General features: G+C 38.7%; 2 protein-coding genes and 1 pseudogene across 3 annotated transcripts; 1 reads left to right on the top strand and 2 right to left on the bottom strand.

Annotated features, from left to right (window-relative positions):
- Window positions 1-2,217: 2,217 nt before the first annotated feature.
- On the bottom strand, window positions 2,218-90,118 carry LOC113890481 (calcium-binding mitochondrial carrier protein SCaMC-1-like). Of its 2 annotated transcripts, XM_027538352.1 has the most exons (11): window positions 89,939-90,118; window positions 82,822-82,837; window positions 73,607-73,714; window positions 63,651-63,738; window positions 53,569-53,680; window positions 42,072-42,230; window positions 27,135-27,287; window positions 15,377-15,484; window positions 12,433-12,600; window positions 3,561-3,711; window positions 2,218-2,417 (listed from the first exon to the last, which is right to left on the bottom strand). In XM_027538352.1, the coding sequence occupies exons 1-11, from the start codon at window positions 90,116-90,118 to the stop codon at window positions 2,236-2,238; spliced, it is 1,425 nt and encodes a 474-aa protein (XP_027394153.1). In that variant the 3' UTR covers window positions 2,218-2,235. The 2 variants fall into 2 exon arrangements, with proteins under 2 accessions (XP_027394153.1, XP_027394152.1); XM_027538351.1 differs by lacking the exon at window positions 82,822-82,837 and having other exon boundaries at window positions 73,607-73,733.
- LOC113882354 lies at window positions 40,120-40,930 on the top strand (annotated as a pseudogene).
- A 3,689-nt stretch (window positions 90,119-93,807) lies between the features above and the next one.
- Window positions 93,808-156,799, bottom strand: LOC113890308 (calcium-binding mitochondrial carrier protein SCaMC-1-like). Its single transcript, XM_027538241.1, has 9 exons — window positions 156,791-156,799; window positions 150,185-150,342; window positions 141,668-141,812; window positions 140,739-140,846; window positions 134,560-134,727; window positions 123,303-123,444; window positions 119,282-119,293; window positions 105,460-105,622; window positions 93,808-93,877 (listed from the first exon to the last, which is right to left on the bottom strand). Exons 1-9 carry the CDS (start codon window positions 156,797-156,799, stop codon window positions 93,808-93,810), a joined length of 975 nt encoding a protein of 324 aa, XP_027394042.1.
- Between the last annotated feature and the right edge of the window lie 47,586 nt (window positions 156,800-204,385).

Raw genomic sequence — 204,385 nt, 5'->3', positions numbered from 1 at the left:
ATGTGAAGTTCTTTTTGCCTTTAGTCTTAACAAACTTGTGGAAGCACTTTTTGATGGTCATAATGTTTGTAGGGGTGGCTCTGACATTTATGAGGGAGGACTCAGGAATGCTAAATGTCCTGGAATGTGATACACAGTTCTGCACAAAATATTGCATACATGACTTAAACATCCCACTGGCCATTTGTGCAAATAAAACCTGTTTATTATCTATTTTTACACTGTTTTAATTTTCATTAAACATTTCAAGAAAGTAAGTATCATGTAAAGCAAGGGCAAATCACATTTCTTTTGTTCAGAATGTTACCAAGTAAACATTTATCATTTGGGAAAATGTCACTGATGGTAACACTGCATGTGGTGCCAAAGCTGCCAAAGCAATTTCTCAGCACCTGTTGTTGTCACATTTGTGTAATTCTATGTGTGTATGCAAACATGCTTATTTATCCTTTATTTTAAATGTCAAATACAAGGAAAAACTGTCTAAAGATTCAACTGAATATATTTTGTCTCACTTGGAGTTCCTGGTTCCACTGAAATGAGGTAGATGCTAATTTTTAATTGTTGTACTTCTCCTAGAAACTGGAGGAAAAGTAAAAGGAAATAAAATCCCTTAAATACATTTCAGTGAAAATAGGAGAGAGCAAAAATCTGAAAATTTCAAAATTGGGCATGAGTGCTGCCCTAAGGCTCCTAAGAAGTTGGCATAGGAGTTTGTAACACATGTCCTAGGGAGGAACAGAGGACTCAGCAGTAGGAGATCTCGGAAATCTCCACAAAATGTTGTACTCCAAGAGAAGGCCCTATGTGTAGGGGAAACTATGTTGAGCAAGACTGAAACTGGATACAACACACGAAGGGGAGAGGCAAAAAGAGAATGCTCAGAAAGTGCTGGTGGACTGAGGCTCTGAAGGTGCAGATTTCACGAAGTTCGCACACACTAATCCTTCTAAGATTGCAGCATCTTGGAAGGTGATTACTTTGTTTCCTGGAGATGGAATCTTTTAAAGAATGTGTGCAAGCCCAGGGGTCCTTAACAAGACTGGGTTTAAGAACCCAGCAAGAGGAGATATGACTACACAAAGGCAGTGATTTTAAGTTGTGCCCCTGAGCAATGAAGCTTAGAAAGCTACCTTGGCCTCCTCTACCAGAAAAAGATGTGCCCTGGAGAAGGGATGAAAGTATTCTGGTTAATGGAGAGTATTAAGTGCCACTATAGATTAATAACTTTGCATTATGGTATAAACCTTAGACTGTGAGTAATTTTGGTTAATTTATCACCAAGAAACTGATCACCTTGAGGAAATGAATAAAGTCAAATTTTCTTATCAGCAAGACTAAGTCTCCCGGCCTGGACTGTAGTCTGTTTAGCCTGGCAGTTCTTCAGCTGAGTTCGTTGTGGCCAACCAGCCCATTACCACTGTCTCATCGCACTTTCATTTAATTCCAGCATAGAATATGATTCTTTTTTTCATAAAACCAAGGACAGAAATTTGGAATTTCTACTGACTCAAGTTGAAATAAGTTGAAATAAGAATTGCTTTCAGAAATAATGGATTTAATTTTTAAAACTCAAATGTTTTTCAAGCAGAAGATAAAAGAAAATTCCTCCAATGTTAATTTGTTTTCAGTGCTGACAAACAGCTGAAAGTGTCAAGAATAAAAATGAGCCAACAATGTTTACATTTGCAAATGAAAGTACCCAGAGAAATAAGCAATGTGTTATCATGTCATCAGTATTCCATCTATAATCTGATAGAAGGAATTATGAAACTCACATTTTATTTTGCTTAAAAGAAGGGAACTAGACTGATCTTCCATACAACATCAATTTTAAATGCACTGATTTTTCTTCTAGTGTATAAAATATTTTCAAGCTCTGCTTTTTAAAAAATTGCTTAAATACAAAAGAGCTAACACAAACTGCTACAACTGACCAAATGTTTTCTACAGTGTTACTATGGTATCTTCCAACCCAATAAAAACAAGTTTCAAGTTAGGATTCTGAGAGTAGTGGGAAGTGTAAATTGAATCTGTGGATGTGAAGGATTTTAAATTAAAGAACTTTAACAGAATAATTATTTAATATATAGATTTTGTAACAGATAAAGAGAAAATATTTTAACAATTACTTGATATCTCTTTCCTTTGGGGGGGGGGGGAGTCAATTTCTCCTTACAAACGAAGTATTACCTTACAATTAGGTAATTATAGCAAAGGAAACAATTTGATATTCTACTTCTCAGTGAATCCCACATGTCCTTTCACTTTTTCAAAAGTCACACAGCTAATGCATACTGAAGGAAGCACCTTTATGATGTTTGGCGTGACACCCCTGAAAAATCCCCTCCTTCCTTCTTTGTTATATATATCTTGAATGAGCTGAATCATAGAGGTTGTTCCTTTTTCTTCCAGTGCTATAAAGGAAAAAATCAATGTAATACAATACTTAATCTAAAGATAGTTCAGTGGTTAAAATGAGAATTTATAGAGGTTGAAATTACTTCAGAGTATGCCTCTCTCCCTACCTGTAGAATTGTCCTGTGCAGTCCAAACTGTAGTCTCTAGACACATGAAGCTACACATTTTAATTAATTAAAATTAGGCAAAACCAGAAAATCAGTTTGTCAGTTGCACTAACAACATTTCAAGTGCTTGATAACCCTGTGTCATTAATGGCTACCATACTGGATAGCACAAATAAAAAACAATTCCATCACTGCAGAAAGCCCTCTTGGACAGCACTTGAAATTCTTTCACAAAGGACCTCAAAGGAGCATCTGTAATTGTGTATGACATACATAGTTTGATAGAGGGATACACAGATCTTCACCTGAACTGCAATATAAATTAAAAAAAAAAAAGTCTCACTAAAAAGAGGAGAAAAAGCATTTAAAAGAAGGTAACTTACCACATGACCCCTCGAATAGTTAACTCGGGATGACAATCAGATTATGTGGGGTTTCTTTTTCTTATCAAAAAGTGACACGTGTGTGTTTTCTTATAGTCTAAATTCCTAATATTTCACTTGAGAGAAACAAAAGCGATACCCTCTACCTAATATCTCTTGCTAAACGTACTAGAACACAGAATAACTGCATTCAGTTCCACAAGTGCATTAAGTTCCTGATGCAGACTATGATAAGAGCAGAACTAGGGGGAAATACGTGCATACTGAGCAAACGCTGACTCAATTTGAAGAAAGAAAAATCTTTTCTACTGTTCTGCATGGAACTGCCTAATTTGAAACTCCGTGGAAATCATCAATAATTGAAGGAAATGTGAAGAGTTCCAAATAGAACTTTGGAGAAGAAATAAAATCTAAAATTCACAAGACTCTGCAATAAAACAACAAATCCAAGATTCATGCTTTAAATTTCAGAGAATTAGCTTTTGATTTATGTATTAATTTTACCATTTTTGTTTTTGAAATCATTAATTTCTACTCATTTAAAACAATTTATTTTAACAGTCTTAAGTTAGTTCTTACTACTGTTTTCATTAAAATTATTTTAAATAACTTTTAAAACTTATGATTATTTGACTTATATAAAACTCACCTTGAGCCTGCATACGAGTTCTAATAAGGTTCAGAGGGAAGCTGGCCATCTGACCACAAGCATTAGACAGTGTACTACATCCCAGCAAAATCGCTATTCCAGGGTCTAGAGAGCCTCTTGCATGGTGTTCTAGCCAATGATTCTTCAAATGCTAGCAGAAAAAAGAGTAGTAAATACCCTATAACTACTATGCAAGTCTAAGCACAGCACAGCAAGTCTAAGTAGAACAAAGTTCATTGCTCACTCAGTTTCGATAAACATTTTTGAGTTAGCTTCTTGATTCAAGAATTATAAAGAGCATTTTCATCGATGTCATCTCATTTAATCCCTACAGAAATTTGTTAATATTGTCACCTCATTTTATAAATTTTATAAATGAAGAAAGTAATTCAGAGACTAATGAATTATCAGGTCAGAAAGGTGAAAAATGATAAGTCAAGCTTGGTCACTTGATTTTGGAACTGTTCTTTCCAAAATCTTCACAAGAGATTGTTCCTACTCTTCCTTGTACAGAGGAGGCACCTCTGGTGTCCTATTGGGCATCGAGTGCACAGATGTTTTCCAATAATGATTCATACACTCTCAGTGTGAGTTCTCTGTTTGCTCTCTGTTCATGCTTTATTTTGTTTTGCTTGATTGTTTTGGTCTGTGAGGATATTCAAAGACCCAGGCAAAATCTAGAGATTCTCAGAGGGATTAACAGGACACTGCAGAGAAGACTGAATAATGCACTCTAAATTAACAAACCCATATTTTCTCAAATTTTAAGACTGATTCATCTTTCTAGATTTGCTTTTCTGTGAGTAAAAATGGCCAGAAAAATTATATACAAATAACTGGTTGAAAATATCACTAGGTGCTTTTAGAACTACTCATTAATTAAAGGATACAACTCCACCATTATATACTGGGACAATTATTATCAAATATATAATTTGACACTTTTGAAAAAATAAGTTTCAAAATGTCCTTACTCAGTGTGCATTTATTAGAGTTATGCAATAATAAAGAGAGAAATGTGTAATGGCACTCTGTTACAACAACAAAAAATATTTAACTATAAAAATAAAAGAATGGAGGGAGCCCAATATAAACAGGGGCAAACAATTTATTTTAATACGATCATAGAAAAGAAAATAAATGTATGGTATAATATTGAATAAATTCTATGAAAATGTAATTTTCAGTGCTAAATGAAATTGGCTATCTTTCACATAATGGTGGTACCACTTACCAGAAATACCACTAGGCTTGTACCTAGAGAGATATTTTTCTTGTACTGAGAAAGAATTTTAAGTTAATCTAGTCACATACTCTCAATGTCCCTATAACCAAGGACATTGTTGGTTGGTATATATTGTTAAATATATGGTATATATTGTTATTTGCTGCTGCTGCTGCTAAGTCGCTTCAGTCGTATCCGACTCTGTGCAACCCCAGAGACGGAAGCCCACCAGGCTCCCCCGTCCTTGGGATTCTCCAGGCAAGAACACTGGAGTGGGTTGCTATTTCCTTCTCCAATGCATGAAAGTGAAAAGTGAAAGGGAAGTCACTCAGTCGTGTCCAATTCTTAGCGACCCCATGGACTACAGCCTACCAGGCTCCTCCATCCACGGGATTTTCCAGGCAAGAGTGCTGGAGTGGGGTGCCATTGCCTTCTCCATACATGGTATATATTGTTAAAGTGATCTACCTGAAGCAGATGAATAGCCATAAAGTGAAATGACTGGCTGAAGTAAGGGGAGCAAGCTACACTTCACTGGAAGGCTATTTACACTAGAGCTCTTGCCTCTCCCCCTACACCCCCCAATTACTACTCTACTCAATTCTCATTTTCACAACTGTATAATAGTATTTCAATTTTCTTAGTTTTAACTGATATTACATCAGATGTTTCTAGGGAGCTAAAAAACCTGAATTCCAGGCCTCTTCCAAGAACAATGATATCAGAATATCCTAGGATATAGCCCAAGAATCTTATTTTTTAAATAACCACAAGCAGATGATTCTGATATGCATATAGAGTTGAAAACAACTATTTTATCAGCTCTGAGGTCCTTAATTATTTTTTCAGACCCACCCCTCTTAACTATGACCTCATAACTATTCTGTAGCTTTTATGTTACTTATCAGTTCAGTTTAGTTCAGTAGCTCAGTCGTGTCCGACTCTTTGCCACCTCATGAATTGCAGCATGCCAGGCCTCCCTGTCCATCACCAACTCCCGGAGTTCACTCAAACTCATGTCCATCGAGTCAGTGATGCCATCCTGTCGTCCCCTTCTCCTCCTGCCCCCAATCCCTCCCAGCATCAGGGTCTTTTCCACTGAGTCAACTCTTCGCATGAGGTGCCAAAGTATTGGAGTTTCAGCTTCAGCATCAGTCCTTCCAAAGAACACCCAGGACTGACCTCCTTCAGGATGGACTGGTTGGATCTCCTTGCAGTCCAAGGGACTCTCAAGAGTCTTCTCCAACACCACAGTTCAAAAGCATAATTTCTTCGGTGCTCAGTTTTCTTCACAGTCCAACTTTCACATCCATACATGACCGCTGGAAAAACCATAGCCTTGACTAGACGGACCTTTGTTGGCAAGGTAATATCTCTGCTTATCAATATGCTATCTAGGTTGTTCATAACTTTCCTTCCAAGGAGTAAGCGTCTTTTAATTTCATGGCTACAATCACCATCTGCAGTGATTTTGGAGCCCAGAAAAATAAAGTCTGACACTGTTTCCACTGTTTCCCCATCTATTTGCCATGAAGTGATGGGACCAGATGCCATGATCTTAGTTTTCTGAATGTTGAGCTTTAAGCCAACTTTTTCACTCTCCTCTTTCACTCTCATCAAGAGGCTTTTTAGTTCCTCTTCACTTTCTGCCATAAGGGTGGTGTCATCTGCATATCTGAGGTTATCGATATTTCTTCCGGCAATCTTGATTTCAGTTTGTGCTTCTTCCAGCCCAGCGTTTCTCATGATATGCTCTGCATGTAAGTTAAATAAGCAGGGTGACAATATACAGCCTTGACGTACTCCTTTTCCTATTTGGAACCAGTCTGTTGTTCCATGTCCAGTTCTAACTGTTGCTTCCTGACCTGCATATAGGTTTCTCAAGAGGCAGGTCTGGTGGTCTGGTATTCCCATCTCTTTCAGAGTTTTCCACAGTTTATTGTGATCCACACAGTCAAAGGCTTTGGCATAGTCAATAAAGCAGAAATAGATGTTTTTTTGGAACTCTCTTGCTTTTTCAGTGATCTAGCAGATGTTGGCAATTTGATCTCTGGTTCCTCTACCTTTTCTAAAACCAGCTTGAACATCTGGAAGTTCACGGTTCACGTACTGCTGAAGCCTGGCTTGGAGAATTTTGAGCATTACTTTACTAGCATGTGATATGAGTGCAAATGTGTGGTAGTTTGAGCATTCTTTGGCATTGCCTTTCTTTGGCATTGGAATGAAAACTGACCTTTTCCTCCTGTGGCCACTGCTGAGTTTTCCAAATTTGCTGGCATATTCAGTGCAGCACTTTCACAGCATCATCTTTCAGGATTTGAAAGAGCTCAACTGGAATTCCATCACCTCCACTAGCTTTGTTCGTAGTGATGCTTTCACTTGACTTCACATTCCAGGATGTCTGGCTCTAGATGAGTGATCACACCATCGTGATTATCTGGGTCGTGAAGCTCTTTTTTGTATAGTTCTGTATATTCTTGCCACTTTTTGTTAATATCTTCTGCTTCTGTTAGGTCCATACCATTTCTGTCCTTTATCGAGCCCATCTTTGCATCAAATGTTCCCTTGGTATCTCTAATTTTCTTGAAGAGATCTCTAGTTTTTCCCATTCTGTTGTTCCCATGCTGCTGTGTGGACGCAGGAGGGCCAAGAGGAGCTACTCCACGTTCAAGGTCAAGAGGGGCGGCCATGAGGAGATACCCCACGTCCAAGGTAAGGAGCAGCGGCTGCGCTTTGCTGGAGCAGCCGTTAAGAGATACTCCACGTCCAAGGTAGGAGAAACCCAAGTAAGACAATAGGTGTTGCGAGAGGGCATCAGAGAGCAGACACACTGAAACCATAATCACAGAAAACTAGCCAATCTGATCACACGGACCACAGCCTTGTCTAACTCAATGAAACTAAGCCATGTTGTGTGGGGGCCACCCAAGACGGGAGGGTCATGGTGGAGAGGTCTGACAGAATGTCGTCCACTGGAGAAGGGAATGGCAAACCACTTCAGTATTCTTGCCTTGAGAACCCCATGAATAGTATGAAAAGGCAAAAAGGTAGGACACTGAAAGAGAAACTCCCCAGGTCGGTAGGTGCCCAATACGCTACTGGAGATCAGTAGAGAAATAACTCCAGAAAGAATGAAGGGATGGAATCAAAGCGAAAACAACACCCATTTATGGATGGGACTGGTGATAGAAGCAAGGTCCGATGCTGTAAAGAGCAATATTGCATAGGAACCTGGAATGTTAGGTCCATGAATCAAGGCAAATTGGAAGTGGTCAAACAGGAGATGGCAAGAATGAATGTTGACATTCTAGGAATCAGAGAATTAAAATGGACTGGAATGGGTGAATTTAACTCAGATGACCATTATATCTACTACTGTGGGAAGGAATCCCTTAGAAGAAATGGAGTAGCCATCACAGTCAACAAAAGAGTCTGAAATGCAGTACTTGGATACAATCTCAAAAACGACAGAATGATCTCTGTTAGTTTCCAAGGCAAACCATTCAATATTGTGGTAATCCAAGTCTATGCCCCAACCAGCAATGGTGAAGAAGCTGAAGTTGAACAGTTCTATGAAGACCTACAAGACCTTTTAGAACTAACACCCAAAAAAGATGTCCTTTTCATTATAGGGGCCTGGAATGCAAAAGTAGGAAGTCAAGAAACACCTGGAGTAACAGGCAAATTTGGCCTTGGAGTACAGAATGAAGCAGGGCAAAGGCTAATAGAGTTTTGCCAAGAGAACGCACTGGTCATAGCAAACACCCTCTTCCAGCAACACAAGAGAAGACTCTACACATGGACATCACCAGATGGTCAACACCGAAATCAGATTGATTATATTCTTTGCAGCCAAAGATGGAGAAGCTCTATACAGTCAGCAAAAGCAAGACCGGGAGCTGACTGTGGCTCAGATCATGAACTCCTTATTGCCAAATTCAGACTTAAATTGAAGAAAGTAGGGAAAACCACTAGACCATTCAGGTATGACCTAAATCAAATCCCTTATGATTATACAGTGGAAGTGAGAAATAGATTTAAGGGACTAGATCTGATAGACAAAGTGCCTGATGAACTATGGACAGAGGTTCGTGACATTGTACAGGAGACAGGGATCAAGACCATCCCCATGGAAAAGAAATTCAAAAGAGTAAAATGGCTGTCTGAGGAGGCCTTACAAATAGCTGTGAAAAGAAGATAAGTGAAAAGCAAAGGAGAAAAGGAAAGATATAAGCATCTGAATGCAGAGTTCTAAGGAGAGATAAGAAAGCCTTCCTCAGTGATCAGTGTTACTTATAATTCACAGTAAACGTCAGATGTCAACTTAATTCTTCTTCATAGGAGTGTTTCAAGTTTAAAGTAACTGGTTCAATAGAAAACTGTGAGACAATCATAAAGAGTAAATTCCTAGGTTAAAAATTGAAGTGATAAGTTTAGAGTAGAATATTTAGAATTTGAGTAATCGTCACAAATAGCTCTGGAGTATATTCAGCTCAGTTTGGGGGTTTTATTGCTCTTTCTTTTTTTAATTATACTATAGTTGAGTTATAATATTGTGTTAGTTTCAGGTGTACATCAGAGTTTTGTATATATATAAAATTTCAGATTCTTTTCCATTAGATAAGATATACTGAATATAGTTCCCTGTGCCATACAGTAAATTCTTATTTATCTATTATATATACATGACTGAGTGACTGAACTGAAATGAACTGAACTGAATGTGTATTTGCCAATTCTATGCTCTTAATTTGCAGCCACTTCCCCTTTGGTAATCAAATAAACCATATGTTTATTTTATGTGTCTCTGAGTCTGTTTCTGTTTTATAAATTAAATCATTTATACTATTTTTTAGATTCCACATATAAGTGATCAAATTGCCAACATAAGTTGACAGAAAAAGCAAGAGAACTCCAGAAAAACATCTACTTCAGCTTCATTGACTACACTAAAGCCTTTGACTGTGTGGAACACAACAAACTGTGGAAAATTCTTAAAGAGATGGAAATACCAGACCAACTTACCTGCCTCCTGAGAAATCTATATGCAGGTCAAGAAGCAACAGTGAGAACTGAACATGGAACAAAGGACTGGTTCCAAACTGAGAAAGGAGTATGTCAAGGCTGTATATTGTCACCCTGCTTATTTAACTTTTATGCAGAGTACTCATGTGAAATTCTGGGCTGAATGAAGCACAAGCTGGATCAAGACTGCCAGGAGAAATATCAATAACCTCAGATATGCAGATAACACCACCCTAATGGTAGAAAGAAAATAAAGTTTTTCACTGTTTCCAATGTCTCCCCATCTATTTGGCATGAAGTGATGGGACCAGATGCCATGATCTTCGTTTTTTGATTGTTGAATTTTAAGCCAGCTTTTTCACTCTCCCTTTCACTTTCATCAAGAAGCTCTTTAGTTCCTCTTCTTTGGAAAAATGTCTGTTTAGGACTTCTGTCCATTTTTTGGTTGAGTTGTTTGTTGTTGTTTTTCTTTTCTTTTTTTGATACTGAGGTATTTTTACATTTTAGAAATTATGCCTTTGTCAGTTGCATTGTTTGCAAATATTTTCTCATTCTGTAGGATGTACTTTCATTTTGTTTACAGTTTCCTTTTCTGTGCAAAAGTATTTCCCATTTGCTTATTTTTGCTTTAATTTCTTCTGTCTTAGGAGACTCATTTAAGAAAACATTGGTACAGGAAGGTAAATAAGATGGTGGAATAGAAGGACTTGGGCTCACCTTCTCTCAGGAAAACATCAAAATCACAACTAACTGCTAAAGAACCATAGATAAAATATGCACACTACTAGATAAAAGATCAAAAGGACCTAATGTATAGCACAGGGAATTCTGCTGGGAAAAGAATTGAAAAAGAAGGATATATGTATATATATAACTGAATCACTTTGATGTACACCAGAAACCAATACATTATAAATCAACTATCCTACAATATAAAATAAAAAAAATTTTTAAGCAAAATATTGGTATGATTTATCTCCAAGAATGTTTTGCTATGTCCTCTTCTATGAGTTTTATGGGTTCATGTATTATATCTAACTGTTTAGGCCACTTTGATTTATTTTTGTGTATGCTGTGAGGAAGTGTCCTAATTTCATTGATTTACATGAGGCTGTCTAGCTTTGCCAACACCACTTGCTGAAGAGGCTGTCTTTTCTCCATTGTATATTCCTTTCTCCTTTGTCAAAGATTAATTGATCACAGGTATGTGTGTTTATTTCTGGGCTCTCTACTGTTCAACTGATCTAGATATATATGTTTTTGTGCCAATGACATGCTTTTTGGTTACTGTAAATTTTGTAGTATTGTCTGAAGTCTAGGAGGGTTATGCCTCCACTTTATTCTTTTTCTTCAGTATTACTTATGCAATTCTGAGCCTTTTCTGTTCCATATAAGTTTTAGTATTATTTGTCCTAGTTCTATGAAAAATGTCATGTGTAATTTGATAGGGATTGCATTACATCTGTACATAGCATTGTGTAGTATGACCAATTTAACAATATTGATTTTTCCAATCCAAGATATCTTTCCAGTTTTTAAATCATCTTCAGTTTACTTTATCAATAATTTTTATTTCTCAGTGTACAGGTCTTTCACCTCCTTGGTTAGGTTTATTTCTAGGGTTTTTAAGCCCCAATTTTAGACAGGAATTTTTTTAACTTTCTTTTTTAATATTTCATTGTTAGTGTAAAGAAATTCAACAATTTCTGAGTGTTAATCTTGTACCTGCTACCTTGCAGAATTAATCATTTCTAGTAGTTTTTGTGTGGAGTCTTTAGGGTTTTCTATTAGAGTATCCTGTTATTTGCATATAATGACAATTTTACCTTTTCCCTTCCAATTTCCATATCTTTTAGGTTTTTTTGTTGTTTGATTGCTGTGACTAGGACTTCGAATACTATGTTGAATAGAAATGGGGAGAGTGGGCAATCCTTGTTTTGTTTCAGAATTTAGAAAGAAGGCTTTTATAATAGCTTTCACTGTTGAGTATTATATTGCTGTGGGTTTGTCATAAATATTCCCTCTATATCCTTTTGGTGAGAGATGCTCTCATGAATGGATGTTGAATTTTATCAAATGTTTTTTCTGCATTTATTGAGATGATCATGTGGTTTTCATCTTTTCTTTTGTTGATGTGCTGTATCACACTGATTGATTTGTGTATGCTGAACCATCTGTCTGATCCAGGGGTGGATCCAACTTGGTTGTGGTGTGTGATCTTTTTTTTGTGTTGCTGGGTTTGCAACAAAATCTGTTTGGATTTGTAACAAAAATGTGTTGAGCATTTTTGTATCTATATTCATCAAAGACACTGGCTTGCAATTTTCTTTTTTTGTAGTATGTTTGATTTTGCTATCAAGGTGATGGTGGCTTAGCAGAAAGGTCTTTCTTTATTATTACCAAAAACTAATTCAAACAAAAAAGAAAAAAACAAAAATTATTACTAGACTAGCAAACAACTAATATATAAAAAGAAAAACAAAATAAAACAATTCAGTTCACTTCTTGGTTGGAAGCTATTTCATAAAAAATCATTTATAGCCAGATTTTTAGAATAAAAACTAGTATTGAATCAAATTTTCAAATCTAACACAAAACATCATGTTATAAGAATAAGCTTACCTCATAAACACAAAGATCTATCCCTGCATAAGGTATAATTCCTAGCAAGTTAGGAATATAACCTTTGAAAAAGGCTCTAGCACCTTCTTGCTTCAGAAGCTGCTTGCCACAATCAATAATCCCTGAGTACTGTCCAGTTTTACCTACAGCCAGTCTGGTCTTTATAACCTAAATGTGAAATAATACAATAAAAATATATTGATCAGATTCACTCAACTTACCTAGCAATCAATTAAACTGTATTAGGTCATGATGTTTGCTAATTATCATAGAAATAAAAAAAGAAAGCAATCTCAAATATAATTTTAACTTTCTGCTAACTCTTAATTATAAACAACTGATACAGTACAGAGGTTTTTTTTTTTAATTATTTAAACAGGAAAATATAATTAAGCATTGTGGCTTTAATTGATATACCCACTCAAACACCTTTCATGTACTATAAGGAAACATATTCTAAATCAAACCAGCTGAGATAACCTTATTGATTTAAGATAAAGCAATAACATTCTTTAGGCAAGGATACTGAAGGTGGTAGCCATTCCCTTCTCCAGGGGATCTTCCCGACCCAGGGATCGAACCTGGTCTCCGGCATTGCATGCAGATTCTTTACTGTCTGAGCTACCAGGGAAGCCCAAAATAAAGCAGCTATAGTCAAAATTCAAATTTTCCAAAAGTGTATAGTCATGGTAAAGTGAACAACAAGTATGGAAAAAACATTCTATAATATGCTAAAAATACATACTCTGGGAACTATCATTAACAACAGGGTCTACAAACTAACTTAATATAACTTGGGTTCATTTTGTGCTCATAAAGTAGTAACATAACATGGGTTATGAAGACAATATAGCTTCTTGTAGGCTGTCTGTGATCCATCTTCCTATGTTTAGTGTAATTCTTCTGATAGAACTTCACTTATTGTCCTTTTAATTTCTATTAATCTAATTTAAGGGAGTTCCAGATACACTTCTTGAAGGAGGAAATGGCAACCCACTCCAGTACTCTTGCTTGGAGAATCCCATGGACAGAGGAGCCTGGCCAGCTCTGGCCCATAGGGTTGCAAAGAGTCAGACACAACTGAAGTGACTTAACATGCACACACACAGATATACTTGGAGAAAAGGCTCTCTAAAATATCCAAGACAAGAAAAACACAAACTTTGTCTTAATTGGGCAACTGTATATCTTGATGGAGCTTCCTCTGAGTAGTCAGTTGGAAGCCCTCTGTACGAACTTCTCTGTAGGACCCAACACTTTGGATAATCTCATTCTTAAAACTCTTTGCCTTCTCCAGGGCCGTGCACTCTCTTCTTACCCAAGTAAATTTTTTCTGCCTGCTTCCCTGGCATGTTTTTTGCTCCTTTCATTCTCTAAACTAAGATTTTCTCAAAAGTTAAAAATAAAATTATGACTTATTTCCAACCAATTTCAAGGCTTTAACTAACACTTCTTCACAGATGACATGTCAAGACTTGAAATCTCTCAAGTCTTAGTATTACATTTGCAACTGCCTGTAGAAAATCATAACTCAGTTGCCCACCAATAACTCAAATTAAATACAGGCAAACCTGAACTCATCATCTTTCAGAGTCTGGCTCACTTCCTCCGTTCTGTACCTCTGTTAGAGACCTAACTCAGACATAACTCTGCTAGACATTTGGGCACAGAACCCAGACAGAACTTTGCCATCTTCCTTTCCCTTTCTTCTGTTTTCCATTTCTCAAGTGGTCAGTTCTTATGACTGTTCTAATGTGAGTCAATTTCTCCTAGTCAATATCATATGTCAAGTCCTTATTATCACTTCTCTGAATGATAGCAATATCTTGTATCTAGTTATCTCATTTCTCTAGTCTCTGCTCCTCTAAAAAACTTTACCGGGATTACACTTCAAGCTCAAAAGTCTTCAATGGATCTTATTTTTTTAAGAAATTAAAGCTAAATTTCTTAAGTTGCATTGATAAGCTATTCTGATCTGGTCCCAGACCATTATTTATAGTATTATCCTATCTCCACCTGAATATCTGCTCTTATATCCCCATTCCTTTGCTCAAGTTGTTATTTACACTTAAAATCCACTTCCTTATCATCTCCAAACATCCAAATTCTAAGTCAAACTCACACATTCAACTCATGTCCTTCATGAAATCCATTAACTAGAATAATATCTCCCTTCTGAATTTCCGTAATACTTGGTACTGATCTCCCTTCTAGAATTTATATTTATATTTTGACCCACTCCAGTATTCTGGCCTGGAGAATTCCATGGACTGTATAGTTCTTGGGGTTGCAAAGAGTTGGACACAACTAAGCAACTTCCACTTTCACTTTTCATCATTACTGATGTACATATTCTATCTCCCCTTCTGGACTATAATAAGCTCCATGACCAAAATGCCTGTCTGATTCAACTCTGGATCCAGATAAATACTTTAAAGTATGTGGGTGTTCAATACAAATTTGATTTTATTAATGAATAAGTGATTCTATCAATTAATTGGAGAAATGAAATTATTTGTCTTCTTAGTTCCCTGGTGGTTCAGAGGGTAAAGCGTCTGCCTGCAATGCAGAAGACCTGGGTTCAATCCCTGGGTCAGGAAGATCCCCTGGAGAAGGAAATGGCAACCCACTCCAGTACTCTTGCCTGGAAAATCCCATGGACAGAGAAGCCTAGTAGACTACAGTCCATGGGGTCAACAAAGAGTCGGACACAACTGAGCAACCACACTTTCACTTTCACAGTACAATACTAATTTTATCCTAAACCAAAAAAGACTGGGCAACTGACAGTTACTAAGGGCAACTGACACTTCACGTGAGACACATCTTATAGCTATAATGCTTTTTATTGTATAAAATACTGATCTGTGATTCACTTGTTTTTTTTAAATTAAAATTTGCATTAAAAACATTTCTTTAGTTAAAATTTTATCATAGTACATACCTCCATAGGGTAAATACAGGTCTGTGCAGTTGCACCAGCCAATGAACCAGATATAAATCTTTCAATAATTCCTATTTTAGCACCATCAGAACTAAGCCATTTCTTATACTGTATAAATAAAAATATTAAAATGTATAAAATTACTGAAATGGAATATACATTGTTTCTTTGTTTATAACATTAACATTAGTAACAATTATTTGAAAAAGTATTTCAGACACCCAACATTAGAATATCTAGTGGAATATCTAGTACAATATCTGATTTTAACTTTATGTAATTAATTGTCTAAGATAATAAGTAAGACCCCTCTATTTTGGCCTCCTTTTCCTCTTTTCTTCTGCAGAATAAGGTAGATATTCATGAATTCAGTATTTCATAAAAGGCATGCAAATGACACAAAGGAACTGTATTCTCTTATCTCTTTTTGGCCCCACCCCTTACACATGGAACATACTTCATATTTTTGGATAGTAGATAATCAGAAATAGTAACTTTATGTGAGAGGTTTTTTGTTACAAAGAACAACAGTTTCCTGTTGTTAGCTTAATAACAGATTATTGAATTACATGTGGAAATAAGGAAAACAGAAATATCAGTGTAAAGGTCAGGCTTCACGGGGACTAAACTAAGTTTCATGAAAATTGAAACTGGAAACTCATTTAGGATCCAAGATAACCTCAGCAAGCAGATTATCCTGTTACTTCCTAGGCAAAATGTTTTTTCCATTTGCCTCTTCTGATGGTCTTTCATCAACATGATTCAGCCACTCTCTATGAACTAACTCTCTGGTCCTCAAATCAGTAACTCCCCATCAGAAAGTGTGATGGTTCACTTAACATGTCAGAGACTGCTATCTGTTCCCATGCGTGTGTGCTAAGTCACTTCAGTCGTGTCTGACTCTGTGACCCTATGGACTGTAGCCTGCCAGGATTCTCTGTCTATGGGATTCTCCAGGCAAGAATACTGGAATGGGTTGCCATTTCCTCCTAGAGGGGATCTTCCTGACCCAGGGATTGAACGTGCATCTTTTACGTCTCCTTCATTGGCAGGTGGGTTCTTTACCACTAGCACCACCTGGGAAGCCTAGTACTATCTATTCCTAGTCTTATTTGTTCCCAATACCCTTTATCTTTTTCTTCCATTTAGTGTAACACAGCTGACTCAGCTACAAACTACATTTTCCTCTTCTTCCTTGCAATAGACTGCAAGTTTAAATGATTAATTTTGGCTAATGAGATGTGAGGGGAAGTTAAATATGGAAATTCTGAGACATCTTCTTAAACTAAACTATCCTAAACTCCTTTTTCCTTCACCTGGGAAATGGCAAAGGCGGGTGCAGCCTTGGAACACATATATTGAAGATGGCAGAGTTGTACAGCTAGCCCCAGACCACTTGCTTCTATCTTACTTAAGCTACTGTATTTTGAACTCCCTTTGTTAAAACATCTTAGAAAGAACCCTAAAGAGTACAAAAATTGGTTACTAGATGAATGGTGATGCCATAACTAAAACCTAAAATATGTGGCAATGGCTTTATTATTGAGATACAGATATTACACTCTAAGAAGGTGATGATCTTCCTAATGCTCTGTGGAAATGCTTGATAAATTACCTCCTGTGATAACTTAGAAGGAAGACCATGTGCTTTCTGAGCCTGAAGTTACAGGAAAACTAACTGTAAAACCTCAGAATGCTGGACAGTGTTGCCTGTTCCTTGATGCTTTTAGCAAGATCTGGGAGACAGGAGTTCTCTCTGCCTGTCTGCCTTAAGGTCTTCTCAAAAGCTAGTTTGTAAGCACAGTTGGAAGGAAATAGAGCTCTGCAAAGGGAGTTGTCACTGCCTGACTCAACAGTCAAGAAATGTGGAGTTTCCAAGTAGGGAAAGTTACCAGCACAGAAGCTGGTAATGACATTGTCCTAAAGAACTTATCTACAAAAATCACATCGAGGGTGCTGTCATCTGTCAGGCTATTATTTCAGTTAATATCAACATAGCATACTATAAAAAAATGACAAAGAGAAGGAATAACTGAGCATAGGAACTGGAAAATAAAATATCAGGAAAAATATTTTTGGGTGTGGTTACTTTGCATGGTACTGACCAGAAACAAACAGACAAGAAGTATAAGAAATTTTGAAAGAATGATATTGCTAGAAAGCCCATGATCATAGCCTATAAAATCCTGTATTTTTATTGATCTCTAACGCAACTCTGAGGCCCTCAAACAGCAGGCAGATAGCTGGCCATGGCAGACATTTCCAGAAGCCTCCATCATATCTGGACAGTTTTGTGTAGACTCACAGGCAAAATGATTATCTGAGGAGGATTTACAAATAGCTGAGAAAAGAAGAGAAGACAAGGGCAAAGGAGAAAAGGAAAAATATACCCATTTGAATGAAGAGTTCCAAAGAATAGCAAGGAAAAATAAGAAAGCCTTCTTAAGTGAACAGTGCAAAGAAATAGAGGAAAACAACAGAATGGTAAAGACTAGCGACCTCTTCAAGAAAATTAGAGATATAAAGGAAACATTTTATGCAAAGATGGGTGCAATAAAGGACAGGAATAGTATGGATCTAACAGAAGCAGAAGATACTAAGAAGAGGTGTCAAGAATACACAGAAGAACTATACAAAAAATATCTTAATGACCCAGATAACCACGATGGTGTGATCACTCACCTGGAGCCAGACATCCTGGAATGGGAAGTCAAGTGGGCCTTAGGAAGCATCTCTACAAACAAAGCTAGTGGAGGTGATGGAATTCCATGTGAGCTATTTCAAATCCTAAAAGATGATTCTGTGAAAGTGCTACATTTGGAAAACTCAGCGATGGCCACAGAACTGGAAAAGGACAGTTTTCATTCCAATCCCAAAGAAGGGCAATGCCAAACAATGTTCAAACTACTGCACAATTGCATTCATTTCACATACTAGCAAGGTAATGCTCAAAATCTTTCAAGCTAGGCTTCAACAGTACGTGAACCAAGAACTTCTAGGTGTATGAGCTGGATTTAGAAAAGGCAGAGGAGCCAGAGATCAAATTGCCAACATCTGTTGGATCACAGAAAAAGCTAGAGAATTCAAAAAAAAAATCTATTTCTGCTTCACTGACTATGCTAAAGCCTCTGTGTAGTTCACAACAAGTTATGGAAAATTATTAAAGAGATGGGAATAGCAGACCACCTTACTGTTTCCTGAGAAATCTGTATACAGGTCAAGAAGCAACAGAATAAAACATGTAGCAACAGACTGGTTCAAAATTGGGAAAGGAATATGTCAAGGCTGTATATTGTCATCCAGCTTATTTAACTTCTATTCAGAATACACCATGCAGAATGCTGGGCTGGATGAAGCATGATCTGAAATCAAGATTGCTGGGAGAAATATCAATAACCTCAGATATGCAGATGACACCACCCTAATGGCAGAACGTGAAGTTGAACTAAAGAGCTTCTTGTTGAAGGTAAAAGAGGAGAGTGAAAAAGCTGGCTTAAAACTCAACATTCAAAAAACTAAGATCATGGCATCCAGTCCCATCAGTTCAGTTCAGTTCAGTTCAGTTCAGTCGCTCAGTCATGTCCGACTCTTTGCGACCCCATGAATCGCAGCACACCAGGCCTCCCTGTCCATCACCAACTCCCGGAGTTCACTCAGACTTACATCCATTGAGTCAGTGATGCCATCCAGCCATCTCATCCTCTGTCGTCCCCTTCTCCTCCTGCCCCCAATCCCTCCCAGCATCAGAGTCTTTTCCAATGAGTCAACTCTTCGCATGAGGTGACCAAAGTTCTGGAGTTTCAGCTGCAGCATCACTTCATGGCAAATAGATGGGCAAACAATGGAAACTTATTTTGGGGGGTTCCAAAATCATGTGGATGGCGACTGCAGCCATGAAATTAAAAGATGCTTGCTCCTTGGAAGAAAAGCTATGACAACGTATTAAAAAGCAGAGACGTTACTTTGCAACAAAGGTCCATCTAGTCAAAGCTATGGTTTTTCCAGGAGTCATGTATGGATGTGAGAGTTGGACCATAAAGAAGGCTGAGCATTGAAGAATTGGTGCTTTAGAACTGTGGTGTTGAAGAAGACTCTTGAGAGTCCCTTGGACTGCAAGGAGATCAAACCCGTCAATCCTAAAGGAAATCAGTCCTGAATATTCATTGGAAGGACTGATGCTAAAGCTGAAGCTCCTAACATTGGCTACCTGAGGCGAAGAGCTGACCATTAGAAAAGACCCTGATGCTGGGAAAGAGGAGAAGGAGACAACAGAGGACAAACTGGTTGGATGGCATCACCAACTCAATGGACATGAGTTTGAACAAACTCAGTGAGATGGTGAAGAACGAGGAAGCCTGGCATGCTGCAGTCCATGAGGTTGCAAAGAGTTGGACATGACTGAATAACTGAACAACAACAACAGTGGCAGAATCCCATCTAAAGAAAAAGCCTCTCATCTCTCTGTTTTTCTGCCTTAGGGTCTTCTGAAAATCTATGGGAGCCTGTTGAACCTAGAAGTCTGGAAAGTTAAAGTCCTAAGATCATTCTTCAAATAACTGGGGATAGGAAATGGTAAGGGCTTCCCTTTGTGGCTCAGCAGTAAAGAACTCACATGCCAATGAAGGAGATATAGCTTCCATCCTTCGGGTCTGGAACAGCCTCTGGAGAAGGAAAAGGCAACCCACTCTAGTATTCTTGCCTGGGAAATCCCATGGACAGAGGGGTCTGGCAGGCATCATGTAGTTCATGGGGTTGCAAAGAGTTGGTCATGACTTAGCAATTGAACAATAAGAAATTGGTAAATAAATGCCTTATCTCCTTTCCTCAGATGGATAATCCTGGGGACTATTCTGTCCACTTCTTACAAGTTCTGGCAGAATCAAGCCCCTACCACCTATAGCTGAACCCTCATTTATGTACACTTATATTGGCTTTTCTTCCTTCTGTGTCTTACTGCATCAGTCCATCCAATGAATTCCAATTCACCTCTGGGTGAATCCAAACCTAAACATTTGGTACCACTTCCAAAGTGGTCCTATCTGCCAGTTAAAGACTGTCAGAGTGGATCAAAAACCAAAATCCAAATGTATGTTGGCTACAAGAAATCAACTTTAAATTTAAAGACACATATGTTAAATGCAAATGAGTGGAGAAAAATATACCATGCTAACAGTAATCAAAACAAAGTGGGAGTAGTGATATTAATTTCAGATAGAGCTGACTTCAGAGCAAGGAAAGTTATCAGGGATAAAGATAAAGGGGTCAGTTCTACAAAATGACATATTAATCATTAAATAATAGTCCTGATAGAACTGCAAAGAGAAACAGATGAATGTATTATAATAGTTGGAGATTTCAACATCTTCTATCAGAAATGGATATTTCCGCTGGGCAGAATATCAGTAATAACATAGCTGAACTAAATAACACCATTATTCAACTGGAAATAACTGACATCCATAGACTACTTCATCCAACAACAGCAGACTGCACATTTTTCTTAAGAACACATGGAACACTCACCAAGACAGACCATATTTTGGACCATAAAACACACCTTAACAAATTTAAAAGAACAGAAATAAAACAATATCTGCTTCTCAGACCACAAAGGAATTAAACTAGAAATTAATGATAGATAATTGGAAAATACCAAAATATGTGGAGATTAAACAAAACACTTCTTTTAAGTAACACACTGGTCAAAGAAGAAATCTCAAGAGAAATTTTAAAATATTTTAACTAAATGAAAATAAAAACACTATCAAAATTAGTGGGAAGCTGTACTTAAAGGAAAGTTTATAGTTTTGAATGTACACACTAGAAGAAAGATAAAAATGAATGTTTCCACCTTAGGAAAATAGAAAAAGAAGAGCAAATCAAGCCAAGGGTAAGCAGAAGAAAAGTAATAATAATTAGAATAGAAATCAATGAAATTGAAAATAGGAAATCAATAGCTAAAATCAACAAAAATCAAATGCTGGTTTTTTGAAATGTGGTGCTAGAAGGTAAGCCTGCTCATATTATTAGAACTGAATCACTCACCGGTCACAGGCAACAAACACATGATTCAGTTCAGTTCACTTCAGTTCAGTCGCTCAGTCGTGTCCGACTCTTTGCAACCCCATGAAGCACAGCACACCAGGCCTCCCTGTCCATCACCTTCTCCCGGAGTTCACTCGAACTCACATCCATCGAGTCGGTGATGCCATCCAGCCATCTCATCCTCTGTCGTCCCCTCTTCTTCCTGCCCCCAATCCCTCCCAGCATAGTAGTAGTCAATGGGATGATGGTAACTTATGGTATGCTGTGGCGTTACCATTACTAAGATTTTTAGTCATAGTGGCTTGGGATGAGGTACTGGTAGAAAGAAAAGCATCAAATCAACAAGTATCATAATACTTGAACAATGTGACGTAAAGACTGTGGACCTGACTGGCTATGATTCACTGCTTTAGAAACTTTGAAGAAAGAGAATGTCAAGTTTAGGTCAGTCAACTATCATTTTAAAAAATATGAACACTAAAATGCCTTCCTGGCAGCAATTTAAAGAGACCCTAATCTCCTGCCCCTGGCCTCAGCGATAGGGTAGCTCGTCTCAGCCACCTCCCCTGACCTCAGCTGTGGGGTAGCTCATCTCGGGCGCACCCCTGACCTCGGACGTGGGGTAGCTCCTCTAGGTTGCAAATTTGGAAAACTCAGCAGTGGCCACAGGACTGGAAAAGGTCAGTTTTCATTCCAATCCCAAAGAAAGGCAATGCCAAAGAATGCTCAAACTACCAAACAACTGCACTCATCTCACACGCTAGTAAAGTAATGCTCAAAATTCTCCAAGCCAGGCTTCACCAATATGTGAACCGTGAACTTCCTGATGTTCAAGCTGGTTTTAGAAAAGGCAGAGGAACCAGATATCAAATTGCCAACATCTGCTGGATCATCGAAAAAGCTAGAGAGTTCCAGAAAAACATCTATTTCTGCTTTATTGACAATGGCAAAGACTTTGACTGTGTGGATCACAATACACTGTGGAAAATTCTGAAAGAGATGGGAATACCAGACCACTTGACCTGCCTCTTGAGAAACTTGTATGCAAGTCAGGAAGCAATAGTTAGAACTGGACATGGAACAACAGACTGGTTTCAAATGGGAAAAGGAGTACGTCAAGGCTGTATATTGTCACCCTGCTTACTTAACTTATATGCAGAGTACATCATGAGAAACGCTGGGCTGGATGAAGCACAAGCTGGAATCAAGATTCCCTGGAGAAATATCAATAACCTCAGATATGCAGATGACACCACCCTTATGGCAGAAAGTGAAGAGGAACTAACAAGCCTCTTGATGAAAGTGAAATAGAAGAGTGAGAAATGTTGGGCTTAAAGCTCAACATTCAGAAAACTAAGACCATGGCATCTGGTCCCATCATTTCATGGGAAATAGATGGGGAAACAGTGGAAACAGTGGCTGACTTTATTTTGGGGGGCTCCAAAATCACTGCAGATGGTGACTGCAGCCATGAAATTTAAAGACGCTTACTCCTTGGAAGGAAAGTTATGACCAACCTAGCTGCTACTGCTGCTAAGTCGCTTCAGTCGTGTCCGACTCTGTGCAACCCCATAGATGGCAGCCCACCAGGCTCCCCCGTCCCTGGGATTCTCCAGGCAAGAACAGTGGGGTGGGTTGCCATTTCCTTCTCCAATGCATGAAAGGGAAAAGTGAAAGGGAAGTCGCTCAGTCGTGTCCGACTCTTTGCAACCCCACGGTCTGCAGCCTACCAGGCTCCTCTGTCCATGGGATTTTCCAGGCAAGAGTACTGGAGTAGGGTGCCATTGCCTTCTCCATGACCAACCTAGACAGCATATTAAAAAGCAGAGATATTACTTTGCCAACAAAGGTCCGTCTAGTCAAGGCTATGGTTTTTCCAGTGGTCATATATGGATGTGAGAGTTGGACTGTGAAGAAAGCTGAGTGCTGAATAATTGATGCTTTTGAACTGTGTTGTTGAAGAAGACTCTTGAGAGTCCCTTGGACTGCAAGGAAATCCAACCATTCCATTCTAAAGGAGATCACTCCTGGGTGTTCATTGGAAGGACTGATGCTAAAGCTGAAACTCCAATACTTTGGCCACCTCATGCGAGGAGTTGACTCATTGGAAAAGACCCTGATGCTGGGAGGGATTAGGGGCAGGAGGAGAAGGGGATGACAGAGGATGAGATGGCTGGATGGCATCACCAACTCAACGGACATGAGTTTAAGTAAGCTCCAGGAGTTGGTGATGGACAGGGAGGCCTGGTGTACTGGGATTCATGAGGTCGCAAAGAGTCGGACATGACTGAGGGACTGAACTGTACTGAACTGAATCTCCTGCAGGTGGAGAATAAATTACTGAAAATCAGACCCAGCATATAAATGTAAAGGTACCAGAGTTGCAAAGGAAACTGAAGGCACAGCTTCAAAAGATCTCCTATGCTAAAATGAGGATGTTCACTGGGAGGGAGTAGGACCCTAATACATGAGATGGAGACATCTGGAGTATGTGCCTGAGAACCCTGAACTCCAGGATTCTCCAAAACCTTTCAATTCAGCAAAAAGTTATCCTCTTCCCACTGCTCTAGCAGAGCAGCCTCTCCTTGTCCAGAGGCCATGCAAAGGCCTCAAAAAGGCAGATGTACAAGATGATGCCTGTCTCTCTCCCACCTCCTCTTATTGCCTCCTAACCAATAATTTTTATAAGGTTAGGTCTCAGATAGCCTGGCGAGGAAATAAAGCCCGTGTCCTAGGAATAAATATCATTCTGATCAAATTGTTGCAGGACCTGGAAAATATAGACTAGAAGGGACCAGTTGAACATGTATAGGAGTGGATCATAAGTCTTGAATAGTGGGCTTATCAGGAGTGGAGAAGGCAATGGCACCCCACTCCAGTACTGTTGCCTGGAAAATCCCATGGATGGAGGAGCCTGGCAGGCTGCAGTCCATGGGGTCACTAAGAGTCAGACACGACTGAGTGACTTCACTTTCACTTTTCACTTTCATGCATTGGAGAAGGAAATGGCAACCCACTCCAGTGTTCTTGCCTGGAGAATCCCAGGGACGGGGGAGCCTGGTGGGCTGTCATCTATGGGGTCGCACAGAGTCGGACACAACTGAAGCGACTTAGAGGTGGCAGCAGCAGGAGTGGAATATAATGCTGGACAAAGGAGACTTTATTCATGTTGAACACTCTCCCATGACATAGGACATCTGAAACCTGTCCTAATATGCTGATGGGATGGACCTTTAAAGCTTGGACACAATTATGACTGACAGTAAATGAGGTAGAGATGCCAAAGCTTTGGTAGAGTGTGGAGGAAGGAATCAGTAGACTCAGGAAGGTGGAAATATCAGAATGAATTTTATCTTGAGATTGACAAACCTTCTAGTCGAGCATGTTTCTAGGATGAGACGGAGCCCTTGTTGAGAAGTCCAGTGATAGCTGTTATGAGGGTTGACAGCAGAGGATGCTGCCATGGAACTAGATTCAGTGGTATAAAAGGAAATGGAAAATTCCAGAATAGCAGAGTCAAAATGATGGCACTTCCTCATCAGATGCAAGATGAATATAATTATCTTAAAAGACAACAAGACTGGAGTTGCAACTAGGATACCCTAACCCACAGGGATAATTTGATGGCTAATTACCCATGGACTTCCTAGGGGCCAGATAATGAGCTATACTCAAGCAGTAATAAGTACATACTTGAGAACCATTTGATTTGCATAATCAGACAAAAGAATTTCACCTGGACCATCTGCCTCCAGCAATCTTATTTAATTTCCTCTATCCATTAGCTTTTCCACTTTCCTGGAATACCAACTCATGTCTTCTCCTCCTTCCTCATACCTCCACATGTCCTTGCTTCCCATTTCATTGAAGAAGCTGAAGCACTAGAAAGAAATCTTCCACAAACCCACCTGCATCTGTGCCCACATAGTAGAGCTTCATCTCGAACTATGGATGAAGTGCCTACCCAAAGCCAAACCCTTCCATGAGCACTAGTTCCCATCTTCTTTCACCCTCTCAGAGACTCAAGGATAATAATAATTTATATTACTTGCACTACCCTCTCTTCTATCCTGTCATTAATGGTCCCCTCTTTACTGGATCTTTCTCCTAAGTATACAAACACGCTATTGCTTCTTCCATTTTTAGAAAATTCTCTATCCCACATCTTCCTATAGTTACCACTCAATTGCTCTCATTTCTTCATAGAAAAACTCCTTGAAAGAGTTGTCAGTTCTTACTGTCTCCAATTTCTATCATGTTTTCTCCATAGCATTTATCAACATCTGATTTGTTTGCCGCTGTATCCCCAGAACCTCAAATAAGGTCTAGAACACATTAAGTGCTCAAGAAAAGTCTGTTGCTGAAAGAAACATTTCTTGAATGAGTAAGCAAATCCCAATTTAAATAAGTGATGTATGTTTTTAAGATGTGCATTACAAGTAAGTCTAGTATCCTATACAACCATCCATTTGCTTTTAAACAATTTGGGTTGAGAAAGGATAGTATTTATTTTTTATCCTTTCTTAAAATTTTGAGGTCATCTGACTTTGTAAACCAAGGTTCTACCAAAGAAGCAAATTAATGCTGCTGCTGCTGCTGCTGCTAAGTCGCTTCAGTCGTGTCCGACCCTGTGCAACCCCATAGACGGCAGCCCACCAGGCTCCCCTGTCACTGGGATTCTCCAGGCAAGAATACTGGAGTGGGTTGCCATTTCCTCCTCCAGTGCATGAAAGTGAAAAGTGAAAGTGAAGTCGCTCAGTCGTGTCCGACTCTAGCAACCCCATGGACTGTAGCCTACCAGGCTCCTCCATCCATGGGATTTTCCAGGCAAAAGTACTGGAGTGGGGTGCCATTGCCTTCTCCAAAATTAATGCTGTGTATTATTAAATGTTTAAAGAAAAAAGTTACTATAAGATTTACATTGAAAATGTAAAACTGGAGATGCACAGTGTACTAAGACTCTAATGTGATGCTAATAATTTATATTACTTGAAAATAAATATAGCTCATCTCAAAGTGAATTATTTGAGCAAAAGTAAGATCCTAAATCAGATGAACAATTTTTTTGTTTGTTTTATTTTTTGTTTTTTTTTTTCAGATTAACAAATTTTAAAACAAATATTCACATTATTAAAAGTAAAAACAATACTGAAACATTTTTTGAGGGTCTCTCAGAGAAGGCAATGGCATCCCACTCCAGTACTTTTGCCTAGAAAATCCCATGGATGGAGTAGCCTGGTAGGCTGCAGTCCATGGGGTCGCAAAGAGTCGGACACGACTGAGCGACTTCCCTTTCACTTTTCCCTTTCATGCATTGGAGAAGGAAATGGCAACCCACTCCAGTGTTCTTGCCTGGAGAATCCCAGGGACGGGGAAGCCTGGTGAGCTGCCGTCTATGGGGTCGCACAGAGTTGGACACGACTGAAGCGACTTAGCAGCAGCAGCACATGGGAAAACTGAAATCAAAGAACTACTAATAGACAATAGAATAGATTATATTACAGTTATAATATGGTCCATGGACTACCTCTTCAAACAAAAGCAATATGAAAATATCAAAAATAAATAAGAATAAATAAAATCACTTATATTTAAATTCATATCTATTGCTTGAGCACACTCCACCAATGTTTTATGTTTTCTCTCATAAAAGTCTAAAATTTTTAAAATTTAAAATATGTCTTCTAAAATTCCACAGACAGTAATATTTTACCTGTTCATAGGTCCCAACCTTGAGCGCTGTCTCAGGTGCAATTTTTAAAACATTTACACCATTTCCTCGCCAAAGAGAAAGAATTCCTCCTTCTTTTACCATCTGCTTAAACCCATCCAGCAATCTCATTTTCCCTGACGGTAAACTATGAATCTAGAAATAAACAGCAAATTTATCTATTTTAAAATTTATTTTGCTGGTAATATAGCATTGATATTATGACGAATAAAATAATGATACATATATGTATAAATTTATGATCTTCAAAATAATTTTCATTGTCCTTTAGAGACATATAAAGTTGATAACATTAATTGGCTGTTGTCCCCAAATACATATTTTAATTTCACACATGAAAATGAATTAAACAAACAGGTATAACTTGGTTTTCAGAGAATTTTTTCATACACAAGATGTATTGTTGCTGCTAAAATATTACAGGTTCATTAAAGAGTGGATTGAAATGTATGAAAAACACATCAAACTTTCAATACTCCTGGGTAGAGAGGTGTTATTGGTTGAATTGCGTGTCCCCTGAAATCATATGCTTGTCAAGTCACTTCAGTTGTATCTAACTGTTTGTGACCCTAAGGACTGTAGCCCATCAGGCTCCTCTGTCCATGGGATTCTCCAGGCAAGAATACTAGAGTAGGCTGCCAAGCCCTCCTCCAGGGCATCTTCCTGACCCAGAGATCAAACCTGCATTTCTTATGTCTCCTGAATTGGTGGGCAGGTTTGTTACCACTAGTGCCACCTGGGAAGCCTGAAACTTATATCTTTAAGTCCTAATCCTTAATGTCTCTGAAAGTGACCTTGTTTAGAGACATGGTCTTTACTAGGATAATTAAGTTAATGTAAGGTCATTAAGTGGGCCCTAAGTATCTAAATGAAGAGTTCCAAAGAATAGCAAGGAGAGATAAGAAAGCCTTACTCAGCAATCAATGCAAAGAAATAGAGGAAAACAACAGAATGGAAAATACCAGAGATCTCTTCAAGAAAATTAGAGATACCAAGGGAACATTTCATGCAAAGATGGGCTCGATAAAGGACAGAAATGGTATGGACCTAACAGAAGCAGAAGATATTAAGAAGAGGTGGCAAGAATACACAGAAAATACACAAAAAAGAGCTTCACGACCCAGATAATCACGATGGTGTGATCACTCATCTAGAGCCAGACATCCTGGAATGTGAAGTCAAGTGGGCCTTACAAAGCATCACTACGAACAAACTAGTGGAGGTGATGGAATTCCAGTGGAACTATTTCAAATCCTGAAAGATGATGCTGTGAGAGTGCTGCACTCAATATGCCAGCAAATTTGAAAACTCAGCAGTGGCCACAGGACTGGAAAAGGTTGATTTTCATTCCAATCCCAAAGAAAGGCAATGCCAAAGAATGCTCAAACTACTGCACAATTGCATTCATCTCACATGCTAGTAAAGTAATGCTCAAAATTCTCCAAGCCAGGCTTCAGCAGTACGTGAACCGTGAACTTCCTGATGTTCAAGCTGGTTTTAGAAAAGGCAGAGGAACCAGAGATCAAATTGCCAACATCTGCTGGATCATCAAAAAAGCAAGAGAGTTCCAGAAAAATATCTATTTCTGCTTTATTAACTATGCCAAAGCCTTTGACTGTGTGGATCCCAATCAACTGTGGAAAATTCTGAAAGAGATGGGAATACCAGACCATCTGACCTGCCTCTGGAGAAACCTGTATGCAGGTTAGGAAGCAACAGTTAGAACTGGACATGGAACAACAGACTGGTTTCAAATAGGAAAAGGAGTTCGTCAAGGCTGTATACTGTCACCGTGCTTATTTAACTTATATGCAGAGTACATCATGAGAAACGCTGGGCGGGAAGAAGCACAAGCCGGAATCAAGATTGCCGGGAGAAATATCAATAACCTCAGATATGCAGATGACACCACCCTTATGGCAGAAAGTAAAGAGGAACTCAAAGCCTCTTGATGAAAGTGAAAGTGGAGAGTGAAAAAGTTGGCTTAAAGCTCAACATTCAGAAAATGAAGATCATGGCATCTGGTCCCATCACTTCATGGGAAATAGATGGGGAAACAGTGGAAACGATGTCTGACTTTATTTTGGGGGGCTCCAAAATCACTGCAGATGGTGATTGTAGCCATGAAATTAAAAGACACTTACTCCTTGGAAGGAAAGTTATGACCAACCTAGATAGTATATTAAAAAGCAGAGATATTACTTTGCCAACAAAGGTCTGTCTAGTCAAGGCTATGGTTTTTCCAGTGGTTATGTATGGATGCAAGAGTTGGATTGTGAAGAAAGCTGAGTGCCAAAGAATTGATACTTTTGAACTGTGGTGTTGGAGAAGACTCTTGAGAGTCACTTGGATGGCAAGGAGATCCAACCAGTCCATTCTAAAGGAGATCAGTCCTGGGAGTTCTTTGGAAGGACTGATGTTGAAGCTGAAACTCCAATACTGTGGCCATCTCATGTGAAGAGTTGACTCATTGGAAAAGACTCTGATGCTGTGAGGGATTGGGGGCAGGAGGAGAAGGGGATGACAGAGGATGAGATGGCTGGATGGCATGACTGACTCGATGGACATGAGTTTGGGTAAACTCAGGGAGTTGGTGATGGACAGGGAGGTCTGGTGTGCTGCAATTCATGGGGTCACAAAAAGCCAGACACGACTGAGTGACTGAACTGAACTGAAAAGCTAATATGACTGGTATCCTTACAAAAAGGGGAAATTTGGACACAAGTATGTATCTGTTAGTCACTCAGTCATGTCCAGCTCTTTGGGACCCCATGGACTGTAGCCCACCAGGCTTCTCTGTCCATGGGATTTACCAAGCAAGAATACTGGAATGGGTTGCCATTTCCTTCTCCAGGGGATCTTCCCAACCCAGGGATCAAACCCGGGTCTCCTGCATTGCTAGCCGATTCTTTACCATCTGAGCCACCAGTGAAGTTATCTACAAGCCAACAGGAGAGTCCTGGAACAGATCCCTCCCTCTCAGCCCTCAGAATGCACCAACCCTTCCACCACTTTGATCTCAGACTTCTAGCCTTCAGAACTGTGAGGCAAATCTCTGTTGTTTGAACCAGTCAGGGGGATTCCTGGGTGGTTCAGTGGTGATGACTCTGCTGGGGGCCCAGGTTTGACTCCTGGTGGGAGAACTAAGATTCAACAAGCCATAAGGTGCGCCAAAGGATCACAGGTCATTTTAATGTCTTCCTTTATATTTTCCCATTTTTCTATGTATTATTTTATAATAAGAAAAATGTTTTTAACAAAGTGAAAATTAAAACATTAATACCCTCCTGTCTATAAGAGAATAATAATGAGAGAGCAAAGTGAAATGGGTTTTCTCATTTCCTATGAACAGAAAAAGTCTAAAAAACCATTTAACTATATACACACACACACACACACAGACACACACACACACACAGCCTTTAAGATATTCACATCAGTACTTAAACTTTTCAGAATTCATTCTAAGTAGGCAACTCTAAATATGAAAAAACTCATAAACTATTATGAATAATAGTTTTAAAATAGCTTTAAAGGAGTTTTAAAAATCCCTACATGTCCAAGAATAGAAAAAAATGGTAAGTAAGTTATGACATCCATGAGAATACTACATAGTCATTAAAAACTGTATTTAAAGAAGATACAGGGGGGTGGTCCTAAGATGGCAGAGGAATAGGAGGGGGAACTACTTTCTCCCCCACAAATTCATCAAAAGAACATTTGAACGCTGAGTAAACTCCACAAAACAACTTTTGAATGCTGGCAGAGGACATCAGGCACCCAGAAAAGCAGCCCATTGTCCTCAAAAAGAGGTAGGAAAAAATATAAAAAACAAAAAGAGAGACAAAAGAGGTAGGGATGGAGCTCCGTCCTGGGAAGGGAGTCTTAAAAGAGAGAGACATTTCCAAACACCAGGAAACACTCTCACTGCCGAGTCTGTGGTGAACCTTGGAACTACAGAGGTCAATATAATTGGGAGGAAAAATAAATAAATAATTAAAACCTACAGATTACGTGCCCAACAGTAACTCCCCCAGCAGAGAAGCAGCACAGATGCCTGCACCCGCCACTAGCAAGCGGGGGCTGGGCAGGGAAGCGTAGGCTGCATTGCTTAGAGGAAGGACTGGGCCTGAATGCCCCGAGGGCAATCTGAGGGAACTAACTTGGGCTAGCAAACCAGACTGTGGGATAGCTACCACGTGAAATGCCCTAACCTAAGATACAGCCAGGCCCTCTCACAAAACAAAGGACTGACTAGAGCTATGCAAAAAGCCCTAACCTAAGACACTGTCAGGCCCCCTCACAGAACAAAGGACTGAACAGAACTAGCCGGCTGCAGACCATCCCCCTCCAGTGACAGGCAGCCAGAGCCAGAAGGGGGCAATCACGGCCCCAGAGAGGCATTATCTACCAAACTGCAAGCAGGCTTCTTTGCTAACCAAGACTTCTTGGGATTCTGGACAGTCAACATCCGCCAGAAGGTGCTCCAGTTGTACACCCAGAAAACTGAGAGGCAGGGACAGGGGAGGCAATAAGTCGCAGTGACCGCGCTCGCCAAACACCTGGTCACCTGAGCTGCTTGGATCTGGGAAGGGCACAAAACGCAGGCCCAACTGAGTCTGCACCTCTGAGGACTACCCGAGTGCCTGAACCAGAGCGGCTTAGACCTGGGAAGTGCATACAACCCAGGGCCGACCTCGGACGGTTCCCGGCAGAGCAAACTAGAACCTAAGCAGTATAGACAGGGAAAGCACACACACCGTGAGTGGGGGCAAACCCAGTGTGGCGGAGACACTGCGAGCACACGCCAGTGTTATTTGTTTGCACCGTCCCTCCCTCCCCACAGCATGAACAAGTGAGCCTAAAAATGTATCCACAACCGCTCCATTGTGTCAGGGCAGAAATTAGACACTGAACATATCAGCAAACAGAAGAAGCTAAAACAGAGGGAACCTCCTTGGAAGTGACAGGTGCAATATATTAAAACCCTGTACTTAGTACCAACTACATAGGAAGGGGCCTATAGATCTTGAGAAATATAAGCCAGATCAAGGAACTATCTGAAAATGAACTGACCCCACACTGCCCACAACAACACCAGATAAAGTCCTAGATATATTTTTACTATCATTCTTTAATTAAAAAAATTTTTAAAGTCCTCTATTATTCCTTTAATTTTCATTTTTATAACCTACTATTACTTTGCAAAAAAAAAAAAGAGAGAGACCCTATTTTTAAAGCAAATTTCATATATATATATTTTATAATTTTTGTGACTTTGTTTCTTTTTTTCATTAATATTGTATTTTTGAAAATCTAACTTCTACTCTAGATTTTTAATCATTGCTTTTTGGTATTTGTTATCAATTTTATACCTTTAAGAACCCAATCTTCAGTACCCATTTTTACTTGGGAACGAGATTACTGGCTTGACTGCTCTCTCCCCCTTTGGACTCTCCTTCTTCTCCACCAGGTCGCCTCTATCTCCTCCCTCCTCCTTCTCTTCTATACCCAACTCTATGAATCTCTTCGTGTGTTCCGGACGGTGGAGGACACTTAGGGAACTGATTACTGGCTGGATCTGTCTCTCTCCTTTTGATTCCCCCCTTTATCCTCCTGGCCACCTCTGTCTCCTTCCTCCCTCTTTTTCTTCTCTGTGTAACTCCATGTACATCTCTGAGCAGTCCAGACTGTGGAGCACACATAAGGAAGTGATTACTGACTAGCTTTCTCTCTCCTCTTTTGATCCCACCTCATCTCATCCTGGTCACCTCTATCTCCCTCCTCCCTCTTCTTTTCTCCATGTAACTCTGTGAACCTCTCTGGGTGTCCCTCACTGTGGAGAAACTTTTCATCTTTAACCTAGATGTTTTATCAATGGTGCTGTATAGATGGAGAAGTCTTGAGGCTACTGTAAAAATAAGACTGAAAAGCAGGAGTCATGTCCAAATCCTGAGAACACCAGATAACTCCTGACTCTAGGGAACATTAATCAACAGCAGCTCATCAAACGCCTCCATACCTACAGTGAAACCAAGCACCACCCGAGGGCCAACAAGGTCCAGAGCAAGACATACCACGCAAATTCTCCAGCAACACAGGAACACAGCCCCGAGCTTCAATATACAGGCTGCCCAAAGTCACTCCAAACCCACTGACATCTCATAACTCATTACTGGACACTTCATTGCACTCCAGAAAGAAGAAATCCAGCTCCACCCACAAGAACACCAACGCAAGCTTCCCTAACCAGGAAACCTTGACAAGCCATCCATACAACCCCATCCACAGCAAGGGAACTCCACAATAAAGAGAAATCCACAAACTGCCAGAATACAGAAAGGTCACCCCAAACACAGCAATATAAACAAGATGAAGAGCAGAGGAATATCCAGCAGGTAAAGGAACAGGATAAATGCCCACAGAACCAAACAAAAGAGAAGAGAAGGGAATCTACCTGATAAAGAATTCCAAATAATGATTGTGAAAATGATCCAAAATCTTGAAATCAAAATGGAATCACAGATAAATAGCCTGAAGACAAGGATTGAGAAGATGCAAGAAAGGTTTAACAAGGACCTAGAAGAAATAAAAAAGAGTCAATATATAATGAATAATGCAATAAATGAGATCAAAAACACTCTGGAGGGAACAAATAGTAGAATAATAGAGGCAGAAGATAGGATTAGTGAGGTAGAAGATAGAATGGTAGAAATAAATGAATCAGAGAGGAAAAAAGAAAAATGAATTAAAAGAAATGAGGACAACCTCAGAGACCTCTGAGACAATGTTAATGACCCAACATTGGAATCATAGGAGTCCCAGAAGAAGAAGACAAAAAGAAAGACCATGAGAAAATACTTGAGGAGATAATAGTTGAAAACTTCCCTAAAATGGGGAAGGAAATAATGACCCGAGTCCAAGAAACCCAAAGAGTCCCAAATAAGATAAACCCAAGGCGAAACACCCCAAGATACATATTAATCAAATTAACAAAGATCAAACACAAATAACAAATATTAAAAGCAGCAAGGGAAAAACAACAAATAACACACAAGGGGATTTCCATGAGGATAACAGCTGATCTTTCAATACAAACCCTTCAGGCCAGGAGGGAATGGCAGGACATACTTAAAGTGATGAAAGAAAATAACCTGCAGCCCAAATTACTGTACCCAGCAAGGATCTCATTTAAATATGAAGGAGAAATCAAAAGCTTTACAGACAAGCAAAAGCTGAAAGAATTCAGCACCACCAAACCAGCTCTCCAACAAATGCTAAAGGATCTTCTCTAGACAGGAAACATGAAAAGGGTATATAAACTCGAACTCAAAACAATAAAGTAAATGGGAATGGGATCATACTCATCAATAATTACCTTAAACGTAAATGCGTTGAATGCCCCAACCAAAAGACGAAGACTGGCTGAATGGATACAAAAACAAGACCCCTATATATGTTGTCTACAAGAGACTCACCTCAAAACAAGGGACACATACAGACTGAAAGTGAAGGGCTGGAAAAACATATTTCATGAAAATGGAGACCAAAAGAAAGCAGGATTAGCAATACTCATATCAGATAAAATAGACCTTAAATAAAGGCTGTGAAAAGAGACACAGAAGGACACTATATAATGATCAAAGGATCAATCCAAGAAGAAGATATAACAATTATAAATATATATGCACCCAATATAGGAGCACCACAATATGTAAGGCAAATGCTAACAAGCATGAAAGGGGAAATTACAATAACACAATAATAGTGGGAGACTTTAATACCCCACTCACACCTATGGATAGAACAACTAAACAGAAAATTAACAAGGAAACATAAACTTTAAATGATAAAATAGACCAGTTAGACCTAATTGATATCTATAGGACATTTCACCCCAAAACAATGAATTTCACCTTTTGCTCAAGTGCACATGGAACCTTCTCCAGGATAGATCACATCCTGGGCCATAAATCTAGCCTTGGTAAATTCAAAAAAATTGAAATATTCCAATCATCTTTTCTGACCACAATGCAGTAAGATTAGATCTCAATTACAGGAAAAAAACTATTTAAAATTCCAACATATGGAGGCTGAACAATACACTGCTGAATAACCAACAAATGACAGAAAAAAATCAAAAAAGAAATCAAAATATGCATAGAAATGAATGAAAATGAAAACACAATAACCCAAAACCTGTGGGACACTATAAAAGCAGTGCTAAGGGGAAGGTTCATAGTAATACAGGCATACCTCAAGAAACAAGAAAAAAGTCAAATAAATAACCTAACTCTACACCTAAAGCAACTAGAAAAGGAAGAAATGAAGAACCCCAGGGTTAGTAGAAGGAAAGAAATCTTAAAAATTAGGGCAGAAATAAATGCAAAACAAACAAAAGAGACCATAGCAAAAACCAACAAAGCCAAAAGCTGGTTCTTTGAGAGGATAAATAAAATTGACAAACCATTAGCCAGACTCATCAGGAAACAAAGGGAGAAAATTAAATCAATAAAATTAGAAAAGAAAATGGAGAGATCACAACAGACAACACAGAAATACAAAGGATCATAAGAGACTACTATCAGCAATTATATGCCAATAAAATGGACAGCGTGGAATAAATGAACAAATTCTTAGAAAAGCAAAACTTTCCAAAACTGAACCACGAAGAAATAGAAAATCTTAACAGACCCATCACAAGCATGGAAATCGAAACTGTAATCAGAAATCTTCCAGCAAACAAAAGCCCAGGTCCAGACGGCTTCACAGCTGAATTCTACCAAAAATTTAGAGAAGAGCTAACACCTATCTTACTCAAACTCTTCCAGAAAATTGCAGAGGAAGGTAAACTTCCAAACTCATTCTATGAGGCCACCATCACCCTAATACCAAAACCTGACAAAGATGCCAGAAAAAAAGAAAATTACAGGCCAATATCACTGATGAACATAGATGCAAAAATCCTTAACAAAATTCTAGTAGTCAGAATCCAACGACACATTAAAAAGATCATACATCATGACTAAGTGGGCTTTATCCCAGGAATGCAAGGATTCTTCAATATCTGCAAATCAATCAATGTAATATACCATATTAACAAATTGAAAAATAAAAGCCATACAATTATCTCAATAGATGTAGAGAAAGCCTTTGACAAAATTCAACATTCATTTATGATTAAAAAAAATCTCCAGAAAGCAGGAATAGAAGGAACATACCTCAACATAATAAAAGCTATATATGACAAACCCACAGCAAACATTATCCTCAATGGTGAAAAATTGAAAGCATTTCCCCTAAAGTCAGGACAAGACAAGGGTTCCCACTCTCACCACTACTATTCAACATAGTTTTGGAAGTTTTGGCCACAGCAATCAGAGCAGAAAAAGAAATAAAAGGAATCCAAATTGGAAAAGAAGAAGTAAAACTCTCACTGTTTGCAGATGACATGATCCTCTACATGGAAAACCCTAAAGACTCCACCAGAAAATTACTAGAGCTAATCAATGAATATCGTAAAGTTGCAGGATATAAAATCAACACACAGAAATCCCTTGCATTCCTATACACTAATAATGAGAAAATAGAGAAATTAAGGAAACAATTCCATTCACCATTGCGATGAAAATAAAATACTTAGGAATATGTCTACCTAAAGAAACAAAAGACCTATATATAGAAAACTATAAAACACTGGTGAAAGAAATCAAAGAGGACAGTAATAGATGGAGAAATATACCATGTTCATGGATTGGAAGAATCAATATAGTGAAAATGAGTATACTACCCAAAGTAATCTATAGATTCAATGCAATCCCTATCAAGCTACCAAGGGTATTTTTCACAGAGCAAGAACAAATAATTTCACAATTTGCATGGAAATACAAAAAAACCTTGAATAGCCAAAGCAATCTTGAGAAAGAAGAATGGAACTGGAGGAATCAACCTGCCTGACTTCAGGCTCTACTACAAAGCCACAGTCATCAAGACAGTATGGTACTGGCACAAAGACAGAAATATAGATCAATGGAACAAAATAGAAAGCCCAGAGATAAATCCATGCACCTATGGACACCTTATTTTTGACAAAGGAGGCAAGAATATACAATGGAGAAAAGACAATCTCTTTCACACGTGGTGCTGGGAAAACTGGTCAACCACTTGCAAAAGAACACTAGAACACTTTCTAACACCATACACAAAAATAAACTCAAATGGATTAAAGATCTAAATGTAAGACCAGAAACTATAAAATTCCTAGAGGAAAACATAGGCAAAACACTTTCTGACATAAATCACAGCAGGATTCTCTATGACCCACCTCCCAGAATATTGGAAATAAAAGCAAAAATAAACAAATGGGACCTAATCAAAATTAAAAGCTTCTGCACAACAAAGGAAACTATAAGCAAGGTGAAAAGACAGCCTTCAGAATGGGAGAAAATAATAGCAAATGAAGCAACTGACAAAGAACTAATCTCAAAAATATACAAGCAACTCCTGCAGCTCAATTCCAGAAAAATAAATGACCCAATCAAAAAATGGGCCAAAGAACTAAACAGACATTTCTCCAAAGAAGACATACAGATGACTAACAAACACATGAAAAGATGCTCAACATCACTCATTATCAGAGAAATGCAAATCAAAACCACAATGAGGTACCATTTCATGTCAGTCAGAATGGCTCCTATCTAAAAGTCTACAAGCAATAAATCCTGGAGAGGGTGTAGAGAAAAGACAACCCTCTTGCACTGTTGGTGGGAATGCAAACTAATACAGCCACTATGGAGAACAGTGTGGAGATTCCTTAAAAAACTGGAAATAGAACTGCCATATGACCCAGCAATCCCACTGCTGGGCATACACACTGAGGAAACCAGAATTGAAAGAGACATGTGTACCCCAATGTTCATCGCAACACTGTTTATAATAGCCAGGACATGGAAGCAACCTAGATGTCCATCAGCAGATGAATGGATAAGAAAGCTGTGGTACATATACACAATGGAGTATTACTCAGCCGTTAAAAAGAACACATTTGAATCAGTTCTAATGAGGTGGATGAAACTGGAGCCTATTATACAGAGTGAAGCCAGAAAGAGAAACACCAATACAGTATACTAACGCATATATATGGAATTTAGAAAGATGGTAACAATAACCCTGTATGTGAGACAGCAAAAGAGACACAGATATATAGAACAGTCTTTTGGACTCTGTGGGAGAGGGAGAGGGTGAGGGTGGGATGATTTGGGAGAATGGCATTGAAACATGTATAATATCATATAAGAAACGAATCGCCAGTCCAGGTTCGATGCAGGATACAGGATGCTTGGGGCTGGTGCACTGGGATGACCCAGAGGGATGTTATAGGGAGGGAGGAGGGAGGGGGGTTCAGGATGGGGAACACATGTATACCTGTGGCGGATTCATGTTGATGTATGGCAAAACCAATACAATATTGTCAAGTAATTAACCTCCAATTAAAATAAATAAATTTATATTAAAAAAATTTTTTAAATGATCATTTTGGATGGTGAGAAAGATAATTTTTCTACTTTCTACTTTTTTACTTTCCAAATATCCCTTAGTAAGCATATACTCACTTTATTTTAAAAATATAATTTTTAAAAGACCAAACAAGTGACTATAGAAAGTTGAATGTGGTTTTGCTAAAATAGTAACAGTACTATTTCTTCATGTTATTTCTCCACAAAAATGATGGCTCTCATATTTTAAGCACTGACTACAATGACAGGTATAATGCAAAGCACTTTATAAAATTTTTTTTAATTCTTACAATAACCCTGGCATCATAATTCTCATTTTATAGACCCAATTAAAAGAGATCAAATGACTTTCCCAGCTGTAAAGTAAGTAGCAAAGCCAGAATTAAAACCTCGGGCTCTCTGACTCTACAAGAGACCTGCTTTTAAACTACAGTAAACTACTCACCATACAACACACGTCGTTCTTTTGTTCACAGTGTTCTTTTCCAGTTGTGTGAAGCTCACAGAGAAATACCTCTATCAATAAAGGAGACAAGTTCTAGTGAACCCATCTCCTTGTCAAATACATGTATGAATGAAAGCCATGAGACCCAAGCCAGAGTGGCACAAAAAGGGCAGCGTCTTGCCTCCTCTTGCCTCTCATTAGATTACTCTTCTCTTCCATTTCTAACCCATTTTCCATCTATCATAGCTTCTCTTTTTTCTCACTTATTTTCTTCTCTATTTTCCTTCTCTTTTGTTCAATCTCCCATCCTCTTCCCCCTCCTATCTATCCAGCCCCCTTAAATCTTTCTCTTTTTTCACTTTCTGGAAATACCTCTACTGTTTATACTTTTTCATTCTCCCTAATCCACTCACCTATTTTTATGCCCTAGGAGAAAATTCCTACTCTGTAGCTCCACAATACCCATATATCTGGACACATAGCAAGTACTCCTGTTATAATTATTATTTTTCAGCAGCACCATCAGCATATAGATTTGTTGTCTACATTTCTGTTAGGTTCTGAAGTATAAGAAAATATGCTTTTAATCCAGCACCAAGCATATTAACAATGGGCACTTAAAATACATATTTATTCTCTTTATTTTCCGAGTCCCTTTCCCATTTTTTCATCTCCTTATATGTCTCTGTTTCTATGTAGTTCTGTACGGTATCCACATATTTTTCCTTTCCACCTCATTTTTAAATTTTCTACCAGGCCTGGTCGCTGAGGAAGCCAGGTCTTCTATTTCTACCTGCAAAAGAGAACTTTTAATTTCTGCTCTTTTCTAAAAGCTAACTGAATTTAGTCACCTGACAGGATACAATATAGGTTACATATGGAATCAAACATACAGAAGAATGATAGGTTATTTGCCTTACTGTCTTATGCCAGTTAACTCACAGTGTACAATTATAACTATTCAGCTTATTTTCATAGTATCTTGGAAGTGATCAGCTGCCTCCAGATGAAGCTGAACATTTCCTTCCCAGCCACTTGTTGCACATCCACTGACGTGAATGATGAACACAAATGTCCTACCTTTTGAGGGAAGCATATAGACATAGAAGTTGCTGCCGATGCTCTGGGAGAATGGGAGGGTTATGTGGGCCAAATCAGTGGTGGGAATGACAAACAAGGTTTCTCCATTAAGCACGGTGGCTTGACCCACGGCCATGTCCACCACTACTGAGGAAGAAGCAATTCTGTTATAGACCAAAGAGAAATGGAGAAAGGAAATGAAATCTGTTCAGAGTTGCACTCTGAATGCCAATGTGAGTGTTCTCAACTTGGTTATTGCAAAAATGAGATATTCCTAATTCTACTGTGCCTCACTGCCTGGGACACATGCACCCCTCCCCACCCCCCGCAAAAAAAAAAAAAAACAGCCAAATCCGTAAACTTTTCAGTCACTAAAGAAGATGATGTTCACCAGTATGTTGTCAGAAATCCCCTGAACAAAGAAGGTTTGAAACCCAGGACCACAGTACACAAGATTCAGTATTTTGTTGCTCCATGTGCCCTGCAACACAGATACTGGCATAATACTCTGAAGAAATAGCATACTAAGGAAAATAAGGAAGAGGCAACAAGAATATTATGAACTTTTGACCAAGAGAATGAAGCAAGCCAAAGAAAAACAGGAACAGACTGCCCAGAGATGGAGGCTGTCCTCCCTGAGGGCCCCTATCTTTAATTCTGAGTTAGTCAAAAATTTTTTACTCTTTCTTTTTTTTTGGCCATGTGGCATGTGGGGTCCTACTCCAACCAAGAGTTAAACCCACACACCCCGCACTGGAAGTGCAGAGTCTTAATCACTGGGCCACCAAGAAAATCCCCCCAAATAAGATTTTCTGAGTCACAAACAAACAAAATCATATAGCACCAAAAAATACTATTCATAATCCATTATCAAATATCACCTATGTTACCAAAAAAAGACAATAAAATACCCAGGTATGTAAATTTAATTATAAATTTAAATTTACTAGATTGTGAATTGGGCTTCCCTAGTGGCTCAGACAGTAAAGAATCCACCAGCAATGCAGGAGATGCAGATTTGATCCCAGGGTCGGGAAGATCTCCTGGAGAAGGACATGTCAACCCACTCCAGTATTCTTGCCTGGAGAATTCCATGGACAGAGGAGCCTGGTGGGTATAATCCATGGGATTGCAAAGAGTTGGACACAACTGAGTGACTAACACTTACTTACTGAGATTGTGTATTATTAATTTTGTATCATTGTAAAGAAAGTATTCAGCAAATATTAAATTTAAAAATAATTTTTTTTGGCCACAGGGCATGTGGGATCCTAGTTCCCCAACCAGGGGTCAAACCCACACCCCCAAATTGGAAGTAGGGAATCTTAACCACTGGACTTTCAGGGAAGCTCAGCAAATATTAACTTTTAATTGATACTTAACAGATTAAAATTAAACATGCATTATTTTATAACTACTGTTGACAATCTATTAATCAGTAAAATAAAATTAAATATTATTACCTCTAAATAGATATTAGTCAGTAACACATTCCTAGTAACTTATTTTCAAATTCTTAGAAATATTATTAGTACTTAAGTAGATTAGAACCACGCTATTATGTTAGGTTTCAGGGACTCGAGACACCTAATAAGTTAGACTAATTGTATGTCTTAACACTTCATTCATAGATTCAGTTATAATCCTGAGAAAAAATTTCTAAGAGTGGTTCTATTATTATTTCAAATAAAAAATTAATTTTAAAAGCATCTGAAAGAAAATTAAGGCATCTTTTAATATTGAAAATAAGAAAATTTGTTTTCAGAAAAAATGTAAAACTTCAGGGAGTAGTATGAAATGTGCCAAAACATTTCTTTTGAAAATTATCAAGATTTTTTTCAAGTTACTTTAATGCTTAAGGGCTAAAGTGCAAACTACCTGCATCATGACCTTCAAGCGGTCAAAAGGTGCCGTGCACGTCCTTGCAACTCCACCGGCTATCCCTCCTGCCACCAAGCGCTTCCACCAATTTCCAGAACGTTTTTCCTGTTCAGTAATGTCATCTGGAATAGCTATGCTCTCCCCTATGTCAATCATCTGATAAAACACAAAACAGAATTAGACGGTCAAGTGAAAACACTTGATAAGTAAAAGGATAACTCTGTACAAAGACCAAAAACCCAAAGATTATTTTTCATATCTCACCTCCTATTAATGAAGATTGACAATATTCTTAGCACTTGTACTAGACCAAATAATTTCTAATAGCACGTTCATGTATTGATTTAATGTAATATCCCAACTGGAGGTTTTAGTTTTAAATTCTCAAGCTATTTAGAGAATTCTCAAATATTAGACTAATCTCTTCCATGAAAAACCTAAACACTCCATGCAGGGATCATGTCCTAGTTATGCAACATAGTGTCTACCACACAGTAAATAAGGAATAAATGCTTAAAATTTTTTTCTCTATTTTATTTCAAGTTCTCTCAGATTACAAAACTTAACCTGAGTCAAAATTCAAGAGTAGCATTTTATATGTTTTCATTTCTTTCTCTATTATTTACACTGACTTCAAATGTCAGTTTTCTTTTTAAAAATCTGAATTCTAACAAGGTTTGCATTTCACTTAATTTTCAGTTATTATACATGATTTTGCTAAGACTACACATTTTTGCTAAATGTTGGGCAGTGTGGTTCAGTAGGAAAAGGGCCAAATTGGAGCTAGGTTCCATTACTTGTCAATCATAGTGTGTGTGTGTTAGTCACTCAGTCGTGTCCTACTCTTTGCAATCCCATGGACTAAAGCCCGCCAGGCTCCTCTGTCCATGGGATTTTCCAGGCAATCATAGCGAACAAGTCTTTTCTCTGCTTCTTAGTTTTCCGATCTTCATTTATTCACTCATTGAGCACCCTCTTTCCAAGCACCATCTCACCTCAGTGCCTTTGTTATTTTCCCCCTGCCTAGAACATTTCTCCTTGGCTCTTTCCATGGCTTCCTCCCTAATATGTAGCACAATCTTAATTGGTTCATTTCTATTGAGTGCTTTTTCCTCTAGAAGGTAAGCCTAATAAAAGCATCAAACTGGTCTCTCTTGTGCATCGATAAACCTAGCACCTTGGTCAGGGGAGATAACAGTGTTCCCTAAGTGGTGGTTGAATTAGTGAATTAAACTCCACGGCCCTGGGCTACATATGAGAAATGTAATGGTGCATAAATCAGTTTCTGTGCTCTAGTCCTGAATATTCATCGAAAGAACTGATGCTTTTGAACTGTGGTGTTGGAGAAGACTCTTGAAAGTCCCTTGGACTACAAGGAGATCCAATCAGTCCATCCTAAAGGAGACCAGTCCTGGGTGTTCATTGGAAGGACTGATGTTGAAGCTGAAACTCCAATACTTTGGCCACCTGATGCGAAGAGCTGACTCATTTGAAAAGACAAGAAAGCTTATTGCATCATTATTTATAACGGAAAAAATCTAGAAATGACACAAATGTTCAACAATTGTGAAGCTGATAAATAAATATATATATATATATATATATGTATGTATGTGTTCATACACTGGTATACTATATGAGAGAAAAAGAATAGAATACAAACATCAACATAGTTTAATGTAAATAAGTAGAATGTTAAAATATCATATACAGTTCAAAAACAGGCAAAATCAAATAATACGTTGCTTATACATACATACTTGGTGCTAAAAGTATAAAGAAAAAGGAGAAAAATGGTTTACAGAAAATTCAGTATATTGGTTAACTCTTGGTGGAAGAAGAGGCATATGACTGGGGAGGACACAAGGGTTTTAAAGTAAGGAGAATGCCGATTTCTTAACTTGGTAGTGAGTACATTAGGGTTAATGATACAATTTCTAATTGTACTTATGTTATTTATACTTTTTTGTATTTGTGCTGTTTATGTCACAATAACAAAGAATTTTATAAAAACAAAAAGAACGTCTACACTGACTTCCGTACCATTTGGCATGTGTTACTGCCAGACCAACTCTTACTTTCAGACAAAGGCACTGAATTGTGACAGAAGGCTTGGTTTTCTGAAATAACAAAAAAGAAAAATAGAAATGGATGATGTGATGACAGTTTAAATAGACACTTTAGAAAACAGCTTCATTGAAAGAATGCAGTGATATGGGCAGTCACTAGAAGAGGGGGCATGGTCAAGGGTGTATTTTTAAATGGGAGAAATTGTAGTGTTTTTGTACGCTTATGGGAATGATACAACAGAGATGCAAAAATTGATTGTGACTGAGACTACTGCTCAACAGACTCTATCCTCTTTTTTTGTTTTGTGACAACCCAGTCACATCCACGTTCTGCATTTTGCCTGGGTAAATGGCCACTCAAATAGAAACCACATTTCCACACTTCCCTAGGAGCTTGTGTAGACACTAGTCTAGATTTTGGCCAGTTAGTTATGAACAGAGTAAATATGTACAACCTCCACTTCACATCCTTAAAAATGAAGCAATGACCCAGCTTCAACTATGCACATGAGGACAACATCTTGGAGAACAGAAAGAACCAGTGGATTTCTCAAGGCTTTCGTGAAACAGAGGTACCCTATCAGCTTAAGCAAGCCTTATTATTACATGAATAAGAAATAGATTTCTATCTTATTTAAGTCACTGTCTTTGGGATGTTGTTGCTATAGTTTCTTATCTCTCATACTGATGTTGCAAGAGAGAGGGAACAATAACAGGAGTAAAGTAAATGAGAGTAAATGAGAGGAATCCAATCCAATGCCCAGGTACAGCACTTGGCATGGGAAGTTTTCAAGTATATCACACCACAAAACTGACATCAATGAGGTAGGAAGATTTATGCTATAGAGAGGGGGCCAGGGAGAAATCCTTTGCAGATGGGTCCAAAGGAGAGAGGAGCAAAACATATTGATAACAAATAACACACTCTACTTCACTGGCTTATTCCAGTGCTATAACTCAGAATTTTGAGGCATCCAGGAAATTTCAGAAAGCATCTCTTTGCCCATGGTATTATAAAACAAATAGATACTATTAAGTAGTTAGGTGCGTGCTAAGTGGCTTCAGTCGTGTCTGACTCTTTGCAACCCTATGGACTGTAGCCCGCCAGGCTCCTCTGTCCATGGAATTCTCCAAGCAAGATACTGGAGTGGGTTACCATGCCCTCCTCCAAAGGATCTTCCCAACTACTTAACAAGGGCTTCCCAGGTGGCACTAGTGGTAAAGACCCAGGGTCTTTCTTTACCTTCCATCAAATTGTATAGTTTGTAATATATTAAGGTAATGGTATTATAGTGACAAATAATAACACATTCTGGTTGTCAAGTCCTTATTTTGTGTCAGAGGCTATTCTAAATTTGTGGTTTGTTAATTAACTTAATGTAATAACGAATGATAAACCTGGTAAATCATGTAATTTTGGAGAAGATGGAGAGGTGAGTGGGCCCTGAGACCAACACCTCTGCTGATAATCTGCTGAAGCATAAGTTTTGTAGAGGTGGCATTCTAAGCAAATGCACATTTGTTCATTATTGTAGTTCAAAAAGAATTCAACAGTATATTAAAAAGATCACATACTCCAATTGCTGCTGCTGTTAAGTCACTTCAGTCGTGTCTGACTCTGTGTGACGCCATAGATGGCAGCCCACCAGGCTCCACCGTCCCTGGGATTTTCCAGGCAAGAACATTGGAGTGGGTTGCCATTTCCTTCTCCCATACTCCCATTAAATGGGATTTATCTCTGGAATGCAAGGATGTTTAAGCATATACAAATCAATAAATATGACACATTATATTAACAGAACAAAGGATAACAATTAGATCGTCTTAATAGATGCACAAAAGCACTTGACAAAATTCAGTATCCTTTATGATTTGTTGTTGTTCAGTCGCTCAGTCATATCCAGCTCTTTGCAACCCCATGGACTGCAGCATGTTAGGCTTCCCTGTCCTTCACCATCTTCTGGGAGTTTACTCAAATTCATGTCCATTGAGTCAGTGATGCCATCCAACCACCTCATCCTCTGTCAACCCCTTCTTCTCCAGCTTTCAGTCCTTCCCAGCATCAGGGTCTTTTCCAATTAGTTGGCTCTTCACATCAGGTGCAAAGTATTACAGCTTCAGCTTCAGCATCAGTCATTCCAATGAATATTCAGGACTGATTTCCTTTAGGATTGACTGGTTTGATCTCCTTGCTGTTCAAGGGACTCTCAAGAGTCTTCTCCAACATCACAGTTCAAAAGCATTAATTCTTTGGTGCTCAGCTTTCTTTATGGTCCAGCTCTCACATTCATATATGACTATTGGAAAAACCATGGCTTTGACTAGATGGACTTTTATTGCAGTAATGTCTTTGCTTTTTAATATGCTGTCTAGGTTTACCATAGCTTTTCTTCCAAGGAGCAAGTGTTTTTTAATTTCATGGCTAAAGTCACTATCTGCAGTGATTTTGGAGCCCAAGGAAATAAAATCTGTCACTGTTTCCATTGTTTCCCCATCTATTTGTCATGCAGCGATGGGACTGGATGCCATGATCTTAGTTTTCTGAATGTTGAGTTTTAAGCCAGCTTTTTCACTCTCTTCTTTCACCTTCATCAAGAGGCTCTTTAGTTCCTCTTTGCTTTCTGCCATTAGGGTGGTGTCATCTGCATATCTGAGGTTATTGATATTTCTCCCAGCAATCTTGATTCCAGCTTGTGCTTCATCCATCCCGGCATTTTGCATGATGTACTCTGCATAAATAAGCAGGTTGATGATACACAGCCTTGACATACTCCTTTCCCAATTTGGAATCAGTTCGTTGTTCCACATCTGGTTCTAACTGTTGCTTCTTGACTTGCATACAGGTTTCTCAAGAGGCAGGTTAAGATGATCTGGTATTCCCATCTCTTTAAGAATTTTCCAGTTTGTTGTAATCCACACAGTCAAAGGCTTTAGCATAGTCAACAAAGCAGAAGTAGACATTTTTCTGGAATTCTCCAGCTTTTTCTATGATCCAGCAGATGTTGGGAATTTGACCTCTGGTTCCTCTGTCTTTTCTAAATCCAGCTTGTACATCTAGATGTTCTTGGCTCACCTACTATTGAAGCGTAGCTTGGAGGATTTTGAGCATTACCTTGGTAGCATGTGAAATGAGTGCAGTTGTGCGGTAGTTTGAATGTTCTTTGGCATTTCCCTTCTTTGGAATTGGAATGAAAACTGAACTTCTACAGGTCACTATGGTCACTGCTGAGTTTTCTCAATTTGCTGGCATATTGAATGTAGTGCTTTAAGAACATCATCTTTTAGGATTTGAAATAGCTCAGCTGGAATTCCATCACCTCCACTAGCTTTGTTTGTAGCTGATGCTTCACGATTAAAAAGTCCTTACAATTAAAAAAAAAACTCAAAAAAATTGGGTGTAGAATAAATGTACCTCAACATAAAAAAGTCATATATGACTATATATATATAGTCATATATAACATTAATCATACTCAGTGATGAAAAGTTTTAAGCTTTTCCTTAAAATCAGGAACAAGATGATGGTGACCACTCTCACCACTCCTGATCAACATAGTAGTGAAAGTTTTAGCCACAACAATTAAGCAAGTGAAAGAAACAAAAAGCTTACAAATTGGAAAGAAAGTAAAATTGTCCCTGTTTGGAATAACATGATTTTATATTATTTAAAAAAAAACAAACCCTAAAGACTCCACCAAAAAAACTGTTAGAACTAGTCAATGAAATAAGTAAAGTTGCAAGATATACAATCAGCATTCAAGAATCAGTTGAATTTCTATTTACTAACAATAAATATCTAAAATGGAAATTTAGAAAATTCCATTCATAATAGCATCAATAAAATACTTAAAAGTAAAGTTAACCAAAGAGGTAAAAGACAATCAAAAACTGTAAGACATTGATGTAAGAATTAAAGAATACATAAATAAATGAAAAGATATGACAAGCTCATGGATTGGAAGAATTAGTACTGTTAAAATACCCATATGACCCAAAGACATCTGTAGACTCAGTGCAATTCTTAGAAAAATTCCAATGGCATTTTTCAAAGAATCAGAAAAAATAAAGTCCTAAAACGTGTATATGTGTGATTAGGCCACCCAAGATGGCTTGATCTCCTGCTCTCTGTACACACCCTGCTTGACCAGTGCCTGCTTCATCTACACCCTATTCACATGACAGACTTTCTTATATACTTGCCCTCGCCCACTCAAAGATTGTTCTAATCTTTAGATCAGAATATCTCCACCCTAATAGACTATCAAAGGGGTGGTGAGGGTGTGTCCTTCTGCTAGTTTCCCTGGTAATCCATAACCCAACCTGATGTCAATTCCCACTGTAACTGATAACCCTCATCCCAGGAGCAAAGACTACCACCATCTTCTGCCTACCAAGTGCTGCACATAGTAGGATATTGCTCCAGGACCTTGCTTTAGCTGTGTAAATCCCTCTATCCATTAAACCATTGATGTCTCTGTTGCTGACCCCAGGCTCTTTCTCCTGTCTCAAGGCTAGACAAGTACAAGGCTTTCAGGTCTGTGAGGTGCAATCCAATAGTATGGACCCTCAAAAGACCTCAAATAGCCAAATAAATCTTGATACAAAAGAACAAAGCTGAAGGCATCACATTTATGGATTTCAAACTATACAACAAAACTATAGCAATCAAAACATACAGTATTAGCATAAATACAAATATATAAATCAATGGAACAGAGTCAAGAGCCCAGAAATTTATTTATTTATAAATAAATGATTTATAAATCATTTTTGTAAAGATTTACAATCCTTTCTTTTCAGCTAATATTTGACAAGAACACTCAATAAGGAAAGTATAGTCTCCTAACTGTGTCAGGAAAACTGGCTAACCACATGCAGCAGAATGAAATTGGACCACTATCTTACATTACTCACAAAAATTAATTCAAAATGGATTAAAGACTTAAAATATAAGATCTGAAACAGTAAAACTAACCAGAAGAAAACATAAGAGACCAATGGACAGATCATTCAGACAGAAAATCAGTAAGGACACACAAGCCTTAAATGATAGGTTAGACCAGATGAACTTAATTTATATTTATAGACCATCCCATCTAAAAGCAGCAGAATACACTTTCTTCTAATGTGCACATGGAACATTCTCCAGGTAGATCACATGTTGAGCCACAAATCAAGCCTTGGTAAATTTAAGAAAACTGAAATCATTTCAAGCCTTTTTTCTGACTGCAATGCTATGAGATTAGAAATTAATTACAAGAAAAAACTGTAAAAAACACAAACCACAAACACATGGAGGCTAAACAATATGTTACTAAACAATCAATAGATCACTGAAAAAATTGAAGAAGAAATTTAAAAAATACCTAGAGACAAATGACAATGAAACCCTCAGAACCCAAAATCCATGGGACACAGCAAAGGCAGTTCTAAGAAGGAAGTTTATAGCAGAACAATCTTACCTTGGGAAACAAGAAAACTCTCAAATGAACAACCTAACCTAAAACTAAAAGCTAGTTCTTTGAAAAGATAAACAACATTGATAAACCTTTAGCCAGATTCAGCAAGAAAAAAGGGGAAAGGGTTCGTTAATAAAATTAGAAATGAAAAAAGAGAAGTTTCAAATGACACCACAGAAATACAAAGGATTATAAGAGACTACTACAAGCAACTATATGCTAATAAAGTGGACAACCTAGAAAAAATGGACAAATTCTTAGACAAGTACAAACTGGCAAGACTGAATCAGGAAGAAACAGAAAATACAAATAGACCAATCACAAGTATTGAAATGGAAAATATGATTTAAAAACTTCCAACTAACAAAAGTTCAGAACTAAATGGCTTCACAGGTGAATTCCATCAAACATTTGGAGACGAGTTAACACCTATCCTTCTGAAACAATTTCCAAAAACTGCAGAGGAAGAAACACTCCCAAATTCATTCTATGAGGCCACCATCACCCTGATACTAAAACCAGATAAAGATACCACACACAAAAAAAGAAAATTAAAGGTCAATATCAGTGAAGAATATACTCACAAAAAATTCTTAAAAAGATATTAGAAAATTGAATTAAACACCACATTAAAAAAATTATATACCATGATCAAGTGGAATATACCCCAGGGGTGCAAGGATTCTTCCATATATACAAATCAATCAATGTGATACACTACATTAACAAATTGAAAATAAAAAATATATGATAATGTCATAGATGCAGAAAAAGCTCTTGACAAAACTCAACACCTATTTATGATAAAAACTCTCCAGAAAGTGGGAATAGAGAAAACAAACTTCAACATAATAAAGACCACAAACAACAAACCCACAGCTAACATCATTCTCAGCAGTGAAAAACTGAAAGCATTTCCTCTAAGATCAAGAGCAGGACAAGAATATCCATTCTCACCCACTTTTATTCAACAGAGTTTTGGATGTCCTATCCATGGCAATCAGAAAGGAAAATGAAATAAAAGGAATCCAAATTAGAAAATAAGAAGTTAAACTGACACTGTTCGCAAATGACATGATACTACATGTAGAAAATCCTAAAGACGCTGCCAGAAAATTACTAGAGCTCATCAATAAATTTGGTAAAGTTGCTGGATAAAAAAAGTTGAATTCCTATATACTAGCAACAAAAGATCAGAAAGAGAAATTAAGAGAACAATCCCATGTTACATCACATCAAAAAGAATAAAATATCTAGGAATACATCTACGTAAAGAGGCAAAAAAGACATGTAGTCTGAAAACTATAAGATGCTGATGAAATAAATCAAAGTTGACAAAAACAGAGAGAAAACCATGGTCTTGGGCTGGAAGAATAAATATTGTCAAAATGATTATACTACCCAAAGCAATCTACAGATTCAGTGCAATCTCTATCAAATCCCCAGAGGTATTTTTCACAGAATTGAACAAAAATCTTTTTAATTTGTATGGTAACACAAAAGACCCCAAATAGCCAAAGCACTCTAGAGAGAGTAAAACAGAGCTGGGGGAATCAGGCTCCTTGACTCAAACTATACTACAAGGCTATAGTCATCAAAACAGTATGGTGCTGGTACAAAAACAGAAATACAGATCAATGGAACAGGATGGAAAGTCCAGAGATAAAGCCATGCACCTCCGGTCAACCAATCTATGACAAATGAGGAAAGAATATAAAATGGAGAAAAGACAGTCTCTTCAACAAGGGGTGCTAGGAAAACTAGACAGATATATATAAAAGAATGAACTGAGAACAACATACACAAAAATAAACTCAAAATGGAAGCCTGGATACTATAAAATCTTAGAGAAAAACAGGCAGAACACTCTCTGATATAAATTGCAGCAATATCTCTCCTGATCCACCTCTTAGACTAATGAAAATAAGAACAAAAATAAAATGGGACCTAATTAAACTTAAAAACTTGCACAGCAAAATGAAAAGATAATCCACAGAATGGGAGAAAATATTTGCAAACGATGCAACTGATAAGGGATTAATCTCCAAAATATACGAACAGCTCATGCAGCTCTTGATGCAGCTCATGAGCTCATGCTCGTCCCCACCCCCCAAAAAAATGGACATAGATCTAAATAGACATTTCTCTAAAGAAGACACACAGATGGCCAAAAAGCACATGAAAAGATAATATCGCTAATTATTATAGAAATGCAAATCAAAACTACAATGAGGTAGTTTCACCTCACACTTGGTTAGAATGGTCATCATTAAAACATCTACAAACAATAAAAGGTGGAGAGGGTGTGGAGAAAAGGGAACTCTTCTATACTGTTGGCTGGAATGTAAATTGGTACAGCCACTAAGGAGGTTCCTTTAAAAACTAAAAATAGAGCTTATGTATGATCTGGCAACCCCACTCCTGGCCATATACCTGGACAAAAATCATACTTTGAAAAGATATTCACTATATCATTATTCACAACAGTCAAGACATGGAAGCAACTAAAATGTCTATTGACAGAGGAATGCATAAAGAAAATGTGGGAGATATATACATATATAAAATCATATATGTAATATATATTATTGTATTATATATATATAATACAATAAAATATTACTCAGCCATAAAAAAAGAAGGAAATAATGTCATTTGCAGCAACATGGATGAACCTTGAGGGCATTATGCTTTGTGAAATAAGTCAGAAAAAGAAAGGCAAATACTGTATGTTATCACTTATATGTGCAATCTCTTACTAGGGGAATGGATAAGGAAAATGTATTCAATGTGTACTATGTCATAGTTAGAAGTAATAAACTAGATGAACACATAACAATAATAATGTCTTAAAATCATAACAAGTAAATAAAACAAGAAATAAGATGTGAACTTTAGCACAATACTATCTATGTAAATTTAAAACATACATGAAACATTGTATAATTTTTAAGAATATAGATTCAAGAATACAAATGGAAAAATGCCTATCACAATAAATAACATTTTGAACACATATATTACCTGCTGAACTCTTTTCTAAATATACTAATGTACTAATTTAATTCTCAAAACTCTAACCATTATTATCCCCAATATATAAATAAGGAAATTGAGGCACAGAGGGATTATATAGCTAGTAGGTGGCAGATGTGGGGTTTAAACCTTGGCAATCTGACATCAAAGATTATGCTCTTAGTCTTCCCCAAAATGTACATGAAAAGGAGGCATAAAATTACAATGGTAGATGCAAATATTATGCCCTGAAAAATGACTGACTTAACTCCCTGTGGGCTTCCCAGGTGGCTCAGATGGTAAAGAATCCTCCTGCAATGCAGGAGACCTGGGTTTGATCCCTGGGTTGGGAAGATGCCCTGAAGGGGGAAAAGGCATCCCACTCCACTATTCTTGCCTGGAGAATCCCCTGGGTCAGAGGAGCCTGGCAGGCTACAGTCCATGGGGTTGCATAGAGTTGGACATGACTAAGCGACTAAGCACATAACTCCCTGTACCTGAGATCTAAAAAAGAAAAAAAGCTTATTACTAAATCTCATTTGTTCCTCACAACTCTTAATCAAGTACTTATATTAAAATGGCAGAAAGATTATGTAGCTGATTCTTTCTGATTCTAAAATTTTGAATCTTTACATTTTCTATGACAGAAGGCCTAATTGAGTACACTGTATCTGTGAAAAAAAGAAGGGTGTACTATTTTTCCACTTTTCTAGGACAATTAACTGTATAAGAGTCATTTATTCTCAACACAAAGTGGGCCTTTTCAGCAGATGGATATCTATATTAAGTTCTAGCTTTTAGCAAACAAAGTTATTGTGATAGCCATGTTTGCACACTTCTTGCTAAGAGTACTGTTACTTTAGACAGTGAGATCTAAAGAGATTATGTGATCATAAGAGATATGACATTTATGGCAAAATAAAAATAGAGCAAAATACAAAGTAATCTTACAGTAGAACGCTTCCAGAAATGAGCAATTTCATCGATATTTTTTGCAGGATGAAGCAAGAAGTAGTTCTTCCATTCATCCCAATCTACTGTCATTGTTCCATCTCTATCAATGCTGAAATTAAAAAAATATTTATAACAAAGTTAGCAACATTATAAAAATTAATTAAATACTTCCTACATATTTATTGTAGAAGCCACTTCTTTGGGCTTCATCAATTTTCCTATCTTTAATAAAAGTTTATTTTTTGGAATAGTTTAAGACTTTCAGAAAATCTTAGAGAGTATTTATCGAGATCCATTGTACAATTTATTAAGATAGGACTGAGAGTTCCCACATATCCCCGCATCCAGTTTCCCCTAATGGTAACATCTCATATTATTATGATCTATTTGTTACAATTAATAAACCAATATTGATATATTATTATTATTAACTAAAGTTCAGGCTTTAGTTCCTTTTTTTGTTTTAGGGTCCCACCTGAGATACCACAAGCCATTTGGTCATTACACCTCCTTAAGACTTTCTTGGCTATGAAAGTTTCTCAGATTTTCATTGTTTTTGATAACTTTAATAGTTTCAGTGTATGCTGATCCAGATATTTTGTAGAATATTCCTCTAATGGAATTTATTCTGTATTTCTTTTTAATTATTTACTTGTATGTGTTTCTCTCATACTTGCCTATGATCTTTCAAAAGGAAAGACAATTTCTAAGTCACTTCTACATCTTTTGGCACTAAGTACTCAATGTTGAATGAATAAATAAATGAATAAAATGGACTGAAGTTTAACCTTATACCTTTTGACTCTCTCTGGTAGTAGTTTTCCCCTGACCATCTCTTTTAACTCAATTCTAAAATAACCTACAATCAAGCTATCCTGTCAATCCTTTCAAAAATGTTTTATTGTAAATAACCTTACTTCTTGTTTAATTGTATGAAGGTTAGAGAACATATTCTACATGATTCAAATTCTATTTAGTTTTTCACATTTCCTTTATGACCCACCATATGGTCAATTCTTGTGAATTTTCTATGGGTCCTTAAAATAATGCATACCCTGCAGCTTTTGAATGCAATATTCTAGTTATACTTGTTAGGTAAAGATTGATGGTGTTGGTGGTGGTGGTTTAGTCACCAAGTCATGTCCAACTCTTGTGACCCCTAGACTGTAGCCCACCACGCTTCTCTATCCATGGGATTTCCCAGTGGTATTATTGAAATCTTCTATTTTTACTGATATTTTCCTGTGTGCTTGTACTATTACTGAGAAATGTGCAATAAACTTTCTTACTACAATCATTGTTTCATCTTGCTTCATAAATTTGAGGCTACGTTTTTAGATCCATACATATTTAGAATTGTTATATATTCCAAGTGAATTAAATCTCTAATAGTTATAAAATGCTTCTTTTAAGTTTTGTAATGAGTTTTGCCTTTGCCATTCTTTTTTCTTAAACAAAAGGAGATGTTAGCAACCTCAGTAAGATAGCAGAGCAGAAGGTACTATTCCTCCCCCAACAAGAAAACTATAGTTAGACAGCTACCCAGAAATGAGAAGATCCCTGAGAGGGTTCAAGAATCCAATTAAGAAACTATAACTACATGACGGAGTAAAAAAAAAAAAAAAGTGGAGAATGATCACACAGAAACAATCCCTGATGAGGCTCACTTAGCTGATATGTGTGGAGATGGCAAGAAACAAAGAAGGGTGAGGGTTGACATCCACCAAGTGGCAGGTGTCATCATGGTCTCCAGCGGCCTGCTCTATGGAGGGCCCCAGCAGCCTTTGCCACTGAGGACTTCAACAGGCCCCACAACAGCCATAGATTCCCCACAGCTTTCACAGTGAAGGAACCTGAAGTGGCATCAGTGCAGACTCCAGAGCCTGCTCCAGAGAGAACACTGGCAGCTTTTGCCGCCAAAGTAAACAACAGATGTTGCTGCCGTGGACGCAATGGAGATGAAGATGCTGTGCACCCTCACCAGAGGGAGCCTCTATTGCACCATCCTGGGACCAGGCCTGTGGCCGCCATAACCCCTGAGCCCTGGCTACTCCCCCCACGCACCCACATTTCAGGCCCCAGCAGCACGGCTGCTCTAGCACACATGTGTTCAAACCCCTGCTCTGTGGCTTCTTGGTTCACACCTACATCTCAAACACCAGAGCCACTGTGACTACAGGCTAGTTAGTGCCTTGGACCCCAGAGCCACAGTCACTGTACAAGAGCCTGCACTTCAATCCCCAGCTCTGTGGCTTCTCCATGCATGGTTGCACCACAGATATTGAAGGCACTGCCAGGGAGAACTAGCCAGCATGCTGAACCTTGGAACTACTGTCAATCCATGAGCATCTGTGCTCCAGACCCTGGCTCAAAGGCTGTTCCACAGGTACCCGCACATCAGTAGCTGTGCACTACCATCACAGGGGACCCTACAAGCTGGATCCAGCACCATGACTTATCCCCTTGGCTAGGACAGCTCCACTGGAGACAAGGAGATCAAGAGGTTTCCAGACGACTTGTGCATCAAAGACTCCAACAGTCCTCATCACTTTACAGACCTCTACAGCCTTGGCCATTGAGGATCCTGGTAATCTTCACTGATGCCAAAGTCAGCTGACAGAGTTGCACAGAAATTATGTCACTGGGCTTTTCACAGAATCAGAGCAGCCACATACCCCCCACTTGGCACCCTTGTACCTACCCACAAGTGAAGGTCTTTCCCCACCAAAACCACTCTGGAAAGTCTGAAAGACTTCAGACTTCATCAAATGTGTATATATCAATTCAAGGATACCAGAAACATGAAAAATCAATAAAACATGAGACTGATAAAAGAACACAATACTTTCCAGTTCAGTTCAGTTAAGTCACTCAGTTGTTTCTGACTCTTTGTGACCCCATGAATTGCAGAACGCCAGGCCTCCCTGTCCATCACCAACTCCCGGAGTTCACTCAAACTCATGTCCATCGAGTTGGTGATGCCATCCAGCCATCTCATCCTCTGTTGTCACCTTCTCCTCCTGCCCCCAATCCCTCCCAGCATCAGAGTCTTTTCCAATGAATCAACTCTTCGCATGAGGTGGCCAAAGTACTGGAGTTTCAGCTTTAGCATCATTCCTTCCAAAGAAATCCCAGGGCTGATCTCCTTCAGAATGGACTGGTTGGATCTCCTTGCAGTCCAAGGGACTCTCAAGAGTCTTCTCCAACACCACAGTTCAAAAGCATGAATTCTTCGGCGCTTAGCCTTCTTCACAGTCCAACCCTCACATCCATACATGACCACAGGAAAAACCATAGCCTTGACTAGATGAACCTTTGTTGGCAAAGCAATGTCTCTGCTTTTGAATATGCTATCTAGGTTGGTCATAACTTTCCTTCCAAGGAGTAAGCGTCTTTTACTTTCATGGCTGCAGTCACCATCTATAGTGATTTTGGAGCCCAGAAAAATAAAGTCTGACACTGTTTCCACTGTTTCCCCATCTATTTCCCATGAAGTGATGGGACCGGATGCCATGATCTTCGTTTTCTGAATGTTGAGCTTTAAGCCAACTTTTTCACTCTCCACTTTCACTTTCATCAAGAGGCTTTTGAGTTCCTCTTCACTGTCTGCCATAAGGGTGGTGTCATCTGCATATCCGAGGTTACTGATATTTCTCCAGGGAATCTTGATTCCAGCTTGTGTTTCTTCCAGTCCAGCGTTTCTCATGATGTACTCTGCATATAAGTTAAATAAACAGGGTGACAATATACAGCCTTGACGAACTCCTTTTCCTATTTGGAACCAGTCTGTTGTTCTATGTCCAGTTCTAACTGTTGCTTCCTGACCTGCATACAAATTTCTCAAGAGGCAGATCAGGTGGTCTGGTATTCCCATCTCTTTCAGAATTTTCCACAGTTTATTGTGATCCACACAGTCAAAGGCTTTGGCATAGTCAATAAAGCAGAAATAGATGTTTTTCTGGAACTCTCTTGCTTTTTCTATGATCCAGCGGATGTTGGCAATTTGATCTCTGGTTCCTCTGCCTTTTCTAAAACCAGCTTGAACATCAGGAAGTTCACGGTTCACATATTGGTGAAGCCTGGCTTGGAGAATTTTGAGCATTACTTTACTAGCGTGTGAGATGAGTGCAGTTGTTTGGTAGTTTGAGCATTCTTTGGCATTGCCTTTCTTTGGCATTGGAATGAAAACTGACCTTTTTCAGTCCTGTGGCCACTGCTGAGTTTTCCAAATTTGCTGGCATATTGAGTGCAGCACTTTCACAGCATCATCTTTCAGGATTTGAAATAGCTCCACTGGAATTCCATCACCTCTACTAGCTTTGTTTGTAGTGATGCTTTCTAAGGTTCACTTGACTTCACATTCCAGGATGTCTGACTCTAGGTCAGTGATCACACTATCGTGATTATCTTGGTCATGAAGGTCTTTTTTGTACAGTTCTTCTGTGTATTCTTGCCATCTCTTCTTAATATCTTCTGCTTCTGTTAGGTCCATACCATTTCTGTCCTTTATCGAGCCCATCTTTGCATGAAATGTTCCCATGGTATCTCTAATTTTCTTGAACATATCTCTGACTTTTCAGTAACTTATCTCAAAGAAATGGAGGTCTACAAATTGACAACAAATTCAAAATAATTGTTTTAAATAAGTTAAACAAGCTATAAGATAACACAGATAGACTACTCAATGAAATCAGGAAAAGAAACACATGGACAAGATTAGAGGTTCAACAGAGAGACAGAAATCATAAAAAAAGAATTAAAGAGAAGCTCTGGAGCTGAAGATACAATGAATGAAATGAAAAATGCAATACAGAATATCAACAACAGACTTAAGAAGGATAAAGAATCAGTGAACTCAAACACAGATCATTTGAAATTATCCTGTCAGAGAAGAATAAAAGAAAAAATGAGAAACATCTATATGAATTATGGACCCCATCAAGAAAAATATACACATTATGGGTGTCTGAGAAGGAAAGAGTGAGAAAAGGGGCTGCTGCTGCTGCTGCTAAGTCGCTTCAGTCATGTCCAACTCTGTGCGACCCCATAGACGGCAGCCCACTAGGCTCCACTGTCCCTGGGATTCTCCAGGCAAGAATACTGGAGTGGGTTGCCATTTCCTTTTCCAATGCATGAAAGTGAAAAGTGAAAGTGAAGTCGCTCAGTAGTGCCTGACTCTTAGTGACCCAATGGACTGCAGCCTACCAGGCTTCTCCATCCATGGGATTTTCCAGGCAAGAGTACTGGAGCGGGTGCCATTGCCTTCTCCAAAAAGGGCAGAAAGCGTCTTTAAAAAAAAATGGCTGAAAATTTCACCCAGATTTGAGGAGGCTTCCTTGATAGCTCAGTTGGTAAAGAATCTGTCTGCAATGGAAGAGACCCCGGTTCACTTCCTGGGTTGGGAAGATCTGCTGGAGAAGGGATAGGCTACCCACTCCAGTATTCTCAGGCTTCCCTTGTGGCTCAGCTGGTAAAGAATCCGCTTGCAATGCAGGAGACGTGGGTTAGAGATCCCCTGGAGAAAGAAAAGGCTACCCACTCCAGTATTCTGACCTGGAGAATTCCATGGACTGTATAGTCTGTGGGGTTGCAGTCAGACATAACTGAGTGACTTTCATTTTCACTTTTTCATGAACATCTAAGTACATGAAACTCAAAAGTCCCCATACCTAATGAGGACTTCTCCAAGACACATTATATCTGAATATCAAAAGTTAAAATTTTGGGGGCAGTAAAGGGGTTCAGTTCAGTCGCTCAGTTTTGTCTGACTCTTTGCAACCCCATGCCCTGCAGCATGCTAGGCCTCCCTGTCCATCACCAACTCCCAGGGCTTACTCAAACTCATGTCCATTGAGTTGGTGTTGCCATTCAATCATCTCATCCTCTGTTGTCCCCTTCTCCTCCTGCCTTCAGTCTTTCCCAGCATCAGGGTCTTTTCAAATGACTCAGTTCTTCAGATCAGGTGGCCAAAGTATTGGAGTTTCAGTTTCAGCATCAGTCCTTGCAATGAATATTCAGTACTGATTTCCTTTAGGATTGACTGCTTTGATCTTGCAGTCCAAGGGACTCTCGGGAGTCTTCTCCAACACCATAGTTTGAAAGCATCAATTCTTTGGGGCTCAGCTTTCTTTATGGTCCAACTCTCACATCTATACATGACTACTAGAAAAATCATAGCTCTGACTACACGGATGTTTGTTTGCAAAGTAATATTTCTGCTTTTTAATGCTGTCTAAGTTTGTCATAGCTTTTCTTCCAAGGAGCAAGCATCTTTTAATTTCATGGCTGCAGTCACCATCTACAGTGATTTTGGAGCCCACGAAAATAAGTAAAGGGGTAGAATTTTTGTATGCAAAGTTAACTTGTATTCAGCTTAAAATACTTTATAAGATGTTTTATGTAAGCTTCATGGTAATCACAAAGCAAAAAGCTATAACAGACAAGAGAAAGAGAAAGAGGTCAAAGCAATTACCACACAAAGTCACAAAATCAAAAAGGAAGATGGCTAGAGAAGAATAAAGGAACAAAGAAACTACAAGCCATTAAAAACCAATTAAGCAAATAATATGTAAGTCCTTTCTTATCAATGTGTGGGGAAGACAATGGCACCCCACTCCAGTACTCTTGCCTGGAAAATCCCATGGACAGAGGAGCCTGGCAGGCTGCAGTCCATGGGGTCACTAAGAGTCGGACTCGACTGAGCGACTTCACTTTCACTTTTCACTTTCATGCATTGTAGAAGGAAATGGCAACCCACTCCACTGTTCTTGCCTGGAAAATGCCAGGGATGGGGGAGCCTGGTGGGCTATAGTCCACGGGGTACAATGGCCAGAGAAGGCAATGGCAACCCACTCCAGTACTCTTGCCTAGAAAATCCCATGGATGGAGGATCCTGGTAGGCTATAGTCCATGGGGTCACTGAGGGTCGGACAAGACTGAGCGACTTCACTTTCGATTTTCACTTTCATGCATTGGAGAAGGAAATGGCAAACCACTCCAGTGTTCTTGCCTGGAGAATCCCAGGGACAGGTGAGCCTGGTGGGTTGCCGTCTATGGGGTCGCACAGAGTCGGACACGACTGAAATGACTTAGCGGCAACTTATCAATGATTAAATTCTCCAAACAAAAGTCATTGAGTGGCTGAATAAACTTTAAAAAACAACACTTAACTTCTTGCTGCCTAAAAGAGACTCATTTCAGCTTTAGGGATACACATAGTCTCAAGGAGAAGGGATGGGAAAAGATAATCCATGCAGATAGAAACCAAAATAGAGCAAAGTATGAATAACTTGAGTTTAATTCAAAAACTATAAAAAGAGACAAATAATGAGACTATATAATAATTAAGAGGTCACTTCATTAACAGACTATAATTATAATATTCATATATATTATATGAACCAAATATTGAACTAAATATATTAAGCAGATACTAACATATCTGAAGGTAGAAACAGCAATGAAAGAACAGTATAAGACTTCACTCTCCCACTTTCAACAACAGACAAACCATCCAGACAGAAAATCAGTGAAGAAATAATTAACGAACTACACATTGGACCAAATGAACCTAAAAAACAAATACAGCAGCAGAATACATAATCTTCTCCAGTGCACATGGAACATTCTCAAGGACCAATCATGTCTTAGGTCACAAAACAAGTCTCAACTTTAAGACTGAAATCATACCAAGTATCATTTCTGACAATAGTATGAAACTAGAAATCAATAACAAGAGGAAAACTGGAAAATTCACAAGTATGTAGATATTAAACAACACTCCTCTGAACAACCAGTGGGTGTAGGAAGGTATCAGAAGAGAAATAAAAAAGTCTTATGAGATGTGAAAATAGAAACACAACATAACAAGTCTTATGCTGCTAAGTCACTTCAGTCGTGTCTGACTCTGTGCGACCCCAGAGACGGCAGCCCACCAGGCTCTCCCATCCCTGGGATTCTCCAGGCAAGAACACTGGAGTGGGTTGCCATTTCCTTCTCCAATGCATGAAAGTGAAAAGTGAAAGTGAAGTTGCTCAGTCATGTCCAACCCTCAGTGACCCCATGGACTGCATCCAGGCAAGAGGACTGGAATGGGGTGCCATTGCCTTCTCCAACAAGTCTTAAAGCATGCGGCAAAAGCAGTTCTAAGAGGGAAGCGTATAGCAATAAATGTCAACATTTTTTTTTTAAAGAAAGATCTCAAATAAACAATCTAATTGATCCCTCAAGGAATTAGAATAGAAGAAAAAACTAAGCCCAAAGTTAGCAGAAGGGAAAAAAATAATAAAGATCAGAGCAGAAATAAATACCAAAATCCAAATCCACAGAACAAAAGATCACCAAAATTAAAAGCTTGTTTGTTTAAAAAGGTAAACCAAATTGGCAAACTTTTAGCTGGACTAACTAAAAACAGAGAGAAAAGACTCAAATAAATAAAACCAGAAAAGAACTAGGAGACATTAAGACTGATGCCACAGGAACACAATGGGTTATAACACACTACTATGAACAATCTACAGAGAAGGCAATGGCACCCCACTCCAGTACTTTGCCTGTAAAATCCCATGGATGGAGGAGCCTGGTGGGCTGCAGTCCATGGGGTCGCTAAGAGTCGGACACGACTGAGCGACTTCACTTTCACTTTTCACTTTCATGCATTGGAGAAGGAAATGGCAACCCACTCCAGTGTTCTTGCCTGGAGAATCCCAGGGACAGGGGAGCCTGGTGGGCTGCCGTCTATGGGGTCTCGCAGAGTCAGACACGACTGAAGCAACTTAGCAGTAGCAGCAGCATGAACAATCATATGCCAACTAATTGTAAAATCTAAAAGAACTGGATAAATTCCTAGAAATATACAACCTAGCAAGACTGAATCATGAAGAAACGGAAAATCTGAACAGAGGAATGACTGAATAGACTGAATCAGTAAACAAAAATGTACCAACAAAGAAAGTCCAGGACCAGATGGTATCCCTGGTAAATTCCTTCCATAAAGAAGGAAATCTCACCATTTGCAATAACACAGATGGACTTTAAGGGCATGATGCTAAGTAAAACAAGTCAGACAGACAAAGACAAATACTATATGATCTCACTTATACATGGAATCAAAAGAAAGAAAAAGAAAGGAAAGAAAAAGACCTTATAGATAGAGAAAACATATTGGTGGTTACCAGAGGTGGAGGGTAAATCTTAAAAGCTCTCATCATTAAAAAAAATCTATAACTATATATGGTGACTGATGTTAACTAGACCTATTGAGGTGATCATTTCACATTATATACATATATTGAATCATTATGTTATACACCTGAAATTAATATAATATTATGTATCAGTTATACCCAAATTTAAAAAACAAGTAAATTTAAGTTTTAACTATAAGAAAGTGTTCTTATCATAAAATTAATAACAGTAATAAGAGGGTGGGAAGAAACTTTAAGAAGTGATGCATATGTTTATGGCATAGATTATGGTTATGGTTTCCCGGGTGTATGTGTGTGTGCATGCTAAGTCACTTCAGTCAGGTCAGACTCTTTGCGACCCCATGGACTGTGCCTGCCAGGCTCCTCTGTCCATGGGATTCTCCAGGCAAGAATACTGGAGTGGGTTGCCATTTCTTCCTCCAGGGGATATTCCTGACCCAGAGATCAAAGCCATGTCTCCTGTATTCACAGGCAGATTCTTTACCACTGAGCCACCAGGGAAGCCCTCCTGGGTACACACTTACCAACAAATTCATCAAGTTGGATACATAAATTATATACTTCTTTGTACTTCAACAAAATTTTTTTAAAAATTTAATCAATTACTTAAGAGAATTAAAACCATTCTTTGAACCAGAAGCATGAAGAATCTTTTTCTGAGGACTTTAAAAAGAATACTTCCTGTTTTAGTCAATAGCATTTCAACAAATTTCTTAGGGATCTTTCTTAAAACATTGTCAATAAAAGGTGACATTATCAGAAATAAAAAGAAAGGAAAGAAATGAAGGAAGAGAAGAAAGAAGCTACACTTATAACCACCAGGTACATGTTAAACAAAAATTAAAACTATTAAAAATAAGGGTAAGGGCTGACCTTTGTATAATCTTTTTTGCTTGAGTTTCAGAAATATTTATACCCAGTGATTTCAAAACAGCAATTATTTCTGAAGTTTCTATTATTCCTTTAAAAAAGTGAAAATATGTCAAGTTAACGAATCTGAAACAATAACAAGGCAAAATACACTTATAAGGCAATAGCCTTTAAAAGTCCACATATTTTATAGGCCTATCATCCCACACTCAAAACCCAAAGCTTTAAAAGTTCTAAAAACTTAAAGACTTTTTGTATGGCACCAAAATTCACTATATGACAAAACCTGCCTTAAGCTGATGTGAGGCTAATCTTAGTCAATTATTTTTCTAATCCAATACGGTTATTCATTTGTTTCACTGAAGAAATATTCATGTATATAATTGCACAGTGGTGCTCCAGACCCCACCTGGAGTATTATATCAGTTCACTTCAGTTCAGTCGCTCAGTTGTGTCTGACTCTTTGTGACCCCAAGGTCTGCAGCATGCCAGGCCTCCCTGTCCATCACCAACTGCCGGAGTTTACCCAAACTCATGTCCATTGAGTCGGTAATGCCATCCAACCATCTCATCCTCTGTCATCCCCTTCTCCTCCTGCCATCAATCTTTCCCAGCATCAGGGTCTTTTCAAATGAGTCAGCTCTTCACAACAGGTGGCCAAAGTATTGGAATTTCAGCCTCAACATCAGTCCTTCCAATGAACATTCAGGACTGATTTCCTTTAGGATAGACTGGTTGGAACTCCTTGCAGTCGAAGGGACTCTCAAGAGTCTTCTCCAAAGAAGAGTATTATATAACATATCACATATGTGCTACATTTCTTTTCTAAAAATCCAAATTCTAAACTTCTAATCATATCTGGTCCCAAGGGTTTCTAATCAGAGATTACAGATCTATAACAGATATTGATTATTGTACTTACTTGGAAAGAAAAAGCTAATTCTGAAGATCTGATTCAGGGGCATGAAAATAAGGCTACTCAACATTTTATAAGATAAGTTTTAAAAGAAATAGCCTACTTAAAATAAGATGGAACACCAAACTCTTTTTAACACAAGCATATCCGATGTTAAATAACTCAAAACTACTAATATATTTAATACAAGCCTATCACGCATTTCAATCTCACACTGCTAGATGTTCTGAAAGAAAAATTAAGTAGTCCATACTGTCCTCAAGCCCTAAACCACATATATAATCATGTTACTCCTCAAATGAAAAAAAAAAATCTTTAATTCTTCCCATGGAAACAAATAGTTGAGGATACCAAATATGAAAAAAATTATTTAAAAAATCAACTTTAGTGTCATCTAGATGAAAACTATATAATGTCAAAAAACTAACATAAATTCAGTCATAACTTATATTATACTTTACTAACCATAGCTGCATATGCATGCATTTAAAATATGCATAAGTAAAAAGAGTATACATATATATGAGATATATTATTTATGTAGCCTATAAACAAAGCCCAAATATTCATACGTAGAAACTCTGATTCTTTACAATGACTCTGAGGCCCCTAGTGTGGAATTTACTGGTGGAATTTATACAGGGTGGAATTTACTGGCCTGCCTAGAAAGTTTTTTTCAAATGAGGAAGCTGAATCCTCTGTCTTATGCCATTATATCCCATTATAATTTTCAAACACTATACAATAATTTTTTTTAATTTTTTAAAGTTTACTATTCAAATCACTATGCTAAATGTGAAAGAAGTCAAAGATTAATGAACCAACCACCCCAAGGAGTTTACCAGTTTGTATGCATGCACTAATTACTATAAAAATATATCACTCTGTGTTATTGTATATCATAGAAGAGCTATGAATAATGTGCAGTGGAAAGACAAAGGAATGAAAAACAAGAGTCACAAATGAAGTACTATAAAAGGATAAGCAAGAGACCACCAAAGAAACAAAAGCATTTCAACAAAAGGTAAAGTATAAACATGGTAAACTTATTTGTTTAACAAAGATAGACTGGGAACTTACACATAGCAGTAGAAAGCAGGATAGCAGATACTTTGGAGGGTGGTGGTGATTTGGAGAGGATACAAAATGGATCTTTCTGAGATGCTACTAATATTCTGCTTCTTTATCTGTATGTTGTTTTCATGTTGTATGTTTGCCTTGGAAAAATTTGTGAAGCTTTTGAAAGGTTGTTGTTGAATCACACGAAGACATGGGATTCTTGGCCCCCGGAGGAGAAGAATTCAATCCGGGGCCAGAGACGAGGCTCGATCTCTCAGAGCTTTTGTGTAATAAAGTTTTATTAAAGTATAAAGGACATAGAGAAAGCTTCTGACATAGGCATCAGAAGGGGGCAGAAAGAGTACCCCCTTGCTAGTGTTAGCAATGAAGTTATATACTCTCCAATGAATCCAAAGAATGTCTGGAAGTTGTAAAGACCTCACCAGACCAACCCCCATAATTTACATTTTAAAATAACAGAATTAGCCAGAAGGCTTAATGCAGAGACTGTCCTCAGGCAGGATACATTATTGTTATATAATCCTAAGGAATGTAGAGAAGGAAAAGTTTGTCCTTTCTTCCTCCTTGAGAATTCCAGAGCCCTCTCTCCTTGGGGACCCCTAGACTCCTTATCAACCTACCTAGGAAATGACTCTCTCACTTTTACTTATAATGTATGCACTTGGCTATATATGTTATATATCAATGAAATTTCCCCCCAAAAATAGTAATTTAGGGCCAAATTTGAAATGGCATTTTAACAAGCTATGTCTGACAATTTCTGCCTTTGTTCTCTCTGCAAAAAAAAAAACAAACAAAAAAAAAACAAAACCTTTCTTCAGGATAGAAAGCCCAAGTATAGTCATGTACTTATGGTCAATTAATCTACAAAAAAGGAGGCAAGTATATACAGTGGAGAATTCAAGAATATACAATGGAGTCTCTTCAATAGTGGTACTGGGAAAACTGGATAGATACATTTAAAAGAATGAAATTAGAACATTTTTAATACCATACACAAAAACAAACTCAAAATAGATTAAACACCTAAATGTAAGGCTATAAAACTCCTAGAGGAAACAGTAAGCAGAATACTCTTTAACAAAAATCGCAGGAATAATGTTTTGGATCTGTCTCCTAGAGTAATGGAAGCAAAAGCAAAAATAAATAAATGAGACCTAATTAAACTTAAAAGTTTTGCACAGACAAAGAAATCACAAAACAAAATGAAAAGACCACCTATGGACTAGGAGGAAATATTTGCAAATGATGCAACCAACAAGGGATTAATACCTAAAAACTACAAACAGCTCATACATCTCAATATTTTTTAAAAATAATAAGCAGGAGACATAAACTGACACTTCTCCAAAGAAGACATACAGGTTGCCATCAAGTATATGAAAAGATGCTCAACAACAGTAATTATTAAAGAAAAGAAAAATTACAGAAAGGTATCACCTCACAGCAGTCAGAATGGCTATCATTAAAAATCCAGAATAAAAAATGCTGAAGAGGACGTGGAGAAAAGGGAACCCTCCTAAACTACTGATGGGAATGTAAATTTGTGCAACCACTATGGAGAACAGTATGGCTGTTCCTTAAAAAGCTAAAAATAGAGTTACCACATGATCCCTACCAATCCCACTCCTGGGCCTATATCCAGAAAAGATGAAAACTCTAATTCGAAAAGATATATGTACCCCAATGTTCACTCCAGCATTATTTACCACCATTACTTTACCAACAGCCAAGATATGGAAGCAACCTAAAAGTCCACTGATGGATAGATAAAGAATATTCCATATATACAATAGAATATTAGTCATAAGAAAACATGAAATATTGCCATTTGCAGCAACACAGATAGACCTAGAGATTATCATACTAAGTGAAGTAAGTCAGACAAAGACAAGTATCATATGATATCACTTATACGTGGAGGCTAAAAAAATGATTCAAATGAGCTTATTTACAAAACCGAAACAGACTCACAGATATAGAAAACAAATTTATGGTTATCCCAAAGGAAAAGGATGGGGTAGAAATAAATTAGAAGGCTGAGATTAACACATACACGCTAACTGTGTAGAGGACATAAACAACAAGGTCCTACATGTATAGAACTATATTCAATATCTTGTAATAACCTACAATGGAAAAGAATCTGAAAAAGAATAATATACAACTATATAAATATATAAAGAACATATATAAGTAAATCAATTTGTTGTATACTTGAAACGAATACAACACTGTAAATCAACTATACTTAAACAAACAAACAAAAAATGAAAACACAGTGGAAGAGCAGAGATGAGTGGTACCATGTATTGACCTTCACATTAGGGGTGGCAAACACTATGGTCTACGGGGAGCGGATATCTGTACAAATGGAGTAAATGCTACTAAACCCCACTGATTTTTACCATGTTGTAAAGTTATCATGGATGTGAGTCTGAGTGAACTCTGGGAGCTGGTGATGGACAGGGAGGCCTGGCGTGCTGCGATTCATGGGGTCAGAAAGAGTCGGACACGACTGAGCGACTGAACTGAACTGAAAGTGGGTCATATGTTTCATTTTAAAGAAAATTGAATTTTTATATAAAATCTTCCAATTTTTATATGTTAAATAAAAAATAATTTCTTAAAAAATCTTTCTTTCCAACTCTGTTTATATATTGACCCAGAAGAAAACTAAATTGTTCCTGAGCACAATTAAAGTCTCCCTCTATCACTTGTATAGCAATTATCATAGTCTAGCTTGTGTATGGCTATTCATTCTTTTTTTTTTACATTTAAATTTATTTATTTTAATTAGAGGCTAATTACTTTACAATATTGTATTGGTTTTGCCCCAAAACTGTCTGCTTCTGAAAATCCTTGTTAACACAGTTCCTAGTGCTCTAGCTCACATAACTGCTCAAAAATTCTCTGTTTCATTGACCTATAATTACATTAAGTAATTAATCCTTATGCAAAAGAAGTTAAAATTTCAAGCTATGATGTAGAGAAAAATTAGGTAATGTAATTCAGAATATAATCAATACCTATGGACTGAATGGGAGATTCAATGTTGTCTTTAATTATATAGAGCAAGTGTTCACTGAGAAAGATGGGCTTGAAATGGATTTGCTAGAGTAACAGTAGTTAGATGCATGGAGAGGAAGACTGTGACTATTCCAGTCCTGTAATTCCAGGGGGAAATGCAAACTATTCCACTTCTATACTACAGATTATTTTGCTAAGTTAACAAGCCATCTCAAATTTTACTGGTTTAATAAGAATGTATTTGATGATAGTATGCAATCAGAATTTGGTTCAACACATTGGTTCTTCTGCTGATTTTACCTGGGTCACTCATGTGAATTCAGTGATCTAGAGGTTTGACCATAGCTGAAAATCCAAGATGGCTTCACTCACATGTCTTTTACATCAGATGGAAATGTAGCACAGATGGAAATGAAATAGGCCACCCTAATGGCAGAAAGTGAATAGGAAGGTGAAGGTGAAAGAGGAAGGTGAAAGAGGAGAGTGAAAAAGCTGGCTTAAAACTCAACATTCAAAAAACTAAGATCATGGCATCCGGTCCCATAACTTCAAGACAAAAAGATGGGGAAAAATGGAAACTGGCAGACTTTATTTTCTTGGGCCTCAAAATCACTGCAAATGATAACTGCAGCCATGAAATTAAAAGACACTTGCTCCTTGGAAGAAAAGCTATGACAAACCTAGATAGTGTATTAAAAAACTGAGACAAAGGTCCATCTAGTCAAAGCTATGGTTTATCCAGTAGTCATGTATGGATGTGAGAGTTGGACCACTAAGAAAGCCAAGCACTGAAGAATTGATGCTTTTGAACTGTAGCATTGGAGAAGACTCTTGAGAGTCCCTAGGACAGCAAGGAGATCCAACCAGTCCATTCTAAAGGAAATTAGATATGGCCAGACAGTTTCATGGCAGTAAAGTTGACTTTATAGTACCAATAAAAGCACCTTGCAAAAAACAAAAAAATAAAATAAAATAAAGGAAATCAGTCCTGAATATTCCAAGGACTGATGTTGAAGCTGAAGCTCCAATACTTTGGCCACCTGATGCAAAAAGCCAACTCACTGGAAAAGATCCTGATGCTGGGAAAGATTGAGGGCAGGGGGAGAAGGAGATGACAGAGGACGGGATGGTTGAATGGCATTGCCCACTCAATAGACATGAATTTGAGCAAACTCCAGGAGATAGTGAAAGTGAAGGAAGCCTGTCATGCTGAAGTCCATGGGGTTGCAAAGAGTGGGACATGACTCAGGGACTAAACAACAATAATGGTCCTAATGGTTGAAGCAAGTCAAATGGCCAAGCCCAGGTCAATGTGGCTCAGGGTTACACAAAGGCATAAACCCTGTAGATGAGGTTCACTGAAATACCAAATGTATTACTTAGCATTACTGTTCTCATACGTAAAAGGTAGCTGCTATGAGGACTGCATGAGACAAAAATAAGATATAGAAGATAAAGCAGCTAAAACAGGCATGGCAGATGGTAAAGTACAAAAATTTCTAGTTTCTTTCCCACCATTTTCCCAATCTAAAAAAAAAAAAAAAAAAAAAAAACTCCTTCCAAAAAAGAACCTTAATGATGAAATTATGTCTAAGAATTACTTCATTTCACGTATTTATGACCACACTCCAAGGACATTCTGGCTCCGCAGAAGTAGGGACTCAGATACTTCTTGAGAGAAGTTAAGCAGATCAGTTCACATTGGGCCTTGAATGCTTCCAGCTAGTGAATTTGATAGTATAGTACACCAGCCCACAAGCATCCTCTTGCCTCCATTGATTGGCATAAGGCCTGGAAACCCTCCTGGGACACAGAAAATGCAGTGGTAAAAATTGAATCCTATTATTAGTGTTTTATACACATTAATATGTGATGAACTGGGAGAGTCTCAACAATGTTGTCAGGAAGGACAAGAAGGGAAAAGATATCATGTACAGAGCCAGATCCAATAATAGGATTTGGGGGGAAAGATTGGCTCCACAGTCAATGATGCACAACAGGTGTACACCCGTGGCGGATTCATGTGGATGTATGGCAAAACCAATACAATATTGTAAAGTAATTAGCCTCCAATTAAAATAAATAAATTTAAATTTTTTTTAAAAAGGAGAAAAAAAAAAAAAAGAAATTACCTTATCCCAGCCAATCTAGAAACACTCTGGGAGAAAGTAGCAGCATGTTCATATGAATTTAAAAAGCTGTACTTTGAGGCCCAAAATATGCTGCACTGGACAATTTCTGATTAAGCAAATAAGAGGGAGGACTGTATTTGTTTCCTTGGGCAGTTGTAATAAAGGACCACAATCTGGGTAGCTTAAATAGGAATTTAAGCCAAAAGTGATTATTGGCCAAAATATGGCCAAAAAATGATGAAGGCCAAAAGTCTGTAAAACCAAGGTGTTGGCAGGGCCATGCTCCTTTGGAAGATGCTACGGAAGGATCTGTTCTGTATTTCTCTCCTAGTGTCTGGTAGTCTCAGGTATTTCTTGGCTTACAGACACATCACTCCAAGCCTGACTCCATTATCAAATGGCTACTTCATATTATCTCCCTCTGTGCATGTCTGTCCCTGTATCCAAATTTCCCCTTTATGTGACACCTGTCCTATTGGGCTTCCCTGGTGGCTCAGACAGTAAATCTGCCTGTAATGCAGGAGACCTGGGTTTGATCCCTGGGTCAGGAAGATCCCCTGGAGAAGGGACAGGCTACCCACTCCAGTATTCTTGGGCTTCCCTGGTGGCTCAGACAGTAAAGAATCTGCCTGCAATGCAGGAGATCTGGGTTTGATCCCTGTGTTGGGAAGATCCTCTGGAGAAGCGCATGGCTACCCACTCCAGTATTCTTGCCTGGAGAATTCCATGGACAGAGGGTATTGGGCATACCCTAATGACCTCATTTTTCTTGGTTACTTCTATAAAGACCTATTTCCAAATAAGATCACAGTCTGAGATCTGGGGGGTTAGGACTTCAACTTATCTTTTAGGGTATACAATTCACTCCATTGGAGAAGGAAATGGCAACTTACTCCAGTATTCTTGCCTGGGAAAACCTATGGACAGAGGAACCTGAGGGGCTATAGTCCATGGAGTCACAAAAAGTCGAATACAAATTAGTAACTAAACAACAACAAATTCAATCTGTAATAGAGGAGGTATTCCCATTCATAACCACAAAAAGCATCATGGCCAAGGTAAATTGTCTGAGCTTTACAGAAGTGTGGTCACTGAGGAGGCAGCAATGATGACACAAAGCAGGCGCCTCAATCAGAACAGGGCCTCTGCAGGTCTGCTAGGGCCTGCACTCTGCAGTGCAGGTGGGCGGCAGCTCTGGTAGCCACAGTAGAGCTTCACACCTACTGTCACGGCTCAGATGCTAAAAACAAAAGAAGCCAGTAGGAATTCAGACAAGAGCTCTTCCAGAATGGTGCCACTTCAGGACTTGCCTGTGATGTTCCAGTTTGACCAGTCAAGGCAGAAATTAAAAGATCTATATTGCTATATCATTACATTACTTTGGATGGCCATCTAGCCTCAAAAAGAGTATTTTCTATTATTACCAAGAGCTGTAAGCTCTGATTTTCAGAGACAATAGTAATACATTTTTTACTAGGGGTTTCCTACTTTCACTGATTATGATACAGTGCATTTTCAGCTTACAAATGACGATCGTGGTGGTAATCATCAATAATGGAGTGAAATTCCAGAAGAGCACAAGAGTAGAACTATCAGTGTTAGATCAACAGCAAATGATGACCAGGTCTAATTCATAGATATGAATGAGTAGTACTTCTAAAGCTTCTGGATACTATTTAAGTAGGAGGGCCCACAAAGGCCTAAACTTTCTCCTGGAAGGTAAATGGAAGCTTGAAACCTATGGTTTGGATATTAAGGGAAATACAACCACTTCTGTGCTTATAGGTCACTAAAGCTTGTAACATTCAGGTTACACTTTGTCTTACAAAGAATTCATCAGTGAAATCCTTAAAACATCTTTTCTGGTATACTTAGGATTTTTCAATTAAAAAATTCGACTTCACAAAATTTTAAAATTAATATGTTTCATAAATAAAGTATACTTAATTTCTAATTACCCATGATGAATTAGCCATATGTGAATGCAGAAATGGTATTCTACTTTTACATTTATTCTCTTTGATTTAAGGATTTGTAACAAAATACGAGTATTCCTTTCCTCTGCAAATCAGCATGGATATTGATTGTATGTATAAAAGACTGGAAACATTCTAAATGTTTAAAAATATGGGATTGATTAGATACATCTACTCACCAACTGAATATTTCAAAGTCATTAAAAACTGTGCTTGCAAAGAACATTAAATGAAGTGAAATGCTTACACTGACATTAAACAAAAAAAGTAGGACATCAAACTATACATATAGTGTGGCCACAATTTCACTTAAAGAGAAAAAGACCAAGAAAGAGATAGAAACAAAAAGTCTAAAAGGAAATATAAAAATATATTAAAATGTTAAGCCTGATCTCTAGACAGCAAGGTCACAGGTAACTGTTTCTTTCTATCTGTTATCTCTCTGTGTTAACTAACTTTCCTACAACTGAAATATTTTCAAAGTCAGCTAGAAAACAACAAATGTTAATGATTTTAATCACCATGATACTTTTAGCTCATATATTCCAAAAAAGTGAAGAGGTCTACTTATTAAGCCAAGAAATTTTAAATTCAGAAGACAAAAAACAATTTTATTAAAGATATGACTAACCCCACAGAAATTTTAATACTAATAAATATCATTCACATATTACTCTTAGAAATTAAAAAATTACCACAAGACAAGTAATAGATATAACTGAGTATTTGATAGTGGGAGTAAGTTAAAAGCTAGTAAAAACATCCTTTAGTATTCACAGTTATTATTCATGTTAATCTAACTGTGGATAAAACACACACACACACCATCATTATTTTTGTCCAGACTATTAAATGCCAGAGTCATTTTTCTCTCGTGGTCTTTAACGTAGCGCATAAAATCTTCAAAGTTCAATCCAGAATCAGCATTGGTATCTACAGTTTTATAAATATCCTATAAGAAAGAAGAAACTCATTACAGAGATATATAGCAAGTAAAGCTACTATACCATGTTAACATTGGCACATTTCACTCATACTAATTACAATTTCTACCCACATTCATTGTCCTAGTTTTTCAGTCACAGCTACAAAGTTAAATACATTCGGTGATTTTTAATTTGTTCAATACTTAAGTCAAAACTCATTTCAAATAATTATGAGTCGTACATGTAAGTAAGTGTTTACTTAAGGTAAAAAAATGAATGCCATATACCTTGAGGGAATAAAGATAGTAAGTAAGGTATATAGTCTTTGCAATCAGAGACCTCATACTCCATTAAACTCAATGGGATAAAATATGTGAGATTCCAATATGACCCACAGATTATGATTTGAGATGTAGCTTTATGAAGAGTATATGTTCAAACCTCACTAAGGTGCTCTGCTTTTTTGAACAAAAAATGAATAATTTTAAAATGCATTATCATATATATTTCTAGGAGTTTCCTATCTCAAAGGCATAGATCATGTCTTATTCATCTTTGTACCATAAATGCCCAGCATAGAGTATGGCATACCAAGGTCCTTAATCTACATTTGTTGAATTAATACTGTGAACTGGGCAATGCACTATGCGGTAGGGATTAAAAGACAGGAAGATGCAATCTCTGCCCTGAAGGAAATTACAGACTAGTAGAGACCATTCACATAATAAAAGAGAATTTGTTAGGTGATGTGATGGGAATGTATTCAAGGTACAGTGGAGTGTGGGAGGATTCAGGAGAGTCTTCACAGAGGGAGAGGACTTGAACTGAGAACTACAAAGAATAATTGGCATTAGCTAGGCAGACCAATGGGACAGGGCATTCCAAGAATATGTGACAGTATTTGTAAGCAAGCAGAACATATATTAGTTAGAAAAAATACAGTAATGATGATAATGATAACAGCTAATATTTATTGAGCACTTCCTTTTAAGCACTTTATATATACAATCTCATTTAATCATTATAACAACCCTAAATATTTCTAATTTGCTAAGGACAAAATGCAAGGGAGAAAAGTAGGAGATAAGGTAGGCAGGGGAGAGATCATGAGAACTTACATGTCACAAAATGGATTCCAAATTAATTCTGTAGGTAGTATTTCCCAGTAAGTGGGATGATATATGGGGCTTACATGGAAACAATATTAACATTAAATCACAGTGAGAAAATTATTCATATTTAATTATCTTCCAACCCTCCTGATTACATCATTGAGAATATCTGTTTGGAGCCAATATGTCTCAGTACTTCCCAACTTTAAAAAAGTCCAAGAATAGTAGCAACCCCTTCCCCACCTTCTGCACTTTCAGTTGTTGTTCAGTCACTAAGTCATGTCCCATGCTCTGCAGTCCCATGGACTGCAGCACGCCAGGCTCCTCTGTCCTCCACTATCTCCTGGAGTTTGCTCAAATTCATGTCCATTGAGTCAGTGATGCTACTGAACCAGCTTATCTTCTGCTGCCGCTTTCTCCTTGTGCCTTCAATCTTCCCCGGCATCAAGGTCTTTTCCAATGAGTTGGCTCTTTGCATCAGGTGGCCGAAGTATTTGAGGCTTCAGCATCAGTCCTTCCAATGAATATTCAGGGTTGATTTCCCTTAGGATAGACTGGTTTAGTCTCCTTGCAGTCTAAGGGAATCTCAACAGTCTTGTCCAGCACCATAATTTGAAAGCATCAATCCTTCAGTGTTCAGTCTTCTTTGTGGTTCAACTGCCATATCTGTACATGACTACTGGAAAAACCATAGCTTTGACTATATGCACCTTTGTCAGCAAAGTGATTTCTCTGCTTATTAAAACATTGTCTAGGTTTGTCATAGCTTTCCTTCCAAGGAGCAAGTGTCTTAATTTCATGGCCGCAGTCACCATCCACAGGGATTTTGGAGCCCAAGAAAATAAAATCTGTCACTGTTTCTACTTTTTTCCCTTCTATTTGCCATGAAGTGATGACACGGGGTGCCATGAGCTTAGCTTTTTTAATGTTAAGTTTCAAGCCGGCTTTTTCACTCTCCTCTTTCACCCTCATCAAGAAGCTCTTTAGTTCCTCTTCACTTTCTGCCATTAGAGTGGCATCATCTGCATATCTGAGGTTATTGATATTTTTCAACTTTGTTACACATGGTCACCCATAGTCTGAAAATATTAAGTGAAAAATTCCAGAAATAATAAGGTTTAGATTAAGCACCGTTCTGAGTAGTGTGATGAAATCTCATTCCATCAGGTTCCATCCTGACCAGGATGTGAATTATCCCTTTGCCCAGATATCCCACTCCTTATTCACTTACTAGCCATCAATCTAGATTATCATGTTGCCTGTCATAGTATCACAGTTCTTGGGTTCGAATAACACTTACTTTACTTTTGGCCCCAAAACACAAGAGTGGTAATGCTGAAAATTTGGATATGTCCAAGAGAAGCCATAAAATTCTTCCTTTAAGTAAAAATGGGAAAGTTCTTGACTGGTAAGGAAGAAAAAAAACTGTATACTGAGGTTGCCAAGATCTACAGTATGAATGAATTTTCTATCAGTAAAATTGTGAAGAAGGAAAAAGAAATTCACGCCAGTTTTGCTGTCACACCTCAAACCACAAAAGTTATGGCCACAGAATGTGGTAAGTGCTTAGTTAAGACAGAAAAAGCATTAAATTGTACAGTACAATATTCTGAGAGAAAGACCATATTAATAACTTTATTTGACATTATTTAATTATACTCGATTTACAATATTGTGTTAGTTTCACGTATGTAGCTTTAGATACTTTTCCATTAGAGGTATTACAGGATATTAAATACAGATCCTGTGCTAAATAAATAAATCCTGTTTATCTGTTTTATATATAATGGTATGTAACTATTAATCCCATCAGTTCAGTTCAGTTCAGTTCAGTCGCTCAGTCATGTCCGACTCTTTGCGATCCCATGAATCGCAACATGCCAGGCCCCCCTGTCCATCACCATCTCCCGGAGTTCACTTAGACTCACGTCCATCGAGTCAGCGATGCCATCCAGCCATCTCATCCTCTGTCATCCCCTTCTCCTCCTGCCCCCAATCCCTCCAAGCATCAGAGTCTTTTCCAATGAGTCAACTCTTTGCATGAGGTGGCCAAAGTACTGGAGTTTCAGCTTTAGCATCATTCCTTCTGAAGAAATCCCAGGGCTGATCTCCTTCAGAATGGACTGGTTGGATCTCCTTGCAGTCCAAGGGACTCTCAAGAGTCTTCTCCAACACCACAGTTCAAAAGCATCAATTCTTCGTCACTCAGCTTTCTTCACAATTCAACTCTCACATCCATACATGACCACTGGAAAAACCATAGCCTTGACTAGACGGACCTTTGTTGGAAAAGTAATGTCTCTGCTTTTCAATATGCTGTCTAGGTTGGTCATAACTTTTCTTCCAAGGAGTAAGCATCTTTTACATGGCTGCAGTCACCATCTGCAGTGATTTTGGAGCCCAAAAAAATAAAGTCTGACACTGTTTCCACTGTTTCCCCATCTATTTCCCATCAAGTGATGGGACCAGATGCCATGATCTTCGTTTTCTGCATGTTGAGTTTTAAGCCAACTTTTTCACTCTCCTCTTTCACCTTCATCAAGAGGCTTTTTAGTTCCTCTTCACTTTCTGCCATAAGGGTGGTGTCATCTGCATATCTGAAGTTATTGATATTTCTCCCGGCAATCTTGATTCCAGCTTGTGCTTCTTCCAGCCCAGCATTTCTCATGATGTACTCTGCATATAAGTTAAATAAGCAGGGTGACAATATACAGCCTTGATGTACTCCTTTTCCTATTTGGAACCAGTCTGTTCCATGTCCAGTTCTAACTGTTGCTTCCTGACCTGCATACAAATTTCTCAAAAGGCAGGTCAGGTGGTCTGGTATTCCCATCTCTTTCAGAATTTTCCAGTTTATTGTGATCCACACAGTCAAAGGCTTTAATCCCATACTCCTAATCTATCCACCCCCGCCCCCGAATTTTCCCCTTTGGTAGCCATAAGTTTGTTTTCTGTCTGTGAGTCTGCTTCTGTTTTCCAAATAAGTTCACCTGTATTATTATTTTTAGATACCATATATAAGTGATACCACATAATATTTGTTTTTTCTCTGCTTAGTATGATAATAACTTACTTCACGTAGTATGATAATCTCTAGGTCCATCTGTGCTGTCCTCAGTTGCTCAGTTGTGTTCAACTCTTTAGTGACCTCATGGACGTAGCCTGCCAGGCTCCTCTGTCCATGGGATTTCCCAGGCAAGAATACTGGAGTGGGTTGCTATTTCCTCCTCCAGGGGATCTTTCCAACCCAGGGATCAAATCCGCATCTTCTGCTTTTCCTGCACTGCAGGCGGATTCTTTACCATTGAGACGTGGGGAAGCCCATGGTCCATCTATGTTGTTGCAAATGGCGTATTTCATTCATTTTGTGTTTGAGTAATATTCCATTATATATGTACCATATCCTCTTTATCCATTCATCTGTTGATTGACACTAAGGTTACTTCCATGTTCTAGCTTTTGTAAATAGTTCTTCCATGAACACTGAGGTGCATATGTCTTTTCAAATTAGAGTTTTTGTCTTTCCCAGATATATGCCCTGGAGTGGGGTTGCTGGATCATATCATAACACTATTTTTAGTTTTTTAAGGAAACGTTGTACTGTTTTATATAGTAGTCCACCAATTTAACAGTGTAGGATGGTTCCCTTTTCTCCACACTCTTTCCAGTATTTATTATTTATAGACTTTTTGATGATGGTCATTCTGACTGGTATGAGGTGATACCTTATTATAGCTTTGATTTGCATCTCTCTTAGCAGGGCTTCCCTGGTGGCTCAGGTGGTAAAGAATCCACCTGCAATGCAGGAGACCTGGTTCGATCCCTGGCTTGGGAAGATCCCCTGGAGGAGGGCATGGCAACCTACTCCAGTATTCTTGCCTGGAGAATCCTCATGGACAGAGGAACCCAGCAGGCTACAGTCTGTGGGGTCACAAAAAGTTGGACATGACTGAGCGACTAAGCACAATAATTAACAATCGCATTCTCATAACTTTTATTACAGTATATTGTTATAATTGTTCTATATTTTATTATTGAAAAAGTGGGCAAAAAAAGGAAAAAATGAAAGTGCTGGTCGCTCAGTTGTATGATTCTGGTGCATATTTTATGTTCATTTCAGACCAGGGAAATGATATTAGACAAAAAGCAAATTCAAACCATTTTCTTATTAAGAGTTCAAAATGAGTCATAAGGCAGCAGAAACAACTTGCAACATCAACAATGCATTTGGCCCAGGAATTGCTAATGAACATACAGCGCAGTGGTGGTTCAAGAAGTTTGCAAAGGAGATGAGAGCCTTAAAGATGAGGAACACAGTGGCTGGCCATTGGAAGTTGACAGTGACCAACTGAGAGGATCATTGAAGCTCATCTTCTTACAACTACATGAGAAGTTACCGAAGAACTCAATGTCGACTATTTGCTGGTCGTTCAGCATTTGAAGCAGAAAAAAAAAAAACCAAAACTGTATAATCCAGCACAGCTTTCCTCATCAGAGAAGGATATAATATAGGGACGAAAGCCCCAGCTTAGAGTGCTCTCTGTGTTGTACCCCGCTCCTGATGTCTAGCATGTCTATCATAGCATCCTGGTCCTCACACATTCCTCAGAGATACAACCAACAACAAGGTACACACCTACATGAAATTGCTCGAGGTTACAAACTTCCTCCATCTTGACAAATCCCTTAGTTAAAATCAATCTTCACCTTATAAGACCTCTTAGCAGACCTCTTGGTCCTATGTAATAACTCCCTCCTTGAGATATTTGACTCACATTGGCTCCCAAGAGCTCACACACTCCTGATTTCCTTTCACTTTATTAAGTGCTGCTTTTCAGAGTTGTACATTGGCTCTTCCTGATCTCAAAATGTTACAGTGATCCAGTGCTCAGTCCTCAGACCACTTCTCTATATACACCTTCTAGGGGATCTCATCCAATATTAAAGCTTTGCATATATAATGCTGATGATATACATCTCTAACCCTGACATCTCCTCAGAGATTCAGGCTCAAATACAAAACTACTATTAGATATATCCACTTGGATGTTTAAAAGAAACCTCCAACGTCCACACTAAGAACTCTTTATTAACCACTTATCCTACCTCACTACTCTCCAATTCTGCCTGATTTTAGCAAACAGCTAAAAATGGATAAAACCATTATCCATTCATTTTTTCAAATTGAAAATACTGGAGTCATTCTTGACTTCCTCTTATACCTCACAGTACAAATCCAATTAACCAATGAATCCTATCAGCATTACTTTCAAAATTTATCACTGTAGTATATTCTATAGTGCACTGCCCACCAATCCCCCTCAGGACTGACAGTAGCTGTCAGTATTAACAGACAGCTCTCAGTTGAGTCCCTCTCTTTATGTCACCCTGGGCTGAAAAGATTCACCTTGCCTAAAGTCATTCCCTAGGAGCAACCCACGTTCAAAAATGGGGAGGGAGTGAAGGAGGCAGGGGACAGGTAACAAAGGCCTGGTCTTCCTGCCTCAAGATGGGACAACTCTTTTTTTTTAATATTTATTTGTTTCTTTATTTGGCTGCGAGAGATCTTTGATCTTTTAGACTCTCTAGTTGCAGTGCACAGGCTTAGTTGCTCCACAGCATGTAGGATCTTAGTTCCCTGACCAGGGATCAAACCCACAGTCCCCATACTGCATGGTGGATTCATAACCACTGGGCAACCAGGAAAGCCCCAAGATACGACAATTCTTAAGGGCCTATGTAATAACTCCCTCCTTGAGATATTTGACTCACATTGGCTCCCAAGGAACTCTTAAGATTCAGAGTTCCTCTTGAATTGTCTGAAACCTCTGTTGTAATTCCATCACAGTTCAACTTCTCCTTCTGTCCAGTCCTGCTTCCACCAGCCCTCTCAGGTACTGTCCCTAGGAGCACTTCCCAATAAACTTCTCAAGAATGAATCTGAGTAGTAGAGGCAGTTCTCATGGAATACAACCTATGGCAGCTGGTACCACAAATGGTCTTAGGAAGCTGACTGCACATGAAACACCATCTCTGGTGGTAGATGATTAACTGGGATGGGAAGAGAATGCACTGGCTAATTATAAAAACTATATAATTGGATGGATGTTGATGGAAGCATCACTGCACTAGAGAAAAACAATGAAAGGCTGAGAATAACACAATGCCAAAAATGGGGTATATACATACCATGGAATATTAATCAGCCTTAAAAAGGAAAGATTCTAACATATGCTACAACATGGAGGGAAGTGAAGTGAAAGTCACTCAGTTGTGTCCGACTCTTTGCGACCCCACAGACTATACAGTCCATGGAATTCTGTAGGCCAGAATACTGGAGTGGGTAGCTGTTCCCTTTTCCAGAGGATCTTCCCAACCCAGGAATCAAATCCAGGTCTACCACTTTGCAGGCAGATTCTTTACCAGCTGAGCCACCAGGGAACATATGCGGATGGATGGTGAGGATATTATCCTAAGTGAAGTCAGTCAGTCACACAAAGACAAACATTGTATGATTCCACTTCCATGAGATACACAGAGTTGTCAGAATCATAGGGACAAAAAATAGAATGGTGACTTTCAAGGCCAGGAAGAAGGAGGGAATGAGGAGTTACTGTTTAATGGGTATAGAATTTCCATTTTAAAGGTGAAAGAGTTCCTGAGATGGATAGTGGTGATAACTGCATAAATGAATATTATTATTAAATGCATTTAATATAATTAAATATTAAATGTATTCAATATAAAAATTAAATACAAACACGGACAAAGCTAGTGGAAGTGATGGAATTCCAGTTGAACTATTTCAAATGCTAAAAGATGATGCTGTGAAAGTGTTGCACTCAATATGTCAGCAAAGTTGGAAAACTCAGCAGCGGCCACAGGGCTGGAAAAGGTCAGTTTTCATTCCAATCCCAAAGAAAGGCAATGACAAAGAATGCTCAAACTACCGCACAATTGCACTCATCTCACATGCTAGTAAAGTAATGCTCAAAATTCTCCAAGCCAGGCTTCAGCAATACATGAACCGTGGACTTCCAGATGTTCAGCTAGATTTAGAAAAGGCAGAGGAACCAGAGATCAAATTGCCAACATTTGCTGGATCATGGAAAAAGCAAGAGAGTTCCAGAAAAACATCTATTTCTGCTTTATTGACTATGCCAGAGCCTTTGACTGTGTGGATCACAATAAACTATGGAAAATTCTGAAAGAGATGAGAATACCAGACCACCTGACCTGCCTCTGTAGAAACCTGTATGCAGGTCAGGCAGCAACAGTTAGAACTGGACATGGAACAACAGACTGGTTCCACGGACTGGAAAAGGAGTACATCAAAGCTGTACATTGTCACCCTGCTTATTTAACTTATATGCAGAGTACATCATGAGAAACGCTGGGCTGGAGGAAGCATAGGCTGGAATCAAGATTGCCAGGAGAAATATCAATAACCTCAGATATGCAGATGACACCACCCTCATGGCAGAAAGCAAAGAACTAAAGAGCCTCTTGATGAAAGCAAAAGAGGAGAGTGAAAAAGTTGGCTTAAAGCTCAACATCAGAAAACTAAGATCATGGCATCTGGTCCCATCACTTCATGGCAAATAGATGGGGAAACAGTGAAACATTGAGTGACTTTATTTTGGGGGGCTCCAAAATCACTGCAGATGGTGACTGCAGCCATGAAATTAAAAGATGCTTACTCCTTGGAAGAAAAGTTATGGCCAACCTAGAGAGTATATAAAGAAGCAGAGACATTACTTTGTCAACAAAGGTCTGTCTAATCAAGGCTATGGTTTTTTCAGTAGTCATGTATGGATGTGAGAGTTGGACTAGAAAGAAAGCTGAGTGCCAAAGAATGGATGCTTTTGGACTGTGGTGTTGGAGAAGACTCTTGAGAGTCCCTTGGACTGCAAGGAGATCCAACCAGTCCATCCTAAAGGAGATCAGTCCTGGGTGTTCATTGGAAGGACTGATGTTGAAGCTGAAACTCCAATACTTTGACCACCTGATGTGAAGAGCTGACTCATTTGAAATAACCCTGATGCTGGGAAAGATTGAGGGCAGGAGGAAAAGGGGATGACAGAGGATGAGATGGTTAGATGGCATCACCGACTCAATGGACATGAGTTTGGGTGAACTCAGGCAGTTGGTGATGGACAGGGAGGCCTGGTGTGCACGGCTCATGGGGTCTCAAAGAGTCGGACACAACTGAGCGACTGAACTAAAAATATAAAAATATATTTTATACCCATTTGAATGCAGAGTTCCAAAGAACAGCAAAGACAGATAAGAAAGCTTTCCTCAGTGATCGATGCACAATGCAAAGTAACAGGAAAACAATGGAATGGGAAAGACTAGAGATCTCTTCAAGAAAATTATAGCTACCAAGGGAACATTTCATACAAAGATGGGCACAATAAAGGACAGAAATGGTATGGACCTAACAGAAGCAGAAGATATTAAGAAGAGGTGGCAAGAATACACAGAACTATACAAAAAAGATCTTCATGACCCAGATAACCACGATGGTATTGAAGAGGAAAAAAAAATTTACATAGCCTTCTGCTCATTCTGCCTCTGTAACTCAGCTTGCTCTTTACAAAGTCTGGATCACATAGGTCATGTAGTCTCAGAAAGTGGGGACTTACAATACTAGGAACTGGAGCTTATCTCACTCACCCTTGTCCTGCTCTTTGCAATTGCCCAGCCCCTGCAAACCTGCTTAAACATTTCCTGTCCCTGTAAAGGTCAGGCATCCCCTTCCTGTCTTGACTGCTGTTCCTGCGCTCATGAAATCCCTTAGTTTAAACCAGGCTATTAGCAGCTAACGTTGCCCACTATAGTCTGTCTATAGAAACTCTGTAACCCCTTCGTTCGGGGCTCAGAGCTCGGAGTGTTAACTCCCCTGGGCCTGCAGGCATAATAAACCTGAGTTCTCCAACTTTCTGAGTGTGCTGCTTGGTTTCTCAATTACTGGTTTCTGCAACAGTGTGATCACTCACCTACAGCCAGACATCCTGGAATGCAAAGTTAAGTGGGCCTTAGAAAGCATCACTACAAACAAAGTTAGTGGACGTGATGGAATTCCACTTGAGCTATTTCAAATCTAAAAGATGATGCTGTGAAAGTGCTGCACTCAATATGCCAGCAAATTTGGAAAACTCAGCAGTGGCCACAGGACTAGAAAAGGTAGATTTTCATTCCAATACCAAAGAAAGGAAATTGCACTCACCTCACGTGCTAGCAAAGTAATCCTCAAAATCCTCCAAATCAGACTTGAACAGTACGTGAATTGCGAACTTCCAGATGTTCAAGCTGGATTTAGTAAAGGCAGAGGAACCAGAGATCAAATTGCCAATATCAATTGGATCATAGAAAAAGCAAGAGAGCTCCAGAAAAATATCTACTTCTGCTTCACTGACTACGCCAAAGCCTTTGACTGTGTGGATCACAACAAAATGTGGAAAATTCTTAAAGAGATGGGAATATCAGACCACCTTACCTGCCTCCTGAGAAATCTGTATGCAGGTCAAGAAGCAACAGTTAGAACTCAACATAGAACAACAGACTGGTTCCAAATGGGGAAAGGAGTACATCAAGGCTGCATATTGTCACCCTGTTTATTTAACATATGCAAAGTACATCATATGAAATGCCAGGCTGGATGAAACACAAGCTAGAATCAAGACTGTCGGGAGAAATATCAATAACCTCAGTTATGCAGATGACATCACCCTATTGCAGAAAGTGAAGAAGAACTAAAAAGCCTCTTAATGAAAGTGAAAGATGAGAGTGAAAACGTTGGCTTAAAATTCAACATTCAGAAAACTGAGATCATGGCATCTGGTCCCATCACTTCATGGCAAATAGATGGGGAAACAATGGAAACAGTGAGAGACTTTATTTTTGGGGGGCTCCAAAATCACTGCAGATGGTGACTGCAGCCACGAAATTAAAAGACGCTTGTTCCTTGGAATAAAAGCTATGACCAACCTAGACAGCATATTTAAAAGCAGAGACATTACTTTGCCAACAAAGGTCTAGTCAAAGTTATAGTTTTTCCAGTAGTCATGTATGGATGTGAGAATTGGACTGTAAAGAAAGCTGAACACCAAAGAATTGATGCTTTGAATGGTAGTGTTGGAGAAGACGCTTGAAGAGTCCCTTAGACTGCAAGGAGATCCAACCAGTCCGACCTAAAGGAAATCAGTCCTGAATATTCATTGGAAGGACTGATGCTGAAGCAGAAACTCCAATACTTTGGCCACCTGATGCAAAGAACTGACTCATCAGAAAAGACCCTGATGTGGGGAAAGACTGAAGGCAGGAGGAGAAAGACTACAGAGGATGAGATGGTTGGATGGCATCACCAACTTGATTGGACATGAGTTTGAGTAAGCTCCAGGAGTTGGTGATGGACAGGGAAGCCTGGCACGCTGCAGTCTATGGGGTCACAGAGAGTCGGACACAACTGAGTGAACTGAACTGATTTAATACCACTGAACTGTACACTTAAAAGTGGTTTTAGATGCTAAATTTTATAATACATGAATTTTTATCACAATTTCAAAAATTGGAAAAAAAACAATATCACTTCCTAATAGAGATTAGTACTATCCCTAAAGACGTACTAAGAAATTCAGGGATGGTGGTCCCCACCACTTAATTCACTAGTATAAGTCCTACAAAAGCTAGGTAGGAGGAGGATGACAGTGGACGACTTCAAACTCAACCAAGTAGCAGACAAGTCAACTGCAGCTCTAGATCCAGATGTGGTATTTAGTAGAGGAGATGAACACAGCCTCAAGGACATAGCATACGGCCATTTATCTGACGAATGTACTGTTTTCCATTTACCAAGAAAGATAACCAGAGGCAGTTGACATTCACATCAGATGGGCAATAAATACATTTAAGTCTCCCACCTTCTGTCATAAAGGGATCTGGTCCAACTACACATTCATAGAACTTCATGCTGGTCCTCTATATTGATGAAAACATGTTAAATGGACTTGGTAAACAATAAGTAGCAATATGTTGGACGCCTTGGTAAGATATCAGAGAAGGCAACGGCAATCCACTCCAGTACTCTTGCCTGGAAAATCCCAGGGACAGCAGAGCCTGGTGGGCTGCCATCTACGGGGTCACACAGAATTGGACACGACTGAAGCGACTTAGCAGCAGCAGCAGTTGGTAAGAAATATGCCTCCAGAGAATGAGAAATAATAAAGTCAATAAAGATTCAGGGGTCTACCACACCAATTAAGTATTTCCAAAACCAGTGGTCTGGGGTATGTCAGGATATGTCCCACCACCACCACCAAAATAAAGGGGAAATGACTGAATCTCATACCTCCCTAAGAAGGAAACCAGCATCTGAGGCTTCTGAGTTCTGGAGGTAATGTATTTCAAAATTGAGAAAACTGCTCTGACTCACTTTTGAGAACTAGGAAAGGCTAACAGCATTCTATGGGGACCATGATGGGCAAGAGCTCTTCAACATGTCCTAGCTATAGAGTAAGTGGCCCTGCCTCTTGGGTCACCTGACCCAGCAGACTCTATGGTATTGAAAGTATCAGAAGTATGAAAAGATATTATGAGAAGTTTATAGTGTGCCCCCAAAGGAGAGTCTGCCGGAGAAAACTGCAACAGTTCCTGACATGCTACGGGACCCTGATAGAAACAGAGTCCTTAAATATGGGACTTTAAATGATTACCCAGGGCTTCCCTGGTGGCTCGGTGATGAAGAATTTGCCTGCCAATGCAGGAGACATGGGTTTGATCCCTGGACCAGGAAGGAGGAGCCCACATGCCACAGAGCAACTGAGTCCAGGCACCACAACTATTCAGCCTGTGCTCTAGAGCCCAGGAACTGCAACTACCAGAGCCCGGGGCCCTAGAGCCCGTGCTCTGCAACAAGAGAAGCCACTGCAACGAGAAGCCTGCACACCACAACTAGAGCATAGCCCCACTCGCTGCAACTAGAGAAAAGCCCACGCAGCAGTGAAAACCTAGCACAGCCAAAATAAACATAAACATAAAAAAAAGATGTTAAAAAATAATAACAAAATTAAATTAAAATGAACACACAGCCATGGTTGACTATCACGAGTTGGATTCTATCAGACTCACCAAGTCATAAGTTTTGGTGAGTCCAGGAGCAATCTCCATAATGGAAGAGAACATCTGAGATCAAGCACAAGCAGAACCAGAGTGCAAACAAAACAAAGAATGGTTCAGATCTCCAAGCTTCACCACTGTTATACCATCACCTCTCCTTAAACTCATTCCTATAAATACATGGAAGTTCATTACTACCAGCCAACAAAGGTGGAAAAAGGATGAGCTTGGTCCTTGGATGGGTTTCAGTGTATGCGAATGCAAATCGAAAATGGCTTGATGTGCATTATAATACCATTCAAGAACAGTCCAGAAAGACAGCAATAAGGGGAAAGAGAGAAGAATGTCAAGTTGTGTACCTGATCATTCACTTTATGTAGAAAGAGAAGTGGACAGAAATAACAATGTATAGAGGCTTGTGGACAGTGATGAGTAGCTTGTTTAGATGATCAGTAGCCTGGCAAGAAAAAGATTAAAAGATCAGAGACACAGAGGTCTGGGGAATATGCATGAGGATGGATCTATGGGAGTGAAAACAAAGTAAAAATATTTTCATTTTGTACAGTTGCTACTGTGGAAGAGGTATAAAATAACCAAGCAGATACAGTGACCCAGCCAGCTAAAGTCAGCCAGACTCTCATCAGCTGACATATGAACAGCAGTGCTGACACAGTAGACGCAGGGATGGAACAGCCATGGTGGTGGAGATAGACGCCATCCATAGAGGCACGGATGCATAGGACTTCCCTGGTGGCTCAGACGGTAAAACGTCTGCCTACAATGTGGGAGGCCTGCATTCGATCCCTGGGTTGGGAAGATCCTCTGGAGAAGGAAATGGCACCCCACTCCAGTACTCTTGCCTGGAAAATCCCATGGACAGAGGAGGTTGGTAGGCTACAGTCCATGGGGTCGCAAAGAGTCAGACACGACTGAGGGACTAAACTTTTTTCTTTCTTTTCTTTCATGGATGCATATCCATCAGTATGGGTTCCACTTTCCAAGCCTAGTATCGCTACTGATGCTTCCAAATGCTTAACCTACTGCCATCAGAGACCGAAGCACAGACATAACATCATCCTTTCAGGGAACCTACCAGCCACTGAGCAGCAAGTCCATTACCCTGAAGCTATTCTACCCTGAAAGGTACAGTGTTTCATCTTCACAGGAATTGACACACTCTAAGTATGCGTTTGCCTTACTTGCCTGCAGAGCCTCAGCTGGCAGGACAATCCAACAGTCAAGGGTGTTTGATTTCACAACATGTGTATATAGAGTATACTGCATTGGACCAAATGTCCTATTATACTCCAAAGGGGCCATATAATGATAACAGGACCCATCAGGCCTATCACATAAAGCACTAACCAGAAGCTGCTGGCCTGCTGTACAGACAGAACAAGTAAGTGGTGTTCTTCCAAGTGAGGGCTTAAAGGTAATACCTTTCATGAGTGGCATACCATTTTCAAAGACACAGGGTACATACCAAAGCAGTATTCATGTTAATGTTCCTATATTCCTACCACTCCTCTCTGATTCATACCTCTCTCTAAGGTTTATTCTCTGATATCCCTTCTCAGGTAAGCAGAAGCCTAACACAGTTGACAGACTGAGGTACAGGGTCCTAGAATTCTGGCTTACCGGAGACTGTCCTAAGAGACAGGATCCAGGGACAAAAGAAAAATAAAGTCAAGGAGATGGCTTCTTGGCATCAATCTGAAAAGACTAAGCAGAGTGGGAGGATATAGGATTCAGATGAGATAATCAAACCAGAGCAATACATTTTTGGAGTATAGAACTCAAGGAACTTCTGAGCCATGGGAACCATTTGGAACTCTAATACATACACACACACACACACACACACACACACACACACACACACACACATCTCACTGGTAGAGAGCTGAACAAATAGGTTAATATCAGAAGACTATTTTGCACTGGAAATAAAATGATTGTTTTCTCTTGGTATTCTGAAACTTCCACCTAAACAGTTTTTAAATAATCAAGTCAAGATTTATCTAGAGAAGAAAGGCATCCGTAATTTAGGCAAGGTACTAAAACAATCAGCTGAAGTATAATCCCATGGATCAAGGTCTGACTCCCCCTCGGTCTTTGGTATGGGATTGCAGCTCTGGGAACCCCAGTGTGCTTGTCATTAGAAGAAAACTCTGAAAGCATGAATCGTGGGCAGTAAATGACTACAGAAAAGATAATGTCTTTGACTCCTGCATTCGCAAAGGCTAATGAAGCCTGTGAAATTCTGTGCCAGTTCAGTAAATGGTGAATGAGTCACCAGAAACCCACTTAGCATCTTCCAAAAACCCCAAGAGAAGGCTCTGGTGTTTGTTCAAAGTGATCACTTTAAGAAGATGGAGAAGGTGTTTTTCTTGGGCTGCCTTCTCCCTCCTGAGAGGCTCAGGGAAATTATGCCCACCCAGGACCCTTGGGAGCGTCTCTGGAAAGGGCAAGTCTGGATTTGAGACAGGCTAGGGCCTGGGACCCTTTGCAGAAGTGCTTGCATTTTCCTGGACAAACATCTCCTGGAGCAACAAAATACAAAAAAAAAAAAAACTATAAGGGATTAAAAATAACTAAGTGGATGCACACTGGGACAAATTATGGACAAAGTACAAAAAGATGAAAAACCCAACCGCCACTTCTGAAGAGCCTAGAGCAAAACCAGAGATACTGCACAGGCCCCCCTGCCAATGGGGTGGGCAAACCACCTAAGCCACCCCTCCTGCCTGATGCCTGAACATATTCCTACCCTAACCCCATAGCAGGAATCAGCTTGCTCCCTTCTCTGGGAGCGAGTAAGGAAAACTGTTACTTGTTTTCACTATCCCCTGTTGCAGCAGTGGCCCCAATAAAGCCTTGCCTGAATTTCCTGACTGACCTCTTACTAATTTTTATTGATTAGGGAAACCCAAGAATCCTGGTCCAGTAACATCTTTACCTTCTGCCCAGCACCTCTCCGGACAGGCGGGGCCACTCACCTTCTCCCGGGCAAAAGAGGGGTTCCAGTTTTTCAGGCCCTCTTGGAGCTCCAAGATGTCCACCACCCCGTCCCCGTTGTGGTCCAGGTCTTGGAAAAGGTTCTTGTAGTGTAAGTAGTCTTCCTCGTCGGTGTGGCAGGTCGCCGCGGGCAGCACGAAGACCCGCAGCCAGCGCAGCATGGTCCGGCTGGCGCTGCCCCGCGACGGCGGGGACCGCAGGCCGCCTCTCCTCCTGGCCCCAGGGAGGGCGTCCCGCCGGCAGCCACGCCACCTGCCGCTTCCTAGACGCCGCAGCTGCTCAGGGTCCGCGCGGTCAGCCGGGCTGCCGCAACCGCCCGACTCAAGCCGCCACGGTTCTCAGCCGCCTGAGGCGAGAGGGTCCGCGCCAGTGGCTCTCGGGCGTCGCTTGAAGAGCCTCGTGCGGGAGGCCCTGGCCGGGACTCCGCGGGAGCGTCCGCCCTCAGAAGTTGGAAGCTGAGGCCCCAAACGCAGCGTCCGGGACCTTCCAAGCCTAAGTCGACCACGAGCTGAGGAGAGCTTGGGAGGGAGGAAGAACGCCTCCCTTTGGAGGGAGGAAGGCGTTGCTCCCCGGGGGCGGCATCTAAAGAGCGCTCCGGCGTCCAGGATCTTCCCGGCAAACTCAGTGCACCTGGGGCAGCGGGTCAGTGAGTTGCTCGACCTGCACCTCTGCTGAGAGCGCCCAGTGCCACCGCGTAGGTCATAGCTTTGCAGTCGGGACCCCGCTGACCCAGCGGAGGTAGAGCTAAAGAAGGTAGTCCTCCCCCTAGCAGCCTTCGTCTATGTCTCTCTCTTCCCCTCCCTGGGAACCTGCGGTTGTTTCCAAGAACCTGTCTCCTTTCACCTCCCACTTTTCTCCTGGATCCACTGCAGTCTCATCTCAGCTACCACCATCTACCTCACTGAACTTCCTCGTCACAGAATCCAGAGGACACGAAAATGCTTGCTTTACTTAATCCCAGTTCTGTTTAAGACACTGCTGACCACGCCCTCCATTCTGAAGTATTTAACTTTTTACTTTGTCTTCAGGAACATCGCATATTTCTGCCATTCCTTATACTCTCTTACAGCCTCCCACAAAAAGAGCCTGAAATCATCTACAGTTGAGGCTCTACAGAATTGCAGTAGATAGAGTTGAGGGAGTAGGTAAAAACCTAGTTCTGTAATTTGTTGCATTGAAGCTTTGCATCCTCAATCCCTATCCTTTGAAAGTCAATGGCATAATCTAATGACAAGCCCACCAGTGTTAAGTTTTCTTGTAAAATTCCACAGACCACAGAATAAAATTCACTTATTTTTCAAAATAACAGTTTGAGATGTTATTTATTCCATCAGTTTTTATACCATTTGTTATTAATAAGTGTTAAAGATATAAAAGTAAAGAACATTGAATCTGCTCTCATAGCAGCTCACCATCTAGTGTGCTCTAGGTGTGTAAAGAAATAAAATTCAACCTAATAAACATATGCTTTATATTAGATATAAAGCATATATAAATAAAGATAACTGAGATGTGACTACAAATGATAAAATACATGTTATTTAAATGAATGAGATTTAGGAATTAATAAACAGAAGGCTATTAATAAAGCTTTTAGAAAATATTATAAGTAATAGGCATATGTAAATATTAAGCACTTTTTCTTTAAGAGATAATTAACTGTCAAAAACAGAATATATTGTGGAACTTATGTAGAAGTAAAATACACGACAGCAATAGGAAAAAGGATGGGAGAGGGGTCATAGAAGTATACTACTAGAAGGTTCTCACATTATATGTGAGGTAGTATACATTTAAATGGAGGAGGACCTGGCAACCCACTCCAGTATTCTGCCTGGAGAATCCCCATTGACAGAGGAGCCTGGCAGGCTACAGTCCATAGGGTTGCAAACAGTCAGACATGACTGAAGTGACTTAGCATACATTTAAAAGTGCATCTAGAAACTCTAGAGCAACCGTTGAAAAAAAACATGGAAGTATAGCTAATAAACCAATAGAAGAGATAAAATAGAATACCAAAAAACACTGAATTAATACAAAAGAATGTAAGAGGGGGAAAAGAAAAAGAACAGTTGAGATAAGCAAAACAAGAAAGAAGTAGGACTTAAAACCATGTCAATAATTATTCTATATGCTTCAATAAAAAGGCACAGCAAACAAGACCCAACTATATACTTTCTAAAAAACTGAAATAGAAAGATACAAATAGGTTAAAAGTAAATGGATGGACAAGGAAATACTTGAAAACACTAATCTTGAGGAAGCTGGGGTAGCTATATTAATATTAACCAAAGAAGACTTCAAGACAACAAAGACATTTTATAATCTTAGGAGGGTTTATTCACCAAGATAGTATAACAATCATAAGGTATTTGTAGCTAATAACAAAGCTTGAAATTACATAAAGTAAAAATGGACAGACTGCAAAGTGAAAATGATACATCCACAATTAGAGCCAAATGATAGAATGAGGAAACTGTCAATAGGGTATAAAATACTTCAGTAATATGATCAACATTATTTTCAACTGCACATGTAAAGCTGAAAGACTAAGGAAGATCATATGCTGGGCCATAAAGCAAGTCAATAACTTAAATGACTGAAATCATACAGAGTATTTCTTTGATCACAATAAAATTAAATTAGGAATCAATCACAAAAAGATAGTGAAGACTACACAAACACTTGGCAATTAAATGATTTACTTCTAAATAACACATGGGTCAAAGAAGAAATCACAGGAAAAATCAGAATATATTTTGAACTGAATGATAATGAAAGCATATCAAAACATGTAGAATACAGCTAAACTAGTGTCTAGATTAACATTATATCTTTACATGTTTGTGTTAGAAAACAAGAAAAATTTAAATATGTGACTAAGGTTCTACTTCAAGAAATTATAAAAAGAAGAGCAAATTAATGCCAAATAAGTAGCAAGAAGGATTTTAAAAATTTGAAATCAATGAAATAAAAGACAATAAAGAAAATTGGTAAAATTAAAAACTATTTTCATGGAAAAAATTAATAAAATCGATAAACCTCAACTAGACCAATAAAGAAAAAATATTACCAATATCAAGAAAACATCAGCTTCTGGTTCAAGATGGCAGAATAAAAGGACATGCACTCATCTCCTCCTGCAAGAGCACCAAAATTGTAACTAGCTGTTGAACAACCATTGACAGGAGAATGCTGGAACCCACCAAAAAAGATACCCCATGTCCAAAAACAAAGAAGCCACAGCAAGATGGTAGTAGGGGTGCAAACACAATAAAATCAAATCCCATACCCGCCAGGTGGATGACCCACAGACTGAAGAACAATAATACCAAAGAAGTTCTCACACTATTGTGAAGTTTCTGAACCCCACATCAAGCTTCCCAGTCTGGAGATCTGACAAAGGGACTGGGAATCCCCAGGGAATCTATCCTTGAGCACCAGCAGAATTTGATTAAAGGACTTCCAGAGGATTAGGGGAAACAGAGACTCTGGTCTTAGGGGGCAAAAACAAAATTTTACACGCACCAAGACCCAGAGTAGAGGAGCAGTGATCCCACAGGAGACTGAACCAAAACTACCAGCTAGTGTTGCAGGGCTTCCTGTGGAGGCATGGGGATGGGGGTACTGGAAGGTCCCCCTTCGCATAAACCCTCTTGTAGTTCACCATTAACCCTACCACAGAGCCTGTAGACTCCAGGTCTGGGTTACCTCAGGCCAAACAACTACCAGGGAGAGAGTGCAACCCCACACATCAGCAGATAATTGGATTAAAGCTTTACTGAGCAAGGCCCTGCCCACCAGAGCAAGACTCAGTTTTTCCAATCACCTGTCCCTCCCATCAGGAAGCTTACACAAGCCTCTCAGCCTCATCCATCAGGGGGCAGACAGAAGAAGCAAGAAGCACCGTCTCAGAGCAGCTAAAACAAAAACCATATTACAGAAAGTTAATCACAATGAAAAAGTAAAAAGTTATGTCCTAGATGAAGGGACAAGATAAAAATCCTAGGAAAACAACTAAAGGAAGTGGAGATAGGCAGCCTTCCAGCAAAAGAATTCAGAATAATGATAGTGAAGATGATCCAGGATCTTCGGAAAAGAATGGAGGCAAAGATTGAGAAGATACAAGAAATGTTTACCAATGACATAGAAGAACTAAAAAACAAACAAACAGAGATGAACAATACACAAGAAGGAATCAATAGCAGAATAACTGAGGGAGAAGAATGGATAAATGACCTGGATGACAAAATAGTGGCAATCACTGCCACAAAACAGAATATAGAAAGAAGAATGAAATGAAATGAAGCCAGCCTAAGAGACCTCTGAGACAACACTAAATGTGCCAACATTCACATTATAGGGGCCCCAGAAAGAGAAGAGAGAGAGAAAGGACCTGAGAAAATATTTGAAGAGATAATAGCTGAAAATTTCCCTAACATGGGAAAGGAAATAATCAACCAAGTCCAGAAAGCACAGAGACTCCCAGGAAGGATAAACCCAAGGAGGAACACACCAAGACACATAGTAAACACACTGACAAAAATTAAAGACAAGAGATAAAACATTAAAAGCAACAAGGGAAAAATGACAAATAACATACGAGGGAACTCCCATCAGATTATCAGCTGATTTCTCAACAGAAACTACAAAGCCAGAAGGGAATGGCATGATATATTTAAAGCGATAAAAGAGAAGAACCTACAGCCAAGACTATGCTAATTCAGCAAGATTCTCATTCAGATATGATGGAGAAATCAAAAGCTTTCCAGACAAGCAAAAGTTAGGAGAATTCAGCACCACAAAACTAGCTTTACAACAAATGCTAATGGAACTTCTCTAGGCAGAAAACACAAGAGGAAAAGACCTACAGAAAATAAACCCCAAACAATTAAGAAAATGGTAATAGGATCATACATATCAATAATTACCTTAAATGTAAATGGATTAAATGCACCAACCAAAAGACATAGACTGGCTGTGTAAATGAAAACATATGCATATATACAGTTCCACTTACCACATCACTTTGCTTAGCCTCCCCTCCCAAATTGTATGTAATTATTTTATATTGTTGAGTTAATTATGTTCCCATTATGGCTTGCAATTATAATTATCTTTTTTTTTTTGTCTCGTTATTGATTGTGAAAACTGATAAACATCTTTTACTATTGTGATTATGTAACTATTTTTCACTTAATCATTGTATCATGATTGGTCAACAGAAAAACAAGAGAACTCTATATCACCAAAACTAGGATCTAATAGAAAAACTTTTAATCACTTTTTAAAATCCAGATGCATATCAGAATTATCTTGAAATTTCTTGAAAAATACAAATTCTCAGGTATGGCATTTTCTCCAGAGTGCCAGATAATGTCTCTAATGAGCAGTCATGTTGAAAAACAATTAGACTTACGATGATCTTTTACCTAGTTTGTTTCACTTTCTCTATTGCATATTCAGTGCTCCCATTTCATTTAGTTTATGTTCTCCAATTTCTCCATCTCTCTTTTTTTGCTTTTGATGTTCTTTCTCAAGACTTTACCAAATGTAGTAGAAAAGCTTTTTAAACACACACACACACAAACACACACAACATGTATTGTTGTTGTTCAGTCCCTCAGTCATGTCCGAATCTTTGCGACCCCATGGACTGCAGAATGCCAGCCTTCCCTGTCCTTCACCATCTCCTGGAGCTTGCTCAAACTCATATCCATTGAGTTCATAATGCCATCTAACCATCTTGTCCTCTGTTGTCCCCCCGCCTCCTGTCTTCAATCTTTCCCAGCATCAGGGTCTTTTCCAATGAGCCAGTTCTTCACATCAGATGGCCAAAGTATTGGAGTTTCGGCTTCTGCATCTGTCCTTTCAATGAATATTCAGGATTGATTTCCTTTAGGATTGACTGCTTTGATAATTTTGCAGTCCAAGGGACTCTCAAGAGTCTTCTCCAACACCACAGTTCAAAAGCATCAATTCTTCAACACTTAGCCTCCTTTATGATCCAATTCTCACATCCATAGATGACTCCTGGAAAAACCATAGCTTTGACTGGGCAGACCTTTGTTGGCAAAGTAATGTCTGTTTTATAATATGCTGTCTGTGCTTGTCATAGCTTTTCTTCCAAGGAGAAAAAAAATTAAATTATTTTAATTTCATGGCTGCAGTCACTATCTGCTGTGATTCTGAAGCTCAGGAAAATAAATTCTGTCACTGTTTCCATTGTATCCAAGTCTATTTGCTATGAAGTGATGGGACCAGTTGCCATGATCTTAGTTTTCAGAATGTTGAGTTTTAAGCCAACTTTTTCATTCTCCTCTTTCACTTTCATCAAGAGGCTCTTTAGTTCCTCTTCGCTTTCTGCCATAAGGGCGGTGTCATCTACATATCTGAGGTTATTGATATTGGTATTTCTCCCAGAAATCTTGATTCCAGCTTGTGCTTCATCCAGCCTGGCATTTCACATGATGTACTCTGTAAGTTAAATAAGCAGGGTGACAGTATACAGCCTTGACAAACTCCTTTCCTGATGTGGAACTCATCCATTGTTCCATGTCCAGTTCTAACTGTTGCTTCTTGATCTGCATACAGGTTTTTCAGGAGGCAGGTAAGGTGGTCTGATATTCCCATCTCTTTAAGAATTTTCCACAGTTTGTTGTGATCCACACAGTCAAAGGCTTTAGTGTAGTCAATGAAGCAGAAGATGCTTTTCTGGAACTCTCTTGCTTTTTCTATGAGCCAATGGATGTTGGCAATTTGATCTCTGGTTCCTCTGCCTTTTCTAAATCCAGCTTGAACATCTGGAAGTTCTCAGTTCACATACTGTCTTGAAGCCTAGCTTAGAGAATTTTGAGAGTTACTTTGAAGCATGTGAAATGAGTGCAACTGTACAGTAGTTTGAACATTCTTTGCATTGTCTATTTTTCAAATCTTAAGAACTTTTGCCTAACTAAAAAAATTATGACATTTTGATTCTACTTGTTTGACTTAGTATGAATAGAATGCTAGATTTCTAATTTAAAAATAGATATGCAACAAGCAAGCAAAGTTTACTGTATAGCATAGGGAGCTATAGTAATAACCTATGATGGAAAATAATTTCAAAAATAATAGGTGTGTATTTGTATAACTGGATCACCTTGCTGTACACCTGAAACATTGTAAGTCAACCATACTTCAATAAAATATTTTTTGAAAAGAAAACATCACTACAAATTCTATACATACTAAAATAATAGAGAACATTATGAACTCCTCTATGGCAATAAATTTGACAACTTAGATGAAATGGAAACATTCCTTGAAAGACATATTTTTAAAGCTGGCAAAAGAAGAAACAGTAAACTTGAATAACAAGCTATGTAAAACTAAAGCTATCATTCATACTTAATGGTGAAAGACTAAATGTTTTCTCCCACTGAGACAAAATGACTGGGTAAGAATGTTCTCACCCCTTCTATTCAATGCTGTACTGGATGTTCTATCCAGTGCAGTGAGGTAAGAAAAAGAGAAAAACACATATTTCAAAGAAGCAAGTCAAACTTTGCTTATTTGCAGATGGCATGATCATTTACACAGATAATCACAAGGAATGTACAAAACAACTCTTTGAATTGATAAATGAATTTAGCAAAGTTTCCAAAAACAAGTCAATATAAAAAGTTCTATTTCTATATATATAATAATAATTGGAAAATAAAATTTAATAACATTTAAACAGCATCAAAACTGAAACAGTAATAAATTTAGTTAAATATGTGCACCATCCAAAAGTGAAAGTATTTTTGAATTAAAGAATACCTAAATAAATGGAAAGATATATCATCTTGATAGACTGAAAGGCTCATAGACTGAGTTGATTCTCTACAATTTGATTTAGAGATTTAATGTGATCCTAAACTAATTCCTAACAGGCTTGTTTATACAAACTGATAAGCTGATTCTAAAATTTATGTGGAAATGCAAAGGATGTTGAATTACTAAAACTATTTTGAAAAAGAATAAGTTTCAGAGATCAGAAATAAACCTACACATGTATAATTAAATTATTTTCAACAATTCCATGAGGAAAGGATAGTCTTTTCAACAAATAGTACTAGAATAGGATATCCATAAAGGAAAAAAAAACAAAAAAACAAAAAACCTTGAAACTGTGTCTTGAAAAGATATTGTTATGAAAATAGGCAAGACAGAGTTTGGGAGAAAATATTTCAATACTTTTATCTACAGTACTTAAGAACACTTAAAATATTACCAAAAAACCCAATTTTTTTTTTAATGAGCAAAAGGCCTGAACAAACATTTCACAAAAGAAGATATGTGAATGACTTATTTGTAAAATGCTCAAAAAACCTTAGACATTATAGAAATACAAATTAAAACCACAATGAGATACCACTCTAGAATGGATAAAATTAAAAACACTATCAAGTAGTGCTGAGTTTATAGAACAACTGAAACTCTAGTATGTAGCTGCTTCAGTTCAGCTCAGTTCAGTTGCTCAGTCACGTCCGACTCTTTGCGACCCCATGAACCGCAGCACGCCAGGCCTCCCTGTCCATCACCAACTCCCAGAGTTAACTCAAACTCATGTCCATTGAGTCAGTGATGCCATCCAACCATCTCATCCTCTGTCATCCCCTTCTCCTCCTGCCTTCAATCTTTCCCAGCATCAGGGTCTTTTCAAATGAGTTAGCTCCTCGCATCAGGTGGCCTAAGTATTGGAGTTTCAGCTTCAACGTCAGTCCTTCCAATGAACACCCAGGACTGATCTCCTTTAGGATGGACTGGTTGGATCTCCTTGCAGTCCAAGGGACTCTCAAGAGTCTTCCCCAACACCACAGTTCAAAAGCATCAATTCTTCAGCACTCAGTTTTCTTTCCAACTCTCACATCCATACATGACCACTGGAAAAATCATAGCCTTAACTAGACGGATCTTTGTTGACAAAGTAACGTCTCTGCTTTTTAATATGCTGTCTAGGTTGGTCATAACTTTCCTCCCAAGAAGTAAGCGTCTTTTAATTTTATGGCTGCAATCACCATCTGTAGTGATTTTGGGTAGCTGGTAGGAATGTAAAATAGAACAAGCAAAAAGACAGTTTGCTAGTTTCTCATAAATTGAATAAATAGTATATAATCCAGCAATTCCATCTCTATATTTTAACTCTAGAGAACTGAAAATATGTGTCAAAAAAAAAAGGTGTTGGTACACCAATATTCAGAGCAGCTTTATTAATAATAGCCAAAAGCTTAGAAGCAACATTCTTCATCAGTGGATAAACAAATTGTGGTATTGTCATGCTATGGAATACTACTCAGCATTTAAAGGGAATGAACTACTGATACATAACACAGATAAAACTCAATACATTGTGGAAATAATAGAAATCAATGTGATAGTCATTACACAAATGTATACTTTCATAAAAATTCATCACAATGAATACTTAAAATGAACATATTGTATTAAATGTAAATTATGCATCAACAAAGTTGAATTTTAAAGTTAAGTAACTAGCTATTACTAACTAAATGTTGTTCAATATTTTCCTATACATATAGTATTCTGTACATTTTGGGTTAGTCATCAATATAAAGGGGAACTATAGTAGGAATATTCAAGCTGGTTTTAGAAAAGGCAGAGGAACCAGAGATCAAATTGCCAACATCCACTGGATCATCAAAAAAGCAAGAGAGTTCCAGAAAAAATCTATTTCTGCTTTATCGACTATGCCAAAGCCTTTGACTGTGTGGATCACAATAAACTGTGGAAAATTCTGAAAGAGATGGGAATACCAGACCACGTGACCTGCCTCTTTAGAAACCTATATTCAGGTCAGGAAGCAACAGTTAGAACTGGACATGGAACAACAGACTGGTTCCATGGACTGGAAAAGGAGTACGTCAAGGCTGTATATTGTCACCCTGCTTATTGAACTTATATGCAGAGTACATCATGAGAAACACTGGGCTGGAAGAAGCACAAGCTGGAATCAAGATTGCCAGGTGAAATATCAATAACCTCAGATATGCAGATGACACCACCCTTATGGCAGAAAGCAAAGAGGGACTAAACAGCCTCTTGATGAGAGTGAGAGGAGAGTGAAAAAGTTGGCTTGGCGGAGCCCAACATTCAGAAAACGAAGATCATGGCATCTGGTCCCATCACTTCATGGGAAATAGATGGGGAAACAGTGGAAACAGTGACTGACTTTATTTTGGGGGGCTCCAAAATCACTGCAGGTGGTGACTGCAGCCATGAAATTAAAAGACGCTTACTCCTTGGAAGAAGTTATGACCAACTTAGACAACATATTAAGAAGCAGAGATGTTACTTTTCCAACAAAGGTCCATCTGGTCAAGGCTATGGTTTTTCCAGTGGTCATGTATGGATGTGAGAGTTGGACTAGAAAGAAAACTGAGCACCGAAGAATTGATGCTTTTGAACTGTGGTGTTGGAGAAGACCCCTGAAAGTCCCTTGGTCTGCAAGGAGATCCAACCGGTCCATCCTAAAGGAGAGCAGTCCTGACTGTTCATTGGAAGGACTAATGTTGAAGCTGAAACTTGAATACTTTGGCCACCTGATATAAAGAACTGACTCATTTGAAAAGACCCTGATGCTGGGAAAGATTGAAGGCGGGAGGAGAATGGGATGACAGAGGATGAGATGGTTGGATGGCATCACCAACTCAATGGACATGAGTTTGAGTTAATTCTGGGAGTTGGTGATGGACAGGGAGGCCTGGTGTGCTGAATCCATGGGGTCGCAAAGAATCAGACATGACTGAGTGACTGCACTGAACTGATAGTAGGAATATAATCAAACCGCTCACCAGGAAAAGATTATATTTATCATATTATGGCTGACTATGTTTCTATCTGATGACAGGAATGAAGTCTTACTCAACTTCCTGAGTGCAGCAGAGTTCTGGACAGAAAAAAGACTTCAGCATATGTTTAAAGTTTTATTAAATCTATAAACAAGTTATACTCTCCAGAGGGACTTTCATTCCATTGTCCTTTAAACTTAACTTTTTCTAGCATTTCATGTTTGGTGAAGGACTTAGAATCTCTCCAAAGTTTGTTTCATCTCTCTACCCCTTTATTAACTTCTTTCAACCATACGATTAAAAGCACTAGAAGACACACCTGAACTTGAATCCCACCTCTACCACTTACCACTTATGCAACCTTAGGCAAACTACTTAACTACTCCAAGACTCCATTTTCTCATTTGCAAAAAGGGGATAACAATTATACCTAGCTCATAGGATCATAATCAAAGTAAAAAAAATGATGTAAAGTGTTTGCAACTAGCCCATGGTAAGCATTTAAAAGTTTGCTATTACTACTTTTCTTGTTAGAAACCATATCCTTAACAACAAGCAGTTTGGAAATTTCATTAGTGGGATATTTGGTGTAATAGTATCAGTTGTTTATAGAATTACTCGGGAGCTATGGCAGATACTTTGGACTGGCTTTTCCAACCTTCATTCTACATTTTTCTTTGGAGACTGTGGAATGCTCAAAACTGCGTTTCTAAACTCCTTTGAAGTTAGGGTTCTATATGAAAATTAGCTTCCCCAAAAACCTTACACAGAATTTGGAAAGAATAAGTAAGCCTGCTTATTCCTGTTGTTTTCTTGGATATCAGAGTTCAGATAAGTTTTGGTGCCTGGACTCAACAATCCAATGTTTATTGACCAATTTCATGGGTATCTTGAAGCAGACTTGACAGTGGTGATGGCAGCTAAACAAATTTCTAAACTGTGAATCACAACTATATTCAACTCATTAGTATAGTTCAGGGATTCTCTTTTTTTTTTTTTTCTATAAAGAACTAATTAGTAAATACTTTAGGCATTGTAGGTCACATACAGTCTCTTATTATTTTTGTTTGCACTACAAACCATGAAAGGAAAATTGAGAAATTATAGACTTCATCAATATTTGGAATTGCTGTTCATCCAAAGAAACAATTAAGAAAGTTGATATTCCAGTCACAAACTGAAAAAGGTATTCACAATACATACTGCTAATAAATGAGTCCTATGAAGAAGTTTGAAAAAGTCCTACAAATCAGGAAGAAAAAGGCAAACAATATTTAGATTTAAAAAAAGAAAAGAAGACTTGCCCAGGCACTTCAAAGAAAGAATATCCAATGGTTTTTTGCTTTTTTTTTTTTTTCCTCTTCGGCTACTCTGCACAGCATACAGAACTTCCCCAAGCAGGGACAGAACTCATGGCCCTGTAGTGGAAGCAATGAGTCTTAACCATTGGACCACTAGATGTTCCAATGACTTCTTTTTTATGATTTTATTTTATTTTTAATTAATTTTTATTGGAGTATAGCTGATTTACAATGTTGTGTCAGTTTCTGCTATATAGCAAAGTGAATCAGTTATACATATATCTATTCTTTTTTAGATTCTATTCCCATATAGGTCATTTCAGAGATTTGAGTCGAGTCCTCTGTGCTATACAGTAGGTTCTCATTAGTCATCTATTTTATGTATAGTAGTGTGTATATGTGGAGAAGGCAATGGCACCCCACTCCCGTACTTTTGCCTGGAAAATCCCATGGACAGAGGAGCCTGGTGCGCTGCAGTCCATGGGGTTGCTAGAGTCGGACACGACTGAGCGACTTCACTTTCACTTTTCACTTTCATGCATTGGAGAAGGAAATGGCAACCCACTCCAGTGTTCTTGCCTGGAGAATCCCAGGGATGGGGGAGCCTGGTGGGCTGCCATATATGGGGTCGCACAGAGTCGGACACGACTGAAGCGACTTAGCAGCAGCAGCAGCAGCAGTATGTATATGTCAATCCCAATCTCCCAATTTATCCCTCCCTGCTTTCTCCCTTAGTAGCCATAAGTTCCAATGCCTTCTTAACAGAGCTGGTTTTTTGTTGTTTGTTGTTATCTTTTTTTTTGGGGGGGGGGGGGCGGGCTCCTCTTGCCATGGAGCACGGGCTTTAGGGCTCATGGGCTCAGTGGTTGCAGCTCCCTGGCAGGTTCAATAGTTGTGACACATGGGCTTAGTTGCTCTGTGCTGTGTGTGATCTTCCCAGATCTGGAACGGAACTTGTGTCTTCTGCATTGGTAGGCAGGTGGATTCTTTACCTCTGAGGCACAAAGGAAGCCCCAACAAAGGTGTTTTTTAAGATAATCAAAGGTGAATTCCAGAGGTAATGCTGTGTTTTTAACCCCCAAAGTCTAAAATTGCAAATCTTAAATAGTAATTTATCACTCTGGTAATAATGTTTAAATTGACTTTTCTGTTTTCTGAAGTGTGAAAGTACCTGTTCAAGTGCCTTTGTTTCTTCATTAATTCTGAAGAGACCTTTGGAATTTCCCCCATCCTTTGCTCATAAAAGTATAAAAACCTCTAAAATGGGTTGAATTTTTACTCTTCGAAAGCAGTGCTGTATAGATGGAGAAGTCTTGAGGCTACTGTAAGAATAAGACTGAAAACCAGAGGCAGGAAGCTTAAGTCCAAAACCTGAGAACACCAGAGAACTCCTGACTCCAGGGAACATTAATCAATAAGAGTTTATCCAAAAGCCTCCATACCTACACTGAAACCAAGCACCACCCAAGAGCCAACAAGTTCCAGAGCAAGACATACCACACAAATTCTCCAGCAATGCAGAAACATAGCCCTGAGATTCAACATACAGGCTGCCCAAAGTCACACCAAACCCACAGACATCTCAAAACTCACTACTGGACACTTCATTGCACTCCAGAGAGAAGAAATCCAGCTCCACCCACCAAAACACCGACACAAGCTTCCCTAACCAGGAAATCTTGACAAGCCACCTGTCCAACCCCACCCACAGGGAGGAACCTCTACAATAAACAGGAACCACAAACTGCCAGAATACAGAAAGGCCACCCCAAATACAGCAATCCAAACAAGAAGAAAAGGCAGAGAAATACTCATCAGGTAAAGGAACAGGATAAACACCTACCACACCAAACAAAAGAGGAGGAGATAGGGAGTCTACCTGAAAAACAATTCAGAATAATGATAGTAAAAATGATCTAAAATCTTGAAAACAAAATGGAGTTACAGATAAATAGCCTGGAGACAAGGATTGAAAGATGCAAGAAATGTTTAACAAGGACCTAGAAGAAATTAAAAAAGAGTCAGTCAATAATGAATAATGAAATAAATGAGATCAAAAACACTCTGGAGGGAACCAACAGTAGAATAATGGAGGCAGAAGATAGGATAAGTGAGGTAGAAGACAGAACGGTAAAAATAAATGAAGCAGAAAGGAAAAAAGAAAAATGAATTAAAAGAAATGAGGACAATCTCAGAGACCTCTGGGACAATGTTAAATGCCCCAACATTCAAATCATAGGAGTCCCAGAAGAAGAAAACAAAAAGAAAGGCCATGAGAAAATACTTGAGATAATAGTTGAAAACTTCCCTAAAATAGGGAAGGAAACAGTCACCCAAGTCCAAGAAACCCAGAGAGTCCCAAATAAGATAAACCCAAGGCAAAATACCCCAAGACACAAATTAATCAAATTAACAAAGATCAAACACAAAGAACAATATTAAAAGCAGCAAGGGAAAAACAACAAATAACACACAAGGGGATTACCATAAGGATAACAGCTGATTTTTCAGTAGAAACTCTTCAGATCAGAAGGGAATGGCAGGATATACTTAAGGTGATGAAAGAGAAAAACCTACAACCCAGATTACTGTACCCAGCAAGAATCTCATTCAAATATGAAGGAGAAATCAAAAGCTTTACAGACAAACAAAAGCTGAGAGAATTCAGCACCACCAAACCAGCTCTTCAACAAATGCTAAAGGATCTTCTCTAGACAGGAAGCACAGAAAGGGTGTATAATCGTGAACCCAAAACAACAAAGTAAATGGCAACGGGATCATACGTATCAATAATTACCTTAAATGTAATTGGGTTGAATGCCCCCAACCAAAAGACAAAGACTGGCTGAATGGATACAAAAACAAGATCCCTATATATATATATATGCTGTCTACAAGAGACCCACCTCAAAACAAGGGACCATACAGACTGAAAGTGAAGGGCTGGAAAAAGATATTCCACACAAATAGAGACCAAAAGAAAGCAGGAGTAGCAAAATATTCCAACTTTATTCTATGACACAAAATTATATTAGGTTAATAATGTAATTATGTTATATTAGGTAATATAAATTGCATTTTAATCCACTTAAATGGAAATTTCTGTTGAGTGTTCATTGAACTGTTGAGAAGCTTAAATGGATTTTATGAAAATTAAACATCTTAATTCATAAAGAACTTAATAAACTTTAATTCTGGCTTACATAAAATTAAAATTTAATATTTAAGTCTAATTTATATGTTTATCTTTTTGGAAAATAGATACATCATATTTTAATACAGACCTCTTGAAGTTTAATGAGAAAGCAAAGACATTTTCATGCTTATAAATGTACATAAAATGATAGTTCAGGACTTCATTTTTACGCTATTCCCAAGAGTGGTTTTACTGATTCGTAAACCATACGGCTTATACAAACTGAAGGAAACAACTTTAAGAAAGTTGGAGTCATGCCTCTGAAAAATCCTGTCACTCCTTGTCTTTTATAAATTTTATAAAAGACGCTAATCATATTTAGCTGTGGAACTCCTAGAAAATGAAAGGGAAGGGAAAAATAAAGTTAATTTTATGTTTTAGCTTTCTTTCAAACACTAACTCAGGTAAAACATGCTAAAATAGATAATAAAATACAATTAATTAAATTATTTCACAAGCAGTCCCAAAGAAACATCTCTGATTCATAGTCAGAATCAGAGACTGTAATGGAATGATTTGATGCTCATCTCTATTTAATTTTCTTTCATTTTAGGAACAAATTCTGTCCACTGGAAGTGAAATTTACTTGTAATTATCATAGACTTATAATTTTTAAAGACTATCCAGACATACAGACGTATCTGATTCAGTATCTCATGCCTTAAGAACATCTCAAAATCAGAAACAATCTCAAATGTGTTTCTCATTTGATATTTTTCTCAGGGAATGATTCCACCATTCATCTAGCTGTTGAAACTGGAAATCTGAAAGGCATCCATGACATTTCCCTCATGTCCAAACCAGTGCCCATCGATTTTACCCTCTAAATATCTCTCAAATCCATCCATTTCCTTCCATGTCCACTAACATGCCTCCAGCCTTCAAACTACCAGCATTCTTCTCTCAACTATTGGCATAATCACCCCCTTCATTTTTTTCTGCATACTTTAACCAGAGAGAACTATTAATGATGCAAATTTGATTATGTTACTGTCCTGCTTCAGTGATTTTCCATTATGCTTAAATATAGTATGCTGCGGCCTCTGTTTCCATCTCCCACCTCACTTGTTAACCACTCCCTTGCTTTCTGCACTCCAGCCTTACATCCTGTTCAGTTTCTCAAATGTCTTTTTGCTTCTTCCCTCTTCAAACTAGTACACTGGCTTTTCCCTTTGCTTGAAAGTAACTGCCCCCACCGTTGCCTATTTTACCCCACTTCAGCCTTCAGTTCTCAGTCTAAGCAACAATTCCTGGAGGAAGTCTTCTCAGATCTGCCTTAGATTCCACCCTCCCTATATAGTCTTTATAGAACTTCACTTTTCTTTTGTAGCTCTTATCAAAGTTTATATGTGTGAATTTTTAATTAACAGCCATCTTCCCTATAGGGAAGTTCGATGAGAGCAGGGACCAATGTTTCTTTTTCCTTACTCAAACCTCACGTGCATTGCACATTGCAGCGTGGGAACATTCTCAAACTCTCTAGTTAGTATTTTTCTCCCTAATCTTATATCATTTTCCTCAAATTGGCATAGCTGAGTGTAAAAAGCAGTAGAAAACTGAAAAAAATGTCTTTTACTCTTAGTTTTAAACATTTCCTCTCACCACCCACCCCCCCAAAATAAAATAATTCCTTTGAAATCTTAAGAAAGTTCCTCAAAATTTTAAAAACTATTTACTTGCCATTCTTGGAGAATAGTCTATTACTATATGCATTTTTTGCATTATTTTAATAGAAGCTAATAACATTTCTCTCAAATTCTATATTTTTGTAAAGGAATATAGAGAACACTGACTCGATGGACGTGAGTCTCAGTGAACTCCAGGAGTTGGTGATGGACAGGGAGGCCTGGCGTGTTGCGATTTATGGGGTCGCAAAGAGTCGGACACGACTGAGCGACTGATCTGATCTGATCTGATAGAGAACATTCTTACTTTTTTTTCTGTCTGTGGTTTTATGCTTTTGTAATTGAAGTATAGTTGATTTACAATGTTGTGTTAATTTCTGCTGCACAACAAAGTGATTCAGTTATACATATCTATACATTTTTTATATTCTTTTCCATTATGCTTTATCACAGGATATTGAATATAGTTCCCTGTGCTATACAGTAAGATCTTGTTGTTTATCCATTCTATATATAATAGTTTGCCTCTGCTAAGCCCAAACTCCCTTCCTCCCTCCATCACCCCCTCCTCGGCAACCATAAGTCTGTTCTCTATCTACGTCTGTCAATCTGTTTCTGTTTCATAAATAAGTACATTTGTGTCATATTTTAGATTCCAAATATAAGTGATATAATATGGTATTTGTCATTCTCTTTCTGACTTAACTGACTTAGTATGATAATTTCTCAGTCCATCCAAGTTGCTGCAAGTGGCATTATTTCATTCTTTTTTATGGGGGCTGAGTAATATTCTAAAAACATCTTCTTTATACACTCATCTGTCAATGAACATTTAGCTTGTTTCCATGAACTGGCTATTGTGAATATTGCTGCATGTATCTTTTTGAATTATAGTTTTGTCTGGATGTATGCCCAAAAGTCAAATTGCTGGATCATACAGCAACTCTATATTTAGTTTTCTGAGGAACCTCCATCGTTGCTGCACCATCTTATATTCCTACCAACATTGTAGGAGCGTTTCCTTTTCTCCACACCCTCTCTAGCATTTTTTATTTGCAGACTTTTTAATGGTGGCCACTGGCCATACTTGCCAATGTGAAGCAATATCTCATGTGGTTTTGATTTGCATTTCTCTAATAATTAGAGATTTTGAGCATCTTTTCATGTGCCTGATGCCCATGTAGAAATGCTTACTTTTTCCCTAATGTTGAGCCCATTTTCCCTATTGATTTTCCCCCAATTTATTATTTTAAAAATTGTAAACTACAAAAATGTTGTACAATGAACATTTGTATAATTACCACCTAGTTTCTAAATCTGACATTTTGCCATACTTATTTTTTGCCTCTCTTTTTCTCTTCTCTGTACATACATATAAATGTGTGTATGTCTTTTGAAAGTAAGTTGCAGACACTATGACACTTCTTCCTTAAATACTGAAACATCTCCTAAAAACAAGGACATCAGTCCACATAACTATGGTATTATGATCAATGCCCTTGAAAATTAAAAATAATTCCCAATATCACTAAATACCTCTTTATTCAAATTTTGCAAATTATCCAAAAGATGTCACTTATAGGTTTTTTCCCCAAGCTAAAATCTAAACAAAATTCACTCCTTGCACTTGGTTGTTATATTTCTTTAATTTCTTAATCAAGATTAGTTAGTGCCAGTCCCCTACCACCACCATTGTTTCTATGACAATGACTTTTTGAAGAGCCCAGGCCAATTGTCTTATAGAATATTTCACATTCTAGATTTGTGTGATTGATTCTTAATAGTATCATGTGTCTTATTTCTCAATCCCCTATATTTCCTTTAGGTCTGAAAGAACAATCAAATGCCAGTAAAACATTTTTTTGGCAAGAGTACTTCATATCAGAAGTCATGCATTTCATATTACATTACATCACATCAGAAGGCACATATATCAGGTTTTTTCACTGCTACCAACACCAAGTTTGGTCACTTGGTAAGGGTGGTGACTATCCATTCTCTCCATTGTCAAGGTTTGTTTTCCTTTTTGCAGTTAGCAAGAAATCTAATAGATGATACTTAGGCATTACGTGAATTTACTATTCCCCAATACCATTTAACTTAGTAGTTTTAACATTCCCTGATGAGCCTAGGATTCAGATATTGATTTTGAAATATCATTACTCTGTATAAAACTAAAAAGAAAAATAGTTTAGTATGGGTTTTTGAGAGCAGGGAATGTATCAATACAAGCAACCAGAAAACATCATTTTCCAAAAATTACAGAAGAGCCCAGAAAAAATTAATATGGACATGTTCAAAAAACAAAGGGAGATTCTCAGTTGCAGTTATAACAGAGTAGATTCTGTCAACTAACCCTTCAAATAAGAATACTCTTAAAAGATGAACCAAATAGGCTTCCCAGGTGGTACTAGTGAGAAAGAACCCACCTGCCAATGCAGGAGATATAAGAGATCCAGGTTCAATTCCTGGGTCGAGAAGATCCCCTGGAGGAGAGCAAGGCAACCCACTCCAGTATTCTTGCCTGGAGAATGCCATGGACAGAGGAGCCTGGCAGGCTACAGTCCATAGGGTCACAGAGTCAGACACGACTGGAGCGACTTAGCACTCACACGCACGCACAAATACATAAAAACACTGTTTGAGGGCAATCAATGCAAGCAAGACAAGATCACTGATAGAAGGAAAGTATAGAAGTAATCATTATATTCACTCTGGTGTTTTTTCTTAGGCCATTTGACCATTTTCAGCATCAGAGAATAGAGTTCAAGCAAGAAAACAACAATGTTACTGAACTGAGGACAGAAGTGCCAGATATTTGAGGACCAAAATCATGAAACAGAGTTAGCATTAGTGAAGTGAGTCCAAAAAATTTCTGGATAATTTTCCCTTGGAGCATTGCCAACTCTAAAGCTGCACAAAATGAAGTTTCAATAAAGCCAGCAGAAAAGAGCAGCTGGAAGGCTAAAGATGTAAGAAAAGATTTTAGCAGTAACACAGTGCTGGATAACAGAGGTTGGAGTTTAAGTCCAACAAGGTGGGGGGCTGTGATAATCACTCTAGGCTTTCAAATAATGCCCATGAAGAGTCACTATCTAGGGGTAAAGGACCATACTCTAAGAGTTCCTTGGAGAAAAGGCAAAGCTGAAATAGGTTATCTTTAACAAAGTCTAAACTTTTAGAGGAGAAGGCAATGGCACCCCACTCCAGTACTCTTGCCTGGAAAATCCCATGGGCAGAGGAGCCTGGTAGGCTGCAGTCCATGGGGTCGCTAAGAGTCAGACACGACTGAGCAACTTCACTTTCACTTTTCACTTTCATGCATTGGAGAAGGAAATGGCAACCCACTCCAGTGTTCTTGCCTGGAGAATCCCAGGGACAGGGGAGCCTGGTGGGCTGCCATCTATGGCGTCGCATAGAGTCGGACACGACTGAAGTGACTTGGCAGCAGCAGCAGCAGCAGCAGCAAACATTTAGATGATCCATGTATTCTGTAGCTACCTACCAAAAACCTTAACCCTGTTTGGAGAAAAATAACATTATCCAGAGCCTACAATTTTTCATACAAAATGCCCATCATTCAGTTCAAAATAATGAGGCATGCTATTTTAACAAAGAATCAAATAACTGAAAACCTACCAAGAAAAAAATCAATAAAAAATTCATATATTAAATTTAAAATAATTGTGATTAATATTAAGAAATTAGAAAAAAAGTGGAGACTTTCACAAGAAATCTGGAATCTATTTTTAAGAATAAAAAATGGAAAGCCTAAAATTGAAAAAAAAAAATACTTAAGACTTCAATGTATGAGTTTAATAGCAGATTAGACATTGCAAAACATAGAATTAGTGAACTCCAGAAGATAGGTTCAGTAAGAGGAAAAAAAAAAAAAACCCACCCAGATTGAAGCACCTCATTGAAGATATGAGGGTGGAGGAGAACAAAAAATACAGAAAAGAACAAAATTCATATATGAAGAACAAAATTTAACACACATGTAATTGGAATGTCAGAAAAAGAGAAACAATGGGATCGAGCAATATTTGAAGCAGTTTTGTCTCAGAATTTCCCCAAACCTGACAAAAGCCATCAAATTGCATATTTTTAAACCGGGACGAGGATAAATATAAAGCAAATGACATTTAGCATGCATGTTCAGTCACTCAGTCATGTCTAATTCTTTGGGAACCCTATGGACTGTAGTCTCCCAGGCTCCTCTGTCCGTGGGATTTTCCCAGCAAGAAAACTACTGGAGTGGGTTGCCATTTCCTTCTCCAGGGAATCTTCCCAACCCAGGGATAGAACTCATATCTCCCATGTCTCCTGTATTAGCATGCAGATTCATTACCCCTGAGCCACCTGGGAATCCCTAAATGATACTTTAGGCACATAATAAACTGTTGAAAACCAGAGACAGAGAAAAAAAAATCTAGAGAAAACAGAAAATACAGCATATTAAAAAAGCAACAATAAAACTGATAGCTAACTATTAAACAACAATTACAGAACTCACAGACATTGGAACAATATTCTTTTATTGTGCCATAAATAGAGACAAACAAAGCTAAGAGAATCTGTTGCTAGCAGATCTCCACTAAAAGAACTTCTGAACGGAGTTCTTTAAGAAGAATATAATCCTCAGCGAAAGAAAGGAAATTCAGGAAAGGAAACAGAAACAAAAAGAGAATAAAATATATATTAATGCTGATTTTTAAAACAGTAATGTCTTACGGGGTTTAAAACATATGCTCTAGTAAAATATATGACAACAGTAGCATAAAAGGAGGCAGTATAAACGAAAAGTGAAACTGTTATATTAGAAATTGGTAAAAATACTAATTTAAGGTAGGCTGTAATTAACAAAAGATTCGTAATCTTTAAGGTAACCATTAAAAGAAAAATAAAGAATATATAACTAACAAGATAATATAGAAGAAATAATGAACATATCTGATATAATATGTGGTCTCCACTTAACATGTAATAATACCTTAAAATACAAATGTACTAAATGCTAATTAAAAGACAAAATAATCACACTGAATTTTTTTGAAGATCTAACTATATGCTTTTCATAATGGATATATTATATATAAGGATACAGAAAGGCTGAAAGTAAAAAGGTGTTTAAAAATTATACCAAGTAAACATTAACCAAAAGAAAGCTATTGTAACTATATAGTATCAGACAAAGTAGACTTTTTAAGGCAAAAACATTACTAGAAATAAGAGGAACATTTTGTAATAAGAAAAGGATCAATCGAAATTGCAGTTCACATAATAATAAAGCTTCAGAATATATAAAGCCAAAGTTGACCAAGTTAGAGGAGGGATGGAAAAATCTACAATCATGATTAGAGATTTAAACACAATTCTGTCAGTAACCAATAGAAAAAGCAGACCAAAAAAATCAGTAAGAATATAAAACATTTACAAAGCACTTAACTAATTGACCTTTCATAACACACATGTGCTGTGCTGTGCTCAGTTATTCAGTCATATCTGACTCTTTTCAACCCCATGGACTGTAGGCCACCAGGCTCTGCTATCCATTGAATTTCCCAGGCAAGAGCACTGGAGTAGGTTGCCATTTCCTACTTCAAGGGATCTTCCCGACCCAAGGATAGAACCCACGTCTCCTGCATCTCCTGCATTGGCAGGCAGATTCTTTAACACATATATAGAACACTAAATACAACTTCAAAACCCACTTTCTTTTCCAAGTGTACAGTGAACATTTACCAAGATAGACTATATCTGGACCATAAAGCAAGTCTCAATAAATTTCGAAGTATAGAAATCGTGCACAGTATATTCTCTCTATATGGCGTAATTAAACTAAAAGTTCAGTGTTAAAAAGATCATTGGAAAATCCCCAAATGTTTGTAAATTAAGCAACATATAATGAGTACATTGTATGTAACCAATGAGTATATTCTAAATAGTCAATGGGTCAAGAAAGAAATCACAGTGGAAATTTGGATGATATTTGAAATGAATAATAATGAAAATGATATCAATTTATAGTGTAGAAGTAAAGCAGTACTCAGAGAAGGCAATGGCATCCCACTCCAGTACTCTTGCCTGGAAAATCCCATGGACGGAGGAGCCTGGAAGGCTGCAGTCCATGGGGTCTGCTAAGAGTCGGACACAACTGAGCGACTTCACTTTCACTTTTCACTTTCATGCTTTGGAGAAGGAAATGGCAACCCACTCCAGTGTTCCTGCCTGGAGAATCCTAGGGACAGGGGAGCCTGGTGGGTTGCTGTCTATGGGGTCGTACAGAGTCGGACACAACTGAAGTGACTTAGCAGTAGCAGCAGCAAAGCAGTACTTACAGAGATGTGAAATTATTCAATAGAATTTATATATTAGAGAAGAAAGATTGTAAATCAATTATTTTAACCAGGGGTCAGCAAGCTTTTTCTATAATGGCCCAGATAGTAAATATTTTAGGCTTTGGGGACCTCTTGCAGCTACTCAACCCTGCCATTGCAGCATGAAAGTACCATAGACAATATGTAAATAAATGAAGGTGTTCCAATTAAATTTTATTTCTATAAACAGGTAGAGAGTCAGATTTGGCCTCCAGGCCTAGTTTGTCAACTTCTGATCTAAACTTCTAACTCAAGAAATTAAAAGAGAAAAAGGACGATGAAAATAATACAGAGAAGAACAGAAACCAAACAAAAGAGAAAAATCAATAATGTCAATAGATGAAATCAGTAAACCCCAACAAATGTGATTAAGAAAAAGAAAGGAAAAATAACAAATTGCTTATGTCAGAAATGAAAAAAGAGACATCACTTAAGACCAACAGCATTATCAAGGGTTTAATAAAAGGACATTATTAATGACCTTAGCTAATTAATTCAGATATTTAGATGAAATAGATAAATTCTTTGAAAAATATAATGTCTTCACACTGGCAAAAGAAGAAATAGGAAGCCTGAATAATCAATAACTTTTAAAGAACTCAAATCTGTAATTAAAATACGGGGCGGGGGAACCTTCCATCAAAAATATTCAGACAAAATTGGCTTCACTGGTGAATTTTTCCAACTATTTAAGGAAAAAACAATTCGAATCATATACAAATTCTTCCAAAGAATAGAAAAAGAAGGAACATTTCCTGCTTTATGGGGCCAATGTAACCATAATACCAAAACCTGATAACATTACGAGGATAGAAAATTACAGCCAGGGGGCAGTCCTAAGATGGTGGAGGAATAGGACAGGGAGACCACTTTCTCCCCCACAAATTCATTGAAAGAACATTTGAACGCTGAACAAATTCCACAAAACAACTTCTGAATGTTGGCAGAGGACATCAGGCACCCAGAAAGGCAGCCCATTGTCTTCGAAAGGAGGTAGGACAAAATACAAAAGATAAAGAGAGACAAAAGAGGTAGGGATGGAGACCCATCCCGGGAAGGGAGTCTTAAAAGAGGAGAAATTTCCAAACACCAGGAAACCCTCTCACTGGCGGGTCTGTGGGGAGTTTTGTAATCTCAGAGGGCAACATAACCAGGAGGAAAAATAAATAAATAATAAATAAAACCCACAGCTTACATGCCTAACAGCAACTCCCAGCAGAAAAGTAGCCCAGACATTGGCATTCGCCACCAGCAAGTGGGGGTTGAACAGAAAGGCCTGGTCTGCATTGAGGGCAATCTGAGGGAGCTAAAATGAGATAGCAACCCAAACTGTGGGATAGCCAGAGAGAGAAAGGGGAAAAAAAGAGAGAAAGAGAGAACTGTCCCTCGAAAAGCCCTACCTAAGGCACCATTGGGCCCACTCACAGAACAAAGGATGAGGAATACCAAAGGAGAGCTAGCCTGCTGTGGACTGGCCCATCCCCCACTGGAGGCAGGGAGGCAGGCAGGCAGGCAGCAGCGAGAGCTGGAAAGGCAAGGGGCAAATTTGACCCCAGAGCCGGCATCCTCTACCAAACTGTGAGCAGGCTCCCAGTTGCTAACCAAGACTTTTGGGATCCAGGACGGTTGACATCCGCCGGGAGGGTCACAGCCAGAGATCAGCTCCCCAGAAGAGACTCACAGCACACCTGAGAGGGCCCTTCCACTGCGCACCCAGGAAACCAAGTGGCCGGGATCGGGGAGGTGATAAGATGCACCCCCCCCACCTAGGGAGAGTGCACTCGCCAAGCACCTGGTCGCCTGAGCTGCTTGGACCTAGGAAGGGCACAAAACGCAGGCCTATCCCAGTCTGCGTCTTTGTGGAGTACCCAAGAACCTGAACCTGAGTTGCGTAGACCTGGGAAGTACACGCAACCCAGGGCCCACTTTAGACAATTACCCTGCAGAGCAACCTGGAACCTGAACAATGCAGACTGGGAAAGCACACACACCATGAGCAGGGGCAAACCCAGCGCGGCCGGGACACTGCGAGCACTCCCCACACACGCCAATGATATTTGTTTACAGTGTCCCTCACTCCCCACAGCACCAGTGAACAAGTGAGCCTAAAGAAGTGACCACCTTCGCCTCCTTGTGTCAGGGTGGAAATTAGACACTAAAGAGAACTGCAGACAGACAAAGCCAAAATAAACAGAGGGAACCACTTTGGAAGTGACAGGTGCAACAGATTAAAACCCTGTAGTTACACCCAAGACACATATTAATCAAATTAACAAAGATCAAACACAAAGAACAAATATTAAAAGCAGCAAGGGAAAAACAACAAATAACACACAAGGGGATTCCCATAGGATAACAGATGATCTTTCAATAGAAAGTCTTCAGGCCAGAAGGAAATGGCAGGACATACTTAAGGTGATGAAAGAGAAAAACCTACAACCCAGATTACTGTACCCAGCAAGAATCTCATTTAGATATGAAGGAGAAATCAAAAGCTTTACAGACAAGTAAAAGCTGAGAGAATTCAGCACCACCATTGCTGAGAGAATTCAGCACCACCAAACCAGCTCTCCAACAAATGCTAAAGGATCTTCTCTAGACAGGAAACACAGAAAGAGTGTATAAACACAAACCCAAAACAATAAAGTAAATGGCAATGGGATCATACTTATCAATATTTATCTTAAATATAAACGGGTTGAATGCCCCAACCAAAAGACAAAGACTGGCTGAATGGACACAAAAACAAGACCCCTATATATGCTGTCTACAAGAGACCCACCTCAAAACAAGGGAAACATACAGACTGAAAGTGAAGAGTTGGAAACAGATATTTCATGCAAATAGAGACCAAAAGAAAGCAGGGGTAGCAATACTCATATCAGATAAAATAGACTTTAAAACAAAGGCTGTGAAAAGAGACAAAGAAGGACACTACATAATGATCAAAGGATCAATCCAAGAAGACGATATAACAATTATAAATATATATGCACCCAACATAGGAGCACCACAATATGTAAGGAAAATGCTAACAAGAATGAAAGGGGAAATTAACAAGAACACAATAATAGTGGGAGACTTTAATGCCCCACTCACACCTATGGATAGATCAACTAAACAGAAAATTAACAAGGAAACACAAACTTTAAATGATACAATGGACCAGTTAGACCTAAATGATATCTATAGGACATTTCACCCCAAAACAATGATTTCAGCTTTTTCTCAAGTGCACATGCAACCTTCTCCAGGATAGATCACATCCTGGGCCATAAATCTAGCCTTGGTAAATTCAAACAAATTGACATCATTCCAAGCATATTTTCTGACCACAATGCAGTAAGATTAGATGTCAAATACAGGAGAAAACTATTAAAAATTCCAACATATGGAGGCTGAACAACACGCTTCTGAATAACCAACAAATCACAGAAGAAATCAAAGAAGAAATCAAAATATGCATAGAAATGAATGAAAATGAAAACACAACAACCCAAAACCTGTGGGATACTGTAAAAGCAGTGCTAAGGGGAAGGTTCATAGCAATACAGGCTTACCTCAAGAAACAAGAAAAAAGTCAAATAAATTACCTAACTCTACACCTAAAGCAACTAGAAAAGGAAGAAATGAAGAACCCCAGGGTTAGTAGAAGGAAAGAAATCTTAAAAATTAGGGCAGAAATAAATGCAAAAGAAACAAAAGAGACCATAGCAAAAATCAACAAACCTAAAAGCTGCTTAAGAAGATAAATAAAATTGACAAACCATTAGCCAGACTCATCAAGAAACAAAGGGAGAAGAGTCAAATCAACAAAATTAGAAATGAAAATGGAGAAATCACAACAGACAACACAGACATATAAAGGATCATAAGAGACTTATCAGCAACTACATGCCAATAAAATGGACAATTTGGAAGAAACGGACAAATTCTTAGAAAAGTACAATTTTCCAAAACTGAACCATGAAGAAATAGAAAATCTTTACAGACCCATCACAAGCACAGAAATTGAAACTGTATTCAGAAATCTTCCAGTAAACAAAAGCCCAGGACCAGACGGCTTCACAGCTGAATTGTACCAAAAATTTATAGAAGAGCTAACACCTATCCTACTCAAACTTTTACAGAAAACTGCAGAGGAAGGTAAACTCCCAAATTCATTCTATGAGGCCACCATAACCCTAATACCAAAACTTGACAAAGATGCCACAAAAAAAGAAAACTACAGGCCAATATCACTGACGAACACAGATGCAAAAATCCTTAACAAAATTCTAGCAAACAGAATCCAACAACATATTAAAAAGATCATACATCATGACCAAGTGAGTTTTATCCCAGGGATGCAAGGATTCTTCAGTCTCTGCAAATCAATCAACGTAATACACCACATTAACAAATTGAAAGATAAAAACCATGTGAGTATTTCAGTAGATGCAGAGACAGCCTTTGACAAAATTCAACATCCATTCATGATTTAAAAAACCTTCCAGAAAGCAGGAATAGAAGGAACATACCTCAACATAATAAAAGCAATATATGACAAACCCACAACAAACATTATCCTCAATGGTGAAAAATTGAAAGCATTTCCCCTAAAGTCAGGACAAGACAAGGGTGCCCACTCTCATCACTACTATTCCACATAGTTTTGGAAGTTTTGGCCACAGCAATCAGAGCAGAAAAAGAAATAAAAGGAATCCAGATTGGAAAAGAAGAAGTAAAACTCTCACTGTTTGCAGATGACATGATCCTCTACATGGAAAACCCTAAAGACTCCACCAGAAAATTACTAGAGCTAATCAATGAATAAAGTAAAGTGGCAGGATATAAAAGTAACACACAGAAATCCCTTGCATTCCTATACACTAACAATAAGGAAACAGAAAGAGAAATTAAGGAAACAATTCCATTCACCATTGCAACGGAAAGAATAAAATACTTAGGAATATATCTACCTAAAGAAACAAAAGACCTATATATAGAAAACTGTAAAACACTGATGAAAGAAATCAAAGATGACACAAATAGATGGAGAAATATACCATGTTCATGGATTGGAAGAATCAATATAGTGAAAATGAGTACACTACCCAAAGCAATCTATAGATTCAATGCAATCCCTATCAAGCTACCAACAGTATTTTTCACAGAACCAGAACAAATAATTTCACAATTTGTATGGAAATACAAAAAACCTCGAATAGCCAAAGCAATCTTGAGAAAGAAGAATGGAACTGGAGGAATCAACCTGCCTGACTTCAGGCTCTACTACGAAGCCACAGTCATCAAGACAGTATGGTACTGGCACAAAGACAGAAATATAGATCAATGGAGCAAAATAGAAAGCCCAGAGATAAACCCATGCACCTATGGACACCTTATCTTTGACAAAGGAGGCAAGAATATACAATGGAGAAAAGACGATCTCTTTAACACATGGTACTGGGAAAACTGGCCAACCACTTGTAAAAGAATGAAACTAGAACAATTTGTAACACCATACACAAAAATAAACTCAGAATGGATTAAAGATCTAAATGTAAGACCAGAAACTATAAAACTCTTAGAGGAAAACATAGGCAAAACACTCTCTGACATAAATCACAGCAGGATCCTCTATGATCCACCTCCCAGAGTAATGGAAATAAAAGCAGAAATAAACAAATGAGACCTAATTAAACTTAAAAGCTTTTGTACAATGAAGAAAACTATAAGCAAGGTGAAAAGACAGCCTTCAGAATGGGAGAAAATAATAGCAAATGAAGCAACTGACAAAGAATTAATCTCAAAAATATACAAGCAACTCCTGCAGCTCAATTCCAGAAAAAGAAATGACCCAATCAAAAAATGGGCCAAAGAACTAAAGAGACATTTCTTCAAAGAAGACATGCAGATGGATAACAAACACATGAAAAGATGCTCAACATCACTCATTATCAGAGAAGTACAAATCAAAACCACAATGAGGTACCATCTAACACCGGTCAGAATGGCTGCTATATGAAAGTCTACAAACAATAAATGCTGGAGATGTCCATTGACAGAACAATGGATAAGAAGCTGTGATACATATACACAATGGAATATTACTCAGCCATGAAAAAGAATACATTCGAATCAGTTCTAATGTGGTGGATGAAACTGAGCCTATTACACAGAGTGAAGTAAGTCAGAAAGAAAAACCAATACAGCATACTAATGTATATATATGGAATTTAGAAAGATGGTAACAATAACCCTATATGTGAGACAGCAAAAGAGACACAGATGTATAGAACAGTCTTTGGGACTCTGTTGGAGAAGGTGAGGGTGGGATGATTTGAGAGAATAACATTGAAACATGTATATTATCATTATATGTGAAACAGATCACCAGTCCAGGTTTGATGCATGAGACAGGGTGCTCAGGGCTGGTGCACTGCAATGATCCATAGGGATGGGATGGGGAGGGAGGTGGGAGGGGGACTCAGGATGGGGAACACATGTACACCCATGGCTGATTCATGTCAATATATGGCACAAACCACTAAAATACTGAAGTAATTAGTCTCCAATTAAAATAAATAGATTTTTTTTAATTAAAAATAAAAAGAGGGTTAAAATAAAATAAATAAATATATTTGAAGAGAATTGGCACGTTTATCATACTGAGTCTTCCAATCCATTAACATGGTATACATATCTGATTTGGGGGTGATATAAAATGTCTCTCACTAAACTTTTATAATTTTCTCTGTAATGATTCTGCACAAAATTTATAACATGTATTTATAAGCTCTTCCTATTTTATATGATTATAAAAATTATTAAAATTTCATTTGCTGAATAAAAAAAGAAAATTACAACCAAACTTCTCATGAATAGATATAAAAATATTAATCAAAATACTATCAATCAAATTAAACTCTATACAAAATGGCAATGCAGCATGAACATGTGAATTTTTTCCCATGACTTCAAGGTTAACATTTAAAAATCACTGTGTAATTTACAGAAGAAAGGAGAGAAATCAGTGTTATTTTGATAAATGCAGAAAAAGCAATTGATAAAATTCAATGCCAATTCATAATTTAAATTTCAGCAAACTAAGAACAGAAGGGAACTTAATCTCCCTAAGGGTATATTCAAAAAATCCACAGCAAACAACAAACTCAATGGTAAAATGCTGAACAATCTTCCTCTGAGTAGGAATGAGATAAAGATGCTTACTCCTACCATTACCATTGTACATTACACTGGAGGTCTCAGCCAGTGCCATGAGGCAAGGAAAACAGGTGAAAAGTAAAAACTGGAAAGGAAGACACCAAACTATTGTATTCACAGAAGGCATATCTATGTACATATAAAACCCAAAATGAAAAGAAAAATTGACAGATAAACTATTACAATTAATACATATATTTAGCAAGGTTGCTAGATACAAGATTATTGTTCCAGAACCAACTGTATTTCTAAAATCTGGCAAAAGCTAATATTTAGAAATATTGTATAAAATTCCATTTGTCATCACACAAAAAAATTAAATGTCTAGTAATATACCTAAGATACACATCACCTGTATATTGAAAAATATAAAATATTACTATGAGAAATTAAGTAAGACCTAAATAAATAAGTGAAGAGGTATACCATGTTCATGGACTTCTAAGATATAAATTATTCCTAAATTAATCTAAAAATTAATTTCGATTACCATTATTAATCAAAATAATCTCAATCAAAATCTTGGGTTTTTTGATGTGGGAATTAACAGGATGGTTTTACAGTTTATGTAAAAATGCAAAGTGCCAAAAATTTCTAAGATAATCCTGAAAAGCAGCAACATTAAAGGGCGTATAATACATATGAAGATTTCTTATAAAGCTACAATAATTAAAACAATATACTTATTAATATAAGTATTTAAATAGAACAGAGTAGAGAATTCAGAAACAGGACCATACAACTCGAGTAACCTGATTTACCACAATGCAATAAAGAAAGAATGATCCTTTCAATAAATTGATCTAGATGAGAAAAAAATAAGTTTTTACTTTCATTACTATAAATACACACAAAATATCCTGAGTTGCAGACCTAAATAAGAAAAGGTAACATGATAAATTTTCTAGTAGAAAAGAGAAAAATTTTGTGATCTTGTGTTAGGCAGTTTTTTAAACAAAACACCAAAAGAAAAGATTAGTAATTTGTACTTCAAGAAAGTGAGGAACATCTGTTCATCAAAAGATACCCTTAAAAGACTGAAAATACAAGCCACAGACTTGAAGAAAATGTTTGCAGTATACAAATTTGACAACCGACTTGTATCCAGAATATATAAAGGACTACCACAAATCCGGGGGTGGAGGGGAAGCAATCCAGTAATTTTTGGTGGACAAAAACACTTTATAGAAGAGGATATACAAATGGTAAGGCTTCCCTTATGGCTCAGTTGGTAACGAATCTGCCTGCAATGCAGGAGACCTGGGTTCGATCCCTGGGTCAGGAAGATCCCCTGGAGAAGGAAGTGGCAACCCACTCTAGTATTCTTGCCTGGAGAATTCCATGGACAGAGAAGCCTGGCCGGCTACAGTGCATGGGGTCACAAAGAGTCGGACATGACTGAGTAACTAAACCACCACTATACAAATGGTAAATGAGCACATAAAAAATATTCAAAATCACTAGACACTAATAAAAGTCACAAAGAGATTTTATTGTACATCAGCAGAATATCTAAATTGTAAGACTGACAATAACAAGTGCTAACAAAGATGAGCAACTGGGACTTATAGATTGCTTTTATAATGCAAACTGAAATAAGCATTTTGGAAAACAAATTTGACAATATCCACTAAAGTTGAATATGCATTTATTCTATAATCAAAAAAGATGCTTATGTTTTTCAAAAGACAAGTACATGAATATTCATATCCATTTTATTCATAATAGCCCCAAAACACAAACAACCCAGATGGCCATCAATAGTATAATGGATAAATTGGAATATTATAGAGCAAAGATGGAGAAGGCAATGGCACCCCACTCCAGTACTCTTGCCTGGAAAATCTCATGGACGGAGGAGCCTGGTGCGCTGCAGTCCATGGGGTCGCTAAGAGTTGGACACGACTGAGCGACTTCACTTTCACTTTTCACTTTCATGTACTGGAGAAGGAAATGGCAACCCACTCCAGTGTTCTTGCCTGGAAAATCCCAGGGACGGGGGAGCCTGGTGGGCTGCATAGTCCAGTCTATGGGGTCGCGTAGAGTCGGACACGACTGAAGTGACTTAGCAGCAGCAGCATAGAGCAAAGAAAAAGACTACATGTAACAGTGACTCTCCAAGACAGTACACAGTTTTTAAGAACAGATAAACTAATAAACGGTGATAAAATCAGAATAATAATTACTTTGGTGTGGAATGTTTATTAACTGGGAAAGGCATAAAGAAACCTTCTGTAATGCTAAAAATGTACTGTCTTAATCTAGTTGGTAGTTTCATGTATATATATATATATATATATATATATATATGTAACAACTCCTACAATCAACAGTTGTCAGACTCTTTCTGAATTCAACAGATAAATTTTTTCTAATAATTGGCAGATATTTTATCAACTTCTTTTTAAATGAATTTGAATCACTATATACCATCTTGCAAAAATCCTTTAAAAGTCACTTAAATACCGAACTTTTGAATCCTTCATTATCACAATCTTGTAAACTCTAGTTCAAGAATAGACTGGATACCTTTGGCATGGAGACATTAATTCTACCACCTAAGGCAGAATATCCCATCTTCATGTGGCTACGAAGTTTAGATTTGATCTTTAAAACTCAATTTCAAATAAATAGGACCATTAAAACTCATATGAAGAGGATTTCCTAATTTAGTCTTTTCAAAAAAACTAACATGAATGATGGTAAGGAGGAGAATTCTAAGACATTCTTCAGAGCAGAAAGTAAAAGTCCTAAATCACATGGGGTTTTGTAACTATCATCCTTCTCACAAAAACTCACCTTGAACCTGCATGCGAGTTCTCACTAGATTCAGTGGGTAGCTGACAAACTGACCACAAAAGTTAGAGAAGGCACAACATCCCGTCAAAATCACCAGTCCAGGGTCTTCTGTATGAGTGTTTAGCCAGTGAGTCTTCAAAAGCTGACAGAGAACAAAGTAACAACACACTTTAACAGCTGTTAAAGAAGAACCAAGATAATAAAATGCTAATATATTTTCTCACGACAGTCAGACTCCTTGCTATCTTCTGTGTTACATTAGCAAAGTATATAAAATGCAGAATGCAGTAATCCAGTACAGAGTAGCAAAAGCCATAGGATATATATTTTTGAACTGCTAACTTTTCACATAATTTAATACAAATTCATAAAGCCCTCAATATTTCACTTTCCTGGTGGCTCAGCTGGTAAAAAATCCACCTGCAATGTGGAAGACCTGGGTTCAATCCCTGGGTTGGGAAGATCCCCTGGAGAAGGGAACAGCTACCCACTCCAGTATTCTGGCCTGGAGAACTCCATGGACTGCATAGTCCATGGGGTTTAAAGAGTCAGACCCGAAAGAGTGACTTTCACTTTCTTTTCAACATTTCAAGGACTCAAATTATCTAAATATTATCTCTTTTCCTAAGCACCATCCTAGCAATCAAAATTAGCCAGAGGTGTTCTCTATGCATAAAAACACCATGAGATTAGAGGACCTTATTGATGGAAACTGAATCTGGACTTTAGTTCCCTGGTTGCCTAATCTTTACGGAAGCTTATTATGTCAAGTTGCATTTCTTCTTACAGTAGTATTTTTGTTTCAGCACTCCTTTACATTCTAAAATATCCTTGAGGACTCCAAAAAGTTTTTGTTTATATAGGTTACATCTATCAATATTATCTATCACATGAGACATTAAAACAGAAAAATTTTAAACTGAAGAATATGTTCTTATTAACAAGCAGAGGAATGTTATCATTAATCTGGGGGGAAAAAAACCTCTTTCATTGCAAGAGAATGAAAGTGACAAAGGTAAATGACATCTTCATATTATGAAAATAGTTCAGGCTTCAAGGACCCTTAGAAAGGGTCTCAGAAATCCACCTCTAGAGTGTCCAGATCAAGCTTTAAATGACTGATTAAGTGGTTCTGAAATATCAAAATAATTATTTTAATCTAAAGATACCAGGCAATGCCACTGTTTACTTCTAATGGGCTGAATTGTGTCCCCCCACCACCAAAATTCTTATGTTGAAGCCCTAACCCTCAGGGCTTCAGAATGTCACTGTTCATGGATAAAGTCTCTGAAGAGGTAATTAAGTTAATTTCATTAGGCATTAAGAGTGGAGAGTTTGTATTCACACATGCTTGGTTGTCTGCCAGGATCCCCTCTCCATGGAATTTTCCAGGCAAGAATACTGGAGTGGGTTGCCATTTCTTCCTCCAGGGGATCTTCCCAACCCAGGGATCAAACCCAGGTCTATTTTGTCTTCTGCACTGGCAGGCAAATTCTTTACCACTGTGCTACCTGGGAAACCCTTATTCAGAGTGGACCCTATTCCAGTATGTCTGGTGTTCTCTTAAGTAGAAGTTTGGATACATATGTGCTGGCACACAAAGGAAACTATGTGAGGGCAGAGGGAGCTGGCCATCTGCAAGCCAAGGAGAGAGCTCTCAGAGAAACCTTGATCTTGGGCTTCTGGTCTCCGGAACTGTGAGAAAACAACTTCTCTTACACAAGCCACCTAGTCTGTGATATTTTGTTATGGCAACCCTAACAAACTAGTACACTACTTTTAAGGCCTTTCCTCATTTAATGATTCCCCAACTTGATTAATTATCAGATTTACTTAGAAGTTTTAAATTTATTTTTTATCAAAGTATAGTTAATTTCACCTGCTAGCACTCATTTCATATACTAGCGAAGTAATGCTCAAAATCCTTCAAGCTAGGCTTCAACAGTATGTGAACCATGAACTTCCAGATGTTCAAGCTGGATTTAGAAAAGGCAGAGGGACCAGAGATCAAATTGTCAACATCCACTGGATCACAGAAAAAGCAAGATAATTCCAGAAAAACTTCCACTTCTGCTTCATTGACAACACTAAAGTCTTTGACTGTGTGGATCACAACAAACTGTGGAAAAATCTTAAAGAGATGGAATACCACACCACCTTACCTGCCTCCTGAGAAGTCAAGTCGTTCAGTCATGTCCGACTCTTTGTGACCCCATGGTCTGTAGCCTGCCACGCTCCTCTGTCCATGGGATTTTCTAGGCAAGAGTACTGGAGTGGGTTGCTATATCCTTCTCCAGGGGATCTTCCCAACCCAGGGATCAAACCCAGGTCTCTCGCATTGCAGGCAGACACTACCGCATGGGCCATCAGGAAAGCCCCTGCCTCCTGAGAAACCTGTATGCAAGTCAAGAAGTAACAGTTAGAACCAGACATGGAACAACAGACTGGTTCCAAATTGGGAAAGGAATATATCAAGGCTGTATATTGTCACCCTGCTTATTGGACTTCTACGCAGAATACATCATGTGAAATGCCGGGCTGGACGAAACAAGCTGGAATCAAGATGGCTGGGAGAAATATCAATAACTTCAGATATGCAGATGACACCACTCTTATGGCAGAAAGTGAAGAGGAACTAAAGAGCCTCTTGATAAAGGTGAAAGAGAAGAGCGAAAAAGCCAGCTTAAAACTCAAAGATCAAAAAACTAAGATCATGGCATCTGGTCCCATCACTTCATGGCAAATAGATGGGGAAACAATGGAAACAGTGACAGACTCCATTTTCTTGGGCTCCAAAAACACTGCAGGTGGTGACTTCAGCCATGAAATTAAAAGACACTTGTTACTTGGAAGAAAAGCTATGACAAACCTAGACAGTGTATTAAAAAGCAGAGACATTACTTTGCCAACAAAGGTCTGTATAGTCAAAGCTATGGTTTTCCAATGGTCATGTATGGATATGAGAGTTGGACCATAAAGAAGGCTGAGCGCTGAAGAATTGATGCTTTTGAACTGTGGTGATGAAGACTCTTGAGAGTCCCTTTGACAGCAAGGAGATCAAAGCAATCAATCCAAAATTTCAAAGGAAATCAGTCCTGAATATTCATTGGAAGGACTGATGGTGAAGCTGAAGCTCCAATACTTTGGCCACCTGATTCGAAGAGCCAACTCACTGAAGGCAGGAGGAGAAGGGGACGATGGAGGATGAGATGGTCGGATGGCATCACCAACTCAATGGACATGAGTTTGAGCAAGCTCCAGGAGATGGTGAAGGACAGGGAAGCTTGGCATGCTGCAGTCCATGGGGTCTCAGAGGGTCAGACATGACTGAGCAACTGAACAACAATAGTTAATTTACGATGTTGTGTTAATTTCTTCTGTACAGCAAAGTGACTTAGTTATACACATATATACATTTTTTATATTCTTTTCCATTATAATTTATCCCAGGATATTTAATATAGTTTCCTGTACTATACAGTAGTACCTTGTTGTTTATACATGCTATATATAATAGTTTGCAACTATTAACCCCAAACTCCCGGTCCCACTCTCACCTATCATCCCTCCCCCTTAGCAACCACAAGTCTGTTCTCTATATCTGTGACTGTTTCTGTTTCATAGATAGGTTCATTTGTGCCATATCTTAGATTCCACATGAAAGTGATGGCATATGGTATTTGTCTTTCTCTTTCTAGCTTACTTCACTTAGTCTGATAATCTCTAGTTGCATCCATGTTGCTGCAAATGACTACAAATCATTCTTTTAATGGCTGAGTAGTATTCCACTGTATATATGTACTACATCTTCTTTATCCATTCATCTGTTGATAGTTGTTCAGGTTGGTTCCATGTTTTGGATATTGTAAATAGTGCTGCTATGGACACAGGTGTCGGTGGTTTAGTCGCTAAGTCGTGTCCGACTCTTGTGACCTCGTGGATTGTAGCCTGCTAGGCACCCCTGTCCATGGGATTCTCCAGGCAAGAATACTGGAGTGGGTTTCCATTTCCTTCTCCAGAGGAGCTTCCCCACCCAGGAATTAAACCTGGGTTTCCTGCATTGCAGGCAGATGCTTTACCGACTGAGCTATGAGGGAAGCCATGAACATAGGGGTGCATGTACATTTTTGAATTTTAATTTTCTCCAGATATATGCCCAGGAGTAGAAATGCGGGATCATTCTATTTTTAGTTTTCTGAGGAACCTCCATACTGTTCTCCAGAAAGTGGCTGCACCAACTTAATTCTCACCAACAGTGTAGGGGGGTTCCCTTTTCTCTACATCCTTTCTAGATTTATTATTTGTAGATTTTTTTTAATGATGGCCATTCTGACTGGTGTGAGGTGATACCTCATTGTAGTTTGATTTACCTTTCTCTAATAGTGATAGAGCATTGTTTCATTGCCTATTGGCCATCTGTATGTCTTCTTTAGAGAAATGTCTATTTGGGTCTTCTGTACATATTTCCCTTGATCATTTAGTCTCCCAACATATCAAAGACCATTTTCTCAAGCTTTGTCCATTATCCTAGATGGACTTCTTCTAACACTGTGTGTGTGCTTAGTTGCTCAGTCAATCCTAAAAATCATATGGAAATATGAGGGACTCAGGATAGCCCAAACAATTCGGAGAGAAAAAAGAAAAATCTAGAGAAGTCACATTTTCTAATTTCAAACTTACTAGAGAACCACACCAATTAAGGCAGCTGTGGTTCTCGTGTAAGGACAGATATACTGATCAATGAAATAGAATTTGAGGGTTCAGAAGTAAACCTTTAACATGTATGGTTAACTTCAATAATATTGCCAAGCCCATCCAGTGGAGAAAATAGTCTTTTCAACAAATGTTATTGATACAACTGGATATCCACATGCAAAAGAATGGAGTTAAACCCCTGCCTAACACCATATTGAATTAATTCAAAATGCATAGTAGACCTAAAGTAAGAGTTAAAAACGTAAAACCCTTAGAATATATAAATCTTCTGTGTTCTTGGACTAGGCAGTGGTTTCTTATATATGACACCAAATACAATAGTAACAAAAGAAATAATAAATAAATTTGACTTCATCAAAATTTAAAACTTTTCTGTAAAAGATAATACATGGAATGGAAGAAAATAATTGCAGATCAAATATCTAAGGCACTTGTACCTATTATATGCAAAGAACTACAACTAAACAAGAAAAAAAAACAAATTAATAATGGACAACAATACCACTTTCTATTCACAAAGATAACAAAATCAAGAAGACAGATAATAACAAGTGTTGGCAAGGATGTGGAGAACTCAGAACCCTCATTCACCGCTGGTGGAAATTAAATGGTATAGCCACTTTGGAAAACAGTTTGGCAGTTCTTCAAGAGGTTAAACATAGAGTTATCTAATGACACAGCAATTCTACTCCTAGATACATATCCAAGAGAATGAAAACATATGTCTATACAAAAACTTGTACTCAATTTCATAACACCATTACTCATAATAGTAAAAAAGTAGAAATAGCTAATTGTCCATTAACTGATGAATGAGGCAAACAAGAGATAGTATACCCATATAATGGAATAATATTCAGAAAAAAGGAGCAGTGGCTGCACTGGCGCAGGAGGGCCGAGAGGAGCTACTCCACGTTCAAGGTCAGGAGGGGCGGCAGTGAGGAGATACCTCTAGTCCAAGATAAGAAGCAGCGGCTGCACTTTGCTGGAGCAGCTGTGAAGAGATACCCCACGTCCAAGGTAAGAGAAACCCAAGTAAGACGGTAGGTGTTGCGAGAGGGCATCAGAGGGCAGACACACTGAAATCATAATCACAGAAAACTAGTCAATCTGATCACACGGACCACAGCCTTCTCTAACTCAATGAAACTAAGCCATGCCGTGTGGGGCCACCCAAGATGGGCGGGTCATAGTGGAGAGGTCTGACAGAATGTGGTCCACTGGAGAAGGGAATGGCAAACAACTTCAGTATTCTTGCCTTGAGAACCCCATGAACAGTATGAAAAGGCAAAATGATAGGATACGGAAAGATGAACTTCCCAGGTCAGTAGGTGCCCAATACGCTACTGGAGATCAGTGGAGAAATAACTCCAGAGAGAACGAAAGGATGAAGCAAAAGCAAAAACAATACCCAGCTGTGGATGTGACTGGTGATAAAAGCAAGGTCTGATGCTGTAAAGAGCAATATTGCATAGGAACCTGAAATGTTAGGTCCATGAATCAAGGCAAATTGGAAGTGGTCAAACAGGAGATGGCAAGAGTGAACGTCAACATTCTAGGAATCAGTGAACCAAAATGGACTGGAATGGGTGAATTTAACTCAGATGACCATTATATCTACTACTGTGGGCAGGAATCCCTTAGAAGAAATGGAGTAGCCTTCATGGTTAACAAAAGAGTCCAATATGCAGTACTTGGATGCAATCTCAAAAACGACAGAATGATCTCTGTTCACTTCCAAGGCAAACCATTCAATATCACAGTAATCCAAGTCTATGCCCCAACTGGTAATGCTGAAGAAGCTGAAGTTGAATGGTTCTATGAATACCTACAAGACCTTTTAGAACTAACACCCAAAAAAGATGAACTTTTCATTATAGGGGACTGGATGCAAAAGTAGGAAGTCAAGAAACACCTGGAGTAACAGGCAAATTGGCCCTGGAGTACGGAATGAAGCAGGGCAAAGGCTAATAGAGTTTTGCCAAGAGAATGCACTGGTCATAGCAAACACCCTCTTTCAACAACACAAGAGAAGACTCTACACATGGACATCACCAGATGGTCGACACCAAAATCAGATTGATTATATTCTTTGCAGCCAAAGATGGAGATGCTCTATACAGTCAGCAAAAACAAGACCGGGAGCTGACTGTGACTCAGATCATGAACTCCTTATTGCCAAATTCAGACTTAAAATTGAAGAAAGTGGGGAAAACCACTAGACCATTCAGGTATGACCTAAATCAAATCCCTTATGATTATACAGTGGAAGTGAGAAATAGATGTAAGGGACTAGATCTGATAGATAGAGTGCCTGATGAACTATGGACGGAGGTTCATGCATTGTACAGGAGACAGGGATCAAGACCATCCCCATGGAAAAGAAATGCAAAAAAAGCAAAATGGCTGTCTGAGGAGGCCTTACAAATAGCTTGAAAAGAAGAGAAGCGAAAGGCAAACGAGAAAAGGAAAGATATAAGCATCTGAATGCAGAGTTCCAAAGAATAGCAAGAAGAGATAAGAAAGCCTTCCTCAGCAATCAATGCAAAGAAATAGAGGAAAACAACAGAATAGGAAAGACTAGAGATCTCTCCCACCCCACTCCAGTACTCTTGCCTGGAAAATCCCATGGGCAGAGGAGCCTGGTGGGCTGCCGTCTATGGGGTCGCACAGAGTCGGACACGACTGAAGTGACTTAGCAGTAGTAGCAGAGATCTCTTCAAGAAAATTAGAGATACCAAGGGAAAATTTCATGCAAAGATGGGCTCGATAAAGGACAGAAATGGTAGGGACCTAACAGAACCAGAAGATATTAATAAGAGGCGGCAAGAATACACAGAATAACTATACAAAAAAGATCTTCATGACCCAGATAATCACGATGGTGTGATCACTCACCTAGAGCCAGACATCCTGGAATGTGAAGTCAAGTGGGCCTTAGGAAGAATCACTACGAACAAAGCTAGTGGAGGTGATGGAATTCCAGTTGAGCTATTTCAAATCCTTAAAGATGATGCTGTGAAAGTGCTACACTCAATATGCCAGCAAATTTGGAAAACTCAGCTGTGGCCACAGGACTGGAAAAGGTCAGTTTTCATTCCAATCCCAAAGAAAGGCAATGCCAAAGAATGCTCAAACTACCGCACAATTGCAGCCATCTCACATGATAGTAAACTAACGCTCAAAATTCTCCAAGCCAGGCTTCAGCAATATGTGAACCATGAACTTCCAGATGTTTCAAGCTGGATTCAGAAAAGGCAGAGGAACCAGAGATCAAATTGTCAACATCGGCTGGATCATGGAAAAAGCAACACAGTTTCAGAAAAATATCTATCTCTGCTTAATTGACTATGCCAAAGCCTTTGACTGTGTGGATCACAATAAACTGTGGAAAATTCTGTAAGAGATGGGAATCCCAGATCACCTGACCTGCCTCTTGAGAAACCTATACGCAGGTCAGGAAGCAACAGTTAGAACTGGACATGGAAAAACAGACTGGTTCCAAATAGGTAAAGGAGTACATCAAGGATGTATATTGACACCCTGCTTATTTAACTTACATGCAGAGTACATCATAAGAAATGCTGGGCTGGAAGAAGCACAGCTGGAATTAAGATTGCCGGGAGAAATATCAATCACCTCAGATATGCAGATGACACCACCCTTATGGCAGAAAATGAAGAGGAACTAAAAAGCCTCTTGATGAAACTGAAAGAGGACTGTGAAAAAGTTGGCTTAAAGCTCAACATTCAGAAAACGAAGATCATGGCATCTGGTCCCATCACTTCATGGCAAATAGATGGGGAAACAGTGGAAACAGTGTCAGACTTTATTTTGGGGGGCTCGAAAAACACTGCAGATGGTGATTGCAGCCATGAAATTAAAAGACGCTTACTCCTTGGAAGGAATGTTATGACCAAACTAGATAGCACGTTCAAAAGCAGAGACATTACTTTGCTAACAAAGGTCCGTCTAGTCAAGGCTACGGTTTTTCCAGTGGTCATGTATGGATGTGAGAGTTGGACTGTGAAGAAGGCTGAGCAACAAAGAATTGATGCTTTTGAACTGTGGTGTTGGAGAAGACTCTTGAGAGGCCCTTGGACTGCAAGGAGATCCAACCAGTCCATTATAAAGGAGATCAGTCCTGGGTGTTCTTTGGAAGGAATGATGCTAAAGCTGAAACTCCAGTACTTTGGCCACCTCACGTGAAGAGTTGACTCATTGGAAAAGACTCTGATGCTGGGAGGGATTGGGGGCAGGAGGAGAAGGGGACGACAGAGGATGAGATGGCTGGATTGGCATCACGGACTCAATGGACGTGAGTTTGAGTGAACTCCGGGAGTTGGTGATGGACAGGGAGGCCTGGCGTGCTGCAATTCATGGGGTCGCAAATAGTCGGACACGACTGAGTGATTGAACTGAACAGAACTGATTCAGAAAAAAAGAATGAAATGCTGATAAATGCTATAATATGGATGAAACTTGAAACCATATTTCTGAGTGAAAAGAAGCCAGTCATAAAACATTACATGCTGTATAATTACATTTATATGAAGTGTCCTGACTGGACAAATCTATAGACACAGAATACAAATTAGTGGTTTCCAGGGAGTGGAGGAGTTGGATGTGGGGAGTTATTCCTAATGAGTACAGGGTTTCTTTTAGGAGTGATAAAAATGTTATTGAATTAAATAGTAGGGATGGTTGTACAACCTGTGACTATATTGAACTGTACACTTTAAAATGGTATATGAATTATATCTCAATAAAGTTTTTATGATAGAAAATCTTGTCAGCTATGGCATTCCTATGCCCAGAGTCTTCCAACAGTTTCCCATTTCACCTAGAGCAAAAATTAAAGTCCCTTCTACAATCTGCAAGGTCTTGAGAAATCTGCCCCAACCCAGCAGATCTCTGACTTTATCTCCTACTAATCTCTTCTGGCTTACTCTGCTCCAGCTGCACAGGTATGCATCCACCCTAAATGTCCTCTTTGTACGTGTATGTGTGGCTCAACCCCCTCACATCCTCTGGTCTTTACTCAGAAGGTATCTTTTCAGGAAGCCCTTCCAGTCACTAAACTATCTACTCTCCTTTCCTGCTTCATTTTTCTTCACAACCCTATTACTACCATATGCCATGCTTCGAAAGTTTATTGTGTGTCTCAGAGTGAAAGAATGTTGATCTCCCTACAGATAGGACTTTCTGTCTCTTCTGTTTGGTGTACCTAGAACAGAGCGTGGTACATGCAACTCAGTAATTATTTATTGAATGAATACATCCTCACTTTTAAGGTGAGAGGATTCAGGCACAGAGAGGTTAAGCAAATTATGAAGCCATAATTTGTACTCGAGCAGTCTGAGTCCACAATCCTAACTGCTATCCTCAGTTCAGTTCAGTTTAGTGGCTCAGTCGTGTCCGACTCTTTGTGACCCCATGAATTGCAGCACGCCAGGCCTCCCTGTCCATCACTAACTCCCGGAGTGCACTCAGACTCACGTCCATCGGGTCTGTGATGCCATCCAGCCATCTCATCCTCTGTCCTCCCCTTCTCCTCCTGCCCCCAATCCCTCCCAGCGCCAGAGTCTTTTCCAGTGAGTCAACTCTTTGCATGAGGTGGCAAAGTACTGGAGTTTCAGCTTTAGCATCATTCCTTCCAAAGAAATTCCAGGGCTGATCTTCAGAATGGACTGGTTGGATCTCCTTGCAGTCCAAGGGACTCTCAAGAGTCTTCTCCAACACCACAGTTCAAAAGCGTCAATTCTTCAGCGCTCAGCCTTCTTCACAGTCCAACTCTCACATCCATATATGACTGCTATCCTAACGGATAAGAATTAATAAGTTTGGTGGGTTGGAAGGTACTCAGGATTACTAAAAAAGGAGGGAGTTGTACAGTGAATGTCATGCTTGATGGTCTGTTAGGATCAGCCACAGAGAATGACCAAAGTGAAACTGGACACTACTAACAGAGAAAAAAAGGTCATTATTATTTTGCACTCCTACTTTCCTCCCCAGAAAAGAACTTCCATTCTTCTCTTCCTTTTTCTGAATCAAGTGACTATAATTGATTTGGAATAGATGATTACTATAACCAGAAATTATTCACGAGGAACCCCAGAACAGAAGTAACATGAGCCAAATCAGACTTCTGACACTAGGAAAAAATGGGGAGCAAAACAGCATCATTCAATCTCCCTGGTGGTCTGAAGATCAGGAGAGAGGTTTTAAAAACAGCTGCAAGTTACTGACATACCAGCTATAGAAACCCAGCAACAGATGGAGTCACTAAGGTGGAGTGGGTTGTGTGCAGGGAAAGGAAAGGAAAGGTCAAGGTCAATACTTACAGAAAACAAGCTTATAGAAAACAATACTTATAGAAACAATCCTGAGAAAGAGAAGCCAGAAAAACAAACTGTAAAAAGAAAAATATGTTTTCTATTCACTCAGTTTTAGATGTATTTTTGATTTAAATTTTTTTCAATTGTATTATATTTTCAGATCTAATAAATCTGATGTAAGGCCATCATAGAAACAAACTCACCTCATAAACAGTGATATCTACACCCGCATATGGTATGACAGTCAGAAGACTAGGAATGTAGCCTTTGTAAAAGCCTGTAATCTTTTCAAGCTTCCAGATCTTCCTGGCACAGTCCAATAGCCCAGAGTACTGTCCAGTTTTACTTACAGCCAAATTAGTTTTTAAAACCTGAATGTAAAAGAATGTTATAGGGTCATTGATCAGTTACCCAACCCAGGGCAATCCTATAAAGTGTGAGCTACAGTTAGAAATTTCTATTTTCTATATTAGAATTTAGAAAGAGAAAACAATCTTAGGTCAAACTGTATTTTCAATGACAGTATACCTGCTATCATTTTCCTACTTATTCTTGGAATATTTTACTTCTGCATACTACTATGTAACAGTCCATGGGGTCACAAAGAGTTGGACACAACTGAGCGACTGAGCACACACACATACACACACATGTTACAAATACAGTGCTTAAATACAAATACAGTGCTTTTACCAAATTCCTGAACTTAACTTTGCAGGAAGATAAAGTATCTGAATCCAGCTGTTCTTCTTTCTGTCTAAATTACATACTAGTGAGCCACAGCTATTATTGCACTGTAAGTCAGATAAGGAACCCAAAATAGAATATAATTGGACCAACCGCTATGGAAAACAAGTTTGAGGTTCCTCAAAAAATTAAAAGAAGATCTACCCTGCTGCTGCTGCTGCTAAGTCGCTTCAGTCATGTCCGACTCTGTGCGACCCCAGAGAAGGCAGCCCAGCAGGCACCCCCGTCCCTGGTATTCTCCAGGCAAGAACACTGGAGTGGGTTGCCATTTCCTTCTCCAATGCATGAAAGTGAAAAGTGAAAGTGAAGTTGCTCAGTCGTGTCCGACGCTCAGCGACCCCGTGGACTGCAGCCTTCCAGGCTCCTCTGTCCATGGGATTTTCCAGGCAAGAGTACTGGAGTGGGGTGCCATTGCCTTCTATGACCCAGCAATTCTTCTTCTGGTTATAATACACAAAAGAAATGAAAACAGGATTTCAAAGAGATACATGCACTACTATGTTTGTATGTTTAGCACTATTCTGTAGCACTATTCACAACAGCCAAGATACGGAAATAAGCTCATCAACAGATATATATATGCATATATATCTTCTTTGTCTGTTCATATATATACATATATGTATATAATAGAATGTTATTCACCTATGAAAAAGGAGGACATTCTGCCATGTGTAGTGTGCTAAGTGAAATAAATCAGACAGAGGAAGACAAGTACAGTACAGTATCACATATATGTTTAATCTAAAAAGCCAAACTTGCAAAAACAGAGTAAAATGGTGGTTACCAGGGCATAAGAGGTGGGGCAGGTAAGATAGATGCAATTTAAGGGTACAAACTTGCAACAAGTAATAATTAAGCTCTAGAGGAAATGGCAACCCACTCCAGTGTTCTTGCCTGGAGAATCCTAGGGACGGGGGAGCCTGGTGGGCTGCCGTCTATGGGGTTGGACAGAGTCGGACACGACTGAAGCAACTTAGCAGCAGCAGTAGCAGAGATCGAACACACAGTATAGTGAATACAGACAACAATCTTGTACTATAATCAACCATCTTGCTGAGAGACTCAGATCAGATCAGATCAGTCGCTCAGTTGTGTCCGACTCTTTGCTGAAAGACTAGAACTTATTTATTCCAACCACTAAAAAGAAAGAATAACTATGAGTATGATTGTAGTGCTAAATATTGCTATAATATATAAATGTATCAAATTAACTGTTGAACACCTTAAATTTACATAATACTATGTGTCAGATAGGTTCAGGAAAGAAACCTAAAAGAAAAATGAAGCTCCTACAACCTCCATCTCCAACATAAGTATCCTAATAAACTGATATTAGGATTTCACAAACATCAAAACATGTATACATATACACACAGCTTGTGAATGGCAGTAGGCTTTTTAAACCATATATATATATATATATATATATATATATATATATATACACACACACACATATAAGAACACACACACAAATACCAACTCACTCAGTCGTGTCTGACTCTTTGCAACCCCATGGACTGTAGCCTACCAGGCTCGTCTGTCCATGGGATTTTCCAGGCAATAGTACTGGAGTGGATTGCCATTTCCTTCTCCAACACAAAGAAAGACCCAAAAAATAGAAAATAAAAGACTAAGGAACTTATCCAGGTGAAAGAATGTTAAAGAGACCTGACACGTGATCTGAATTGGATCTGGAAAAAGAAATTACTATAAAGACAATTATTAGAACAATTAACAATTAATTACATTTCAATAAGGACTGTGGATTAGATAATAGTATTGTACTGCTGATAAATTTCCTGATTTTGACAATATATAAAAGAAAGTTCTTCATTCTAAGGAAATTCACACCGAAATTTTTAAAGGTAAAGGGACACAACGTTTCCAACTTTCTCTCTCTCTACACAAATACACACACGCGCGCACACACACACACACCTGTATGGAGAAAGGCAAAATGTTTATTGAAATTTGTGTAGAGTATCCAGAGTTTCCTTGGACTAATGGAAAACACAGAAAACTCTGCTGACATTGAAGTTTAGCATGAAATAAGCTGTTTCTTTACAAGTGGGAAAGAAACTTGGTGAGCCTTAATTGTTATACTATTTATTCATTTTTCATTGAGAAATGCTATGATAGAAATGTATTTGCAGGAATCTCCTTATCTCCTACTAGATCAGTTGCTTCTTTACTGTGCATATATAAAGCTACACAATCTGAAAGACATACTGCTTATCCTAGATTATATATAAATACTGCCAGATAAACACAGGTCAATTTATACTTTGAAGAGAAAATAATCTTAAAATTCAAAAACCACATGGAAAATCTGTATTGTTTTTAAAAATTGGATGTTTCATTCTTATAAAAAGAGTAAAGAAGTATCATCATGACAGAAAAATATATTCTGAATGTATTTAAATTTTATACATCTGCTCTGACTCATAGCTCTAAAATTAATCACCTTCATGATTAATCCAGGGTCTCTGGGTGTTCCTTGTATTCATTAACTTGAAATTTATAAAAAATAAATAATAGCAAAACAAATCAGAGACTTTAAAACAAAAATAATTTAAATCCTCAGAGGAATTCAAGATTATATTTCATCTAGGAGGACAGTTCAATATTTGCAAATCAATCAATGTCACACATTACATGAACATTGAAGGATAAAAAATCATGTGATCATCTCAAGATGCAGAAAAAACTTCTGATAAAATTCAACATATATTTATGATAAAACTCCCAAGAAAGTGGGCATAGAGGGAATATACCTCAACATAATAATGGCCATATAAGACAAACTTGTTGCCAACATCATACTCAATGGTGAAAAGCTAAGATCAGGAACAAGAAAAAGATGCTCACTAAACCACTTTTATTCAATATAGTATTGGAAGTCCTAGCCACAGTAGTCAGTGGATCTAAATTGGAAAGAAGTAAAACTGTCATTGTTTGCAGGTGAGATGATACTATATAGAAAATACTAAAAAGCTGACACCAAGGAAAGTACTAAAATTCATAAAGGAATTCAGTAAAGTTACAGAATATAAAATTATCATCCAGGGCTTTCCTGGTGGCCCAATGGTTAGGAATCCACCTGCCAAAGCAATTTTTAAAATTGACATGTGGAAACATAATTGTTGGTATTTCTTTACATTGACAATAAACTAACAGAAAGAGAAAATTAGAAAACAACCCATTTACAATTGCATCAAAAATAATGAAATACCTAGGAATAAATCTAACCAAAAAGATAAAGGACTTGTACCAGAAAACTGTAAGACACTGATAAAAGAAACTAAAGACAGCACAAACAAATGGGAAGATAACTATGCTCATGGATTAGAAGAATTAATATTATTAATATGACTATGTTACTCAAGGCAATCTACAAATTTGGTGTAGGCTCTATCAAAATACCAATTGCATTTTTCACAGAACTAGGACAAATACAATTTTTAAATTTGTATGGGAACACAAAATACCATAAATAGCCAAAACAATCTTGAGAAAGAAGAAGAAAGCCAGAGGTAACATACCCCTTGGTTTCAAACTATACTACAAAGCTACAGCAAACAAAACAGTATGGTGCTGGACCCAAAACAGACACATAAATCAATGGAAGAGGATAGAGAGTCAAGAAATAAACCCATATTTATATGGCTAATTATAAATAATGCCAGAGGAGGCAAGATGTTGGAGGTACAATGCAGAAAAGACAGCCATCTCAATAAAAGGTGCTGGGAAGACTGGACAGTTATATGCAAAAGAGTCAACCCAGACTACTTTGTCACATCATTTACAAAAATAAACTCCAAATGGATTAAAGATTTAAATTTAAGTCTTGAAACTATAAAACTCCTAGAAGAAAATATAGGCAGTGTACACTTTGACATCAGTCTTAGCAATATTTTTTGTATATGTCTCCTCAGGCAAAGGGAAACAAAAGCAAAAATAAACAGATGAAATTACATTAAATCAAAGGGCTTTTTCACAACAAAGGAAGCTATCAACAAAACAAAAAGGCAGCCTACTGAATGGGAGAAGATATCTGCAAATTATATATCTGATAAGGGGTTGATATCCAAAATATACAAAGAACTCATACAATTCAACATCAATCTCCCCACCAAAAAAATGGACAGAAGACCTGAGTAGACATTTTTCCAAAGAAGACATACAGATGACCAACAAACATGAAAGGATACTCAGTATCACAAATCATCAGAGAAATGAAAATCAAAACTATAATGAGATATCACCTCACACCTATCAGAATGGCTATCATCAAGAGACATCAAATAACAAGTGTTGGCAAGGATGTGAAGAAAGCGAACCCTTGAGCACTGTTGGTGGGAATATAAATTGGTGCAGCCACTATGGAAAACAGTACAGAAGTTCTTCAAAGAAACCTAAAGATAGAACTACCATACGATCCAGCAATACCACTTTTGGGTGTTTTTCTGAAGACAGCAAAAACCCTAATTTGAAAAGATATATGCACCCCTATGTTCATTGCAGCATTATTTACAATAGCCAATATATGGAAGCAACCAAAGTGTCCATCAATAAATCAATGGATAAAGAATACATATATATATACAGAAAGATCAAAAAGAAAAGCAAAATCCAAAATTATTTAATAGTAGATTTCCCAGAGCCGGGAAAAAGATCATTAAAAAGATCTGAAATTAACTGATGAAAGAAAAGGGTCAGAATCTACACATTTCATGATAAAATTTCAGGAAAACAAGAATTAAAAGAAACTCTTAAGAGTTTCCAGATTATTTAATAAGAGTAATGTAAAGTGGTTGGATATAAGTTTAACTTAAAAATTCAGGAGTTTTCATATATACAAACAGTAAACATTAGCAAAATCTAATGAAATACATTAATAGCAACAAATACCACAATGTATCTAGTAATAAAAGCCTCAAATGCACAAGACCTGTATAAGAAAATTATAAACTTTATCAAATAATACAAGAAAAGATCTAAATGGAAAGGAAGACATATCTCATTGCTGGGCAAAAAAGAAATTCAATATTATAATTGTCATTTCTTCCCCAAATTCACTAAATACAACTAAGAGTCAAAATCCCAATTTGGTTTACTTTGGTTTTTTTAAGAAACTTGGCAAGCCAATTCTAATGTTCATATAGAAGGGAAAATGCAAGAAAATAACAACAACAAAATGTCCCATTGGCAGATGAATGGATAAAGAACATGTGGTATGTGTGTGTGTGTGCATATATATATATGCACACACACACAGATACACGCAACAGAATGTTACTTAGCCATCAAAAAGAATGAAATAATGCCATTTGCAACAATATGGATGGACCTAGATATTATCATACTTAGCAAAGTCAGAAAGACAAATACTATATCACTTATATAAGTATTATATTTACTTATATATTTATATTTTAGTAAAATAAAATATGATACAAATCAAAGCAACAGAAATGCCAGCTTAGATATCACAGATCTGGTAACACTGCCCTAGCAACAGATTTTCTCTACTCAATAGCTACTAATAATAAGAGGATTCTGGCTCATTTGAAAAAAAATTAGCCATAATTTCCATTAAGGATAACAGATCTTTTTCAATAGCACTTACCTCTAAGGGGTAAATAAAAGACTGAGAAGTGGCACCAGCCAAAGAAGCAGAAGCAAACTTCTCAAGTATTCCTAATTCGCCTCCTTCAGAAGAAAGATACTCTTTATACTGTATTAACAAGAGTTCAAAGATATGTTAGCATTGAAAAAGTTCAAAGAGGCATGCAAGTCATTCAATATCAGTGGATACCCAGGCATTTAATTTATAGTTTAAAACTATAATCCACATTTTCGTGCTGCTTAGTCACTCAGTCATGTCCAACTCTGCGATTCCACAGACTATAGCCCACCAGGCTCTTCTATCCATGAGATTTCCCAGGCAAGAATACTGGAGTGGGTTGCCATATCCTCTTCCAGGGGATCCTCCTGACCCAGGAATCGAACCCGTGTCTCTTGCATTACCTAGTACCTAAATATAGTCATGTATATTAGATAGGAGGCCTCAACCTTAACAGTAGAGACTTTATCTTGTACCTCAGTTTGCTTAGAATAAGACATACAGCAAATAAGGTATATAGCAAACATTCAACAAGTGTTGATTATGATAAGCAATAAATATAAAGAAAATGGAAAATTCTGAGATGGAAACAACTGAGAACCTTATGCAATATGTTTTGATGGCAGCCATGTTATAATGAAGCAACATGACATGACAAATAAACCCGTGTTCTTGCCTGGAGAATCCCGTGGAGAGAGGAGCCTGGCAGGCTACAGTCCACGGGGTCACAAAGAGCTGGACATGACTGAAGCAACTTAACACACACACACAATTATATAATAATAATATAATTACATAACTTTATAGTAATGTTCCAACACAGATAAACAACTACTTCCCTTTGTTTTGTAATAACCCCAACTGATTTTTTAAAAAGTAAAACTGAATAACATGCCCTTGTTAATAAATGTCATAGGCAGTGTGGTTTTTACCTGTTCATAAGACCAGATCTTAACAGCTATTTCAGGAGCAAGCTTGAAAACATTCATAGCATTTCCTCTCCACAAAGAAATGACTCCACCCTCTTTCATCATCTCTATTAAATGGCTCATTATCTTCACATTCTTTGTTTCTAAACTCTGAGCCTTGAAAAGGAAAGGAAGAATTTTGAAAATCACAATACGATTTGAAGAACTTTGAAAACCACATATTGTAATTTTCATGTGATTGGCAGGACAGAGTTGAAGTTCCTAAAATATGGAAGGTCTCTCCTGTTGGGGAAACAGCAGCTGTTGGGGTGATTAGACAGCTTTTGAGCCATGTTTATTTTAATCCCTGCACTATAGCTTAAGAAGAGGACACCTTACACAGGGGACACAAGATTATGCTGCAGACATAGTTGCTTTGTTGCCCCCTCCTCAGAGGGATGAACAATGACTCTCCCATCAGGAAGAGTGAAATTGGGTGTACATTTCAAGAGAAGTGTCAGGGAAGCAACATTTCTGAAAAGTTAAGGCCACAGAAACTCAGAGAACTTATTGCTAACAATTGGCTATGAGGCCTTTAACAAGGGTGATCAGTGTGGTCAGTGAAAGCAGAGAAAAGAAAGCGGAATCCAACTAACTCTGTGGCCAAAATCTGAAACCTTTTCCAGGGCACATATTAGAAAAGAGATATACACTTGTCTTAAGACAGTATCAGAGAATGTGCTCTAGACATTGACTATACTGTATTAACATGAGAAAAATTAAACCCAGAGCAATATGACTCAACATGTGAATGAAGATAATGGGAAAAATAAAAGATAATTCAACAAATATAGTCCAGTAAAAGAAGCTACAAAAGTGGTTTTAAAATAAGAGGTATTAAAGAGCTATATATCTGTTTTTAAGGAGACTGGCAGCAGTCTGATGGCTGTAGTATGATAGTTGCATACCTAGTAAATGTGGAGGGGATCAGCAGGCTCATTGTAAAACATATGAAGAGAAAAGGAGGAAAAACTGACCAAAAATGAAAAAAAAAAAACAAAAACAAAAAACAAGAACCAGTATGAAGATAATTACCAACTCTCTATTGAGGAGAAAAAGACACAACTCAGAATGATACCTGTATTTTACAGCCATAGTAATAAATAGGTTTACTTTAATTTGTGCAATAAATCTATAAAAGAGAGTTAAAATTCAGTCAACATAGAACATAAGGAAATCTTTCTGAACTGGCTTGTATACAGTCACTGAGCTAAGCCCTTGCATACCCACTCTCTCCTGCACCAGTCACTCTAGCTTCAGGGAGTCCCAGGTAGACTCCACTTTAAATGGGTGCCTGCCTAGGTGACCATTAATCAGTCTACCTACGTGCCTTCCTACCAGCCAACTGCCCTCCTGCGTCATCCCTTGGCCTCTCTGTTCAGAGCATTAGTAAGATAAAAATACAAGTGACAAGATTCATTTCAGTATTTAGATCCTTTTGGAAATTTTGGTGCACCAATTATTGTCTCTCTTGCCAGCAAAATCTTTTATAAAATAATATAACCTGATGTTTGGGAGGATACAGGGAAACAGGTAGTTTCATACAGTACTAGGAAAAGTAATGTATGATAAATGTGACTACATATCAAAAGCCTTATGGAGTAACCATCATAGTCAACAAAAGAGTCTGAAATGCAGTACTTGGATGCAATCTCAAAAACAACTGAATGATCTCTGTTCGTTTTCAGGGAAACCATTCAATGTCACGGTAATCCAAGTCTATGCCCCAACCAGTAATGCTGAAGAAGCTGAAGTTGAACGGTTCTACGAAGACCTACAAGACATTTTAGAAATAACACCCAAAAAAAGATGTCCTTTTCATTATAGGGGACTGGAATACAAAAGTAGGAATTCAAGAAACACCTGGAGTAACAGGCAAATGAAGCAGGGCAGAGGCTAATAGAGTTTTCCCAAGAGAAACCACTGGTCATAGCAAATACCCTCTTCCAACAACACAAGAGAAGACACTACACATGGACATCACCAGATGGTGGACACCAAAATCAGACTGATTATATTATTTGCAGCCAAAGATGGAGAAGCTCTATACAGTCAGCAAAAACAAGACTGGGAGCTGACTGTGGCTCAGATCATGAACTCCTTATTGCCAAATTCAGACTGAAATTGAAGAAGTAGGGAAAACCACTAGACCATTCAGGTATGACCTAAATCAAATCCCTTATGATTACACAGTGGAAGTAAGAAATAGATTTAAGGGACTAGATCTGATAGACAGAGTGCCTGATAAACTATGGATAGAGGTATGTGACGTTGTACAGGAGACAGGAATCAAGACCATCCCCAAGAAAAAAAAATGCAAAAAAGCAAAATGGCTGTCTGACAAGGCCTTACAAATAGCTGTGAAAAGAAGGGAAGCAAAAAGCAAAGGAGAAAGGGAAAGATATACCCGTTTGAATGCAGAGTTCCAAAGAATAGCAAGGAGAAATAAGAAAGCCTACCTCAGCAATCAATGCAAAGAAACAGAGGAAAACAATAGAATGGGAAAGACTGGAGATCACTTCAAGAAAATTAGAGATACCAAGGGAACATTTCATGCAAAGATGGGCTCAATAAAGGACAGAAATGGTATGGACCTAACAGAAGCAGAAGATATTAAGAAAAAGTGGCAAGAATACACAGAAAAACTGTACAAAAAAGATCTTCATGACCAGACAATAACGATGGTGTGACCACTCACCTAGAGCCAGACATCCTGGAATGTGAAGTCAAGTGGGCCTTAGGAAGCATCACTACGAACAAAGCTAGTGGAGGTGATGGAATTCCAGTTGAGCTATTTCAAATCCTGAAAGATGATGCTGTGAAAGTGCTGCACTCAATATGCCAGCAAATTTGGAAAACTCAGCAATGGTCACAGGACTGGACAAGGTAAGTTTTCTTTCCAATACCAAAGAAAGGCAATGACAAAGAATGCTCAAACTACTGCACGATTGCACTCATCTCACACACTAGTAAAGTAATGCTCAAAATTCTCCAAGCCAGGTTTTAGCAATACGTAAGCCACGAACTTCTAGATGTTCAAGTGCGTTTTAGAAAAGACAGAGGAACCATAGATCAAATTACCAACATCCACTGGATCATCAAAAAAGCAAGAGAGTTCCAGAAAACCATCTATCTCTGCTTTATTGACTATGCCAAAGCCTTGACTGTGTGGATCACAATAAACTGTGGAAAATTCTGAAAGAGATGGCAATACCAGACCACCTGACCTGCCTCTTGAGAAACCTATATGCAGGTCAGGAAGCAACAGTTAGAACTGGACATGGAACAACAGACTGGTTCCAAATAAGACAAGGAGTAAGTCAAGGCTGTATATTGTCACCCTGCTTATTTAATTTATATGCAGAGTACATCATAAGAAACGCTTGGCTGGAAGAAGCACAAGCTGGAATCAAGATTGTCAAGAGAAATATCAATAACCTCAGATACGCAGATGACACCACCCTTATGGCAGAAAGTGAAGAACTAAAGAGCCTCTTGATGAAAGTGAAAGAGAAGAGTGAAAAAGTTGGCTTAAAGCTCAACATTCAGAAAACTAAGATCATGGCATCCCGTCCCATCACTTCACAGCAAATAGATGGGGAAATAGTGGCATACTTTTATTTTTTGGGGCTCCAAAATCACTGCAGGTGGTGACTGCAGCCATGAAATTAAAAGACGCTTACTACTTGGAAGGAAAGTTATGACCAACCTAGACAGCATATTAAAATGCAGAGACATTACTTTGCCAACAAAGGTCTGTCTAGTCAAGGCTATGGTTTTTCCAGTGGTCATGTATGGATGTGAGAGTTGGACTACAAAGAAAGCTGAGCACCAAAGAATTTATGCTTTTGAACTGTGGTGTTGGAGAAGACTCTTGAGCATCCCTTGGCCTGCAAGGAGATCCAACCAGTCCATCCTAAAGGAGATCAGTTCTGGTGTTCATTGGAAGGACTGATGTTGAAGCTGAAACTCCAATATTTTGGCCACCTGATGTGAAGAGCTGACTCATTTGAAAAGACTTTGATGCTGGGAAAGATTGAGGGCAGGAGGAGAAGGGACGACAGAGAATGAGATGGTTGGATGGCATTACCGTCTCAACGGGCACGAGTTTGGGTAAACTCTGGGAGTTGGTGATGGACAGGGAGGCCTGGCGTGCTGCAGTTCACGTGGTCGGCAAAGAGTCGGAGATAACTGAGTGACTAAACTGAACTGAACTGATGTATAGAATTCACTTGCAGTAATGGCAAGCTGGGTAATAAGGAAGGAATGTACTTCCAAGTAAGGATAACTGAAAAAGCCAATGGCATATTTATTTCTTAAAGTTTTCTTAAAGGTATCCATGAGCTAACAAGACAGAGACGTATTCCAAGGCCAGTATCTAGGAGAGAAGAGAAAATCCAGAAAGGTAGGATTAGCACTCAACTGTATTTCTGGACCCAGAAAAAACAATTATAAAGTTAACTCATTGTTTTGTTGCCTCACTGGGTTAACAGAAAACAAAAGACAAAGCTCAGGGCTCACTGAAGGTATAGGTCTCTGAAGAACCATCTACACTTTAAACTGGGACTTTGCAGGTCTATCCCCTTATGGTAAGGGTAAACCAGAAGAAACCAGCCTCTGCAAGGACTTATAGCATGGCTTTGTATCAGCTGGGTGGTTCTGGGAACTTCAAGACTCAAATCTGAATTAAATAATGTGATCCCAGATTGATAGTCCTCCCAAGCACCTAACAGAAACAAATAAAAATCTAGTCTCAAGTTGGATATCATCATCGTAGTTCCTCAAGTTATTACTCCAAGTGATATTTTAAAAAACAACATCAAAAACTAATGGAGGGGGGAAAAAGTAGAATAACTTTAAAAAATATAAGTGAAGGCAAGAAAGAAAATAAGAAAATCTTAGAACATGCAGGACAAATAGAAAGCATAAAATAAGATGGCAGCCTTGAACAAAATATCAGTAAGTATACCAACAGTTAAATGAAATAAGTCTTCCAGTTTAAAATATAACAAAATCCAGGAAATTCCCTGTCAGTCCAGTGGTAAGGACTCTGTGATTTCACTGCCGAGGGCCTGGTTCAATCCACAGTAGAACTAAGATCCTGCAAGCCATGCTGGCAAGCCAAACAAATGAAAAATATATAAAATAAAATAAAAACCACCTATATGCCATTTACCTGTAACTTATCTAAAACATACAAATGCTGAAAGCCTGAAAGTAAAAGAAGGACAATGGATATATAACACAAATCCCAAGCAAGAGTAGGGAGTGCATCTATATTAATGTCAGACAAAACAGAACTAAAGGCATTCACAGAGACAAAGATCACTTTACAGTGACAAAAGGTTCAATTCACCATGAGTATTCTAATTTTTAGCGTCAATGTATATGAAGGAAAAGTGACAGTGCTACAAGCAGAGCAGGGCTAGACCTGAGAAGGGCTGCTGCCCCCTGGTCCTCTATCTCAGCGTCCCAGAGCAGAGAGGTGGAGAGTGCGGAGTGCAGAAGCTTAAGCCTGCCCTACACAGAAGAAGAGTGAAGCTGATAATGAGACTACAAAAAAAACGTGTGGAGTTTTCAAAAGGCTGACTCACAGGGATTTATTTCTTGTGGTCATTCCTTGATTTTCTTGGTGACAGAAAGACAATGCAAATAAACAGATGTATAAATTCCTTTTATAACAGAAATTCTGATTTGCTAAGAGAGTAGATTTGAAAACTCATCAGAAGAAAAAAATGTAACTATATATGGTGATGGATGTTAACTAGATTTATTGTGGTGATCATTTGCAATGCATACCTATACTGAATCATTATACTGTACACATAAAACTAATATAATAAGTCAATTATATCTCAATTTGTAAAAAAAGAAAAAAATCTGTGGGAGAAACATAGCTAGAAAACACAACTGCAGAAGAAATCTATACAAGCTACCTAAAATATCCATTCTTCATTTTTAATATAAAAGAACAATAAAGGGTCATAATATATGTGAAGGAGGAAAGGCAGCATAGAACCCAAAACTAAGATAAACAGAATAATTAAATCCACAGAAAATAGCGACAATTTAGGAAACTACAGTTAACTAAAACAAAACAACATAAAGAACCCTGTAATGTCCTCAGAAAGAATCAAGATGATATTGAATTCATTTTAAGAAATACCAAACAAGAAAAGACACTATGAAAAAAGATCAATCAAAAGGATAAAAAGAGCTCTCAGAAATTTAAACTGTGATTACTAAAATAAGAAGTTCAATAGAAGGGTTAAAAAACAGTACTGAAGAAATGTCCTAGAATGTCAAGTAAAATGACATAGTAATAAAAATATTTATGAAAAGATAAGAGTGCAATGCAGGAGACCCAAGCTCAATCTCTGGGTCAGGAGATCCTCTGGAGAAGAGAATGACAACCCACACTGGTATTCTTGCCTGGAAAATCCCATGGACAGAGGAATCTGGCAGGCTACAGTCCATTGGGTCACAAAAAGTCAGACACAACTGAGCAACTAACACACACACACACACACACAAGCTGCATGGAGGTCTGGAGGTACCACACTCAACCATTCAACCAGAAGAATTCCAGAGAGAATAAAGTGAAGAAAACTAAGGAGGAAACACTAGAATACACTAATGCTGAGGAATGACCTAAGTTTACGGTTAAGAAGAGCCCACCAAGTGTCAAGCACAATGGGTTGAAAAGAACCTACCTAAACTCACATTGTACAATTTCAGAATACCCAACGTAGTACTTAGTTGCTCAGTCATGTCCAACTTTTTGAGATTCTTTGGATTGTAGCCTGCCAGGCTCCTCTATCCATGGGATTTTTTTTTTTTTTCTATCAGTGGGATTTTTCAAGCAAAAATACTGGAGTCAGTTGCCATTTCCTCCTCCAGGGGATCTTCCCCACCCAGGAACCTGACCTGTGTCTCCTGTGTCTTCTGCATTGCAGGCAGATTCTTTGCATGCTGAGCCATTGGGAAAGCCCAAGGTAGAGGCATGACTAAATGCTTCCAGAGAGGAAAACCAAGTAATCTACAAAATATCAAAATGGCATCAGACTTTTCAGAAGTAACACTGAATGCTAGAAAATAATAGCACAATGCCTTAAGAAGTTCTAAGGGAAAGCATTTTTGACCTTGATGTCCATATTCTGCCAAACTGCCAATCAAAGAGAAAAGAAAAATAAAATAATTTTAGACATGTAAGATACTGACTTTTAGAAAAAGTGGTAGAATGGCCCCACATGTTTATTTCCTCGTCCTCCCAAAACCACACAAAAACGATAGTAAAGTAACAAAGCAGGCAATAACAGGGCACCCATCGATCCCAATTCGCCCAAAAGCTATCCCTCCATGATTATTAAGCACCCCTTTCTTTTTTAAAAGTGTCTTGATTCAAATGAAAATTATATGGTCACCTCATTACTAATCTGTAGGGGTAAAGGTACTAGTGGTTTCATCAGATTTGGGGGAGGTAGAAAGCAAATGGAAAAGTGATAACTAATTTAGCAAAGTAAAAGTTGTAACTTACGGGTCTGAGGAGGGGAAAGCACATAGAACTAAATTTTCCCTAAAAAATCCATGAAGCTTTATTCTCTGGAGGAAGCAGAGATCTTAACTCAGGAATACAGAATTCAAGAATTCAGTGAGGCATAGGACTAAAAACAGATGAATTAAGTAAGTAAATATGCACAGTAGGCCTCCTGTCCCTTTCCCCTGCTTTGAACTCAGAATACCAGCAGGCAGACATGCTCCCTTGCTTTGTATATTTCTATAAAAGTTAGAAACAGATTTATTCCGTGGTGACCCAAGAAAGCTAAAAGGAGACAGTGACTGAATGTTGTTATAGGTCCATCATTTCTGCCTTGAATAGAGCAATGAGGAGGGTGGACACCCTTCTCATCTGGTTTCAGTTGAACGGTCACAACCAGAGACTTGGCCACGAGGCTCAGGCAATTTCTTCATTGCCTGCGTCAATTTGAAAGGGACCCAACACTTCAGAAAACTGAAGAATTCTACCTACAGGGCTCTGCATTTGATAAGGAATAAAGAGGGAGTGCAACCCTGACCACTTTCTGTCTCTTGTCACAATTTCCAGTCCAGGGAGAGAATTAAGAGTATTGTGTAGCCTTCCCTTCCCAGACTCCACCAAAAAAAAAAAAAGATTTTCCTAATTTTTGCCCTCTCTAGAATACTAGTACTAGGTTGTATTTAATTATTTATTTGAAAATCTGTCTCCATCACAAAACTCCAAAATGCATGTGAATGAGAATGGTATATCACTTGGTTGTTGCACCCTCAAGGTGAGTTGAGTGTCTGGGAACTTTTGAATAACTGAGTCTAGATTACTGGCAATGAAGCAATTTGCACATGACAAAATCAAGAAATATTATTAAGACTTCTGAAATCCTCCTTTTTAAAAGCATCAAACATTATTCACATTACTCAAAATCATGTACACGAACTATGCAACACACCTGCATGAGGGTTTTCAGACGCTCTAGCGGTGCTGTACATGTTCGAGCACACGTACCCGCTATGCCTCCAGCCAACAGATATTTCCACAGATGGCCAGATTTTCTCTTTTTATCAATTAAGTTATGGAAAGTCCATCTATCTCCCATGTCAATTCCCTATCAAAACAAATTTTACATAACATTATAGTTAGCTGATCTCAAATGGAAACGTTATCTCCTAATAAGGTATAAATTCTTTATATATTTCATCTCCACAGCAAATTAATATCAGCCTTTCCTAGAATTTTGTATTTACCAACTAATATAACTTTAAATAACTCATAAATTAGCTTGAAATACTGTCAATTATAAAATTAATATATATTAAAAATATAAATTGACAATTTTTTGTATCATGCTTAGGACAACCTTTACAATTCAACCATTTAAAAATCTGTATACCATTTTCAATATAAAATTATTTGTCTAAGATTAAATACAAAAAGAACAATCTGTCAAATTCTAATAAATACTTTTAGCTCTCCTGTGTCTCCTGCATTGCAGGCGGTTTCTTTACCCACTGAGCCATCAAGGATGCCCCATAGTCAAATACAGGCTATGCACACAGTGGTGAGAATAGTAATTTAAGAGGCAACAATGTATAAGTATCTTCAGTGTTCAAGACTATCGGATTCTCCTATTATCTTCAGTCAGACTTTTCACTTCTAACAAGTTCAATTCAGTCGCTCACTCATGTCGTGTTGCCCTAATGGTCCGGGAGCAAGCAACGAGAATGAAGACAGAATATGAAGTCTGGTGCAATGTGTCAGGGGATCTGCAGCCGCTATTGGACTGAGGTGCAGAGTCCACTCTGAGTCCAGCTTTTATTCCTAATTTCAGACTACAAGAATTTTTTATCATATCTTTCCCAAGACACTACACTGACACAGTCCAGATCTCCTTGTTTTTACCCCAGGTCATTCCCTTTAGGGCTAGTCTCAGGAACAATCAGCAAGTGCGAAGGCAGTGTTCATGCTTGATGCCAACCCAGGTGGTTCAAGGCCCATGCTTTCATGATCCCAGTCACACTCCCTTCTGGGTTTGGCCTTGGGGTTTGTAACAAGGAGATTATTCTTAAGAAAAACATGAAAGATAATCATTAACACAGTTTCTTAATATATGCTGTTTTTCCAGGTGCTATTTCTGTGGAATTTCTCAAGGCTGTGAAACTACATTATGAAGAATTCCCACTACAGTGTCAGATTCTTTGCGACCCCATGGACTGCAGCACACCAGGCTTCCCTGTCCATCACCAACTCTCAGAGCTGACTCAAACTCATATCCATCAAGTCAGTGATGCCATCCAACCACCTCATCCTCTATCGTCCCCTTCTCCTCCCACCTTCAATCTTTCCCAGTATCAGGGTCTTTTCTAGTGAGTCAGTTCTTCACATCAGGTGGCCAAAGCATTGGAGTTTCAGCTTCAGCATCAGTCCTTCCAGTGAATATTCAGGACTGATTTTCTTTAGGATAGACTGGTTGGATCTCCTTGCAGTCCAAGGGACTCTCAAGGGTCTTCTCCAACACCACAGTTCAAAAGCATCAATTCTTTGGTGCTCAGCGTTCTTTGTAGTCTGACTCTCACATCCATACATAACTACTGGAAAAACCATAACTTAGACTAGATGGACCTTTGTTGGCAAAGTAATGTCTCTGCTTTTTAATATGCTATCTGCATATCTGAGGTTATTGATATTTCTCCTGGCAATCTTGATTTCAGCTTGTGCTTCATCCAGCCCAGCATTTCCCATGATGTACTCTGCATGTAAGTTAAATAAACATGGTGACAATATTCAGCCTTGACGTGCTTGTTCCGATTTGGAACCAGTCTGTTGTTCCATTCACTTTTAACAAAGCAAATATAAAATATATGACAATACATTTAGAAGCACTTTCCTGTGTAATTGATTAAAAAATCTGGGCCTTCCTATGTAGTGTGCAGAGCAGATAATAAATTCTGTGGTATATATATCACAAGTAGGATTTTTTTTTGAGGGTCTAGAAGTTTGATCACATATGTCATGATTAAGGACCTAGGCTCAGGAGTCAGGTGGGATTCAAATCCTGAATCTCCGAGCTCCTAATTGAATGAACCCTCTGTGACTTAGTTTCCTCAAATGCAAAGAGGAACAATACTAATACATAACTGGATAGACTTTTTTTTTTAATTAAGTAACTTAGAGCATATAAAGCACTCAGCATAATGTTTGGCACTAAAAAACACTCAGTGAATGTCAGCTACCAATATTATTAATTGTAAAACATAGAGTGCTTGAAAGCAGTTAGTCCTCCAAGTGCTTGGCTGTGCTTAGTCATTAGCAGTAATACGGCTAGGAAATAGCTCAATATCTGTTTAAGAAATAAAAACTGACATTTATAGAGCAAACTCAGTGCTGTATTAAACAGTTATATGTGTCATCTTCAGTTCTCATAATAACCCTAAGAGAAGTATTACTACCCCAATTTTACAGTTAAGAAAACTGAGGCCCAGAGAGATTAAATAATTTACTCCAGCTCACCCAGACAGTAAATGGCAGAGCTGGGATTTGAACCAGAGCTGACACTGTTTCCACCCTGCAGAAGTGGCTGCTTTCTACCTCTGGGCTGTACAGCTAGAGTTGCAAGCACATTTGTATCCTGTGAAATTACTATAAACCAAACAGTGGACCTGCCCATGGAACAAAGGAAGCACCCTTTGTTAGCACTATACCCAAAAGGCAGTTCATTGAGCTCATTTTAAATGACTTTAGTAGGTTATCACCAACACTATATCAGTTAATTTTCAAAATAAGCACTTTCCATGCCTGTTTGCTGTTTATCTCATTATTAAACAGAAAACTTATCATATATTAGGCATACAATGGCCTTCCCAGGTGGCACTAGTGGTAAAGAACCCGTCTACCAACACAGGAGGAGGGCATAGAAACCCACTCTAGTATTCTTGCCTGGAGAATCCCACGGACAGAGGAGCTTGGAAGGCTACGGTCCATAGGGTCGCAAAGAGTCGGAAGTGACTAAAGTGACTTAGCATGCACACAGGCATACAATAAATGTATTTTTCATTGTCTTGAATTTGCTTTAATCATCTCTAAAAGGAAGGTACAGAATGAACACTTCCTAAAGGAAAAAATCTCTTCATGATTACGTATTTATTGAAAGAATGTTGGTAACTAGACAGTTTTGTAAGGGTCATATTATGAGTAGAGAAGGCACACTATTACAGCTAAGACGTAAGATTATTCTATCAATAGTAATGTGATCCTACTGGTCTTCTCCATTTCTCAGAGATAGGACATATGGATGCATGTATATATTTGACCCTTGAATGACCAACCTAGATAGCATATTCAAAAGCAGAGACATTACTTTGCCAACAAAGGTCTGTCTAGTCAAGGCTATGGTTTTTCCTGTGGTCATGTATGGATGTGAGAGTTGGACTGTGAAGAAGGCTGAGCGCCGAAGAACTGATGCTTTTGAACTGTGGTGTTGGAGAAGACTCTTGAGAGTCCCTTGGACTGCAAGGAGAGCCAACCAGTCCATTCTGAAGGAGATCAGCCCTGGGATTTCCTTGGAAGGAATGATGCTAAAGCTGAAACTCCAGTACTTTGGCCACCTCATGCGAAGAGTTGACTCATTGGAAAAGACTCTGATGCTGGGAGGGATTGGGGCAGGAGGAGAAGGGGACGACAGATGAGATGGCTGGATGGCATCACTGACTCGAAGGACGTGAGTCTCAGTGAACTCTAGGAGTTGGTGATGGACAGGGAGGCCTGGCGTGCTGCGATTCATGGGGTCGCAAAGAGTAGGACACGACTGAGCGACTGATCTGATCTACAGGCACTGATCCCAGGCACAGTCAAAAACCCATGTAGAACTTTACAGTTAGCCCTCCATATCCATTGTCAACCACAGATCATGTAGCATTTTAGTACATATTTACTGTGAAAAAATATGCATATAAGTAAATCTGTGAAGTTCAAATCTGCATTGTGCAAGGTTCAACTGTATACATATAATCATGAGACACAGAATAGTATAGATTTTAGTTTGTAGTTACTAAGCAAAACTTTTAAGATAGTTTAAGAAATTTTGAGAACTTTAAGAAATTATGAAGCATAGATTTTTAAGTGCACCAACAGACAAGACCTATGCCAACTATGAAGTATATATGCATATGGAAAAAACTAAAGCTTTGAACACTCTTTCAAAAACTTCTGTTCAAAGTTTATTCATTCATCCAACAAATATTTATCAGTGAAGTGTTATATAATAAAGCAATCTGCAATTCACATTCCCTACTTTTCAGGCAAGAAAATAAGCAACTACAACACAAAATGATGGTGCTGAGTAGGAGTAATCAACTCTTAAGAGTGTACTTCCTCTCAACAGATGTGTGCCTTTTGCAGGCTGAAACTTTAGTTGAAGTAGATATTACATGTCAACTCAGATTTTTTAGCATCATACAAATTTCTGAGGAAATATCACTTATAGTATAGTATAGCATCACTTTTTTCATCAGCAAAACCTCACTAAATAATTTTCTGGCCCCACAATTTTCTAAGAGTATGTAATTCATTACATTTCCACCCATGATTCATAGAATAAGACATACAAATTCTTAAAAAGAGACCACTTACTGTAAAATGGCTCCAGTAATGGGCAATTTCCTCCATATTTCTTGCAGGTTTAAATAAAAAATACTTCCTCCATTCATCCCAATCCACTGTCAGTGACCCATCAGTATCCATGCTATAAATACAAACTACAATTCATACATTTTAAAAAGCATTATCAAAATGACATCTCTTTCTTAAAATTTGAGCTGTGTTGAGTTCTGCACATTGTTACTTTTGTGATGTAGAAAGGGCATCTCATGTCTCTAAATTTTGGTTTATATGGGAATAATTCCTACAAAACAGAGCTATTAGAGTATTAAACTGGATTATATGTACAAAGGCCTTGTAAATTATAAAGAACTCACAAGCTGTCAGTATTACTACATCTCAACCTTCTAGCATTTCTCCTTTAAATATTTCCCCTTCTTCCTATTTGTAACTTCATCTTGTAACTCCTTTAACAATCAAAATGATGGCTGACAATTACCCTTTTTGGTTATGGATCTCAAAAGGCCATTTTCTTTTCTATGGATATAAAATATCCAATGTCAAAAATATCATAAGAAATGCAAATATCAATGGAAATAGAATTTTCATTAATATGAGATAATAGTAAACTAATTTTAAGAATTCTCATCAGGGAATTTCTCAAATCTTTGAATGAAATTAAGAATGTGAAGAAAGATAATGAAATATATCATTTTGAAATGTGAGGTTCCCAAAATTTCAAAGTTACTTGTTTGAGGTAGCACCCTTTCTCATTTTCCTCAGTGATTACTGCTAATTTTCACACATCTCAAGCCACCAAATCAATTTTTGACTCTCACTCTCAGGCCATGTTGTCCCCCATTTCTCGATAAAACACGAGTGTTGAAGTGTTCTCATCTTAAAACCTCTTAACACAACCTTCCCAACAGTCACCTCTTAGATCTCTCTGCCTTTGCAGTAACACTCTCTAAAGAGTTGTCTAGGGACTTCCCTGGTGGTCCAGTGGTTAAGACTCTAAGCTTTCAATGCAGGGGGCCCAGGTTCAACCCCTGGACAGGGAAATTAATATCCCATAAGCTGCATGGTACAGCCAAAAAATGAGAAGGGCATGGCAACCCATTGCAGTATTCTTGCCTGGAGAATCCCATGGACAGAGGAACCTGGCAGTCTACAGTCCATGGGGTTGCAAAGAGTTAGACACTACTGAAGTGACTTAGCATGTATGCACATATACAGCCAAAAATATATACATAAATAAATTACTTTAAAGAGCTATCTACCTTCTGTCTCCAATTTCTCATTCTCTTTTGAACCCACTCCCATCAGGCTCTCACTACTATTTACTACACCAGTATTCTCCATGGCACCTTCTTTATCCTCATCTTTACCCTGTCAGCAGCATATGACAAAGACAGTTCTCTCCTCCTTGAAACATTTTCTTCATCTGGTTTCCAGAATAGAGTGTTCTCTTAGCCCTCCTCCTTTTCCTCTGGCTGCTCCTTCTCTGTCTCCTTCACTGGTTTGCCCTCATCTCCCCTGCCTCTAAACATCAGAGAACACCAGGACTCAGAGCATTATACTCTCTTCTTGGTTATCTCTTCCAGTCTCATGGCTTCAAATACCATCTATGGGGCTATGACTTTCAAATGTCTCTCTTGAGTGATCCTCTGAACTCCAGATTCCTATTTCAAATTGCCCACCTAACATTTCTACCTAGATGTCTGGTTAGCATCTGAAACGCAACAAAAACAAACCTGAACTCTGATATCTACCCCATCCCAAACGTGCTTTTCTCACAGTTTTACCCCTCTCGATACAGGACAATTCCATTCTTTTAGATGCTCAGGCCAAAAATCTTGGCACTATCCTTAACTATTCTTTTTCTTTTACACCCCACTCACAATTCAGCAGTAAATATTGTGAACATTTCAAAATACATCCAGAATCCAATCACTACTTACCTCCTCCATCTTGGTACAAGCCACCCTCAAATGCTGTCTGTATTATTGCATACCTGTCCTTCCTACTCTCACCCTTGCCCCCCCTATTCTCAACACATTGGCCAGAATGATCCTAAAATCTAAAATCATGTCATACCTCTGTCTAAAACCATCCAATGACTTACCAGGGCAAAAGCCAAATTCCTTCTTTCCTGCAAGATCATATGTGATCTGACTCCTGTTACCTCTTAAAGCTCATCTCCTACCACCCTCTTCCTCATTCACTCTATTCCAGACACACTGCTCCCCTCTCAGTGTCCTAACCTTGTCAGATATACTGCCTTTCTGGTGACTTTGCTTGTGCTACTTCCTTTGCCTAGACTGCTCTTCCCTCAAAGACCATCATGACTCCTTCCTCACTTCTTCAAATCTCTACACAAATGTCACCACCATGGCCTTCCCAACTCACCATATCTAAAACTGCAACTCCCCTATCACTCACACATCCATACTGTTTTCCTCCCTTCTAAGGAGGAATATCACCATCTATCACCATCTAAGATAATTTGTTTTTCTACTATTGTCTCCTCTTGATTATTGTGTGTTCCATAGAGCAGGAATTTCTGCCTGTTTCCTTCACTACTACATCCCCAGCATCTAGATAAATAGCATGCACTCAGTAAATGAATGAATAAATTTCTCTCTACCCACTTTTATCCTTACCTCCGAGAACTACATGTTGACTCTTACTCAAGGACCCTCTCTCTCTCTCGAGCTATTGGACCTACTCCTTCTCAATCATTACTTTCCTTTCTCTACAACGTATCCAACAAATGTCCCTCTTTGTCATGGCTACTTCTCCACAAATCTCTCCTACCCTTCAAAAATTTATAAAAATATAATGTAAAAAGACTTGCTTAGTCGTCTTCTCCATCTTATCTAAACTTCCCCAATCAGTAAACAACATTCATCATACCTACCTCCTCACTTCCCATTCATTCAGTAGCCCAGTGCAATCTGACATAACCCTTTACCACCCACTGAAACTGTTTTCACTGAGAGGCCCAGAAATCTCAAACGAGCAGATCTAAGGAATTTTTTTTCAATATTTATGTCACCAGTCCCTCCTATTAAATCTGATACTCTCCACCCTTGGTTTTTGTGACAATATTAAAACAGTCAGAAAACATGTATTGATCTGTTAGTATGTTCCAGACACTGTACTAGGCATTGACTATAAAATAATGGATAATATATTTTGGTCCCAGCTTTACAGTCTGTTTGGAATAGGAAATACGACAGATGACCATCTGTAAAGTTGTAAAAGCAAATACCAGCAAAACCAAAAAAGTTTCAGAGGTCAGAGTCACATCTGAATAGAGACCTAACGAATAAGCAGGGGATATCCAAGTGAAGGAGCTGGAATGGGTCTCCCAGACAGAAAGAACAGTTTGTAAAAGGGTTGAAGGAATGAGACTCCAGGGTGTTTGTTGCTGTTGTTGTTGTTTAAGACTGAAAGCTCAGTGGGCCTGGAGCACAGAGTGGAAGGAGAGTTCTGGATGACAAGACTAGAGAGGTGGGCCAGACCACGTGGAGCCCTGTAGACCACAGAAAGGAAACAAGGTTCCATCTTAACCCTTGCAATAGTATTGATTATTAACATGGATATGAAAATTCTAAATGAAGTAATAGCAAATCAAAGTCCTCTGTATACTTAGAAGAGCAACAAAAACCATGTTTCTGTGAGTAAATCCAACAAAAGTTATATAAGAGCTTTATAGAGAATATATAACATTTTATTAAAAGACATTAAAGAAGATCTAAAAAATAAAGACATACATAATATTCATGAAATAGAAAATGTAACATCATAAATACATCACTTGTCCCCCAAATGGATGTATAAATTACATGCAATTGCAATCAAAATTCCAAAAGGGGGGAATTAAATTCCCGGAGGTCTAGCGGTTAGGACTCCACACTTCCAGGGCAGGGGGCACGGGTTCATTCCCTGGTTGGGGAACTAAGAATCCCACATGCTGCATGGTGCGGCCAAAAAAAGTTCCAAAAGGGGTATGTGAGTGTATGTATGCACATGTGCATATTTGTATATGTATCCAAATAAGCTGATTCTAAAATGCATATAGAAGATTAAAGGGCCAAGAATTGCATTGACATTATTGAAGATGAAGAAAGTAAAACCAGATATCAAGATGTATTCTAAAGTGATAGCAATTAGGAGATGGTAATGATGCACAACAGACAAATGTAATAAAAAAGAGATGAGAAACACATCCACATACAGATGGAAATTTAATAATATGACAGAGGTAAGCATTTCAAGTTGTGGGAAAAGGATGAGACCAGTCAATTAATGGTGATGGAACAACAGACCATATAGAAAAAAATGAAACTGGACATGTAATTTTATAACATACATGAACATCAATTACAGATGAATTAAAGAACTAAATGTAAAATGCAAAATTATAAAAATAAGATATAGGTTAACATTTTTATATCCCAGGGTAAGTAAGAACTTTTCAAGGTGTTAAAAGCACATGCAAAAAGAAAAAGATGGACAAATATGACTACCTTAAAACTGAAATTTTCTGCACAATGACAAAAACACAAAAAATGAATTTAGAATAAGAAACAAGCTGGGAAAAGACATTTGCAGTGCATATAACCATCATAGGATTAACATCCAGAATTTATGAAAGCAGAGCTACAAACCATTAAAAAAACGATGACCAACTCAGCTTAAAAGTAGGCAAAAGACTTAACTTAAGTAATTCATAGGGAGGTAATATCCAAATGGCCAGCTAATACATTAAAAGATGTTCAGACGCACTAGCAATGAGGAATATAAGTAAATTAAATCAAATTATATTAAAACAACAGGACAATATTTCTGACCCATGGGTTTAGAAAATATTTAAATATAAGAAGACTATAGTATCAAGTAATAGGAAGGAAATACATTTCTAGTAGAATACTAAATTGGTACAACCACTTTGGAGAAAAATTTGTAATATCTAATTAAAGGTCTGTATATCCTACAGTCAAGCAACTTGACTGCAAGTAATGAACAAGATGAACTGCAAGTAATGAACAAGAATACGAGACTATTCATTCCAGCATTGTTTTGTACTAGTAACAAAACAAAATTTTTTTAAAAACCTAAAGTCTATCAGGAGAATTCATAAGTAAATTGAATCATATACATTAAATAGAAGCTGTACACTGACTAAAATGATTGATGCTATAGGCATCAACATCAACAAATCTCTAAAATATAATATTTAGAAAAAGTGATTTTAAAAATATGCAGCATGCCACCATTTAAATAATGTCTTAAAATATGAGAAGCAGTATCATACTTTAAGGATATGTAGGTAGTAAAATATACACAGAGATAAAAATGTGTATGGGGATGATAAGTTCAGGATAGTAGTTACTTCTGGCAGAAGAGAAGGAAATGGGTTTAAAGACACTGAAAACTTCAGCTGTCTGTAATGATTTATTTATTTGAAAAATCTGAACCAAATATGGCAAAATGTTAAATATGACAAACCCAGTGACGATATGGTTGTTTGTGATAAAATTCTCTATTGGTCTGTATGTTTCTTGAATGAAATAGTTCATAACAAGTTAGCTTTATCTCAGGAATGTTTAATGTCAGATCTACTACTACAGTACACTAAATAAATAAGTCAAGTGAAGGGTTTCCCTGGTGGTTCAGTGGTAAAGAATCTACCTGCCAAGGCAGGAGACACAGGTTTGATCCCTGAACCAGGAAGATCCTACATGCCTGGGAGCAACTAAGCCTGTGCGCCACAACTGAGCCTGTGCACCACAACTGAGCCTGTGCGCCACAACTGAGCCTGTGCGCCACAACTGAGCCTGTGCTGTAGAGCCCAGGAGCCGCAACTGCTGAGCCTGAGCACTTTAGAGCCCATGCTCCGAACAAGAGAAGCCACAGCAATGAGAAGCCTGCATACCGCAACTAGAGAGTAGCCCGTGCTCACCACAAATAGAGAAGCCCATGCAGCAATGAAGATCCAGCACAGCCAAAAGTAAGTTTTTAAAAAATAGGTTAAGTGAAAAAAGCTGTATAGTTGACAAAATTCAGCTCTCTTTCCTAATAGAGATACTTTTCTTCAGTGTTTTCTTATGTGTCCCTATCATAACTTTCACCACTCTGCAACTCAGCTCCCCTCAGCCCCATAGACTATTAGCTCTGCAAGGATGGGCACCAGGACCATATCGTTTATACCACTGAATCCTCACTGGCTACTCCATGTGTGGCAAAAAGCATCAATCAATATCTGATTGATAGGTGACTTGATTGATTGGATGCTTGATGGATTGACTAATAGTGTAAAGTATATGATCTTAACAAAAAAAAAGATATATGCATAAATATAAAATAAATATAAAATTATATCAATGGATTAATATTGCAGAGGTGGATTATGGTGAGCTTGAGCAAGTTACTTAACCTCAGTAAAACAAGGAAAATAATAGCCTTTGCCTCTGAAGTCTTAAGAGACTTAAAGCAGATAATATATCATGTAGAAGAGTGATAGCAAACAATGATTATGAGCCATTATTCATGTTTTCATAAAATTTCCAGTTTTCACTTTCATAATGAAAAAGCTGTTTGTGTTTTTTGTTTATTTGTTTGCTTGTGGGGTTTTTGGTTGTTTTTGGTTTTGGTTTTTTTTGGCTGCACTGTACAGCATGAGGGATCTTAGTTCCCCCAACCAGAGATTGAACCCACAACCCCTGCAGTGAAAGCACAGAGTCCTAACCACTGGACTGCAAGGGAAGTCCCAAAAAGGTTTTAAAGAAAGAAAGAAAGTGAAGTCGCTCAGTCGTGTCTGACTCTTTGTGACCCCATAGACTGTAGCCCACCAGACTCCTCCATCCATGGGATTTTCCAGGCAAGAATACTGGAATGGTGTATAGAACAGTCTTATGGACTCTATGGGAGAGGGAGAGGGTGGGAAGATTTGGGAGAATGACATTGAAACATGTAAAATGTCATCTATGAAACAAGATGCCAGTCCAGGTTCGATGCAAGATACTGGATGCTTGGGGCTACTGCACTGGGACGACCCAGAGGGATGGTATGGGGAGGGAGGAGGGAGGAGGGTTCAGGATGGGGAACACATGTATACCTGTGGCAGATTCATTTTGATATTTGGCAAAACTAATACAATTATGTAAAGTTTAAAAATAAAATAAAATTAAAAAAAAAAAGAATACTGGAATGGGTTGCCATTTCTTTCTCCAGGGGATCTTCCTGACCCAGGTATTGAACCCAGGTCTCCCTCATTGCAAGAAGACTCTTTACTGTCTAAGCCACAAGGGGAGCCCAAAAGGTTTTAAAGTAAATAAAAATTAATTTTAAAATGTATATAATATGTAAGGGCTGACCTTTCAAGAATCTTCAATGCCTCTTTTTCAGAAATATGTATACCTATTAAGTTGAGACTATCGATAATTTCTGAAGGATCAATCACTCCTTTAAAGGAATAAAGAAAATGAGCATCAACTGGAAGGTTTGAAAATATTCAGAGGCAAACAGTAACGCAGTATTCAGCACATTATCACACCATGCCATAAAACATCAACATCCCAATTATTTTTTCTACTTGCCAAGACAGACTGGAAAGTCCATATGACATTTCTTATATTAATAAATAAAAAGTTTATCTCCAATATTGCTTAAATAAGTCATTCTTGTCTCTTCTTTCCCTCAGCCTACTACACATTCAACCACCAAATGTGGTCTGTTCTGTGCCTAAGTGTTTCCCAAGTCATTTATTCCCATCAACCCAGTCCCACAGTAGCTCAAAATGCCAGTCCATGCTCTACACAAATATGATGGTGTTACTACCGCCACTACTGAAAACTCTTCAGAGGCTTCCCACCTCATTCCCCTTAATGATCAAGTCCAGAAACCTTCCCAGACCCCAAGGCCCTCCATGATCCTACCTGTGCCAGCCTCCCAGCCTCATCTCTGACATTTCCCCTTGCTCTCAGCTTCACCCTCACTGGTCTTCCTCTAGTTTCTCAGACATGACCTACTCCCGCAAGGTGACCACAGCCTCCCAACAAGCTATTTCCTCTGCTTGGACCACTCTTCCCTACTCTTCACTAAGGTAACTTCTACTGATCTTTCCAGACAGCTTAACCACCATTGTCACATGGAGCTTCATGAAAAACCTTACCAAAATGAAATAAATATTTCTCAGATCTTTAGCTAAAAAGCATATTACTCAAGGGTATAACCTTTTTGTTGGTGGTTTTCTTTTTGAAAGGTAGTATGTAAATAAAAATGACATCATTTAAAAATATTTCTTAAAAGTAATAATAAAACAAATGACAGAATTAAATAAATGAGTTTTCAATAACCTTTCAGGGAAGCCAAACACCTAAAAATAAACCTTTACTAAAACACAATTAATTTTTGGATAAAATTACTAGTTGTATTAAAAACAAACCAACATTATTTGTGTCCAAACTCTTAAAAGTCAATTTCATGTTTATCTCATTATCTTTCATGTACTGCATAAATGTGCCAAGGTCCAGCAGATTATGCTCATTAACAACCACAGATTTTAAAATTATCTACAAGAAAGAAAAAATGATATTAGAGATACATTCACACAAGGTAGATAACAAATTACAGCATTTAAATATTTATATATTTATCACATGTAAATTAATCTGCCACAAATTACCAGTGCCTTATTTTTAGAGTAAAATTTCTAACACTGAAAACATAGAATCTTTGAGTACTGGAATTTTAAAGAACTTTAGCAATTGACTACTCTTCTACTCAACAGCCATGCATGTATTCATTCACTCAATAAATATGTAAGAAACTAAATGCTTGAGAAACAGAAATGAGTCAGCAATAATCCCAGTGCTCCAGAAGCTTACAGGCTAATAGGGAAGACACCAAAATCACAATGGTAGAAAATGATCAAGCATCAGAGGGTAACAAAGATGTGAGCGCTCTGAAGAAGGGACAAAGATAGAAGGGACTCAAATATTTTTAAAATGAAGAGCAAAAGGTGAGCAAACAAAGAAACAAAGGTGTGAGAAATGTAGCAAAGATCACCAGCCATCCACCAAAATTCCTCACTGCCTTCTTTGGACACTTGGCTAGATTACATTTCCCAGTCTCCCTTGCAGTTAAGCACGGTCCTGTGACCAAGATCTCTCCAACAAAATCCAAGTGAAAGTAATGTGTGCCACTTCTAGGCCTAACTAATAAAATCCTCTCATATGTCTTCCTCCATGCTCATTCCTTTCATCAGCTGAATGCAGATGATGACGAGACCCTCAAAGAGAAGAGACTCACAAGAGAAGACCCTGGATCCCTGCATATCTGCAAGTTGGAGAACTGTCCCACCAAACACAACACCCTTCAGGAAATCAGGAAACCTCCAATACCATACTAAGAAGTTTACACTTTTCCCACCAGCATTGTACACCCCTGAAGAGGAGGGTTATGAACTAATGAGATGTATTTTCAGAAATGTCATATGGTGGCAGTGTGGAAAAAGTGATGGTGAGAGGTAAGGGCAGGAAGACTGGTTATAAGTCTGTTACAGTAACAGGTGAGAGATAAGGGCAGGAAGACTGGTTATAAGACTGTTACAGTAACAGGGGAGAGACAGTAGAATCATCATAATGGCCCTATGAGACAGGCACTAATAAGATCCCTATTTTACAGCTCAGGACACATTATGAGAAGGCCAGAAATCTGAGGACATTCATGTCAGTTCACCTCTGCTTCCTCAGTGAAGTAAAGGGCATGGTCAGCTACTGGAAGACAGGAGCAAGGAGCTTGTGGTTGGGATAAGCAAGGTTTCTCAACCCTGCCACCACTGACATTTGAGACCAAGTAACTTTGTTGTCCTGTGCATTGTAGAATGTTTAGCATCATCTCTCAGTATATCCATAAGGATCATGAACTCCTTATTTCCAAATTCAGACTTAAATTTAAGAAAGTGGGGAAAACCACTAGACCATTCAGATATGACCTAAATCAAATCCCTTATGACTAAACAGTGGAAGTGACAAATAGATTTAAGGGACTAGATCTGATAGGTAGAGTGCCTGATGAACTATGGACAGAGGTTCATGACATTGTACAGGAGATAGGAATCAAGACCATCCCCAAGAAAAAAAAAATGCAAAAAAGCAAAATGGCTGTCTGACAAGGCCTTACAAATAGCTGTGAAAAGAAGAGAAGCAAAAAGCAAAGGAAAAAAGGAAAGATATACCCATTTGAATGCAGAGTTCCAAAGAATAGCAAGGAGAGATAAGAAAGCCTTCCTCAGTGATCAGTGAAAAGAAATAGAGGAAAACAATAGACTGGGAAAGACTAGAGATCTCTTCAAGAAAATTAGAGATACCAAGGGAATATTTCATGCAAAGACAGGCTCGATAAAGGACAGAAACAGTATGGACCTAACAGAGCAGAAGACATTAAGAAGAGGTGGCAAGAATACACAGAAGAACTGTACAAAAAAAGATCTTCATGACCCAGATAATCATGATGGTGTGATCATTCACATTCATCTAGAGCCAGACATCCTGGAATGTGAAGTCAAGTGGGCCTTAGAAAGCATCACTAAGAACAAAGCTTGTGGAGGTGATGGAATTCCAACTGAACTATTTCAAATCCTGAAAGATGATGCTGTGAAAGTGCTGCACTCAATATGCCAGCAAATTTGGAAAACTCAGCAGTGGCCACGGGACTAGAAAAGGTCAGTTTTCATTCCAATCCCAAATAAAGGCAATGCCAAAGAATGCTCAAACTACCGCACAATTGCACTCATCTCACACGCTAGTAAAGTAATGCTCAAAATTCTCCAAGCTAGGCTTCAGTGGTACATGAACCGTGAACTTCCAGATGTTCAAGCTGGTTTTAGAAAAGGCAGAGGAACCAGAGATCAAATTGCCAACATCCACTGGATCATCGAAAAAGCAAGAGAGTTCCAGAAAACCATCTATCTCTGCTTTATTGACTATGCCAAAGCCTTTGACTGTGTGGATCACAATAAACTGTGGAAAACTCTGAAAGAGATGGGAATCCCAGGCCACCTGACCTGCCTCTTAAGAAACCTGTATGCAGGTCAGGCAGCAACAGTTAGAACTGGACATGGAACAACAGACTGGTTCCAAATAGGTAAAGGAGTACATCAGGCTGTATACTGTCACCCTGCTTATTTAACTTATATGCAGAGTACATCATGAAAAACGCTGGGCTGGAGGAAGCACAAACTGGAATCAAGATTGCCAGGAGAAATATCAAATCACCTCAGATATGCAGATGACACCACCCTTATGGCAGAAAGTGAAGAAGAACTAAAGAGCCTCTTGATGAAAGTGGAAGAGGAGAGTGAAAAAGTTGGCTTAAAGCTCAACATTCAGAAAACTAAGATCATGACATCCGGTCCCATCACTTCATGGCAAATATATGGGAAACAGTGGCTGACTTTTTCTGGGCTCCAAAATCACTGCAGATGGTGATTGCAGCCATAAAATTAAAAGATGCTTACTCCTTGGAAGGAAAGTTATGACCAACCTAGACAGCTTATTAAAAAGCAGAGACATTACTTTGTCAACAAAGGTCCGTCTAGTCAAAGCTATGGTTTTTCCAGTGGTCATGTATGGATGTGAGAATTTGACTACAAAGAAAGCTGAGCGCAGAAGAATTGATGCTTTTGAACCGTAGTGTTGGAGAAGACTCTTGAGAGTCCCTTGGACTGCAAGGAGATGCAACCAGTCTATCCTAAAGGAGGTCAGTCCTGGGTGTTCTTTGGAAGGACTGATGTTTAAGGTGAAACTCCAATACTATGGCCACCTGATGGGAAGAGCTGACTCATTTGAAAAGACCCTGATGCTGGGAAAGATTGAGGGCAGGAGGAGAAGGGGACGACGGAGGATGAGATGATTGGATAGCATCACCGACTCAATGGACATAGGTTTGGGTGGACTCCAGGAACTGGTGATGGACAGGGAGGCCTGGCATGCTACGGTTCATGGGGTCGCAAAGAGTCGGACACGACTGAGCGACTGAACTGACTGACTGACTGACTGACTGACTACATCCTTCACATCACACACATACATCCCCCAGTGTCACAACCATCCAAAATGTCATATGTCTCTGAGCGACAAAATCACCCCTAGTTGAGAACCACTGGGATAAACGGATAGAAGATAAAACTGACAAGCTGCTAAAGCAGAAGACCCAGCTCTTGCCTGAGAAGAGAGATGGAATAACAAGATTCTGGGGCTGCGTTCTGAAAGAAAGCATAACTTCATCAGTTTGTTTGCTGATTCTGTGTAACACAAAGTGAGTGCAACAAAAAGCCTTGGACACACAGAATCCAGTGAAAGCAATACATGTTATATAAAATCAGGACTGGAATCTGTGGTTGGTTGGGCCTTAGGGATCAAACCATCAGTTTCCATAACAAAAATGTTAGATAGCATTAATCCATCCCCCGTTTCTCTGGTATACACTGTATAAATCCTAAGAACTATGGTGCATAAACTACGTGTTACCGTGCTGACTGTATGGTTTTTCTAGATTGTGTTCTCTGCTCTCACATCCATCATTCAATTCAAGCCTACCAGATGGAAACTTATTAAATACTATTTCCCGTACTTGAATGTAATTCAGTCGCCTCGCAAGGAAAAGATTTCTATAAAGCCTGGTGTACTGTCACTTTTACAAACTCATGTGCACACATGTTCCCATGGTGCTGCTGAGGCCACTAGTCTCTTAGAGAAGCGTTAAGTAAAACAAAGACTTTATTTTTACTGTAAGTCAGCTAGTTAAACGTACAGTTGTGGAAATGAGGACCCTCTGAGAATACAATAGTGAGTATTGATATTGTCGTGTGCTGAGCTTAAGGATAACTCTACGGTTTAAGGTGTAGTGCAGTACAGCGACTTCTAAGTGTAGGGTTAAACGGGCAAGTATTGGTTTTAACTGGGGTTTCCCAGGTGGCTCAGTGTAAAGCATCTGCCTGCCAATGAAGGAGTGGCAAAGTATGTGGGTTCAATCCCTGGATCTAGAAGATCCCCTGGAGAAGGAAATGGCAACCCACTGTAGTATTCTGAGTAGCAAGTGCACACACAGGGAATTCCCAAAGGCCTTAGCGGGGAGCCCTTCAGTGCCAGCCCCACTTCCCAAGCTATGGGACGCCCTTGGGTAGAGCTCAGGAGGAGCCATCAAGACGGACTCTTGGAGTTTCCAAGAGCGAAACGAATTTGCGCCCAGGCCCAGGCATTTGGCTTCCTCCCGGGGTTCCGTTAACCTGTAGGAACGCCTAGCGAACCTTTTGTGTTTTGATGGCTTGGACCCTATTTTTAGGTAAGACTGCTACACGTTTCACCTGAGCAGCTCACTCATAGGACAGAAACGTGTGGAAAACTGTTCCACCACCGGGCTGTCTCTGGTGAAGCAGCTCACACCAAAAAACGTCTGGGGACTAGGCCCCAAAGAGATGAGGGGGTCTTCTCCGCCCCCACCCCCATATCACGCCTGCAGAGCCTCCGGCCCCGCACGCTCCCTGAGGCCTGAACGCACCAAGGCCCACCTCCTCCTCCCCGCCTGGAGAGAAGCCCAGGGCCTCCAGTCCTTCCTGCAGTTCCGCGATGTCCACCGTCCCGTCCCCGCGGCGGCCCAGCTTCTGGAAGAGCTCTTCGAAAAGGATGTCGAACTCGTGTTCCTGGCCAGCCACGGTGGGCGGCAGGAAGCCCCCTCTGCCGCGCAGCATGGTCACACAGCACCAAGGGAACCCCGAGAAGTGGGAAAGCCCGACCGGCAGGCCGAGCCGGGAGCCTCCAAGGGGGCGGCCCTGCGGGCAGTGTAGTAACTGCCCCTGGAACGCGTGGTCCGACGCCTCTGGGTTCCGTGCCAGCGGGCAAGGAATGTCCCCTTGGTTCCGGGTTTGCTTCTGCCAGTCTTCTTTTTTTCTTTTTTGTGGTTAATGTCTGGCTGGGGATTCCCAGACAGCACAGTTTTAATTCAAACTCTAAAGTGACTGAGGGTAGCCCCAGGGTTGTGAATTTTTAGGGGAGATTTTTTTTTTTTTTTTCCGGTTTTGTGCTCAGAGCCGAGATTGATGGAGATCAGCCTTCATGAAGCTACCCTGGGTCTGTTCTCTCTCTTCCTTTTTCTAGGCCAAAGCTTCATCTCCCATTCCCATGGTGTTGTTGAAATCCACACCTCTTAGTAACCAAGGGAGAAAATATGAGGACTTCTTGTTACATTTATAAAAGGGGGAAAACAAGCTTTCTAATATTTAACATGAACTGACAATTGCACATATATACAATATTTAAGTAAGTATACCAAAAATGACGGTGATTGAACAAAGAAATTTATCTAGTGTAATGGAAGCCATCACCCAGTCAATGGGCCAGTGAGCTAGTTGACGGGCTGGCAAGAAAATCAGCAGCAGGCAAGGAAAGCCATCAGGAGCACTGCTCAAACGGAAAGAACAGAGAAGACACAGCAGTGGAACAATGGAGACCAGCACTGAACACATACAGGAGACTAACTGATGCCAACCAGTGTGCTTTCGGAATCTGTGCAGGCCGTTTGTCCCTCAGTCTCAATGCTGCAGAATTCACAAGTAAGCCACATCCCTCCCTCTGACCCCCAGATGCACTCTTAGGGGGAGAATTAGTGAATACTTTTCATCCAAAAGGAGGTAGGTACTATCTAAAGCAGAGTCCCCAGCCTCCAGGATCTAATGCCTGAAGATCTGAGGTGGGGCTGATGTAATAATAGTAGAAATAAAGTCCACAATAAATGTAATGCACTTGAATCACCCAGAAACCATCCCCTAGCCCCAGTCCGGGAGAAAAAGTCTTCCACAAAACTGGTCCCTGGTGCCAAAAAGTTGGGGACCACTGATCTAAAGGGGCTAATTCTGAGTCTAAGCTTTAAAAGAAATTAGATATTTGGTTAACTTTTCACCCCATATGTAACAGGTAGGGTCAGGAGAAAGACCAGTTTAGGTAAATAAAGTACATTTTCTGTACATATCTGAATTTAATATGAGCTGAGATTTAGAAGTCTTTATCCCATTAGTAGGGCTTCCCTGGTGGCTCAGCTAGTTAAGAATCCGCCTGCAATGCAGGAGACCTGGGTTTGATCCCGTGGGATTAGTGCTCTTATAAAAAAGATTATGTAGAGATCCCTTGCTACTTCCTCCCTATGAGGACACAGCTAGAAGACAGCATCTACAAGCCAGGAATTAGGCCCTCACCAGACACTGAATCTGCCACTACCTTGATCTGAGACTTTCCAGCTTCGTTTATAAGACATCCAGTCTATGACATTCTGTTACAGCAGCACTCTCAGGCTAAGACAGTACCAAAACAGTACCAAAGCAGAGATCTGCTACTGGAAAACTGAATAAAATTAAAAGCTGGGACTGAAAAATATCCTTCAGATTTGGCAAGAAATGTACCAGCATTTTTACTGAATTGGAGAGGCACAAACCAGATTGGGGAGAGTTAAAGACTAGACAGATGGATCTTTACCTCATGTGTGTATGCGTGCTCAGTCACTTTAGTGTGTCTGACTCTTTTGTGACTCTGTGGACTATAGGCCACCAGGCTTCTCTGTCCATGGGATTCTCCAAGCAAGAATACTGGAGTGGGAGTGGGTTGCCATGCCTTCCTCCAGGAGAACTTCACAATCCAGGGATCAAACCCATGTCTCTTATGTCTCCGGCACTGGCAGGTGGGTTCTCTACCACTAGCACCTCATCATAATATGCACAAAAATAAAATTCCAGGTGAAGTAGATGCAAAAGTAAAATGTGAAACCTGAAAATATTATGAAGAAAATCTGGAAGAATATTTTTGTGATCTCAGTATAGAAAAGGAGTTCCAAAACAAGACATAAAAAGTATAAGCCATAAAACACAAATTTGACAAAATTGAAAACATCTGTGCATCAGAATTCATCACTTAAACAGTGGAAAAAAAAACAAATTACAGATAGAAAATATAAGCTTACAAACAACAAAAAATAGTATTCAGAGTATATAAGGAATCCTGTAAATTGGTATGAAGAAGACAGTCTAATAAATGGACAAATAAAATTAACAGGGAATCACACTGAGACCTACAATCTATTCATATTTTCATCTTGCCAGTATCTTCACCGCATTGTATCATTCCTTTCTTTACTTCCACTTAGATTCTATAATCTATCGTCTTGGTCAATACCTTTTATATCCCTTTAAATTTTTGGTCCCTTTTCCACTGCCTTACTCATCTGGCAAAACCATAACCTTGAGTGAATTCAGCTCTCCATGTTGCCTGCAGCTTCACCCCTTATCTGTGGCTGACTACAGCTGTAGATGCCCTTCCTCCAGTGCAGCAACAACAATAATAAAAAGTGCAAGTTCTGTTGACAGTTTGTAGAAACAATGATGGAAAGATGATGGGGACCCAGGCTCTTTGAAGAATGACTTCCATTTCTTCAATGAATGAATGAAGGAATGGTGAAAATGAGGATGTTAAGATGTAAGGGAAATATACAACATGATGGCTATAGTTAATACTGCTGTATTGGTTCATTTGAAAGATTCCAAGAAGTCCCGTCACAAGGAAAGAAAAGTGTGTTTCTTTCTTCTTTTTCTTTCTGTTTTTTTTAATCCATGAGATGATGGATGTTAACTAAACTTAGTTTGGTAATCATTTCACAATAAATGAAAGTTAAGTCATTCTGTTTGTACACCTTAATTTTATGCAGTTATAAGCCAATTATATAATAAAATTGGGGGAAATCTATCTTTACCACTTAACAAAAAAGATGTGAGGGAGAGAGAATCAGAAAAAGAGGCTGTGAGGGCCAGAAGTTTGAAAAGATGGAAGATGATAGTTATTGTAGAGCATGGGAAGGCTGTGTTACAAAAAAAACTAGCTAAGATTTGGGGGCATTTTGAGTACCAATTTGTGGTCATGAATTTATGGAATATCACTTGTGAAACTTAATGTGCATATCATGTAGCCCAGAACTGGCACCAGTCTCATCATAGTTGTAAGGGACCCAGCCCATTAGATCAGCATCTTTGATCAGAACTACTAATATACCAACCTCCACTTTGCTATGCCTTGGAGTTTAGTCTACTCTACCAAAGGCTCTGCACCTATTTATTCTGCTTAATATACACAGCTAATGCATGCTTATACATGATTGAGCAATATGACAAAAGGAACCAGGATCCTGGAGCTTTCATGTCAGCCCTGGACTATCTATGTGATATGGAAATAAACTCAGCCCTTCAGCCATCTGTCATTTCAGCCCTGTCCCCCACAGACAATTCTAACAACAACAAAATCTTTAATAATACACAACTAATAAAAATAAGTTAATCAGAAAAATGCCCAGATTAAATCACAATCAAAATGATGATGAACATAGGTTTAAAACTGTTAAAATATATTGAAGTTAAAACAACTTAAGCATTTTAAATGAAATCAATGGGTTGGAAAAGGGTTTTACTAATTTTATATAAATCCATGTAATGATGATATTGGGGCTTCCCAGGTAGCTCAGTGGTAAAGAATCTGCCTGCAATGCAGGAAATGCCAGAGATGTAGGTTCAATCCCTGGGTCAGGAAGATCCCCTGAAGGAGGAAACAGCAACCCACTCCAGTATTCTTGCATGGAGAATCCCATGGGCAGAGGAGCCTGGCAGGCTATAGTCCATAGAATTGCAAAGAGTCGGACACGACTGAACACACACGCACTCAGTTCAGTTCAGTCATTCTGTCGTGTCCAGCTCTTTGCGATCCCATGAATCTCAGCACACCAGGCCTCCCTGTCCATCACCAACTCCCAGAGTTTACCCAAACTCATGTCCATTGAGTCAGTGATGCCATCCAACCATCTCATCCTCTGTCATCCCCTTCTCCTCCTGCCCTCAATCTTTCCCAGCATCATGGTCTTTTCAAATGAGTCAGCTGTTCCCATCAGGTGGCCAAAGTATTGGAGTTTCAGCTTCAACATCAGTCCTTCCAATGAACACCCAGGACTGATCTCCTTTAGGATGGACTGGTTGGATCTCTTTGCAGTCCAAGGGACTCTCAAGAGTCTTCTCCAACACCACAGTTCAAAAGCATCAATTCTTCGGCACTCAGCTTTCTTCACAGTCCAACTCTCACATCCATACATGACTACTGGAAAAACCATAGCCTTGACTAGACAGACCTTTGTTGACAAAGTAATGTCTCTGCTTTTTAATATATGCTGACTAGTTAGACACTGTTTAGACATTAATGTTAATTATAAAACAACTTTATAAAATAATGATAAATGAAGAGTGCTATAACTGTGCAAATTACCTCAACATACCATTTATCCAACATTTACTGAATTTACTGTGCTAAGTAGTATACTAACCACTAGGAATATAATGAGTCTTTGACTTTCCTGGAGAAGCTCACAGACTAATGATAAAGACATAAACAAATGATATTTGATATACTTAGTTTCAATATTTTTTCTTAAATTAGTGAACAGATTTTATAGATTTAGCAGTGAACAAATTTTTTTTTTTTGTCTTCCAAGAAGAAATCCACTTTGGAGTGGGAAAAAGGGTAAATGTAATTTGGCTCACTGATCAATAGAGGGTGATAGAACATCAGAATAACAGCTTAAAATGCTTTTATGGACCATGTTGTAGGCATTTTTCTGGAATTTATTCAATTAAACACTTTTCCCCAGACTCATTGACATACTTTGCTATGAATATACAAAGCATATAAAGTCATTCTGAATCAAATATATTATTATTTGGAAAAAAATTTAGTGAAATAAATAACAATTTTCACTTATGTTTTATTTCTCATTCTTTTTTATATTTTTTTTCTTCTATGTCCTATAATATCATGAAAGCTCATCAACTGAAAAAATGTACTGCATCAGCTTTTTTTCCTCATAAGTGTTGAAAATAAATTCTGCCTTAGTATCTTTCCAAGAATGGTCAAGTTAATGAAACCCAATGCAATGGTCATATCAAGCCAGCTATGGCTATTGACAGAAGATAAATGATAAAGTCTTTGTATTATCTGTAACATAATTTTAAAGCATGAAATTTGATTCTTTTCATGTAAGTCAATTTCTTTGGCTATAATTCATATATGTAATATTAATGAGATCAAAACTTTTCAAAATACAACTATAGTAAAGCATTTTATACCAATGTGTTTTCTCTCCCAAAAGAAAAGTTTTCTTCATCAGAAAGTGTTTTGTTTAAAATTATTGTGGAAGTCCCTCTCTTGTTTAGATCATTACAGAATTGCATTCTCCCTTTTGAAGGATATCAGTTGGCAGTTATTTATAGAGCACTCATTAGCTGCTCAATTTATGTACCATAACAAACTAACAAATTACCAAAAACTGGGCGGCTTAAACAACAGAAAATCACTCTCACATCCATACATGACTACTGGAAAAACCATAGCCTTGACTAGACGGAGCTTGGTTGACAAAGTAACCAAGCTTTCTTGTCCACTGGGTCACAAAAGAGTCGGACATGACTGAGCAATTAAACAACATGACATGTAAGAAAACCAATTATTAGGAAATGCGCACCATACACTGAACTGAGAAAGCCCCAAATAATCACAAAGCAGTCATTTTCTGACCCACTCCTCAGAAGATACTACTGATGCCTAGTTGAGAACTGTAGCTGGGTGGAGGATGGGAACCAACTGTCAACTAAGTTCTGTCTGAACTTGCGTTATCTCAGAGACCGTCACATTTTTAAGATAGAATAGAAAATCAAGATCAGATAATGCTGAAACACAGATGATAAAAGGGAAGTATCGTCCCTTGCACCATTCTCATTATCAGAAGGGAGAAAACACACCAGGTTCTCTGGAGAACCCAAGTGTTTTGTAGCAGTGAGTTGTTTAAAAACATGTCTCACTGAGTAAATGGAGAAGATAATGTCCTTTGAAAGTTCCTAAAGTAATTGCAATAACAGGAAAACCTGCTTCTCATCACTCATTCTGTTACAGTGAGGGCCAGAACACTGACACAACTCAGCCAAGGCAGTTGTGGAGGGGCCACGATAACACAAGCACAGTGGTTGGTTGTTCCAGCTTATTCCAAGGAGAGACGTTAAACAGAAGAGAAACTGAAACAGCTATCTTTCAAACCTGCCTCCCCAAATACCACCCTCCCCGCTAGCTATTAAGTAGATAGGGGATGGCAGTCTGCCAGCATGTTTCACTGATGAGAATACAGAAAACTAATATCCTGAGTTGCTAGATCTATACATGTTTTAAAAACAAGTGAGAAGATAGTAAGGTTAGATTTCTTAAGAAGATTAAAGACTTGACATAGAAACCAGGACAAATACTCCAATGGTTCCTGCAGGGAAACTCGGGATTTTCCTCAAGAAACAGTTCTCAGGGCTTCAGGTTCAGTACAGTAAATCCAGCAAAAACCTTTATCTTCTCTACCTCCCTACCTTCTGAGACTTAATGATAACACCGGAACAAACCTGGAGTGATACAGAGAACAGAAAAGTTGCTAGTGGATGAGGGGTTAAAACAAATAGGTGGAAGATCGAAAAAGCCTAGAAGCCTGTGGTTAGATAAGAAAAAGTGGGTAGCACAGAACATGCAGGAAGGGAATGTCAGTGGAAGAGGGGTCAGTGTCCATGGCAGAAACCCACAGATGCTTCAGGTGGAGTGGCGGGTACCTCGGGGACAGGAGGCAGGGGGGTGCTACACCAGAAGGACTGCTTGAAAATGTGTCTAGTACATAGTACAAGACTGTGCCAGACACCTGCCTACACTCCCTCCCCTCTTCTACCATTCCTAAATGCATGGAATACCAACTAGCATTTGACTTCTGCCCCTAACCACCCAAAAAAACATTTCTTATCTTGGAAAATTGAATAAAATGCGGCAAATTAGGAATGCTAAAGCTGATGCCAGGGCCACAAGTAAAGCTCTCCCCGTTCTTGCATTTTGGAGTGCCAAATCTCCCCCGCAAAAGCTAAAAGACTCCAGCATTCTTAGCCTAAAATGAAGGCAACCAGTGGATAAGTCTATTTATAGAGGCAGCAGCTGGCTGCCTACCAAGAATTTGCGCTCCTCATTCCTTAGTGTGATACTTCCTCTGGGAAGACACTGCCCAGCCAGAGACTTCATTTTGCAGACTCTCTTGGACTCAGGTGTAGTCCCCTAACTAGTGAATGTGGATAGGAGGGATGTGTGTCACTTCCAGGCCAGAGCTTTTCAGAAAGCAGGTGTACCTTTTCAGTTTCCTTTTCAGTTTAACCTTCTGCAACAGGAAGCAGAAGCCACCAGGACCCAAGGTGATGCTGGCAGCACCAATGGAAGAAGCCTGGGACTCTAAATCACCACAAGGAAGAAAGCCACCTTCCAATAAGAAAAACTTGCATTGGACTGTGTGACGATAAGAAACAAACATATATTGCACAAAGCAATAATGATTATTGGGTAATGCAATAATCAGTTAGCCCTTCCATATGCACAGAGCTATCCCATAGGAGTACACACCTATATATACAACAGTGAGAAACTCCCCAAAGCTATCTAGAACAGTCCCATTTGTAAATATGATGGGCAACTTAAGACCACAAGATCACAAGAAAGAAAACAAACAACATTAAAGGAGAAAGACCAGGGGACTCCCCTGGCGTGCTACTGGTTGAGACTTTGCCTTCCAATGCAGGGGTTGTGGGTTTGATCCCTGGTTAGGAAGTTAAGATCCCACATGCCTTGCAGCCAAAAAACCAAAACATAAAAGCAATATTATAACAAATTCAATAAAGGCTTAAAAATGGTCCACATCAAAAAATTTTACAAAAGAGAAAGACCAACATAAATAGTACTACTCTTAACAGAAAAGCACAGACTATCTATGGAATAGACATAGAAACTTTAAAATTTTTAAATTAGCATTATCAGAGAGATTTGGAAATATACTGCTTCCAGAAAGTTAGAATTGAATGCTCCAACCTCTCATCCTGATCTCTCCCACACACCAGAATAAAAATCCAAAATGAGAAAGACTTCTTGGAAATTAAGCATATGATTGCTGAAGTTTTAAAAATCAGTAGAGACTTGAAAAACAAAGTTTAGGACCTCTCCTAGAACATAAAGCAAAAGACAAAATGCAAGAAAACTTTAGAGAAATCATGAAACAAAATCCAGAAGGTCCAATATCCAGCAAATAGAAGTTCAAAAAAAAGGGAAGAACTAATATATATATTAATATGTATATTAGTATATATATTTGTCTAGAAGCAACAGATGATTAGTTCTTACCCAGTAAATGCAAGGAGGGCTTTCAGTCACTAAATGAACTTATTAGAATGTTTACTGAGCAATATAAAGATGATACATACTAATATTCTCAGAAAAATTACAGATAGGCTGAGTAGCTTGGATTTGGATCAAAAATGGCAGTAGAAAAAAATATATTAATTAATTCTGCTAACTGTAATAGATGGTTTATTGGAACCCCTCATAGACTTCTTCAAAAGGACTTAACAGATTTTATTTTAACAAGACATAGTAAAGAGGAAATGGTTCAAAAGACGTCATCAATCTTTTATTTAGCTAAGAACTGTGCTTCATTTACAGGAAATACAATTTCAAATTGGAACTTCCTTCTCAAGAAGTGGTATGAGGCTACAACATTGATTTAACATACAAGCTTCAATAAGGATAAAGTTTACACAATTCACTTGAAAATAAAACGCATGTGGAGTTTATCATATTAGTCAATGTAAGTCTCTATGGGTCACAATTGTAACTATAACAAACAACATAATGAAAAGTTGAATAAACCAGTCAAGTTCATAACCACTCTGATTTTTTAAAAATACAAATAAAATACAACTTTCAAAACAAATCCATTCAGTAACCAAGATTGCACTAGATTTCATTCTAATTTTTAAAAAACACTTAGATAATCACATAATATCAAATATTCAATACAGTGAATCCCACTTTGTTAAGAAAAAAATAATAGAAAACAAGTAGTCAAATTTTTAGCTCTTCACAGCATATGCTGTATATAATTAAAGTTTTGCTTATATATGTGTGTGTGTATAAGAAAAACTTTTATTTTTTTAACAAAATTAAAGTTTTGAACAAAATCAAAGTTTTGTTTATACATATATATGAATATGTTGACATATGTATATATGAAATTTTAATTATATATATATATATATCTCCTGCTTCCCAGGTGACACTAGCAGTAAAGAACCCGCCTGCCGATGCTGAAGACATAAGAGACTTGGGTTCAATCCCTCGGTCGGGAAGATCCCCTGGAGGAGGACAAGGCATCCCACTCCAGTATTCTTGCCTGAAGAATCCCATGGACAGACAGAGCCTGGCAGGTTATAGTCCGTAGGGTGCAAAGAGTCAGACACAACTGAGCACTCACATACGTGTGTATATCCTCCAGAGTTAAAGAAAATCATAAGATCATAAGTATTCCTAGTAAAGGAGAGAAATGATTGCCAAGCAAAATGAATGAAAAAAGACCATCCAGACATAACATCATAAAACTTTAGAACAACAAATATTGAAATTTTAAATTAATTAATTAATGGTTTTTATTTTGGTAAGAACACATAATACAAGATCTACCTTTTTAGCAAATCGTTAACTTACAGACACACTGTTGTAGAGCAGATCTCCAGAATTCATTCATCTTGCATAACTGAAACTTTATACCCATTGAACAGCAGCTCCCCATTTTCCCCTCCCTCTAGCCTCTGGTAACCACCATCCTACTCTCTGCTTCTATGAATTTAACTATTTTAGATACCTAATATAAGTGGAATCTTGCAGCATTTGTCATTTTGTGACTAGTTATTTCCCTTAGCATAATGTCCTCAAGATTCATTCATGTTGTTACATTTGGCAGAATTTCCTTCTTTTACTGCTAAATAATATTCCATTGTATTATTATATTTTTTAATCTATTAATGGACATTAAGGTCTTTCCACATCTTGCCTATCATGAATAAAGCTACAATGAACATGAGAAGAGAAGATTTTTAAAAGCCTTTAGAAAGGAAGAGGGCTTCCCTGGTGGCTCAGTGGTAAAGAATCCACCTGCAAAACAGGAGATGTGTGCGGGAGACACAGGTTCAATCTCTGTGTGGGGAAAATCCCTTGGAGAAGGAAATGGCAACCCACTCCAGTATTTTTGCCTGGAAAATCCCATGGACAGAGGAGCCTGGTGGGCTACAGTACATGAGGTCACAAAAGAGTCGGATATGACTTTGGGACTAAACAGCAACAAAAGAGAGGAAGAGGAATAAAGTCACTAACCAAGGAACAATAATAAACTAACATCTAACTTCTTATCAGTAAGTCCTGTAGTAGAAGATAGTAGAGCAATACCTTCATAGTTCTGGGGGTGGAGGGAAGTTTGAATACAAAAGTCCATGCTCTGCCAAACTATAAATCAATACAAAGGCATACTAAAGACATTTTCAGATTTACAAGTACTCAGAGATTTAATCTCCCATCTGTTTTTTATGATGCAGGTTTTTAGATATCTATTCCGGAGACATGAGGTGTAAACCAACAAATAGGAGGTGTAGAACATAAAAAAGAGTAGAATTAACCCAGGAGTCTAATGACAAACAATTCCAGGGTGAGACTGTTTACAAACAACCTAAATCATAGTAAGAAGTCAATGGGCCTCAAGCACAATGTCTTCAAGAAGAAAAGTGAAATTTGGTCTTTGCAAAAGATAGAATGACCATGGAAATAGATGAAATCAGAAATATGGTAAAGAAAATATTTTTTTAACAAGATAAAAGAAAGACTTTTGGGAATTCCAAGGGAGACAAAGAAAAATTGCATTTCTAAAAACTCATGATTCAAATATGGAATCAGATAAAATGTGGCAAAATTTTACACAATTTATGAAATTGTAAAAGAATGATTGAATTTGGACACTAGAACATTCTTTTTCAAGGAGCCCAGATGTCATGACCTTGGACCTCTGGAAAAAAAAAAACAATTTGTGTACATTACTTGGTTCTGCAATGAACAATAATTATAGCATAATAATATAAACTGAAAAAAAGTTGAATTTTAACTTTCAGAATCAACCTATAAACAATACATTAGATTTTACTTGCAAAGCAGAATAGAGACATAGACGTAGAGAACAAACATATGGATACCAAGCAAGGAGGTGGGATGAATTGTGAGATGGGATTGACATATATACTCTATTAATACTGTGTATAGAACAGATAACTAATGAGGATTTACTGTGTAGGACTGGGAACTTCACTCCTAAATGGGAAGGAAATCCAAAAAAGAGGGGATATATGTAAACATACAGCTGATTCACTTTAAAGTACAGCAGCAATACAACATTATAAAATAACTATACCCATACTATACTAAAAATTAACAACAAAAATTTATTTTAAAATACATGAAAGGTGGGTTAAATAAAAAATGAACTTAGCATTAACTTTATAAATGTAAAAACAGAAGTATAGTTGACAGAGTATGGTAGGTAGAAGAGCAGAAAGTTGAAAAAAAAGGAGTTACTAGTCTCGTCAAAGTAAATCCAGAATGTGACTGCTTCTCACCAGTTCCATGAGCACTCCCTGCTCAGAACTCCCATCACCTCTGTCTGGGTTACTGCAATAGGTATTGCTGTTCAGTCACTCAGTCCTGTCCAGCTCTTTGCAAACCCATAGACTACAGCATGCCAGGCTTCCCTGTCCTACATCATCTACCAGAGTTGTAGTGTCCTCTCCAACACCACAGTTCAAAAGCATCAATTCTTTGCCGCTCAGCTTTCTTCACAGTCCAACTCTCACATCCATACATGACTATTGGAAAAACCATAGCCTTGACTAGATGGACCTTTGTTGGCAAAGTAATGTCTCTGCTTTATAATATACTGTCTAGGTTGGTCATAACTTTCCTTCCAAGGAGTAAGCGTCTTTTAATTTCATGGCTGCAATCACCATCTGCAGTGATTTTGGAGCCCAGAAAAATAAAGTCATCCACTGTTTCCACTGTTTCCCCATCTATTTCCCATGAAGTGATGGGACCAGATGCCATGATCTTCATTTTCTGAATGTTTGAGCTTTAAACCAATTTTTTCACTCTCCTCTTTCACTTTCATCAAGAGGCTCTTTAGTTCTTCTTCACTTTCTGCCATTAGGGTGGTGTCATCTCCCAGAGGTTTACTCAAATTCATGTCCATTGAATCAGTGATGCCATTCAACCATCTAATCCTCTGTCCCGCCTTTCTCCTCCTGCCCTCAATCTTTCCCAGCATCCAGGTCTTCTCCAATGAGTTGGCTCTTTCCATCAGGATGCCAAAGTATTGGAGCTTCAGCTTCAGCACCAGTCCTTCCAATGAACATTCAGGTTGATTTCCTTTAGGATGGACTGGTTTGATCTCCTTGCTGTCCAAGGGATTCTCAAGAGTCTTCTCCAACACCACAGTTCAAAAGGATCAATTCTTCAGCACTCAGCCTTCTTTATGGCCCCACTGTTCATGACTACTAGAAAAAACTATAGCTTTGACTAATATGGGCTTCCCTGATAGCTCAGTTGGTAAAGAATCCACCTGCAATATAGGAGATGATTCCTAGGTTGGGAAAATCTGCTGGAGAAGGGATAGGCTACCCACTCCAATATTCTTGGGCTTCACTTGTGGCTCAGCTGGTAAATAATCAGCCTGCAATGCAGGAGACCTGGGTTTGATCCCTGGGTTGGAAAAATCCCCTGGAGAAGGGAAAGGCTACCCCCGCCAGTATTCTGGCCTAGAGAATTCCATGGCCTGTATAGTCCATGGGGTCACAAAGAGTCAGACACAACTGAGCGACTTTCATTTTCATTTTTCACTTTGACTATATGGACTTTTGTCAGCAAAGTGGTTTCTCTGCTTTTCAATATGCTATCTAGGTTTGTGACAGTTTTTCTTCCAAAGAGCAAGCATCTTTTAATTTTGTGGCTACGGTCAGCATCTGCAGTGATTTTCGAGCCTCCCCAACTAGTCTCCCTGCTTCCAACGTCTTCCTACACTTATTCTCAATGTAGAAGCTATACAAATTCTTCCAAATACAAGGCAGACCATGGTTACTTCTCTGCCCAAAACCCTGCAATGGCTTCCCATTGCACCCAGGGTACAGTGAAGGTCCTTATATTGGTCCATATGGCCTCATTGTCTATCACCTTGTCCTTTACTCATTCCATATCAGCTATGCTAGCCTCCATGCCAATCCTTGAATGTGCCAGGCACACTCTAGCTTTGGGGGGCTTTTGTTATTTCCTCTGCCCAGAATGCTCTTCCCTAAAATAATTCACTTGCAGAACTCCCTTCTTGCCTTTCAGTCTTTGCTCAAATGTCATGTGGTGCTGGTAGTAAAGAACTCACCTGCCAATATAGACATAAGAAACACAGTTTGATCCCTGAGTTGGGAAGATTCCTTAGAGGAGGGCATGGTAACCCACTCTAGTATTCTTGCTTGGAGAACTCCATGGACAGAGGAGCCTGGCAGACTATAGTCCATAGGGTTGTACAGAGTCAGACATGAATGAAGTGACTTAGCACGCACACACACACCTCTCAATGAGGCCAAATCTGAACACACTGTTTAAAATTGTTACTCCTACCTGTCTGACTACTGATCCCTTTTTATCTTCTTCTACTTTTCTTTTTCACTGAACTTATTACTCAGTTCTGTTCACTCGCTCAGTCATGTCCAACCCTTTACGACCCCTTGAATGCCAGGCCTGCCTGTCCATCACCAACTCCCAGAGTCCACCCAAACCCATGTCCATTGAGTCAGTTATGCCATCCAACCATCTCATCCTCTGTCGTCCCCTTCTCCTCCTGCCTTCAATCTTTCCCAGCATCAGGGATTTTCAAATGAGTCAGCCCTTGCCATCAGGTGGCCAAAGTATTGGAGTTTCAACCTCAACATCAGTCCTTCCAATGAACACCCAGGACTGACCTCCTTTAGAATGGACTGGTTGGATCTCCTTGGAGTCCAAGGGACTTTCAAGAGTCTTCTCCAACACCACAGTTCAAAAGCATCAATTCTTTGCCGCTCAGCTTTCTTCACAGTCCAACTCTCACATCCATACATGACTACTGTAAAAACCATAGCCTTGACTAGATGGACCTTTGTTGGCAAAGTAATGTCTCTGCTTTATAATATACTGTCTAGGTTGGCCATAACTTTCCTTCCAAGGAGTAAGCGTCTTTTAATTTCATGGCTGCAATCACCATCTGCAGTGATTTTGGAGCCCAGAAAAATAAAGTCATCCACTGTTTCCACTGTTTCCCCATCTATTTCCCATGAAGTGATGGGACCAGATGCCATGATCTTCGTTTTCTGAATGTTGAGCTTTAAACCAATTTTTTCACTCTCCTCTTTCACTTTCATCAAGAGGCTCTTTAGTTCTTCTTCACTTTCTGCCATAAGGGTGGTGTCATCTGCATATCTGAGGTTCTTGATATTTCTACCGGCAATCTGATTCCAACTTGTGCTTCTTCCAGCCCAGCGTTGCTCATGATGTACTCTGCATATAAGTTAAATAAACAGGGTGATAATATACAGCCTTGATGTACTCCTTTACCTATTTGGAACCAGTCTGTTGTTCCATGTCCAGTTCTACCTGTTGCTGCCTGACCTGCATACAGGTTTCTCAAGAGGCAGGTCAGGTGGCCTGGGATTCCCATCTCTTTCAGAGTTTTCCACAGTTTATTGTAATCCACACAGTCAAAGGCTTTGGCATAGTCAATAAAGCAGAGATAGATGGTTTTTTGGAATTCTCTTGCTTTTTTGATGATCCAGTGGATGTTGGCAATTTGATCTCTGGTTCCTCTGTGTTTTCTAAAACCAGCTTGAACATCTGGAAGTTCATGAATCACATATTGCTGAAGCCTGGCTTGGAGAATTTTGAGCATTACTTTACTAGCGTGCACTAGAGATGAGTGCAATGGTGTGGTAATATGAGAATTCTTTGGCATTGCCTTTATTTGGGATTGGAATGAAAACTGACCTTTTCCAGTCCTGTGGCCACTGCTGAGTTTTCCAAATTTGCTGGTATATTGAGTGTAGCACTTTCACAGCATCATCTTTCAGGATTTGAAATAGCTCAACTGGAATTCCATCACCTCTGCAAGCTTTGTTCATAATCATGCTTTCGAAGGCCCATTTGACTTCACATTCCAGGATGTCTGGCTCTAGGTGAGTGATCACACCATCATGATTATCTGGGTCGTGAAGATCTTTTTTGTACAATTCTTCTGTGTATTCTTGCCACCTCTTCTTAATATCTTCTGGTTCTGTTAGGTCCATACCATTTCTGTCCTTTATTGAGCCCATCTTTGCATGAAATGGTCCCTTGGTATCTCTAATTTTCTTGAAGAGATCTCCAGTCTTTCCCCTTCTATTGTTTTCCTCTATTTCTTTGCATTGATCGCTGAGGAAGGCTTTCTTATCTCTTCTTGCTATTCTTTGGAACTCTGCATTCAAATGGGTATATCTTTCCTTTTCTGCTTTGCTTTTCGCTTCTCTTCTTTTCACAGCTATTTGTAAGGCCTCCTCAGACAGCCATTTTGCTTTTTTGCATTTCTTTTCTTGGGGATGGTCTTGATTCCTGTCTACTGTACAATGTCACGTACATCCATCCATAGTTCATCAGGCACTCTGTCTATCAGATCTAGTCCATTAAATCTATTTCTCACTTCCACTGTATAGTCACAAGGGATTTGATTTAGGTCATACCTGAATGGTCTAGTGGTTTTCTCCACTTTCTTCAATTTAAGTCTGAATTTGGCAATAAGGAGTTCATGATCTGAGTCACAGTCAGCTCCTGGTCTTGCTTTTGCTGACTGGATAGAGCTTCTCCATCTTTGGCTGCAAAGAATATAATCAATCTGATTTTGGTGTTGACCATCTGGTGATGTCCATGTATAGAGTCCTCTTGTGTTGTTGGAAGAGGGTGTTTGCTATGACCAGTGTGTTCTCTTGGCAGAACTCTATTAGCCTTCGCCCTGCTTCATTCTGTACTCCAAGGCCAAATTTGCCTGTCACTCCAGGTGTTTCTTGACTTCCTACTTTTGCATCCAGTCCCCTATAATGAAAAGGACATCTTTTTTGGGTGTTAGTTCTAGAAGGTCTTGTAGGTCTTCATAGAACTCTTCAACTTCAGCTTGCTCAGCGTTACTGGTCAGGCCATAGACTTGGATTACTGTGGTGTTGAATGGTTTGCTTTGGAAACGAACAGAGATCATTCTGTTGTTTTTGAGATTGCATCCAAGTACTGAATTTTGGACTCTTTTGTTGACTTTGATGGCTACTCCATTTCTTCTAAGGGATTCCTGCCCACAGTAGTAGATATAATGGTCACCTGAGTTAAATTCACCCATTCCAGTCCATCTTAGTTCAGTGATTCCTAGAATGTCGATGTTCACTCTTACCATCTCCTGTTTGACCACTTCCAATTTGCCTTGATTCATGGACCTAACATTCCAGATTCCTATGGAATATTGCTCTTTACACCATCGAACCCTGCTTCCATCACCAGTCCCATTCACAACTGGGTGTTGTTTTTGCTTTGGCTCCATCCCTTCATTCTCTCTGGAGTTATTTCCCAACTGATCTCCAGTAGCATATTGGGCACCTACTGACCTGGGGAATTCATCTTTCAGTGTCCTATCTTTTTGTCTTTTCATACTGTTCATGGGGTTCTCAAGGCAAGAATACTGAAGTGGTTTGCCATTCCCTTCTCCAGTGGACCACATTCTGTCAGACCTCTCCACCACGACCTGGCCATCTTGGGTGGCCCCACACAGCATGGCTTAGTTTCATTGAGTTAGACAAGGCCGTGGTCCGTGTTTTCAGATTGGCTAGTTTTCTGTGATTGTGGTTTCAGTCTGTCCGCCCTCTGATCCCCTCTCTCAGTGCCTACTGTCTTACTTGGGTTTCTCTTACCTTGGACGTGGGGTACCTCTTCACGGCTGCTCCAGCAAAGCACAGCCGCTGCTCCTTACCTCTGATGTGGGTTAGCTCCTCTCGGACTTATCACTGGCTCCAGTATAATCTAAGTGTCTCAACATCCAGCTCCTCAGTCGAATGTAAGTGCCAATGAGGCTGAGATCTTTGTTTGTTCACTGAGAACTTAGAATAGTGCCTGTCACCATAGTAGGTATCCAGTAAGTAATCGTGAAATGAGTAAATATAGCATAGGCATCATGAGATTATATGAGACTGATGGGACAAAACCTAAAGCCTCAAGTATATTATTCAGAAACATAAAAGCAACCAAAAATAAAGCTATAATAGTAACTATCAAAACCCAGAAGGGATAGATAAATTCTCATTTTTATTATGGATAGTGAATAGTCTTTTAAATGGAGAAACTAAGAAGTGGCAGCAACAGCATATAAATTGAAAGCCTGGAGACAATTACTAGAATACTAAAAAGAAAAGTTCCTAAGAAGTGGCTGCTACTTCCGTGTGTGTGTGTGTGTGTGTGTGTGTGTGTGTGTACAGTATAAACACAGAAACAAAGACTTGAAGGCTACATACCACATAACTTGCCATTGTAACTTATCAGAAAGCAAAGGGATATATAATAAAATTAAAAGTAATAAAAGGGTAAAAATCAGTAATTATTTAAAATGATTTTAAACCTGTTACCAAATAAAGGAAAGTTGTTTGCTCTGGAAATTGAGATTGAGAAGTGGGGCAGACAGCTGTTGTTTTTCAGTATAAATTCTTCAATAATATTTTATTTTTATCATGTACATGTATTACTGTGATAAAACCAAAAGAGAAAATTAATTTTTTTTTAAAAAGAAGGAAACAATAAACAGTTTTAGTTTAACACCAGCACATGGACAAATACCCAACAGATTCCCCAAACACCATCATGGCCAAGATGGGTGTTACCAATTGATCACCATGGTCAGAAAAAATAAAATGAGATAAAATAACACTAAACGTTTGGTTTTAATCATTTCTAATATATACATATATGGATTTCCAAATGTTCCTCTATTATCTCAAATAGTCTCTTCTTTGAAATCAAAGGCTTCCTCTCACATGCACCTGTCCATTACTAGAGAAATTACTCCAATACTTTAGCATTTGCCTTATTTTCTCCTTTCTGGATCATGTAGGTTGGCATTGCCCCTTTGTGGGTTTGCCGAAAACAAAAGCAACAAGCTAAACCAAGTATCTGTTACTCAACAGCAGGAGATTTATTACTTTCACATAAAAGAATGTTAGAACAGAAATACTGTAATCATTAAACCAGGATGAGGCCCAGCCCAGTGGATGGTGTAACCTTAGACACCACGGCCTCAGGGAGCAACCTGCTTCTTCCCGCTCTCATAGAGCCCCAGAGACTTGCCCTCTTCCTCTACCTCACTCTCCCTATCCAATCTTCCTCTAGGAAGTCCTAGACTATAATTCTAAAATACATCATGAACCTTTTCCTACACATATTCCTATCTCTCAGTTGGGCTGCTATAATAATACTTTTAAAGTGAAAATAGTTACAAACACTTCATAATACTTACTGTGGGTCAGGCACTCCTCTGAGTACTTTACATATATTATAGTAGCTCATTCGTTCCTCTCACATAAGGTTCCTCTCAACCTTATAAGGCATTCCAGTACATTACCACTTTAGGATGAGGAAACATGCACAGAGAATAAGTGACTTGCCCAAAGTCACACATCTGCAAAACGGAGAAGCCAGCAATCACTTCCTAACTCACACTCTGCGTTCACACCTGTCATCCTTTGATCTCACGTCCACTCAGCAGCCTGTGTGATTGTCTGAAACACTTAACCCTTACCAGAATCAGAAACTCTCTTGAGAACAGAGAAGAGTTTTATTCTTTTCTTCCCAAAAGCCTGATCAAACCAGCTTTGGAGGACAGATTGCTTCTTAGTACCTAGGAGAAATCCCTTGACTTTTTTTGGTGCTCTCAGTTAATACAAATTCTTCTTTTTAGTCACAAAATAGTCTCATTTCAATAATAAAAATACCCAGTCCAGTGTGTTTGTCAAAACCTGAATTTTTTTACAGTCAGTGCTTCCTCCAACCATCCACCCAAACTGCTTAGTCTGGGGGCTTTGGTGGTGGTGGTGAATAGGGGGAGTCATCTCCTCTCTTCTTGCCCTTTTCCTTCTCATTCTCTCAGCAGGCCGTGGGCCAGCTAGGGGTGGAGGAGCCAGAAAAGAGACATAAGGAAATTTCTTATTTGACAGGTACAGATACAACCTAGCGTTGGTATACTCTGGCTGCAACAGGTATTTAAAATTGACTCTTGCTCTCAGGGTTGTTTTTGTGAGCACCTTGGATATACCCCTGTGGGTTCTTCTGACCATAGCTTCCTTGAAGCAAGGCAAAGCCTCCATCTTAGCTGGATATTTCCACCCCCAGCCCAGCCTCAGCCTCACCTTCTGCCTCTGAATCGGATGGCACAGTATAATTGTGTGTACTACTTTGTGGAGATATGGCCAGAGACTGCTTACCTGTTAACCAAACATTTCCATTTTCCCCCTGGGCATATGATTGGACTGCATTTCCCAGCCTCCCCTGCAGTTAGATGCAACCAAGTGACTAAGTTCTAGCCAATAGAATGTTGGCAGAAAAAAGACCTTCCAGGCCTGAAAGCCTTCCAAGTTTGAGTCAATTACAGTTGTGAACCTCACCTAGGAAACCTGGGTTGACAGGGGTTCTGCCACTTACTGACTGTGTAGCCTTGAGAAAGTTGCTTAATCTCCCTGTACCTCACTCTCTTCATCTGTAAAGTTTAAATAAGTGAATAAATGAAGGTGCTTAGGCTAGAACAATGACTAGTACATAGTAAGTGCTCAATAAATGCTGATATTATTGTAATAATGTAATTTTATTATTATAGAATAACTAATCAGTTCAGTTCAGTCACTCAGTCGTGTTCGACTCTTTGCGACCCCATGAATTGCAGCACGCCAGGCCTCCCTGTCCATCACCAATTCCCAGAGTTCACTCAAACTCACATCCATTGAGTCGGTGATGCCATCCAGCCATCTCATCCTCTGTCATCCCCTTTTCCTCCTGCCCCCAATCCCTCCCAGCATCATTCCAATGAGTCAACTCTTTGCATGAGGTGGCCAAAGTACTGGAGTTTCAGCTTTAGCATCATTCCTGCCAAAGAACACCCAGGACTGATCTCCTTTAGAATGGACTGGTTGGATCTCCTTTAGAATGGACTGGTTGGATCTCCTTGCAGTCCATGGGACTCTCAAGAGTCTTCTCCAGCACCACAGTTCAAAAGCATCAATTCTTTGGTGCCCAGCTTTCTTCACAGTCCAACTCTCACATCCATACATGACCACTGGAAAAACCATAGCCTTGACTATATGGACCTTTGTTGGCAAAGTAATGTCTCTGCTTTTGAATATCTAGGTTGGTCATAACTTTCCTTCCAAGAAGTAAGCGTCTTTTAATTTCATGGTTGCAATCACCATCTACAGTGATTTTGGAGCCCAAAAAAATAAAGTCTGACACTGTTTCCCTGTAATAACTAATAATATCCACAAATATATGGAATAAGAGACATGTTCACCAGCCTTAAATTTATAGGGTAGAGAAAACAGACATTTTTCACATTATAAAGGAATTTTTAAAATCATAAGCAATAAACATGGATTTGACTATGTAAGAGGTAAGAAATAGCACAGAAATTTAGAATTAAAGTCTTAGAAAGCTCTGCCAAGTAAAGATTAATCAGAAATGAAAGTAAAGGAACTCTGAAAATATAACAAGGCCATTCAGATTTGATTGATAGCCCAAAAATCAGTTTATATGCCACTTTTCAAGAGTACATCAGTGTGAAGTTAAAGCACATCTGTGTTTTTCAATACGAAAGCACCTCTAATTAGCAAAAACAGATGGGAGCCCTTCCCTCCTGCCCCTTTCCCTTTATACCACATAATCACAATGTCCCCCTTCTACTGACAACTTCTATCTGGGAGTCAGCACCGTCATTCTTACTGTGCTGCTGCTGCTAAGTCGCTTCAGTCATGTCCGACTCTGTGCGACCCCATAGATGGAAGCCCACCAGGCTCCCCCGTCCCTGGGATTCTCAAGGCAAGAACACTGGAGTGGGTTGCCATTTCCTTCTCCTCTTACTGTAGCTGAGGCTTATCAAACTAGTGCACAGCTGATATATTTGACCCAAAACAGGGTTTCCACAACTGCAGGTGCTTGACTAGTTAAGATATGTGTTAAGAAATCATCTGCTCTAAAGATAAAGCCAAAGTTTGAAGCAAATCACTGGATAATTTTGATAAAACTTGCTTTTAAATCAGTTGTTTGTGCATTCACCTCGGTTTCCTTTCTTTTGTGTTATTGCAAAAAAAGAATTTTCTTTTATTTTTTATTGTCCACAGTATTATGTTGGGTTTGCTTGAGGGAGAGGTTGGTTTTGTTTTGTTTTATTTTGCTTGCTTCATAGTAAAACCATCTGGGTGAGATTTTAACACAATCTCCTTTGGCCAAACCGATTTGTCATGTATGCACCAGTCTTCTTGTTCCTCCAATGCAACTTCCCATCTTCTCTTAGCTCGTATTTTGAATTGTGCCAAAGAAAGGAAATGATACTGCTTGTCTCAATGCATCTTAAATCTTGTCTCCACCCTCAAAAATAAAATAAGAAGGGCTTTTTGTAAAGATAGCTTTTAGGATTTAAAAGAGAATTTTAAAAGAGTAAAGATAAATATAACTTTAAAATATCAGACTAAATAGGCCCACTGCATATTCCTACCATAATTCTTTTCAGTTTGAAAATGAAAAACCAGATAGGGAGTAAGGTTCTGCTTGTTCAACAATTTGTGCTATAAATAGATGCACTTTTCATGATGGATCTTCCTTATCCGCATTCTTTGGAGGTACTCTGGAAAAACAATTGTTAAAGCCTTGAAAAGTACTTTTTTAATCTTAATGATATTGAAACCTGAATATTCCTTCTTAGATTGTACAAATAAAAATTATACTTTCCAACTGGGAAATTATATTGGATCCCATTAGTCATGATAATGATGGTAGTTGTTTGGGGGCTATTCATTTGAAATATATCAACTACATGACATTTAATCTAGAAAGCCGCTGAGTTTAAGTGTTCAAAGAATATATAAGCTAAAATCTATGTCCAGTCCATCCACGGATGGGTGCTTCTTTTGTTGCTAAAAAATCTTCTGTGCTATTTTAAGAATCTCCTTGGTTAAAGATTTTGAACACAGTGAAAAATCTATACACCTCAGACACTTGGCTAACCAAGAAGGTCAGGTTAAGGTTGCAAGAGACATTTCTCCAACTCATCACTCTGAGAACATAAATATACTTAAGTAATAAAGGAAACAACATTGAATATAAGTAACCTGCTGCTACTGCTGCTAAGTCACTTCAGTCATGTCCAACTCTGTGCGACCCCATAGACGGCAGCCCACCAGGCTCCCCTGTCCCTAGGATTCTCCAGGCAAGAACACTGGAGTGGGTTGCCATTTCCTTCTCCAATGCGTGAAAGTGAAAAGTGAAAGTGAAGTCACTCAGTCATGTCCGACTCTAGCGACCCCATGGACTGCGGCCTACCAGGCTCCTCCATCCATGGGATTTTCCAGTCAAAAGTACTGGAGTGGGGTGCCATTGCCTTCTCCGACACTCATTATTACCATAATGCAAAATTCAAGGTGTCCCATAGTGTACTTCACATTTTCATCACTACCTCAGTTAAAGTGAGTTGAATATATAAATTTCCAGAATATAATATAAATATATTTATTTCCTACAAGAACATATTTTTTATATCAATCTTATTCCTTCCTTCCCTGATGCTTAAAGTATCACCATCCTCTCTGTCAAGGAGGTTTATAACACCCTAGTCATTTTTTCACTTCTTTCCTTATTCCATCACCATACGCAATGAGTTGCCAGGTCCTACTGATTCTAGCTTTACAATAACCTCTCGTGAGTCTTCTCTTCTCTAACGACTCTGCTAATATCCTAACTCAGAGCCTCATAAACTATTGTCTGCACTGCCGTAGTAACTAGCCTTCTATTGGCCCCTGCATTAGCCGCTCCCTACTCCAGCCTATCTTATATGTGCCTGTCAGCTTAATGTTCCTAATGAACAACTCTGATTTTTCATACCCTTGTTCAAATGCTTCACAATCTACAAAGTGAAGTGTAGACTACCCAGCCTAGCATTTAAAACCAGGTTCTGGCCACAGTCTGTGTTTTCAACCCGTTTTGTTTTGGTTTTTCCCGACTCCTTTTTGAAGCCACTTTTTTATGTGTTTCAGCTCAGACTTTTCTCCTCCCTAACTTTGTTCTTCCCTTCCTCTCTCCATTGGCTCGTCGGAAATGCCTTTCCTTCCTCCTCTGCATCTACAGGTCCTACGCTTCCTTCAAGGCTCAAGGTCTAGCTCACTGCCACATCCTCCACAAAGCCTTCCCTTAATGTCTCATCCAGAAGTAATTGCTTCCTCTGAGGTACACTGGTAGGTATGAAAATGCCTCTTTCTCAACTTTGTTCTGTTTTAATTCTGCCTACTCTAAACTCCTTGAGAAGATCCAATTCTTATTTGCTTTTTTAATCTTCCATTTGAATGGTTGCAAGTTGGTCAACTGAACAAATAAGAATTGAAGAAAAAAATATATATATATCCAATAAAAAGACATATTTAAGACAAGCACGAGTCTCACGTAAAAGAAGACATGATCTAATGCATAGAAAAACACTAGACAATATTATAGCTAGATACCAATTTTAAAAAAAGAACATTGAAAAGGAATAAATATTTATATCTAGGGTTTCTCCAGTGATCCCCAATGGTTAAGAATCCACCTTGCACTGCAAGGGAATCAGTTCCATCCCTGATCTGAGAAGATCCCACATGCCATGGAGCAACTAAGCCCAGCACCACAACTACCGAGCCCAGGTACCACAAATAAAGAAGCATCCATAGAGCTTCCTAGAACTGGTGCTCTTCAACAAAAGAAGTCACTGCAAGGAGAAGCCTGCACACCACAACCAAGAGTAGCCCCTGCTCACCACAAGTAGAGAAAGCCTGAGCGCAGCAAGGAAGACCCACCACAGCCAAAAAACATAAAAATAAAAATTGTATCTAAGCAGTAATATACAGTAATCTTTTCTAAGAAATATCTCCTCAAAGTATTTATTCTACCTGATGCAAAATTTATGAAATGTTTTTAATGGACAACCATGCCTAATTCTTCACTTCTATACTTTCTTTATTATTAATACCAACCAGCACTGCTGATTTGGCTGTAGGTATTTGGAATAACATTTGAAACATCATCAATTCATATTGAGACCAATAAGCACAAAATTGAATTGAACTGAATTGAAATACTATCAATCCGAATATAACCAAACCCAACACCTGGTGATTTATTTCCTGAAAAATAGAGTCAAAATCTGTTTTTGTTTTACTGTACACTTTGAGATCACCTTTAAAACATCATCAAATTCCTTTTTTCCTCACATGCCCAGTAAAGAGCTTAGTACATAGAAAAATACTTGCTAAATATTGAATGAATGAATCTTCAAAATTAGAGTGCTAATATTATTTGTCAGCTACTAACTCTGAGTGATAATGCTATACTCAGAAGTCAAGTCAATAATAAGCTGGACAGAAAATAGCTGCTCTGTAAATATCTGTTGAGTTTAATTAAATTTGGAGTTTCCCTTGTAGCTCAGCTGGTAAAGAATCCACCTGCAATGCAGGAGATCCTGATTCAATTCCTGGGTCAGGAAGATCCCCTGGAGAAGGAATATACTTCCCACTCCAGTATTTCTAGGCTTCCCTGGTGGCTCAGATGGTAAAGTATTCACCTGTAATGTGGGAGACCTGGGTTAGGAAGATCCCCTGGAGAAGGGAAAAGCTACCCATGCCAGTATTCCTGCCTGGAGAATTTCAAGGACAGAGCAGCCTGTCAGGTTACAGTCCATGGGGTCGCAAAGAGCTGGACACGACTGACTGACTTTCATGTAGTCACTCACTCACTTAATATAATTTTGGAGCTGGAGAGGGTCTAGAGATGATCTGCTTTCTGGTAATTGCTCTTTCCTCTATATGCCCCAGTGCTTTTTGCATAGTTTATTGAAGCACAGTATTAGCAAGTATTTATTTAGCTTTTCTCCATGTTAACTCCTTGAAGGCAAAGACCTTGGGATGACCCACCTTCCCCAGGTAGCCTGATGCTTGTCAGGTTGTAGGCACTCAGATACTTGCTGAGTGAATAAGAGTGAATCTAGACCTCTGACACCCTACATGGCAGTGATTAGCCACATGTGGCTATTTAAATGATGTATAATTAAATAACAGAGAAGGCAATGGCAACCCACTCCAGTACTCTTGCCTGGGAAATCCCATGGACAAAGGAGCCGGGTAGGCTGCAGTCCATGGGGTCGCTAAGAATTGGACACGACTGAAGCGACTTAGCAGCAGCAGCAGCATAATTAAATAAAATTTAAAATTCAGTTCCTTAATCTTCCCAGCCATATGTCAAGTGTTCAGTAACCACATGTGGTTAGTGACTACCATTACTGAATAGAACAGAGAAATTTCCATCATTGCAGAAAGTTCTATTGAACTATGCTGGTCCAGACTATTTCCCTCATTTTGCAGAACAAAATGAGCTCAGGGAAGTTAAACCATCAGAAGCAGAACTGGGATTAAAATCTGAAACTCTTAAATCACTGTTCATTGTTGTTAAGTCATAACTGATCCATTCTAATTTAGGGCCAGTGATACGGCAAGCATAGTCTTTAACTTATGATTGTCATAGAAGTTATTAGACTTTTCTATTGTAATTGATCAATTTGCAGGTTTTATAAACAAAACTGTACCTTGAAGTTCTACATACCTCTGACATAAAGGAGAAAAGAACACCAATTTTTAAAATGTTTTTTGCGTGCCTATCTAAAAAAAAAAATACAATATTCTGGTCCTATGCCAATTTAATTAGAAAATGCATTGAATAGGTTCTGGTTTAATGTTTGCTTTTTGGTTTCATTTCTTTTAAGCATTCCTCTTTGATTTACTAATTTATAAAAATTACTAGGATCTAAATCAAAAAATAAAGTTTGCTCAGATTTAAGATTCAAGGTTGATTTGGCTTGAATTTTTAGAAGACTTTCTCACCTGTTTTGAGAACATGAGTAATATCTAAAATGTAGTAATTTCTAAAGAAAGAACCTTATTTTCTATAACTTCCATAATGTATTTGTTTGTGAAATTAGTATTTAGTGTTCTCTGGAAAGAGAAATCTAGTTCTACCCAGTAGGAATAATTATAAACAGGTGAGGAAATAATCATTCATGTGGTTACCTTAACATTAGACTACAAAGGTGACAAGGAAAGGAAGGACAAAATGAAAATTTAAGGAGTCCCCAAATTCTATCAGCTTAGGACACTTAAGCTTATCACACTCGCTCAGTTAAAAGAACCCTTCTCAATCCATTCTAGTTATGTTCTGACTGGAAAAGAGCTGTTGAACAAACATTGTAGTTTCTGATAGAAAAGTGTATAATCTAGTGCTTGTTTTTAAAAGAACCACAAAGACAATTTGCTATCTTTCCATAGAAACTCAAAAAAGGTAAAAAGAACTACTGATGAGATCAATTTTAGAATTAAAGGAGGCACTTCAGGAAATAATATGGTTCTTTCAGTGAAAGTTTTTATCCTTTCATCAGGCAGACTAGTAGTCAAGACAGTCAAATGTCAGTACTTAGGTATCAATAATGACCTTATTTCTCTCCTTTATCGAGCCCATCTTCACATGAAATGTTCCCTTGGTATCTCTAATTTTCTTGAAGAGATCTCTAGTCTTTCCCATTCTGTTGTTTTCCTCTATTTCTTTGCATTGATCGCTGAGGAAGGCTTTCTTATCTCTTCTTGCTATTCTTTGGAACTCTGCATTCAGATGGGTATATCTTTCCTTTCTCCTTTGCTTTTCGCTTCTCTTCTTTTCACAGCTATTTGTAAGGCCTCCTCAGACAGCCATTTTGTTTTTTGCATTTCTTTTCAATGGGGATAGTCTTGATCCCTGTCTCCTGTACAATGTCACGAACCTCATTCCATAGTTCATCAGGCACTCTATCTATCAGATCTAGTCCCTTAAATCTATTTCTTACTTCCACTGTATAATCACAAAGTTTTGATTTAGGTCATACCTGAATGGTCTAATGGTTTTCCCTACTTTCTTCAATTTAAGTCTGAATTTGGCAATAAGGAGTTCATGATCTGAGCCACAGTCAGCTCCTGGTCTTGCTTTTGCTGACTGTATAGAGCCTCTCCATTTTTGGCTGCAAAGAATATAATCAATCTGATTTCGGTGTTGACCATCTGGTGATGTCCATGTGTAGAGTCTTCTCTTGTGTTGTTGGAAGAGGGTGTTTGCTATGACCAGTGTGTTCTCTTGGCAAAACTCAATTAGCCTTTGCCCTGCTTGATTCTGTACTCCAAGGCCAAATTTGCCTGTCACTCCAGGTGTTTCTTGACTTCCTACTTTTGCATTCCAGTCCCCTATAATGAAAAGGACATCTTTTTTGGGTGTTAGTTCTAGAAGGTCTTGTAGGTTTTCATAGAACCGTTCAACTTCAGCTTCTTCAGAGTTACTGGTTGGGGCATAGACTTGGATTACTGTGATATTGGTTTGCCTTGGAAACGAACAGAGATCATTCTGTTGTTTTTGAGATTGCATCCAAGTACTGCGTTTCGGACTCTTTTGTTGACTATGATGGCTACTCCATTTCTTCTAAGGGATTCCTGCCCACAGTAGTAGATACAATGGTCATCTGAGTTAAATTCACCCATTCCAGTCCATTTTAGTTCGCTGATTCCTAGAATGTCGACATTCAATCTTGCCATCTCCTGTTTGACCACTTCCAATTTGCCTTGATTCATGGACCTGACATTCCAGGTACCTATGCAATATTGCTCTTTACAGCATTGGACCTTGCTTCTATCACCACTCACATCCACAACTGGGTATTGTTTTTGCTTTGGCTCCATCCCTTCATTCTTTCTGGAGTTATTTCTCCACTGATCTCCAGTAGCATATTGGGCACCTACTGACCTGGGGAGTTCCTCTTTCAGTATCCTATCATTTTGCCTTTTCATACTGTACATGGGGTTCTCAAGGCAAGAATATTGAAGTCGTTTGCCATTCCCTTCTCCAGTGGACCGCATTCTGTCAGACCTTTCCAACATGACCCGCCCGTCTTGGGTGGCCCCACAGGGCATTGCTTAGTTTCATTGAGTTAGACAAGGCTGTGGTCCTAGTGTGATTAGATTGACTAGTTTTCTGTGATTATGGTTTCAGTGTGTCTGCCCCCTGATGCCCTCTCGCAACACCTACCGTCTTACTTGGGTTTCTCTTTATATTTCATGCAAAGATGGGCTCGATAAAGGACAGAAATGGTATGGACCTAACAGAACCAGAAGATATTAAGAAGAGGTGACAAGAATACACAGAAGAACTGTACAAGAAAGATCTTCACGGCCCAGATAATCACGATGGTGTGATCACTCACCTAGAGCCAGACATCCTGGAATGTGAAGTCAAGCGGGCCTTAGAAAGCATCACTACGAACAAAGCTAGTGGAGGTGATGGAATTCCAGTTGAGGTCTTTCAAATCCTGAAATGATGCTGTGAAAGTGCTGCCCTCAATATGCCAGCAAATTTGGAAAACTCAGCAGTGGCCACGGGACTGGAAAAAGTCAGTTTTCATTCCAATCCCAAAGAAAGGCAATGCCAAAGAATGCTCAAACTACCACACAATTGCACTCATCTCACACGCTAGTAAAGTAATGCTCAAAATTCTCCAAGCCAGTCTTCAGCAATATGTGAACTGTGAACTTCCAGATGTTCAAGCTGGTTTTAGAAAAGGCAGAGGAACCAGAGATCAAGTTGCCAACATCTGCTGGATCATCGAAAAAGCAAGAGAGTTCCAGAAAAACATCTATTTCTGCTTTATTGACTATGCCAGAGCCTTTGAGTGTGTGGATCACAATAAACTGTGGAAAATTCTGAAAGAGATGGGAATACCAGACCACCTGACCTGCCTCTTGAGAAAACTATACGCAGGTAAGGAAGCAACAGTTAGAACTGGACATGGAACAAGAGACTGATTCCAAATAGGAAAAGGAGTACATCAAGGCTGTATATTGTCACCCTGCTTATTTAACTTCTATGCAGAGTACATCATGAGAAATGCTGGGCTGGAGGAAGCACAAGCTGGAATCAAGATTGCTGGGAGAAATATCAGTCACCTCAGATATGCAGATGACACCACCCTTATGGCAGAAAGTGAAGAGGAACTAAAGAGCCTCTTGATGAATGTGAAAAAGGAGAGTGAAAAAATTGGCTTAAAACTCAATATTCAGAAAACGAAGATCATGGCATCTGGTCCCATCACTTCATGGGAAATAGATGGGGAAACAGTTGAAACAGTAGCTGACTTTATTTTTGGGGGCTCCAAAATCACTGCAGATGGTGACTGCGGCCATGAAATTAAAAGATGTTTACTCCTTGGAAGAAAAGTTATGACCAACCTAGACAGCATATTGAAAAGCAGAGAGAGACATTACTTTGCCAACAAAGGTCCATATAGTCAAGGCTATGGTTTTTCCAGTGGTCATGTATGGATGGGAGAGTTGGACTGTGAAGAAAGCTGAGCACCGAAGAATTGATGCTTTTGAACTGTGGTGTTGGAGAAGACTCTTGAGAGGCCCTTGGACTGCAAGGAGATCCAACCAGTCCATTATAAAGGAGATCAGCCCTGGGTGTTCTTTGGAAGGAATGATGCTAAAGCTGAAACTCCAGTACTTTGGCCACCTCATGCGAAGAGTTGACTCATTGGAAAAGACTCTGATGCTGGGAGGGATTGGGGTCAGGAGGAGAAGGGGACGACAGAGGATGAGATGGCTGGATGGCATCACCGACTGATGGACGTGAGTTTGAGTGAACTCCGGTAGATGGTGATGGACATGGAGGCCTGGCGTGCTGCGATTCATGGGGTTGCAAAGAATTGGACACGACTGAGCGACTGAACTGAACTGAACTGAACTGAATGACCTTATTTAACCACAGAACCAAAAAAGGAGGATGTGTTTTTATTGCCATATTTTCTTTGAAGTTAAATTAAAACCATTTTGCTTGGCTGGGAATGTTATTATCCAAACTCCTGTGTCATACTCTCCTATAATCACTCCTCAATAATGCTAGCATAGTTTAGTTTTAGACAACAGAAAATTAAGGCAAGTATTTGATTTACCATTCTTAGAATATATGCTTTTGCATGCAACCCAGTATAGAAGTGCTTCCCTGAAATGGATAACATATAGAAAAAAGATGTCATGAACTCTCAATGGTAATCTAAATTCAGTCAGTTTAGTTCATTTCAGTTGCTCAGTCGTGTCCGACTCTTTGCAACCCCATAAACCACAGCACGCCAGGCCTCCCTGTCCATCACCAACTCCCGGAGTCCACCCAAACCCATGTCCATTGAGTCAGTGATGCCATCCAACCATCTCATCCTCTGTTGTCCCCTTCTCCTCCTGCTCTCAATCTTTCCCAGCTTCAGAGTCTTTTCAAATGAGTCAGCTCTTTGCATGAGGTGGCCAAAGTATTGGAGTTGCAGCTTCAAAATCAGTCCTACCAATAAACACTCAGGACTGATCTTTTGGATAGACTGGTTGGATCTCCTTGCAGGCCAAGGGACTCTCAAGAGTCTTCTCCAACACCACAGTTCAAAAGCATCAATTCTTCAGCACTCAGCTTTCTTTCTAGTCCAACTCTCACATCCATACATGACCACTGGAAAAATCATAGCCTTGACTAGACAGACCTTTGTGGACAAAGTAATGTCTCTGCTTTTTAATATGCTGTCTAGGTTGGTCATAACTTTCCTTCCAAGGAGTAAGGGTCTTTTAATTTCATGGCTGCAATACCATCTGCAGTGATTTTGGAGCCCCAAAAAATAAAGTCAGCCACTGTTCCCACTGTTTCCCCATCTATTTCCCATGAAGTGATGGGACAGGATGCCAGAATTTTAGTTTTCTGAATGTTGAGCTTTAAGCCAACTTTTTCACTCTCCTTTTTCACTTTCATTAAGAGGCTCTTTAGTGCTTCCCTTTCTGCCATAATGCAAAATTCAAGGTGAAGTTATTGATATTTCTCTCGGCAATCTTGATTCCAGCCTTGTGCTTCTTCCAGCCCAGTGTTTCTCATGATGTACTCTGCATATAAGTTAAATAAGCAGGGTGACAATATACAGCCTTGACATACTCCTTTTCCTATTTGGAACCAGTCTGTTGTTTCATGTCCAGTTCTGACTGTTGCTTCCTGACCTGCATACAGGTTTCTCAAGAGACAGGTCAGGTTGTCTGGTATTCTATAATTAAAAGATTTTATAAATGTATTTTAAACATAAAATTAGATCTTGTAACTTTATATAACTATAAAACAACATAATTTACAAATTAAGTGCATCATAATATGCTAAACAAATGTCTCAAATTAATGACAATAGTTGAATATTCATTCAGCAAACATTTATTTGAGGATCTACTCTGTTCCAGACACAGAGCATATAATACTAGCTGGTACAACAAATGTATCCCAAATTTCAGTGGTTTTATAAATTAAATGTAGTGAAATAAGCCACTCACCCAAGGACAAATACCGTAGGAGTCCATTCACATGAGGTACCTAGAAGAGTCAAATTCATAGATACAGGAAGTAGAAAGGTGGTGGCCAGGGGCTGGGGGACAGGAACATGGAGAGATATTGTTTAATGGGTAAAGAGTTCCAGTTTGGGATGACAGAAAAGTTCTGTAGATGAATGGTGGTGATGGTTGTACAACAATGTGAACGTACTTCATATCACTGGACTGTATACTTTAAAATGATTAAGATGGTAAATGTTAGGTTATATGTATTTTACCACAATTTTTAAAAACAGTTTTTAAAAATCACACACACACAAATTAGATGTTAAATTCTCACACCTCACAAACCAATATCCTGGTCAGTGGGTTTGGGAGAGTGAGTGAGGGACTCTGCTATAAGCTGCTAATAGAAATGCCCAGGCTGATAGAGGCTTTGTCATTTGCAACTCTTGGCTTCCAAGGCTAGTTTAAATCAACATCCAGCTATCAGATGGATTAAGAGCGAAAGAATCACATTCAGGAGATTTGTATGGACCAGGTCTGGAAGATGCACTCATTTCATTGGCTGGGAGTCAGTCTGCAGCAGTGTCTCATTGCAAAAGAGACTGGAAAATATTCAGGATGAAGAGAAAACAGGTTTGGTGATGACCTAGCACTCTAGGCCATAGCCCCACCACTTGGTCATAAGATATCCATTTCATCCTTTTTCCCCAAATAGATAATCTCCAAGAGAGATAATTTCAAATCTCACCTGGTTACTTCATCAAATTCAAAGTACAGGATCTCCAGGTAACCACACAGGCGTCTCCATCAGGTCTGGATGTAACTCCACATCATCTTGTGGCCTAGTGATTCTCACCCATGGGTGATTTTGTCCCCCAGGAGACATTAGGCAAGCTCTAGAGAAATTCTTGATTGTCACAACTGGGAAGGAGGAAGATGCTACTGGCACCTTGCGGGTAAAGGCCAGGGATGCTGCTAAAATTGAACAATACACAGCACCACTCCCACCCTACAACTGTCTGGTCCAATATGTCAATAGTGATGAGAAACTCACTGTGACCTATGGAATAATAAGATAATCTTCCCCAGTCACACCCTGAATATAATGATAGAACAAATGTATTGCAGTAAATACTTCCAGGTGGAAAAGGGCAGAAGGGGAGGCACTGGCCCATTGCAAAGATGAAATTCTGCATGGAGGCTTTGTGATGGCCCTGAACTGGCAGTGGGTAAAGCTCCAAGGTTGGACCATATTACTTTTTTCTGCAAGGAGCCCACTTCCCCTTGTGCATTGTCCTCTTTGGTCACCGACTCTGGCCTCTGAAGTTTTTCTTCTAAGACCACATGGGAAGCAGGTGTCCAGAATTATGACTTCCTTGTGGAAATTACAGCTTTTAATACAGGCTCATGATTTCTTTAGCAATACAATCCCTCAAAAATGAAAAGACTTTTCTGATCTGTTTGCATCCAGTCAGTTTCATAATGCCACTAACACTAAAGTTCTTTCCTAGACGGAATTTGTTATCCTAATTGATTTCCTTGCTTTTCCACCCCATGCTTCTCTTCCTCTCAACATGAGAGGCCAACAGACCTAAATGTGGAGGCCACACCCTAAGTCTAATCTTTGCTGCAGTGCTGAGTTTTAATGGGCCTTTGTTGCCCAAAAGCTTTTTTAGTTTCATTTCCTATTCTTTGAAGTACAGAGTAGTAGACTTTTCCAATCCCTTGGGTCTCCAAATGGCTGTACTCTCTATATTCCTCTTCAGTTATGCTTGCAAACCTGTTTATTATTGCATGAGCGTGTCTCGCTTTTCTAATATCTTGCTAAATGCAGCCAGTAAACATAACCTTTGCCCGTGTATGCTAAGTCGCTTCAGTTGTGTCCGACTCTTTGGACTATAAGCCGCCAGGCTCCTCTGTCCATGGGATTTTCCAGGCAAGAATACTGGAGTGGGTCGCCATTTCCTTCTCCAGGGGATCTTCCCAATCCAGGGATTGAATCCGCATCTCCTTTGGCTCCTGCAAAGCAGGCAGATTCTTTACGCTAAGCTCTGCCCAGCTGGTTCAAACATAACCTACAAACATTTCATTTTCCAACCTCTTCCAAAACTATGGACTTTGTAGTAACCTTATTTGCCTTCTGAATTATCACAGGCAACTCTTTCACCAACGTTTTGCCATGGGTTTCCATTTTCCAGCTCCTAACCATAGTTTCCTTGTTGCCCACTGCCTATCTGACTAGTTTTAAACGATAGTGCTCTACTTCTGTAACAATATCTGAATTAAGGTAAAGCTAGCTGTTGTGGCAAACATACCTCAAAGGTCACAAAAGTTTGCTTCTTGGTCACATAACAGTTCAATGTTAGTGTTCCTCTTTAGGGGTGGAGGAGCAAGAGAATAAATCTTTGCCATATAGTCATATAGATGTAGGCTTATACAAGCTCTGTTATCTTCAACACTTAACTTCAGAAGTTTCCTTTAACATCAAATTCCAAATAGCAGATGCCAGAAAAGAGGGAGAACCGTATGTGGGAGGCTTTATGGGCCAGACCTGGAATTGGTGCCATAACTTCTGATCACATTCCATTGGCTGATGGGATTAAGTAAAAGTAGAGTGTACATATTCGAGGAAGTGTTCTCAAGAGGGAGGGAGCATACCTTTCTACCTTTCTTCCTTCTGAGCACACCTTTCTTCCTTCTATCTTCTTGCCGCCTGGAATTGGAGGTGACTAGAGCTTGAGCAGCCATCTTAGACCATAGGGTGAAAACCACATGTTAAGGGCAATGGAGCAACAGAACTTGGGTTCCTGATGCTCATGGAGCTCTTCTACTTCTCATGGAGACACTTTTATCTCCTGTCTTTACTTAATTAAGAAAGAAATGTGCTTGTCATATTTAAGCATCTGTTGTTTTAAGTTTTCTTTTATTTGGAGCTGAACCTAACTTTAACTTACCTATTCTTCAACTGTTTGGTATGGTTATTTTTTTCCTCTGCCCACTCCTTTTAGTTGGAGACTACTAATACTCCCCTCTCATAGTAGAGGATATTACAAGATCTGTCAAATCTCTGATACAAGTAGTCTTAGCACATGTTAGCACCTTTATTGTTTCACCTGAGAAGTGAAGCACTTGAAAGTGTGAAAGTGTTAGTTGCTCTTTGTGACCCCACAGACTGTAACCCAGCAGGCTCCTCTATCCATGGAATTCTCTAGGCAAGAGTACTGGAGTGGGTAGACATTCCCTTCTCCAGGGGATCTTCCCAACCCAGGGATCGAACATGGATCTCTTGCACTGCAGGCAGATTCTTTACCATCTGAGTCACCAGAAATGAAATTCATATCATTTCAAGAAACACTTATTGAACACCAACTAATGCCAGGTATCCGGCTAGACAGAAGAGATACAAAGATGATTAACAAACCATTCCTGCCTTTGAGAAAATTTATTATAGGTATTGGGGTAGATACTTACATCTGCTGCTTCAATGTTCATTCCATTATTCTATTTGAAGAAGTTGAAAAGCTAAAAATTACATTCCTAAGACTCCTTTATCACTTGAATTCTAGGTGCAAATAACGTCTGCCAAATAGATGCACTTATGAAAAAAATAGGTACAAGTGAATTGGAGGCTATCTTCCTGCTGCTGTGGCCACTTGCAAGCGAGGTATGATAATGTGTTTGCAGCATCCAGGCTCTTCATATGGGCTCCACAGTGGTGGCAGCAATAGTGTGTCCTGTTGTCAGCTTCTCATTCCAGCTACACTACAAATTAGTCAGA

The sequence above is a fragment of the Bos indicus x Bos taurus genome, chromosome 3 (genome assembly GCF_003369695.1).
Source record: "Bos indicus x Bos taurus breed Angus x Brahman F1 hybrid chromosome 3, Bos_hybrid_MaternalHap_v2.0, whole genome shotgun sequence".
Taxonomy (NCBI): domain Eukaryota; kingdom Metazoa; phylum Chordata; class Mammalia; order Artiodactyla; family Bovidae; genus Bos; species Bos indicus x Bos taurus.
This window is presented reverse-complemented; position numbering and strand designations above follow the sequence as displayed.

What these genes read in the sequence shown, in the direction of transcription:
- LOC113890308 (XM_027538241.1), bottom strand. An exon ending in TAGATATCACTGTTTATGAG is followed by an intron (nt 123,445 to 134,559) that starts GTGAGTTTGTTT and finishes GTTCTCTGTCAG; the next exon opens with CTTTTGAAGACTCACTGGCT. An exon ending in AAACCACTCTTGGGAATAGC is followed by an intron (nt 93,878 to 105,459) that starts GTAAAAATGAAG and finishes TTTTTGTTTTAG; the next exon opens with CTGCTCTGAGACGGTGCTTC.
- LOC113890481 (XM_027538351.1), bottom strand. Translation starts at nt 90,118, where the DNA reads ATGCTGCGCTGGCTGCGGGTCTTCGTGCTGCCCGCGGCGACCTGCCAC. An exon ending in TCTGGACAAAAATAATGATG is followed by an intron (nt 63,739 to 73,606) that starts GTGTGTGTGTGT and finishes ACTTTTTTAAAG; the next exon opens with GAATAATAGAAACTTCAGAA. An exon ending in TAGATCTTTGTGTTTATGAG is followed by an intron (nt 3,712 to 12,432) that starts GTAAGCTTATTC and finishes TTTTTCTGCTAG; the next exon opens with CATTTGAAGAATCATTGGCT.